This window comes from Saccopteryx leptura, chromosome 3 (genome assembly GCF_036850995.1).
Source record: "Saccopteryx leptura isolate mSacLep1 chromosome 3, mSacLep1_pri_phased_curated, whole genome shotgun sequence".
NCBI lineage: Eukaryota > Metazoa > Chordata > Mammalia > Chiroptera > Emballonuridae > Saccopteryx > Saccopteryx leptura.
The window spans coordinates 288756150-289019283 of NC_089505.1; the positions used below are offsets into that span (position 1 = coordinate 288756150).

A 263134-nucleotide genomic window follows, 5' to 3' on the forward strand; every position below is an offset into this window, starting at 1 on the left:
AAATGCAACGAGAATCCTTGAGGCGACACTCTGAGCTGGACCAAGCTCATTTAGACCTGTCCTCAAGGCAGCACCTGAAGTCAATGGTGGGACCTGGGGCACCAGGACCTCTGATACAAGTCACAAAGAGGCAGGGGCACCACAATCCAGCGCCAAGCAACACGGGTACTGGAGCTTTCCTCCTGCGCCCCACCAGTTCTCTGCCCTCTGAGTTTTGAGGCCCTCTACCCACTTTTTATGGAGCTCTTTGGTCTTCTGGGTCATTAGAAATGGCGTGGGGTATCTGCTGACCTGAGCAATTCAGAGGAGGCTTAGCAGTACCTTGAGAAACAGACTGTCATTCTGCCGGGCCATCCTTGAGTGAGGATCGGGCTGGATCTGTGATGGAGTGGCCGCCCCACAATGAGGATGCTGGTTGTACATGTGGCTCCTCCTCCCGGGCACCAGGGCTGCTCCCCCAGAGCTGACCCGGAGTCTGACTGCAGGCCCAGGCCCCCAGGCCTGGCCGTGGTGGTGCCCCCTGTCGGGACACCTTCTCCCTGTCTCTCCGGCAGCATGGTGCTTCTTTACTGCCTTTTTACAAACTCTGGCTCCTGCTTTCCTCAGCTCTCCCTTTGGATACTCAAAAGTTTAATTTTTTTTTTTTTAATAAAAAAAGGAACATTGTCAGCTTCTAGCTCTTTTTCTTCTGCTGCAACAATTCTACTCTTCCCCCAAGCAATGTGAATAGGAGACTAAAGAGAGAGAGAGAGAGAGAGAGAAAGGTCTCTTATGAGAAGGTGGAAAAGAACACAAAAGATTTAAATTTTAAGATATTACCTGTCCATGTTTTTCCTCTGGGTGAATCTTTTAATCCCCAAATAAATTTCACCCTCCTCTGGAGAGGAAAGAGTCACTTTCTTCCGAAAAGGTTGGATCTAGGTCTGTTCCTCTAACTGTACCCCACTCCACCCCAGATTTCCTAGTGCTGAGTAATAAAGAATTTGGGTGGCTTATGCCCCTGGCTCAAGGGAGGTAACCTCTAAATCCTTGGGATTCCCCAAGTGATAGGAGTATCTTTGTTATTCATAGTGGGAAGCTCAGACCACGTCTGAGTTCATGCTAATGAGATGACTCAGGATGCAGGCCAACCATATGATTAGAGGGTGGGGGTTTTGAGCCAGATGACATCAACTCAACCTTGGGGGAGGGAAGAGGGCTGGAGATCACATTCAATCACAGGAGCAAGGATTCAGTCAATAATGTTGATATAATGAGACCTCAATAAAAACCCTAGACACCAATACTTGGGTCTAGTGTTATTACACTGATTGGTGGTCTACACTGAGGGTGACACATCCTGAGGACAGGGAAGCTTCACATTTGAGACCCTCTGACACCTTATGCTAGGTGTCTCTTCATTTGGCTGGTCCTGATTTGAATGCTTTATAATAGAACTGTTGTCCTACATGTAGTGCTTTTCTGAGTTCTGTGAGTTGTTCTAGTGAACCTGAGGGGACAGTGGCCACTTGGTCAGAAGCGCAGGTAGCCTGACAACCCTAGAACTTGTGGCTAGTGTCTGAAGTGAGGAGGACTCTGTCCTTAACCTGTGAAGTCTGCACTAAATAGCGTCAGACTTGCTTTTTACCTAGGTGTATCCACCCGCTTTCCACCAGTGCCTGGGGAGCCTTGCTCATCTGTCAGGAGACTCAGCCTCTTCCAAACAGAGGCCCATTGCTGTCCTCATGCCAGAAGCCAGGTACAGAGGCAGGAAAGCTACCCTTGTGTTGAGCCTGGGTGGGTCTGGCACATTTGGTAGAAGGTGATGTGTGGCAGGCTGAGCAGCCATCTTGCTTGAAGGCAGTGGTTGGTGTGGGGAGTGCCTGGACAGAACTTCCCCCTTGTCTGTGTCCGGGCTCAGCCTGCTTGCCTGGCTGGTGAGGTCGCCGGGCCTGCTGGATCAGCCCTCTCTGGCTTCCCTGGCCCCTCTACATACTCTTAGCTCAGCAAGTTTCCCCTGGCCTGGCCATGGAGTCTTTCATTGGTGTGTGCAAAAAAAGAGAGCTTATTCTCTAAAACTTCCTCAGATCTTTCTCTTGAGCTTCCACTCCCTAGACTATATTAAGAAATAATTGATATACCGTGTAATTCAATCTTAAATTGTACAACAGAGTTGTACAACCAGCACCACGATCTAATTTTAGAATATTTTCATCACCCCCAAAAGAAGCTCCATATCCACCATTAGCAGTAACCTCCTAATCTCCCCTCCCCTTGCTCTTGGCCACCATCAGTCTACTTTCTGTCTCTATGAAATTGTCTTCTCTGTACATTTTATATAAATAGAATGATATAAAATGTGATCTTTTTTGACTAACTTTCTTAATTTAGCGTACTGTTTTTAAGCCTCATTCATGTTGTACCATGTATTAATACTTGTTTATTTTTATAGCAGAAGAATCTTCCATTATATTGGAAATGCCACATTTTATTTATATATTCATTAGTTGATGATCATTTGGGCTGTCTCTGCTTTTCTGGCTATGAATAATCCTGCTATGAACATTTATGTACAAGTTTTTGTGTGGACAACTATTTTCATTTCTCTTCGATTTATATCCAGGAGTGGAATGCAGGGTCATATGTTTTTTAAAAATAAATTCATCTGAATAAATTTTAAGGATCTTACTAGCTTTATTCAACAATTCATAAATTGAAAGCATCTAATCTAGCAAATAGAAAGAAATCCCAAGGAGCTGTACAAAATGAAAAGACTTTTCTAGGCAAAAGGGAATAGGAACTAGGGAGTTATATTAGCAAAAAATAGCTTGGTTGTGGCAAGGTCACCTTCTTTTAGGGGATGGCAGGGATCTATCAGGCAGATGACATCATAGTGCTAATTAGGTGATTCCTGATTGGCTGGTTAAGATTCCATTTCTGGGAGAGCCAAAACTGTAATTAAGTCTTGGTTTGAAAAAAAAAAAAAGTCTTAAAAAAAAAAAAGTCTTGTTTTGGTGATGTGAGACTTAGCATAAGAGACTCCATTAGGCCTGTTGTCTTATTTTTAACACATCATAACTCTGCTTAACACTTTGAGAAACTGCCAAACTCTTTTCTAAAGTGTTTGACACGTCAGACATTCCCACCCGCAGTTATGTGAGGGTTCCAATTTGTCTGCACCTTCACCAACACTTAGTGTATTTTTTACTTGGGCCATCCTCGTGGGTGTGCAGGTATCTCACTGTGGTTTTGATCTGCACCTCCTTGATTGCTAATGATGGACGAGCATCTTTTCACGTGCTCACTGGCCATTTGTATATCTTCTTTGGAGAAATGTCTATTCAAATCCTTTGCCCATTTTTCAGTTAGGCTATTTGTCTTTTTAGTGTTGAATTAACAAAGTTCTTTAGATACTCTAGATACAAGGTTTTTCTCCCTACCCCTTTTTGAGAGACATCTAAATCAAGGCTGGAGTAGGGGTTGCCATTGAACAGTTGGTAGAGAACTCTTTCATATGCAAGGTGAAAAAACCTTGCAGAGAGCACATTCCACCCCACGCAGGGGCGCTTTGACGGGGCAGACCCTGGGGAGTAAGGATGAAACTGTTGGGGCAGGCCTGGGCCAGCTGCTTTTCAGTAACATCCCTTCAAAATCCCTGCTGAAGTGGCGTTTGGATGGAGGGGGGAGGGATGTTGGTTGATTAGCATATTGAAGAAAGAACCATGGGGGAGGGGTTTTTTCTTTGTTTCTTTTCTTTTAAGGAGCATAAGCTTTTGTTTCTTGGATAAAGAGATGATACAAAGAAAAGCACTTTGGGATTACAAAGATATATGCAAATGTAAGGTGATACTCTTATTGCTACTACTGTTATTTGTAAGAACCAATGAAAACCCTCTCTAGGATGGAATCACAGAGCGTGTGTGTGTGTGTGTGTGTGTGTGTGTGTGTGTGTGTGTGTGTGTGTGTGTGTGTGTGTGTGTGTGTGGTGGGGGTGGGGGGGAGTTGGCAGGAGTTGAGGAGGATGTGGGGGGATGAAACTGAAGGAGAGAGGTAGGGAGCAGAGTTTGCAAACCTTGGTTACCTGCATGCGGTGAGAGAGAGAGAGAGAGAGAGAGGAGAGAGAGACAGACAGACACGTTTGTGAATTCTGGCATATTCCTTCACCACCTGTACAATTATTTACTTAATATTTTTCTTTATACGGGGTCCTATTTCTTTTCATTAAACAGAAATATTTATAAAGGGAAACTTTATATCACGGTTATAAATGGCAAAACTGCTGCCTCATTATCAAAATGGAAAAAAGAATATAAACAAATATAGTGAAAACCAAACAATATTAATAAAGTCTACCGGGATGCTGTTACCTTCCGGGCCTGAAAAACTCTTCCGACTTGGCCTGGTTCAGCTCTCCTTGTCCCTCAGTCTCCACTCGGATGGCGCCTCTTCAGGAAGACTCGCCCCTCCCACTCCCCCGCCCCCAGCCTCCTCACCACTTCAGTGCTTCCCTGGCACTGGGGTCTGCTTTCCTCTGTGTGCTGGTCCGTGAGGGCGGGCCTTGACTGTCTCATTCACTCTGTCTCCTCTGCCTACCTCATTAAATAGTTGTTAAATGAATAGCTAAAAGCTCTGAGCTGCAGGGATGTTCCTCTAGTTTGTATCCATTTAGCGAGTGTCACCCAGGTGATAAAGGCACCTGCCACCTGGGCCACGCTGCCACTTGCACCTCAATGTAACAGCAGGACCGAGCGAGACTTGAGAAGGAAGCAGCCTCTGGGGTGTCATCCGCAGCTCACCTGGCTCCCACCCCACGCTGTGGGAATCCCCAGGCCTGCACCTGCACTCCAGGCGTGGATCCTCCCTTGCCCACTTGCCAGAGGGACCCCACAGCATCATTGAACCTCACCAACTTCCGTCTTCCCCACAATAGAGAAGCAGCACCCTGCCGACCTCACAGAGCTCTGTGCACATGACAGAAATCAGCTTATATGGACACAGCTGGCAGAGAAAAGCTGCTCAATAAATGACGGTAAAAGCTCGAAGGACTTAGTGGAAGACGGGATTTAATTGCTGACTTTGCCTGCTAAAATCCTACCCTTTCTTCCAGGCCCCAGTGCAAAGAGTAATAATACATGACATCTTATTTTATCTTTGCATTAATCTTACAAAGTAGAGATGAGGGAACTGAGACTTAGAGTAGTTTTACGACTTGCACAAGGCGATGCAACCAGCCCATATCCTTAACCACATTAAAACAACCACTTAAACATTACCACCTATACGGCGACTTCCTGCCCAGTGGTCTCACCTCTTCTAAATACTCATAACTGTACTATTATGCCTCTGGTGACATCTGTTCAATCTCATGTGTATGTGTGTGCATTTGTGTGGCAAGTATCCATTTCTTGAGGGCTGAGAACACATTCACTCACCTCTCCCAGGGTCAAGCCGGGACCCTGGCATACTGTAGGTGGCTCACCTGTGTCTGCAAAGTAAATAAGGGATTGAGGGCTCCTGGGTTTCTTCGGCCAGGCTCGTTTCTGGGGAGGACAGATGAAGGAAAACAAGCAGTTGATTTACAGAGATATAAATGAGCTCCAACAGAAAGCCCTTGAGGTGTTTACCTAGGAGAACGTGTGGGAGAACCCAGGTAGAACCAGGAAACCCAGACCAGCACAGTGAGGGTGAGTGTGCAAACCACCGTGCAGGCAGGAGCAGGGAGGTGGCTTTGGGAGGCTCCTCCGTCCTGGTACACTAAGGCTGTGCTGGACTTCTCTTTCTTTTTTTTTTTTTTTTTTTGTTTTTTTTTTTTTGTTTTTGCACACTTTATTTTTATTATTATTTTTTTTTAGAGAGGAGATGGAGAGAGAGAGAGAGAGAGGAGAGACAGAGAGAGAAGGGGGGGAGGAGCTGGAAGCATCAACTCCCATATGTGCCTTGACCAGGCAAGCCCAGGGTTTCGAACTGGCGACCTCAGCATTTCTAGGTCGATGCTTTAACCACTGCGCCACCACAGGTCAGGCCTTCTCTGTCTTTCCAGATTCACTCCCTACCCTACTCTTTGTCCCTGCTGGAGATAAGAAGAGGCGTGACTGATGCTGGGGTATTGGTTTCATGTGTGTAGGGCCAGGACTGGTAGTGCCTCTGTGGTGATTAACCCCAGGATTCTGCACCATCCTGGGTGGTTTCTCTATACAATGACTTTGCCTTTGTGGAGAGTTCCATAAAGTTCCTTTTTTAGACCCTCTTCATATTATCCTAATTTGAATGTACCCTCTGCTCCTGCAGGGATCCCGGGTGATGGCATGGAATGCCCCTTTTGGTGCTCCATGGGCCATGTCTTGAGGTCAGGGTCTTTGCACACCCATTTTTGTGTCCCCACACCTGGCATAGTGCTTGGGACATGGTTCTAATTGCTAACATTTATTGAGCACCTATTATGTGCCAGGCATTGTTATCTGTAAAATAATCCACACAATCCCATGATTATCATCCCCATTCAGTAGTTGAGGAAACCAAGACACAGAGAGGTTGAGTAACTCGCCCAAGGTCACATGTCTTGTCAGCATGGGCAGATATGGGATCGGAACCCAGGCAGTGTGGCTCCTGAGCCAGCAGGATGGCACCCAGCCCTGCTATTGGGCTGCCTTTCTGTTTGTTATATAGGAGGCGGTGTCTATTAGCCTTGGGAGCCGAAAGAACCCATTTTTTTGCCCACTCAGAAGCTCAGGTAGAATGGGCAGAAGGTGGAATGTAGGTCACCATGGCAACCAGATCACCTGGTCACACAAACTGATGAGCCCTTGGGGCAAAGGTTCTACTGGCAGTAGAGAAAAAAGTGTGACTGGCATGGGACAATGCTTGAGGTACCAGATACACTGGGAGGACCTGGAAGAATACCAGGTGGGTAGATCAGGCCAGAGATTCGGGGCAGAGTGGGGACCTTCCTGACGCAGGTGGGGTGAGTGGGAAAACTCTTACCCGGAGCTCTAGCATTTATCTGGCAAAGTAGTGGTGGCCCCTGCTTTGCTAAGGTCCAGCCCAGCCCTACAAGGCCTCCTCCCTTCAGTCTCCTGTTCCAGAGCCCAGTTTTATTTTTTAACTGTAGGGGTCAGTTATTTTTTAAAACTTTATTATAAGAAGGAGCAGGAAGCATCATCTCCCATATGTGCCTTGACCAAGCAAGCCCAGGGTTTTGAACTGGCGACCTCAGCATTCCAGGTCAATGCTTTATCCACTGCGCCACCACAGGTCAGGCCAGAGCCCCGTTTTAGTCTTGTCTCTGGTCTGTCTCCAGGTCTGTGCCAACACATTCCTTCCCTGACCATCAGAGACTAGGGAGGCAGTAAGGGCATGGTGTCCTCCTCTGTCACCCCCTCAGGCATCCACTGCTGAGGGCTGGGGCACCTCCATTTCCCTGGCTGTGGGATTTTAGCATGCACTGTTCCAGCCCAGTCCTTGAAGCTCCTCACTCCGCAGGAGGCCAGGGCAGGGCTGGACGGCGTGGGCAGGTCACCTCTCTGTGGTTTGTTGTAGGCCCTGACCTTCCTGACCAAAAATGAAATCCTGTGGTGAGTAGAGGAGTCCCCTTTCCCTCCCCCTGAGCTGGAATCTTGTCCTGAGCCCTGAGCTGGGTCCCTGCTCAGAGCCACAAACCCTGGAGATGAGGCTGCACCGGGCAAGCAGAGAAGGGCCCAGCCCCAGGGGTTTGAGGTCATGATTCCCAGGCCTAACTGCAGTTGAGTGAAATGTCAGGCTTTAGGCTGCTATGCGATCCCAGACAGGGTTTCTTCATAGAGTCACAGAGGTGGACAAGGCCTCCTGGGGGATAATGAGGAAAAGGAGGAAGGACTCAGGAAACAGGTCTGAAACCCATTTGGATCATTCACTGGCTGTGTAATCTTGGTGTGCTAACTGAATCTCTCTTCGCCTTCCTTCCCTCCCCAAGCCTCTCTTCAGTGCCTGGTAGGTGGCAGACACTGTGACGGCCCTGGGGATATAATGGTGAGCAGTGGAGTCCCTGTCACGCAGGTTCAGTGGGGAAGGCTCCAGGCCAAAGACACCCAGCACAATAACCCCTCATGGGATTGCCGAGGCAGTGGAAGGCATGAGAGATGTGTGCATGCTCACCCCAAGGCAGGTGCCCAACAAAACTTGTTAGGTGGATAATTGAGCTCACTAAGACATGGGCAGGGTAAGGCTGGAGTGCAGAGACCACTATTAGACCCTCAGGACTGGGACCACTCTCCTCGTTATCTCTATGTAGCCTGACTCTCCCTAGCCAGGATGACGAGCCTGAGCACCACGCTTCCCACTCAGAATCCCATACAAGGGCGATGACTTTGCCACAAGCATGAGACTCCCCAGGCACAAATGGGGACTGAGGCATGGCCAGAACACAGGGAGGTGCGGAGACCAGGGACCGTCACAAGGCTACATTATTTTCCTTTTAAAATTGAAATTCACTCTTCTTTTTTAATACAGAAAATATGACAAAACTCCAAATGACTCATATCCTACTGCCCTATTGAGATTTTCTAAAAAATAACTCAAGTAAAAATAAAATAGAATTTTAAAACGTAATATGTGAGCATGACTAGAAAATTCAATTAGCATAGCAAGTTCTAAATAAAAAAGTAAATGCTTCCCTCCCATTTTCCCAGACCTTCTCCCCCAAAGTAGCCGCTGCCTGGTCAGTTTCTCATTTAGATTTCCAAAAGAGTCTTTCATAGACAGAACTACATACCTAGCCTTCAAAAATTGTATCCCATTCTTACTCTAGCCTCTAGTTTATAGTGTAGCATTCATACTGTTCTGGACCTTTTTAAAAATTTTTTTTTTTAAGTTTTCATCTTGGCTAGTTTTACTGAAAGCACATGAGATCTGCCTCATTCTTTTTTAAATAGCTTTGGAGCATTCCTTCCTATGGAAGAATCATAATTCATTTTACCAACCTCCTATCATGGGGTTGTTTATGGATGTTGTTTTATGTTTAAGTTGTTTATGATTTTCATTTTTACAACTAGTGTTATATTAAACATTTATGTACAAAGAGCTTATCCAACAAGTGAGAATAAATCCCCAAGAGAAAATTCTAGCCATTGAAATAGAGACCAATTTGAGTCCAATGGCCAGGCCCTGTCCTGGCCATTGACTGCTGGTCTTCCTGGAACACTGGAAGGTCACCAGGTAGAGTGGTGACAGGCTTGCGTCCTGGACACCACAGGTCTGGGTTTGAGGCTCAGCTCTGTCACTTTCTAGCTGTGTGACTGTGGGTGAGTTTCTTACCTTCCTTGAGCCTCAGTTTCTATACTTATTTTTTTAAAAAGTGCCATATGAGGGTACTGGACTCTACCCTCACATGGCTGTTATTAGGACAATGAGATGATCAAATCTGTGTCACAAGTGTCAGTGCTGAGTATGAGATCATTGTTATTTTCACAGTATCACACTGCTCACAAAAATTAGGGGATCAGGGAACATGCAGATACTCCAGTACTTTCAGCCTTTTGTCTAGTGCATTTTCACCAATGAAATAAAAGTTGGTTTGCATCTCATTTGCATAATCAAACAACTTTCTTTGACTTGTTTGCTTCTCTAACGTTCTTGTTTAATAAAAAAAATCAAATGCTTCTTTTTTTTAATCACTTCATATTCATTTTGAAGCATCTCCTAATTTTTGTGAGCAGAATATTATCCCTTTTTGCAAATGAGGAAATGGCTGAAGGAAATGATTTGCCCAAGTCACACAGCTTGGAAGTTGCCAATTATGGGACTAAAACACGTTTTCAGGCTAAAGGTAGGGCTATTTATAGAATACCTGCAGGCTGTACCATGGCCAGAGGACTCTTGACCCCATGGCCCTGGTCACTGAGCCAAGGATGGGACTAGACCAGTGGAAATCCGCCTGCACCGGACCTATGTGCTCAGTCCTGCCTGTACCATAGAAACACAGGAGCTTAGAGAGTCTGTCGCTGCCTGGGCCCCCTGCCAGCACTGAACAAAAATCTCCTGGGGTGGACACACATCCTTTCACAAGCTCTCTCACGAGGCTAATGAGGGACCCCGTTGAAAACCACTAAATTAGAGGGCCTCAGAGGCAAGGAACAATGGGATGCCAGAGAGAGGTACAAAATAGCCACAGAATGCCTGAACTGGAGGAGGCGGAGGGCGTGTGGCCAGGGGATCACCCAGACTCATCTTACACGGGGGAAACTGAGGCCAGAGAGGGGATGTGGCAGGTTCAAGGTCCCACAGAGCACAAGCAGTGGAGCTGGTTGCCTCCTCTCCGGGCTTCAGACAGCCCCTCCCCACGTCTGGGCTAGGTGTGCAAGGAGCCACAGCCTGGCGGCATGATTTCTGGCAAGCTGAGTGTGTGAGTTTTTTAAATGACTTTGACTTTGAGTCCATTAGTGATTGATTCAGAGCTCCACTTAGAGATGCTGGCTGATCCACACTTGGAGGAGGAGAACATTGTGTGGCAGCTGAGACACGGCCACCATTCACGTGGGGGTAGCCTACCCACTCGGCAGCCTCGGAAGGCATGAGGTCTGGGCAGGACTCTCCCCTCCTCACTTCCTCCCAGATGGCTCTCCAGCGGGCTGGGGCAGTGAGTTCCTCACCTGGGTGAGGACAAACACTTTAGGGGTGGGCGGCACAGCCCAGAGAACCTGGCTTAGGGTTCAGATCCTACTCCATCTCTTCCAAGCTGTCTGATCTTGGGCACATCCCTTAAACTCTCTGCGCCTTGGTTTACCCACGGGTAGAAATGACCACTCCTGTGCCTCTCCCAGGGGTTGCTGGGAAGCTTCAATGAGACAGTAGGCTTGAGTGCACCCAGCACATGGAGCTTGATGAACGAGAAGAGGGTTTCGGGCCAGGAGAGGTTCCCTGTGAACCGCAGCCATCCCCACACCGCCCTCCTGCAGCTCTGGTTTTCACTCTCTCCACTGGGTGACCTTAGGCAAGTTATTTTACCTCCGTGAGCCTCAGTTTTCTCATCTGTAAACTAGAGATAATGGCCTGTCTTTGCAAGGCTGTCATGCAGGTGTCACAAAACATGTCCTTGAGAGTTGGCAGCATGCAGCAGGCACTCCCAATGGTGACCCTTGATGGGGGACAGTGGGTGCTCTCTGTCCTGGGCACCAGCCAAATGAGTACATGGCCTCAGAGAATTCTTAAAAATTAAAATGTACTGCAAGTCAGTTTGCTTTTTATTATCACCTCCCACCTGCAACTCTAACAATAACAGAGAAAAAATAGTCCTTCGGGCTGGGACAGATGACCCCCACCGGCTCTCCCCTTGCAGGATGGCTTTCCTCTCCTCCTTGTGGTCCTTCACTTTCCCCCCAGTACTTTCTTGGAGAATGTTTCCCTGTACCCATCCCACACCCTGCTTTTCGGCTCTCTCCCGGACTTGTCAGAGTAACGTCTCTGGTGACGGTTCAGGGCCCCTGACGAGACTGATGCAGTCTGTTGTCCATGAACATAAGTGGGAGACCGGAGGATGTGGGCACATCCTCTCTTGACTGGGGCACAGTTCCCTCCTGCCCTTTCTCTCGGCAGTCACACGGCATCTCACCCCCTGCCTGTCCCTTGTAAGCAAAGTCCCCTGGACCAACGTGGAGGCGCACAGACAGAGACGCGGATTACAGGATCGGTTAGGACGACTTCCCAGTTCCACAGTGTGTGGAACCAGTTTTCTGGGCCGTGTTGTTTGCTGACTGCAGGCAGCTGGGTTCTAATCCTGACTCATCCACACCCACTGAGGGACCTCTTTTCTCTGGACTGGAGGTGGGCCTGGGCAGATGCTGGCTTCCCTGAGCAAGGCTGTCAGTGGTTTCGCCATCTGTAAAGGAGGGACTGGACTGAGTGACAACATAGGTCCCTTCTAGCGCTGACTTCCTATGATCGACACTTGCAGAGTGTGTTCCAGGCTACAGAGCACGTTCATGCACCTTTCCACACGCCTGGCTCATCTTTACATCCCCCGGGGTGTGCTGGGCACACGGCAGCCTCAAGGATGTTTCTGGAAGGGTGAAATGATTTATAACTGCCTTTTCTGTGTCAATCAATCCTGAGTCCCTTTCCTCCAAAGAGAGCAGCTCAAGGGCACAGAGGGGGCTAGCTGGTCTTTACTCCCCAGCCCATCATGGGGGTCTGTCTCTCTTCTCAGCATCCACAACACCTTCCTGAAGCTCTGCCCCCCAGGGAAGTACTACAAGGAGGCGACCCTGACCATGGACCAGGTCAGCTCCCTGCCTGCCCTGAGGGTGAGTCCAGGATGGGGGTGGGTGGGTTAGGGTAGTGTCTCTGGGACCTGTGGAGCAGCTGAAAGGGCTGGTCTCCATTTCCTCCCATATGAAGTGGGTGGAGTGTTTGGGAGGCTGGGAGTTTCCGTGGGCTCCTTCCGGTCCCTGGATTCCACTGGGCTGGGCCGGCCCCTGACCAGTCCGCGCCCCCTGCAATCTTTTAGGGACTCTCTTTCTACCTTTATCCCAGTTGTTAAAGGCCTTGCCCTTCCCCCAGGGCGCCTGGAAGAGCGCAGAGGTGCACAATAAAAGGGCTCTGTAATCACTCCTAAGATTTTAATTAAAATTTGTTCAATGCATAGAGAGGCGATGTCAGGTTAACAAATCACGGTGGTGTCAGGCTTCCTGACTTTTCATTTGGATCTCAGCAGAAAAATGCTTTGAAGTTATCATTGTGCAATAGAACCCATCTTCATTTCTGTTTGGAACAAGATGCACTCTGAGAGCTGGGGCACCTCCTGGAACAGGGCTAGCGACCTGGCGGGGGGAGTCCACCTGGGTGGAGGGGACACACATTTGACAAGTGCTACAAAGTGACAGATCTTGTTTTATAATAGGTCAGAGACAGAGAAAGAACCCAGAGCTGGGGCTGACATAGAGGAAGGAAGAGAGAAGACAGAGGAATGAAAAGGGGTGTGGGATGGTAGAATGGCTGAGGTTTTGGAGAGGAAAGGGGCAGAGTACTCAAAAAAGTGAAATAATTGGACAGTGTGCCCGTCCAAAACAGGGTACCTGTCCCTCTAATGCCTCCTACTCACATACACAGCCCTCCATGTCCCCACACCGGCACACGCACACACACACATGTGCTCGCACACACATACACGTGGTGGCTGGGACTTTTCTCAGACCAAGACTCTCCACTCAGGGATCCGAGAGGCAGCCCAGAGAGGCAAGGCCAAACGGGTGGGGGTGATGTCACTGGTCAGGCCCAGAATATCTGAATGTTAAGCCTGGAAAGAAACTTAGAGACCACCCAGTCTACTCATTGTCAAATGATTAGACTCTCCACCCTGGTTTTAACCACTAGATAACTGAGGCCCTAAGAGGGCAATGATTTGCCCAGGGCCACCTGAAGGCAGAGCCTGGACTGTCAGTCAGCTAAGGCTGACCTCCAGGCCGGGCTTTTTCTTCTCCTCTTCCTCTTCCTCCTTTTAAAGATTTTATTTATTGAGTTTAGAGAGAGGAAAATGAGAGAGAGAAGGGGTGGAGAGGGGTGGGAAGCATTAACTCGTAGTGGCTTCTCATGTGTGCCTTGACAGGGCAATCCGGGAGTCCTGAACCAGTGACCTCAGCATCCCAGGTTGATGCTCTATCCATTGTACCACCACAGGTCAGGCAGGCTCTGCACTGCTAATCGGGGCAGATAGGCAGGAGCACGCTGGCTGGCAATGACCCCGGGTGGTCTGGGGTCTGCTTGGCTGTGGGCTCACCATTTGGCAGCCAGGTTAGGGTATGATGCAGCAGGAATGTCAGTCAGGCTGCAGTAACGCCCACGAGCTGCTGTGGGGGGAGGGTCTGTGGGCTGACCACGCCCACAGGGTGGGGCTGGGATCTGGGCCATCTCCCGAGCACCAGACCCCAAGATCCTATTTGTTAGGAAGTGGCTGAAAACTGAGACAAGTTCTTGGGGTTAGATAACTTTAATTTTTCTCTTCTTATTTCACCTCTCTAAATGTCATTACTTTATTTTTATCATGCAAACAAAACCAGCTCATTGTAAATAAACTAGAAAACAGAGAAGAGCAAAAATACAATAAAGTCATCAGGTAGCCCACCTCTAAGGGTGGCTGTCATGACCATTTTACCTTATTTCCTTCTGTAGTTCTTTCTATGCAGGTATGTTTATTGGGATCACATTGACTTTTATTATTATTATTATCTTTTTGTATTTAAAACGTGTTTTGGTTTCTTTGTGGCTTTTCCAGTTGGTTCTGAACAACCAGAACCCTCTCATGAGGACACTGAGCCACTGCCACATCTAGAGCAGTAGCAGAGAGGGCCCTGGGCCAGGAGTGGAAGAGCTGAGTTTGAACTCGCTTGCTAGCCATGTGACCTTAGGCAGGTCACTTCACAACAGGAATGATTGGTGGTTGGGGGAAGCAAAGAGACCCCAACCAAAGAACACTGGGTAGGAGGGGGCAACATGGAGCCTGTTCTGTGGGAGAAAGGCTGTCCCTGAAAGGGGACAGGCTTGGCTCCAGGTCTTCCCAGGCAACACAGGGAAGCACTTCCCAATCAGCAGAACTGCGTGCTGAAGGAATGAGCTCCCTGTCACTGAGGGGAACCAAGTTGGGCCAACCAAGCATTTAGCTGAGGTCTTCTAGCACACACTTAGGTATCAAAAGGGGATTGGATCATGTGCACCGGTGCCCTCCTTACCTTCCTAGTCTGTGGTTCTGAAGCTGGGGCTTGGTCTTACTTTCCTGTTGTGTCATTTACCCCACTGTGTCCCAGACTTTGGACTTTCATGGCCACTGAAATTTCCTCCCCTGTCCCCAATTCTTTTTTTGGGAGAGGAAGGACTAGCTAGAGATATCAACTTTCTAATTTTGCTAAGTGGGAACATTAAAAAAAATGTTAACCACAATCATTTTATTTTTGAAAAGTGTTCATTTTAGAACAAAAATGTTAAGAAGGATCTAATCCCAGAAGAAAGAACAATTCTTTCCATACACGTCCCTTTTTGTCCTTATTTTTCTCCCTTTGTTACTGGTTGTCAAGAACTTTGTCACTGACCATCAAGGGATCCTCAGATTAACTTTTGGGGGTTTAGATCTAGGACTAACATTTCCCTCTGTGTCTTTCCAATCTTGGACAAAGTAGAAAACTTGCTTCCCAAAATGAGCAACAAGATGCTGGCTGGGAGGTGGGGGCTCAAGTGTCCTTGTGTCCTCTGAGGCCCCAAGGACAAGAGCTGCGTGACTCACACTGCCCAGAACACATCTCTGGAAAAGGCTTTGAGAATGGGGCCCCAGGGAGCTCCAGGCACTGCTGTCATTGGCTCAGGGTCTTGAGTGGTCTGGGAAGAAAGTTCTGTTTTTCTTAACTTGGTTTCACTCGTGAAAAAAGTGGGTTGGTTAACATAGGGAAGCAGAGAGCCAGGGAGAGAGCGGCACGGGCAGCAGAGGGTGGTGGGACAAGCCTGCCTACAGTGCCCTGCCTGTTCCACCCAGAAGGTTCTGTTTTCTTTGTGTCTGCTGCTCTGTTTGGTGTATTTAAAAGCGAATTAGCTCAGTGTTTCTGTTCTTGTAAATAACGAAATTGCTTTCTATAAACATGAATGAGTAGTGGTGTGGTGTGACTGGGGTTTCTGATTTCTGGGGTCAGGACTGTGGGTGGCAGGACCTGCGGGAAGATCTCAGGGTCTCAGCTTGGGTCTGCTGGAAGCTGGCACACTGAAGGGGTCACCACACTCCCCTGGCCTCTTCCCATCTTTCTCTCTGGGGTTCCTACAGGCAGGTGTCTGTGCATGGTCCCACCCTGCTCCATTCTGTCACAGTTTCCTCTGGGAGCCTGCAGGCTCACTGGGATCAGGGCCTGGTTGCCCGCTGAGCCTGGTGCATGTTGTCATTCTGGGGTCTCCTTTTGTAATCATCCAGCTTCTTTTCACCTCTCCCTCCGATCTGCCATCTCCGGTCTTCCTCTCTCTCTGTTTACTCCCTTATTGTGGTGGAGGGCCTGCTCCAGTAGCTTTGTGATAAAGGGTGCATGGAGGTAAATGCTTTGACACTTTACATATCTGAAAATGTCTTCTTCCCTCTTAATTGAGGGTTTAAAGGGTATTGAATTACAGGCTGGTGATCAATTTTCTTCAGAATTTGGAAAGCATCACTTTATTGCATTGTAGCTTTTGCTGTTGTTACTGAGAAGTTTTCTAATCTTTTTTGTGTCCTGTTTTTGTGTTTTTTTTCTTGGAAACTTGCAGCCTCTTCGCTTTGACCCCCTACTATTCTGAAATTACCAACAGTGTGTTAGTGTGGGTTCTTTTCTCCATGTACTGGGCACACAGAGGACCCATTTGGTGCAAACTGTCCTTCAGTTCAAGGACATTGCTATGAATTACTTCTTTGGTCATTTCTCCCCTCTGTTGTCTTTGTTCTCTCCTTCTGGGACTCTAGTGTCCTGATATTGTGCATCCTGGGCTGGTCCTTTATTTTCATCATGCTTTTGATTTCCAAAAGCTCAATTTTATTCTCTGTTTATTCTTTTTTTTTTAAATAGTGCCCTCTCCTTTGTCCCCAAGGTGGTGTTTTCTCCTATCTTTTCTCCAACGTGCTTTTCCCCACTAGCCGTCTTCCCTGTCCGCGCCCTTCCTTGGATATCTGTAACTGTCTGCTCATCATTAGCATGGGGGTGGTTGCTAAGGAGCTGGTTCAAAGCTCAAGTCCCTCGGAGGGGTTTATCAATTCAAGCTGTCCACGAGGGTGAGCTGAAGGGGCCGTTTCTTGAGGACACTCTAGATAAGAGTCAAGTCCTGACTGCCAGCATTCTAGAACTGAGTCGGGAAAGAGGGCTGGTGGGACCTCAGACTTCGGTGTGCATATTTTTATTTAACCTCCAGTTCTCAACTGCCCACAGAGCAGAAAGCCTCTGTTATACTCGCCCCGGAGGACAGCCCTCCAATCTTCTGCAGGGGGTAGGGAGGGGCAGTCTCCCCACAATGTCCAGTAGTGGAGAGGTCTAGAACTTCAGCTGCTTTTCAAGATTTTCAACCCATCCTCCCTTTTAAGTGACCTTTATTTGCCATGAGACCTGGTGCTTTCCGTTCCCGAGCCTTTAGAGAATTCTGGGAAGCAGAACAGATTGACCCTCCCTTTTCCCCACTGCGGGCTCAGGGGCCAACTCTCCCGTGTCTGCCGGGTCGGTGGTTCTCCCGTGTCCGCCGGTCCGGTGGCTCTCCCGTGTCTGCCGGGTCGGTCGGTGGCTCTCCCATGTCTGCCGGGCCGGTGGCTCTCCCGTGTCCGCCGGGCCGGTGGCTCTCCGGTATCTGCCGGGCCGGTGGCTCTCCCGTGTCTGCCAGGTCGGTGGTTCTCCCGTGTCTGCCAGGTCGGTGGTTCTCCCGTGTCTGCCGGGTCGGTGGCTCTCCTGTATCTGCTGGGTCAGTCACCACTTATTCATCTGCTTCTCTAGTGTAACTGCTGCTGTTCTCTTATGTTCTGTTTTCATAGGTCAGGCCTCTGAAAACCCCCTTTACTTTAGTTGTCCTGGTGTCAGAAGGGAACAAAAACAGACGCATGTTCAATCGGTCATCTTTACTGAGGAGTAACACCTGCATTCCTGAGGTTCAGTAAAATGTCTCAGAAACACCCTCCTCATTGCTGCCGTCTCAGAATCTTCCACACAGACAGAGCTGCCCCCGACCATCTCTTGTGTACCCCCCTACTCCCAACTTCCCAAACACTCCACTTAGCTGGTGTCCTCAGAGCCTCGCTCCCATGATGACCCATCTCCACACCACACTCCAGCCCACCCAGGCTGATCTGGGGGCCCCTCCGTCCCCAAGGACCCCTAGGAAGTGGCACACTTGTCTGTTGATTATCAGAGGAAAGTTCCCATGAATAAGATTTTTGGAATCTGATGAATAGGGGATCTCACACCTGGTCCTCATTCATTCACCCCAAAGTAGTTACTATGCACTTCCTGTGCCTGTGCACTGATTGAGGCTTTGGGGTTACACAGCCTTTTCTCAGGAAATTCAGGGTTAGGGACAAAAGAGAGAATCACGAACCCTGGGGCTGTACAGAACTGATTCTTGACCCTAGTGCCAAACGCTGGGGCCCAGAGAGGCTCACCCAGGCTACCTGGTGGGCACAGTCCCTCTTAGAGAGACGCAGCCCTCGACACACTGGTCATGTTCTGTTAGCATCTCCTCCCCACTTTTTAGAATGCTGAGTGGCTTCTGGGTCAGCCAGGCAGGTCTGGGAACAGCACCCCTGCCCGAAGGCCCCAGAAGCACCTCCCTCATGTTGTCCTGCAGCTGGGCCAGGCCAGTGCTTGACCATCAGCCACCTATACTAACTCTCCCAGCAGCCCTTGGCTGGCTGAGTTATTACCCGCGTTGACAGCTGGGGAAGCAGAGGGTCAAAAAGGGTAAGCAATCCGTCCAGTAAAAACTCTGTTATTACAAATGACCGTCCTGCTTCTGCTTGCAGAGTCCTGGGTTGGAAGGAGTCCCAGAAGCCTTTGGGTTCCTGAGCCTCTTTCCCACAGGTGATGGCATAGGTGGACAGTCTCTGAATCTGCCTGTTCATCTGAGAAGAGGTCATAGCGGGAAGGGAGGCAGTAGCTGGACCCCAGGCATCCTTCTATGCAGTTGTTTGATCAACTTTGTCAGAGCCACCCCTTCATTGCACCTCCCCAGAGTGGACAGGCTTTTACGGATGAAGAAACTGAGACCCAAAGATGGGATGTGACCATACAAAGTCACAGGGCCAATCAGAGGCTGACCCGAGGATGGAACCCAGGCTTCCCTCTGCAGCCCAGGCTGTTTCCACTTCCACCGCACCCTGAGCAAACTCTGAGGTTTAATCCCTGGTGAGGAGCTAGTCTGCCCACTCCTGACATTCACCTCGTACTCCCCTAAGCTCAGTGTGGTCGTCTGAGCATGTCGTGTTCAGCCAGTGGGCAAAGAATTGAACATACAGGGAAGGCAGCATGCTAAAAGTGGGTATCTTTGATCACCTATAGCTCGGACTAGGACAGCTGGGCCCAGTAATAATCCTCATGCTGTATTCAGGTCACTGTCTGGGCCCCTCCCTCACTGTCAGATACTTTCCCTGGCTTGCTAAAAATAGAAGCAGATTTCATGGTTATAGCAATTCTACTTTCCAGCCCCAAATGTTCACCACTGCCATCAGTCACATAGTTCTTGGTTACAGGCCCTGTTCCTGCTCCACCTCCCCTGATCCTCACAGCAGCTCTGTAAAGCACGGTGGCATCTCCCCACGACAGATGAGGAAACTGAGTCTGGGAAAAGTCAACAGCTCTATGCGAAACCACAGAATTGCAAAATTACATTTCACCCGAGACCTGTTCATGCTTCTCCATACTTCTCCATCTTCTGGGGAAAATGAAAGGTCATGAAGCAGGCAACACGTGTGTGCATACCTGCGTCCAGAGGTGTACATGTTTGCAGCAGAGGCTGGAAGGAGAATAGGATATGGCCTGGCCAGCTGGTGATTGAGGGGGATGGCTTTTCCCATCTTTAGCTGAGACACCCACTCGAGCCCACCCTCGGCGGCCGATCACATATGTGTGTCTCATGTTCTGGGGATGCCTGCCTGTCCTTACGTCCAGCTCATTTTGGGAGAGTCCCTCTCAGAGCCCAGCCTCTCAAGCTTCTGTGGCAGGCCTGGGAATTGTTCAATTCCCAAGTCCCCAAGCCAGGCCCCACCCCGAGCACCCAGACTCTTGAGTGAGACACATGTTCCACTGAGAAGGAAGAGAGAACGAGGGGAGAGGCCTGCCAGCCCCCCGGCTCCCACGCCAACACCCCATCTCACAGGACCTGAGGTCACGCTGAGCCTTCCCTCACATCTGGTGACATCCTCCAGGGCTGATGGCCCGGCTACCTCAGTCCATTCAGCGGAGTTTGGTCAGCTGGCCTGGTCCCACCCTGCCAGCCTGCTCTCTACCTGTGCCATGCCGGGTACTGTGCTGAAATGTCACCTGTACATCATCTCCCTTAATCCTCAAAGTAACCCAGGGAGGAGGGACTTACTAGCCTCATTTACAGCTGGGAAAGCAGAGGATCAAAGGGGTTAAGCGACTCATCCACATCACACAGCTGATGAAATGCAGCAGGGTTGACCTCCAGGCCCCCCCCCCAGTGGGAGGGTCCCCAAGTCCCTGATGCGGAGTCAGAGCTGGGAGGGCAATTTGGCAGCTGGCTCACTCCCTGCATTTTCAAGCATCATTAGATCTTTTTCTGACAACTTCATCAGTTAGCAGGGCTCAGAATTGGCAAAAATCCTTATTTAGACATTCAGCCAAAGAATTAAGAAGTGGTTGGTTTCAGAAAAAGCTCAGTGATGTAGGATGCGGTCTCTGCTCTGGGCTGAGCAGCCAGCAGCAGAGACGGGGGGCCTGGCCTCCAGCCTGGCTGCACCACTGGCACCGGCAGCCTCAGGCACAGCCCCGCTCTTCTCGGGGCTCGGTGTCCTCCTCCGCCAGGGCTGTCATGCCTCCCGCTATAGGTGGGGAAGAGCTCTGGGTTCTAGTTTTAGCTGGGTGGTCTTGGGCCAATTCCTCCCTTTTTCTTGGCCCCAACTTCCTATCTGGACCCCAGAGCAAGGCACAGATGCCCCGTGGCTCTAAGCTGGGGCGATGGGGGCAGAGGGAGTCTGCAGGGATGAGCAGCAGCAGACCCCTCCTCCAGTGCCCCCTGGGTGGGAGAGTCTGCCCCCTGCCGGCTGCCTGTGTGTGGTGCCTCTAGAAGTGGGTGATGCAGAAGGACTCCCCACCCCCTGCCCAGTGCAGTCTGCTCAGCCCATCCCTCGCGTTGTGGTCTGGGGGCAGGACCTGGAGAGGACCTGTTTCCATTTGCACAAAGCTTGAGCATTCCCTTGCAACCTCACATGTCACGTCTTAATCAGACCCTCTCATCAACTTCGGGAAGTAACTCTGCCATTGACTTCGGTTCACAGAGGGGAACATTCAGACCCAGAGTAACTAAGTGACCTGCCCTCAGTCACCCAGCTGGTACCCATCAAGGGCCAGAATCAAACCAGGACCATCAGCCACCAGTCCAGCTCTCCTTGCTTCGTACCACGCTTCTCGCCTCCTGGGAGGTATTTCTCATCCAGCCAAATCCACGCAGCCCTTGAATTGATTCTGCCAGCGATTCAGGACATCTCTGAAAGCTCCCGAGAGCACGGTGCCTTGCCCTTGCCTGGAGCACCTGAGAGGCGGTTTGGTGTTGTGGAAGGAGAGTGGGCTCTGGAACCAGGTGGGCTCGAGTCTGGATGCTTCTGGGCAGGTCACTCAACTCCTCCGGGCCTCGCCTTCCTTACCCTTAAGATGGGAATGACAAGTCCCCTTTCTGGGGCTGCGCCAGGATTCAGTGAGATGGGTCTTCCCAGCCCTCGAGATGCCCACGGCATCCATTGTTCCTCCTGGGGAGAGAGACCTGATGCAGATGAGGAAATCGGGGCTCTGGCGGATAGATGGGCGGTCTGGTGGCCGAGCCAGCAGTGACGGGGCTCAGTCCCCTCAGAGCCCCGGCTCCCCTGGGCTCTGCCCACCAGGAAACGTCCACATGGCTGAGGTGAGAAGTGAACCCGGGCTTCCTTCCAGAAGTGGAACCTCGCTCCGTTGGCTTCAGATGACACTGATGGAATCATTTAACAGTATTGCTTGCACCCGAATTCCCCAGCGGCTCTGAGGGAACAGGCTGCAGAGGGCTTGGGGACATGCTTGTCCAGCACCCTGGTCCCAGCCCTATGCTCTCAGAGCACAACACAAACAAACCCCATCTGGGCTTTTCAAGGTCCTGGTCCCAAGGGCTCTTCTCAGAATGATGGCCAGAGGCTTTATTCTACTCATATCTTTCCTGATAACTTCATTTGTGCCCCGCAGAGATCTCAGACTTGTTTAAAAATAGAAAAATAAACAACATTGTTCCTGAAGTGTCCCCTCCCGCCTTTGGGCCTCCTAACGAGGTGCTGGCGGGCTGGTGGGGCTGGCTGGGGCTGTGTTCCCAGGATTTTCGACCCTCTGCAGGCCTCAGGCATGCCACCACCTCCACAGGGACAGGGACAAGGCGTCCTGCAGCCCTGCAGGGATTCCCAGCGGCAGGAACTGCCGGCCGGCCTGGGGCTGTCAGCCACTGGGGCTCCACACAGCTGGGGTGCAAGGACACATTCACCCAGGCCCAGCACAAGCCCAACCACAGAGTGGCCTGCCAGGGACCCTCCCCTCCCCTTAGCTCTGGCCACAGGCCCCTTCTGTGTGCTGGGCTAGAGGAGGCCTCCAGGATTCAACCGCCTAGGTCTCCCAGGCTCATCAAGCTTGTTGACGGTCCAGGGCTGCAGTCTGTAGTCTGTGTATGACCTGTTTGCCCCACCTGAAAAAAATGAATCTAATGATAGCAGCCCTGCCTGCCTCAGAGGGTTTTTCTGAAGATGGATGGGAATGGATGTGAAAAAGCTAAAATGCTCCAAGCAGGTGGATGGGATTTCGGGCAGCATTCATAGAGGAGTAATCTCCTGTGGCTGTGAACTTAAAAATGGATTTGGAGAGGTCCAGACAGACCATGAGATGAGCTGCGGCCTTCTTCCACTGAACTTCCAGCAGTTCCGGCCAGGCGTGCAGGAGAAGCACAGCACTCACCCCTCACTGAGCCTGGGCTCCAGTCTGGCTCTGCCTGGGGCCCAGCCCTTGGTGTGCAGATTACAAAGCAGAAAAGAGAAGCAGAAGCTCCGGCTTCCCACCCCCAGGAAAGAAAGCTTGTTTGCTTGCTTGGCAAATTGTTTCTGGAGCGTACTTTCTCCTTTAACTTGCTTCTTATTTATTGTTAAGATAGCGCCTCAGCATTAAAATACATTTTCTAAGAGTAATTCCTTAGCCCCTAAGCACCCTAACTGAAGTTGTCATTTTGTTTTCTTTTGCTGCATTTTCCCCAGAGGCATACTTTATTTTACATCACTGAAGACAGAAATATAATTTTATTTTGTGCTTTTTTCCCCCCATTAGGCATAATTGTTTTTTCATGTTGCTACAGTCTGTGTAATTATCATTTTAATGGTTGCATAATTGCATTGAGCTCTGATTTACTAAACCATTCTCTCATTACTGGACATTAACATTGTTTCCAGTTTGGGATTATTATTTTATTGCTACTATGAATAAGTTTGCAATAAACATTCTTATGTATTATTTTCTTCATTAAAAAAAAAATTCCCCCCTAGTTTAGATATCTAGGTTCTCCTTGGAGGCATTTGAAAGATAGGCAGTCCATTCTGGGAATCTGAACTATGTAACCATTAAAATGATAATAATACTGATTATGTAGCAACATGGAAAAACATGTCTCAAGGAGGGTAAAAAGCACAAAATTTAAAGCCTGGGCTCTTAAATATCCTTAATCTAAGTCAATGATAAAAGCTAGAGCTGTGTGACACATTATTAGAGACCTCTCTCCAAGTTGACTTAGTTGCATAAAAAGTCACTTTGCATGTGGTTTAGCAGTAGACACTTGTGCCTGGGTTGTGGTCCAGTCTATTTTCTCCATCCCCCATGAGGGTGTTGCTCAAGCATTTCCCCAGATATGCTGTGCGGTGGGGGCAGTCTCTCGGCATCTCCTGCTGACCCTGTGGCCAGCCCCAGCCCCAACCCCAGCCCCAGGTCTCCTCACGCACTGCTGTCTAGCTGGTGCCACCCTGGACGGAGCTTCTGTGGACCTGGGCGCAGAACTCCGCATCACTCCTGTGATCCAGCATGGGCTCATCCTGCCACCCTCCCTCCCAGATGTCAGGATTTGCAGGACGTTTTTCACTCTGGCTCTGGTCCTCCTCTAGCTGGCATGTGTATCAGTCATTGCATGTTCCTTGGCGTACAGCCTGGACCTGCCTGCTGACCCAGGAGCTTGACTCCTCCGTGTGCATTTAAAAATTTTTGTATTTTTTTTTTTTATATGCAGCATCTTCCTGGAGCACACTCCATGCAAAGAGCTCAGGGTTGAAGGTCAGACAGACCTGGGGTCAAGTTCCTGGTCTTTCTCTTACTTGGTTATTCAACCTCACTGCTCATGGCTTTTCTTCATCTATACAGTGAACTCACCGATACCTACCATTTGGGTTGATGCAAAGAACAAGTGGGATGACAGGCGTGACCATAGCTGGCGCAGCACTGCATGTATAGGAAGTGCTTAAGAAGCGCCCAGTTCTCTCCTTCTGCCTGTCCCCATGGGCCCAAGGGAAAGTATGAATCAAGTGTGATGCCTGGGGGACAGGGCTGCCAGTCAGTGCTGACAGAATGCCTAGGATGAATCAGGGCTGGCCGGTGGGGCCCTTAGCGGTCGAGGGCAGCCCGCGGCAGGTGTGGCGATGTTCCTAGGATACAGGGGGGAAAGAGTAGGAGGTTGGGGGTTTTGAAAGTTTAATAGTCTAAAACGTTTGGGACTGAAACAAAAAAGGAATTTTGAATTGCTTCATTCAGTGTGTAGGGTTTAAAGAGTCACTGGGCATGAGAGAGAGGGCGAGAGAGTGTATTGGTGATGGAGTGGTGGTGTGAGCCCGTTTCAGTTTATATCAGTTGATTCAAAGTGGAGGGTGAGATAGATCAACTGTTGCTGCTTAGATGTGTTGATAAAAGGGAAATTGTTGTCCTCTTGAGGCAAAGATATACATCCTACAGAGTTCCCAGGGGAACATGTTCCCAGGGTGCCCTAGAGTGGGTGTCCCCAGACAGCTGCAAAGCAGCCCGGACACCATCTGAGAACCCCTCCTGCTTACAGACAGGAAGGCGGCTTATAAACAGCAGGCCGGAACCAGGAGGGCCCGGCCACCCCGGGAACAGCAGAGGGGCTCTGTTCGGGGCAGCTCGCTAAGCTGTCCTGTGCCTGGGCTGCCCTGGGTGACCTCGTCACATTAGTCACAGTTTCCTGCTTGGCACAAACTGCCTTTAAAGTACAGGGACAGATTGTGTTTTAACAGGTTTTTATATGGGCTGTTCAGAACGTTGTTTGCATTTTCCACAGAAGAACGTGTCAACTGTTGTTAGGTCCCCAGACTGGGCCAGGAGTAGATGCTGGTCATGGCGCAGCTGCATTAAAATAGGGAAAACAATGTTCACCAGCCCAAGCACCTTCCTGCCCCGGAGACACGGGGCTGGGGGGGGGGGGGCGGTAATAGCCGTGAACTACCTTCCCTCTGATTCTATGCCCTGTGAGCGCACAAGCCCTCTGCTGTTCACCTGCTCTTTTTTTTGGGGGGGGGGGGGCTTACAAGGAACAAGGAAGAGGGGTTCTTATGTCTCCCTTATGTCCCTTATCCTGCACATCTGCTTCACTTCCTATTAAGCCAGACAAAACCCTTGGCCTTTTCACTGATTTCCACAGAAACTTCGCTCATGCCAAGCACTGTGCGAATTTTGGTCAGCACCGCTGAAGGCTGGGGAGGGTTACGTGGGTCTCAGGGAGGGTCCTATCTAGGAGCATTTGCACCCACTGCCTCCTCTCCTCTCCCTCTGCCATCTCTCCTCCAACCCTACCTCCTCGAGGGCCTCCAGGCCCCCACTTCTCCTTGCTCTACTGAGGAGGAAGCTCCTCTCTCTGTCTTGGCAGAGGGGTCTTCCCACTCACAGGACTTCCCACTCACGGGACCCACCTCCCCACATGCAATGTTTTTTCTCATTCTCCTAGTCATTCAGTAAAACAACAACGCCATAGGACTGAACCAGAGAGTCGTTCATTCAACAACAGCGCTTTATTTGGTGCTCTGGGAGAAGTGGCTTTCCTCAGAATGGCTATGGTGGTAAATGGAAACTTTTCCTAGACAAATTTGGCAGATATTGGAGGAGGAAAGGGTAAGAGGGGAAACAGTTGGAGGACATGTTTGTAGGAGAGACAGTTTGTCACAGGTGGAAATCTGAGTGTGAGCAAGGAGAGAGAGCATGTGGGTTGGGGGTGATGTGACCTGCCTCTGCAGGGCCTGGCCTCAGCCTGTGGGATTGGGGGGGGCTGGGGGGAGAGGGGAACTAGAAGGAGCTTTGTCAGGTGTCTGTGAGAAACCAACTTTTTCAGGTTGGACTTTAGCCCTGGGCTGAGGTTAGAGGGTGGTCTGTGCTTGCTGTACACCACTGCGTGCACTGTCCCCGTCCCCACTCATGTCCTTGCTGGGTGGCAGATTGTGTCCTAGAGGGGTGTGTGTGCATAGCATCTGATGTCATGTTTCTGCCATTTGTTAGCACTGTGACTTAGTGTCATCTAAGGATTGGCTATGTATAAAACACCTGGGCCGCTTGCTAAGGTACAGATTCGTGGGCACCACCCCACAAGGTGCTGCTCAGAAAGTCCGGGCTGGGTTAAGGGATGCGAATTTTGATTACAGCTCCCTATGGGACTCAGACACATAGCAAGTGTGTTAGCTTCTCTGTGATTGGCTCTCCTCAGCTGCAAAATGAGGTTATGTTCTCGCAATGTCAGCCCCTTCTCACCCTCTCCTTGGAGTTTCATGGGAGGTGATGGCCTCTGGCCACAGTCTGCTGCTGACTCTGAGGAAATGCTGGGCCACAGGCACCCAGTGAAGCTAGAACTAATATTTCTGCTGCCCAACGGCAGGCAGGGTGAGCTCCTGGCAACATGTTGGCCCAGGTAACAACTTTACTTTTGGGAGCTCCAAATTTATCGCTCTGCCAGGACCTGGGAGTGCTGGTGATGCTGATGGGAGGACAGTAATTTAGGGTGTGGGATTGCTAACTGCAGCTGTGATTACTGGGGGCTTGCTGTACCAAGTGTTTTGCAAATAAGATCTCATCTGATCCCCATAACCCCCATGAGCAGTTATGACTGCACATTTTACAGATGGGAAAAAGGAAAGGCTCAACTATCTGCCCAAGGTCACACAGCTTGCTTGACTGTTACTCTTGTTACTCAGGAACCTGAACACTGTTTAATGTGTTGTCAGACACTAAAGAGTTAGTTGATCTCAAGCTGTTACACGTGGTAAGGTACAAATGTGAATAGACACTTACCTATAGTGTAACTTTAGTTTTTTCTGTAATAGATTTGGTAAACAAGTAAGGAGACAATTGGTCTTTCTGGTTCCTTTTTTTCTTTTTCGTTTTTGCCTAGGCAAGTTGCACTACTGAAAAATTAAGATTGTCTAAACATCAAAAGCTGTAAGATGTCCAAATCTTCTAGCTGTCAAATAAAAACGTATTCCACTAACTTTTTAGTGTCAGTCTGACTCCAGAGCCTTTGCTCCTTCCACCCCCACCTCTAGCCTCTGAAGAACAATGCTGGGCCCCTGGGCCGCCCCCAAATCTCAGGCCCGCAGTCCCCTGAGCTCCTCTGGGCTGGCAGGTAGCTCTTCTGGAAGGTTCCTCAGGACAGTGGCAAGTACCTATGGGCCTAGAATTTGGGAAGAGACTGTGCTGCTGGCTCTGAGCCAGGTTCAGGACACGTGCTCCTGTGGCTGTTTAATAATATTTAACATTTTTACTGCCTTTCTCCCCTACTTGTTCCATTAGCTCTCTGCTTCCAGCTGCCGGCAAGACACATCCTCAGCCTGTCCCTGCCAACCCATCTGTCACTAGGAGACAGCTTGCATACGAGCCTCTCTGTTTTTAGGCTTCAGGAAGGCTGACCATCTAAGACACAAGACACTGTTTCTTTTTTATAAACAACTGGTGGGAAGGACTCCTCCGGGGCTGGGACAATAGAGGGAGTGCATCCACCTAAGTGAATTTCTTGTCCTCCACACGCCCTGTTCCCAATGCCCTGATAGGAAAATGTCAGGCTTCTCTCCACCCGCGACGCTCACACAGACCAATCCGGGGCCTTTGAGGAGTTTCAGGGTCCAGCTGGAGCCCCACTGTGGCCCTCCCCTACTTCACAATTGTATCTGTCCAGGTGAACCCTGGCCAGCCCGCGAGGGGAGGAGAAAGCTGGCGGGCACATGAGAAGGGAGGGCGCTCGGCTGCCTCACCTTGTTTCTTAGGCCTGGCCCAGATCGTCTGCCCGGGTCCCACTCCATCTTGCCGCCTGCCTGAACCTGCCCTTGGCTTGACCTTGTCTCTGTCCCCTAGTTGGTTTCTCTTTCCAGGCCCTTAGTCAGTCTTAGCTTCCAGAGATGTTACCCTGACATTTCGCTTTGCTTGCACTTAATTCAGACGCTTCTACCCCGCCTGTTTCTGAAGACACTTCTGTCAGTCAATGCCGGGCCTGAGTCCCATGGAAGACAGAGGTGGTATCTCCATCATTTGGGGCCCCCAGGACTCATTCAGTGTCTGGCACGTGGAACTCACCTTACACATTCGCTACAAGGACTTCAAGTTCAAGTCATGACCTTTGTGCCTTTCATCGCTAATGGAAGAAGCCACATCCTTCGGCTCTGCTGGTTTGTTCTCTGAGCCCCTGGCAGGGGCATGGGTATTGCCTTGAACCCTGACTGCTCTGGGTGTGCAGGGATGTGATTTTGAGACATTTTCTTGGAAAAAAATTAAATACCCAGTGGAGTCAAGCACAGCAATGTAGATACAGCCCTGCTTTAGAAGTCTGAGTCCTCCTTCTCTGGGCTTTAGCTTCCTCTCTTTGTCGAATGGAGCCGTACTATCTATCCTGCCACCTGCTGGTGAGATAGTCACAGCCTAACCCAATGCCTTGCACACAGTAGGTTTTCTCACAGGTTGGGTTGGCCAACTGACTGAACGATTCCAACTCAACACTGCCACCTTCTGGTAGAGTTTCTCTAGTACTGAAGGGTGACGAGGACCCACAACTAGGAATTCCTCCCTGGCAGTGGGGTTGAAGAGGCATCCTGCTCATCTGCTCTCAGTTTAGCCTAGAAGTTTCCTTCATCTCTGGCTTCCAAGCCACTGGCCCTGGTAACAAGTTTTTTCATGTGGCCAGGAGCAGCCCTTCTTAGGAATAAGTAGCTCAGGAGCACCTGGTTAGAAGGGACTCTACCTGCCAGATCTGGAATTCCTGTTCCTCTCTCTTTTCCTTCAGTGACAAACTCCCACCAAAGGGTGAAGGACCTTTTTTTAAAAAAAACGTTTACCGTAATCCTTTCTTCTCTGATAAAAGCACTTAATGCTGTTCGTTTTCCTGTGTATAATAGATACATTGCTTTCACTGAACACCACAGATTTTGATATGCTGTGCTTTCATTTTCATTTAGTTCAAATTATTTTCTAATTTCCTTGTGATTTCTTTGACTTTGAGGGTTTTCAAGATATCTTTCTGTTATTGATTTCTTATTTATGAGGTCAGAAAAATTACTTTGTATGATTTAAATCCTCTTAAATTTATTGAGACCCAGCCGATGGTCTGTCTTGGTACATGTCCCAAGAGTAGCATTTTTTTTTGAAAAAAAAATGTGTATACTACTATGTTGGGTGGAGTGTTCAATAAAATGTCAAGTAGCTCAAGTTGGCTGATAGTCTTTTCAAGCCTTTTACGTCCCTAATAATTTTATGTTCTATGACAGAGGGATGTTGAAATCTCCAGCTATATACGTGGATTTGTCTCTTTGAATTTAAAATGAGAAAAAAGGCCCTGGCCGGTTGGCTCAGTGGTAGAGCGTCGGCCTGGCGTGCAGAAGTCCTGGGTTCGATTCCCGGCCAGGGCACACAGGAGAAGCGCCCATCTGCTTCTCCACCCCTCCCCCTCTCCTTCCTCTCTGTCTCTCTCTTCCCCTCCCGCAAAGATGGCCCGGGGCGCTGGAGTGGCTCTGGTCGCGACAGAGCAACGCCCCAGAGGGGCAGAGCGTCGCCCCCTGGTGGGCGTGCCGGGTGGATCCCGGTAGGGCGCATGCGGGAGTCTGTCTGACTGTCTCTCCCGGTTTCCAGCTTCAGAAAAATACAAAAAATAAAAAATAAAAAATAATAAAAAATAAAATAAAATGAGAAAAAAGTTCTTTCTTTACTCAAATATTTATCATTTTTGGTGTTCTTCACTCCTCGTGCAGATCCAAGTTTCCTTCTCCCTGAAGAAATGCTTTTAATATATTTTTAGCTCCAGTTTGCTGCTTATGAATTCATTCAGCTTTTGTTTGCCAGAAGGAAATAAAAGATCTTTTGCTGTTGGTTTAAAATATATTTTTACTGGGTATAGAACAATAGGATGAGAGCTCTTTTTTTGGTTTGGTTTGGTTTCATGGAATTAAAGATAATGCTTCATTGTCTTTTGACTTGCTTAACTTCTGAAAAAACTAACTAGTGTGATTTTATCCCCCCCCCCTTACTCCTGCAAAATATTTTTCTCCTAAATTTGATCATGCTGTGTGATATTATGGTTTTCTTCAAACTCTTCTACCTGGGTTTTGTTGAGCTTCTTGAATCTATGGGTTTATAGTTTTCTTCATCTTGTTTTTCTCTACTTTCTTAAACATATGTAGCATTTCAATGGTGCCTGCTTATTCTATCATTTGTGTCCTTTTGGGAGTCTGTCTCTATTAATTGATTTTTCTACTGATTGTGGGTCTTGTTTTTGTTTTTTGTTTTTTCGCATGACTGGCAATTTTTTATTGGTTGCTGAACATTGTAAGCTTTATATCAGGGGTCCCCAAACTACGGCCCGCGGGCTGCATGCGGCCCCCTGAGGCCATTTATCCGGCCCCGCCGCACTTCTGGAAGGGCACCTCTTTCATTGGTGGTCAGTGAGAGGAGCATAGTTCCCATTGAAATACTGGTCAGTTTGTTGATTTAAATTTACTTGTTCTTTATTTTAAATATTGTATTTGTTCCCATTTTGTTTTTTTACTTTAAAATAAGATATGTGCAGTGTGCATAGAGATTTGTTCATAGTTTTTTTTATAGTCTGGCCCTCCAACGGTCTGAGGGACAGTGAACTGGCCCCCTGTGTAAAAAGTTTGGGGACCCCTGCTTTATATTATTAGGTACTGGTTTTCATTGTATTCATTTCAATGTTATTGAGTTTTGTTCTTGGATGTGGTTTTGTTACTCAAAATGAATTTAATCCTTTTAAGGTTGGCTTTTAAGATTAAGGCAAGTACTGTATATCTATGTAGTTTCAGAATTGCTAATAGACCCCTGTGAGAAATAAAACGGCCAGATAGAGTACATTCTTGGTTTATGGGTCTTTCCGTCTTTAGACTTACAGTACCCAGTTGAAATACTGTTTTCCAAAGTTACTTGGTCAGTTCCTCTTTCCCAATTCCTTACAGTGACATTTGCCATACGTTTGTAATATAGTTACTATTATTTGTCATGGTCTGCATCTCATCTTAGGTTTTTTCATTTTTATTTATTTATTTTTGTATTCTGTAAATTCCACCCATGGTAGTGTATAGTTCTGTGGGCTTAAACAAATGTCCTGGGGCATGGGTCTACCACAGCGCACCACCGTACAGACCAGTTCCAGGACCCTAAAAATTTCCTTTCCCTCTCCCAACCACTGGTTACCACCCATCTGTTTTTTATCCTTGTAGTTTTGCATTTTCCAGAATGCATAGAACTGGGCTCAGACAGTATGTAGTCTTTTGAATCTGACTTCTTTTACTTGGTAAAATACATTAAAGAATCATCCTCATTGTTGCATGAATCAGTAGTTTGTTCCTTTTTATTGCTGAGAAGTATCCCATTGTATGGCTGTTTGTTTATCCATTCACTGGTTGAAATAATTTTATGGATTGTTGTGGCTTGCTTTTTTACTCTCTTATGATGTCTTTGAACAACATAAATTCTCAATTTTAATATACTCCAATTTGTGATTTACCCCCTCTCTAGTTGGTGCTTTGTATGATATATATTGTTAAAGAATCTTTGCTTCAAGGTCAGAAATACGTTCTATGCTTTCTTCTAAAACTTTTATTATTGGTTTTCTACACTGATGCTGTGATCAGTCTGGAGCTGATTTTTGTGTATGGTGTGAGGTAGGAATAAAAATCCATTTCCCCCCATATGGATATCTACGAAACATACTACCACCTATTGAAAAGACCCTCCTTCCCCTCACTCTGTGGCCATGTGATCTTTGTCATACATTAAGTAGCGATATATGTGTGGATCTATTTCTGGAATTACTGTCAAAATGGCCATTGATCTATTTGTCTGGCCTTGTACCAATACCACACTGTATTGATTACTAAAGCTTTAACATAGATCTTGATATCTAGTAGTATAAGTACTTCAGCCTGTTCCTTTTATCTAGGATTGCCTTGGCTGTTCCTGGCCTCTTATATTTCCATATAAAGTTTAGAATCAGTTTGTCAAGTTCCACAAAAATATCAGCTGGAAGACTTTAACTAGAATCACATTAACTCTGCAGATCGATTTCAGAAGAATTGACATCTTAATAGTATTGAGCCTTCCAATCCATAAATATGGTATATGTAAGGAAAGTTTTTTTTTAAGCACTAAAACACAAAAGACACACATCCCCCAGGATACAGGGTCTGCTTATCCAATCTTACACAAAACTGTGAGGGTCTTTCAGACAACCCTCTCCTCAAGTAACCTGAAATCTCCACTCAAGACCAAGGAGGGGCTGGCCTCCTCTGTACGCCCCCCAGCACATACCCCCATCCACTCCTTCTCTTGGCAGGTGCTCTACATCTGTTTTAAAAATTAAAAATATAAACATTAATCATATCATTTAAAAAAGAGTTGGTAGCAGATAAAATGAACAAAAATGAAGCATTATTCAAAAATAACAAACACTAAAAATTAAGAAAGCTTCATTAGTGATGAGAAATTTAAAATAATATCGTTTGACCTCTTTTTTTTAAAAAAAACCCGAGATCTTAAAAATCTAAGTGTGTCAATGATGTCATTATTGAACCACTAGTGTATTTCTGTGTGAATTTTTTTCAACAATTGTCAAAAGCTCTTTTTGAGTATGCGCTAGTTGGAGAAATGGAAAGGAGATATTTTTAAGCTAAGTCCAAATATTTTCCCTCTGACTTTCATCTTCAAATCAAATCTCTTGTTCAATAACTTGGATAAGATCTTTAAGAAACACTTTCAGTGTTTTGGCAGGTATTGCAATCTGTAGTTTTATTGTCAACAAACTGTAGTTTCTGTTTCCAAAAAGATCCCCAGCATTTGGGATTTATTTTCACCGTCTTTAGTTTTGTCACGCATGGATGGAGACTGCACTACTGAGTTACCTGTATAAATTTCAATACTGACATGTTTATATTCTCTTGTTCAGAGCACCTTCACATTAGGGTACATGTTATTCTTCAAAGGGAAGTGTTGCTTTGTCAATTGTCATCTTCCTTCTCCTCTGGAGGATTGCAGACTTCTCAATGAGTGTGAAATTTAATGCAGACTATCACTTTCTGGCTAAATCCCAAGTTTTATTGGTTCAGATTTCAGATTGTTAAAAGTAATGGCCACAAAAAAGAATCTGGAATACAGTAACCTGGAACTGTGATCACTAATGAGCCTCGCTCGCTCCCTGCCTCTTTCCAGCTGTTCTTCTGTCTGCTGGTGGCTGGGCTAGAGCCCAGGACATGGCTAAGCTGGCATTGGCTCAGGATAGCAGGGCAAGGCATGGAGGTAGCGTCTCTTGGGCCCTTAGAAACTCTCCCTGCAGCACCGCTGGTATCCCTTTGCATGAAGCTGTGTCTGTGCTAAAGACACCTCATCACAGTGGAAGTCTGTGCCCTGGGGTCTCCCTCCCAGAAGTGGGGAAGCACAGAGCCTGGGAGAGAGGGCAGCTGCCATTGTTGAAGAGACGGCCCTGTTCCACCACGGCACAGAGACTGCACCAACCACCCCTTGGCCCCCAGGGCTCAGGGATAGCTCTGGTAACCTGGCCTTACCCCTCTCGGGAACAGGGTCCCCTGCTCCTCACCCTGGTTTCTCCATCGTTCCCCAGCCTGTGGCTCCTTGTGGCCTTCTCCTTATCCTCTTGGCTTCTCCTTCCCATCGCATTTGCTCCTACTCTCCCAGAGCTGCTCACATTTGTAGGGACAGTCACCACCCACAGAGCTCTCATAGGTGCGGGCCACTCCCTTAACCCCAGTTAAGGCTCTGTTTTTTGTGCTTTGTGTCAAAAATCATTGTTTTTATTAAAGTAAAACTTTGAAGATGGTTCTATCTCTACTTCCTGGTTTTCTGCTTTTTAATGGTCACATGATCTGCCTCCATCACCACCTTTTTCTTTGATCTGTATTTGTCAAAAGGCTCCATGGTGGAAACAATGCCGAGCAGACTCAGGAGCCCAGGGTCTTAGGCTGAGTGACCTTGGGCAAGTCACTCTCCTCCCCCAGGCTGCATTTACAGTCTGTGATGTGAGGGGTTAATCTAGATCAGAGATCTCCAGACATTTTGATCATGCATCCCCAGCAATAAAAAAATGTGAAACGTGCACCCATAATATACATATATTCATTTATAAATTATATACCTTTACTATAATACCAATATGTTAACATAGAAATGCTAAAGATTACATAAAATATTTTAAGATACTTTACATAAATATAATACTACCTAATATACTATAGTTTAAAAATAAATTCTCCTTTATTTTATATAGCAAAATTTCCTCCACCTACAATTTAATTGCTTGCTTATAATTAGTAACAATAGTGTAAGGAAAAGCAATGTGATTGGATGTGCTTCATTATACTTTGAAATCTTACTTTAATACTTTGACACAGAGCCATTCAGAAGTCTGGTTCTAGTTGAGTTTATTTTTAACAGCTGTCATAGCTAATCTAAAAAGAAGAGATGTATCATTGGCTGTATTAAATTATGGTACTTGTTATCAGTCCTATCCACCAATTAATGGCTTTTTATTGAAATTAAGCTAGCAGATGTCCATCTTCTCTTATGTCAGTCAATGGCTCTTTACAAGCTAAATGGAAAACATTGCATTTCCATATTTTCAACAAATGAACTCAAAATCCACTGACACTCTTCATTTGATTGGTTTTTAAACAGACTTTAAAAATCTGTTTCTAATATATATTTTCGGGTATGCAGCTACAAGCGTTTTTGTTGTTGTTGTTGTTGTTTTTTTTAGGTTACACCATTTGTGTTCACCAATAAAAATCTCATTTTCAAAATATTTTCTTACTCATTGTTAAAACGAGTCACTTTTACCTTAACGACTCGGAAGAATTTGAGTTCATTTTTTAGTGGCTACTGGCTAGGTAGCAAACTGCCTGCCACCACTTGTGGTCATAAAATGTTCAGCAAATTTGTAGCATTTGTCCTTTTGTATAAGAAATGTGGATCACATGATGGCTCTTTGAAGTGTTCTGCCAAGAAATAACCAGGCAGACCTCAGGTGGTTCAAAAGATTTTCAAAGTTGCTTTCCTCTGATTACAAATCATTGTATACATTTTACTATATTTTAAACTCTTAAAAAAAAACTAACCAGATCAGTGCAGCCTGTAGCACTTTGTGTACCCCTGGGTTTAACTACTGGCTGCGGTATTCTGCAGAGAACTAGTTTCACAGTCTCACATCCCTGTGCCTTACCCAGAATCCTTTTCACCATGGAGCAGCCACTCCATCGGTGATTACACTCAGACATCTTCCCCCAAAATGGTGTTTTTATTAAAGCAGTCATGTGCTGTTCTGCCCATATCACCTCTTTCCTTCAGTGGCTCACAGAGATGTGGTTCTTCATGTATTTCATTATTGAAACAGAATCTAAGGAAACCATGTTAGAAACATCTGTACTTTTTCTTCTACTATTTAGCAAACCTTCCACAGGGGTAAATTTGTTCTGATCCTTATTTCTCAGCATCTTCAGCGATGTTTTCTCTACATCTTCCAACAGCATCTGTGGTCACCATGGTGTGTTCTACCTACTGTTCTTGCTACTGGCAGCCACCACACCAACTGCCCCCTTCCCTATCTGTGTAAGACAAGGTGTGTGTGTGTGTGTGTGTGTGTGTGTGTGTGTGTGTGTGTGTGTAGATGAGTCACATGACATGGCTCTAAGAGGGAATGGATTGGCTTCCTGGCACTCTCCCCCACCCCAATACCAGCAAAGCCTAGCAATGGGGTGGCCCCAGGGAAGGGAAGATTGGTACCGCACTCCCCGGATGGCTGTATGCTCAGGGGCTGAGCTTGCTGCTCTGCCTTGCCCGTCTGAGAGCAGGACAAGAGAATTGATGCTGTACTTCTGGTTACGTTTGTTTGGATTCCCAGTCATTTCTACCTTGTAGAAAAGAACTTCTATTTTAAGTCCGCGAGGTATCTGCCCTGACATTTTCTTGTTGTTCACTTGCATTTGCATTTCAAGCATTAGCTTCAATTTGCGGGTTCCTTGCAGGAATCTCGTTAAGCCATCTATCCATTTGTGAGAGTTAATTTAGTTAAAATTTGACAAAGTAATCTGTAAAGCCACTTAGCTAGGTACATGTGACCTGGAACACATCGGTGGATGTCTTATTAGCATTCATTTGCGGCAGTCAAACCCAGAGTCCTTGGGGAAAGGGGGGAGGTAGCGGGGAGGGGGGCTGATTCGAAGGTCCCAGCAGGGTCGCCAGGGTTCTTCTGGACACTGGCCATTCCTGGAACATATGTACGTACATGTACAGAGGAGATCAACCCTGTCCCCTGGGGAATTAGATTCCTGGGTGCATTAGTTTGCTAAGGCTTTGTAACCAAGTGCCACAACTATGTGACTTAAACAACAGAACTTTGATTACCTCACAATTCTGCAGTCTAGAAGCCTGAGATACTGGCATCAGCAGGACAGGTTCCTTCTGAGGCTGTGAGGGAGACTGTCCCTTGCCTCTCTCTTAGCTTCCCGTGCTTTGCCGGCCAGCTTTGGCATTCCTCGGCATGTAGAAGCTTCACCTCGTCTCTGCCTCCATCTTCACGCTGTCCTCCCTGTGTGTCCTGTGTCCAGATTTTACTGTAGGCCTTCTAAAACAGAGCCTCTGAGGCTAGGAGCTTGCAGCTCATGGTTTTTTTTGGGGGGGGGGAGTTGCGACAGAGACAGGGACAGATAGGGACAGACAGACAGAAAGGGAGAGAGATGAGAAGCATCAATTCTTCGTTGCAGCTTCCTTAGTTGTTCATGGACTGTTTTCTCATATGTGAAAGCTTGCCTGGGGGGCTACAGCAGAGCGAGTGACCCCTTGTTCAAGCCAGTGACCTTTGGGCTCAAGCCAGCGACCATGGGGTCATATCTATGATCCCATGCTCATGCCAACAACCCCATGCTCAAGCCGGCAACCTCGGGGTTTCAAACCTTGGTCCTCTGTGTCCCAGTCTGATGCTTTATCCACTGTGCCACTGCCTGGTCAGGCTGCAATTTATGTTTTTAACAGGGGCCTTAGGTTACGTGTATGCTCACTAAATCAGTCTGAGAACTCCATGGCCACCTGAGGTAACACAGAATGTCCTTTCTTCTACCTCAGATATATAGGAATATCAAATAAAATTAAACCATAGATTTTAATATGTAGCTGAGTTCAAGAGAAATAAAAGAGAAGTTTTCATGTGCCCAAAATGCAGAAATCAGAACCCGAGAGCTAAGCTTCAGCTGAGGCTGGGGCAATGCTGAGCAGGGTCAGACAGGAGGACACAGGGCCCTCGCGTCTGGGAGATATGCGCTGGGTGTTTTTGCTCAGACCTTGTGACGCCAGCATTAGAAGGGCCCTCTCGGGCATGACCCAGCTAGGGAAATCAGGGGCTCCTAAAATCACATGACCCTTACTCACATGGGGCTCTAAGTTGAGAAATAGTTTGGTTTAAAAGAGACAATTGTTGATATTTATAGTAGTTAGGTCTAACAGTCATCATTTGTTGAGTGGTATTTATCACTCTACAACTTTAAAGCTATTTTTTTTACTCACAAAATTCCAGTTAGGGAGATATAGTATTATCCCACCTTACTTTGTATATGAGAGAGCTTAGGCTCTAGGAGATTATGTAATTTGTCCCAACTAAGGTCACTCGCTACCAAATAGTGAAGCCAGGGTTCATCCCAGGTCTGCCTGACCTCTACGTCAGTATGTTGACAGTGGCTAATGCTGAGGAGTGGATTACAAACAATTTTTATCCCATTCTTCATTAGTTTTTTGGTATTCTCCAAGTTTTATATATAAAATGGAGAAAAATTTGTAACCTTAAAAAAGAATAACACGGAAACCTCTGGAAGGTCCGTGCAGGAGGAGACAACAGAGGGAAGAGTGATGGTGAGTGTGGCCCTCCATGCCAGGCGTCCTCGCTCGCGGCCAGGGTCCTAGCTCACTGACCTGGCGTCTGCTCCAGTATTTAGGTTGTTGCTATTATTTTCCTCTCAAACTCAGGACACTGTACTTTGGGAAGATAAGCAAGGCCCAAGCAGTTATGAACCTGACTTGTTAGAACTCACTTCCCCACTTCCTCCCCACACACACACAGGTCAACCCTTTCAGAGACCGAATCTGCAGAGTGTTCTCCCACAACGACGTGTTCTCCTTTGAGGATGTGCTGGGCATGGCGTCCGTGTTCAGTGAGCAGGCCTGCCCCAGCCTGAAGATCGAGTACGCCTTCCGCATCTACGGTGAGTGCTGTGGGCGGCTGAGTGATGGTGGGGAGGTGCCAGAGGGGAATCACCACATCTGGAGTCCACCAACATCATGCCTTGGTGGGATGGTGTTGATTGGGGTTTACTTGGGAATTTAAGGGTATTATGTGTCTCTAGGACTGTAGATTCAAGAAAAACATCAAGAGTTACTATTCCAATGAATTGATACATTCTCCTCGGTATCATCAGAGGCAAATGGAGTCATTGATGTTGATATTTCATGGTTGTGGTGTGGGCAGGGAGAGATAGAGATAGCAATAGGCAGGTAGATGATAGATAGACAGAGACTACATTATGGATAGAAAGGAGTCATGCTTGTTTTGCAGAAGTTAAGAGATTTGAGCACTAAAATACAGCCATTAAATGGCTGAGCAATCCTGGACAAATCATTTCACTTTTCTAAACAAGGAGAGTTGGGAGAGATCATCTCTGCAGTCCTATGCCATTTCTTGGTCTCTGATTTTTGTCTTGGGTGCCCGTAAGTCTCTGCAAAACTTCTGCTCTTCAGCAGTCCCCTGTCCCCTTAGCACAGCTGGAATGCCTGCAATTCTCAAAAGGAATCAAACGGAAAGAAACAAAGAAATGTTGGGAAGCCTCCAAACAGACCATGCGCAAGGCTTTAAGCTCATTGTGACCGTTCCTCGGCCCCAAAGGACTTGTTCATACATTTTGACAGCTCGTCCGCCCTGTATTCCTGCCAGCTCTTCCCCTGTCTCCACAGAGGAGACACCACCTTAGTCCTGCCTCACCCAAGTGGACTTGAGTAGGATGAAGTGGGAGAGTTTTAAGCCAGATGGACCGGCGAGGACTCAGTTTTCTCATCTATGAAAAGGACTTACTGATATTTTTGTATCCTGAGTGACCCTAGGCTCAGGATCCAGTAACTCAACTGCAGTCACAGATGCCTTACTAAGAAGGGCTGAGTAAGCTCCTATCACACTTTCATTTCCACAGAGAGCAATCATAAACCCTAAATAAAATATAGTAAGTAATTACTTGATGGCACTGGAAAGCTACCAAAAGCAAATAGATACTGGAGGGAGCCGACACTTGAAAGAAGAAAATGGTACTAAATGGTCCTCCTCCCCCCACCTTTTTAAAAAATAAACTTATTTAGCCTGAAGGTGGGTTTCCGTGAGTGACATCAGTCAGGATGGACAGAAACTCTGTACTTTCTGACTTGAAGAATAAGATATATTGGAGCACTTTTTCCTTGAGAAATGAAAGAGAAAAAAAGGGGAGAGGGGAGAAGAGTCAATGAAAGAGGAAAGCCAGAGACAGGGAAAGGGTGTCTAAATTTTGTATATGAACTCTGCCTAAATCCCTTCCTTCTAAACCACACAGACAGGGGTAGACTCAAAGCAGCTCAGGTAAAGATAAAATAACTGACCTGAGATCTGCTGCCACTTCATTTTAACAAGGAAGGACCCTATGTGGAAGGATTAGCAGTTTGAGTCCTGTTTAAAAATTTAGCACTCTTTAAAGGAATATAACAGAATCTAGAATTTTCACAGCAAAGTATTTACAATGCCCAAGACACAACACAAAATTAGTGAATGTACAAAATTAAAAAAAAAAATTTATGCATTCTCAAAAATGGAGACTGACACTGACATGACCCAGATGTTGGGATTAGCTGTTAAGTATCTTAAAACAGCTATTATAACCATGCCCAATGACATAAATGAAAGTATGCTCACAATGAATAAAAATATAGAAATTCTCAGTAGAGAAATAGAAACTATAAGAAAGAATCAAATGGAAAATATATAACTAAAAAAATATCTGAAATAAAAATTACTGAATGGTTTAACAGGAGAATCAAAATGACGGAGAAAAGAGTCAGAATACCCGAAGACAGATCAATAGAAATATAACCTAATCTGAAGAACAGAGGAAAACACACGAACAGAAAAAAGGAACAGACCACCAGGGACACGTAGGGAAATGGAGTCTCTATCATATATAGAGTCTCAGAAGGCGAGGAAAGAATGAACAGAGAAGAAGAGATATTTGAAGAAATAATGGTCCCAGGTGTCCTAAATTTGATACAAGACACACATTTACAGTGAACTTCAAGCAGGGTAAGTACAAATGAAGAAACATCCCCAAATTTGGTTGGCTTAATAGTCCCCGGCTCCCATTCACATCCTCCTGCATTATCCCAAGTAGTTCTGGGAGTCCCCAGGAAGTTTTCAATGTATCCAAGGAGTTTTAGTCCACCAGCTGCTGCTATTCTCTGTCAGGCCTTCTGCCACAGAGGACTTGCTGTGATGTGTCTAGTCTCTTTCATCTCCCATCAGTATTCTTCCAGATGGGGTAGCTCTTCAGGATGGAGAATACTGACCCAGGCTGGGTGTTCTTGTTTTATCCTAGAATCTTCAGGTGGCAAGTAACAGGAACTTACCTGGTAAAAGCCAAATGATGAAGAACAGCAGTCTGCTAGTTTTCCATTGCTGTCTAATAAATTAGCACAAGTTAGTGGCTTTTGATGACACACAACATATTCTCGCAGTTTCTGCGGGTCAGGAGTCCAGGCATGGCTTAGTCGGGTCCTCTTCTGAGGATTCCACAAGGCTGCAGTCAGGGTTCTCACTCGGCTGCATTCTCACCTGGAGAATGCTTGACTTGGGCAGGAATCCACTTACAAGCTCCCTCCGGTTGTTGGCAGAATTTATTTCCTTGTATGTATAGGCTTCTTGCTGGCTCTTGGCTGGAGGCTGCTATCCAGAAGCTGATCTGTGCTCCTTGCCACCTGGGCCTCCCCACCTGGTCATGTGCTTCTTCAAAGACAGCCAAGGAGAGAGCCTCTTGAGCCAGTGTGCCAGCAAGATGGAGCCTCACGTAATTTATCACCATCACAGAAGTGACATCCCATCACTCCTGCCAATCAATTGGTTGGAAGTAAGTCACAGTTCCTGCCCACATCAAAGGGGGGTGTGGATTATACAAAAGTGTGAACACCAAGAGGGGTAGATCATAGGGGAAAGGGGACTGGAGTTTGTTCAGCACGAGGATCCGGTACGCACGGCAGACCCGCAGCAGGCCTCCTGAGGGCCTAGGACGCAGTTGGCAGGTGGTCAGGAAGTGAGACAGCTACTGTTTCCTTTTCTCTCTACAGCTGCCTAGTCCCGCAGCTCTGCTTCCCCCTATGCACTTCCTCTTTCTGCAAACCTGATCTTTATGTCTCTGTGCCTACAGGCCAATGATGACTACCCTGGCCCCCTACATGGCTGGTGGGCTTCATTCTGACTAGCTACAAGCACCTCTGTGTTCTCATTTCCATTTTCTCAGGAGACACTGATTGGCTCAGCCAAACCAGTGACCTACCTACCCCTAGGTCAGGTAACCAGCCTTGTCTGATCAACCACAGCCAAAAAGAAGCAGAGTCACAGAAACAAACATGGCTGCAAAGGCCTGCCACAGCGGGTGGGGACACTTCTTCAAGATGGTAAAGTGTAGGCTGGGCAGATGTCCCAAAAGATGTCTGCCTCAGCTTCCTTCCATGGTTTCCAGAGCTAAACAAACAAAACCACCCAAACCTTCAGGGAACTAGAAGAGCAGCAGGTCCTCTTCAGGTTTCAAGGCACAGGAGCTAAACTGTGTTCAGCTCAGAGTGGGGAGAGTGCCCTCACTCCCAAGTGGTCAGGTGGAATGCCTCAGGTCAGACCAGGGAGCAGACACCACCTGTGCCGCACGCTGTCTTTGCATCTCCCTCCACCCCTCTCTCCAGGTCCCTGCCGGTGGTTTCCTTCCTCCTAGAGCTCAAGCACTAAAACAAAAAGTGCAAAGCCTTTATGCAAATCAGCTCTGCAAATAGATGCCTAGGGACTCATAACTCCAAGGAATCCTTAGCTATCTATACCCAGACAAATCCCAGTTCTCTTTGGGCTCAGATTTGTTACTTTACACAGCTGTCAGCAGGATTAGAGATGGGCCCCATGCATCTCGGGGCCTGAGGCCTGGAGCCTGGCACGTGGTAGCTGCTCAGTAAATTGAGGTGGTGGTGACAGCAGCGAAGGGGAAGAAGAGGGAAAAAATAGAAGAAAAAAGAGAAAGGAGACAAGAAGGAGAAGGTGATGGTAATGAATGTGGTGATCACTCTTAGCCAAAGTCCAAAGACCCAGCTCAGGGCTCCCTTTGTTAATCCGAGGGTGGCACAGGTGCCAGCAACATCAGCACTGCCAGCAAGCTTGTTAGAAATAGGAGTCTCAGGCCCCAGCCCCCACCTACTGAATCAGGGTTCCTCTCTACCTTACAGCTTAAGAAGCTCTAACACACTGGTTTGCAGACATGTATGAGCTATGCCTGGATCTCTTTCTTACCTCCAAACCACATATACCAGGGTAGACTCAAAGCAGCTTGGGGAAGGATAAAAGAACCGAACACTGGAATCACCCGGGAAGCATTTAAAACCTACGGATGCTTGGGCCCCTGCTGCAGAGATCTGATGTAATGGTGTTAGGTACGCTCTAGTTGGTGGGCTTTTTAAAAGCTCCCTGGGTGATTCTAAAGTGGAGCAGAAATTGAGAACTTCTGCTCTGACCTACTATATCAGTTAGGATTGCATTCAGTTATGAGTAAGAGTGTCCATGTTAAAAAACAAAAGAACAGAAACAAACAAAAAACCCATTCTGGAGTCGAGCAGTCCAGAGCTGGGGAATGGCTCCAGGAAGTAACCACCGGCAGCTCCCTCAAGCCTCCTGATCTGCCACCTTTAGTATGAGATGGTTGTCCTCCCAATACAAGATGGTTGCTGTGCCTACAGGCATCTCATCTTCATTTCAGCAGAAAGAAAAGGGGATGGAAGAAAGGATATGGACACAATGAATATTCAAATGCACCGATAAAGTCCCCTCTCCTTTAGCAAAATTTCTGGGAAGCTCCACCCAGAAACTTTGTATTTCATTGGCCAGAACTATGTCACCTGGCTATGTACAACTACACAGAAGACTGGACTGCTGAGTATTTTAAGCTGACCATGATGTTATTCGGAACAAGAATTGTAGTTCTATCATAAGAAGAAGGAATGAATGGCTATTGGTCAAGAATCGGGCCAGCCATGCCTACCTAGGACATACCAGGGCTCCAGTTTCTGCTTTGAGGGACACTCCTGGCTGGTTGATTCTCTTCCTCCCCACCCCCACACCCACCCACCACCTCTGGGGAGATTTCCTACCTATTAGAGACCAACCTCCCAGCACTACCTTCCTGCTCCCATCAGCACGGCCTCCACTAGATGTGAATTATCCTCAGGCAGAGCACCAGGGGAAGATCTTCCCACACCTTGCCAAGATCTGACAGTCATGAGGGATGCTAGTGGATGAGGAGAGGCCAGGGAGGCAACCCCAGTTCTTGGGGGAATAAAATAGTAAAAGTGTGCCCTGACTCCATCAAACGGGCTAGTTTTTGTGAAACTACGCTGTGAATTGTAAGGAGTAGCATGACAGAGAGGCTGAAGTGATAATGATAGGAATGTTTGGGGGGGAGGATCTGAAGGCTGAACCCTAACCCCACCACTCTCTAATCTCCTGTTATTGGAAAACAGAGAGAGGACGCCCTCCACCCCTCCGATGGCTCCAGGCTGCAGTCCGGAGGCTGTTGAGGCCCCCTGGGCTGGTCAGCGGCCCAGAGCTCCCAGCCCCCGGCCCTTTCCCAGGCTGCTCTTCCTTGGCACCCCCAAAGGAGGGGAACTGGCCAGGACTGCATTTTATTCCAGCAAATGATCTGGTTTCCAGATGGCTTAGGACCAAAGCCATGTCACTTTGATGCAATCTCTGCATATAGGAGCTGGGCCAGCAGGACGCCTGGGGACACTGCGGGGTCTCTGGGAGAGGCTGCAGAGGGCTTCTCACCAGCAGTGCAATGTCACTGCCGTGCTCACTGCCTCCAGTCCTGGTGACACTCCCTCTGCTCCCTCCACCTGCTCGCAGCCGTTACCCATGTATGATAGCAGAGCTGTGCGAAGAGCCTGCACGAACATCTGGGACCTCAGCCTCCAGTCCCTGAGGCTGGTAAGCACCCAGGCAGGGGAGAGCCACCTGCTCACAGAGGGAGGTGGTCAGCTGTGCCTTCCACAACCATATCCTTCTTTGCGGAACAGAGACAAAAGTCTTGACTGTACCACTGAAGGGTTCTGTGACATCAGCAAACTTACTCCTCCACTCTGGTCCCAGTATAGCTCTAATTCTCATTCTTCAAAGCAGAACATCACACAGTTTCTAAGGTTTGCATTTTTTGTACTCAAGAATCATTAAGTGATAGAGAATTGAGCCTCTATTATATGTAATAAGCATCTTCTACATTACAAACCCCATGCCTGTTGACTCCCATGTATTTATTTTCTTATTTAATCTTTACAGCAACTGTGTGGAGGTACTATTACCCATTTTACAGATGAGGAAACTGAGGCTCAGACAATGAATTAGTTAGGATTAAATGTGTTACATCTCCGCCCCCAATGCAGGGTGACAGGAGCAGGTACGGGTGCCTCTGTCCTCTGGCTCCAAAGGCAGCCTCCCTCCTGCTCGTCCCTGCTGCCCCAGTCCTAGCCACCAAGTGAGTTCTGAGGTCAGTGTTTCCATAGCACAGTGGTTGACATGGGACCAGCCGAGCCGGGTCTGAATCCCTGCTCTTCCACTTACTGGCAATGTGGATAACACCACCGTGCCTCAGTTTCCCTTTGGTGAAGTGAAATGAATAAAAGGTTGGTGGTGAAGATTCAGTGACAAACCAGGTGAAACACTCAGACAAATCTGAACAGGTAGTACACATTCAATGAGTGCTTCTTGTTGATGTTGTTTATATCGTGTTACTAAGCACCACCTTCACCTGCGGCCCGTCCTGCAGCTGTGGCCCCCCACCAGACCTTCCTGAGTGTCCAGTGCTAGGCCCACCTGGGACAGCTGGGTTCCGCGGGGCACCCCACAGGCTGAGGGGAGTCTGTGGGGTCCTGGCTGGCGTCTCCCTTCCCTCAGGCCCCGCCTCCTCTTTGCAGACTTTAATGAGAATGGCTTCATCGATGAGGAGGACCTGCAGAGGATCGTCCTCCGCCTGCTCAACAGCGATGATGTGTCAGAGGACCTGCTGACGGACCTCACAAGCCACGTGTGTACCTGGGGCTGCACAGGCTGGGGTGGGACAGGCCAGCACCCAACCCCGGATGGCAGGCAGAGAGGTGTCCTGAGGGGTGGCCACCTAGCTGAGTCAACTTTCTGCCCCCAATTTCCTGTCCTTCCTCCAGAATCAGGACTTCCTTCGTGACTCCCTTCCAGGGTCCCCAGAGCAGTGTGCCCAAGCCACCACTCCAAGGGTCCCTCTCACCAACACTGCAGGCAGGTGGCCCAACAGCAGCCTGGCATCAAATGAATACATCACATCATCGCCTTTCCCACATTATCCCAGCATAACATAATGGCTAGATGTCCCGGAGTGACCATCCAAAGTGTAGCAGGACATGAAGACAGCCTCACAAGCACAACAGGAACAGATCCACTGGTCGTAAGACCATGAGACCCTTCAAGTGCTTTTGGTCTGGATGGGAATTGGAAGCAAAGCTAAAACTTTGAAGGCTTATTGCTACCCCCTCGACTTGACTGGGCCCCTTGCAGTGCAGAGCCCGTTAGTGACTAGGTGACAGGAGTGGGTAACGGGATGTCACCCTATTCACCCTGCACTCATTCTCAATGCCAGGTTTGTGCTGGAGGCACCAGGAGGGCTCTTCCCATGATAAGACCAGCCCACAAGGTCCTAAACGTCAGTGCACATAGCCTCAATTCTCTGCACTCTGTGTCCTTGCCCGGGAGGGGGGTGGCAGGGGGAGGAGAACCCCTGCTTACAGGGGTCGGGGGCTTGGATATGTGTTAGCGCCTGGCAGGGAGCCTGTGCATGCAGCATGTCTCGCCCCTCACAGAGTCCCCATCTCGCTCGCTCATACCTGACTCCTCTCTGCTCTCTGCTCCTTCTGCCCCGCGGGCCAGGTCCTGAGCGAGTCGGATCTGGACAATGACAACATGCTGTCCTTCTCCGAGTTTGAACACGCAATGGCCAAGGCTCCAGACTTCATGAAGTAAGGTGTTTCTGGAGTGGGGTGCGCCCAGCATATCTGGGGACAGGAAGAGCCCCTAGTCTCCCCTCAGCCAGTGGGGCACCTCTGTCTTCTCAAGGGGTCATGAGTTTCCAGGGCACTTTGCAGATTCTTTCAGAATCAGCAAAACTGGAGCTTCTGAGAAATTAGATAACCTACAGCCAGGGAATAGGGTTTTAAAAGGCTTTGCTAATGACGTGCGTGATCAGAAATTCAGGTGCTGCCCCTCTCCAGCCGACACAGCTGTCTGCAGCTCCCAAAGGCCACTGGACTCCCGGGGAGCTGCCCTCGCCATGGCTTCTCCTCTCCCCTCCCCCCACGACCCCCGGGGGCACTAGGAGTTGGGGTTGTGCAGGGGGCGGGGCAGATGCAGTTGGTGGAGCTCTGAGAAGAACTCAAGCATTTCCAAACCTTGTTTCGGGCTTATCTGGTCCAAACACCCTTGAGATAACTGGCCATCCCCATGTTTCCCTGATGCAGTGAACAGTCCTGTTTGGGGCCTTCCGGTTACAGGAAAGCACCAGCCCTGGCAGCAGCCCTAGGGCACCGCTGCAGTGTTGAACTGGCAGTTTTTGCCTGTGTCTGCACTCCTGGGCCCCGTTCTGCCCTTGGCGTCATTGTTTTTTTGATGGCAAGAAAGAATGCCTGATGTAATGCCGGTGGCTGAGGCCAAGCGGGTCCACATTGGATCCGGGAAGACGGTAGAGGAACTGCGGAGCCAGAAAGCAGTGGGCTGTTCTGTTCCCATTTATTAGAGTCTCCCAACGGCAGGGGAGCAAACAGGCAGGGAAACCCGCTTCTCGTGGCAGCAGGTGAACTAACAGCAGGATGGACCCCTTCTCAGTGGCAGGCAGGAAATCCGCAATCCGCCCTGAGTCAAACCACCTGTGGCCTTACATAGGCTATGCACACGTAGTTCGGCCACGTGCTCACGCACTAATTATGCAAAGCGCAAGCAAGCCAGCCTAACACAGCTGTTTTCCCAACACCCACTCAAAACAATTTAACAAGCCAATCAACAAAGAGTAAAGACACCTAGACCTCAGAGAGCACCAGGCAGGAACGTGGGGTAGCACAGTGCCGTCTCTGCCTCTGTCAGCAACTCCATACCTAGATCTACGTGGAAACCAGCAGTCTCTGCTTTGTCAGACACGGGGCCACACATGGCCTCCCCGCAGTGGTCACGTTTACATCTCCTTGGCTTTGAATTACCCTCAGTGACTCCTAAGTAATGTCTTTCAGCTGTGACTCCAAAGTTGCAGAGAGAACCAACTGGCCCAGCGTGGGTCAGGCGCTCACCACTCTTCTAACCAGCTGGGTGGAGGCGAGGGCTCTCCATGCCAACGTGGCTGCAGGGGGCTGTGGCTTGGGCAGACTCTATAAGAGGGTCTGCATTTGACTCCAACCAAGGGTAATTCCTCTTCTTCCATAATAACCCAGAATCCTGAGGCCAGAATCCTGTCTTCCTTGAGTTTTTTTTTGTTTTTTTTTTTTAATTTCTCCCATTTCTTTCCATGGGCTCCAGCAGCACAAGACTCTAACAGCATTTGCAGTCTAGTGATACTAAAAGTTGCTTGGAAGAGCTGCAAATTGGCCATTACTCAGAAAGGGGACATGAGAGGTGGGAAGGGAGGGTGCTGCTAGGGCTTCCATGCGCCCAGGAGTCAGAGGGCGCGTTAGACCTGCAGGCTCGAAGCAGCTCATGGATTCTTTCAGCTCTTTTCGGATCCACTTCTGGGGATGCTGATGTGGCCTCACAAACCTAATCTGGTGACCGCAGGGGACCACTGGAACTTGGAATCCAACCCCTTCCAGGCTCTAGGGGACTCTGATTAGAAGTACGACTTTGTTGCTGTCCCTTACAGAATACTGTTTATTTAATAAAGCAAAAGAAACGCCTTTTCTGTGCCCGTCAATTCATCATTTTTCAAATGCAGGGTCACATAGAAGTTTTTGGGTTTTTTATTAAGAACTGATCGTTCCAGGGCTTAAGTTCACCAATGACGCCAAGCAAGCAGGAATGGCCAGTCTTTCCAAGGGCAGGCTTCACATCCCAACCTTTGTCACAGCAGGGACCAGGCCAAGTGGGATGAAGTCCTCCGGGAAAGGATACGCCCTTCCCTCCCTCCACTGAGCCTCCCCCACCTTCCCTCCCAGCTCTCCATCGGCCTGCACAGAGGTGCTCATAGCTGTCATTCCAGCTGGCGCCTGGCTTCCTCGCCCTGGTCGTGGGAGAGGACATCTTGGCCCCCATGACACCCCCAGGCCTTTGGGATGTGATTGTGTGTGACCAGAAATCGAGATTTATTTGCTTTGCTATTTGGCCAAGCCCTGGAAGGAATTTGGCCCCCTTCGGGACCCTTTGGGGTCCAGCTCCTGGGACATAGGAGAAGCCCCTTCTGGGGGTCTCTGAGAGCTGTCAGATGCCTATCAGATAGGGACATGGTTTTCCTTATTTGCACTGTCCTGGTGGGAGGTCAGGGAAGTCAAAATGCTGGCTCACAGGGGAAGGGCTGTTTCACCCGCTGTACTTGAACCCGCAGTGGTCCCCTTCCCTTTGGGTCCTGACTCACTATTCAGGGGCAATAGAGGCCCTGTTGCTGGATGGAGTCCCTTGATCCAATCCAGGAGACGCTGGAATGTTGGCAGACTCCTGAGGTGTGGATACACCATCCCAGAGCCTGTATACAGAGGGGCTGTCACCCTCATCGTGTCCCCTGTCCCAGGCAGGAGGCCTCCAAGGAGGAGGGAAGCAACAGCCTGGTGAGAGCAGACACTCCCAATCCCGCCCTTCCAGGGATGTGACCCTCCCACTCAGGCATGTGACCTCGGAACCTCTTCCCAGAGCACACATCTGGCCTAGAGTTTCCCGAAACAAAAAGAGTCTTTGAAGAGTGACTTATCCTGGGTCATTCCCTCATGTCCCCTTCTAGAAACAGTCCTGGGGTAGATGACACACCAGCCTGTCCATGCCATTCTGGGCAGAATGCAGGAAAGAGAGCTTCTCCCAGGCACCACATGGTCCTTTGGGATCCCAGGGGTTGCGTCATCCCTGCCCCGCAGTCTCCACATGGACCACAAGCAGGGTATGTAGAAAAACCAGGGCTTCAGAGTCAGAAAGACCTGGGTTCAAATCCTGGCTGTGTCATTTCCAAGCTGTGTGAGCTTGGGCAACTTCTCAGAGCCTCAGTATCTCTATCAATCACATCACTTCTGGTTCAGGTTAGTGTGTGTGCTAAGCAGTGCTGAGCCAGGGCCCAAATGGAAACTGCTTTGCATACAACACCCAGTGCCATTGTCTGGAGTCCCATCACTCCCATTCTCAGACATGGGATAATGGGCCTTCCTTGGTTATATCAATGGGAGCAGATGACAAGTAGCTCTGCCACCAAGACTCAGGAGCCATACTGCCCTCAGTTTGACCTCCTTCACCTCAGGGGCAGAGGTGGCTGAGAAGGTCACTGGGCGCTACTTTTTCATGGCTTGAATGCTGTGGCTTGAATGTTCCACAGCCCTTAAGTCATAGTGCTATGTGACCCTGAAATGCTATCCTGTTGTAGCCAATGCTCCTGAGGCTCAGAGGAGAGGAGTATGGGATTGTGGTGGCTAAAGATTTTATTCCAAAAGGCCAACCTGGTCAAGGGCATGGCTTGCAGGCATCAGGCTCTGAACTCAAAGTAGGAGTCTCTCTTCTCCCGCTCCTGTGAGGAGACCCTCTTCCCCGACGGGAACGTCTGGTAGGTCTTCAGGTTCTCAGGGGATACTCTTAAAAGGTGCCACTTCTGCTTTGGGCTCAGAGGAGGCCTGGGGGTGAGGACAGAGTCAATGTTATGCCGTGTGCTGGGGAGAGGGCAGAAAATGCTCACCCACCGCCCTATCTGCCCATTTGCCAACATTGACGCATGTTGACCAAGTCACCCTGCACTTGAAATAACTTGTATTTGCACTACAGTGGAGTGGTTAAGAGCAAGCTATGGATGTCAGACAGACCTGGGATGGATTCTGACCCAACTCCTGCTAGAAGTATACACATATAAAATGAACTGATGTTGGTACCTCCCTCTTACCTTTGTTTTGAGGAGTAAAAGAGGTAATACATAAGAAGCACTTAACATAATGCTAGACAAGGAGCAAAAACTCAACAAATGTTATAAGAGATGGTGATGGTGCTGATGGTGGTTGTGATGTGATGGTGGTGGTGGTAATGGTGATGGTGGTGATGGTGATGATGGTGGTTGTGGTGATGTGATGGTGGTGATGGTGATGATGGTGATGGTAGTGATATGATGGTGGTGGTGGTAGTGATGTTGGTGATAGTGATGGTGGTGGTGGTGATGTTGGTGATGATGAAGTCAATGATGGCGATGAAACTTGGGGAAGGGCAGGAACTTGCCCCAGGCAATCAAGGAAAGGGCTGACTGCAGGCACTGACACTCTTACTCCCAACCACCTGGTCGGCCCTCTATACTGGGCATGGTACCAGCAGCAGCAGCACAGGCTGCCAGAAAGTTTGGACAAAAAACAAAGTTGGAGTTCCCTGGGTCCCCCACAACTGTGGGAGGAGCAAATCCTACCCAGAGTGGTTTCAAGAGGAGATCTGACCCCAGGAAAAGTCACACACTGTCCCCAGGGTTTGGACTGACTAAGAGCCACCCAAAGGGGAGGAGATGGCTAACCCAAGGTCCTAGCATTGGCACCAGGAGACCCAGATTCCTCCAGGTTCTACCTCCAACCAGACTTGCCTCCAGGCACAAATTTCCAAGGCTATCGCTAAGCCTTCTGTTTATAAAATAAGCTCATCTATCTTGCAGAGAGGAACCTATGGAGGCAGTTAAATCTGTTTCTTTAGAATTCATTGAACTCTATGGAGAGGGTTGCTGCTTTATCAGCAATGGTGATGGCAAAGCTCAGGGCTTTCGAGGCAAGCAAGGGGTCAGCATGGAGTTGGAAACCTAAGATCTGTCCACTGACCTCCTGATGCCCCCTACCCCACATGACACCCTGATGGCATAGAGTTCTGATCCCCCTGCCTGGGTGGGCATCAGGAGGGAAAGTGAGGAGACCGTGTGCCTGGGTCATCTTGCAGCCAGAGCTGGCCTTCCCTGGAGGAAAAGAGCTCTCCTGGGTAAAAGCAGTGAGGTGCAGGCATTGAGGAATGTTTATGTTTTGTCAGATGGACAGTTGGACTTTGAAAGCTACTTTCAACACCCTAGGAGAACATTTTTCAAGTCTGCTAAGGGTTAGGGACACCGATTCCCCGCTCTGTGTAGTGTCCTCTATGTCCACCAGAGGGCAGCAGCTCCCCGCTGCTCAGAGCAGCTGCACCGCGTTTGAGCGAGGGCCATTGCGAGGGAAGAAGCCTACAGATTCAGCGTGGCACAAATTATGGGCTTTGCTCCCGAACTTCCAAGGCTTCTAGCCACGAACACACTCTTTCTGGTTCAGCCCATTCAGGTTCCTGGCATCCTGAGGCTTCCAGAACCCCGACCCACTTGCTCTTTTGCTATCAGCCTTTAGGGCAAAGGCTTTTTAGGGCAGGGTCTTAACTCCTTTCTCAGTCTGGGTGCCTGCATGCCTGGCTGAGAGCAGGTGCCCTGTGGACACGTGACTGTTAGGTGTAGGGGTGGAGGGAGGGCGGGCACTCACAGGTCGGTGGGGATGGGGTACCGATCCCATTCCCTCACAGGCAGCACGAAGTAAGGGACCCGGGGCACGAGGCCAGTCTTGTCTCGATAGTACTCCCGATGCTGCTGTGCCATCTACAGTCCAACCAAGGAAGAGAAGGCAGGTTGTCAGTGTGCAGAAGTGACCCTGGGCACCTGCAGTACCTGCCTGGCTGTACCCTAGGAAGGGTAGTGCCTGTCTCGCCTAGTGCCCCAGAGGACATCCCAGCTGGGTGACCTCTCTGAGCTTGGCTTCTCACCTGCCTAACGGGAGTAAGGACATGCACCACACCAGCTTTGCTGTGGAGAGTGAATGAGAAAAGTGACCAACAAGAGTAAGCTATGTGAGGCCCAGCTCAGCAAGTGGCCAGGTAAGTTCCGTGTGTGTCTTTCTTCCTATCCCTCCCTCCGGGACAAAATGTGCCCTGTGTGAGAGCCATGATGGAGAGCAAAGGCCTTCCCAGGCCCACTGAGATGGTCCCACAGCTCCTCGGAGTCTGAGAACATCGACCTGGACCTGCCCCTGGAGCTTCCTGGGCACCCATGTCTTTAATCAGGCGGCAGGGATGTTTGCAAGGGAAGTAAAGGAGAGTGTGGTTTCCAGAAACGAGCAGAGAATGAGCCCTGGCTCCCACTACGGTCGCTGAGCACCCGTGGCCTGCTGAAAAGTGTCTGCACCAGAGCCAGAGGAGCAGGACAAGAGCACCGGAGTGCGGGCAGGTCCCCCTCCATTTGCCTCTTCCCTTGAGGGCAGTTAGGGTCCAGGCTGGGGCTGAGGCCGACTTGGGGCACATCCTCAGAGGCCTGTGAGCAGGAAGTGTCAGGTGGGCCCCAGGCTCCAGGTGGGCCAGTGCAGCTGGGAGCAGGTGTGGGGCTGGAGCTGGGTGGGGACTTAGTGAGCCTTTGTGCATGCATGGTTCATCCAGGGGGTCAAGTTTTGGCCTTTGACTCAGGCAGAGGTAAGCAAGGGTCCACAGGGCCCAGAGGACACAGGGCAGAGGAGAGGGCAGGAACATCCCCAAAGGCTCTAGCTCCCCGGGCAGTGGGGGAGCAGGGACAAGAGTCACTGGGGTCCCTGGGTGAGGAGAGGCCAGAGAAGCAGAGTCCCGAGCCCTTCCCTAAGGTCCCTGTTGGCTCAGGGCTCTGTGAAGCAAACAGAGGCGCTGTGGGAGTGAGGGCTCCCTGGCCCCAGCCCACCTGGTAGAAGCGGGCGAGGCCGGCGGAGCGGCCGCTGTCCAGGCTGAAGCGGGTGTAGCAGGGCGTGTGCGACCAGCGGTCCCAGACGCGGGGGCTCAGCGCCAGGTTGGGGTTTGGGGAGAAGATGGTCGGAAAGCGGCCGCCTTTGCTGAAGGGAGTGTAGCTCTTCTCCAGGGCTGCGTGGCGGTGGTCCTGGAAGTACTTGAGGGTGGTGGTGCCGTAGGTGGAGCCAAAGGAGAAGGCCACGCTGGGAACATGGCCTTTGTACCTGTAATGGCAGGGGTGGGGGGGGACAGCAAAGGGCTCCAGGGCCACCTGCACAGGAGGTCCTTAAAACTGGCGGTGAGGCCAGTGGGCTCCACGGGTCACCTCTGAGCCCCGCGAGGCTTCCTAGAGTGCACTGCCCAGCTCAGGTCTCTGGGGGAGGGACAAGTGAGAGACTGTGGACCTCTCCCTCCCCTAGACCTCTAGGGTGCTCACATCTCCAGACCAGAGGCTTCCACAGGGGCCAGGACACTGGGGTTCCCTCCTGAGCCTGTCAGCAATCTGTAGACAAGTCACTCCTCCTCCATGGCCCACTTCCAAGGCTGGGCCGAAGGTGAGGTGGCCTCCTGAGGCTCCGGGCTTCTCCCGTGAGCACAGCTGAGGGTTTCCCTCCGCTCCCCACCCTCGGAAACCTGGTCCTGCTCCTGTGAGGCCACTGAACTGGCCCTTGACAGGGTCACCAGAGGCCTTCCCACAGCACCGGACATGGTCAACCTCTCTCTTCTTAAAGCACCACTCTTGGTATTTTTCATGTTCTCTTGTTTTTTCTGTTGGTTTTCACCTACGTCTCTGACCTGTTCCTCCCCAGTCTCCTCCTCCTCATGATGCTCCTCCTTTGCTCATGTCCTTTGGACCACACAGTCTCCCTGGGGGGGGGGGTGTCATGTGGCCTTAACCTTCACCTGCGTGTGGGTGACCCCTGGTCTACAGCTCCGGTCCAGAAGTTCCCTCCACGCTTCAGACCCCTGCAGACAGTTGCACACTAAACATCTCCCTTGGGTGTTCCCCATCCCCACCTTCCCCAACAGTCTGGTCCATGTCATTGAAGAGCACCACCCGGATGTCCAAGGTGGGAACGTGGGCACGCACCTCCCTCAGCGGCCTCCCTCACACCCAGTCAGTCAGCAAGCCCTGTAGCTCCACCTCCTGCACCTGAGCTCAGGCCACGTCGCCTTGCGCGTGGATGTGGCAGCAGCATCCTAACTGCACTGGTACCTCTAACCCATTTTCCACACTTCATCCAGGCTAAACTTTCTAAGTCAAATCCTCAGCATGGCAGTCAAGGCCGTCTGTGGCCTGACTCCTGTCTTCCTCTCCAGCTTCACAGCTCTACCCCCGTGGCCTACAGCACATGGTCGGGGGCCACGTGCAGTTCTCCACGTGTAAATGCTTCCCTCCCCACCCCGCCCTTTTCTCTCTCCCCGCACTGGGTTCTTGCCCCGTGCCTTCTGCCATCAAGAATGTTACACTTGTCCACACCCCCAAGCCCTGCTCCTTGCCTCCCAGCACTAAGTGGTCCCTTACGACCTGCCCAGATATACAGATCCAGATTAGTTCATTTCTTCTGCTAATCTGTGTTCTTTATCTCAGCACCTACACAGCACCTGACATGTGACAGGTGTTCAATAGATGTTCGCTGGAGGAGGCAGGAGTCCAGAAACCTGGGAGTACCATGTCCTGGAACATTGTTTGCAAAGGGGCTTGGCTCTGTTGCAAAGCATCCCACCCACAGGGGCATTTGCGCTCCTCTGAGGAAAGTAGCTATAGAAATGTGACGTGTTCTTGTGATTCTTCTCTTCGCCACCCCCAGGCTCTCTACATACTCCTCCTCTGCTCCCTGAGTTTCCACCTTCTCTGAATGCCAAGGTATTTGCATTCCAATAGAATAGGAGCCCTCTCCTCCGCAGTCCTCCCAAAGTTCTTCCTGGATTCCGGGTTCTGTTCGGAACTAGCTGCTCAGAGAAGGGCACGTGTGAAAGCTCATGCACAGTGGTCACATGTATTTAGCACTCAGTGGGCACACCTTGGCTACCTAGGTCTGTGTCCCTTGTGTGCACTTGCATTTGTGTACCTTGACCATGACCGTGAGGTTCCATTGGAGAGCTTTCTGAAGGCCCGTTTTGTTGGCTGTGTGGCAGGTCACGGTGGAGAGGAACGGGAGAATGGCAGGTCTCATGGCGGGGCCTCTGACCCCTTCAACGCCCCTGTGTTCCTCGCCCACCTGCACACCACATAAGCCAGGAGACAGTGGTCGGTCAGCCCGTGGGCACAATCACACGTGCCCAGGTGGTTGCTATGCGGACAGGGAGCTGTCCCTGCCTGCCTCTTCATAGCACTGGTTGGCCCCATAGCTAACATGAAAAGTAATTACCGTGAGCCCTCTAGGATCCCATGAGCAGCCTTATTAACTAATTAACTTGTTACTATTTAGCATGTCCTCATTCCACATGTGCCCTCTGCACAATACTTCCTGCTGAGTACCGTTCTGATCAGATCCTTCCCCTGGGCAAACCTTCCCGGGCTCCCTATGAAACTAAGAACAAGCTGGGAGAGGCGCTCAAGGCCCTGCTTGACACAGCCTCTGGGAAAGGTCCTTTCAGTCTCATCATCCACTTTCATGCCATAGCTCTTCCACTGCAGCCAAACAGGCCATTTCCGTTGTGGACCTATATCCTGCCGGCACCCCACCCCGTGTTTGTTTTCCCCAAACCATCCCTCCTTCCCGAAGACGCCGTTCTACTGCTCTGCTCACGCTGTGATCTTATCCATCCGTCAAGGAGCGTTCCAAATCCCCCCTTTTTGTCAGAAGCTCTTCTGACCCATCCAGGGACCATGCCTGTCCCCTCCATGGGATTGTCATTGCTCTCTGTGTCTCTCCCACGTCTCAGTTCACGTCCTGCTGTGTTGTAATGACCTGGCCCTTAGTAAATTCTTCCTTCTGAACCATAAACTCCGTGGGGTGAGAGGGCTTTGTTCCATTCATATCTTCATCCCTGGCATGCCTGGCACTCAGCAGGTGGCACTTTGTAAATATTTGTTGAGTTGAACTGACAAATGGAGGCATATTTTTAAGAGCTGATAATTCTTTTGGAGAAAAGGAGGGACCTGTTACAAAGCCCAGGTCTCCAGGGCCCGGGACCCCTGTTTGGAGTAAGGCTGCCCTGTTCCTCAGGGTTGTGTGAGGGGCATCAGTGACCTATCTGGACACACAGGGTCTCCTACATCCCCCTGAGAGCCTTTGTTTCACACCCCAGATGCACCAGGCTGTCTTCAGGCGGCACCTGCAGGGCCAGAGCTGGGCTGGAATGAAATGCAGCATCCAAACCCGCCCCTCCCCTCAGCTGGCCCGCACCTCTCTCACACTGAGCAGGAGAGCTCAGGCCCGAGCAAGCTGGCAGGATAGGGGAGAGGTGGGCTAGCAGCAGCTTATATCGGCTTACACTGGCTCAAGAGAGCTGATTGCTGAATTTTCAGGACTTTTGCAAACCTGTTGTTAAACAAGCCAGTATTAAATATTAAATTACATAAAGTTACAATTATAGAAATTATATTAAAAACAAAAGTAATGAGTTCTCAAAACTCAGCACCTCCTAATTATTTTATACATTTCACTATTGTGCGTGTTCTTGAAGTAACTTCTGTCAATTGTATCTGTACAGTGGGATTTTTGTGTGGTGCCCTGTTGCTGCATATCTCTTCCCAACTCTGTGCTCAGTGACATCATACTGACAGCTTAAAATCAGCTGTGGCAGAAGTATTTATAGCACAGATAAGTGTGAATGCTACAAATCAAGGCCTTTTCTCTCCAGAGAGCTGATTGGTAAACATTTACCAGTATACCACTAGTTTGCCTGTTGTATAGGGACTCCAGGAAAGGGGGCACAGCCACCTTGCGGGACCACCCTCTTGACAATGGCCAGTATAGAATGCACTGATTCATAGTCTGGAGGTCCCTGAGGTCCAGGCCCAGCTCAGTAGCTGATACGGGCAGAGCTGCCACTCTAGGAAGATGGACGAGGGGCTCAAGTGTGAGTACCCCTGCATGAGCTGTGGGCATCAGGGGCAGAAGCAGTTCGGGCATGAATGAATGCACTATGGCAGGTCAAGTGTTTGCACTGAGATCTGGTGAGCTGTGGTGGGAGACAGAGCAAGAGAATGAATGTCACCCAGATCTGACCGGCAGGCAGGAGACACGAGGGTCACTTGGCCAGCTGTATACCTTAAAAGGCTTTACAATCCCAAGGACTCTCACCCAAGGGGTCCCTGCTTACTGCAGGGATGGTGCACGGGCCAGACAGTGGCAAGGTGCTTGAAGGCTGTGCCACCTCAAGCAGCAGCAAGGGATGAGAAGGAGCACCCTAGCCAACTAGTCTGAAGACCAGCATCCCGTTCCCCACGGTAGCTAGAACCAGGCCTTAAACACTGTAGGGATCTAAGTAAGGATAGTAGCTAACAATTGGAGGGATGGGAGAATGGGGGTGTTAAGTCACAAAGACCTGACTGGGCAACTTGCTGAATGACCTGGGGCCAGCTGCTCATTTCTCTTCCAGGTTGTTGTAAAGGATTGTTTTTTTAAAGTTTGTGAAGAAACGAACACAGTGCCTGCCACATATTAGGTACTCATAAACGGCGGTTCATGGTGCTGGTTCCAGCCCAGCATTTCCATCACCAGCCTGGGGTTCAGGAAAGTCCCCCCAGGACCTCAGTGATGGCATCTGAAATAGGAGAGGGTGGGTTACATGATCTCTGAGGTCCTTACCACTGTGGATATTCTCTGTCTCTATGAGTGGAACTGGTAAGAGGGATGATTTGAGTCTCAGAAGAGAATGGCTGCACCAAAAACCCTGTGATTTATGTTTGAAAAGACACACAAAAATAACTATCCAAGTGTGGTGGGGACTCTGGGACTCTTTCATTAAGTTAACAAAGCTGCCAATGAGGTAGCATTTGGAAAGATAAGAAGACTCCATTCGCCCCTCACTGATGGGGGTCCTGAAGGAGAGCATAGCCCTCCCACGAAGATCCAGCCGAGAAAGCAGCAAGTCCAGGCTCAGCTGCTCAGAATAACGGGCCAGGCTCGGGGCCTTGTTTACGATTCATTTGTTGTCACAATTTCTAGATCATTCACAGGACAGAGCGCTCAAGGGAACTGCAGACAAGTGTTGTGGACAGAAAAGTATCCTGGGATTGCTTTTGAAACAATCACACTCCCCCCACCACACACACACACACACACACACACACACACACACACACACCTAAACAGAATAGAAGAACCACAGGGGAGGGCTAAGTTCCAATTGGAGACTGAGAGACTTAAGGAAAAAACATATTAATGTATAAAATCAAACCTCATGATAAACACCCAGAACCCGGTATAAACACCATGAACAAAAAAGGATTTGAACTAAACCTTATGGATGGAAGCCCTGCAAGGGCAACTCCCCCCACACACCTTGTTTTTGTCTCAATATAACACCTGGCATATCTCAAGCACGCAACACATCTCTATCAAGTGAATGCCTAAATGAACGAAAGAATTAATAGGAGACTGCGTCCTAGTAAATCAGCTTTGTCTGATGGGAACCCAAGTCGCTTTTGAGCTCTCCAAGGTCCTGCCCTCAAATAGGCTGGATTAAACGGGCAGTAACCATCCCCTAGTTACTGCCCTACCTCTATGTGCAGAAATGATTTTAATGCCATTGCCCCTTATATGCCTTGCCTGTCCTGCTTCTAAACAACCCAACTTCATACAAAATATATTGTGAGGTCTTGTGTTCATTTTTACACCCTGTTCAGTTCACAGGGGAGAGCATATGGTTTTTTTTTCACCCACAAGAAGACCTAACTGCATAACTCTCAAGACATTAATTTCATTCATTCATTCATTCATTCATTCATTCATTTTGCACAGATGTGCTGATACAGTGCAAGCAGCTTCTCAGAATGCAGCTCTTGCCCTCAATACCCTGTTGACTGATAGGAGAGATAAGACAATCTTATACCCTGGAAAGGAGGTTGGCAGTGGACATCTCAGGCACTTTGGGAGAAGGAAAGGAAGGAAACAATCAGACTTGCATCTTAGATGTTTGGAGTTTGAGAACATCAAGAGAAAGAAAAGGCAGGACTGGCCCAGCACCTGGCAGTGCTAAAGGCAAGACAACCCTGGGAGGCTGGGAAACTTGCAGAGCCAGCATTCTGTGAGGATGAAGAGAGATCAGTGAGCGAACCGACCACACGCCCGTGGATAGTGCACACGACTGCCTGTCCTGTAGCCGGATTCTTCGAGCCCCATCCCCGAGTGCCCACCAGGTCTCTTTGCTTCTTCACGACTGCCTGTCCTGTAGCCGGATTCTTCGAGCCCCATCCCCGAGTGCCCACCAGGTCTCTTTGCTTCTTCAAACGACAAGTTCTAATGCGGCGCGAGTCCTGAGTGCCCCTAAACCGTGCTGGGGGTCGAAGACCCTGCTCACTTGCCGAGGATTCCCACCTTCTCATTCCTGCCTGGGTGTCTCCAAACACCAACCCCGTACTGTGTCGACCTCTCCAGCCCCCTCCTCTGCCCCAATCCACTGGAGGTCCCCTTATCTCAGCCTGGGTGTATTCTGCGCGGGCTAGGGACCGACTTGCTACCTAGGGGGATCTGGAGAGGCCCCGGCCAGCGCCCAGCCACTGCTGCCGGGAGCGCGCCCCGCCCCACCCCCAGGAAGACCGGCGAAAAACTGGCAACTCAGGTTCCTTCACGCCCCAAAGCGGCAGCGGCCGACTTCCGACGCCGGAGGAGGGTTTTTGCGGAGGGGGCAGGGAGGGGTGCCGCCGCGGGCTCAGCGTGGGGGCGGCTTACCCGGGCGTGAGCGCGGGGGGCACGTAGGCGGCGTTGAACTCGGTCAGCAGGGTGCCCGCGCTGCGGGAGGCCATGGTGGGAGCGGCGAGCGCGCAGCGAGCCAGCGTCTCGGTGTTCCGCCGGAGGGCCAACAGCTCCGGTCACTCGGCAACCGCGCACCAGGCAACGCCGTGGGCCGGGCTGCCTCAGCGTTCCGGGGCTCGCGCCCCTCCAAGGCCCCTTCCTGGAGCAGCCCCCCCCAGGGCGCCCCCTGAAAGTGCTGCGTTCGCTGCGTGCCGTCCCGGGCGACCGCGAATCGCCGCTCCCACCCAAGCTCCGCTTTCGCCTCTGGGAATGGGCTCATCTCTCGGCCTCGCTGCGCGTTGCGGTGACGCTCAGACCTGGGACGGAGTTGGAAACTCGACAAGGAGGCTGGGCTGGATGAGCCCTTGTCCTTCTGTCCACTGCAGGACGCTCAGTGGCCTGGCTTGGAACGCCCTCGCTTTGCAGGAGGCGCAGGAAGCAGCAGCCCCATCGCAGCTCAACTCTGGGGGCTTGAGTGGCCGCCGGGCCCCAAGAGTCATCGATTCCCCGGGGAGATTTTTTCACTTAGCTCTCATCTCTTCGTGGGACTTCTTACCTCGTCCTTCCCCTCAGACTACTCCACAAGAGTAATTTATAAGGGGCAAAAAGCAAATGGTGAAAAGGTCGTGTGTGTGATTTACATCTGTCCCCAATTCCTCAGTTCAGTCTGGCTGAAATCTACAGGGTTGGCATGTTTGCCCAGAGTGCAAACCTTTGGGACGTCCCAGTGAGGGTTCCTTTGCATTAATGACTCCTTCCTGAGACTGTTTAGCACCGCACAGCCGGATTTCTCTGGTGATCTTCATACCAGCCCTGTGGGGGGTAGGGAGAAGCCTTAGGTCTTTAACTGGGGCTGGGTGGGGGGTGAGAGGCCTCCAAAGCATCATGCTCTTTGGGACTTGGACCCAGACTTGCCTTCCTAGGAGAGTCCTGGTATCAGTGAAAACGCTCTGCAATTTACCCTTGTCCTTCCCAGTCTCATTTCATCCGCCAGATGAGAGGTGTTAACTTCACAGCCTGACTCTGTAAATGGCAGCTGATGAGGACCACGAACACTAATGAGCTCACAGGCCACTGTTGTAACCAGAATTCTCAGGAGGCTTTTTCTGACAGATAACAATGGCATTTGGGGGAAGCCCCGGGCTTCCATGAGGTGCAAGTCACAGGATAACTGAGGTCTGGGGAGGAGAAGGAACTGAAGGGGAATGCGTGGTTGCTAATGAGGTCATAACTACATACTTCTAAATTCTCTGTGCAGAGCCTGGGCTACAAGAAAAACACTTATAAAAGTTGTAAAAGAACAACCCTCAGTTCAGGTGTGCCATACTCCAGGAAGGTGTTTCTAATAGCCCCTCCCCCACTGCACCCCCAGACAAGGTCAGGCGTCCACTCTCTTCCCCCAGTCATGGCCTCTGAGCTTACTCTGCCCATGGACCCATCCCCTGTGTCTGCTTGTCTGTGTTCTGGTCCATCTGTCTCTTGTGCTTGAGGACCAGTGCTGTATCATATTCCTCCCTGAATCCCCAGGGCCTGGTTCAGTACATGGTCATTAAATAAATTTTATATTAAGAGTTACCAAAATGGGTAACAGGAGAGTGGAAATTAAAAGTGGAATCTGGCTCAGATTTCAGAAGGGTCGGCTCACTGAGCGAAAGGATGCTAGGTGTCAGCAAGGCAGAATTGGCAGGTGTGACAGTTGTATAGATATGGAAACCCAGGTTCAGCAAAGCTTAATGCCTTGTCTAGAGCAAGTTCATGAGCTTTTCTCCAAAGATACACAGGTCTATTGGAGGCCTCATGAAACTCACCCCATAAGGAGAGAACCTCTTGATGGCCTAGGGAGGAGATGGATATTTTCCTACCAAGTACCACCAAGCCTTACAAACAAGGATCACTTGGTGACCTCACGAATGGAACGCGCTAACCAAATTAGTTTGTTTTTTTAAAGAGGCATTTATAAATTTATATCTGGTTTTTAAAAAATTTAGACATTCATTTGTAAATATTTGATAAAGTCAATATACTAAGATATCCTTTGATTCAATATGGTCAGATAAAAGTGAGAAATGGGGAAGAGGAAGGAAACAACATAAATAAAGAATATAAGGCAGAGTGGCAGGGAAGCATCTAGAAGGGACAAAGGAGGCTCTCATTACATCCTGCAGGTCTTTGGACTGTAGAGTTTAAAGGGAGTCATTGTTTGTTAGCATGGCTGGGAAAATTTAATATTTCTCTTTTTAAATCTTAAACTCTGTTCCACATATATTACCAAGTTTACTCTCTTATCCTGCCAACATTCACTGGGCATCCTGCTATACATAGGATACCATGCCAGGCCCTGGGGATGCAAAGATACAGTGTCCTGGGGTCTCCCAGTCCGCGGGAGAGGCTGGAGGAGCAGCCCAATGAAGGGGTGAGATGGGAAGAGCAGAGGCTGCACAGAGGACCCTAAGGCAGCCTGGGTGCCAGTGTAGCTATGGAGACACTTCCAGGAATGGGCACCAGTTGAGTGAGTCCACGTGAGAAGGCAGGGTGAGCTGGGGGCATTTCATGCAGAGCAAACAGTAAGAACAAAGGTGCAGCAGGCCCTGCAAAGGCTCCAGGTTCGAGGATCCCGGTCACCAGGGTCCCTTTCCTCATGAACCCCTCCTCGGGAATGCTGCTGGAAGGATGGAGGGGGCAGTTCTCTTTCGGTCCTTGGAAATTCCCCCTTTACCCTCCAGCAGCTGCTCCAGCCCACGTCACCACCCCTAGTCTTCTTCATTCCCAGGATGGGGCTAAGTCAGTGCCCTGGACCTTAATTAACCATTGCCCTTAGAAAATGAGCTTCTAAAGCCTTCATAGTCACGCATCTGCAATCATGCTTAGCAGCCCCTCCATCCTCCCAGATCCAGTGATCACAGGGCAAGGGGGTCAGGACCCAGCCTCTTGGGGGCACAATATCTGTGAGAACAGGTGGGAAGTACATTTATTTTTCTCTTAGGGCCACCATGTCTCAGGGACCAGCCACCAAGAACAACTGGATGTTGTCTGGAAGATGCTGATTTTCCCACTGGGGACCCCTGGGTTAGGATTTCAACATGGCACAATTTGACCCACCCAGAGCAGCCAGCCCAGACCCCTCAGGGACCCTTAGCCCCTAGGGCACCAGCAGCCCTGGTGGCCAACTTTACTGTGAGGGGAGGTGGCATAGATCACCCCAAAACATCAATGCAACCTTCCAGCTTCTTGTGCACACAGATCATGAAATTTCTCCTTTCTTGTGGGAGGAGGTACCCCCACCCACATGCCCGCCCCTTTCACATTCATGCCCACTCCCATCTGCTGCTCCTGAGGGCAGAAGAGCTTGCCGAACAGGGTAAGGCAGAGCCCCGCTGAGAGGTGGGCAGGCAGCTGTGCTCCTGGAGCTAGGAGAAGATACCTGAAGCTGGGCAGCGCTTTATCTGGGAGCAGGCAGCTGCTGAATAATGAATTCCGACTCTGTCTGCATTCTCAGGCTGCACGCTGGGTGCACAATGCACACACACACACACACACACACATATACACACACACACACATACACGCTGGGCTGACAACTTGGAGGGGCGGGGGCTGGCAGGGCTGTGAGTCTCCCTGAGTCGAGTCGCTGGAAGGAGCAGCTCACTCGGTTGCCTTGGTCTCTGTGGGCAGCATCGGAGGGGGCTCGGAGGGAGGAGGCAGCCGCAGAGAGGAGGAGCTGGGCTCCCACCTTCCCAGCTGCTCCTGCCTGGCAGTGCCCGGGCTCTCCACACCAGCATGGCCCTGCTCGTCCACCTCAAGACGGTCTCGGAGCTGCGGGGCAGGGGCGACCGGATCGCCAAAGTGACTTTCCGAGGTAGGGAAGCCCCTGTCTTAGGAGGACCTCAGCTCTGGGATGACAGGGGCAGGACAGGGTGGGGAGATGGAGGATAAAAGTTCTAGCAGGGCTGGGCAAGGAGGCTTTTTGTGTGCGGCCATCTGCCCCTGGCCTGACTGGTCATTGTGATTTCTTGAAAATCAGTGGCCCTGTGTTGTCAAGTCTGCATCTGTGTCTGTCTCTCCCTGCACCTGCCAATGTGCCTGTACCAGGTGCCATGCACAGCCCTCTGGCTGCAAGGGATCCTGGGAAAGCTGAGGTGAGGACCCCATTCTTGGGCTTAGGGGGACAGACACAGGGCTGAGGGGCCCAGCTTTGCAGAGCCTTCCCAGACCCCTCTTCCTCTCCTTCTCCCTCCAGAAGGTTAGTTTCCTTGGGCACAGAATGGGGTGGCGTCTGCAGCCTGGAAGACCCAGGGTGGTGCCTAGAAACCAGTGGGCAGACAAATAAGACAGGTGTGTAATATAACAAGGGTGGGGTCAAGTGCAGGATGCAAAGCTACAGAAGCAACATCATGACCAAGGCTAGTGGTCAGGGAAGACTTCCAGGAAGAGATGACACGAAACCCAAGGGGCCAACAGGAAGGAGCAAAGTGAGGAAGTGAGAATGGAGCAGGCAGAGGGGACAGGATGCCCACGTCTGGGAGAGGAGCTGAAATGTGGAGACACGCAGGTCCCGTGAGGCTGGAGCTCAGAATGGGTGCAGGAACTAAGGTGGGAAAGACAGAGCCCGGGGCAAGGCTGCCTTTCCCCTGAGGACAGTGGACAGCTCCCGAAGACAAGGCCAGGCTTACCTCTGCCTTTTACTCACTCCTGCCTCTGCCTGGCCACAGCCCAGCCCTCTGGGCCAGGGGCACCCCAGGCAGCCTTTGACCAAGGCCAGGGTACTCCTCACTAGACATGGCTTTTCCCCACCCAGAGACACATCTGAGGGTGGGGTGTGGATGGGGGAGTCAGGGACGAGCTGAAAGAACACCACCAGATTAAAGAGCACAGTAAGTATCGGCCCCGGACAGTCATGCATCAGCACCTATGTCAGGAGGCAGAGGTGAGAGCACAGGGCAGCCTTCCCCAGAACCTCTAGCAGCAGCCCTGTGCCCACACCCCCTTCTCAGTCAGGCCATCTCTAGGCAGGGGGCCCTGGGTTGTCTACACTGCAACCGTTTTGTGCCCAGGAACAGGCAGGGGTGGAGGGGAGCCCAGTGTCCCTACTGGCAGGAGGGAGGTGAGGGGCTGGGCCGCCCGCTGCTTCCCACACCAGCCCAGCAACTGCTTTCTCTGCAGTACCCAGATCCACAGCGTGCCGCCTGCTGGCTTGGCTGGCTTTAGCAAAAGCAAGTGTGTCCTTTCATCTGTGAAATGTGTCCCTGTGTTGATAGATGGCATGGTATTTGGCCACTTAGCTACAGGTTGCTATGTTGTTATATCTCTGACAAGATAGTCCCAGGCTGCACAAAGCAGTCCCGTTTATAAGATGAGAAACCAAGGCCGTTGGTAAAGAGATCTGCATGGTATTATTAGATGGGCTGAGGCACAGTGGCCCCAGCTCACAAGACCTCACCCCCAGCCTGCAAGCCCTCCATTTCCTCCTCGCCAACTGGGGTGAATGCCCTCTCTACCCGATGCCCACTGTTTTCTTTGAGCAGTGGGGCTGGCCTCTTTGCAATCCATGGACTGAGTGGAGAAATCCACTTCCAAGCAGCAGGTGGCCACAGGCAGAGAGCTCTGTGGAAGGGGGCTGGGCAGCAGGAAGAAGCAGATGGCAAGCAGGTTTCTAGAAAGATTCCTTTATAACAACCAGAGATGCCTCAGCCATTCACCTGCTGCAGCCAGCACTGGTGACAACAACAGACACTCAAAAGACCAACACTAACAATAATTCAGAGGGAACTGACCCACTCTAGAATGCTCTAAGGCTCTTGGCATACACAACTACTGATATCCAGGCAAATATGCTGCAGGTAAATATGAGAGAGAAACTGGTGAATAGTCAGAGGTTCTCCTAATCCCATGAGTGAGGGAGCCCTGGGTAGGTTGGGACTACTACTGATGACCCCACAGACCAGGAAAGCTGGTTAAAATAGAGCTTGACTTTTTTTTCTTTCTTTCTTTCCTTTTTTTTGTGTGACAGAGACAGAGAGAGAGACAGAGGGAGGAACAGACAGAGACAGACAGGAAGGGAGAGAGATGAGAAGCATCAGTTTTTCGTTGTGGCTCCTTAGTCTCCTTAGTTGATTGATTGCGAGTGGTTGCTTTCTCATATGTGCCTTGACTGGGGGGCTGCAGCAAAGTGAGTGACCCCTTGTTCAAGCCAGCGACTCTGGGCGTCAAGCCAGCAACCTTTGGGCTAAAGCCAGCGACCATGGGGTCATGTCTATGATCCCACACTCAAGCTGGTGGGCCTGTGCTCAAGCTGGTAAGCCCATGCTCAAGCCAGCAACCTCGGGGTTTCAAACCTGGGTCCTGCGAGTCCCAGTACAATGCTCTATCCTCTGCACCACTGCCTGGTCAGGCTGCTTGATTTTCTGTGCTGTGACACCCAGGACACTTAGAAAGGACACTTATGGGGTTGTGGATAAGAAAGCTCTAGATATAGGGACAGAAGCCTTATGTCCTCCTTGAGTTCTGTCACTTACTTTGCCTCTTGGACCCTCGGTTTCTTAATCTGTGATGTGGGCATGATGATAACACCCGTCTCACCAGGTTGCTTCAGTGAAACAGTAAGTAGGAAAGAGTTTGAAGACAGAGCATTAAAATGACTGCTGTGATTGTGAGGCAGCCTTTCCAGTTTCTGTTGGGAAAGACTTCTCCTGAGATGCCTGTTCCCATGTGGGCTAAGCCGGCGCCAGCGTTGTCCCTCGCCACCCCTCTTCTCCCGCCGCCCCAGGTCAGTTGGCAACCTCACTCTCATGCTACTCAGCACTCACCACCCAGCTCAGTGTCTAGCTCTTACCTCTGACTGCCCAGCAGCCACTCTGAACCTGGTCCTGCCCTGATTCATTCATTCACTGAACGTGATGATATTTGTGGACAGGTTTAAAACCCTGGGAGTGAAGAACACACAGACCCTAGCCTGCAGGGTCAGATAGGAGACACCAGAAGGCCTGGACCCCAGCTTTGGTAATACACACAGGTCACAGGGCCTCAGGGCTTCCGCTTCCCATGAATAAGATGAGACAATAGTCCCCATTTAACACAAAGGTCTGTAGCCAGATACTATTACAGTCTGTCTGAGAAGAAGCCATTTTGACCACAGATAACTACTCAAAGGAAGGCAGTTTTAGCTTGGGGTCTGTCTGTTTTTCCAAAATAATTCTCAGCACCCATCAGAGCCACAGAACACAAGGTGGGAGGGGCCTCTCATCCAACCTTGCCCCACCCAAACCAGAGGAGCACCCGGATGTCAGGGAACCAGTGGCAGACTGGGCCAGCCCCATGATCTATCTCCCTTTACTCTCCATCCGGGCTTTCTTGGCAAAATACCAGGCTTGGGGATCTGGTGTGTGAGATGGTGCTACCTGGGGGCTGGGTCTGCTCTCGGTGTAATTCACCTGGACTGGTAATTGTCACGAAGGTTGGTTTGGTCAAGGCTTTGCCCTGGGCCCACGCTGCTTTTCCTTCTTGCTCCTCCTCTCACTCCACCTCCTGTGTTCCCACTATACTGAACTTCCTGCTGTTCCCAACAGATGCCAAGCCCTAGATAGCTCCAGGCCTTGAGACACTGTATTTCCTTTGCCTGGTATGGTTCCTTGATCCCCCGCCTTGAAAAGTCCTATTAATTTTGTTCATCCTTCAAGGGCCAGCTCCTACTCGTACCTCTTCTGTGAAGCCTTCCCCCTCCCCTGCAGTACTGTGTGCATATCCCACCGAGCTAGGGGCACTTCATGTTTAAGAAATGCCCCAGCTCAGCATCCTGCACTAACATCCAAGTACCTTCAAGACAGGGATCTGCTCTTAGCTATCCTAATGAGTCCCATGCTGAGCAGTGGACCTGCCATTGAATGAACACCAATCGGCCTCTGACTGTGAGGTATTCACTTGCTATTAAGTTTACATTCTTTTTATACGGTGGGTGGCGTGGCACTGGCAAGCTTTGGTTCAGTTTCCCAACTGTGATGCCCCCAGTTCTATCCAGGGGGCACCAGGGACTGAAAGAGGGCTCAAGAGCCAAGAATCAGAACTCTGGCTCATGTGTCTTTTTTTGACCTCCCAGCCCAAAAGATCTCCGAGAGCCCAGAAGGAGACTAATGTCATCCTCTAGCACACAGAAGTCCAGCTCTGGCCCACAGGTCAGAAGCAAGAGGGGCTGGCTGCACGTGGCCCCATCCGGGTGCTGAACGTGCACTTTCTGAGCATTGCTGCGGACAGCTCAGGGTACAGGGGGACTTAAAAGGCAACCCCGGGACTCACAGTGTGATAGGGGAGGAGACACGTGTGCAGACCTAATGGCGAAACAGTCCTGGATCCAAAGGGCCAAGGTGTGCTCAGGGGTGGGGCATGCATTGCAGCGTGTTCAGAGGGTGGCGGCTGCCTTCCAGCCCAGACCCCAGGGGCGGGGCTTCATCAGAGGGGCGGAAGGAGGGGGACACACGTAAGCTGGGTTTGGAACGACTGTTGCACACTCGGAGATGCAGGGGTGGGTGAGGAAGGGCTGTCGGGGAGGTGAGGTCATTCTGGGTGAGGGACTGACAGGACCAGAGGCCAGAGGAGGAAAATCTCAGAAAAGCACAGTGACTGGGAGGCCACTTGGTTGCCTGGAGCAGAGGCTGCAGGACGTGGGCAGCAGGGAAGAGGAGCTAGGAAAGGAGCGTGGGGCCGGTGGTGATTGTGCAGGGAAGGGCTCGGGACCCCAGCCCAGGCACGAGGGACAAGATTCTCTCCTATTCTTGGCTGCAAGGACCATTTCAGACTCCGATTTAGATTTTTTTTCCCTGCAGTAAAATGGGGGGAGCTCTCCCTCCTGAGGCTAATCCAACTTCTATCTGAAGACGTGTCTGCCATCCCTGGTGAAGGAGGCAGAGCGTCTCAGTACGCCCAGACCTGAGATGCTCCAGAGCCCGGGCCTGTGGGTGCACTCTGGCCCCGCCTAGCGCCAGTCTCCTCTGCAGGGAGAGGGGCACTTAGAAAAGCCTCTGCTGCTGTGGACCCAGCTCCACGTTTCTGCTGTTTATCCAAAGGCTGTGCCCCACATTCCTCAGCACACACAGGCCCCTAACCACTGAGGGGCAGGTTCTCTACCTGAAGCCCCCCGGTGCTGAACATCCCCCCTCCCGCCCAGAGCAAACAGAGTCAGGCCTGGGAAAGCAGGCAGAGCCCCTGAAAATTCTCCAGGTGCCTCCTGCTTTGATTAGATGCTGTGCTTTTGTGATACGGAAATAACCATATAACTCGTCTGCTACAAAGGTGCTTGGCAAAAATGTGCTGAAGAAAAGACTTGCAATAATTTCCATGAATTGCGAAGACTTGGTTATCATATCCACCTTTCCTAAGAACATAAAATCTGCATTCCTCTCACCTACTCCCATCCCTGGATCTCAACCATTTTTTTTAAAATTATTAACTCTTCCTAATGAAAAACCTCTGATATATACAGGAATAGAAAAAATATTATAATTGCCCCATGTCTTCCCCATAGAGTCTTAACAACCATCAAGTCATAGCCAATCTCGTTTCATTGGTACCTCATCCTACTTTCACACCCCTAATTATTTGGCAGCAAATCTCAGCCAGCATACATTTTTTTTTTTTTACAGAGACAGAGAGAGAGTCAGAGAGAGGGGCAAACAGGGACAGACCAACAGGAACGGAGAGAAGAGAAGCATCAATCATTAGTTTTTCATTGCGCATTGCGACACCTTAGTTGTTCATTGATTGCTTTCTCATATGTACCTTGACCGCGGGCGTTCAGCAGACTGGGTAACCCCTTGCTCGAGTCAGTGACCTTGGGTCCAAGCTGGTGAGCTTTTGCTCAAACCAGATGAGCCTGTGCTCAAGCTGGCAACCTCGGGGTCTCGAACCTGGGTCCTCTGCATCCCAGTCCAATGCTCTTTCCACTGCGCCACAGCCTGGTCAGGCACATTTTCATCTGTAAATATTCAGTACATTGTTATAAAAGGCAAAGACTCCAAAACTCAGGATCCACCTATATTACTCCTAAGAAATTATCAATTTTGCTTAATACTGTCAAATATTCAATCAGTGATCAATTTTCTATTGCCTCAAGTTTTACCAATTTATTAAAAGCTACATTTTAATGTGTTTTGTAAATCAAGTATTTAATCATCTATTCACTCACCCTTTTATGCATCCTGGCAATTATATTCATTGAGGAACAGCTAAGTGTCAGGTGTTATTCTAGGCACTGGGTGGCAGCAGTAAATGAAACTGACAAGGTCCCTGTCCTCAAGGGGAAGAGAGTCACTGCCCAAGTCACTGTGAGCATGATGAGCATCCCGAAAGGGGAGGTGCAGGTACAAAGCAGCATGAGGCAAGGGAAGCACACAGACTAGGAGGTCCAGAAGCTGCCTGAGGGGGTGAGTCAGAGGTTGTTAAGAAGACATGGCAGAAGAGCACATGTGACCAGAGGTGGAGGCTGGCCACAGCCTTGGTGCTGCTCAAAGTCGGCAACCCTGGGGCCAAGCTTAGGTCTGAAGAAATGGGAACCAGAGCTATCGGTTCATTACAGAACTTGAGTGAGCACCTGGAGGACATAGAGGTTTGAGCTGAGCTAGAGATGGGGTGCATAATCCCTGCCCTGTTTCTTCCTGCCTCTCTGGTGAGCCCCTGGCCTAAGCCTTCGTTTCTACTGTGTGTACCTGCATGCTAACAGGGTGGGGAGTGAGGAAATAGATGACTGGAGGTAGAATGATATTTGAATAAGATTTATGAAAAATAAAGGGTTAGAGGTAGATGGGGCCTCCATCGAGATGAGAAATTGGGGAAATGGCTGAACATGCTGGTGATTTTCAGAGAGCACACTATTTAAGAAACTTAAGAAATAGCTACTTTCCAGGAAAACTCCTTTTGAATTAAATTCTCCATTCTACTATACTGTCGACTGTCATAAAATTGAATATGAGCCTGACCTGTGGTGGCACACTGGATAAAGCGTCAACCTGGAACACTGAGGTCGCTGGTTTGAATCCTTGGACTTGCTCTGTCAAGGCACATGTGGGAGTTGATGCTTCCTGCTCCTTCCCCTTCTCTCTCTCTCTCCATCTCTCTCACAACATGAATAAATTTTAAAAAATTGAATATGAGCTCCTCATCATGGGGAAAAGGTGTTATTATAAGAGACAATCACAAACAACTATACAAGAAAATCATTAGGGATATAGATGTGACAGCACCATCAACCACCTTGACTTATGTGACATTTCTAGAACATTACATCCCAAAACTAAAAAATACATATTCTCAAATGCACATGGAGCACTCAAGACAGACCATATGCTAATTGAACAAGTCTCAGTACATTTCAAAAGACTGATATACCTGGTCACATTAGAATTCAATTAGAAATTAACAATAGGAGATTTTTTTCAATCTCCAAGTATTTGGAAATTAAACAATACCCTTCTAAATAACCTATGGTCAAACAAGAAAACAAAGAAACCATAAAATATTTCTAACTTAATGATAATAAAAAATACAACACATCAACATTTATAGATTTAAATACAGCAGGAAAGAAAAAATTCGAAAATCAATAATCTAAGTTTCTGCCTTTAAAAAGCTACTAAAAGGAGAGCAAATGAAACCCAAGTCTTGAAAATATTATGCTAAGTGAAATAAGCTAGACACAAAAGACAACATATTATATGATTCCATCTTTATGAAGTGTCCAGGACAGACAAATCCATAGAGACAGAAAGTAGACTAGTGGTTGGTAGGGGTGGGGAGGGAGAACGAGGAGCGACTGCTGGGGGGGTTTCATTTGGGGAGATGAAAACATTCTGTGATGTTTTAGATAGTGGTGAATTAAGGTTGAATTTCATGATTTGTGAATTATATTTTAATGAATAAAAATAAATACAACCTAAAAAAAATTAAATCCAAGGAGAAAAAAAGGAAAGAAATAGAAAGCAGATAAACACCTGGAGAAAACTAACAAAGTCAAAAGTTGGTTCTTTGAAACCTATTCATTAAATAGGTCAACTATAGCAAGTCTGAACAAGACAAAAAACAAGAAAACACAAATTATTAATATCAGAACTGGAGGGGAGGATCTCATTACATTAAAATGGAAAATAAAGGAGTATTATGAATAACTTTTTCTCAATGAATTTCAATAATTCAGATAAAACAGATATTCCTTGAAGAACAACTTACCAAAACTAACACAAAAAGGAATGGAAATTCTGAAAACCCAGTATCTATTTAAAAAATCAGAATTTCAATAACAATGATGATAATTATGATGGGTGGTTATAATAAACTGCTTCCCAATAAGTAAAATTGCAGGTCTAAGTAATCTCACTAGCGAATTCTCGAAAACACTTAAGGAAGAAATAATACTAATCTTACGCAAACTTTTAGAAGACAGAAAAGGAAGAATACTTTGTGACTCATTTTATAACACTAAAACTTGACAAATTCCTGCATGAAAAGAAACTTAGGGTCCCAAATCTCTCATGAACAAAGATGTAAAAATCCTTAACGAGTTACTAGTCAATGGAACAGCAACATGTGAAAGAGGTAACACATCATGACAAGTGAGTTTTATCCTGGGGATGCAAGCTTAGTTTAAAACTGGAAAACCAATCAAAATATTTCCCTATATTAGCACCCTACAAGAGAAAAACCACTACTAGACACAGATAGAACCAACACCCGTTCAGGGTAAGAGCACTCAGCAAACTAAGACTAGAGGAGAGCATCCTCAATCTGTTAAAGGGCAACTACAAAAACATCTGACTAATATTGTTCTTCTTCCTGAGACACTGAAACATTAGGATCACAAACCAGGCAAGTGTGTCCACTCTTAGCACTTTTACTATTTAACATTGTACGAGAGTTCTAGCCAGTGCAGAAAGGCAAAGGGGAAAAAATGCGTAGAGATAGGAAATAATGAAAACGGCCTTTCTCTCTCTCTCTCTCTCTCTCTCTCTCTCTCTCTCTCACACACACACACACACACACAAGTTACATAGAAAATTCTAAGGAATTTACATAAAAGCTACCACAATCAGTGGATTTAGCAAAGTTTTAGGATATGAGTTTAATATACAAAAAATATATTTCTATAGAAACCAACCAATTGGAGAATAGAAATTTAAAAGCTATTACTTTTATAAGAGCATAAAAAGCATAAAACATCTAGAAATAAATTTCACTAAAGGCATGAAAGACCTTCACACTAAAAAAAAAAATGCTGAGAGAAATAAAAGAAACCCAAATAAAGGTACATAGAAAATATGTGATGTTGATGGATTAAAAGGCTCAGAATTGTTAAAATGTCAGTTCAGCACAAATTGATCTACAGGCTGAACACAGTCTTAATAAAAGCCATATCAGGCTATTTTGTAGGAATTGAAAATTATTTTAAAATTTATGTAGACATGTAGAGGATCTAGAATAGCCAAAACAATTTAAAAATGGAGAAGAAAGTTGGAGGAGTCACACTATTTGAATCAATCTGATTGACTAAAAACAATATCTTGATTGTGTGGTGATTACATGGGTATATGCATCTATTGAAATCCACTGAGCCTGACCTGTGGTGGCACAGTGGATAAAGTGTCAACCTGGAAAGCTGAGGTCGCTGGTTTGAAACCCTGGGCTTGCCTGGTCAAGGCACATATAGGAGTTGATGCTTTCTGCTCCTCTCCCTTCTCTCTCTCTCTCTCTCTCATCTCTAAAATAAACAAATAAAAAGTCATAAAAAAATTCTTGAAATTCATTGAGTTGTGCACTTAAGATCAGTGAACATGAATTTTACCTAGTTAAAAAAAAAGAGCTAATCACACCTAAAATACCTAAACCTTGAAAAATATTACGTAAGATGAGGAAGAAAATTGTTCCTGATTATATACTACTAAAAATACACTACAAAATGTGAATCCTAATAGAGGAGACCATTTTTATATTTAAAACATAGCTGAACTATCTAAAGGACTCATTAGTCAAATAATAGCCTTTTCTCATTGGGTGACGAACTATATGCACCAAGTGTATGAGCACTAGCATTTCCTCCACTTTACAGATGAGGTAATGAGGCAAAGGGAGGTTAACTTCTCCCAGGGCTCATGGCCTGCAAGTGGTAGAGCTGGGATTTGAACTCAGGCAATTTGGCTGTTGAGCCTTACCACTACCCAAAAGTCCATGTGCTTGTAAAGGATGCTTTACTCAGACTTTCACAGAAGCAGTCTCTTGCTGATCCTCACTGTGGTTGCAGAATGCAGGCTGGTCCAGGTGAACTGTCCCAGTTTACAGATGATGACGCTGAGACCCTGAGCAGTTGAATAACCAGCCCACTCCCTCCCGCCCTGACTGCAGCACCGGGCCCCAACACTGCCTAGACCTGGCTCTTTCCCTGCACACAGGGATGTCTAGGCCCTGCTTCCTGGCGCTCATGGGAGTAGCTGGTCTTCCAAGAGAAACAGGCTGATCTGAACTGGGGAGAAGGAAAACGCAGCGGGGCCATTGCTCCTGACTGCTGTGGAGGAGCAGAGGCGAGCAGAGCCGGGGGTGTCCTAGCACTGCAGCTGAGGAAGGGGGTGCTTGCCGAGACAGTCCGTCCCAGCCAATGCTGACAGTCAGGTTTTGCTGATTTTAAATAACGAAAGGGAATAATAGTGACAGGTCTGAGTGACAAGCAGGGTGTTTCACTCCATATCTAGCTCACACTGGGAAAAGAATAATGTCACTGATATGGCCACAACATTAGGTCCTGGGCAGAACCATGACGACCCTGAAATTTGTCCTCAGGACCTTCCCCTTTAAATGCACCACCCCCATGCTCTCTCAGGACCCCAAGACCTCCTGCCCCGGGTCTTCTTTCTGTGGGCTGCTCCCTAAGGGGAGACCTTTTCATTTTCCCATCTCCATTGGAACTCATGTGTCCTGTGTTCCAATCCACTGTCCTGTGTCATTCTCTGCTCCAAACTTCCAAATTTCGCTCACACTGTTCCCTCTTCCCCAGTCTCTGCATGGCTAGATTCATCAGTCTTCCAGTGTAAGCGCCCATGCCTCTACAACCTTCCTTGATCTGCTAGGTTGAGGGGTTGAGACAATTTCTTTTTTTTCCTTGTGTTCTTACTTTATTTCAACCTTTTGCATGCCAAGGACCAAATTTTGCCCCATTTAGTAAGTAGCCTTTTATATGTCTGACCTTTCCCCTTTCTAGATCGTAATAAGCTTCTTCAGGCAGCATCGCCATTCCAATTCTTTGTACAACCCCCACCCCACCTTCCTCCAGAGCCCAACGGCTGTGCTGACACAGCGGGAGTACATGACTCTCTTGCATGTGGGAATGAATGAATGCACGTAGCCCAGCCCCTACATGCCTGCCTTTGCTCAAGGTCCAGCTCTACCAAGGTAAATGGTCTGGAAGAGGGTGCTGTTTGGTGCAGATGGAATGTTTTGCCCTTTTAAGCCATGTCCCATCCTGCTAGCACTCCATCCTGCATATGAGACAAGAGCTGAGCTTACCTTCTTTTCGGAGGGTGGCTGCAGTCCAGATATTTGCAAATGGCAAATGACATACAATCGACTTCTGTTAAGCTTTGGACTCTCAAGCTCCTCCGTTTGGGTATATCTGGTGTCAAGGCACTTATTATAGTTGTGAGCATAGCGTCCGCTATCCAAATTCATTTATTGACTCAAAGAATCTATTTCAAACTGAACGGCTCAGCTACCCATGAGCAGCTGCCTCTGCACAAAGATGCGGTTTAATTTTTCCATCTAATGGCCTCATCTATCCATAGATCCTCTCCTCTGCAGGGAACAGGCTAATTTCTTCCTCTCAAGCCTTATTTTCCGTCTTCTCTGTGGCAAGAAAGGTGATTGGATATTGGGGGTTTTAAGTGGCTTTGTCTGAAAGCCATGTAAAATGGAACTGAAATTTCAACAGGACTGTGTTGAGTGGTGTAGATGTTAAGTGGAAATGAACTTGAAAAGAAAGTTGGGGTTAGCAATCCCCACTGATAACTTGGAAGGGACGGCAGAGGTCCCATCTCTGTCCTGATGAGTGAAAGGACCACTGAAATGATCCCTGCCACTGGAAGTACAAACCCTCCTAGAAAGTGGATTGTTAAAAACGCTTAAGGACATTGTTTTCTTAATAAATTCGCCTTTCCACTGTGTCTGTACAATTGAGTTGGTTTGTTTCAGCAAATCCTTGTTTGGAAAAAAATTACCTGCAAGTAAAATTTAACTCATCCTGTTTGACAATATTCACCACATTTAAATCTCTGGAGCCTTAGGCAATGAAGTTTTACTGCATTTCAGAACAGAGCCCTTCTGTATGAATTCTGCAATGGCTAATTTTACCTTACTTCCCATTCTCTCTAACAAGGCTATAGGAAATATGCGAGCAGGGGAGGCTTTTAGCTTCAGTGACTTCCTGCGCACATTGGAACCCTGACACCAGCTTGGATGGTCCCCCTCTCCCACCCACTGAGTTGCTTAATATTCACTCCGGGAAGCCCTTGAGCACAGCCATATCCAGGCTCATTATGATCTTCTAGGATGAAAAGGCCTTTGATTATTCGGAGTGCAGGTCCTTGGGGAGTCCCCAGTGCACAGACATGCCCAACCGATCTCAATTTATATTGTATTGCCCGTGGGAAGAATCAAAAGAAGCTCAGGCACCATCTCTCCTGTTTCCCTCTCCTCCCCTGGCTGCCTTGCCGTTTGCTGTTGAGGTTTTTCCTTTTTGGTGTTTTGTTTTGTCCCTGGCTAGTGCTCAGGAGCCGTTCTTTCCCATCTGTCTTCTTCACAGCTACTTTCTGTGCATGTAGCTTCTGCTTTATAGCTTCTCCCTCATTATCTCAGAGGCAACCCCTCCCCACCTGCCCCCACCCTGCACACATACACACACACACACACACACACACACACACACACACACACACACATACACACACACACACACACACCCTTCTTCAAACCAACCACCTGCCTCTGACATGGAACTGCTGTCCTCCTTGTCCTGGGGGTAGAGGGTAGGGGGTGCAGCCGGGTACATCATAAATTCCACTGAACATTCCTCAGTGACCTGAACTGGCCCGGGTCTCCACACAGCGCCCACCTCCTCCCCTCCCCCCCATACCTGCCCTTATTCTCTCCTCATTCTTATGGTTCTTCAAGCAACCCGGGCCAGTTCTGACTGGAGGGGCTAGACTCAGAGAGTCAGGCAGCTCTCCTGCCCTGGTGTGTGGAGTGTGAATGTGGGCTGGTGGGGGTTCCGGGAAAACATGTGTCCACAGCACCCTCCCCGTGACCTGCACCAGTGGGAATGGAGGGGGCGGTGTATGGGAGGAATCACCCACGCTGCCCCCCCTCCAAAGGCTGGCAGAAAACGTAACGAGACCGTGGAAAAGGTGAAAGCCCTTGGCTTATGGGGAAGGTCTGGATGTGCCTGGTCGTCCGGCCGGTCTGGGCAGGAGCTCTGGCGTCTGGCTACAGTCACATTCACAGGAGAGGCTGTCATTCGGTAGGGGGCCTGCTGCCCGCAGGGCCAGGCTTCTGCTCAGGGCAGGGGCAGGCCAGCAAAAGCCAGCAGGCCGAGGAGACCGCAGAGAGGCCAAGAAAGCCACTGGGAAGGCAGCGAGGCAGAGGAAGGAGGCCGAGGTTCCACTCTCACATCTACCCTGACCAGCCTTGTGCCTTCTTGTACTTACTGTCCCCATTTGTGACATGTGGCTAGTGGCCTTTGACCTGCCTGCCTCATGAGGCTGCTGAGAGGTCAGCTAAGCCCCTGTGGGAACCTGCCCTTCCTGGAGAGTGCTGCCCAAGACACAGGTCCCCTGGTTGATAACAAGTGCTCCCAAACCCGATGCTGTCCTGATGACTACCAGGTCAGAGGTCCGACCTCAAGCTTCTGGATGCTAAAATTTCCTCTTTCCCTCTCCCAGGGCAATCCTTCCACTCCCGGGTCCTGGAGAACTGTGAGGATGTGGCTGACTTCGACGAGGTAGGAACCCCTGTGGGGCAGCTGAAGCCCTGAGCCCAGAGGGGAACAAGCACCTCCCTGCCTCCTGGGGGCGCACTGGCCCCAAACCCTGGGAGGCCGGCTTGCTCAGGGCTCCTCACCTCTGGTTTGCTTTCTGGGAGCCAGCCTCCTTCTGCCCCCCACCCAGACCCCTACCAGAGCTCCTGCCCAGGAGAACCCCACGCACAGCACAGCGACTGACACGGAGAGTGGCCGTGCAGGCCCAACGCCCCCCTGCTGCCAGGCCGGCCCCCCCCCCAGACCCCTACCAGAGCTCCTGCCCAGGAGAACCCCACGCACAGCACAGCGACTGACACGGAGCGACGTCCAGGCCCAACACCCCCCTGCTGCCAGGCCGGGCCCCCCCCACCCAGACCCCTACCAGAGCTCCTGCCCAGGAGAACCCCACGCACAGCACAGCGACTGACACGGAGCGACGTCCAGGCCCAACGCCCCCCTGCTGCCAGGCCGGGCCCCCCCCCCCACCCAGACCCCTACCAGAGCTCCTGCCCAGGAGAACCCCACGCACAGCACAGCGACTGACACGGAGAGTGGCCGTGCAGGCCCAACGCCCCCTGCTGCCAGGCCGGCCCCCCCCCCACCCAGACCCCCACCAGAGCTCCTGCCCAGGAGAACCCCACGCACAGCACAGCGACTGACACGGAGAGTGGCCGTGCAGGCCCAACGCCCCCCTGCTGCCAGGCCGGCCCCCCCCCAGACCCCTACCAGAGCTTCTGCCCAGGAGAACCCCACGCACAGCACAGCGACTGACACGGAGAGTGGCCGTCCAGGCCCAGCACCCCCCTGCTGCCAGGCCGGGGCCTCTTGTTCTCTCTGGAGAAAGGGCCACAGGCGTTGAAGGCCTGAGTGTGAGCCCCCAGCTGAAGGCCCAGCAGGCCTGGAGGAGGGGCTTCCCTCCGGCGTTCCCTGGGTTGGCAGAGAGCACAGGCTAACTCCTCTTCATCTTCCAACAAAGCCAGTCTCACGGAGCTGGGGGGGTCTCTCCCACTGTCTCCTCAGAAACCATTTTTTCCCCTTTTGAACCTCAGGCTCAAAGGGTTAAGTGTTTCCCTAGTATATGGCACATTATCTCACTGGTCCCTACAAGGCCACACTCTCCTTTCTATGTATGTACATCATACATATGTACGTGTGAACTCTCTTTTATTCCCATATTCTTTCCTTCCATACACAACCATTCTAATGTGTTTAATGTGTTTTCCATGTAGCGTTACAAAATTACTATCGTTTTATGAGCATATAATTTATGTTTACTTAAATGGTGTTGCACTATATATTTTATTTTGTTTCACTGAGCACGATATTTAAGTTCCATCCTTCTTGCTACCTCAACGGTTTTCAGCTGGTGTGACCCAAGAGGCACCCTGGCGTGCTGCCAGAACTTTTAAAACCTGCAGTACCCGACTATTTAGTCAGGGACACTGGCCAGTTTTCCTTTAGATTGTCAAATAAAAAAATGACCACAGCCAACACAACAGTAGCTGCCCTGTGTGAATGAATCAAAATGATACCTTTTCTTTTGTCATATTGACAAAAATGTATTTCTTTTTGTGCCGCAAAATTTTAGTAATTAGTTTATGTGTGCCATGAGATGGAAGAGGTTGAAACTCGCTGTGCTATGCTAACCCACTGTTTCCACCTGCTGCACAGTAGTGCTCCAGGGACCAACCATCCTGGTTTGCCTGCGACACAGACTTTCAGAGCTGAAAGGGGAAAAGCCCTGGTCAAACCAGGATGCGTTGGTCAGCCTCCCCATTTCACCTACACCCTCCCCCAGTGAGGAAGCCCCGGCTTGCCTCTTACTCCCCACCCCCAGAAATGTGATGAATACTCAATGTGTGTCCCCGTTGGACCTGCGTGAACATTTCTCTGGGATGTACACTAGGACCTGGGATTGCTGGCTCATAGGGGACACACACACTCCATTTGATCCCGCACTGCTGTGCCATGGAGTGCACTTCTACCACCAGTGCGTTCGGATTCCCGTTCCCCACTTCCTCATCGGAACCTGCTGTTATCTCGCTTTCTGATGTTCACTAGTCTAACAGTGACACCTCATTGTTGTTTTAATGATATATTTAAAGTTTCTTGTTTGTAAATCATCCGTTTATATTCCCTGCCCCTTTTTGCTATTGGTCTAGCTATCTCTTTTCTTATTGATTTGCAAGAGCTCTTTGTATATTCTATATATCAACGCTTTGTTGGTTTTAGATATTGAAAATATCCTCTCTCACTCTGCCAGCTCTCCATCCACTTTGTCCCCGGTGCCGCTCATTAACTAGAATTCCTTAATCCTGGTGTTTTCTAGTTTGGCTGAAGAAGTCTTTACACTCTTCTGAAGAAGTCTTTACACTCTTCTAGGTTATAAATATGTTTTCCTACATTTTCTGATTTTACGGTTGTATCTTTTACCCTGTATGTGGTTTTAGATAAGGGTCTAGTTTTGTTGTTATCCATACAAGGGTTCACTTTTGCTAACATCAGCTTGTCAAGCAATCTTCTCCCCATTTATTGTTTGTGAAGGTCTATGTCTGAGCCTGCTATTCTATCCCTTTAGTCTATTTCTCTGTTCTTGAACACTACCACATTGCGGTCATTAATATGTTCTTTTGGTATGTCTTAATATTTGGTGAGGCAGTTTCTCTCTCTTTACGCTTTTTTAAAGTTGACCTATTTATAGATCTTTATTCTTCTAGATAAATTTTAAAGTAAGTTTATCAAGTCCTTCCAAAAACTAGAATTTTGATTAAATTTCACTGAATATAATTAATTTAGAAAAGATGTCAATTTTTTTAATTAAATCATCTATTCAAATTACCTATCATCCCCTACTAGGATTTTAAAGATTTTTACATAGAAGTCTTATGCAACCTGACCAGTTGGTGGCGCAGTGGATAGAGCGTCGGACTGGGATGCGGAAGACCCAGGTTCGAGACCCTGAGATCACCAGCTTGAGCAAGGGCTCATCTGGTTTGAGCAAAAGCTCACCAGCTTGAGCCCAATGTCGCTGGCTCAAGCAAGGGATTACTTGGTCTGCTGAAGGCCCGCGGTCAAGGCACATTAAAAAAAAAAGAAGTCTTATGCATTTTTTATTATTGTTTAGATGTTTTATGGTTTTGTTGTAGTCATGAATGGTATCTTATTTCATTACATTTCTTAGTTGATTATTGCTGGCATAGAAAAATGCTTTCTTTCCCTTTAAGAGTCCTTTTATCTGGCAAGCTTGCTGAACTTTCTTATTCATTTTTTTTTAACAGGGACAGAGAGAGAGAGTCAGAGAGAGGGATAGATAGAGACAGACAGGAATGGAGAGAGATGAGAAGCATCAATTGTCAGTTTTTCATTGTGACATCTTAGTTGTTCATTGATTGCTTTCTCATATGTGCCTTGACCGTGGGCCTTCAGCAGACCGAGTAACCCCTTGCTTGAGCCAGCGACCTTGGGTCCAAGCTGATGAGCTTTTTTGCTCAAGCCAGATGAGCCCACGCTCAAGCTGGAGACCTCGGGGTCTTGAACCTGGGTCCTCCGCATCCTAGTCCGATGCTCTATCCACTGTGCCACTGCCTGGTCAGGCTCTCTTATTCATTTTAATAGTTTTTCTATTGATTCTGTTTATTTTATTGTTTTTTTTAAGGCATACAATAATATTACCTACAAAAAGAAATATTTTATCTCTTTCTTTCCAATCCTCCTTCCTGGATTCTTTATTTTTCCATAGAGTATTGGCTGTGCTCTCTAGTTCTATGTTAAACAGTAATGGTGAGAGTGGGTATCCTTTCTGAGTTCTTCATATTAAAGGAAATATATGCATCTAAAGTGTTGGCATCAAGTATAATTGTTGTAATAGAGTCTTACTAGTTAATCTTGTCTTACTAGTTTACTTTAGTTTACTAAGAGTGTTTATTATAAAAATTTTATTATAAAAAGTTCAAAGGTTGTTGAATTTTATCAAAAGCTTTTTCTGCATTGATTGAGACCATCATAATTTTTTCCTTTAGTATGTTTCACAATATATTATTTTCAATACATGGCAGATTCAATTGATAAATATTTTTATTTAGGATTTTTACAGCTATCTTTATAAAGTTTTTATAATTCCATAATAGATAAAATTTTCTGGAACAACACATAAAATAAAAATTTACTCCTTCTTGACACTAATATAATATTAGTGAATCAAATATTAAAACATCTAAGTCTGGCTCTGGCCAGGTGGCTCAATAGATAGAACATCATCCACGCACACTAAGGTCACTGGTTGGATCCTCCATCAGGGCGCAGACGAGCAGCCATCAATGAGCATCCAACTAAATGGAACAACTAAGTGGAACAAGAAGTGGATGCTTCTCTCTCTCTCAAATCAATGGAAAAATTAAAATGAAACAAAAAACCATCTAAGTCTGGAGTTTTGGGAAGAGAGCTCTTCAGCTCCCTTTTCAAATTCTTTATGTCATCTTGCATCGATTTTGGAATTTTATATTTTTCTAGGCATTTTTATATTTCATATAGGTTTTCAAATTTATTTGGATATATTGATCTTCCAAATTTATTAATTTGTTCTTTATGATTCCTTGTCCTTGTTTCCTTGCTAATATATTTCTTTCCAGTCTGTTTGTTGCAATGGTCCTGCTCTGGTCGGTATGTACTGTGCAGTGCGCTGTGTTTCTTTTACAGGAGAGGTCCTCCCCAGTCTCTTTACTTTGCCCTGTTCAGGTTCCTCCGGCATCAGCTACTCTGTCTGGTGACAGGTCTTGGGGAAGCTTCAAAGGCTGGCTGTGTCCATTTCTAGGGGTTGGTGGGTGGGCTTGAGCACCAGATGGGCCCCAGGCACCAGAGGAAGAATCAGAGTCTCATCTCTGAGCCTTTAAGGAGCAACATGGTTGATGACAGAAGGGAGTCTAGATTTTTAACAAGCCAGCTGTGGGGCCTCACTGAGAGAAGGTGGGAGTCACTGTCTGTCAACACCCATTCTCATCAATTCTCCTCCCAGAGAGGCCGCTGGCACCATTTTATCAGTTCAGGAGAGAGCAGTGATTGCCCAAGGTAACGCCAGGGGAAAAGTCAGAGCGGAAGGTGCAAAGGTTTCCTCTGACCTACTCTCTGCTGCCGCTTCCCCCACCCCGGCCACGCCGGGCAGCCTCCACCCTCCCTGCAGTCTCCCTGGGTTGCTCAGATTTGTTTATCTGTCTGTTAGTTACTGTATGGAATCCATATTTTCCTCTTGCTTCTGCAATTTCTCCAGGGTTGACTCTGGGGTTAGAACCAACAGTCTTAAGTCACCATCTTGGCACAAAGCGAAAGCTCTTCTGTGACCCCCAGAATACCTTACCCGTTCTTTCTCGGCTTTACCTCTTATGTTGGGCTGTGTTTGACCGGCAAGGGCCTCACGGCAGACTGTTCCCTTTGAGGCTGGCATTTAGCTGAGCAGACACAAACCTAAGGGGCCACCCTGAACCTCTGTCTTCTCTACACCCTGGGCCCATCCCCCAGTCATGTCCCTAGACTCAGAGCTACAGGCACAGGGGAGCAAGGCTTCGACCTTTTCACCGTGGCTCTGGAGCAACCACTGACCATCACAGCCCCAGGCTATGCCTTCCCCAAGGACATTTTTGTTCCAGACTTGTCCCCGTCCTGGCTGTGTGAATTTCTACCTCAGTTTCTAAGCCTCAGTACCCACATTTATCAAATGAAGTCTCTTTGTAAAATAATCAACAAAATAAAGGATTATTGTGACAACGAAAACATCGCTGGCTACTAAACCCACAGCCGCGGCCTCAGGTGTGCCCCTCTACCACGGTCTGTTCTCTTCCTCTCCTGATTTTCTTGGTCAGGGCCCTGAGAGCGGGGGTTGGGGGTAGGGGGAGGCGGGGGTGGTGGTGAAGATGCAGGCAGTCTGGCTCAGTCTCCCACAGTCCTGCCTCCCTGGGCCTCTGCCCCAGTTGGTCCAGCAAAGCACCTGACCCCCTCCCTCACCAGGTCTCCCAGGGGACATGTCCATCTGGGCCTCTGGCCAGTGAGCAACCTGATACCCTTTCCAAGGATGCTACCACTCCTTCCCATTAACTGCTCCCTGGGACACCTGAGCCACAAGGATACATGACATTCCAAGTTAATCACCGTGTCCTTCCCCCGTGCCACCTAGCCTGGGGCAGATGGACAGTTAATCCCTGCTGTCCCCAAGCACGGGCCCATGTTCTGAGTACCTATTATGTACCAGGCCCTGGGCTAGAGGTGCCCCAGAGAGAGAAACCAACAGCACAAACAGACTCGTGCAGGAACAGGGACATGGGGGAGCCTCCGGGCCACCACCACCCCCAGGAGGGAGGAAGCCAGGAGTGATGAGGAAAAGCACGTGGCAGTATCAGAGAGGAGCCCGGAGGCAGGGAGAAGCAGTTCTCACCTGGGCACAGTTCTGCTCACCCATAGGTGGACGGGAAAGTTTCAGGCTGTCACAGGGGCAAACCCACTGGCCCTCAGTGGAATGGGGCCGAGGATGCTAAATGACTTGGGGCGCGCAGGCCCTCCCATGCTCCGCCTGTGACAGCCCCTTTGGAGAATCGTGACAAGCGTGTCAGCAGCAGTAGCAGCAGCACTCTGTTGCTTCCTGAGCAGGTCCTGCCCCATCTCACTTCCACCTGCAGAGGACGAAACTCAGGCTCAGAGCACACGAATCCTTCCCCAAGTGACAGGGCTGTGAGTGGCAAAGCCAGGGCTTTAAGTTCACTCTTAGACGTGATTCTAAGCCCCTTGGGGTGTGGCAGCATAAAGCTACACCTGGGCCTGACTGCCCTGCAAGGCTGTGCTGGGTGGGGTCTCTCCACACCCCTTGCCTCCATTTCAACCCCCAGAAGCAGCCCGCAGCCTGGCCACCACTGGTCAGCAGTGTACACTCCACAAAGCATGGGAGGCAACCTGCCCACACCCTGCTCAGGGACAGCTCAGCGGGCTCACCCAAAAGATCCTGGGACTGCACCCGGGTTTGCACCTGCCCCCCCCCCCCCAGTCTGCAATGGACAAATCCTAACCTTCCCTGACTGGATCCAAAGGAACCAGCCTGTCTGTGGTCCCAGAACAAGCCTGGGGAAGGAGTCCCAGCTGCTCTTCATAAAATCTCTAAAGGTCTCTTGGCTCCCCAGAAAAATCTCTTTTCTCAGCCTTACAGTGCCCAGGGCCTTTGGAAACCAGCTCAGCGAGGTACAAAGTGCACTGGCCTGGGATTCGTGAGACCTGGGCTCCAGTCCTTGCCAAGGTGTTAATAAACTCTATGACCTTGGGCTGGCCCTTCAACCTCTCTAGGCCTCGGCTTCCCCTTCTGTAACATGGGTATATATGCCGTGCTCTGCCTGCCTTATGGAACTGTGGCATGGCTGAAAAATGAAAAGACAAGAAAACAAATCTCCCTCCTCTACTCAGACAGGGTGAGAGGGACTGCGCAGGCTGGGCTGAGGAAGCTGAGTGGGGAGGAGGCAGCCATGGAAGAAAAACAATGCTCCGGACAACAATGAGTGGAAACAGAGCCTGGATGCGGTGTCTCCTTTCCCAGGGGCAGGAACCTGAGATCCTGCATTTAACTTCCAACTCTGGAAAAGAGAAAAAGAGAGGGGGGGAGAGAGAGGCTTTGGGCCTGGCCAGCAGCCAGCAGAGGCCCTGCTCTGGGGAGACGGAAATGGACACACCAGACCCACCTCAAGGCAGTTTGGCCCAGACCCCACAGGAGAGGCTGGAAGGACAGTGGTACCTGTAGGGATAGTAAGAAAAGCAGTTGCTCTTTGCTGAGCGCTCAGCCTGTGGCAGGATGGGCTGGGAGCTTTCCATGGGGTTGTAACTCACTGCAACTCCCTGGGTCCATATAGTCCCAGGTGATAAGCAGCCACATCAGCATTTAAACCCAAGTTCATCTGATTCCAGGGCCTACAACCAGTTGCAAAGTGGGCAAGGCTCGTTTCTGCTCTCAAAGAGCTCAGTCTAGTGGGGAGATGAATCCAGAACAGACAACAGTGGGCAATGGGACTTCTGAGCCCAGAGGAAGGAGAGGTCATTAGCCAGGGAGGGTGGAAGGTCAAGGGGAGTTGATCTCATCTGTCCACTTTGCTTTTACCTAGAAGTCATGGGCTGTGAGCTCCATGGGGCCAGGAATGTACCCTTCTGGCTCATAATGGCTTGGCATCCAACATAGGGCTTAGGGCAGGGGTCCCTAAAATTTTTACACAGGGGACCAGTTCACTGTCCCTCAGACCGTTGGAGGGCCGGACTATAAAAAAACCTATGAACAAATCCCTATGTACACTGCACATATCTTATTTTAAAGTAAAAAAACAAGCCCTGGCCGGTTGGCTCAGTGGTAGAGCGTCGACCTGGCGTGCGGAAATCCCGGGTTCGATTCCCGGCCAGGGCACACAGGAGAAGCGCCCATCTGCTTCTCCACCCCTCCCCCTCTCCTTCCTCTCTGTCTCTCTCTTCCCCTCCCGCAGCCGAGGCTCCATTGGAGCAAAGATGGCCGGGGCGCTGGGGATGGCTCCTTGGCCTCTGCCCAAGGCGCTAGAGTGGCTCTGGTCGCAACAGAGCAACGCCCCGGAGGGGCAGAGCATCGCCCCCTGGTGGGCAGAGCGTCACCCCCTGGTGGGCTTGCCGGGTGGATCCCGGTCGGGCGCATGCGGGAGTCTGTCTGACTGTCTATCCCCATTTCCGGCTTCAGAAAAATACAGAGAAAAAAAAAAAAGTAAAAAAACAAAACAGGAACAGATACAATATTTAAAATAAAGAACAAGTAAATTTAAATCAACAAACTGACCAGTATTTCAATGGGAACTATGGGCCTGCTTTTGGCCAATGAGATGGTCAATGTCCGGTTCCATATTTGTCACTGCTAGCCATAACAAGTGATATAACGCGCTTCCGGAGTCGTGATGCGTGCATCCTGCGTCACCGGAAGTAGTACTGTACATGAGCCATGCCGTGCTTTGCTGTGCCGCCACATACAGTACTCCAGGACCACCAATGAAAGAGGTGCCCCTTCCAGAAGTGTGGCAGGGGCGGATAAATGACCCCAGGGGGCCGCATGCAGCCCGTAGGCCATAGTTTAGGGACCCCTGGCTTAGGGAATATTGCTGAGTGAAAGAATGAATAAAAGAATGAACCCAAGTTGAGTCTTAGGACTTTAAATTCCCAAGACAGTCTCTTTCCATTGTACTCCACACACACAAAAAAAATCTAGAAGACTGTCTCTTTAAGGATATTGTCCTGCTGATTTAGGTCAGTTCTCCATATCCACTCAATGAACCCCAGAATAATTCAGGTCATCCTCCAACTTGCATCAGGGAAACCTTTCCGTGGAGTCCTAGATCGCCGAGGCTGATAGGATTCAGTGCTCTGCTGCCCCGGCCAGCACCAGCCAGGTCACACACAGCCAAGCCTAGAGCTGGCTAACTGGGTCACAGCTCCATGAAGAGGGAAAATAGAGGAAACAGCCAGAGAAAATCCAAACTAAAACAAAGCCCATGACTCTACTTCTAAGCAGGTCAAATGGTAGTAGCAAAGCTCTGGGCCCCAAGTTCTGAACTTAAGTCACTTCCCTTGAGCTAGGAGACTGGTTACAGGTTGCAAAGCCCTGCCTGTTCTAAATCCAGTTGGGAAAAGGTGAGGTAGAATGGAGAGGGGGAGGAGGAGGGAGCTGATGCTTGCTTTCCTCAGGAAGGCCTTCTGCTTGAGCAGAGGTCCTCAAATTTGGCCACACATGGAGTCACCTGTGAGCTCTTACTATACTGACACCCAGACCCTGCACAGAGACTTCGGTTCCTCAGTCTCAAATGCAGGTTGGGCCCTGGGATTTTTTTAAACTTTCAGAATTGAGATTAAGTTGCTGATTCTAATTGAGCAACCAGGCTTGAGAACCTCTGCTAGCTGCTGGCCTGGCTCAAAGCCTGCATCTCTCTCTCTCTCTCTCTCTGCCTGCCTCTCTGAGAGAGAGAGAGAGAGAGAGAGAGAGAGAGAGATAGGAAAATGGGGGGGGGGGGGGAGACAGCTAAACACAGAGAGACTCTGATATAAGATTAAATGGGTGGGGTGAGAAGACAGCAGAGGAGCAAACAGGAGAGAAGGAACATGGAGAAGCCAGGGGAGAGTGAAGTGTAGATGGAAAATACAGAGGCAGAGAAGTGAGGAAAGGGAAGAACACTTAAGAGGGGAGGAGTCAGTGGTAACAGAAGCTTATGGGACTCACTCAGGACCTGCCTCCTCTCATCACGAAGGCCTCTGAGAAGGGCCTTAGTCCCTGGCGTTCACAGTGAACCCGGACCCCAGCCCTGCTCAGGATCGTTCGTCCTGAGGCTCCTTCCTGGAAAAATTCCTGAAAGGTCTCTCAGCCTCATACCTAGGTCTGCTTCCTCCGGAGTCTCATCTCCAATCAGGGCTTCCAGGGGCAGCCCCTCCACACCCCTTCCAACCTCCCCTTCTCCCTGCTCAGGAAACGGGGATCCGCTTTTCATTCCTGTGGGCCCTTGGAACCCACACAGACACTGCACGCTCATCACTGGGCAAGTCGATGGTGACAGGCAAACAGAAGTCACAAGCAGTTTCTTCTCTGGGTCTCTTTCCTCAGAATGACTTCTGCTCTTCCTGTGTGTTCACCAAATTAATGTCACTTTGCAACACCCCTTTCCTCTAATGTCATCTCCTTGTTCTAATCTTTCTCTCCTTTCAAAGCCAAAATCCCACCCACACACCCTCAAGTGGATCAAACATCACCAAGAAAACGGAAATCGAGGTGGCTCCCCGAGCCCTCTCCCCTCAACTCCGAGCTAATGAGCTTGTTATTTCCCCACAGCTCAATAACAGCAACGTTCATTAAGAAAACCGCACGCTCGGCTGAGCTGGAGGCATCCGACATCGGGAATTGTTTAATGACATCTGTGGGCCGGGAGGCTGCTTGCAGGCTTCCCTCGCCCTGCCCTCCTCCTTCTGACCAAGGCCCGGCTCAGAACCCTCTTCCTTGCCACCCTGCCCACTCTCTTCTCGGCTTCCTCCTCCCTTTCCTCCTGCTCCAGCTGAACCAAGGGAGGGGTGGAGGGGTAGTATCAGGAGCCTCTCTGGGACTTGGTCAGTCCTGAAGAAAAAGGACATGAAGGCTAATTTTCTGAAACAGTCTCCGCCCACATTGGAAGTGACCTTCCAGACTGACCCCATGTGACCTTCCAAACTGACCCCTACACCCCCAGTCCTCCCATGTGACCTTCCAAACTGACCCCTACACCCCCAGTCCCCAGCCTGGGAAAAGGAGGCTTGGTTTTGAAATGGTAGACTTGCAGGCTGGGCCCCCAGGAGGCTCCCCAGGGCCTGCTCAGCACTAATGACCAAGTTCTCCAGGTCCTGTTACTTCTCTGAGCCTGAGTCTCTGGGTCTATGTTACCAGCCTCTTGCATTGGAGTAAAGACTAAATGAATTAATGCATCTAAAGCATTCATGCCCCTGCATAATAAAAGATTCTCTGTAAATGCAGCTATTGTTACTATTGCTATCATTATTATGTCTTTCTAGCCTATTGAGCAGTCTGAATTTGGTGGGGGATACAAATGAAACAATCTAAAAGTCACTGCCTTCTACTGCTCTGTCCAAATCTCCCTTGATACCATCTCTCAAGTGGCAGTTTAAGAAGACTTCGGGGCTTTCTGTTATTTTCAGTTATTCAAAGCCAAGGTCAGAAAGGTTTACTTCTCCAACCTGTCATCCTCTTCATGCCTGGCCTTCTCTCATCTCTTAGGCTGGGGCTCAAGACAGAGCTGGACAGGGATGCCTGTTCAGGCCCTCCCCATCTCCTCCCATTCCAGCTGGGGGTGTGGAGGCAGGGCCTGGGTCTTGTTCTCTGCCATAGACGTGGTCCCTCCCAGAGGTGGCAGCTGGTCTGATGCCACTAGCCAGCTCTGGAAGCTGTCACTGAGGCAGGCCTGCAAACGCTGGCTGTCTCACAAGATGCCGCGTGGGTAGCTCTGGGGAAGACCTTAGTGGCCTGCCACACCACAGGGATTCCCAACCTAGGAGCTCCGGTTCCAACCCACCCCAGCTCCTGCCTGGGGGCAGATGGCACTGCCACCTCATTCAGGCTCAGGCCCCCTCCCCGGGAGGCAGGTTGGGTGGAACAGCAGCAGGTGGGCTCGGGCATGATCACCCTTTGCAGCACCCACTTGGCCCACAGGGCATAAACCATGTACTTGATGTCCCCAACAAGGGCCACATGGCTCCTCCCTGGCTGCTGTTGTGGCCCCAAGGTGCTCGTGGGTCTCCTCTGAGAGGCTCAGGGACAAACTAGTGAGTCCACAGCCTAGGCTGAGGTCCCTGGGAACGTCATGCCTGCCAGCTCTCCCCTGTGGTTCCTCACCCTCTCAGACCTGTTCCCCCGGGGAGAGTGCCACACCAACACAGCGCTGGGCTGGGAGTCTTCTGGCCTTTCCCTCCCCCATCTTCTGTCACTGGCCTGGAAGGAGGCGGGATGGGGTGGGGGTGGGGCTTCAGGGCTTCTCATAGAGCCCTGAGGGAGGGGTCTCACTCTGCTGTCGGCAGCTCTCTTAAGAAGATGGGGTACTTAGCACCTTTGGCTTCTGTTTGGGGCCCTTGATGCCATTTCTAGGGCATCAGGAAAAATCCCACTCAAATTCCTGTTCATAATTAGTATTGATTTAATCATGAAGCCAAGATAGAAGTGGCGAGGGTAAAGCTAGAAGCCATGAGTTAGAGACAGGCTGTCTCTCTTCTGTGGGCCTGACCCTAGTAATACTAAACAGCTAAAACCTGTTCCCCAAAGTTTACATTGCCCGTGTGAGGGGTAGTTTGACCTGAGAGGGGAGCCCGACTTCCCGCTCTGAGCAGAGCTTGGGCAGTTAGTGATCCTGACAGATAAGACAGCAATAACCACGCTCACACCCACAATCCTGCTGTTGCCAGGAGCTTTCCCTACCGGTTGTACCGTCCACTCATGAGTATACCCCGGGGCTTGGGAGGCCACTATGGGGCAGTGGAAGGAGCACTGGGCTGAGGGTCAGAAGCCCTGGACAGAGTTAGATTCTTCTAGTTCCCATGACTTCCTCCAGTGCCATCTTTGAAAGAGTGGGCAACAACACCCGTGCTAGCAGGTGGTGGTTGGAATTAAATGAGATTCCAGGTGTGAACTTTGCCCCTGTGGAGCACTGGGCTGAAGTGCGGGGCCAGTTTACCAGGGATTCCCTCCTAGTTCCCACACCCCTTCCTGTGCTTTCCACCCAAAGCCATAGCTGTCCCTCTCTCCTCAGACCTTCCGGTGGCCGGTGGCCAGCAGCATCGACAACAATGAGATACTTGAGATTCAGATCTTCAACTACAGCAAAGTCTTCAGCAACAAGTAAGTGTGGCGGGGGGGAGAGGCAGGCAACGGGCTGGGGCCTGTCCTGCTCCTCAGGCTGCCCTCTCCTTTGGGTATGAAACAGGAGAAAACACTCACAGCCTTCCCTGGACTGATCTGCAACCCTCCCCCCTGCTCCCTCATATTGTCCTCAGAGTCCCCCAGCCCTCTCATCCACTGTCAGTCAAGAACACCTCACCCTCCTGTACACTCTGTCCCCAGTGCCATCATATCTTCCTGTCCCTTTCTCTAAGCCTTCCCCTTACACCATGCTCAAGCCCTGTCCACACACAGATGAGTCAGTTACCCATCAGAGAAGCTAATATAATGGCTGATAATATTCTCCAATAGACCATCTGTAGCCTTGAGGGCAAATGTCTTACCTGTGAAAGACGAGAGCTCTGAGGCAGGTAGTACGACAGTTAGAAGTCAGGCAAGCCTGATCTCAGGTCCCAGATCAGCCATCTGCTTACTGTGTGACCCTGGGCAGGTTGCATACTCTCTCTGAGGTCAATATACTCATATGTAAAAAGGGTAAGTACTTACATCAAAGGGAAGCTGAAGAATTAAATGAGATAGATGTCGGTTCATTCATTCATTCCCCCAAATGTTTACTAAGTGCCTACTGTATGTCCAGCACAGAACTAGCTGCTGAGGGTAGTGAAACACTGTATGTCCAGCACAGAACTAGCTGCTGAGGGTAGTGAAGCACTGTATGTCCAGCACAGAACTAGCTGCTGAGGGTAGTGAAGCACTGTATGTCCAGCACAGAACTAGCTGCTGAGGGTAGTGAAGCACTGTATGTCCAGCACAGAACTAGCTGCTGAGGGTAGTGAAGCACTGAATGTCCAGCACAGAACTAGCTGCTGAGGGTAGTGAAGCACTGTATGTCCAGCATAGAACTAGCTGCTGAGGGTAGTGACGCACCGACCCTCCTGAACCTTACATTCTGCAGTGAAACACCTACCATGTGAGCACTGTCACCACTAAAGAAGAAGTCAAGGTTCCCATCTTCTCTGGGCAACAAGCAGAATTCAGAATGATTTGAACAGTCTGGAATGGTGGTTAAATATAATAAATGTCAATTCCTGTCTTGGGTTCAAAATCCAATTGTTCTGGAATTACCAACAAGCGAAACTACACCCACTACTTGGGATGGTGCCTGGCACCCAGTAAGCCCCGATGACTTTGTATGCGTGAACAAGTAAATGTCTCTGTGGGCTCAAGAGGCAGAGGGTGCAAAGGGTGGGAGGTCTGGGGGTCCTTCTTTGATGAGCTCCAGGCACTCCAGGGTGAGAGCCCAGTCACATGGTTGATGCATTTGGGAAACTGAGGCAAAGGAGTATGGTGTGAGAAGTGGAAATGATTTATCCTAGAAGTGGGGGAGGCTTGGAAACTGGCCCCTCACCCAGGGGTTACAGGGACTGCTGGGGCGAGGAAGAAATGCAGAGCGAAAGGAGAAATTATCCTGGTCAGCGACCAGGACCCCCCCCCAAGTCTGCTCGGCCCCACCTTGAATGAAGTCCTCCTTCAGGAAGCTTGGACTTCCCTGTGAGGACAAGGTGTTGGCTCCAGAGGGTCCTGTGCTTCCCTTCTGCCTGTCCAGAACCCGTGGGGGAGGGGGAAATGGCCAGATCCAGGTACCGTCTCCTGGGGCTCCTGAATAATTCAGGAGCCAGGACAGCAGTGGAGGCCTGGCCACCTTGGGCACCTGACACCAGCTTCCAGGGGAAAGCAATGAATTATTGACAGGTACTGGTGCCCGGTTGCAGCACCATTGTGGTCAGTCTGCAGGCTGGTCTGAGCTTGAGCTGTCCCCCACCGCTACCGCTAATCAACTAGGCATCCCTCTGGGGGCCAGCCCCCTGCTGGGTGGGGGATGCCTTCTCTGTGATGGGTAACCTAGATGGGCCCTATTAGGGAGGTTGTCAGAGGACAGAGGTTAGGGGGAAACTGAGGCCCAGAAGAGGCCCTTGCCCAGGGTCACACAGTAGGGTCAGCACGGAGCCAGGTCTTCAACCCATAATCTTGACCCCAAGGCCAGTGCTCCTTGCCCCAGAATGAAAGGCCTCACACCTGCACTCTCCAAGGAGGGACGCAGCTGGCCAGGGGGCATGTAGCCCACCCTTCCTCAGTTGCCCTGGGCCCCGCCCTCCCAGGCAACTGCCCCATGCTGACCCATCCAGAGGAGCAGAGGCAATAGGCAGGCCCCACCGAGGGCAGCTAGGCTCAACAAAGGGCAATCTGGCTGGGAGGGGTTGCCTGGGGGGTCACCATGCACCCCAAAGTCAGGGCTTTCTTTTTTTGTCTATAGGGGGAGCTAAAAGGCCCTATGTACTTCTTTTGGAAGCAGTAATAAGGATTAAGGACTTACTTGTTTTGAAGTGTGTTTTTATAGAAGGATTGTTCTTACTTAGATGGCACATCACAGACTTGTAGGAAGAGCAAGGTTTTCTTCATACTTTACATACTTTACTATTGTCCATTTCAAAGAATACTATTTTTTATCTTTGTTTGAAGGAGGCTGGGAGGAACTGTTAGGAGTTCAAGCCCCCCAGCACCCTGTGGAGATGTAAGAAGCTGATTCCTTTGGCCATGCCAGCTCCCCGCATCCCAGCCCCACCCTCTGGGCCACAGTTGGGGCTCAGCTCCTTGAGGTTGTGCCTCTGCCCCCAGGGCTCCTCCTGCAAAGGAGACCAGCCCTGCATGAGCCATCCAGACGGCATGCCCCCTGCACATTAAGGAGGGGAGAAGGGGCCTACATCCAAGTGTGCAGTGTTAGAAGACTTTCCCTTGAGTGTTCTTACCCTCGTGTAGTGAAGCAAGTGGTATCACCTTCCTCGGGGAGATGGGGAAAAGCAAGGTTCAGAGAATTTGGAGAACTGACCAACTTCGCACACCTGTCAGGAGGTGGAACCCTGCTTAGGTCCCACTTCTGTCTGACTTCAGGGCCCGGACTCTAGGCTGTCTCCACACCTCCCTGTAAGAATGGTGTTTGGTCTGTGTGTGGACAGGCTTGAGCCAGGGCAGGAGCGGGGGTGCTTGCCGGAAGGCGGGCCTGGGATCACTGTGTGACTGAAGCAGTGACAGATGAACTAGCCGTGAGAGTAGCCGTGGGGTAGTGAGGTCCCGGCAGGGGCATCAGGCAGCGTCTTCAGAGTCTGTGTCAGGAAAGATGTTTAGGGGATGCCTTCTTAATAGAATGCATGACAAGCCCTCCTCTCAGTCCTCTCCCAAGGCTAAAGGTCTGAGACTCAGCACTTGTGGGGGGTATAGTTCTATCCTGCCCCCTGGGGGTATCTTGTCATATTGCAGCATCCTTGCTTGTCCTTAGGCCTCCCTCTGCTGTCTGGAGCATCTGCTAGGGAGGCCGTCCATCAGGTGTTCAATGGGACGGCATTTAGTCTGTGTGTGGACAGGGCTTGAGCCATGGGGAACTAAAATGGCCTGAAGTTCTGGTCAGCGAAGGGCAGTAGTAGAACAGGAACTCTCCCTGTGTTTCCACCCCTCCCCAGCCAGCATCATCAGCATCACCTAGAAACTTGTCAGAAACACACATTCTCTGGCCCCACCCACCTGTGAATCAGATGTCCTGGGGTGGGACGGGTGGTGAGCTGAAGCTAGATCATTCCAACTCCCAAGAGCGGATATGCTGGGTGTAGGTTCCTCCCAGTTTTGAGTTCTGTGACATCGTGGGGGTAGCCTGAAACTGGCCGTGGGGGGAGTATGTACGCCATGGAAGGTGCAAAAGCTACAGGTCAATCCGGCCCTTCCCCTCCCCCAGCCACTCATTCAACATTTGCCAGCACAACCAAGCATAGGTGGGTCCCAGCCATTTGTGTTTCAACAGGCCCTCCGGATCATTCTGTTCATGCTGAAGTTTGAGCCACTGGTTTAGAACACAAAGCAGTGAAGTTGCAAAAAGGCCAGGGCATTCTCTTGTGCCTATAGTCTGTTGTTAGAGGTCCCCACAGTACAGACGCTGGGAGCCCACCTCTCACTTTATAAAGACGAAATGGAGATTCGGAGGCAGTCTCCAGGTCCCCAGACCTCCAGGCCAGTGCTTCTCTCTGTGCACTGCCAAGGTGGGGAGAGGCCAGGACACAGCAAGAGAAGACGATTTAAGGCAGGGCTAGGTCTGAGAAGCTCCTAGAAGCCTCCTCAGGCTGTAGAGAGGGGGGAATGGTATGAACAGTTCTGCCCTCAGGCAGGGAAGACAGGCTGGCCAGTAGGACTCTGAGATAGAGAGGGAAGGATTTCATAGTCACCCAACATGGCTGCTCCCAGCACTTCCTCCCCTCACATGGACTCCATACCTGTTAAGTGGGAATTCACCCAGTACCTCACCTCACCTGGATCTGCCATTAATTAGCTGTGTTGCATCCTGTTTTCTTGGCCTCACCTTCTTCCTTCATAAATCAAGGGCCGCACCGGACAACCTCACACCCCATCCAGCTCTCACACACTGAGATGCCCTCCTCAGCTTTTGTTCCTTCAACCGGAAATGGTGTGTGTGTGTTAATCTACCCCATGTGGAGTGGCCCATGAGGACCTTTCTGTGTCCCTGTTGTTCTGTTGTCCCAGAACAACAACTTTCACACCGCAGGGTGGGAGGGGGCTTGAGTCAACTCAGTTGGCATTTATTGGGCACCCACTCTTGTTTATTAATTCTGCCAGTAGACACTGAGATCACCAGTGTGCCAGAAATATCAAATAGAGGCTGGAAATAGGAAATAATCCCTGCCCTGGAGGACTCAGAGTGCAGGGCACGCCCTCAATAACGACAGGACTATTATGTGCTAGGCACTCAGATAACAACTCAGCACAGAGGATTCCAGTTAGTCCTGTAAACCATAAATAACTCTGTCAAGTAGGGGTTAATAGCTCATCTGCAGAGAGAACTGGGACCGAGAGAGCCTAAGTCAATTTCTCGGGAAGCAGATAACTTGCTGGCAAGTGTCAGAGCTGGGTTTCAGATCCCAGCCTGACTCCAGGACTGTGCTCTTCACAGCACTGCGCTGCCTCTCCCCTGGGAAAATGGGGATCCCACAATCAGATAGGTCCTCACCTTCAAGGAGCTTGCAGAATGCCAGTGTGGGCATCACTATATGTGGGATGAATGAGCCGGTGGTGTGTGTAGGGGGTGGGGGAGAGAGAGACTTAGGTCATGGTTAGGGCGGTCCAAAGTAGAGGAGCCTCCCGTCCTTCCCCCACAGCCTCCGCGCTGGACGCCTGGAAGCTGCCGTGCAGGGACCCCGCTGCACCCTGATTCCACGTAGCTGCACCCTTCAGCCCTGTTCTAGTCTGTGAACATCCCCCTGGGTGCTCGCTGCCTCTGAGCTCTCCCAGGAAAATGGGTCTCACACACAGTTGCCGGGGGTCACACATCCTCCTGCACGTGCTGCCCGGGCTCCGGGGCCACCTTCCGGCTGGAGCCTGAGCAAGCCCTCACTCTCTCCAGCCTGCTCATGTCCTTCCCAACCACTCACAACCTCTTGGGACGTCAGCTCCTCACTCTGGCCTCACCTGAAACTGCCTTGTCCCTCTGCCACTCACAGGCTCATTGGGACCTTCCGCATGGTGCTGCAGAAGGTGGTAGAGGAGAACCATGTGGAGGTGACCGACACGCTGATTGATGACAACAATGCTCTCATCAAGGTAAGCGTGCCCCAGCGTTCCTGGACTTGCCCACTGTGGGCTCACCTAAGGGCCTGCTTCACCTCCTCCCCCAGACACATAGAGTGGTCTCGGGGATACTCCTCACAGATGGAGAGGTGAGACAGGAGGAGGTAACTCAGGTCAAACTCTGCCAAAACCCCTCCCCCTGGTGGCTGTGGCCACCGCAGCCCTTTCTAGAGTGCAAGAGAGTGGGGATGCGCTTCCTTCTGCACCAAGGGGTCCTCCTTTCATACAAACCCAGCTCAGGAATCACTGAAGGGGTCCTGCTGGTCACCCAAAGGCCAGACTGAGCTCTGCTGGTCACTCGAGGGCATGGCCTTCACTTGGCTCTAAGACTAGCCATTCTGTGAAGACAAGGATCTCACTTCTATTCCACTTGTCACATCCCATCATGAGCGCACATGCACTAACGATGCACAATCTATAGCACTTAACGCACATTCTAACAAAGCAAGGAAGTAAAGCAGCCTGGCTGCCCAGAGCCCAGGCTCTGCTCTGATGCATCCACCCCCTTGAGTTCATTAACGTCTGCTCCCAGGCAGTTTGGTATTGTGGTGAGAAACAAGGCACCTGGATGCAAACCTTAGTTAGGCCACTCACTAACTGTGACTTGGGCAGGTGACTGCCTTGGGCAAAGTAAGCAAAATTATAGTATCTACTTCACAGGGTTGTTTGAAGGATTGAAAGAACACACAGGAAGTGCTTAGAACATTTAAGCACATAGTGAAGTGTTCAATTAATATATAAAATAATATTGATAGCTATTATTTCTGACCTCAGTTTACCCATGTGTAAAATGGATCTGTACCATGGTTCCTCCCCCCTGGGCCTACATAATGTATGGCCCCATGTAGCAGCAGTAGAACAGTCTCAAAAGGCAGAACTCAGCCACAGACAGCCAGAATGGAAGGAGCCCTCTCTAAGGAGTGTCAGGGTGGGGCAGAAATCCCCATGGTGTCAAGACACTTCCTTGCTGAGAACAAGGAGAACGTTTGGGGCTAGCCAGGTCATTCTCTCCATAGGCAGGTGCAGGTGGGGGTGGGGGGCTCTTGAAGTCAGGGGGCTAGGGTCTCAGTCGCCCCAGTGAGGAGAGAGAGGATGCAGGACAAGCATCATACCAGTGAGAATGGATGACCTAGAGGAGACCACAGATGTCCGGAGGAAGAGAGTGGAGCACAGGAAGAGACGAGAGAGAGAGCCAGGGAAGTGGGCAGGGAGGGCAGCCAGCCAGCCCATGCCCTGTATTTCTAGAATCAGACTTAGGAATTCAGCTGCAGATCATGGATCTTGTGGGCAGATCATGAAGCCCACCCACCACCCACCTACTGCCCATTTTATGATGGTAGCCCTGACATCCTTGGATGGAAAATAGATTTGGTCATGGTCAGACAGCTGATCAACAGCAGAGCCAGCACGGGAACCCAGGGCTTCCAATTTCAGGCCAGCATTTTCCCACCATGTTTATACTTGGTCACAGCAACAGGGCCACATTGGCTCAGTGGGAAAGACATGGGGTGTGGATTCAGCCAGGCTGGGCTTAAATCCAGCTCCAGCACTTCCTAACAATGTGACTTTGAGCGAGTAACTGAACCTCTCTGATATGGTAGGCAGGGAAGGTTGAAGTGCTGAGAAGATCAAATGAGTTTACATTAAAGCACGTCAGCATGCCGTCTAGCACAGTGAGGGTTCAGAAAATGAGTGCACCTTTTTCTTCCCTTGGGAAATCTAAGCCTGGGCATTCGGAGGTCTACCCATTGACTGAAGGGTGCCCATGTGGGTCTCAGGAGCAAGTGACCCCCCTGGGGAAGTGACTAGAATGCGTTTTCCCTGTATGCTGGGGAGAAGCAAGAGCTGAAAGGAAGTAAGTGGCCCAAGGATGCAAAGCAAGAAGCCAAATCAGGATTCTTCAATGCACAGCCTGAGCCCAGGTTTGGGGTTCTGCTATCCCCCAGAGAAAATCCCGGGGCACCCCCAGATCCCTTCCTTTCCAGGGTAAGAGGGTGGGTGTCAGATGAGTGGGAAAAAGTGCTGACTCCACACCTTTGTGAGGTGTCGAGGGCCTGGGCTCCTCTCCTGGAGGGGACACTAGCTCACATCCTCACATCCTCAAGGAGCATCAGGGCTGAGGGAGGTCAGCCGACTGCAAGCGGGCCACCCCTCATCCCTGTGGGCAGCCCTGGTTCTGAGGGTGAGGGGTGACCTACTCATTGGGGACACTGAATGATGCTCTTGATTATGTATACAGTGGAGGGTCCATCCCCAATCCAAGTTCAGCTCTCCAAGGCAGGCCCCCAACCTTCGGTAACAGAGAAGAATAGAGCCAAGAGCTGGAGCCTATGAAGTTTACTGACTCTGTGCATGCCTGTCTTTCTCATCTGCAACATAGGAGAGGCGAGGATAATACCCAGCTGCCTCCCTCCACTGAGTTAAGGGTGGGAAAGCACTTCGCATGTGGGATATGATTGCTACTGCTGTTCTAGCTGCTCACCACCCATCTCTCCCTCCAGACCAGCCTGTGCGTGGAGGTCCGGTATCAGGCCACAGACGGCACAGTGGGCTCCTGGGATGATGGGGACTTCCTAGGGGATGAGTCCCTTCAAGAGGAAGAGAAGGAGAGCCAGGAGACAGATGGGCTGCTCCCCGGCTCCCGCCCCAGCTCCCGGCCACCAGGCGAGAAGAGCTTCCGGAGGTAACAGGCTGGGACTTCTGGCTGCCCACTGCCCCCAAAGATACAGGACAGATGCCTATTCCCCCAGGAAGGTCCCTTAGGCCTAACTGAGCTCAGAGAACAGGGTTGAGTTGCTTGAAAGACATATAAGAGGGAAAAGGTGTTTCTGAGCAACCCCCCCATCAGGCCCCCACTCCAGGGAGCAGGGCCGCTCTGGCCCAGTAAAAGCCCAAACAAGGGGGGGCCTCTTCCTGCCAGAGTGAAGGCAGAGGTCCCAGTCAGGACCTGGCCTCTCTTCTGTTGAGAACATATCTCAGCACCCTCGTATCCAGAATTCACACCTGCAAATGTCCTGCTATGCAGATGACAGCAAGCTGTGTCCAGGCCGGTGCTTTCCAAATGCACTATTTTTTTTACCAGGAAAGGAAACACAACTGTATTACTCTTAGAGCCCAGAGAGACAGAATATGGGCTAGCAAAATGTTGCCCATAGTTCCTAGGTCACTGGGGATAACGTGGAAAATGCAGGTAAGTTGAGGGTACGTCTAAGGACGGGGAGGATTCTGAGAGAAGGAGCTACTCCCCTCCCACTGCAACCATCTCCCAATGTCCCTCCACCTTCCTTTTCCAATTCAAATTCATTCAGGCCCTGTTCTGAAAAAACACACATTCTAAATTAATGGAATTGAATTGGATACTTTTATAGGACAAATACGGTTTCTTTCTTTGCACATGAACCATTCCCAATACCCACAAACACACACACACACACACACACACACACACACACACACACACACACGAGCTTAAGGAACCCTGGGAGCCTGCTGGGGAGTAATATTAATGAAGTCAAAGGAACCATGCCCATGGGATATGAGGCTGGACCTTTGACCTCAGGCAGCTGTGGGTGGGGTGACAGTGCCCAGGCCAGCTTGGAGCCTGTCCTCCATAGACCTCAGGTTAGGTGGGGTGGGAGGAGCTTGCAAATTGAATCCCAGCTCGGTCTCTTACTAGCCTTGTGACTCTTGGCCAGTCACATACCCTCTTCACCATCTCTTCTAACCTGTAAAATGGGACCCAGAACAATGAGACACCTCCCCACCACCTGCTGTTGGGAGAGCCAAAGAGATGGTGGAGGGACAGGTTGTAACTGGGGTGCTGAGTGCTGCCCATGTAAGGGCCGGGGACAAACAGGTTCTTGGCAGCTGGATAATCAAAGGGTAGGAATTTGACTGCATGTGGTGAGAGGAGGAGCTGGGGACCCAGTGAGAGCCAAGGATGCTGACACAAAAGGCACCACCTGGTCCTCGTCCTCTGTCCCTTGTAGGAAAGCGCTTTGTAGGGGGCTGTCTGAGACAGCAGGTGGACTCTGAGAAAGAACTTTCTGGGGACAAGCTCGGAAGTCATGTAAGGGCCACCAATTGTAGGAAAAATGGTGCTGGCTCTGAATCAGGAGAGCTAAGTTCCATTAAGTCCCATCCTGACTGCCATTGACTAGCTGAGTGACTTTGGGCAAGTCACTAACCCCTCAGGGTCAGTACCAGAAATGGGTTGAGCATCCTGGCTCCCCTCAACTCCGACAGCCTGACAAACCCAGGGATACTCTGGATCCTGGGGGTAGACCCATGGGAAACAACTCTCCGGGAGCTCTGGACAGTCGAGAGCGCTGCCCACGCGAGCAGCTGTGGTCCAGGCAGCGCTGGGCCAGTTCCTCTCTCAATCCCATGAGAGTGGGCCAGGGTGTGTGGGAGGACCTTCTTTTCAGCTCTGGCCACCCCACTCCATACTGAGGGCCCTTCAAACAAACAGCGCGCAGCTGAGCTTCACAGCGGCCCTGGGTCAGAGCAGGGTCTCCCTTACTCGAAGGGTTCTCCACACCTCCCCCAGCTGTCACTATTGCAGAAAAACAATGAATCACCACAACCCATGGGCGCTTTGCTCTCAGAAGCACAAAATCAGGATTCCGGGTTTTCACATGTCAGTGCACATCCATCTCAGTCTCCGAAGAGAGACTCAGCACTCAGCACACACATGCCCATGCACACACACACACGTGCACATGTGCTTTCACACACTTACATGCACACACACTCTCCCTCTGTGCGAGGCCAGGGAGCTGCACACATAGCCGGTCTCTGGGCTCTGCTGCTGTCGCGGCTCTAGGAGCCACACCTTAGGAAGGATGAGGAAAGGAGCCCCAGCTTTTATCTTGCAGCTGCCCTCCAGAGACGTAGGGCTTTCCTGTGCATTCCCTGTATTCTAGACTCTCCTTCTCATTTCCTCCACCTTCCTGGCGCTCCTGCTCTCCGTGGTCTCACCTCATTCTGCCCAACTCCCCTTCCTGGTGTCCCTGGGAATGTAGTGGTTCCTACCAGGCTCCTCCCTGGTGGGTCTCACCTTGGGGGATCAGTTGGAGACACTTTTCTCGTTCTACTTAAGGCTCATTCTTGCACTCTGGTGGAGACCCATGGAGGCCAGGTACCTCCCTCCTCAGCCCGGGGCCAGAGGGCAATGGGGCACATGTGCGTGGCTGGGGCTCTGACAGAGATATGCAAGGGTGTGTGCCCGGGGTGTGCACAGGGCTGCGTGTAGGGGTCAGCACACCCACCCAGCCTCACCCCCAGAGTGCTGCTTTACCAGTTCCTACGCCCCTCTCATGCCCACCCCCTCGTCCCCGCACCAAGCTGAGCTCCAGAGGCACCGCGGCCCCCAAGCCGCCCGGAGGAGCCAGGGTCAGAGCCATGGTGGGAATTTGGAGAGACCCCTCCCAAACCCAGCCTCTTCACCTGAATTTGGGGTCCCCTCCACTCCCCCACCCAGGGCTGAGTGTCCATCTGAGGCCTGGAACCATGAGCGAACCCTAGAGTTCCCCAGTGGGTGCCATATGGATCCTTGGCCCTATGGTTGCTTTCCAGGCGTCCCCAAACTACGGCCCGCGGGCCGCCTGCGGCCCCCTGAGGCCATTTATCTGGCCCCCCGCCGCACTTCTGGAAGGGGCATCTCTTTCACTGGTGGTCAGTGAGAGGAGCACTGTATGTGGTGGCCCTCCAACGGTCTGAGGGACAGTGAACTGGCTCCCTGTGTAAAAAGTTTGGGGGCCCCTGCGAGTGCGCACGGAGCCATGGGGGTGGGAGCCGAGGCTCGCAGAGAGGGAACGCTGGCGGAGGAGCCCACGTGGGCTCCAGTAGAAAATCTAGACCTGTCCAGGGCTCCACGGAGAGGTCCCCTAGCAACAAGGACCACCATGAGGTCAATCCTACCCCCTGCTTGCAGCTGGGTGGGTGACTGAGGGCAAGCTGAGCCTCAGCTCCTACATCTGGAAAATAGGGTAATAACAACATCTGCCTGTGAGACGGATGGATTCAATGTGTCCAGGCACGTGAGGTTCTCAGCACAGGGCCCTGCGTATTGTTACTAATGTTAGTTGTAGGCATGACAGTGTCTGCAGTAAAATCACGAGGGTATTGTTTTTTCACAGAGAGTCCTTTTCCCCTCTGCAGGCCCAGAGGCCCGGAGTGTGCGGAGGGGAGGAGGGTGTGCAGGTGGTGGAGCTGCGTGCGCAGGCTATGGGTACACGCTGTGCCCAGGGGCCGTGCGCCTCAGAAGCCCCGCACTGGGCCAGCCTGGGCCCCTCTGAGACCTCAGAGCAGACCCCTCAGGGAGAGAGAAAAGGCCTCCCATCTTACTCTCCAGCGACACAAATCCCACCTTCCTGCCCCTCCCCTGCCCACCGCCAGGTAACACATTTCCCCTTTGGTTCCTCTGTCGCAAAGATTTTCAGGTGACACCCTGGGGGCGGAGGTGTCACAGAATTCTCTGAAAATACTAAACAAACAAACTTCCCTCAAAACCTGGATCAACAATTCAGAGAAAGGTGGCCCTGCTTGGATTAATGTGAGGCGAGGGCCAATCCATCTCCTATTCAGCTCCCGTTCTAGAAAGCTCGGTGGAGCCCCTGCTCCACTGGAGCAAGCCCCGCCAGCTCTCAGGGGGTCCCAACTGCGGCCAGCAGCTGGACAGCCAGGCCCAGGCCAGAGAAGGGCTGCTGAGCTGGTCAGCCGCCCCACTCCATTCTCTGCTCAGGGGTCTCAGACAATTGTGGCACCTTGAGACCTTTGAAAAGGGGGACAGACTGACTGGCTCGCCTACTGGAAGGATGGATAGCTGGCCGAAGCTATACTGCAGCTGTCAGCTGTCCGGGCCTTGGGGCCCTGAGCTGTTGAACAGGAAGTCTTGTTTGCCTGGGCAAGGTCTGTGTCAGGGCAGTATGAGGAGAGAAAGACATTGCTGACTGTTATTCACTTTCTTTTCTTCACCCTCATTGCTACAGTATCAGGGAAGCATTGAGAGAACATTCCAGAAGGGTTTAGGGAAGCCCCCCTAAAGAGGGAGAGGGGCACCATTCTTGCCCTGGTCTGCGCCCTGGAGCACTTGCTCACTTTTGCACACCCAGCACCTGCCTGGTCCACCCTTTTTCTCAGGCTCTCAGGGCCTGGAAGGTCCTCACTCCATTGGAGGGGACCAGGGGAGGAGTAGGGTGGCTCAGGCCTGGAGGGTGGCCTGGCTCCCTGAGGCACCTGTGACCTACATTGAGAAACCACTAGGCCCTGGGGGCAGAGGGAACCAGCTGGTACTGAGGCCTCTGCCCTCACCAGGGCTCCAGGTCCCTCTCTCCCCAGACCTATCGGGTCCCTGCCCTGCAGGCTTAGTGTGCTGAAGTGAGAGGCTGTGGGGTGAGGGGCCTCTGGGACAGGGGGGTCACTGGGGAGCATGGCGGTCAGCAGGGCCAGGGGCTAAGTCTGCAAGTGTCTCTGGTCCACACCCTCTCACACACGTCCCCTTGTCTCCTCATTTCTTCTCCCTACTCAGCAAAGGCAGAGAGAAGACCAAGGGAGGCAGAGATGGCGAGCACAAGTAGGTGTCCCCAGCCAGGGCGGAGCCGTGGGGCTCCCAGGGTCCTCACCACAGGGTGCGGATGTTGGGATGGCCCACGCAGAGGGTTTAGTCATGGGCTGTCCTGGTGGAGTGAGCGCCAGGGGATGGCAGGATGAGGGAGGTCTCTGCCCCTGAGCATGGGGATGAGGGACAGGGAGGTGTTGGAGTGGGGGCGGGCAGGTGGCTGGGCCTTCTGGTTTCCACTCCCTCCTCCCTTCTTTCAGTGACTTCATCCCTCTTCCACTTCCCGGTCCAGCCCTCTCTGCTGTGACTCAGGCCCTTAGGTGACCCTGTGCAGGAGGGTGTGACAGAAGTCAACAGAGTCAGGGAAGCCCTGGAAGCCAATAACTGTCTCCCCCGCCCCTACAGAATCTAGGCAAGGCTGGGAAGATGGACACATAGACCTGGGGGCCCAAGGAGGGCAAACTCTAGGCTTGAGTGGCAGCGGGGTGATGGCTGGAGCAGGAAGCCCCAGGAAGCTCAGGAGGAATGATCAGTCTCTGTGAGTCCTCACCATCTCCATTCCCTCCCAGGCTTCCTGGGAGAGAGAGAGATCACATCCGCTCTGGGAGTGGAGAGGAGGAGGGGCAGCCAGAGGGGTAGGAAATGCTCAGGGTCCGGAGGTTGATGAGGGTCTCACAGGCTCCCCCAGAAACCTGTGTCACCTCAAGGACTATCTAGCATCACAGGGAATTTACAAGGCCAGTGGCAGTCAGGGCTAACCATGCTGAAGGGGGCATCTGGGCCAAGGCCCTTTCTTACAGCTGGCAAGTCTGAGTCCCAGAGAGGGCAAGCATGCCCCAGAACAGGGGCAGAGCTGGGACTAAAACACAGGGAGTTAACTTTTGACCAGGGTCTGCAACAGACCCAGGGAGTTCAGAGCGCCTGACGGTACTCTAAGTTAATTTATTTCTCCAAACATAACAATGAGAGCTGAAAAGCCAGGAATGTAGTCTTCATTTTCCAGATAAGGAAGCTGAACCCCTGAGATGTTAAGAGATTTGCTCACAACTGTGATCCAGATAAGTTAAAAATTAGTTGACAGGAGGATATCATGGGGACAGGATTGTGTGTATAGGGACCTGAAATGATCAACGTGGCATGGGCCTGGGGTATCTGCTTGCACTAAGATTGGGGGGACTCAATCTTATTCACTGCTTTCACAAAAGCATATCGACTCCCAACTCCGAGTGTTACTTAGGAGCAAAAGCCTGAGACAAGGCAATGGCACCTCAGGGAGAGCTCAGGTCCAGAGACCTGAAGGGTCAAGGGGTTTCCCAAGGTGCAAGCAAGGGAAGACACCTCAGGCACAGCATGGCTCAGCTTGGAGAGGAAGCTAGGGAGCCGTATCCTGGTGGGGAAAGAGAGGGAGATGATAGGAGACATTGAGCTGGGGGTCCTCCTTAGAAAAAGAGTCTAAGGAGCTGGGTTTCTGCAGGGACACTAGACATAAAAGGCCTATACGAGACAGGAATGACTTGTCTGTCCCCCAGACTCAGTCTGAGAGCAGCATTGCTCTCTAAGGCCCTTGCTGGTTTCTGGCTCCCCAGTCTGTCCTGGGCCAGTGTGTCCTCCAGGATTCAGACTGGCCTGATCCCTTGGCTGGCCCCAGAGGGACTAAGGTGACTCGCAGAGTGAGCACCCGATAGATCCACTGTAATTGCTGGTTCCCTCACACTGCTCCATTCTAATCTCTTGCCATCTCCAATTGACATTTGAGATAAAGTAAACTGGCATGTTTTATTCTAATTTTAATGTATAGAGGCTTGGGATGATTAAAAGGATAAAAAAAATGGGATTTCTAAGGGAGATTAAATAAGTTGAAACTCTTTATCCTGGAGAAGAAAAAGTGTGGGAACTGGTTTTAAATTTCTGGAAGGTTACTCTGTGGCAAAGCTGTTAGTTTCCATCTCCACTGGGGAGAAATAAGTGGAAATATGGGTAAATTGCCGTAGAGGAAACTTAAGAATGGAGCCATGAAGAAACTCTTGCTACCTGTGAATACATGAGATTCTGAGATAGGCTGGTTTGGGGAAATGGGAAATTTGTTTCCATGATGCTGTTCACTTGGGCCTTGCAAGGGGTTGGGTCATGGGGGAGAGTGAGTAGCCCAGGTCCCCTGGCAAATGTGGAGATACAAGGGCCCCCTGAGCTGCTGGTATGGAAACTAAGAAAAATGAGCCCACAAAGAAGCACTTGGAGAAGAACATTTCCCCAAGTTTTGAACATGTGGCCATTTAAACAATCCAGAGAAGACCCCAGACTCTGCTGCTGTTCAGTAGCATTTTGTTTCTCCTGAGGCTGAGCTGATGACACCAGACAGTTCCAATGGAAGGCAGTCGGAAGGCAGAGCTCTGGGCAGCCACAGCCAGCTGTTCCTGTTCAGTCACAGCCCTCTAAGTCACAGCCTTCAGAACAATACAGAGACCAAACTAGCAAGACCCAGCTCGCTACATTTAGTTGGACCAATATTCCCAGTCATTATGAATACCAAACTCTCCCCCAGGATGCCCAGGACATCACCCAACCACCACAATATCCTTCTAGTTCTGAGCCACGAAACCAGCAAAGAAATCATCAGACCTACAAATGCAAAAAGAGTTCACAATGAGTGAACTAACTTTAAAATCCTTTCTCTAGAGAGAAATCGTGGTCTAAACTGACTTTGATGAATCTAGGATTGGGGAAGCCCAAATATGATCATAAGTCCTCAAATGGTCCTAGGGGCCCACCATCCCAGCACCCGCTTCTCCTGCAGCCATGAATAATAGTTTAGATGAGTATATGTAAAACAAAGGCTCAGAGCCTACAGTAAGAATTCTGGGCATTCACCCTATACTTTCTGCATTTGTCATACAGGGATAAAGCCATTTTAGATATGCTGGGGCACACAGGAGTACCTCCAGTGAACCTGCCCACTTGTGATGGTTAGAATTATGCAGGCTCTCAGAAGAGGGATTTCTCCTTGAATTGCTTCAGGGTAGGGTAGAGACTAGTTAGATAAGTATAGTGTGTTTGAAGGTTTCAATCTTTGCTTTCAAATATATTTGTTTTAAGGAATAAAATAACTTTTGAATTCAAGGGCCATAGCTACCCAAGGGAAGTCCAGGCCCTTTTCCACTTGGGTGGGTCTTTGGGACCATCATCAAGAAGCCACCAGTCTCTGCTACTGGCACCTGCTCTGGGCCTCACGCTGCAGGGCCAGATCCCATCCCAGGATCCCCAAAGCCAGTTTCTTCAAGTAGGGACTGTTTCTAATCTAACGCATGGCTTTGATCTACCAAATGAGAGCACTTTCCAGGGGGGCATTAGGTCAGGGGGTGTGGGATGAGGAGCTGTGTGACTGGAACAGCATATAATGGCACCATGTAGGTCACACATGGAGTGGGGCTGGAGACTCTAAGGATGGCACAGCTCAGGAATGGCCAAGAAGTGATTGTACAAAGTCACGCACAGGGCCTTCCAAGATCTCCTGGTTAATCTAGGAAAGAGCAAGGCTAGGAGGAAAGGAATCCCAAACACTGAGACAGGAAGCAGAGTGAGGGCCCACTCTAGGTACACGTCCTGTTGCAGGGTCAAAGTGCAGCTCTACTGAAAGGAAGTGCAATGCCACAGCAGCAAGGATGCAGTGAACTATGGCTGGCCTCGGAGACGGGAGCTTTGTGCTTCAATCCCAACTTTCTGAGCCTCAGGTTTTTCATGGGTTGAATGAAAGGCATATGTTCCTCCCAGGATTGCTATGAATATGAAATGAACAAACATCTGGAAAGCAATTGGCCCACTGTCATTTGCTCAAGAAAAGTCACATAATTCTTATTGGCTATTTTATATGTGATATCGCCTTATTAGAAGGGAGACTTTAAAAAATGATCCCAAAGGCATTCATTTTCCTATTTTAGAGCACCTTTCTTTCCCTCTCCTTCTACTATTACATCCCAGAAAGCACGATGCTGGAGAGTGCAGATAGATCAGTGCCACCCCAGCCTTCTTTCACCTCCTGGTGCCTTTTTAGGAAATCACAAACATGCCGGTGCTTCCTAACCTGTGAGCTGGTGCCACATGAAAGGTGTGTTTCTTGATTACTCTCTCATTGGGCGATGGACACACACCTTTACATGCCTTTCCTGTAAGATAAAGAGTAAAGAAAAGGCCTAGGGCTAGAATAGAGCCAAGTTTGGGGGACTGAGATTGGCTCTCTAACCCTAAGTAGAGAGGCTTGAGGTTTCTAGGCTATCTCTACAAAACAGAATGGTTTCCTTCAGCCTCACATCAACTAGCATAAAGAACAGGGGGTCTTGGGAACCATAGGTTCCTGAGGGGAATCTCCACAGGGAGATTCATGGCCCAAAGATGGGTGGGCTCTGCTATAGGTAAGCTCAAGGTTGGAGACTGCACCTCACCCCACTTGGGCCTACAGGATGACAGGGCCACACCCAGGAGGAGGGACAATGGGAAGTGCAGGGATTCAGGTATCCAGCTAATGCAATATTAATAGGGTAATGGAATACTGCACTTTACCCCCTGCTGATCCTACTCCTAGTCCTCTGGCACCAAGGATTACAGGCTCGGCTGCAGGGACATCACTGAAAGGACAGTGAGGACCCCTGCCCCTTTCTCTCAGCCCCCCTGACTGCAGGGCCCTTCACCTGAGGGCACAAGGCCACACCAAGCCAGAGGAAGAGGTAGGAACTATGGAGTCTGCCATACGTTCCTGGGTGGTGGTGGAAGGGGGGATTCCACCGTGAGAAGGGACAGGCAGAAGGGGCCTTTTTAAAGCCAAGACCAAAGACAGACATGAGAGAGCCTATCTCTTCCTTTTCACTGGGGACCAAGGAGAATCCAAGGGCACGGGGAGACTGGGAGAGAAAGGGCAGGCTTTGAGCACCAGAGCCATCTGAGAACTAAGCAGGTAGTTTCAACTACATCTCCCAGCCCCTCGCCTCTGTCCCTGAGTCCTGTTCCTGACCTCTGTTCTGATGCTTTGTCTCGGGTTGGCTGGCTTTCTTTTCACCCAGCTGAAGTGGGGTACAGGGACAGGGAAGAGGAGCTTGGTGCACTGGCAGAGTGTGGAGGTCTAAAACTGGACTGAGGGGGCTGAGATCAGTCCAAAATCCCAAGGGGCTCTAATTAAACAGTGCTTTCCAGCTGAAGGGCACCTTCTCTGGTCGCTGGTGCCCCAACCTGTTCCCCATGAAGGCATGGGGAAGGAGAAAGTGGTGGGATTTCGTCCTTCCTAATTCCTCCTCATGGCTCCCAGTTTGGGAAGTTTAGCCCCCAGTATATCTCAGTCCCAGTAGGAGAGGGGTTGGAGGTTGGATGTCCTTTCCCTTATGTGTTCTCTCGGGTTTTGCTCTTCTGTGTTTGTGTGTCCTCCTCCTTGCCTCCATCTCCTTCCACCTCCTCATTCTGGTGGCTCCTCTCACAGAGCCGGGAGGAACGTGTTCTCCGCGATGAAGCTCGGCAAGAGCCGATCCCACAAGGAGGAATCCCAAAGACAAGGTAGGGAAGCGTGCCCCTGCCCAGGGTCCAGCCATCTCTTTGACCCGACAGTGACCAAACCCCTCCCCTCGGCAGGACGCGCCCCAACAGGCTCTCCTGCAATTGGTCGGCGGAGCCACCTGGGCGGGGCCTGGCCGCCCATTGGCTGGCAGAGGAGCCGTGTCCTGACAGTGGTCCTCAGGCAGGGGTCGCTACGAGGGCGAGGGTGTGACCAGCATCTCTGGTGGTCCAGTCCAGAACAAAGTCCCCTGCCCAGGGGTCCTGCTTACAAAAAGCTCCCATTCCGTTTTCTCCGTGGAGAAACCTAGAGATGTTTAATTAGAGGAGGGAATAACAAGAAACGAAAGTTGTTCAGTCAATTCTTTATTTCTGGGAGAAAACCCGAATCACAAGGATGCTTGCCCAGTGGCAGGATTCACCGCCTCGCTTTTCTCCTCTAACCAGGCTGCAAGGGAAGGCCCTAGGGAGAAGAGCATGTGGGCCCTGCAGGTTGGAGTGGCCTGTGGGAAGTTGGGGGCTGGGGAGGGTGTCAAGACTATAAGGAGGACAAGCAGAAAACGGGAGAAATGGAGTGAATAAGGAGATGTGTGGCGCTTTCTGAGCCAGGTCCTGTTGATTACAAGCCCTCCCTCAGGGATCCTGGCTGCCCACCCCAGTCTCCACTGAGTGGCCCACTGGCCCCGTAATCTCTCTCCCTCTCTCTTGCACCCATGCTAATTCCAGCTGTGCCCTTCTCCTTCTTAGATTGGAGAGGGTAGAGATGCTTGGTTGAAGCCCAAACCAATCACCCTAGGATGGCTTCTTAGAATCATCATTTCTTCATCTCATTTGGTTAATACATATTAGCACAGAGATAGGTTCTGCATTCCATCAGCTATGTTGCATGGATAAGTTTCTTCCTAAGTTTCAGTTTCCTCATCTGTGACAGGAGAACAGTGCCTATCTTGGCAGGACATGGCTATGAGGACTAGAGATATGTGTACAAAGTGCCAGGCATTGTGCTTGGTATATTATAGCCACTCAATATATGGTAGCTACTGTTGTGAGAAGTGCATAAGTATGCATTATTTATTTCCTACCTTCTTCCGTGAGAATCTGCAGTACTTAAGTAATGTACAATAAAAGTTACATTCAATTAAAATTTAAAAACAAGACCAGATATAATTAAAATCAAAGATCAAGATTAAATAGGAAACACTGTAGATATAGGGGCCACAACATTCTTAGCAGATGCTACCAAGTAAACCTTCAATTTGACTGCTAGCCTCCCAATACCAAATCAAAAAGGAAAGACAGTCTCTATCCCATGGTCCAGCACAACTAACCAGCCTTTTTTCTTCCCCAGATGAACCAGCAGTGCTGGAGATGGAGGACCTTGACCGCCTGGCCGTTCGGCTGGGGGATGGGCTGGATCCGGATACCGTGTCTCTAGCCTCTGTCACAGCTCTCACCACGAATGTCTCCAACAAGCGGTGAGTGGGCTGAGCCCCACATCCCCAACTGCCTCCACCCCCAGCAGGCAGGAACATCTGGAATTTGGGTTCATCCTAACCCTACCCCTTTCTTCTTTTCCTGGATGTCTCTTTCACCTCTCTCCCTACAAAGGCAGAGTGCAGCTGTTGTGGGCCTGTTCCCAAGTCACTGAATACCTCCAGGCCCAGGAGAATCACAAAGCCTCCCAGCCTGTATTTGAACCTATTGACCTGATGGCTGTCTCCCCTTTAGATCTGGCATTGGTTAGTCCTCTCTGTTGAGGCGTCTGAGAACAACCAATCCCCATTCTGTTTAGCAGTCCTGGGGTGTTTGAAGACCACAACTCTGTCCTTTTGCCCTGCTCCAAAGTCTAGCCAGTGTCAGGGCCCCCTTCCTCCCCTCCAGCAGTCCCTTACACCAGGCCTGACAGGACATTCTCCTTCTCAGATCCAAGCCAGACATTAAGATGGAGCCAAGTGCTGGGCGGCCCATGGATTACCAGGTAGGTGGGGCAACTAGAGGCCTTATGTCTTCCAAACTCTTTTCTGATGGGGTAGAGATAGGGGTCTGGCCAGGTGGGCATTATAGACTCTGTGGAGACAGGTGGGGGGTCATGGACAACCACAACTGAATATAAATCCCCAGAGTAAGCTTGTTCCTGGAAGGCACACAGAGCAGTGTCATAAATAGAGAGGTACACACCCAAAGAGGAGCTTGAAAACTCTGCCTATGCTGGTCAAAGCCCTCTCAGGCTCTATGTCCAGCACTGGACTTCATAAAGCAAGAGACCTGGAAAAAACATAAAGAGACCAAGGAGCCACCCCCTCCAAAAAATATTTCCAACAATTAAAGTAAGAGCCTCTGATAAAAGGTTTTTTTTGTTTATTTTTTTAAATTGTTGCTTTGTATTATTTTAATGCTGTAAGTAATGTCAATCTGGTTATCTATAGATAGTGAGAGTGTGGGTGTTTTTTCTTCTCTTGGCTTCCCTGTATTTCCTGAAATTAACACTTAATTTTTGTGTGTGTATGTTTCTAAAACTGGAGACAGAATGGCTGAGCTAGGGAGAGACTTGCAGCTGTAAGGTTGTTAATGAGCCCACAGTGCAGGTAGGATGGGTCATGAGCATGACTGGTGACTGCTGCGACAGGGCCATACAGAGTAACTGAACATCAGTGCAGCTTTCCCAGCCTGGGACCTCATCCCCTGCTTTGCAGGACCACACCCTCAATTTTGTCTCTTCTCCCAGAATTGATCAGAGGCTAAAAGGCTGAATTACATGAACATAACTCACAATAGGCTAATGTACAAACCAGAAGTATCTAGTATCTATAAACCGAAAGCAGGAAGGACCACAGGACCACCTGTTGCTTTAGACCTTCCCTTGGGGGGCTAATGAGACCCACCTTAGGTCAGAAGACTGCTGGGCATTTCCAGCATTGAGTGAGTATGCTGGCTGATCAAAGGGGACAGAGCCTTCAGGAGAGCCCCCCCTCTGGCTACCACTACACCTCCTGCCCTTGGTTCCAGCACCAGATGCCAGGATCAGCGTGAGTCCCCTCTCCCAGGTTACAGCTTATCTTTTATGCCTCATTCCCAAAGCCCTTGCACACTGCCCCTGTAAAGAGAGCCCCGCCTCACCACACTCAGGTGATGATGTAATAGACTAGTAGATGGTACTTTTCTTTGTATCAGGTACATCTTGTCATGCTTTCTCTAGATATACCTTGTCTCCCTTAATTCTTACCTCAGTTTGTTTCATCCAGTCCCTGACCATCTTCCCAGGTGCTGGAAATAGTCCTGGACAGTGTCAAGTGACTCTGCCCCTGTGGTTTCAGACAACCCCAAGCCACTGGATTCCTTAAAGGTTTGGGAGTGGCACCCCCTCAGCTCTCTGCCAAAACCCAAATTTGGATATTCTAAGACTGCTAAGGGTTTTTTTTAGGGGCCTGGGCTCAGGGCTTACTCCTCCATGTACTGAGAACAGGAAAATTCCAGAGAAAAAAGACCTCATAGCCAGGTATTATTCCCTCCACAAGCCTGCCAGGTAAGGGCAGATGGAAAATGGAGTCATTGTTGTTGCTGTTAATAAAACTGTATTTTTTGAAGGTTTACTCTATGTCAGACACTATGTCAGGAGCTGTATATGTATTTTCCATTTGAGTTAATGTCATTCATACAATCTTCCAAATATAGGTATTACTACATTTCATAGGTGAGACACTGAGACTCAAGGGGGGTGAACTTGGCCAGGTCACAGTTACTCAAAGCTAGAGCCAGGGTTCAAATCCAAGGGTGTCTGACTATCGCAGTCAGAATGATTAATTTCTCCCTAATTAAGCCTTTTGGACGGTTGCTCCCTCTAGCCCCTGCTCACCTTCAGCTTACTATTTGCTGCTTGTTTTCCAAAGCCCTTGCAAACTGCTTCCTGCCAGACACTTTTAGTAAGTAGACCAGACAGTTTTCCTCCAAAGACTTTGTAAATTTTTTTATTTTTTTTTTTGTATTTTTCTGAAGCTGGAAACGGGGAGAGACAGTCAGACAGACTCCCGCATGCGCCCGACCGGGATCCACCCAGCACGCCCACCAGGGGGCGATGCTCTGCCCCTCCGGGGCGTCGCTCTGTTGCGACCAGAGCCACTCTAGCGCCTGGGGCAGAGGCCAAGGAGCCATCCCCAGCACCCGGGCCATCTTTGCTCCAATGGAGCCTCAGCTGCGGGAGGGGAAGAGAGAGACAGAGAGGAAGGAGAGGGGGAGGGGTGGAGAAGCAGATGGGCACTTCTCCTGTGTGCCCTGGCCGGGAATCAAACCCGGGACTTCTGCACGCCAGGCCGACGCTCTACCACTGAGCCAACGGCCAGGGCCAATAATATGAATTGAACAAAACAGTTGTATTCAACCTGGTAGCATGGGATTTCCTGATAGGTTCATTCACGTCTCAATTGCAGGTGTTAACATACTTTGAGGGAGAGCATTGAGAAGGCAAATGTTGAATGATTCTTGCTTCCAGTAAATACAACATAGAAAGCATGAAAAGCTATCAGAAGGCACTTGACTCTCTTGGAGAACTTGGCATTGTTGAGTTAGAAAGAAAGACCTCAGAAAGCACAGCCAGTTGGTGACAGGAGAGGGACTTAGCTGAACTCAGATCCCAGAAGGACCCTGAGAGCTCAGAACAGTGGGAAGACTATAGCATACTCATACCCCTTGTTTCTTCTGTTTAGAATGTACGTAAAGTGCAAACCCTTTTCTGATTATAAACATCTCAAAATGGCCCTGGCCAGTTGGCTCAGTGGTAGAGAGTTGGCCTGGCGTGCAGAAGTCCCGGGTTCGATTCCCGGCCAGGGCACACAGGAGAAGTGCCCATCTGCTTCTCCACCCCTCCCCCTCTCCTTCCTCTCTGTCTCTCTCTTCCCCTCCCGCAGCCGAGGCTCCACTGGAGCAAAGATGGCCCGGGCGCTGGGGATGGCTCCTTGGCCTCTGCCCCAGGCACTGGAGTGGCTCTGGTCGCAACAGAGCGACGCCCCGGAGGGGCAGAACATCGCCCCCTGGTGGGCAGAGCGTCGCCCCCTGGTGGGCGTGCCGGGTGGATCCCGGTCGGGCGCATGCGGGAGTCTGTCTGTCTCTCCCCGTTTCCAGCTTCAGAAAAATACAAAAAAAAAAAAAAATCTCAAAATCAAGAAGCCACAGTTTCCTCCCTGCGAACATGCGATTTCCCCATCAGAGCGAGCAAAGCTCAGCACTCAGCAGAAAGGTTTCTGGTGGGCCATGAAGTCCTGTGTCTGTTCCGTACACTCTTCCCAGCACCAAGACCTAATATGTTGTCACCTCCAAACATTTCTTCGGTTTTCACCTCCATGTCATCTTCCTTGCACTGACCTTAAACCCCCAACCTCACCTGTAATATTGCATCCACTTCTCTGGTCCTACTGCCCTCAGATTGCCTCCTCCACCACTTCCTCTATGATCTCCTCAAGATGCAGGTCTGGTCACGTCACCTCTGCCACCAGGAGTTGTGGGAAAGTCAAGGGCAGTTTAGAAGAGCAGAACTAACGGGCCTGCCACCTGTCCTCTCGGGCTCCCAGCTAATGTCCTTACAGCACGATCAGATCACTCAGAAACGGGTCACAATTCACCATGACTCTTGGGTTCTCCCAAGACAAAGGTGTAGATTTACAGTCAGCATTGTTCCTTGCCATGGCTTTCATGAAGCCGCCTAGGGTTATGTGCCTTATCTTGGAAGGAGAGGATGGAAGAGTCAATTACTAACAGAGTCTGCTTGGTCAGCTGGTCCCTCTATAGCTCTGTTTTCCTCTTTATCTTCCATTCTGGAAGAATCAAAATCCTTTGCTGATGACTAGAGGATGGGAGGGAAGGATGGCCATTCCCTTCCCTCAGATTTTTAATTTCAAGTCCAAGTGATGCATCCCTCCCACACACAAAGCCCCAGTTGAAGAAGGAGCAGCAAGATGGCATTCCTAGAGTATTAATATTTAAATATATGCTGCTTTAAAAATAGCACCATGAGAGGCTATCACCAACACCACGCAGTGATCTCAAACTTGCGCTCTCAGGGTTCCCCTTGGGGCCACCACTCAGCCAGCAGAGCACCCTCTGGAGCCTCTCTCTCCCTTTACTCCATTCAACCCTCTGCGCCTCTCCTCTTCGCACCTCTGACCTCTCATGTCAGTGCTTCCAAGCGGGGCAGTCTGCCGTTATTGGCTCTGCTCAATGGAGGAACATGGAAACTTCGGGTCCTGAGAAAAGGCGGTCATCATAGCCAGGCCTCTGTTTGGAAAACAAAAATACCAACCAGCTGCTCACATTGGGAAGGTTAATCTCCTGATGGTGTATCTTTAGTACCGTATTATGCCAAAACTGTGCCTGTCCAATTCCTAGTCTTGAATTATTGAAAGTTTTTTTAATGGAAAGAAAGAAATGGGCTAATTAGTTGTGGGGAAATGATGAGATTTAAAAATATAAATTTGGTATTAAAAAGTTGCCTCGAGGTCAAAACTCTCTAAACTACTATGCAAAGAACATTCTAGAAGGACTTCTAGTGTCTATGTATGATAATTCTCTTCACAGTAAGCTCTCAGAGTTAAGTTAATAGCTCTATTTCCTTTTTAGCTCCCTGGAGAAATGGTGATTATTGAACTTCTTTACAGCTCCAGATTCTGAGCTCCATTCCCTGGGCACTTCAGATTCCAAATAGAAATGCTTGCGTTCATAGTTCAAGCGCTACTTCAATTAGTAAACGTTCAGTTTCCAGTTCTATATACTTTCTTAGCAACGTTCTCGTTGGCATCAGAGTTTCTATTTTTCTTAATCTCTTTCATTTTGATGTATGCAATTTTCTTGGCCTTTAGAATAGTTATGACTCTCACGGGCACAGCAGATGATAATTTTTGTGGTTATTCTTTTTTTACGATAAGGAAATAACGATTCTCTTGAATGAAATCATACTTAGAAGATGCATCAAAGCACAGCAATTAAAATATCAAATCTCCAAGATGAGAAGCATGAAAAGCAGCCCACTTAGAAGAATGTGCTGAAGTGAATGCCAATTCTAGCTCAGAGCTCAGCAAAGGCTATTTTGTTAAAATGCAAGTTCAAGAGAATCACCTGAAACAACCGTAAGCACATACGGACCCTATCACCTTGGGAGAGCAACCACGTCACTGAAGGGAGATTTTATTCTGGCAGAACTGGCTCTGTAGCTCATGCTTCTTTCCCCCTGGCCTCCCTCTCTCCTGCCTGCAGGTCAGCATCACGGTGATTGAGGCTCGGCAGCTGGTGGGCCTGAACATGGACCCCGTGGTGTGTGTGGAGGTGGGCGACGACAAGAAGTACACATCCATGAAGGAGTCCACTAACTGCCCCTACTACAATGAGGTCAGTGCCGCGGCCCCAGGTAGGGAAAGAGGCCCGATAGGAGCATCTGGAAGTCAAGGGGCACAAAGGACTACCAGCAGGGGTGACCTTGACCCACCCTGTTACAACTCCTAGAACACTGACATGCAGTGTCACAGACTCTAACCCTGAGTCTAGATCCCAGCTTGACACTGGTCCAGCAGGGGCCACCCTTTGAAAGGACCACTGCCCCAGTCCTGTGCAGCCCTCAGCAGTATCTTGGTGAACCTCACGCCCTATAAGGTCTGGGCCCAGCTGTTTCCCAGGCCAGAGCCCTGGGGCAGTGTCCCCTCATTCCAGCCCCTGCCCGTGGTGGTATTAGCACATTAATGAGCACTTGCTATGTGCCAGGCACTCTTAAATGTTTTAGGTTTATCACCTCTTCTGACTCTCATGACAACTGTCCAAGGTTGTCACCATTAACCCCGTTCTATACCAGGCGACACTGAGGCCCCTGGAGAAAGACCTTGCCCAGGCGCTAAGTGCCAGAGTTGGGTTCCATGGGCTCACCCTTCTGCTAGGTTGCTTTCTTGGCCCCTGAGCCCCGGGGGTGTCCTTCTAGAGCACTGGCCTGGCATCCTGGGGTGTCAGAGAGAAAAAGCCAGGTACTCACTCCTGTTCTTTACAGCCATTTGAGGGCACATCAAGGTCATAGGACCTCAGAGACCTTCTAGTTCAATCTCCCCATTTCACAGAAAAGGAGACTGGGGCCTCACTATGGGAAGAGCCAAGATTACAAAGAGTACTGTTGATGGAGAAGGGCCTGGCCTGCCCAGTCCACGCCTAGCACTCTGTCTGCCACCCTGAGCAGTCACCCCAGACATATCATCTTGACTCTGGGCTGTAGGGGGAGCCCATCTTAATCAGCTTTGGTGAGGATGACCAAGTCTCCCACAGCTGCCTGAGCACTCATCAAACTCACTCAGAAGCCACTGGCCTGGGGTCCTTGGCCCTCCCTTTCTGGAGGGGCATCTAGTCTCCTTTTCCCTGTGGCTCCAGGCAGTGTGGGCTGCCAGACTGGCCCCAGAAGGCATCTGTGTCCTGTGTCTCAGCATCTGTCCTGAGGAGTGGTGGGGGCTGAGGGTGCCATCTGTCACTGGTGGGAGGCATCTCTTGCGAAGCTGTGGGAGCCCCCAAGCTGTGCACCTCCAGTTAGAAAACCTGAGCACACTCCTGCCCTTCGTAGGGACCCAGGCCAAAGCGAGGGTCTGACCGAAGTCTCCTGTGTGGCCACAGGCGGGCCCTGCCTTACAGCTGCTCTCCCACAGGCCCACGAGGGCTAGAACATCAGTGCTCGGGAACATTCCTGTCCAACGTAGCAAGTTTCCCAGGAGTCAGGAAATTCGGGCCCGACATCTCTGACCTTACGTCAGGGCACATCTCTAACTGGAAAAGCCTCTAGCCTAGATAAGGGTTACTTTCCCCTAACAGATATGGAGACAGTGCCCATGGCCTCCCATGGTTATTTGATAAGGGCACAGCCACATTTGGCTGATTTGAGGGCTCACCTTGCACTAGGCCCATGAACTTCATGTTTCATTTAAATTGCTTCCTCCTTCCCAAGGAAATAGCTGCTGTCCCCACCCTCTGGTTCCCCGGCAAACTCCTATTCACCCTGCAGGGCCCAGTTCAAATATCCTTGCACTCTCTGGGTCAGAGTCAGCACACTGCTCTCTTTGTGACAGTAATGTCCCTGAACTGTGCTTGGCCCTTCATGTCTCTGTGTCCCTGGTGGACTGGAGCCTCCCTGTCTTCTGCATCGCTGTGGCTCAGCCCAGAGCCTGGCATGTACCTGGAAGGGTTGGTAACACTTTGCTGAATGGCTACTTACCCAAACAAAGAAACAAACATTTGCTGAGCATCTGCTGTAGACCAGGCCCGTGCCTGCCAATACAGGGACTGCAAAGTCAACAGTTTCTGCCCTAACAGGCCACCTCCTAGTTCTAGCCTAAAAAAAACCTCTATATCCATTTACACTATTCATTTCACTCAAACGAATCTTCAATTGGTTCTCAGTCACATTTCTGTTCTTTTTCACAAACTCAAGTAGCTCTGATTTGTTCACTTTCTGTTTCCTCTAAACCAGTGTTTCTTAAACTCAGCACTATGCTTATTTTGGGCCAGGTAACTTTTGGTGTAAGGGACTGTCCTGTGCAGTGCAGGATGGTAAGCAGCATCACTGACTTCCACCTACTAGATGCCGACAGCATTCTCCTACCCAGCTGTAGCAACCGAAAATGCTTCCAGATATTGCCAAGTGTCCGCTGGGAGCCTCAGTGTCTGCCCCCTCAATAAGAAGCACCACCTTACGCTACCTTCCCACAACTCCTTCCAGCCCCAAGGCTGAACTTTCTTTCCTTTTTCTTCTCTTCCTATGCCATGTTCCTCTTCATTGAAAAATATTCTTTTGGTCCCAGGGGGTGTGTGGCTTCTGGCTAATTCTGGGTTAAGGGAAACCTTCCCTTGTCCACAAATGCAAGAGGGAGGTGAGAACAATCAATAGGACTTTAGCAGATTTCTAAGTGATTACAAAAGGGAAATATGCTCAGCAAATGCAGGGAATATGACCACGGTCAGCTCAGAGAGTGCAAAATTCTGGTTGTAGCTGAGCTAGCTCACTCTCCCAGGGCTGACACGGCTCTGGGGCACCTGGCCTGGCCTTGGCCTTCCGGCCCGAGTCTGCAACTGTCTGCGTGAAGGAAGGCTCACAACCATTGAGCCAGAACCTGACCAAGCCAAGGCCTCTTCTCCATAGCACTGCAACTGTCCATCCTTAAATGCACCAAGGACCTTGCTGTCCCTAAGTTCAATGTCCACTGTCACCCCCTCTCCCTTGACTGCCTAGCTTGTTTCAATCACTTGCCGGTCCCTCCCTGGGAACCTCTGGGCCCCGCCCCTGCTTTCCCCAGCTCCTTCCTTCCTGCTTTTCTTGGCCTAGCTCGCTCTGCCCACTGCTGATACGCTCTGCTTCTTGGAACCCTGCCCTCGGCCTGCTTCCCTTCTACACGCCCCTTGGGCATCTCCCCCAGCCCCAAGGTGTCAGCTGCCATGTGCTTGTCTAGATCTCCACCTGTCTCTCCAGAACTTCCATCCCCCGGCCAGCTCCGGGGACCCTAGTGCTGGACCCTAGTGCTGCCATGCACAGCAGTTGGTGTTTGTTGTGCACTGACCGTGTGCACACCTGCTTGACAGAGGTCATTTCACTGAGACTTCACACCACCCCACCCAGCGCCCCCCACCATGAATGCTGCCCCAACATGGCAGCCCTGGATCATTCCCCCCACATCACAGAGGGGTAAACTGAGGTTCAGAAAAGGAAGTGATTGGTTCAACAGGCTGGCTCTAAAGCCGGCACTGATACCCACAGTGGTCTGTGTGAACCCCCAGCAGCCAGGAATAGATTCCCCTGAGACGTTTCCCCTCAATACATTGGCAACAGTTCTTCCTTCTCCCTGCCCCCGAGGTCACCAAAGCCGGGCGCCTCCGCTCACTGCCTCACACCCTCATCCCCAGCGCCTGCACAGCTTGAGTGGGCAGTTCTCACCCGCAGCATTTTCTGTTTGAGTGGGTTAAGTGTCTTCGCATGCCAGGGCTCCTCAGTCTAAGGCTCACCTTACTTTACATTTTACCATCTGAAATCAGGCCGCATCTTCTAGCAGCAGAGCACCGTGGTTTCATGGCAAATGTTTATGTAGCTTATATAACCACAGCATGCCTTCCAGCCACAACAAGACTCCGAGGTGGGTGTCATTATCCTCATTTTACAGCTTAGGAAGCTGAGGGTCAGAAAATCTGTTGCTCAAGACCATGCAGCTGGAAAGGGGCGAAACCAGGACTAGAGCCCAGTCTCCCAGCCCCCAGCCCAGGGCTGGCCCGTCGACTGCTCCCACCTCCTCCCCCTCCCCACACTAGTTGGCACTGGCCTTGCCTAGGGGTTGGGGTCCTGCCCTCCCGTTGGGGGCCTCCCCTCCCACCTGCCCCGGGCTCAGGGAGGACCAGTGATTGCCACTGCTGCTCATCTGAACTTCGAGGCTCAGGGGAAATGGCCGGGGTGCAGACAGGCACTGCCAGGAGGGAGGGGCCCAGCACTGCCCCAGACCGTGAGCTGCTGCCCCCCAGGTGACAGCAGGTCTGGGTCCTTCCCCCCTCCAGTACTTCGTCTTCGACTTCCACGTCTCTCCTGACGTCATGTTCGACAAGATCATCAAGATTTCGGTGAGTGGGGCAGCCCCTGGCAGGCAGGGCCCTTAGCTCACACAGCACCTTTGTGCAGACTTGAAAAAGGCAGACCCTCTGGACGAACCAACCGTAAAGAGGCAGCCCTGCGCCCACACACACAGCTGGGCCAGCGGGCACAGGCTGGGTCTGAGCCCCTCGCACCCCGTTAGCTGGGTGACTTTGTACAACCTGCTCACCTGCACCTGGTTGCTCTGAAAGCAGGCAAGGGTGTGGGGTGGGGGCGACAAGCCACCCCTGCCCTGCCAAACATGCTCCTGCCTCCCCGAGGAGCTTGGGTCCCCAGAAAGACTGACACAGTGCCGCCATCAGTCAGCCCCACCCCTGCCCCACGAAAGCCTCAGCCCTGCCCTCCTGACTGGTGCCTGGTGGTTCTGCCCGGAAGGTGATTCACTCCAAGAACCTGCTACGCAGCGGCACCCTGGTGGGGTCCTTCAAAATGGATGTGGGGACCGTGTACTCCCAGCCTGGTGAGTAGCTGCATGGGCCCATCAGCATCGGCGCACACGCCATCCTTCCCACCCTGGACCCGGCTTTGTGGGGCTATGAATACACACAGCCACCAGGTGTGCAGAGCGAGGGCGTCCTCAGTTGTACACAAATGCAGTGACTACCTGCACTCGGTCTGATGGCGTCCTGGGAAGCCCCAGAGCTGCAGACTGGCCCTCTGCTAGGATCTGTGACATCGCCCCTTTTACATTTGAGGGCCCTGGGGTTCTGAGAAGTGCCAGGGCTTCCCCAGGTACCCATTCGGCCTCATCACTCCCATTTCACAATAAGGAAACTGAGGCTCTGCAAGATTACATAGCAGGCTCAGGGCTGCACTGCAAGTCAGTAGCAGAAATACAACATGAAGTCAGGTCTGTTTGGTTTCTCCTGAGGCAGTGCACCCCAAAATTAGCTGCTCCTGCTGAATCTGCCCCTGAGCCTGGTACTCTATGGCAGTGATTTTCAACCTTTGTTTCTCACGCACTCATAAACTAATTACTAAAGAAAAAGGGGCTCTAACCTCTTCTTCCTTAGTAACTAATTGATTTGTGCCATGAGATGAAAATGGTTGTATTTAGTCAGGGGCACTGACCTTAGTAATTAGTGTGTGTTTGTGCCATGAAAAAAAAAAAAGGTTGAAAATCACTGCTCTATGGGAACCAGAAGTCACACAGCCACAGCAATTGGTGCACACCTGTGATCTCCAGTTTGGCCTGAACTTCCTGATGAGTCCTGGTTCCTGACCTGGTGAGGGTGTTGTTAGGCAGTGTGCTGCCAGGACATAGGACTCCTGAGTGCTGCTGAGAGCCAGGGTGATGTCAGTACCGTGTGGAGCCAGAAAGGGTTGCTGGAAGACCAGAGTCTGCTCTCACCCTGGCTGGACCACATTTGCACCTTCAGATACAACAGCAGGAAACTGGTCACTCATCGCAACATTTTTCTGGCAATAAGGAGGAGTCATACAGAGCTCCCCCCATCCTCTTGTAAATCACAGAGGAGGTGTGGGATGCTAGCAACCTCCTCAGCCCAAACAGCCTTTCCTGGCAGGTGGCAGAACCAGACCCGAGGCAGAGAAATGATGTTTCAGGCTGGTTCCTATAGCTCAGAGCTTCATGTTGACTTGTAGCTCTGGCCCTTTGACAGTGGCAAGACAGTGTCACCGAGACCACAGTGTTGTGACTGGACAGCCTCAGAGGTCCTCAGTCCAGTGTTCACCAGCATAGGGACAATCAGATGGCATCCCTGATTGGTCACCTGGTCTCTACTTAGACCTCCCAGAGATGGGGCACTCACCATTTCCTCTTTTAGATACCCCGTTTGTTTACATCCACCCAAAATCTGGCACCCTTTAATCTTCACCCATGTTCACAGGTCTGCCTTAGAAGGACAGAAAAATAAACTTATTTTCTCTTCAAGTAGCCTTTAAATTTGAAGGCAAATTTCATGTCCCTCCTGAGCCTTATTCTTTTCCTGCTAAACATCCCTAATTCATTTAACCATGCACATATCTGTCCATCTACCCATATATCCACTTGTCTTCTCACTGCATCTACAAATTCACCCACTCACCCATGTACCCATCCACCTGTCTGTCCATATATTAACCCATCCTTCTATCCATTCACTGTCTATTCATCCATCCATCCATCCACCTTAGTGCCAGCCAATGAGCCCTCTACACATCCTCTGTGCATCTCCCCACCCAGCCATCTAACTATCTGTTCACGTATCCGCCCCACAAACATCTGCTTGGACAAGATCCTGAGGCTCTGAGGCAGCAAAGGACATGCTCCCCCCTCCTGAGGTGTTCCAGTTCAGCTGGCAGCCTCCGGCGGGTCCTCACCACACAGCTTCTTCCATCTCACCATCCTGGTCTCTCTCTCTAGACCCTACTATGCATTATCTCTCCCGAGATGCAGTAGGGCTGGCCTATCCCCAGATGGGGGGAGGGAGTCTTGTGAGGAACAGATCTGAGCTATGGTAGAAGGGGAAGGGGAGAGAGGGGAGGAGGAAGGGCTGAGCCCCTGGAGGTTTCAGTACCCACACCAAACCAGAGAAAGACAACGTGCCCTTCAGGCAGCAAGGCCAGAGCTTCCCTCTGCTCACAAACGGCTTTAAAGTAAACCTTAAGGGCAGACCCATCCTAGAATGGCCTCTTCCCCTGACATCTGTCCTTTTCTCCACACTATCCTAGGTCCTGGGGATACTAAGGTGATACTACCCTGCCTTTAGGAGGTTTTCGGTCTAAAATTGGAGACTGACAATAGTTAATCACAGTGACAGTGAGATAGGAGGTGTGCATATGGAATAGAACACCGAGAACACTAAAAGAGCCAGGCTCAGCAATTCTGGGAAGTCAGGGAAGGCTGCATGGAAGAGGAGACACTTGAGCAAAAGGAATAGAAATTTGAACAGAGAGGAGAAGGATGGGAGCAGAAATAGAGTAGGGATGAGAGCATTCCAAGCTCAAAGACCAGCAGCCACAAAGGCACGAAGGTATGGAATAGCAAGTGAGTTGTGCAGAGAAGGGTAAACAGCTTTGGCTAGCAGGAGCGCAGGGTGGGGTGGGGTGAGCAGAGAGAGCTGGGGGAGCTGTATGAGATGGCCCCACAGACCAAGCTGAAGTCTGTGGTCTTTACCCTGAGCACCAGGGAGCCCTAGAGAAGAGAGAGGGAGATTCTGTGAGGGCTGCCAGCTGCGTGCAGGGGCGCAGGGGCTCAGGGAGGAGGGCTGCAGGCAGAGAAACCAACTAGGAGGCAAAGCACCGCCTGGATACAAGACCTTGGCCCTGCTGCCCCCACTCAGGGAGCTCTGCCTGCCTGGCCCAGAGGCAGGCAGAGCTGTGGCCCCTGAAGGCCTGAGCCTAGGGGCCCAAAGGCCCTCCGCTCTGCAGCTTTGCGGCCTGCCCTGAGGGCGGGGTGCCCCTGGGGTGGGGCAGCAGGTGGAGGCCCTGCTCCTCATCACTGCAGAGCATCAGTTCCACCACAAGTGGGCCATCCTGTCCGACCCCGATGACATCTCTGCCGGACTGAAGGGCTATGTGAAGTGTGACGTTGCCGTGGTGGGCAAGGGGGACAACATCAAGACACCCCACAAGGCCAATGAGACGGAAGAAGAAGACATTGAAGGGTGAGGCTCCCATCCTCCTCAGCCCTTGCTTTGCCCCAGAGAGCCCATGGGCTGGGCTAGGCCCAAAGGTTGTACCTCCCATCCTCCTTACCCCCAGCTCCCTCTGCTCACCCCACCCCACTCCTGTTCTCACCCACTACCAGGCATCCCAGCTCTTCCTGGAAAGACCTTGGCCAGGGCCGGGGCAGCCTAGGCTGACCTCGGCATCTGCACACTCCTTCTGATGGGAGAGGCAGACCAGGGTTCACAGGGCTTGTCCTAGGCCCCAGGAGTGTGCAGGTGCTAGGGCAGGATTTGGGGTGCCTGGGCCTAGAACCCTAGCTGTATGTGATGGCAGGAACTTGCTGCTCCCCGAGGGCGTTCCTGCCCAACGCCAATGGGCTCGGTTCTACGTGAAGATCTACCGAGCAGAGGGGCTGCCCCGTATGAACACAAGCCTCATGGCCAACATGAAGAAGGCTTTTATTGGGGAGAACAAGGACCTGGTCGACCCCTATGTGCAAGTCTTCTTTGCTGGCCAGAAGGTACTGGGGTACAGGGTTCAGAGGCTGAGGCTTGGGGTGACAGACATCAGATGGGTATGGGCACCGGGGGGCAGACATAAGGCAAAATCAGAAACCAGGAGACTGGCCTGTGATTGCTCTGGTGTGTTCACCTATAAGGGGAGGACAGTGAGAGGAGGGAGCTCCAGCTGAACAGGGATAGGGGTGAGGTCGGGCTGGGAACTGTCTCAGCATGGACAGGCCTAAAGGAATCCTTCCTGCCTCTGAGTCCTAGAGACCAAGAATGGAAGGAGAGTCTGAGAGGCTGGGGTGGGGAAGAGTGGAGGAGATAAGTGCACACATACCACATACATACACACACATGCACTCATACCACACATATGTACACAGACACACAAACATGCATATACACACACGAGTAAACAAATACGCATACGCTCACACATAAACCCTAACGCTCCCTCCCTCCCACCAGGGCAGGACTTCAGTGCAGAAAAGCAGCTACGAGCCACTGTGGAATGAGCAGGTCGTCTTTACAGACCTGTTCCCCCCACTCTGCAAACGCATGAAGGTGCAGATCCGGGACTCCGACAAGGTCAACGATGTGGCCATCGGCACCCACTTCATTGACCTGCGCAAGATTTCCAACGATGGAGACAAAGGTCAGCAGTAGGAGACCGAGTTGGGGGGGCCCTGAAAGGGAGTAGTAAATGAATGCAGTCCCCCCTTCCCACCACCACCACCACCATCCTGCACCTCAGCTGGAGAGGCGCCGGGCATGGGGAGGGCTTGCCAGCTGCTCCCACCTCAAGGGAGAGTTGGAAAGTCATGGCTCAGGTCTGCACAGAGCTGACTGGGTCAGCCAGAGCCAGGCTGCCTGGATTTGAACCGCAGCTGTAACAATGAGTTGCTGTGTGACCTTTGTACCTATTTTCCCACCTGTAAAATGAGATAGTAATTATATATGTGTGTATATGCATACATATGACATGCATATGCGTACTGCAGCCATGGCTCCGATCCATAGGCTTGTTGTGGGGATGGAGCTCTCCCAGGACCCAGGCAGTATGCTGGGTACCAGGGATACAGAGCAAGAGAAGAGCCCATTCCTGTCCTCACGATGCTCGCTGGGGACAGGGAGACGAGTGTGCTACCGAATGCTCCAAACTGAAGGCAGAGGCAAAAAGGACCACACATCATATGATTCCGTTTATCTAAAACATCCAGAATAGGTGAATCCATAGAAACAGAAAGTAAATTAATGGTTGCCGAGGAGGAGGAGGTGGGGAGCAGAAATTGGGACTAACTGCTAACAGATACAGGCTTTCTCTTTAAGGGGATGGAACTGTTCTGGGATTAGGTGATGACTGCACAACATAGTAAACATACACCACTAAAACACACACTGAAAGTGGTGAATTTTATCTTATCTAAAGTACATCTTAATTTCTAAAATGCTATATATTTTTTAAAAACTAGGAAGAATAGAAAGCAAACAAAACACATCAGGCAGAATTGGGCCCCTGCTACATATGAGACACAACAAATCCCCACGATGGGAGAAGTTAGTTGGAACTAGGGATTGCGAGGCTCTCATGAAGGAAGAGCGTTGAACAGGTCAAGACAGAGGGAGGACGTGTGGAGAAGCAGAGAGGGGTCCGCATAAGCAGGCTGTGCACATGCATGTCCACACAAGATGGCGAAGGGCTGGAAGGCCATGCTGAGGAGTTTGGGAGGAGCTGGCATCTGTCTTTCAAATAGATTGTAGGCAGCCCCTGCTCCAGGCACAAGGGCGGAAAACCCAAGAAAGTGCCCCACACCTGCCCGCAGACAGCAGAGACGAGGTCTCCCCACAGCCTCCTGTGAGCCACATGCTGCCCCGCAGGTCTTCTCTGCCTCAGATGTTTCCCGGAACCAGGGATGGGGTCCTCAGCTCAGCAACAGGAGGTGTAGACTAGGAGCCCCCAGGAGAGGACTCTCTAACCCACCTGGGCCCTGGGGTGTGACACGGGCCACTGCTCTCTCTCCACCGGCTCACAGGCTTCCTGCCCACGCTGGGCCCAGCCTGGGTGAACATGTACGGCTCCACACGGAACTACACACTGCTGGACGAGCACCAGGACCTGAACGAGGGCCTGGGGGAGGGCGTGTCCTTCCGTGCCCGCCTCATGCTGGGCCTGGCCGTGGAGATCCTGGACACCTCCAACCCTGAGCTCACCAGCTCCACCGAGGTGCGGGTGGAGCAGGCCACGCCCGTCTCGGAGGTGAGGCCCCAGGAGGCCGTGAGGTCTTCTCGAGCCCCCAGCTCAACCCCCTTCCCACAGTGGCAGTCTGGGCCTGGGCTCGGCCTGGGCAGGCAGAATTGGGTCTCAGTCCTTCAGGGTGCCCAGCTCCATAGCTGGGTGGGATGTCCCTACCATCAGCCCAAACCACCTACAAGTGGAGGCCTGACCCAGGCCCAACATTTCCTGAAGGTTTAGGGAGGACTGCAACCATTTTCCCACAGAGCTGTGCGGGGAAAATAGAAGAATTCTTTCTGTTTGGCGCCTTCCTGGAATCCTCAATGATCGACCGGAAAAACGGAGAAAAGCCAATTACCTTTGAGGTCACCATAGGTGAGTGCTGGGTTCACAGAGGGGTCTTCAAGCCCCAGGGCTGCTGGGTGGTCACTGCTAAGCCCTGCACCACAGCCCTGGTGGAAGGAATCTTTCAGCGCTTTCCTCTGCGTGTCCACAAGCATGCACAATGCACACTGCGCATGCCCGCGGCGCACGCATGTCCACGGCGCAGACCTGAGCTCCCCCTACAACACTAGGCTGTGTTTGGGACGTGGGGGAGAAAGAAGCCATCCCTGCAGAAGGGAAAGAGGACCTCATCCTCACGGGGCTGGAGAGGAGAGAGTGGGAATATGGGCCACGTCCTGAGCTGGACCTTGAGCTCAGGGGTCATCAGATCTCTTTGCGAGATCTTTGCAGGCACGGAGGGCATGGGGACCATTCTCTGGTGAGTGTTCTATCACATCTGAGCTGGCACCAACCCTCAGCACCTGCCCCATTCCCTGACACCCCCCCCCCCACACACACACACACACAAACCCAAGGCAACTCCTGGATTGGAGGGTGGTGTGGGTCCTGGTGGGGAAAGGACTTTATATGCCCCCTCTTGCTCCAGGCAACTATGGGAACGAGATCGACGGCCAGTCCCGGCCCCCGCGGCGTCGACCTCGGAAGGAGCCCGGGGATGAGGAGGAAGTAGATCTGATCCAGAACTCCAGTGACGATGAGACGGAAGAGGGTGGGGACCTGGCCTCAGTCTCCTCCACCCCGCCCATGCGGCCCCAGATCACTGACAGGTGAGCTAGGTGGTCAGAGGTCCTGGGAAGGCCTGCCTGCTGCCTCCCATCATCTCAAGACCTGCCATCCCACCTCCCTGGGCCCCCAGTCCTCAACCTCCCCCCTCTCCCTGCCCCAGGAACTACTACTATCTTCCCTACCTGGAGCGCAAGCCCTGCATCTACATCAAGAGCTGGTGGCCAGACCAGCGCCGCCGCCTCTACAATGCCAACATCATGGACCACATTGCAGACAAGCTGGTCAGTGCCGGGCGCTGCTGGGAGGGGCCAGGGGAGGTGGGGAGGTGATGCATCAGAAGGCCTGGCCCCACTTAGAAGTCTCCTCTGCACCACACAAGGCCTGTTTGCTCAGCAGCTTGATGAGAAGGGGCAGGTCAGGGGGAGGGACTGCTGGAATGGGCCCGGAAGGACCTATTCTGTCCCTGCCCCCAGGTCCCAGAAGTAGGCGAAGGGCCTAAGGGTTACCTGGAGTAGAGCCTGGGTCCAGCCGGTCTTGGGGTTCCCTGAAGGCAGCTGGCCAACCCCTCTGCCTCTGGCCTGCTCCTTCCCATCTAGTCCTGAGTTCTGTCCACCCCTGTGAGTCCAGCAAGACCACAGACTCAGAGCCCAAAAGTGGCATCTTCCTTCAGGAAGTAAAGGCCCCCAGATTCTGAAAACAGAACCTGGGAAATTGGTGGTTTCCTGATGAGGGTGAGACACTGGAGGGTGGTGCTAGGGAGAGGTCTGGGTCACTAGCCCCTCATTCCCCCTAATGAATGGAGAGAGCTTTGGGGAGGCTGGGGGAGGGGCGGTGGCTCAGCTGCACCCTCTTCCTCCTGGTTCTCAGGAAGAAGGCCTGAACGATGTGCAGGAGATGATCAAAACGGAGAAGTCCTATCCCGAGCGTCGGCTGCGGGGCGTCCTGGAGGAGCTCAGCTGTGGCTGCCAGTGAGAGGGAGGGGCCGTGGTGTGGGGGCTCAAAGTGGGGGGACCGGCAAGAGAAGGAGGAGTTTGCAGGTCTCCTGCTGGCAGGTGGGCTCTGCTAAGCCCTGCTCCCCTCACCCCCCAGCCGTTTCCTTTCCCTCGCTGACAAAGACCAGAGTCACTCGTCCCGTACCAGGCTCGACCGAGAGCGCCTCAAATCGTGCATGCGGGAACTGGTGAGGACACACGGGTCCCCGATGCTGGACCAACAGGGGATGGAGGGAGGGTCTGGAGGTAAAAAGAGGAAACTGAGGACATATGTCTGAGGCCACAGCCCCCAGGCCAGCCTCCTCCTTCACACACCATAGCTGGAGCTCTACTTACCCCACACACCCCTATAGGAGAACATGGGGCTGCAGGCAAAGACCATGCGGGCTCAGGTGAAGCGCCACACGGTGCGGGACAAGCTGAGGCTGTGCCAGAACTTCCTGCAGAAGCTGCGCTTCCTGGCTGATGAGGTATGCCCCTGCCGGTGTGCACAGAGGGGTGCTGGCCCCTAAGCAGTGGCCGGAAGGGAGGAGGGCTGCACAGGAAGGGGTTGGGTTGGACCACCCAGGAGGCCTCTCCTGCACCGATACCTGTTGTGGGACTGGAATGAACAGTCCTTCATCCTGCTGTGTGTTCTTCCTGCCCCTGTCGTGGGAGGCAAAGAAAGAGCAGCATCTGGGGTCCTTCCTCTGCAGGCCCAGGCTTGGCCCTCTGGGCTGTGAGGCAAAGACTGTGGTGGTCAGTGAGGCTCAGGGGACCCCAGCCAAGAGGTGGACCCCCGTCAATCATGGGCTCCCCTCCCCGCCCCCACCACAGCCCCAGCACAGCATCCCCGACGTCTTCATCTGGATGATGAGCAACAACAAGCGCATTGCATACGCACGGGTGTCCTCCAAGGACCTGCTCTTCTCCATTGTGGATGAGGAGCTGGGCAAGGACTGTGCCAAGGTCAAGACGCTCTTCCTCAAGGTGCCAGGAGGGAGCCCGACTGCGGGTGGTGGGTGGGGTGGGGGTGGGTGGCTGGGGCCCACAGTTTGCATCTGGCTTCTTCGAAGGGTCAGTCTCCCCATGGAGGGAGCAGCCCCTCAAGGGGCATGTGCTCAGAGACGAAAGAGCTGGAGAGAAAGTAGGAAGGGGGAGAACAGCATGGTCCCACCCTGCCCACCTCTCTCTGTGCTAACCCCCATGCTCACCCCCAGCTGCCCGGGAAGCGGGGTGTCGGCTCGGTGGGCTGGACAGTACAGGCCAAGCTGGAGCTCTACCTGTGGCTGGGACTCAGCAAGCAGCGCAAGGACTTCCTGGGCGGCCTGCCGTGCGGCTTCGAGGAGGTCAAGGCGGCCCAGGGCCTAGGCCTGCACTCCTTCCCACCCATCAGCCTTGTTTACACCAGTGAGTGGGGACCACTGGCTCCCAGCCCCCTCACCTGGGGAGGGCGCTGGGGGGCCGTCCCCAAGCCTCAGCCTGCCCTTCCCCACAGAGAAGCAGGTGTTCCAGCTCAGGGCCCACATGTACCAGGCTCGCAGCCTCTTTGCCGCTGACAGCAGTGGTCTCTCAGACCCTTTTGCCCGTGTCTTCTTCATCAACCAGAGTCAGTGCACAGAGGTGAGGGCCTGGGGAGGAGGGAGTGGCTCGGGCTTTGAGAGCATGGGGGGGTGGGGGGGGCTGTGAGCTTGTGGGACCTAGAGAAACAGATTGGCCAGCACCCCAGCTCCTTAGCGGGAAGCCTTGCGGATAACTGCATGCCCAGACCACACTGGTGAAGGCTTCTGTTGTGGTTCTGTTCAACACAGGAATGACATAGGCAAAAGGGGTGGGAGCAGACCTCACATTAGCCTTCACTTTAAGATTCCCAAAAGAGTCAGGGAACATGACATTCCTGCCCCCATACCCCCTGGAAGCCACAGTGACTGGGGGTGGCTTCTGCTTGGATGTCTATTCATCCACCACCACTTACTACCTGTCTCACCCGGCCCTGCCCCATACTGCAGGTACTGAATGAGACCCTGTGCCCCACCTGGGACCAAATGCTGGTGTTTGACAACCTGGAGCTTTATGGTGAAGCTCATGAGTTGCGGGATGATCCCCCCATCATTGTCATTGAAATCTACGACCAGGACACCATGGTATGGCTGGGCTCTGGCACCAGGGACCTACCTACCTCTTCTTCACTGCATTCCACATCCGCTGATGGCCACCTCCCCAGACCCAAGGTGCTTGTTGGAAAAATGGGAGTCTGGGCCGCTGACCAGCCCCTCCAAGCAACTCCAGGTGGCTCCTGCCCAATCTCTGCAGCCTGACCCTTTCTTGACAGTCGGCCTCTGGGATCTCAGGGAGTAGATGGGTCAGGGTGTCCCTACTTCTGGGCAGAGACAGACTGACTCAGACCCAGTCTTTGGGAGATGTGTCAGCAAGTCCTGCTGTCTTCAGCCTTCCCCCATCCTAAAGGGACTCCGACCCCCTGCCCATACCTATCAATCAGTAACAGCTTTCCAGCTCTTCATGTGAGTGCTGGAGTGGGGAAGTGAAAGACTAGGGCGACCCTTCTGAAGCCGGGGAGCCACTTATGATAAGCCACGTCAGCCACTGGGGTCCCTGAAAAAGCCCTAGACTAAATGCAAGAGGGCTTTATTTCTAGTCCTGAGGCCTGAGTCTGCCGATCATGGCCAGCCTGGCCTTGAGCAAGTCTGTGGTGAGACTTGTTTTCCCCATTGGTGAAATGGGGTGATCACACCTAACCCCTTGCTTCCCAGGGCCGTGGTAAGCAAGTGAGACCCCCAGGTTGAGTTTACCCATACTTAGTAAACTCGGGCACCAAGAGACCACTTTGGTTGTTTGTCACATCAGGGCAAAAGCGACTTCATAGGCCGAACCTTTGCCAAGCCCGTGGTGAAGATGGCGGATGAGGAGTACTGCCCACCTCGCTTCCCGCCCCAGCTTGAGTACTACCAGATTTACCGAGGCAACGCCACGGCCGGAGACCTGCTGGCCGCCTTCGAGCTGCTGCAGGTAGGGCCCCTCTCCTCTGATCCTGCTGAGAGGCCAGTCTGGCTGCGGCTTGAGAGTGTGGTTCTTGGGGGCCTGGGCTTTTGGGCCTTCCCTGTCTCCCCAGATCACACAGCATATACCTCCTAGGAAGGGAGAATCCACTCTCTGGGCTCTGCACGGTGTGTGACCCCGTGAACCCCCACTCCTCAGATAGGGCCAGCAGGAAAGGCCGACCTGCCACCCATCAATGGCCCAGTGGACGCGGATCGAGGTCCCATCATGCCTGTGCCTGTGGGCATCCGGCCTGTGCTCAGCAAATACCGAATCGAGGTGCGTGAGCGCCCCACCCGCCCCCTCCTCCCTCCCTCCCTCCCTTGCCCTGAACAGGCCCCGCTGTGCTCTCTCTTCCTCGCCCCCTCACTCTCTTACTCCATCAAGGGTCATAGCACATATCACACTACTGACATCAAACTCCAGGGGTCTTCAGCAATCTCAAGCCACTCCTCATTTTTCAGACAAAGAGACTGAAGGACAAGAAGGGAAACGCCCCTACCAGCCCAGGGTCTGCCCAGTCTGCACTGAGTTATCCTGCCACCTTCTGGGACCTCTCCCAGGCCCCCACACCACCCTCACCCTACAGCCCATTAGGGACACCACGCCCCTTGTCAGTTCTCCTGGCCCTGCTCCTATGGACTCATTGTCCCCTCCACAGCCCAGTTCCTTCTCGGGTGGCCCAGGCCACCCACAGCTGGCTCCCTGACTGAGGGGGCTTTCCTCTCCCCCCTCCCAGGTGCTGTTCTGGGGCCTGCGGGACTTGAAGCGGGTGAACTTGGCCCAGGTGGACCGGCCACGGGTGGACATCGAGTGTGCTGGAAAGGGAGTACAGTCATCCCCGATCCACAATTACAAGAAGAACCCCAACTTCGGCACTCTTGTCAAGTGGTTTGAAGTGGTGGGTGTGGCCTGGGTGTAGGCTGGCAGAGCTGGGTGCGGCTGGTGTGCCTGGGCTTGGCCGGGTGCCTCTGCTCCCCTTCCTGAGCTCCAGTGACCAACACCCCAGGACCTCCCGGAGAACGAGCTACTGCATCCACCCTTGAACATCCGCGTGGTGGACTGCCGGGCCTTCGGCCGCTACACCCTGGTGGGCTCCCACGCCGTTAGCTCCCTTCGGCGCTTCATCTACCGGCCCCCAGACCACTCGGCCTCCAACTGGAACACCACCGGTATGGCCACACCCCAAAGCGCAGGCCGGTGTGCACTCAGTCCATGGGAGGGGCCCCAGCTCACAGTCCAGCCCACGCAGCCATAGTTTGCTCCTCCAGGGCATCCCCGAGTGAGTATCGGGGAGGCTGCAGGGAGGTCCTATCCTAGGAGCCAAAGCTGCCCAAGGCTGCCCCTCACCCTAGCCAGAAGAACCAGTGCTGGAGATATCCTCAGAGGGCCTGAGGGCAGACAGCTTCCTTGGCTGTTCTTTTTTTTTTCTGCATTTTTCCAAAGTGAGAAACAGGAGGGTAGTGGGGGGCACAGAGACAGACTCCCGCATGCGCCCAACCAGGATCCACCTGGCATGCCCACCAGGGGGGCAATGATCTTCCCATCTGGGGCATTGCTCCATTGTAACCAGAGCCATTCTAGCACCTGAGGCAGAGGCCATGGAGCCATCCTCAGCTCCCAGGCCAACTTTGCTTCAATGGAGCCTTGGCTGCGGGAGGGGAAGAGAGAGACAGAGAGGAAGGAGAGGGGGAGGGGTGGAGAAGCAAATGGGCGCTTCTCCTGTGTGCCCTGACTGGGAATCGAACCCAGGACTTCCACACGCCAGGCCAATGCTCTACTGCTGAGCCAACTAGCCAGGACCGCCTTGGTTGGTTCTTGGAGAAGACCCAGGCCTCCCTCCCGGCCTCCCTCCTGGCCACCCTCCCGGCCCAGCCTCCACTGTTTCCATCAGCTGCAGCAGCTCTTCCTTCCCTCTGGCTCGCCTCCTTCTCTCTTCATGCCCATCCTTTCTCCCTCAACTGCTCCGGCCTTCCCTCTTTCCTCAGAAAGCTCCAAATCAGCTTTAGACCTCAGGTCTTTCTGGTCACCCAGACTTTCACTGTTACTTCTGCTCTTCCCTGTCTGTCTGTCCATCTCTCTGTCCAGTAAGACTCCTCTGGGGCCGCCGTGTGCTGTGCAATGGGGGCCCCACCTGTCACCCCACAGGGGAGGTCGTGGTGAACATGGAGCCAGAGGTGCCCGTCAAGAAGATGGAGACCATGGTGAAGCTGGACGCGGTAAGGTGCATGTGGTCAGCGCCACACTGGCTGGAAGTGTGCAACTGCGTGTGACACTCCCTGTGAGCCTGGCATTGCCTTCAGTGTGCCCAGGGCTAACCCTGACTATAGGTGCAGACAGTTCCATCCTAGACTATGTGTGTAAGTGTGTGTGTGCACATGCACAAGCATGTGGTGTGCATGTCTGAGAGACAGAAAGAGCAGTCACCATTTGAGGTAACAACCTGCAATTATTTTTACTCCAACAAATGATACCAAAAGTGGTAGATTCCTTATGGGAATGCCAGTGCTCTTTCCAGAGGGTTCCTGGTTTTCCATCCCAGCCATTCACAAAGGAAGGATTCCCAGTGGGAAGCTCCCTACTTCCCCTGGCCTTAGTCTAAGGCCATATTTCTGCCAGAGTGGACCTGTCACCGGGGGTGTGGATGCGGAGAGGGCACATTCAGGGGAGGCTAGACTGGAGGCCAGCCTGGGACAGGCTGGCCGAGTCCAGACAGCTGCTGGGCTGGAAGTGGGCTTCCTCTCCATCACTTTCTCCAGATCTCATTTGCAACCTGCCCACTTTAGACAAGCTGGATTGTCTCCCAGCTTCCGAGGTCTGAACTTGGGCACCCCCACATCAGGCCCACCTTCTCTTGGCCCATAATCCTTGGTCCCAGAGGGTCCTGCCCAGCAACTGAGTTAGAAGTGGGCATGACTCTCGGGAAAGGGGAGCAGACGAGGTCCAATTCCCGGCCCATAGCCCGGGGATGGCACTGCCAGGCTCTGGGGCTACACCTGGAGACCCCCATCCCCACAGCTCCCAGCATCCTGAGCTCTTCCCTGAGGGGTGCTGGGTAGCCTCCTACTTTCAGGCCTTCAGCAAGCAAGACAGAGGACAGTATCTTAGTGTCCCCATCATCCCATGGGCCATGGGCTCTGGTAGGGTGTTTTCACAGCATCCTCTTTAGCTATGCAATTTGTGTGTGTGTGTGTACGTACACTTAATATTTAAGGCGTCTGACCTGGTAAGAGAGGAAAAGTGGAGTTGAAGTTGACTCCATCTAGTTAACATCACTGAACTCCTGCATGCGGCCAGCCTCCTCCCCTCCTCACCCTGACCTTCCCTGGAACTCATCTGGGGAGCCCACAGCTGTCTCGGGGCTGAGAACCACTGCCCTAGAAAGTCTGAGGAAACATCTGCTGAGCAGAACTTTTGCTCTGCACCAGCAGTGTGTTGTGTTAGTGCAGAGTTGACCCTGAGAGCACAGGGACCCAGAGCACACAGCGGACATCGCTGCATGGGCTCCTTCTCCACGCTCCCGGGCTGGGCTGCTGTCTCCACTCCAGGCCTCAGGAGGCTAATTCTGTCCCTGTCACTTTGGCTCCCCTTTGCAGACTTCTGATGCTGTCATCAAGGTGGATGTGGTGAGTGTGAGGACTGTTTGGAGGCCTCTGTGGAAGAGGACCCTACACTGACATTGGGTGTCGGGCCGAAGGGCCTGGCGTCAGGCACTGAGCTGCCCCGTGGCCCTGGATGCTTCTGCCTGCAAACCCTCCAAAGGGCAGAGGGAGAGAGCTGCTTGGGCAGCAGGGCTCCTGAGTGCCTCCCCTGCTTTGGCCAGTGGCTCATGTTGGCAGGTCATGACCTCTCCAGCCTAGGCATCCTCCTACACAAAACAAAGCCCTGTCCCTTTGACAGTGGTGGCCCCACAGAGCTTCACGGAGCTCAGGACTTCCCAGCATCAAAAAGGATGGGGGAACCCCTTATTGTCCAGGGCCCTGGGAATGGCCAGGGTGCAGGGACATACGCACGACTCTGGACCTGGCCAACCCTCCAGGCTGAAGAGGAGAAAGAGAAGAAGAAGAAGAAGAAGAAGGGCAGCTCGGAGGAGCCGGAGGAAGAGGAGCCAGACGAGAGCATGCTGGACTGGTGGTCCAAGTATTTTGCCTCTATTGAAACCATGAAGGAGGTGAGGCCCAGGGCCTGGGCAGGGGCTGAGGAGGAACTGGGCTAGCGGAGGGGACACCAGCGCCACATCAGGCCCTTCTGTCCAGCTTCTCTCCTGCTCCCCACCAGAGCTGGCTCCTCCCCTCCGTTAGCATGAGTCCGGAACAAGTCTTACAGCCTTGAAGTTCTAGCTCAGGACTCACTTTTCTCAGCATGGCAGTTCAGTCTGCCTTCTCTGGCTTGCTTTCCTCTTGTCCTCATTCATTTATTTCACAAACACCTCTTGAATATATATGAGTCAGACACCATCCTAGGTGCTATGGGAGACAGAAGATGAGAAGACATACCTGCCCTGAGGAGCCCTCTGTTTACTGGGCAAAAAGGACATGTGAACAGACACAGTCCAGTGTGATAACAAAAGCAATTAGGGCCTGTGGGAGTCAGGGAAGGCTTCACAGAGGAGGTGACATTGGAGGAAGAGGAGAAACATGCTCAGAGGATGAAAGGCAAAAACAACTTTCCAGTAGTACTTGCCCATCTTCATACTGTTTTATTTTACACGTCTGGGTCACTGTGGCTGTGACATGTTCTTCCCCTGTTGTGTGCACGAGGGTTTTGTCTGCCGAGCCAGATTGCAAGTTCCAGAAAGTGCTTTTCCCCTCTTTTTCACTTGTCTCGTCTCCACACTGCCTCCTAGCTCAGGACATCCCTGACTGGCTGGCTGACCTGCAGGGCCATGTGCCTGCAGTTGTGTTTCCCCAGCGGGGCCGATCCAGCCACACTCTGTGCAGGCCCTTACTGTGGCCCAGGCTGTGTGCGATGTTCACTACCCACACTGCCCAGAGCACAGGCTAGCTGCTGTAGCAGGCTAGATCAGTGTGAACAAGAAAAAGGCTGGTACAGTGACTCGACGGTGTCAAGGACCAAGATCCTAACACCTTATTACTGGCATCTGTATAATTAGAGATGGCTTGCCATCCTGTCCTGATACCAGTGCACAGGAATGAGTAAAGAGAAAAGAGGAGTCATTCTCCTTTCCTTTTCAGGGTTCAACCCAGAAGTTGCACATATTGGCCAGAATCTAGTCCAATAGCCACACTTAGCTACAAGGGAGGCTGGGAAATGTAATCTTTAGCTAAGTTAAGAACAGGAGAGTAGATAATCTGGGGGCCACTGAATGGTGTCCCCTCCCACCGTCACCTCCTGGATCAGGTTGGCCAGGCTGGAGCTCCAAGAGGCTACCTGTCACCTCCTCACCTCTCCCCCTGTCATTTGTATGGGCTGCCACCTGTGGACAGCAGGGCCTTGGTTGAAACCTACCGGCTTAGTCTCCAGTTGCTGGGGGTGTACTGAGTGAAGAAACTAAAGCAGATTTTTCTGTTATGCTTCTCTACATTAAAAAATAATATGACAAGCAACATTAAAGGACACTATATTTTTAATGATGCACAATTTAAAGAATCATAACTCCCTTAGTAGTCATATTGTACAACCCATAAAATTTTTTTAAGCGGAGCACATGATGGGTTTGTAACCCAGTAGGAAAGAGTTTCTGTTTCTAGGGCACTTAAGCCTGGTGTGAGACCACAGTGGGGGGTCAACAGACCCCTCCCCAGGAAGCCCACTTTCTCTCCTCACCTCATCTTTTGGCAGCAACTTCGACAGCAAGATGCCTCAGGAATGGACTTGGAGGAGAAGGAGGAGGTGGACAACACTGAGGGTGAGCCCTCGAACCCTGGACCTCTGCCTGTCCCTCCTCTGCCTCCAGATGGCCGGCTCCCCTGCCTGCTGCACCAGCTTCTCCCCTTCCCCCTCCACGGCCCACGGCTGCGGCCGCCAAAGGCGGGTAGCATCAGGCATCCCTGGGCACTAGCCAGCAGGCTTAAGCCCTTATCCGTGGTGGCTTTTACTCTGACCCGTTGAGCAACCACAATGATGGACAGATATTTAGATCCACAGAACGTGAGAGCTGGAAGGGCTTCACAGCCATCTTACCCAGTATTTTCCAGACCTTTTTCATGGAACAATATTAATGGGTATTCTGGAGGGAAAAGAGGGTTCTGTGGTCCAATGCAAAAGAAATAGGTCTTTTGGTGCAAGATTTCTCAGTGCCCTTAATATACAAATGGTATACATCTCCAAAAGGAAGACATAATATAAAATATCCCCTCAACATATTTGACCATGATACCCTTTTTTTCTAAAGTGTTGCAAGAACACCTACCCCTGGTGTCCCACTGAATGCAGTTTGGGCAGTGCTGGTCTAGGACAACCCTCTTAATAGTACAGACAAGCAGACTGAGGCCGGAGAGGACAGTGAGCACCTCCCATGCCCTACTGTGGCTGAGGGCACGACCACAGTCTGTGTACACACTCCCAGCATGACCCTAGGGGGCACCTGTGCCCCTGTGAGGTGGGGATGCAGGGGGAGCTAACTGTCTGAAGTTTACGGACATGCACACAGAGACCGACCAAGCGAAACAGCAAAGAAATTAGCAGCGAGCTGGCTCTCAGCCCAGACTGCCCTGCTCCATGGTTTCTGCCCCGAACTGACTGGGCCTCCTTTTCCATTTCGGACCAGGCCTGAAGGGGCCGCTGAAGGGCAAGGAGAAGGCCAAGGCTGCGAAGGAGGAGAAGAAGAAGAGAACCCAGAGTCCCGGCCCCGGCCAGGGGTCTGAGGCCCCTGAGAAGAAGAGGCCCAAGATTGAGGAGCTCAAGGTGAAGGCCTGGGACAAACCCTGCCAGGGGTGTGTGGTCACACCTGGGGCACGAGGTGGCAGATGGAACAAGAGGGAGGCCAGGGAACAGACCACGTCCCTCTGACGGCTCGGCCTGGCTCAGGTGTACCCCAAGGAGCTGGAGTCCGAGTTCGACAACTTTGAGGACTGGCTGCACACCTTCAACCTGCTTCGGGGCAAGACAGGGGATGACGAGGATGGCTCCACCGAGGAGGAGCGCACCGTGGGCCGGTTCAAGGTCAGGCAAGGGGTGGGACTTAGCCTCTAAGCCCCAGACCCTGAACCCTGGGTCCTGGGCCACCTCGACCCCCCCTACCCTTGCATGCCAGCCTGAGCCCAGGACTGACAGTCACATGGAACTGTCAGATGCACTGGTTGGTAAAATATGAAAATACTTCCATGCTAATTGATAAAGAGCATCTGCCCTCAGGGCCTCACCAAGTTCCCCCCACCCACCCACCGCCACTTCCTGGCCACTTCCCCCAGGACCCCTGGACCTCCCCATGATCCAGCAACCAAAGAGTTCAGGCCCTGCCACCACAGGGTGCAGACTCTCGGCTTTCTGAGTCCCCCCCCCCCCAACCTGTGTTCATAGAAACCTAACCCTGACCCACGCTCGCCTTGCCCCAGGGCTCCCTCTGTGTGTACAAGGTGCCACTCCCAGAGGATGTGGCCCGGGAAGCTGGATTCGACCCCACCCATGGCATGTTCCAGGGCATCCCCAGCAACGACCCTATCAACGTGCTGGTCCGAGTCTACGTGGTCCGGGTGAGACTCCCCTCGCTTCCCCTCCAGCTTCGCCCAGTCCTCCTGCACAGGAGGGGATCTGCTCACTGACAGCCTCTACTGGGAGGCACCTGAAGGTCGTCTGGTCTAGTTCCCACCTTTTATGGAGGAGGAAGCTGAGACCCAGAACGGGGCACACAGCAAGTCTCCTGCCTCCAGTCCAGTGCTTCTGCCCTTCACCATCATGGGACTATCAGGGAGCAGGGCAGGGGCACTGGAAGGTGAGGGGTTGTGGGGAGCCTGCTCAGGAACACCCCTCCCCCATCTCAGGCCACAGACCTGCACCCCGCGGACATCAATGGCAAAGCTGACCCTTACATTGCCATCCGGCTGGGCAAGACTGACATCCGGGACAAGGAGAACTACATCTCCAAGCAGCTCAACCCTGTCTTTGGAAAGTAAGGCCTCCTGATGGCCTCTCACCCCCACCCCAACTTCCAGCCCAGACCCCCCCTCACCCTACCTCACCCTCATCCCTTCTCCCAACCTCTGCACCTCCAGGTCCTTTGACATCGAGGCTTCCTTCCCCATGGAATCCATGCTGACGGTGGCCGTGTATGACTGGGACCTGGTCGGCACCGATGACCTCATTGGGGAAACCAAGATTGACCTGGAGAACCGTTTCTACAGCAAGCACCGCGCCACCTGCGGCATCACCCAGTCCTACTCCATGTGCGTGGGGTGGGGCGGGTCCACCTGCTGCAAACTTGACTCTGAAAATGAGGTTCAGAGCATGTCGCTTGGGAAAGTAGACATATTCCAGTTTCTGTTCCAAGCCAGGCCGGCACCCTCGCAGGCTCTGGGCATAGCCTCCAGGGGCCAGGACAGAGTCTGAGACAAGGAGAGAGCCACCAGGGGGCTCCAGGACAGAGGAGGAGGGCAAAGAGAGAAAAGTGGGCAGGGAGGAGAGGCGGTACTGTGCCCTAGGAAGAGCCCACAGGGGGTCTAGCCAGTCTCTGCCACTGACAGGCTGTGTAACCCTGGAAACGGCCCTTTCCAAGAGGAAACTGCCTGGATATCAGTTTCCTCGTGAGGGTCTTTGAGGTTTCAGAGAAATGGGAACCATGGGGGCACGGAGGAGGCTGCACTGGAGGAGACTGGGCACTCGTCCTTGTGACCTGGCACCTGGGGCCAGAGCCCAGGGCAGGAGCGATCAGCCTCCAGGAGCCCTGGCAGCTCAGCTGAGCCTGGAGCCCAGGGCGGGCCCACTTGCCGATGTAGAGCAACAGCAGATGTTAGGATAATTTAAGAGAATTGGCCATAACCAGCTTCCACCTGGGAATGAATGGCACAGCCCCACCACCCCTGTGTGCCCTTCCCACAGACATGGCTACAACATCTGGCGGGACCCCATGACACCCAGCCAGATCCTGACCCGCCTCTGCAAGGAGGGCAAAGTGGACGGCCCCCACTTTGGGCCCCCTGGGAGAGTGAAGGTGTCCAACCGAGTCTTCACTGGGCCCTCCGAGATCGAGGATGAGAACGGTAATGGGGTGCTGGATGCAGCCACAGGGGTGTCAGAGGCCAAGAAGGGACCCACATGTAACAATGCCTCAAGGCCTAGCCCAGGGTCTCCCCAGCCTGAGCCTAGTCACCCTCTGCACAGCAGCCCAGGGTCTGCTCCTGCCTGCCCGGCCTCTGCCCAGCCACTCCATGCTGCACAGCACTGCCCACGTGTTCCTTCTCTCTCCTCAGCATTGCTGGGCCCTAGGCAGGGTCTCCCCAGTCTATAGATGAGGAAACTGAGACCCAAAGAGTTTAGGGACTTGTCCAAGGTCATGTGGCTCCAAGGCCTGCACCCCTTCGCCCATGTGGCCCTTCCCAGAGAACCAGGACCTGTGTGAGGAACTTGTGCTGACCACCTTCAGGACGCTAAGACTAAAGTGGATTCGTGCCCTCCCTGACCTCACAGTCCTCAGGATTCTTTGGTCAAATTCCCTAGGCAGAGGAAACCCAAGGACACAGACCACTTCTCCCCTGTGCCTCAGTTTCCCCAACAGTAAAATGGAGATGGGCAGACCAGTGATGGCTCAGGGCCCTCTTTGCGCCTGAGTCCCTGGCCAAGAACAGGTCTTGTTCTGCTGAGCTCATGTGCACAGCTGACGCACTGGCACCCACAGGTCAGAGGAGACCCACAGATGAGCACGTGGCGCTGAGCGCCTTGCGGCACTGGGAGGACATCCCCCGAGTGGGCTGCTGCCTGGTGCCAGAACACGTGGAGACTCGGCCACTGCTCAACCCTGACAAGCCGGGCATTGAGCAGGTGACTCCCCCGAGGTTCTTCAGTATCTGGGATCAGGGAGTCCCAGGCTGGGTCTGTAGAACAGATCCTCATGCTGTTGGCTGCATTCCCAAAGCCTGGCAGCACCTCCCCACCATGGCCCTTCCCGGTAACTCCAGTGGCACATGTCTTTGCCTGGAGTGAGAACCACATCAGCTCGGGTGCAGACCTGGGCTGTCTCCCTCAGAAGCTGTGATTGGCTGTTGATGATGTCATAGGAATTTCTCGCATCCAAGGATGAAAATTGATGAACTGGGTTAGGATAGAACAAAGGTTGGGAGGGAGAGGAGAGCAGTGGGGGACTGTGGAGAGACCTGCCACACCCCCCTCTTTCTCAGGGCCGCCTGGAGCTGTGGGTGGATATGTTCCCCATGGACATGCCGGCCCCGGGGACGCCTCTGGACATCTCGCCCCGGAAGCCCAAGAAGTGAGCTGGGGGGCCCAGCACCTCTCTTTCCTTGCCCCTACCCCTCGCTGCTCCCCCCACAGCCTGGACCACTTTGGTCGGGCGGCATTCCCCATGTGGCCCTGTGATGGGAACAGACCAGCCCATCAAGAATGTTGTGGGGTCTGCTTTTGGCGTGCCACCTTTGCTGAAGCAGGGACACAACCCTCACTATGTGGTCAGTGAGGACCATGAGTACACATCAGCACCCTCTGGTGAACTTTCACCAAAATGTGGGTTCCCACACACATGTGACACACACTCACACACAAGACGCAGAGCCTGAGAGCCCGCAGGCTGTCAGGGCTCGGCTGGGGCTTATATAAAGCACCTGCTGGGAGAAGCAGGAGCAGGTGGGGTGGAAAGAGCCCTGGACCAGGAGCCAAGCCAGCTGCCTCTCCTAATTGACCCTGGCCAGGCCACTTTGCCTCCCTGGCCCTCAGTTTTCCCATCTGTAAAGCGGCAGGATCAAGTCACCGCCAGCTGTGCCACCCCCGGGGCCCGGAACAAAGCCAGCTTTGTGGGTGCACGGACTCACAAAAGGGCCCACGCGGAGGAGTCCCACCCTTACTGCACCCTGACAATCTTGAAATTCTTAATGATATTTTAACAAGGAGCCTGTATTTCCATTTTGCAAGCAATTCCGCCTCCCACTCTGAGGTCACGAGTGTGCTGTTCCAGGACCTACCATTAGGGAGCACCCCAGTCCATTGTATCCCTGGGACCTGCAGTCCAGGGCATAACTTCAAGAGCCACACTCCAATTAATTTGTAGTGGGTGACTCAACCTCACTCTTAAGGATTGAAATGTAACTACCTCATCTATAATGACAATTATACTTCAAAGGGAAAATCCTCTTTGGGGACAAGGACATAGAGGAAACTAGATTCCATAAGCTTCCACTGCCAGCTGCTGGGCTTAAACATAGATCTGTTCGAACTGGAATGGAGCTTTTGGCCTGTGGAGACAGGGGACTTGCCCCTGACTCTCTGAGCCTCTGTACAGCCACCCCCAGCAGCGGGGCGGTGTCCCTCCTGCCCTGAGCCAGCCTCCCTGCCCAGGAGCGTGCTCTGGGTCCTGGTGTACCGGCCAGACGGGCTTTTCCCAGGGCTCTCCTCACCACAGCCATTCTGGCTGGCTGAGCCTCTCTCACACCCAGGAATAATCCAACACCCCTCCTTCTCCCCTGCTCTCTCTGCCCCAACCTGTCCAGGCCCCATGCTCACCCCAAAGTCCCCAGGACTTCTCTCGGCCATCCCTGCCCATCCTAGCCTCAAGATCCCGGGGTAACCCACACCCCCCAGACCTGCTGACCGGCCTCTCCCCCTGCCCAGGTACGAGTTACGGGTCATCGTGTGGAACACTGACGAGGTGGTCCTGGAGGACGACGACTTCTTCACTGGGGAGAAGTCCAGTGACATCTTTGTGCGGGGGTGGGTGAGAGGTCCCTGGCTGGGAGGGTGCTGGGCGGAGTGGGCCCACCTTCCTGATGGGCAGGAGAGGAGGGCGAGGACAAAGGGAGCTATAGGGGGCGGGAGGCCCCCCCCCCCCGGTGTGACGGTGTGGCTGCAGGTCTGCAGTGGGTGGCTCCCTGCAGGTGGCTGAAGGGCCAGCAGGAGGACAAGCAGGACACGGACGTCCACTACCACTCCCTGACCGGCGAGGGCAACTTCAACTGGCGTTACATCTTCCCCTTTGACTACCTGGCGGCCGAGGAAAAGATCGTCATCTCCAAAAAGGAGTCCATGTTTTCCTGGGATGAGACTGAATACAAGATCCCAGCACGGCTCACCCTGCAGATCTGGGATGCCGACCACTTCTCCGCCGACGACTTCCTGGGTGCAGGGCTGGGCTGGGCTCAGGGACTGGGAGTCCGAACAGAGAGGGCAGGGGCGGGGGAGGCAGGGACAGGGAGAGCCCTCCCCGGGGGTGCGTGAGGTGTCATTCCCACTGGTCTGACTCTGCGGTTGCCACAGGGGCCATCGAGCTGGACCTGAACCGGTTCCCACGGGGCGCAAAGACAGCCAAGCAGTGCAGCATGGAGATGGCCACAGGGGAAGTGGAGGTGCCCTTGGTTTCCATCTTCAAGCAGAAGCGTGTCAAAGGCTGGTGGCCCCTCCTGGCCCGCAATGAGAATGACGAGTTTGAGCTCACGGTGGGCAGCACCCCTGCTCGGGTGGTGGGCAGGACTGAGCCAGTGCTGCAGGCCTGGCGTCTGGCCCGAGTGCTGGAACGGTTCTTTTCCTCTCTGCAGGGCAAGGTGGAGGCAGAGTTGCATCTACTGACAGCTGAGGAGGCAGAGAAGAATCCAGTGGGCCTTGCCCGCAATGAACCTGACCCCCTAGAGAAACCGAAGTGAGTGTCCTGACAGCTCGGAACCCCTGCCACACTGGTCCCTGGGGGCACTGGAATGGAAGGAGGGGCCAGAACTTCCCAGTTTTCTTGCCCCCACTCTGCAGGCACCTCTCCTTTCTTATCCCCTTCCTGGGAACTACTCAGCCCAGGGGGGCCCCCCTGGGCCAGGGCCCCGGGCCCTTCCCTGAGCCTTCACCCTCTGCATCCTTTCTCCGTGCTCCCTCTGCTCTTGCTGCTCCAGCCGGCCCGATACGAGCTTCGTCTGGTTCTTGAACCCTCTCAAGTCTGCCCGCTACTTCTTGTGGCACACATATCGCTGGCTGCTCCTCAAACTGCTGCTGCTCGCGCTGCTGCTGCTCCTCCTCGCTCTTTTCCTCTACTCTATGCCTGGCTACCTGGTCAAGAAGATCCTTGGGGCCTGAGCCCGGCCTCCTCCTGGGTCTGGTACTCCTCCTTCTTCCTCTGGACCTAGGGCTTGTGAGCTTGACGGCATGTGGAACACACACATGCACACATCCAGCACACACACATGCACACATCCAGCACACACACATGCACACATCCAGCACACACACACAATTGCACACACACAGAGGAACTCTGAAGCTTTCATATGGCTTCACAGGCCCTCAGAGCTGGAAATGATGATGTTACATGATTCCATGTTAGACCCAAGAGGTGAAGTAACTTGCCCAACATCCCCTAGCAAGTTAGGGTAGACCTAGGACTCAGCCTCGGTTTCCAAGTTGCCAACTGGCATTCTTCAGATGACACCACCTCCTCTCCCAGCAACATTCTTGACAGCCTAGCCCAGTTCCATTGGCAGAGAGAAGCGGAGCTATGGACAGGGAAAGGGGCAAGGGTCTGGGTAGGCTTAGCCAGCAAGTCCTGATTAATTCCTCAGCACCCACCTGGCAACCCACAGCTGTTTCCTGCCCTGTAGGACAGTAAGTCGCTCTGTCCAATTCTAACATGTTAGTAGCCAACATCCGAAGAGCACCCACTCGGTGCCAGGCACTGTGCTGACAGCCTCACTTTCACTATCTCACTTTACCCCGTCACCAACCCTAGAGGGAGGGCCACTGTTAGCCCATCATATAAGTGACGAAAGTGAGGCTCACAGAGGTGTTCCCTTGCCTGTCCCAGCAGGGATTGGAAACCAGGTGCCCTGCGCCCACGCCCCACTCTGCAGCCCCACCCGTGCTGAGTGCAGCTCGGGGGGGTGCGGTCTAAGTCCTCCAGGAGTTGGCGGGGCATATTCAATACTTCAATTTTATATCTTGACATTTTGTGGAACCTATTGTTTTGTAACACAAACAACAGAATGTAGACCTCGACAAGCACTTCTTGGCTTGGAGGCCATGCAAAAGGCCAAATGACGATCATACCCTGGCACTGGGCAGGTTGGAGAGAGTGGCATGCACCCCCGGGGCTCCTCAGAGCCTTGACTGAGGTTTACATTCATCAGAAAGGGGGAGCGGTTGAGAAACACCGATCGCACTAAGAGAGAACAGGGGGCAGCACCGGCCCCTACACAATGAACTAACTGCTAAATAGAGGAACTTCCTAATAACCAGAACTGCCCTGGGGGCTGCGGCTGCCTCTCCAAGCAGGGCGCTGCCCTGGCTGCAGGTGCTCAGGGCTGCCCCATGGCCAGAAATGCGTCTAGACCGTGGGCGGAGGTTGGGACATCAGAGGATCCTGCAAATGGGAATGTAAGCAGCAAACCTAGTGCCTAGAAATGGGTTCAAATCCTGTGTCCAGCACTCACTACTTCTGGGACTGAGGCCGTGACAGGGTATCTCGGGGTCTAGAAGGGCTGAGAGGATGGGGTACCCCGGAAGGTGCCCACTGCCTGACCGCAGCTCCTCTTCCCCCAGCCGGCCCGACACCGCCTTCGTCTGGTTCCTCAACCCCCTCAAGTCCATCAAGTACCTCATCTGCACACGGTACAAGTGGCTCATCATCAAGATCGTGCTGGCACTGCTGGCTCTGCTCATGCTGGGCCTCTTCCTCTACAGCCTCCCCGGCTACATGGTCAAGAAGCTCCTGGGGGCATGAAGCCCCCACAAACTCCCTGAAGCTCCTTCCTGGGCTTGTGTGTTTGCCCCTTCCCTGGCATTGACTTTCCAGGCTCCCTGGGGAGCCTGAGGAGCCCATATCCACCCTTCAGGCCTTGGCTCCCAGGAGCCTGTCTCCTGCTTGCTGGGCTGATGACATCCAATCGCTGTCCTCTCCTCCCTCAAGCCTGCTGCTCACCCAGTCTTGCCCCTCTGGTCCCTGCCTGTGGGTGGGGAGTTTGGCCCCACCCTTCTTGCCGCTCTGGCTCCAGAGGAAGTCACCCTACTCCCTCTCCCAAGCCTTTCAGTGAAGAACTAAAGCATTAATGAAATCAACTGAGAATCATGCATGTCATGGGCCAATGCCCAGGGCTTTGAAAAAAATGAGCAAAAAGCATCACCCTCCCCTACCTCGGAAATAATCCTGTGAGGGCAGGGACACCACCAGTCTTCCTTTTGCAGAGGAGGGCCAGACCCTTCCTCTTAATCCTGTGGGTGGCGGCTTCTGCCCCCTGCACACTCTACGGGGCTCCTCCTCCTGCCCAGGCAGCCCCCAGTCCCCGCCCACCTGTGGGTTTTCATGGACACCCAGCGCTTCCTCTGCCCAGCCTCGTGCAGCAAGCCTGGCCAGGGGGCAGTGAGAGTGAACCCCAGTGCTGTCGTCCCCCCCAAGGAAACCACTGCCCTCCCCACCCCTGCACAATTGGCCCTTCCAGTCCCTCCAGTCAGGAGTTTGTACTTGAAGTGCTGCCCCCTGCTGGCGTGAGCTGGGTTTCTCTTGGCCGGTTTTCCTTTCTTGAGTGGTGATTTTTCTCTTAATAAAAGAAATCAAACACTGAGCTGACAAAGCTGCTCACGTGTGTGTGTGGGAGGGTGCTGGTGTGGGGCTCAGGGTTGGTGGGCACTCTGAGGTTGGCAAACTCAGTACCAGCTGGACCCTCTGGCTTTTCCTTCAGGTGGCCTCATGGCCCAGGGTTCAAGGCAGGCCTAAGGCACAGGGCTGCCTTTCCAGGCTGCCCATGGGAGGAGCCTCACCCACAGCCCAGGGGGCAAGCAGGGTACATCCCGGGGCCCCCAAAGCTCAAGGGCCCTGCAGGCCCAAGCACAGTCTGAAAACTTAAGACCCCACAAGCTGCCCAAAAGCTCCAGCTTCCATATATAGACACCAACCGCCCCCCAAAACAACAAGGGAGGCTCCTGCCACTGGCCTGCACCTCATCTCACAGCAAGGTGCCTGCTCTCATGGCACAAGCTGAGGCTGGGGACGAAGTCCCCTCGTGACACAGAGGTAGAGGGAGGGGGCCCATGTCTCACTGGACCTGACTTCTTTAAAAAGATTCAGCCATTGCCTGACTAGTGGTGGTGCAGTAGCTAGAGCACTGACCTGGGATGCTGAGGTCCCAGGTTCAAAACCCCAAGGTCAACGGCTTGAGTGTGGGATAACTGACATGATCCTATGGTTGCTGGCTGGAGCCCAAGGTCGCTGGCTTGAGCAAGGGGTCACTGGCTCGGATGGAGCCCCCCTCCATCCCCGTCAAGGCACATATGAGAAGCAATTAGTGAACAAGTAGGTATCACAACTATAAGTTGATGCTTCTCATCTCTCTCCCTTTCCTTTTCTCTCTGTCTCTCTCACTAAAGAAAAAAAAAACCCAGCCACTTTTTAAAGACTTTAATCATGACTGCAGGGTAACTCCTTTTATGACCTTCCAATGGCAGCTTTGGGAAATGCAGACGGCGCCCTGCAGCTGCCCCGATTCCATGTGCGCTCAGGCACCAAGGTCAACACCACTGTCCACTCTAGCACAGCACCCGTTTCAGGTCTGCTTCGACTTTGTGGGGATCCGTAACACCTGAGTCGGAGGAACTTGCAGTTCAGAGTTTATCTGGAAAAGAGGGAGGGAGGGTCATTACGTTTTCCCAGGGCCCTCCTCCTTCATGACCTCTGGGGGCTAGGTGCTTACGTCCCCTCTCCTCCAGCCCTCTGAATGTCTACATGCATTCCCTGCTCAAATGCTTCCAGATGTCTGGGAAAGCCCACATCTGCCTTCCTTCAGAAGACAAGTTCCAGGGCCTCTGTTTGGCTCCTGCTGCAGCCGGCTAACCTCTGGGGATTTTCTTACCTTCCACTCTGATCAGCCCCTCCAATTCTCTCCCCGTCTTCACTTGCCATTCTGTCCCCAGTCTGGCTGGGCTTCCCTCCTCCTCCCCATCCTCTTGTACACAGTGACATTGATGGAAGATTAAACCACATCATCCCCTAATATCAGAATTTTGTCACAAGCCAAGAGATCATCATGACACCTATTCAGGTAGAGCCTCAGCATCATGTGAAGGACATCCCACCAGCAAATCAGAGCCAGCAACTAAGTATGGTACAATTCGAAGGAGCAGACGGTGAGATTCCTCCTCTTGTCAGGCCATGGGGAAGCTGCCCAACATTCTAGAACAGGGGTCCCCAAACTTTTTACACAGGGGGCCAGTTCACTGTCCCTCAGACCGTTGGAGGGCCAGACTATAAAAAAAAACCTATGAACAAATCCCTATGCACACTGCACATATCTTAAAGTAAAAAATCAAAACCGAAACAAATACAATATTTAAAATAAAGAACAAGTAAATTTAAATCAACAAACTGACCAGTATTTCAATGGGAACTATGGGCCTGCTTTTGGCTAATGAGATGGTCAATGTCCAGTTCCATATTTGTCACTGCTAGCCATAACAAGTGATATGACGCGCTTCCGGAGCCATGCGTGACGCATGCGTCCCGCATCACCGGGAGTAGTACTGTACGTGAGCGACAGCGCTTTGCAGCACCGCCACATACAGTACTGACCACCAATGAAAGAGGTGCCCCTTCCGTAAGTGCGGCGGGTGCTGGATAAATGGCCTCAGGGGGCCGCATGCTGCCCACGGGCCGTAGTTTGGGGACCCCTGTTCTAGAGTATGAGTATGAGTGGGAGCAGGGAATATGTGACCGTGTCACATCCCAGGCCAGACAACCTGGGCTGGCAGAGCAGAAAGAGCCCGTGCTCTGGGCAAGTCAAAGACTCCAGGTTTTGAGTCTCCATTTTGTGAAAGAGGTCGAATCATTTCTGTCCTCCCTTCCTCACAGAGGTGGAGGTAGGGGGCCCATGTCCCCTGGTTGTTAGGACCAAAGAAGACTCATCAGGAAGGCTCAGCCAGTGGTGACACCTCACTGGCTCTGGCACTGCCTCTAAGAGTGATCCAATGAGCAGCTGGGGCCCAGAACCACGGACATCACAGGAACACCGTGAAAACCCACATTTCAAAGTTTGCCTCTGGTGGGGGAGGGGGGTCCTCAGTTCTTAATATCAGCTCCAGTGATCCGACCTCGGTCCCAGCCCCGGCCTCTCTCCCACCCCCCTCGGATGCCCCGACGCCCACCTTGGAGTTCAGGTACCCCTGCAGCAACGCCTGGAGCTCCGTGTTCTGCTGCTCCACAGCACGGTTTTCTAGCAGCAGCTTGGCCCTCTGGGTCAGGACAAGGCTTTGGGCAGAAAAGCCAGTGAGACATCCATGGTCTCCTCCTTCCCCTGTCAAGGATCTCTATTTCTGTCATCCATGGTCTCCTCCTTCCCCTGTCAAGGATCTCTATTTCTGTCATCCATGGTCTCCTCCTTCCCCTGTCAAGGATCTCTATTTCTGTTCTGGCTAGAAGTGGAAGAGGGCCCCGGGAGCTGCACCCACCAGAGCAGCCCTCCTGCCGGGAAAGAGCCAGGCTGGCAGGAACAGAACAGGGGAAGCAGGGCCAGGGCGCCCAGCACCAGCACTGCACAACCCCCAGCAGGAGTCGCCAAAGGCAGTTTCTCTCTAAGAGTTCAGGGACAGGAAGGTGGCAAATATGGCCGCTCCAAGCGGGATCCTTACCCACTTCCACCAGCTTTTACCTCCTGGTCCCTGACACACACACTCACTGGTATTTCTCCAGGGCTGTGTACAGACCATCCCAGAGGTTCTGTGTGGTGTGAGGGACAGCCGTGGCCAGGGCCTTCCAGTACTCAGAGTCCTTGGAGTTATCCTGCGCATCCTTCTGCAACTCCACTGGTGACCGAAAGTCCCTGCAGGTCAAGAGCACTGGTGCCACCAAGTCTACCTGGTACTACCCAAGTCCCCAAGCACTGCCAGTCACTGTGTCTGTCCCTCACAGACTAACTGCTGCTCCACCTGTCACCTTGCCAGTCAATTATATAAGCTTATCAGGTGATGGGAGATTCTCGGAAGGGACTTATGCTTATCATCCCTGCTCCTGATTCTTGATGCCACTGTCACCTTTTATCCACCCTTTTCCTCTCAATCAGTGTACCTCACTTGCTTGAAAACTCATTACTATGCCCATTTCTCTCACTGATGCATCCAAAACAGCTCTCAAAATTTGTCAGCGCCTCCGCATACACTCTAGGGCAGTGGTCCCCAACCTTTTTGGGGCCACGGACTGGTTTAATGTCAGAAAATATTTTCATGGACTGGCCTTTAGGGTGGGATGGATAAATGTATCACGTGACCGAGACAAGCATCAAGAGTGAGTCTTAGATGGATGTAACAGAGGGAATCTGGTCATTTTTTTTAAATAAAACATTGTTCAGACTTAAATACAAATAAAACAGAAATAATGTCAGTTATTTATTCTTTCTCTGTGGACCGGTACCAAATGGCCCATGGACCGGTATCGGTCCATGGCCCGGGGGTTGGGGACCACTGCTCTAGGGTCCCTTGATCCAGGATATACCTCCCAATGGGACAAACCTTCCCATTGCTCTCCTTGAATTCAGCACTGCCTCCCTTCCTGTCATCAAAATGACCTGCTAAAATGCAAGTCTAATCTCAGCTCACCTGCTACATAAGAACCTTTTCTGGTTCCGGTTCATGAAAGGGTGAAGACCAAGACCTGGGCACATTATGCAAGGGTCTCCAAGATTCTACCTGATTCTCTTACCCAGCGGTTCCAGTTCCCAGATCCTGACACTCTAGCCATACCTCTGTCATTGTTCTTGAATATACCAGGCCTTTCCCCGTACTCTGACAGCCTGAAGTGCCCTTTCCTCCACTTTACCCACCTAGGAAAACCAAGTCCCGGTGCCACCCCCTCCGAAAGCCCTCTCTGACATGCCAAATGGAGTTGAGTACTTCCTCCTCTGAGCAATGTGACACTTTGTATATGCTTTGGCCATTGTTCTGATCACAAGGTGTTATTCCCATGAGGCCTACACCTAGCAGACCCCAATACATGTTCATTGAATAAATGGATGAATGAATGATGAACAAAACCACTTCCACGCCCCATTTCTTTCATTATAACGTCCACTGATTCCTCAGCACTCCTTCTGGATGTCCCTTCACTCACTGCCCCACGTTCTTGCTCAGCAGCCTCTCCTCCACTCCCTGGCCCCTGCTTGGCCCCATCCCACCAGCTTCTCCGGTCCCCAGGCGAGCCCCTGCACCACAGCGCACTTGGGCTGCTTCAGGCCCCTGCTTGGCCCCATCCCACCCAGCTTCCCTGGTCCCCAGGCGAGCCCCTGCACCACAGCGCACTTGGGCTGCTTCAGGCCCCTGACAAAGGCCTCCAGAATCTTCAGGACATCGTTGGGGTGGATGAGCCTGGGAGAAGTGGGGGCCTCCTCCTCCTTCACAAGCCTTTCTGGCTCCCCTTCCGCAGGGCTTCCTGGCTCCTCTCCCTTTAGGGCTAGCTGCTCCGCTGGCTCCAGTGCTGGTATCGCACTTGTCTGCTCCTGCAGGGGGTGACAGATTCCAGGGGTTGATCTAAGAAAGCTCCCAGGGGTAAGTATGGGTTCGGGGTATACAAGCATGAGCGTATAAAGACAAACAGGAAGAGGGGGGAAAAGGAAAACGTATAAGAAGTGACAGAAAAGATCAAAGGGAGGAATTTACACAAGAAAAGAAATAGGAGGGTGGAAAAAAGGGGGATGGGACCAGGGAATTTAGGGCTTCAAAACAGTGATAATGCTCTATTTCTAAATGTGGGTTGATAGGGGCTCATTTAATTGATACTCATAAAGCTTACGTGATATATACGTCTCTCTGAATCATAATACAAAACACATTTTATTTTAATTTTTAAATTTCAAAAAGCTCTGCTCCTACTCCGACCTCTCAGTTCATTCAGTTTACTTCCCATAAACTAATGCTGTCAGTTTCTTATGGATCCTTCCAAAGACATATTATGTCCATAAAGCACACACACTTTTCCATCCCATTTTTATGTTAATGACACTACCCAACATACATGATTCTGCACCTTGCCTTTTCACATACCAATAAATCTTAATGATCTTTCTGAATAAATACACAAAACTTTTTGTTCCTTTTCACAACTGCATAGTATTCCATTGTGTAGCTGCACCATAGACTATTGAATCAAGTCTTTAATGATGGAAATTTAGGTTGTCTCCAACCTTCTGCCATTTCAAACAATGCTGCAATGAATAAGCTACAATAGACATATTTCAAATATTTATACGTACATCCTAGAAGAGGAACTGCAGTGTAAGCTATGCAGAGTGTTGTATTTGATGCTGCCAATTGCCCTCTTTAGAGGCTGCAACAATTTACACCTCCACTAGCAACTTGTGAGTGTGCGTTTCCTACACCTCAGCCATCACTATATGTTTTCAAACTTGCAGATTTTTGCCAACCTGACAGGTGAAAACAAATTCTGACAGTTTTACTTTGCGTTTCTCTGATTACTAGAGAGCCTCATTATCTTTTCATTGGTTAAAAGTTATTCATATTGGCCTGACCTGTGGTGGCGCAGTGGATAAAGCGTCGACCTGGAAATGCTGAGGTTGCCGGTTCGAAACCCTGGGCTTGCCTGGTCAAGGCACATATGGGAGTTGATGCTTCCAGCTCCTCCCCCCTTCTCTCTCTCTGTCTCTTCTCTCTCTCTCTCTCTCTCCCTCTGTCTCTCCCTCTCCTCTCTAAAAAATGAATAAATAAATAATTTTTTTAAAAAATTTATTCATATTGCCTCTGCTAGGAGGTGCTGGTTCAGGTCCTTTGTCTACTCCATCGAGTTGTTGGTCTTTTTCTTATTGGTTTATGTGAATTCTTTATATATTAAGAAAATTAGTTCTTTAATGGTTTAATGAGTTAAAAATATTTTTTCCCAGCTGTCATATGTATCTTAACTTATAGGGATTTTTACTCTACAGAATTTTTTAAATAGGGTCAAATATATCCTTTTTTTTCTTTATGGCTTCTGGCGTTTGTCCATACCACCAATTCTTTTTATGGGTACTCACTCCGGAGCTAGCAATACTGAAAATATTTTTTAAATTAAAGATTTTTAAATTAAAATCTTGTATTTTTATCATGATGACTTCCTCCGAATAGCTGATTACAAACAAGACAGGCATTATAAACGGCTCAGCTTTGCAGGAAAGTATGGATCAAATATTGAGCATTACTGGTTGCTTCCTGTATGTGCCCTGACCTGGGATTGAACCTATCACCTTGGTGTTTCAGGATGATGCTCTAACCGACTGAGCTAACTGGCCAGGACGGATCAAATACTGATAACTTGGTGGGCCCGTGTCTCACCTGAAGACCTGACTGTGAGGGAGCACCCAGGAAAAAGCCCCTCGGGCCTCAGCAGGAGTACAGCCTCTCATCCCCAGCCAGTCTTCCCTTTGTAAACAGAAAAAGCAATACTAACGAAGGAAATGCTAACTTAGCTGTCCCTGCCATAAACGCTCTGCTTCTCTAGAAACATCATTCCACGGTAGCAATGCCTTCCGGGGGCTTCCAGGATTCAAAATGCTCTCTTTTCAATTGCACTGCACCTCACCTGGCTGGATGGTAAATGATGAGCTCGGTATTTGAGGAAGAAGTTCACCAGTTTATACAAGTCATCCTCACTTTCAATCCCGAGGGCCTGAGGAAAAACAGAATGACTGCTGAAACACATCAGGAGTTCCCCTGCTGCAGGAATTGACAGACCCTCAGCTCCTGGGTGCAAGAGGCTTGGCTTGCTCCCCTCACCATCCCTGGCACCTACCATGGGCCGCAGCAGAGGCCACTCAACATGGTGCAGTGAGTTGGGGGCGCATGCATCAGAACAGAATCAAGGCTCAGAGTCAGGACCTGTCCCATACAGGCCTGGTGGGTACAAGAATACTAAAGGGGCTGGGCACACAGAGTCTGGGCGTGTGGGGAGAATCTAGTCTGAGAGCTGGGCCACGAGAGAGAAGCTAGCAGGGGAAACACCTAAATGACTCTGAGGCCTACTTGTTGCACACAGAGTAAAGGGAGGGGTGGGACAGTGAGCCCGGGGAAGCCCTGGGGACCCACATCTACTCCCAGAGCTCAGGCAACGTCAGGAAGACATAGGAGGCTGATCTGAATGAGGCCCCAACTCCAGGCCCACTCAGTCCAGTGGGACTCACTGAGAATATGGCATCCAACCTCAGCAGATAGCATTCGTTCTTCTCCAGGGGAAGGAGAAGGCTCAGCAGCTTGCTCTCTATGAGGAAACCCTGAGGAGAAGGAAGACGACATCTCCAGTCAGAGACAGCTTTCAGGAGCGAGTCCCGGGGTCTGCCGCCCTCTCTGTATAACCAGTCGGGAGAACTCCTCAGAGCAGAGTCCAGGGACGAGCCACTGGGCGGCAGGACCCCCAGAGGAAGGCCTTCCTGGGATGCCACAAGCCCTTCCCAGGAATAGAGCCAGTCCCCATCACAGACTCAGTCCCCCACCGCAGCAGGTACCAACTCACCTCACCCACAGGTCCCTGGGTGAACACCTGAGTTGCCCATAGCAGCCCAGACCTGATCCGGTCACAGGCTCCCACCCACCAATGTCACTTCACTCATGTGTGAGTCCCCAAATATCTCCAGATCACAGCAGCATACAACGAAAGGCTGAAAGCAGGCAGCGGAAAGGTGGCCGCTGGCAGCGAGTGTGCAGATGGAGGGGGGAGCACCTGCCATTTGCCTCCCGCAGCATGAGCTGCCCTCTGTCACAGGAACCAACCTTTGGACCAAAGGAAACTCTCCCAACTGTCCCAAGGGACTTAGAAGCTGCTGAACCTTGCTCCACCTCTTTCACTATCTCATAACTATAAAATCTAAACAAACACCCACCATGTTTGGTAACTACCCAACTTCCAGCCGAACCAGCTCTGATGCAGCCCTTACCCTAAATCTAGTGGGTCTTGTCAATACGCAGTGCAGACAGCCAAAGCCTACTATATTCGGAGTGATGGCCAACGGAGCTCCCAGAGAAAGGCCGTGTGTCACTGTGGGCACATTACTTGGCAGGTGGGTTCACAGAGGCGACCCTGGTGCCCCTTCTCTTGCAGAATGAGTATTTTTTTAATTAGTAGGAGGCCGTTGGCCATCCCTGGACCACACCAGGCTGACCCAGTAAGGGAGAACCCTGTGCCAGCTGAGCCAGCTCTGAGGCGTGGCCAGTCTGCGAATGTCCTCCAGCAGTAGTCCTGAGCGCTCGGCCGCTCCTGCTCCAGTCCACACTGGGCCTGGGCTGAGTCATCAGAAGCAGCACACAAGAAGCAACAGCAGTAAGTCGAGCAGGCCACCCACCAGGGGCCCCTCTGCCGCGGCCCCTTACCGACTCGTCACACAGGAGCATCAGGATCTTTCTGGTAGTTTTTGCTGAAACCTGATTTGGCAGGTCCAGGTAAGACTCTGGTTCCAAGCCGGCCTCTTCCGCCCCATCGTCTTCTGCAGATGGGGCATCGAGAGAAGAGAGAGGGGAAGAAAAAGGTCATTGCTTGGCCTGTTTGACTTTGAGAAACAGTCAAACACCTCCCCTTGAGAGAATTACCTCTTAAAAGGCCTCTTTAAGGCACTATCTAGTCTCTTTTGCTGAAGAAAGCCTTTTATGTAGGAAAACCAGATCAGAATAAACCATTCTTGGACAGCCTTATAATGGTCATTAGTGACCTTTGAAAAATGCTAGAAACCCAGCCCATTTATTTTGCAAACTGGTAAACAGAGAAAGAATAAGCATCCATCCTGCTTTTCCTGCACAAACTGTCTCAGAGTAGCAAACAGCTGATGAGAGGAAGATTCTTCTTTCAGAAGTGTCCCAACTAATAAATAAAAACATCACGATAAAAGTTAGACTATCACAAGCCTGGCCATTTGGCTCAGTGGTAGAGCATTGGCCCGGCCTGTGGAAGTCCCAGGTTCAATTCCCAGCCAGGGCACACAGGAGAAGTGCCCATCTTCCCCTCCTGCAGCCAAGGCTCCATCGGAGCAAAGTTGGCCCAGGTGCCGAGCACAGCTCTGTGACCTCTGCCTCAGGCACTAGAATAGCTCCAGCAGCAACAGAGCGACGCCCCAGATGGGCAGAGCATCACCCCATGGTGGGCATACTGGGTGGATCCCAGTCAGGCACATGCGGGAGTCTGTCTGCCTCCCCGCTTCTAACTTCAGAAAAATACAAAAAAAAAGTTATACTATCATCATTTTGCAATCCCTGATGCAGTTAATGGATCTTACACAATGATTATCAATGGTTGCTAACATCACAACCAAAGAGAGACAATCTGACCTTAGTTTACCCCAATGGAAGCATATAACACTGTACTTAGCAAAAATAAATTGACCCTGATGCTGTTATCAACTTTCTAGATCTAACTTCCAGTTTATAATACAGGGGAAGAGGGTAAAACTATAAATAAGAGACTCAGGAGCCATGTCAACAAATCATACTCGACAGACCTCTTAGCTGTGAGACCTCTTGCCCTTCTCTAGACTGGTTTCCTTATTTGCAAAATGAATGGGTTGGCCTGATGTTCTCAGAGGGCCCCTCTAGCGCTAAGACACTAGGACTCTGTTCCAGTCACCTGTTTGCATCAGCACTTCTTCTAATACTTGTGTGGCCGACTTCTGCTGTTCCTGCTGAGAGATAGGCCCCACGTTCTTCAGGAACCAGAAGTCAGGTGCTGTCCAGGGGAGCCCCAGATGATGGGTATGGATGATCTTGTCTATATCAAAGGCTCTGCTTATCAGGTCCTTTGCTTCCTCTTCATTCATCAGCCAAATCTCCCGAAACTTCTCGTCATCAATAAGAGCAAAGTGTCTGTGAAGGAGAGCTCCTGAGCATGCTCAGCGGACCCCAGGGCCTGGCTCGGGTCCCTTCAATTAGCAGGAGAGCAAGAACTAAGACAGAACTGTGGTGAAGACTGGACCTGGCCCAATCCGTGGGCCACTGACCTGCACCTATGACAACTGAAAGCCATCCCAGTAAGTCCCAAGAAAAGGTAGGTGACATGCCAATGAAGGAACAGGAGAGAAAGCACAAAGGACTCGTTCATGCCCTGGTCCAGCTCCAAAAAAGCTGCTGATACCCAAGTCTAATGAAATCCCAAGCACCACCAACTCTACCCCTGCAACCTCTCCTCTGGGACCCGAGACCCTAAAATACCTCATGGCTTTCTGCACCTCCTTGAACTGTATCACAAGGCGTTTGTAGTCTGAGGTTAGTGACTGGTTCTCCTCCCGAAACTGCTTTATCTGCTTGGCGTATTTTGATCTCAGATTGTTAAGTACATCATTCAGGCTGGGTTGAAGAGGAAAAAAAGTCAGTCTGCTGCCGAATAAAGGGTGTGATGTTCTGTTCATCTACTTTGCTCCGTTCTACAGAACACAGGATCAGATGTGTGGGAGGGCAGAAAACCCTCCAACACATCCCCAAACAGCTCCAGTTGTGACTGAGGAAAGGAAGGCAACAGGAGGTCAGGAGATTGTCCAGAACTAAATGCATTTAAGACAGCCCAGAAGCCCAAACCACCAAGAGGCCATCTTCTATTCAAGGGTGCGACTGACTCTTCCTCAATACACCATCTGTCAGCATCCCTCTCGAGTACTAACCTCACACATTTCAATCACCTATCTCAACTTCTGCACTTTTGAAAAAAGATAGATATAAAGGGAAAAATTAAAACTGCACATCACAAACCTATGACATATGAGACCTTCATTCTTAAAGAGCTGATGCTGTTAACAGGGCCAATAACTCATTCATTCATTTACTCATTCACTTACTCATTAATTCATCAAACATGAAAGATCTCTTTTGTGCCAAAGATATGTTTCAACACAAAGATAAATAAAAGGATATCAGTGCAGTCAGAGGCAGAGACGAACAGTAGTTACAGTATAGTGTGAAAAATGCTCTAGGAGAGTTTTACACACCCCAGAGGGGAGGCATCTAACTTACCCCAGCCTGCAGGGGAGGGGAGTGGCCAAAGGTTCCAGCACAGTGACAGTTAAAACCTGGCCGATAGCACTGAATGCAGGCATGCCCTGGCTCTTCACCTCGATAAGTGGAGTTCTGTGTATGGAAACTTGTCCCATGAAATATGCATGGCAGACACAGCCTGGTGACCCAGGACCATACTTCAGACTTCAAACTACTGAAGAGGTGTCTTGTGTCAGTGCCCCATTTACATGGCAACAGAGAGGCTAAGGGAAGACATACTTGAACTTTGAAAACTCTAAAAATAAAATTTTCACGCTTAAGCATTATTTTGAAATAATCAGAAGGTCTCTAAACACACTGATAATTCATATATCTTTTCATACTCAATAACGTGAAAATTAGTTAACTTAGTCTCGGAGAAAAAGAAATACCTAATTCATTTTTTTTTTTTAGAAAGGAGAGAGAGAGAGAGAGAGAGAGAGAGAGAGAGAAAGAGAAGAGGGGAGGAGCAGGAAGCATCCACTCCCATATGTGCCTTGACCAGGCAAGCCCAGGGTTTCAAACTGGTGACCTCAGCATTTCCAGGTTGATGCTTTATCCACTGCACCACCACAGGTCAGGCTCATTTTCTTAATTATAGCACTCTAGGAGACTTTCCATATATAGGTGTGAAAAAATATTTTTTTAGCCATCCCAAAGTGTTTTTTTCAACATCATTTAGTAAAGGAATTCCTTTGTGCCATCTAATTCTAGAAGCTAATGAAACAAAGATAAACACCAGTTACCCACGGAGGCTGTGAGCAAGGGAGAGAGAAAGGAGTGGACAGGAAAGAATGGCTGCAGCAGGCAGCTCTCCTGGAGGTCAAGCTGTCAGTGCCTGGCTGGGAGCCAGAGATGGGGGGGAGGGGGAGGGACTGGACCTGGGAAGGCAGCAAGGCTGGTTCCAGAAATCGTACACTGGAGATGACAGTGACTCTCCCGAGTTGAAACGTCTGTTGGCAGTTCCAGAAAAAGGAAGGAGGGGAGGTCGAGAATAGGCATATGAAGTTAGTAGTCATCAACAAAGAGGCGATATTTAAAGCCATGAGACTGATGTTCAGGGCAATGAAACAAACAAAAAAACCAACGGGTAAAATGCTTTCTAGAATATCTTGTCAGGAAAGAAAAGGCAGAACCACCCAAGCAGACAAATTAGGAATAAATTAAGAAGAACAAATCTTTTAAAATCATGAAAACCAAAGGAGAAAAATCTCTGGGATTGATATCTGATAATAACAGGAGGAGGCCCTAGGAAACGCACTTGCTTGGCTAGAATGGACCATTGGTATCCTACAGAGCAAAGTTTTTGTCCAATTATGGGTCATAGGTCAAATTTTGAATGTTGGAGAAGTGGAAAGGAGCAAGTGATGAGAAAAAGAAAATGGCCACAGGAGCAAGAAGAGGGAAAAGGACAGTGTGCTCGAGGAGCAGCAGGGTCAAGTTGAGGAGTTTTTCACGATAAGGGAAACCATGTAAGTTAAAGTCAGAAGGAAGACAGGATGGGGGGGATGATGCGGCTCATGGTCCTGCCGTGGGGACCAAACCCTGGCTCTGCCCCCCCCCCCGTACCTCCTCCCTCCTGGCGGACCCAGCTCCCTCCCCCCACTGCACCACCTCTTCCCCAAACATAACTAGATTCCTCCTTTGTCCCAGCACCTGCCACATCCCCATATCCCTGGCCCACTTTTTGTTGTATCCTCTTTTCTAGGAGGAAGTGGGGAGAGTAGAACCAGTTGGATGTATTATCTTTTCTAAACAACTCTTTTACTAAGAGTCATATATATTTTTGACAGTTCATGCTCCGGCAGAGGAGGGCGTACAAGCCCATCCCTGCTGTCTGCACAGAAGGCCCCGGAAGGAAGCTGCCGCGCGTGCTCCTCACCGATTGAGCTTCCTCTTCTGCTGGGACTTAATCACTGTGCTCTCTTCATCTCTCTTCTTCAGCACCTGGAAGTTGTACTCTAACTTCTCCTGGTTTAGCTGATATACTGCTTTCATTTGCTGAAGTTGTTGTTCAAGAACCTAAAATTAAAAGTTTAAAAAAGTAATACTGACGATAATATACCACTATCATAAAACTGGTATAATTGGTTATACCCAAGGGTTCCTAATAGTATATTCTGGAGTCATATCAGAGGAACCTTAATTAAGGACAAGTGTACCAACTGAATCCTTAGAAAATCTATCATTAGGGGCGAATTAAAGGCCACCCAGAAAAACAACATAAATGATTCAACTGCAAGCTAAAGCACAGGTGCCTGAAGCCACAGAGGGGTGACAGCCAGAGCTTTCAAGTCCGGCTCCCTCTGGCCTCCGCTCCAGACCCTTTGGAGATCTAAGGAGCCCCGCTTGAAATACCATAAAAGTTGATATTGCCACAAAACCCTGCAGTGTTCCCATTCTGACCTTCCGGCTGGCAGTGTTAAGAGTTTAGTAAACTATGGCCATTTTAAAGGACAGATATGACCATTTTTTACTTTTGGGGTTTTCATTAGCTATATTCATGTATTCAGCAAATATTTATTGAGTGCCTAATATACAAGGAGGGGCAAAAGTAGGTTTACTGTTGTTCATATGGAAAATAATACAGTGATTAATAAATAATACAAGAATAAACTGTTTCACGTACTCACAACTGTAAACCTACTTGTGCCCAGCCCTGAAGGTCAGACACTTTACTAGGTGCTGGTGGGACAACACTGGGGTAAAAGGCACAGCCCTGCCCTGTCTAGGAGAGGGACAGGTAACAAGTACTGCTGGTAGGTGAGAGGGGTAAGCACAGGGCAGTATGGGACCAATGAGAGGGGCACTTTAGAGGCCAGAGCAGGCATCCCTGAAAAGATGGCATGCCTAATTAAGACCCGGAGAATGGGTAGGAGTTATACAGGTGGACATTTGAGAGCAGAAAGTTCCAGAGAGAGGTGCTGTGGGGAAACCCTGAGCAGCACTGTAAGATGTGAGGCATGAGGCAGGGGAGGGTCGGAAGTAAGGCTGACAAAGCAGCAGGGCATGGGCAGACGAGGAATTGAAGGCTTTACCCAGGGGTCGGGAACCTATGGCTCGCAAGCGAGATGTGGCTCTTTTGATGGCTGCATCTGGCTTGCAGACAAATCTTTAATAAAAATAAAATAACGTTAAAAATATAAAACATTCTCATGTACTAGAATCCATTCATTTCCTACCGCTCATGTTCATGGTTGCGGTGGCTGGAGCCAATCACAGCTGTCCTCCGGGACAACACCAAATTTTTATTGGATAATGAATAACGTACACAAGTCGTTGTATGTCTCTCACAAAATTACATTTTAAAATATGTGGCACTCATGGCTCTCTCAGCCAAAAAGGTTCCTGACCCCTGTTTTAGCCTGAAGGCAATGAAGGGCCACTGCAGATGCTAAGCAGGAAAGTAGAGTGATCGGCCCAGGCAGTGTACAAAGATCAATGACAGCTGGTAAAAAAAATATCAGCGAGGGGCAGAGCTAGAGGCGGGGTAGATAGACAGGCTTACTTGTGCATTTCCTGAATGGAATCAGGAACAAGGATGCAACAAAGTAGTATAACTGGATCTTGATAAAACAGCTACGCACTCTCTCAAGGCTCCCTCCCAATTCCCTCCATGAGGCCACAGACCTTTGTCAAGGAATCACCAGAGGAAGGGATTCCAGGCAGCTATCACTACGCTCTGTGAGTCATCCTCTGGAGGGTAAATGACCAGGAGGTGATGCGGAGGAGAATAAAGGCACTGACACATTATCAGAGGGTGAGTCATTTCCACGTTCCATGTGGAATCAGGTGGCTCCCCACACTATAACTGAAGGAATTAGTCAACAGGGTCCTACTGTTAGGAACAAGGGTTCGAATGTCTCCTCCAGAACAAAAGCCTGCAATATCTATTCTCTAACAAGTGGTCCCTGAAGAATCATATTGGTCACTGGGATGATAACTGGTTGTACTTCTCAATTTCTCTACTTGTTTAGTCAAATTTCTATTTACTTTTACTAGTTATATCGTTTTCTTTGCAATAACTTTTCATGATTGTGAAACATATTTGTGCATTGTAGAAAATTCAGAAAATACAGTAAGGAAAAAGAAAAAGGAAAAGGGGGAAGAAAAACTACACATGATTCCACTTCCAATATGTTTCCGTCCAGTGTCCTTTACATAGTTAAGGTCAAGCTATGAGTACAATTTGTATTCATAGCTATTTTTCTCCCTTAATTTAACAACATAATAATTTTCAATGTTAGTAAAGATTTATAAACATAATTTTAGTGGTACATAATATTTTATATAATTATTTATCATATATAAAGTATGTATGGTATATTCATTATATATCATATTTTACCATTTCCCTACAGTTGTACATTTATATAGTTTTGATAATTTTCAATATTATAACAATTCTGAGAACTATATATAAAACCTTTTGGGTATATATTTTTTTATTTCTTTAAGGTAGAGTCTCAGAGAAGTGAAATTACTAGGTCAAAGGCTCTCAATAAATTGCTTTCCAAAGGGCAATTTGTGGTTCACACTCCCACTGGCCATGTGTGCAGGTGCTCACTTCCCCACCCCCCATCAGCACTGAGGGTGGCACAGGGCAGGCTATGAGGTTCAAAGTGCAGGCCCAGCCCTTGGCTGGGGTGCCTAGGGTGGGTCAGGGAGCTGCCCGGAGCTACACCTGACTCTTCTTGAGCATGACTAAATTTAATTTCGAAATTTCTGACTTGAACAACATCCCAAAGGGCGTAGGGAAGGTGCTGACAGTGCAGTCTCTTTTCAAGTGCAATTATCCTGGCTGGCCCCAGGCTGAGTAGTTTTCAGCCCTGTGCCCCTTTAGGGATGGCCAAGGACATCCTAGGGAAAGGGACACTGAGCAGCTCTTCCTGCCAAGTTGCAATGATTTATGCCCCCATGCTCCAAATGAAACCAACCTTGTTGCTGCTAATGTAACCAGCCCCCAACATAGGAGAGGTTGTTGGTCTATGACACACAAAGTCCAAAAGAAAAGCTCCATGTTGGATGGTGAACATTCACAGAGAAGGAGGGTCTCTAGAGCCAGAATGACAATGAGTGGCTATTGCAGTCTTCCCTCTGATCATCTGGAGACCTGAGACCCAGAAAGCCTGGACATCTGCTCTGATAAAATGGCCACAAACTTCCTCTTCCTCTTAGCTTTGCAATAGCCCTTATCACTAAGACAGCACTTCCCAAGCTTATTTGAACACAGAACAGTTTCTGTATTTGTAACACAGTGAGAGCAGGAGTTATAAATGCAAGCTCTATCCTGTGAACCTTCATGTAAATTTCATTCTTCAAGGCAGATTATTACATAACAATAACTACCTAAATATCACAATGCATTTTTCCTACATAATACATCTTGAAAGGGAAAAAAAATCACTGGCATCACTTTTTTGTTAGTTTTGTTTAAATACTAGTATTTCACCTAGCTGAACACAATTTACGAAAACTCCAAACTAAAGTAATTAAGTCATGTATTTTTCTTTGTGACCTGAGAGAACTTAAACCTGTGCTGATTTTATAGGCTAAAAGCAATAATAGCCTGTCACCTGATTATTTGAATTTATATTGCTTTGCTTGTGTGTGCAGCTGAATATTTATTTTCTCTCCTGGAAAACGTTTGCTCCTGCCCTTCATGTTCTTAGAGGGCTGATGCCTGGAGACACTAGCAATGTGACGTGCTCCTCTGCTTACCATCTCTACCAGACCACAGGCCAGTGCTCCTTCACCTCAGCTCTGTCCCGAGACAACCTCTGGGGGCTATGAATTATTGCTGGTGCTGTCACTGAACGTACAGATCTAATCATAGTCCTGTGCCTCCTACAGTACAGCCTGCAGCAGGCAATCACACGGATTGCACTACTCATATTTGTTTGCAATACCTATGCTCCCCATAATTTTAGTACCGGTGACTCTACTGCTAATTATCTCAGGTTTTAGTCTCAAATATACAGCCGTTCATGATTGTCACACATTGAATATAGTTTTATATTTTAAAATAATGATCAGTTTTGTTAAATGTCTCCACTTATTCTTCAATTATCCAAAGATAATTTGCAAAGTTGTATTTTATGTTTCCAAGACTAGCGGCAAAACATCACGTTTGTTTCTCGTGACTAAAGAGTGCGTTCCAACCTGCCACCAAGCCCTTCAGAGTTATTGGTACTGCAGGAGCGGATGCCCCCTTCCCTCTTGTGGGCCAGTCGGGCTCCTCCACAGCCGCTTTCAGAAAACCACTGCCATCCACGCACTCGGAAAATGGAAACTTAAAATAGCCTTTCCCTCTGGCCTTCCCAACTGACTCCAGACACCCCACTGGGCCTCTTCACCCCCAATCTCAAACCTGGGGCGGGACTTGGATTCCATTTGAAACCAGAGACTAACAGTTTCACTCCAGCTGACAGGCTTTCCGACCCTTTCCTTCACCGCGACTCACGCTTCGGTACTATTGACACGGTTCTCTTACCCTCTCTCTGTAACTTTCCTCCTTACTCCTGAGATAATGAATTCATTGAGGGCGGAGACTGTGTCTTATCATTGTGCTTTGCACAATGTAAATTCAAAATAGTTGTTCAATAAATAACTCACTTAATTTTTGTGATTAATATTTTGGGATTAAAGGTAATAAAGTTGAACTAGACCATTTTACAAGTTTAAATGAGCACATAAGCCTCCTTTAAAAAAATACTTCCTGTGTCAAAATTTCTATTTCTAGCAGTGTTATTTTGGGGTGGTGGGCAGAGGTGGTAAAATCCCTCTGAGTGCAGAATGTTCAAAGGCTTCTCTTTGCTCATTAATAATGCGACCTTAACGGCAGTAAGCACTTGAAAAGTATACTTTTTTTTTCACTTCTTCTACTTGACCCATCAGACAAAATCTATGTGTATTGGAGTCTATTTTTGTCATTTACAAAAACTTCAGTTCCATATTTCAGAACCGATACAGTGTTACAAATTAGTGAGGAACAGCAAACTTGATGTTGAGCTGCATGCCATGGCTACTTGGCAAAACTCCACGCTACTTGACTTTACTGCCCAGTGAAAGCACAGCTAAGAAGCGCTACAATCAAGTCCAATCTACTAAAATATTATTGCACATGCTGCAGTATGAGAAGTCCCTGCCTCGGTTATCTTTTCCCAGTTAAAGGGTATAATGTGAGCCCTGGCTGGTTGGCTCAGCAGTGGAGCGTCGGCCTGGCATGCGGGGACCCGGGTTCGATTCTCGGCCAGGGCACATAGGAGAAGCGCCCATTTGCTTCTCCACCCCTCCCCCTCTCCTTCCTCTCTGTCTCTCTTCCCCTCCCTCAGCCAAGGCTCCATTGGAGCAGGGATGGCCCAGGCATTGGGGATGGCTCCTTGGCCTCTGCGCCAGGTGCTAGAGTGGCTCTGGTCGCAGCAGGGCGATGCCCCGGAGGGGCAGAACATTGCCCCCTGGTGCGCAGAGCATTGCCCCTGGTGGGCGTGCGGGGTGGATACCGGTCGGGCACATGCGGGAGTCTGTCTGACTGTCTCTCCCCATTTCCAGCTTCAGAAAAAAAAAATGTGGTGCAGTGCACTCTTGTTTTCCATTCTAACTCAGGACAAAACTTGTTTTGCAGAGGAACAGCCCACCCTTTCCTACTCTGAATATCTCAGCCAGCCTGCCTCCCACATACTCACCATTAGTTCTTCCAGACAGGGAGCCCGGCCAGCCAGGTCTCCCAGCTCACTGCCTCTGTCCCTCCCTCACCTCCTCAGTCTGACCTCATCTCTAAAACCCCATCATCTCCCCATGTCTCAGAATTTTTCAATTTTGTTCAAGCATTTGAAAATTTAGATTAAGCACATGAGGTTCGACTCCCACAACTCAATATCAAAAAGATAAATTACACAATTAGAAAATGGGCAAAGGACCTGATAAACTTTTCCCAAAAAAGACACACAGGCCCTGGCCGGTTGGCTCAGTGGTAGAGCATCGGCCTGGTGTGCAAGAGTCCCGGGTTCAATTCCCAGCCAGGGCACACAGAAGAAGCGCCCATCTGCTTCTCCACCCCTCCCCCTCTCCTTCCTCTCTGTCTCTCTCTTCCCCTCCCGCAGCCAAGGCTCCATTGGAGCAAAGTTGGCCCGGGCACTGAGGATGGCTCCTTGGCCTCTGCCTCAGGTGCTAGAATGGCTCTGGTTGCAACAGAGCGGCGCCCCAGATGGGCAGAGCATCGCCCCCTGGTGGGCTTGCTGGGTGGATCCTGGTCAGGCGCATGCAGGAGTCTGACTGCCTCCCCGTTTCCAACTTCAGAAAATACAACAACAACAACAAAAAAAAGATACACAAATGGCCAATAAGTATATGAAACAGTGCTCAACATCACTAATCGTCAGGAAAATTAAAATCACACCTGTTAGGATGGCTATTTAAAAAAAAAAAAAAACACAGGACAGCCTTGGCTGGGTAGCTCAGTAGGTTAGAGCATTGTTCCAATACATCAAGGTTGCCAGTGAAATCCCATCAGGGCACATGCAAGAATCAACCAATGAATGCATAAATAAGTTGGTACAACAAATCGATGTCTCTTTCTCTCTCTTTCTCCCCATTTTTCTTTCTCTTAAATCAATAAATAAAAATTAAAATTAAAAGAAACAAAGAACAGTGTTGGAGAAAAGAAAACCCTGTATACTGTTGGTAAGAATGTACATTGGTATAGCCACTATGGAAACAATATGGGAGCTCCTGAAAAAAATTAAAAATAGAATTATCACTTGATCCAGTAGTCCCAGTTCTGGGTATAGTATCCAAAGGAATTGAAATCTGGATCTTGAAGAGCTATCTGCACTCCCATGTTCATTACAGCATTACTCACAACAGTGAAGATATAGAAACAACCTAAACGTCCAGCAATGGACTAATAGGTAAGAAAATGTGGTATATACATACTGTACAATGGAATGTTACTCAGCCTTCAAAAAGGAAATTCTGCCATTTGCAACAACATGGGCAGACCTGGAGAAGGTTACAATAAGTGAAATAAGCCAGGCACTGAAAGGTCTGTGTGATCTCACTTATACGTGGGATCTAAAATAGTCAAACTCATAAAAGCAGAGAGTAGGATTTGCTACCAGGGTTGCCAGGGGTTGGGGGTGGAAGGAATGGAAAGGTGTTGGTGGTCAAAGGTACAAACTTGCGGTTACACAACACAGGATAAGTTCCAGAGATTTACTGTCCAACAGAGGGCCTGTGATTCACAACACCACATGGTATGTTTAAAATTTTGCTAATTTTTCTAACCACAGAAGAAAAAAACAAAACAACAACAAAAAGAACACCAAGTTCCATTATTTCACTGTCTGAGGCCAACAGTGTGCACTTTTGTCACATAAATTATCAGAGAACCAAGATAACTTCAGAAAGCTTAACAATAGCCATTTTCATTAAAAATATAATGTACGCAGCCCACACAAGGAGTACTGCTCCATTACAAACTCTACTGTTCTTTGTCAGTAAGTCTCATTTGCATTACATTCATGTAAGAAAAGCCAATGAAAACTCTCAAGACTGGCAAAAATATTTGTAATCTAATAGAGTTTTTTATTTAGCCTTTCTATGTAAAATGACAAGAGGAATAAGCACTAAAATTCTCTGGATAGAGACTGAAATGAACAGATTGAGCTTGAATACTAAAATGCAATTGTGTTACATCTAAATGTAATGACAGGTGTACTTTTAAAAACTGATGTTGAAACACAGAATCCTAGACTTGGAAAGAACTATAGAAACTAGAAAGTCTAACCTCCTTCCCACTGCAGGAATCCTTTAGCACTGAAGACAGACAGTCTTTCAGTCTTTGAAAACTTCATGAGATAAAGGACTCTCTGTTTTGAGGGATAACCTCTTCTATATTGAACAGTTCTGACTATAAAAAGGTGCTCCCTGATGGTTTGTCAGAATCTGCCCCACAGCCATGTCCCACCATCAGTCAGGGGGCTGTTTGGAATAATGGTAAAGATACAGGCTGCAGAGGCAGACAGAACAGTGTTTGAATCCAGGGTTTACCATTTACTAGATAAGTAGCCTTGTCTCTAAGTCTCAGTTTGCTGGCACAGAAAATGCTGTTAGCGATTTCTCCCTTTGATATTAGTGTGAGGATTAGAGAAACTGTGTGTTAAGGGCCTGGAATATGGTAGACACTCATTAGATGGCGGCTGTCCTAGTTTTGGCCCTCTGACACAGCTAACATGTCCTGGGGACATTTTCCCTCTGCGGCTAAAGTACACAATTCTCTCAACAATTCCTCGTGTATCTTAGTTTCCAGATCCCTTTAGGCATCTTGGCAGTTCTCCCCGTTTATGGAAGAAAGTATTCCTCCACGTGTGTCTGGTACGTGAGCTCCTTCAGATATGGCCATTTCAAAGAAAGCAGATCAGAAATAAATATTTGTTGAATGCACCCACTCTAGAATGTTACTGGTGGGTGCCAAAGATGAAACTTCCACAGGTGCTCTCCACCTGTTTGGCTCAGGAACAAGTCCTACCTGCACATCCTGCTCCAGCTTGATCTTAATCATGTTGTACTCTTCGATATCCCAGATCCTCTGCTTGTTCAGCTGCTTCTCATCCTCCTCTACTTTCTTCATGCGGTTCACAAGATACTCCAGCTGAAGGCACAGGAAGACATGGGGAAGTCAAGCCCCATCCCAGGGCCAACTCAGCCCTTTGGGTAGCCTGACAAGTGTGACACGGGGGACATTTGAAGGTGTCAAGACTCTCAAGGGAGTCAGTCTGTCAGCACTCAGAAGCCCCCATACCCCAAGTCTTTGAATGGCTTAAAGTCTTTATTTCAGAAACTTCAAGAGGAATGCGCCAGTAAGAAATTAAGCACACACCGATGTAAAGTAGAGCATAAGGAATAATCGGTCATCTTGTAATGACTAATGTGTGGTGGCCCTGGCCAATTAGCTCAATGGTAGAGTACTGGTCCAGCGTGTGGAAGTCCCAGGTTCGATTTCTGGTCAGGGCACACAGAAGAAACAACCATCTGCTTCCCCACCGCTCCCCCCCTTTTCTTTCTCTCTCTCTCTCTCTCCTTCCCAGTCTTGGCTCATTCAAGCAAGTCAGCTCCGGGCACTGAGGATGGCACCATGGCCTCACCTTAGGCCAGGGGTCTCAAACTCACGGCCCGCCGAACAATTTTGTGCGGCCCGCAGACTAATCCACGAAGTTCAAAATATTTTGGATAAAATTAAGTAAGCCCGTGGATTAGTCTGTGGGCCGCACAAAATTGTTCAGCGGGCCGCATGTGGCCCACGGGCCGCGAGTTTGAGACCCCTGCCTTAGGCGCTAAATAGCTCATCTGCGAAGCAACAGAGCAACAGCCCCAGATTGGCAAAGCCCTGCCCCATAGAGGGGCTTGCCAGGTGGATTCAGTTGGGATACATGCAGGAGTTTGTCTCTCTGTCTCCCCGCCTCTCACTTAATAATAAAAGAAAATAAAACTAATGTATGGTTCCAGGGGAGTGCCGGACTTATTGGGGTGATCACTTCATAAGGTACATAAATGTCTAATCACTATGCTGTACACTGAAACTAATACAATATTGTATGTCAACTGTAATTGAAAATAAAATTAAGCTCAGACCCTGCAGTCAGCTGTTTGTATTTCTTTAAAAAAAAAAAAGCCATTGAATCTGGGAGTCATTTCTTTGCTTTTTACTGCTCTGAAATACAGTGATAACCCCACACCCTTTAAAATGTATCTTAAAGCACTTTCTTGGGTGATAAAAGTCCATGGCTGAGGTAGATGCCCAGCAAACAAAGGAGAAAGTGGCAGGACCATGGAAACCACAGTGAGCCCTGGCCAATGGCACAGTGGCTAGAGTGTCATCCCAGAGCACAGAGGTTGCCAGTTCGAGCCCCATCAGGGCACATATGAGAGAACCAATCAATGGCTGTACAACTGAATAGAATAATGAGTTGATGCTTCTCTATCTCTCTCAAAAAAAACAACAAAACACAGCAAGCTACAAAGGCTGCACTCACCACGACCAGAGGTAATGTCATCTGCAAGGCCACATTGAAGATCTATGAAGAGCAGTCATAAATGCCTGCCATGGCAATCCTCCCCAAGATAAAAGAATGCCAGCTTATTCAGGCACAGTTGAAATGACCCAGACTCCATGGCGCACCCTTGACACACCCACCTCCGTCCCCAACCTACCTCTTTGGTGTTGTGAGCCTGCAGCGCCCGCTCCCATTTCTTCTTATTACTGGTCAGGAGCTCCTGCCGCTCCACCTCAAAGGCTTTCTACAACCAAGAAGGAAAAGGACTCTGTGTCGGTCTGTTCTCATTCGGCAGGCCCCGCAGTATCAAAGAACCCATAGCTAACAGTCAAGTGCCAGCCATGTCACCAACCACACAAAGTGTCAATGCAGACATCCCAAGTTTCACGTGCCCAAATGACTTTGGAAGGAGCCGAATGAAAACTAGCGTTAGGAAGTGTACACTTCACACAAGTTTAGAAAGGAAATGTGCCAACTGTCCTGTGGCTTAGTCAATATCTGAGGTGGGGAGCTGGAGGCAGGCCAATGTCCCGGCTGGCAGTCGCAGGGCAAACCCTGGCATAGAATTCAACCATGACGAGGGCTGATGCACCTCTGAGGTTGCGGTTCCCGTGATGCGAAGGCAGCACAGAGCTCACGTAGGGGAGGCCTGGGATGCAGAAATGAGTCTATGATAACCCAAAGAGAGAGGTGCCCTTCCTCTAGGCTTTCTTTCATTTTGGAAAGATCTAAGTCTCGGTTGCAATTTAATATTTCATTCAAACTCCAAGTACTGATTCCTGAATCCTGTTTGGCATTCCCCTTTCCTATCCCCCACTCCTGACATCATAAATTAACCAGATAAACGATGGTTATGCAACACTCGTCTCCCCGCTCCAATCCTCTTCCCCTTACCCAGTTTTATTTTCTTCTGAAGCACTTATCACCACTGTCAAATTGTATATTTAATAATTTATCTGTTTGTTGTCTAAGCTGTCTCCTACTAGAATACAGGCTTCATCGAAGACTTGTTTTTGTTCACGGCTGTATTTCCAGCCCCAGGTACAGTGCCTGGCAATAGACACTTGACGAATATTTGTTGAATGAGTAAATAAACTAATGAAACCCCAGCGCAGAGACAGAAAGCAGAGGATCAAGACCTCTGGGACCCTCCTCAGATGGTTCGGACAGACCCAGCCCTCCTGCCAGAACAGAGAGCAGGTCGCTCACACCATTACCTCGATGTGACGGAGCTCCTCACGGAAGGTCTTCATTAGATTCTTCACTTGTTCCTCCATCCTCTCCAGAAGCAGGATGATGTCATCTGACTGCTTCTTCAAATCCTTCACATACTGGTCATCCTTTATTTTTAACTCCTAGAAAAGTCACAAACTGAGACAGCGGCCCACGCCTCCTGGACCCCTCTCATCAGCATCTGCGACCACTAGGAATTACGAGTGGTACAAGGAGGAAGTGGGTGCAGGAGTCTGAGAAGGCCGGGGAGACCGCATGGGTGGATAGTGCACAGTGCTCGGTGTGCAGGGCAAAGCCCCAAGGAGCAGCGCAAGATCAGAGCCTGGGTTCCTGCCTGCTGCGACTTCCCTGCAAGCTCCCAGGAAGCCCAGGGTGTGCCAACACCAGCACATACCTGCTGCAGACTGAGTCCATTCCTTACTAACACACAAAATCTGACATTTGCTATGAAAGTAATGTTTCTATTAGGAAGCAAATCATTCTAAAATCACTACAAAGATTTTTCTTCTGGTTCAAAGTTGATTGCCTGAGTTGTGCAGCATTCTGAGGCCGGAAGTAAGACCTCCACATTTCTCCATTCAGGAAAAGCAAACCAATCACCCAGTTAAATGCCCCCCTGCCCCTAGCCAGATCCCACCAGGCTGGGATTGAATGACCCGGGTCTCTTGCCTGCTGTAACTCGCTGATAAGCTTGTTCTTGTCTTCTATCAGCCCAGCACAGTGCACCTGCTGGGTGCTGAGTATTTCCCACAGGTCCTGGGGAATTTTCTTCCGTTTGCCCTCGTCCCACCTGGTCGTAATTTCATCAAATTTGTCCTGACTGGTCTTTACTTCATTCTCCAGTTTTTCAAGCCTGTAAATACAAACATGGGGTCTATGCCAGCATGGGTTCCGAGGCTGCTTTCCAACAGAGCGGGCCGGTCCTCCAGAGTCTCTAACACAGCCCCCGGGTACCAAGTGCTGCTTCCACACACACCTGCCCAAAACCAAGCCAGATTCTGAGAAATTTTCTTTCAGTTTAATGCTTGACTATAAAGGAACTGAGCCCGAATAAACAAAGTGGCACATAACAAAAACAGTCCAACAGGAAAGCCACACACACACACACACACACAGAGGGATTTGGTCACATACTTCTGAGTAAGATGGTGACACACAGTAGTTAAATACTTGGTCACTGGAGTTACATAGCTTGTATTCAAGTCCTGACTTTGCTACCAACTGACCTCAAGTGTAGACAAGTTACTGAACCTCAGCCAGCGCCCTTTACCTCCCCCATAAAATGGGAGAGGATGAAAGTATTCACCTTCACATGGCTGTCATGGGGATTCAACAAGATGAGGCCCAGCACAGAAGTCACTTAACAAATGCTACTCACATGGTTAACCATCATTCTCAACATGAACTCAAGTGTCTGGCCATTCCTCTCCCAAAGCATCAATAAATGCCTGGTGGAATGTACAAATAGGAAAATCCACCATCAGTGATGGAAATAGGGGTGGTTTTTCCAGAAATTCCAAAGACACTGTGTGATGCAGTGTGCTGGGGACGGGCCTGGATGGAAGGAAGGCCTTAGGGCTGCGACGAAAGCCCCCTTCTGAGAACAGGGACAGGACAAATGCCAGAGACTCTGTGCCTACGCTGACAGACTGCACTTCCATGAGACTATCTCCAAACAAGTGTGCAAACCCCCTTAGGGACAGGAATCACAACTGAATCACCCTGTGTCCCCTTCTCCTTCCCATCTTCCAAACTAGTACATGTTACATTTCAACTGACTTTTTTTTTTTCTTCAAAAAATGAGAAACAGCCATCAGTCATCTTTCTAAAATCCACATTTACCTTGCTACTCCACCCCTTAATCCTTCCATTTCTCCTCAATGGCTCCAGGACAAAGCCTGAGTTCTTGGCCTGGCACTCTGGGCCTTTCACAAGCTGAGCCTGCTGGGGATCAACCAATTCAGATCCTGGCACAGCCCATGCCAGTCTGTGCGAAGTTACAAGAATAAAGTCACCAATTATATACTGAAAAGGGCTAGTAAAGTTGCCATTGGGGGAACTACTTATGCTGAACAACTAAAAAGATTGTTGTTAAAATCGTACTGTATGGCTACGCTGAGACGGGCTGAAACGGTCAATTGGGTTGCTCTTCTGATTGAACCAGAGCTTGTTGGGCAACCTGAGACCTGGGAAGATGGATGTGCACAAGGCCTTCCTTCTGAGGACTGGAGCTGAAGGTCTGCCATGGGCTCCCATGATCCCTGACCCTCCCAGCTTCAAACGGGGAGTCTTTACTATTCTTTAATGCCTGCTACATTGTACATAACACTGAGAAGTTCATGGGCCTAATCATTCTCATTAACTTACACCCAGGACAATGCAACAGACCTTCCTAGCCTCATCTCTCCCCCCGTGAACCAGTGGCTCATACACCCTTCACAGGGAGCCATTCCCAAACATATCTTGTGATCCGGGCCTCTGCACAAGCTGCTCCCTCTGCCTAAAATGCCCACTCCTCAAATCCGACTCATCTTTTATAGACCAACTCAAATGTCACTTTGCCTGAAGAGTTTCTTCTGTGATCTTTCAGAGAGAATTAAAGGCCTCCTCATATATGTTTCCACAACTCTACACATAACCTTAATTTCAACACAAATCAGTCGGGTATTTCCACGTCTATCTTGACTAGATTGTGAACATCAAGACCAGAGGCTGTGTTTACTTCTTTTTGTATCCACACAGCTTGGCACATTGTCAGGATTGTAATACTTGGAAAGGGAGGAGGAAGAGAGAGAAGCTGGGAGGAAAGCCAGGAGGGAGGAAAGGAAAGAAGGAGGGAGGAAGGATTCATAAGGGCAAACGAAGATTTACTAGACTGCTTGACAAAGCCACTTTCCAATGACGGGGAAGGGGGGGACAGGGGGGGGACTTTGGGACCCATAGGGGAGATATCTACACATGCACCAGGCTTCAAAGCAGGGGTGCCTCACCTCTGACGCTTCACCTCCTTTTCTTCAACTCTCCTGTGGATCTCTCTGATATCTGTAGCCACCTGGATATTTGTCACCAACTCAGTGCCATAGAGTAATAGTTTAGCCAATTTCTGAAAACAAAGAATTAAGAAGGTAGGTTAGAATACTTCATAAAGAATTTATATATTTGGCCCTGGCCGGTTGGCTTAGTGGTAGAGCGTCAGCCTGGCGTGCAGGAGTCCCGGGTTCGATTCCTGGCCAGGGCACACAGGAAAAGCGCCCATCTGCTTCTCCACCCCTCCCCCTCTCCTTCCTCTCTGTCTCTCTCTTCCCCTCCCGCAGCCGAGGCTCCATTGGAGCAAAGTTGGCCTGGGCGCTGAGGATGGCTCCATGGCCTCTGCCTCAGGCGCTAGAATGGCTCTGGTTGCAACAGAGCAATGCCCCAAATGGGCAGAGCATCGCCCCCTGGTGGGCGTGCCGGGTGGATCCAGGTCGGGCGCATGCAGGAGTCTGTCTGACTGCCTCCCGGTTTCCAGCTTCAGAAAAATACAAAAAAAAAAAAAAAAAAAGAATTTATATACTTATAAAATTTATAAAACTGTTTACAATAAAAAAATTTAAAAATGAGCCCTACCTATATACCACACACTAAAATCAATTCCAGATAGATTATTGACCAAAGTATAAACAGTACAATAATTGCAGGTAGATTATAGATCCAAATGTAAACAGTAGAACAGTTTTATTCTTCCAGTAGGAGAAACATGGAAGCATATCTTCAGAAACTTGGAAAAGATGAAGATTAAACAGGAAACAAAAAGAATCACCCCTAAAAAATGTTTGATAAAGTACAAGGCCACAGGCAGGGGCCCCTGCTGCCCAGGTCTTAGGGCAGAACTGGTTACTAATACCTCGACACTGAGGAAGGTAGCATGTTTTGTACACCTTTCTCCTTGATGCCAAGGCATTTCAGACTTCAGTCCTAAGCGATAGGAACCTTGAAAAGCTACTAATGAAAACAATATTATCCTTTTGGTTTTATATTACACTCAAAAAGTACTCAGGATGGAGTGTATATCAGTATTTTCAAGATTATATCAGTATAAACTATAACAGTATTTTCAAGATAATATATAATGTCCTTTTTATCCTACACAGAAGTGCTGAGATCACTGACCCTTTAGATGAAGAGACCTAGGTACAAAGAAGTGACATGCCTCTTGTACTTCACACTAAACAACACATCTTATTGCTGAGAAACCATAGCAGTAAAATATCCTTGACACAGCACAGTACAGGTTAGTCCATGAGCTCTATACATATCTATTCTCTATAATAATATTTCCGTGATGGCCCTGGCCGGTGGCTCAGTGGACAGAGCATCGGCCTAGAGTATGAACACCCAGGTTTGATTCCCAGTGAGGGAACACAGGAGAAGCTACCATCTGCTTCTCCCTCCATCCCCCTTTCCCTCCCACTCTTCTTCTTCCCCTCCTTTAGCCAGTGGCTCCAATGGTTTAAGCATGGCCCAGGGCATTGAGGATAGCTTGTTGGAACATATCAACCTCAGGCACTAAAAATAGCTTAGTACTGGAGCATCTACCCAAGATGGGGTTCCCAGGTGGATCCTGGTTGTGACACATGCAGGAGTCTGCCTCACTACCTCCCTACCTCTCACCTAAAAAATAATAATACTAATATTTCAGTGGCTTGAATATTTTTCTCCCACTAAATACACTTTAATATCTGCCAGAAATGAGCTCTCTCTTCTCTACCTGTATCAATCCCACCTATTTTTCTAAGACCTAGCTCAGATTCCACTTCTTCCACATAACCTTCCCTGAACAGGCCAGCTTAGTGAGCAATTTTCCTATCTCAGTTCCTACAGTATCCCTCTGTCTTTGTATTTCATTTCACAGTTAATTAAATGTGGCACTTTGCTAGGTCTGGCTTGCTGTTTTGAACTGGCGTTTTTATTCTTCCAGTAGCTCTTGTTCCAAATCCTTTATTAAATATCCCAGGAGTCCTGTCATTGCCATGGAAGAGCAAATGATGGTTTTGTTTAGTGTTTATTAAGTATAAGCTATGTGCTACTCCATAGGTACCCAAGAGGCTCTCGCTGCCAATGAGCTTACCATTTCACTGGGGACAGACACTGCATGCACACACATTTGAGAGTTCTTATGGACCAATGTCACCCCATTAAGTTTAATTTCTAAATTATAAACATGTTTTTAATTAAAAAACGAGTCATACAAGACAGAAAACTATCCAAAATGAAATGAATTCTACAGACAAGAAAGTGGATAATGTATGGATTTAAGGAGTTCAGCCTGGGTTGCGGAGGAACTCACAGAAGGGTTGGGGCTTAGACCGGGTCTTAAAGTATGGGAAGGTAACCTAAAGACAGCAGGGGAAAAACAGGAGAGGAGAGGAAGGAGAAGAGGAGAGGGGAGGAGTTTGGCTTTCCAGGTAGTCCAAGGCACAGAGCAGAAAGAACAACGCCACTGGAGGTGAGCAAGTATATCAGCCAAGCCAGAGCGGAACAACAATTAGGTAACAGTGGGAGAGAAATTGGAAAGTTAAGATGGGAACCGACTACAAAAGCTCTTGAATGACAGGCTAAATTATTTGGACATTATCCTATGAATAGCAAATGTCGTTATAAGTGTATGAGCAAAGAAGAGGCAGCATCAATACAGAAATTATAATATGAAAGCTCACTCCTAGAGAGCTCTCAAAATGGGAAAGATCCAAATTCTCTTCTGCCTAAAGACAGAAAATAGAATTTCTGTTGAGATTTCATCTCTATTGAGTCTCTCCTAGTCTAAATACAAAAACCATGACATCACACCAGCTCTCCAGTCTCACAGGCCTGTCAGGGCCCATTTGCCACCCAGTTCATACCAGTCTGCTTTCTTCTTTCTGTTTATAGCTCTTGCTCTGATCTTCCTCACTCTCCTTCTTCCGATCTACATATTCTCCAAGCGCTTCCCTGTGAAGGAAATGAGGAAACAGAAGTTATTTCTAGTATTTAAATTCTATACTTAGAGGTTCCATGGAACTTCACACCAAATACAAAAATACATTCCAAGCCCTGGCCGGTTGGCTCAGCGGTAGAGCGTCGGCCTGGCGTGCGGGGGACCCGGGTTCGATTCCCGGCCAGGGCACATAGGAGAAGCGCCCATTTGCTTCTCCACCCCCCCCCCTTCCTCTCTGTCTCTCTCTTCCCCTCCCACAGCCAAGGCTCCATTGGAGCAAAGATGGCCCGGGTGCTGGGGATGGCTCCTTGGCCTCTGCCCCAGGCACTGGAGTGCCTCTGGTCACGGCAGAGCGACGCCCCGGAGGGGCAGAGCATCGCCCCTGGTGGGCGTGCCAGGTGGATCCCGGTCGGGCGCATGCGGGAGTCTGTCTGACTGTTTCTCCCCGTTTCCAGCTTCAAAAAAAAAAAAAAAAAGATAAAAAAAAATACATTCCATATGGTTAAAAAATTAGATATTAAAAAACACAATCATAAAACACTAGAAATAAATACAGGAGAGAGAATATGACCAATGTTAGGGAAAAAAAAACGGCTGAAAAGATTTTAATTCCTTAAATTTTATCCCTTGAAAGTCAAGGGATAAAGTGGTAAAAGATATTTGACAAAATTTTGGTCTCTATAAAATAGAAAAACCTCTTTCAAATCAACACACCAAAAAAATAAAAGTAAAATAAAAAAGACAAAACACCAAATAGAAAAATTGGCAAAGAATGTGAACAGACAATTCACAAGAGAAGTACAAATGGCAAATGGACATTTGAAAATATGTTCCACTTCACATATAACCAGAGAAATGAAACTGTAAATCCTGTGAGGTATCATTACTCTCCCATCAGACTAGAAAAAATTTAAAAGGTTGACAATAATCTATACTCACACTCACAGGGCAATGTTAATCCTCTGTCAAAATGTAGTCTGAATAGATCAGGAACGTCTGGATACCCCACAGAACATCACTTCAATTCATCACATCAGGGTTGGCAAACTATAGCCTGTGGGATAAATCTGACCCACCTGTTTTTGTATGGCTCACAAGCAAAGAATAATATATATATATATATATATATATATATATATATTATTCTTTAATATATATATTTATATTTATATTTAAGATGGGGTGAGTAGGAAGAGCACAGAGAATTTTTAGGCAGTGAAGCCACTCTGCAATACTTATATGGTGGATACATGTCATTATATAGTTGTCAAAATCCACAGAACATTAAGTGAATTATAATGTAAACTGTGGACTTTTACTGACAATGATGTGTCAATGAGGTTCACCAACTGTGACAAATGCCCTCCTCTGGTGGGGATGTCCTAGTGGGAGAGGTTATGCGTGTGTGGAGGCAGGAGGTATATGGAAAAACACTGTACTTTTCATTTGATTTTTCTGTAAACCTAAAACTGCTCTAAAAGAAATGAAGTTTATTAATTTAGGGAGGAAAAGATCAATATGTGAAGAAAATTTTGTGACACATATGATATGAAATTCATATTTTGGTGCCCATAACTAAAGTCTTGTTGGAACACAGCCAGTGGAAAAGAAGGGAGTGACCGTCTTGGTGGGGCAGCTGATCCTGACCAGCAGGACGGACAAGGTGCAATGCTGTTACACAGTGAGGGCATCAGGAATTCAGGGAATCACACAGGTGCCTCTTGTGCCCTTAGGATAGTTCCCTTTGTCTCTGAATGAACAGGTGCAGCACCCTGGCCTGAAAGGCATAAGGTTGTCAGTTTGGGACACTTCAGGAATGAGGACGTGTGACAAACAGAGAAGCTACTGAGATCAGCAGACTGGAGAAATACTTGAGGAAAAAAGGCAGTCTGGGAGGGAAGGAGAGGCAGGCCTCTGAGGGCAGGCCATGGTCGCCTGCGTTTCAGCATGTTGCCCACAGTGCCCGGTGCACCTGGCTCCCAGTGAAAGTGTTGAACGGATTATTATTCCCGCTTTTTGACTATACTAGTGCGTAGTGTATTGAATGTTTCAATATCTCATACTTTGCTTGAGCCTTCTGGAAGAAATGCTTTCTATCTCATCAAGAAACAAGGCCCTCTCTGGCCCCTCACTGCAGGGGCTCTCGCCCAGGCAGCCGCCCCGTCAGCCCCCGCACTGCCTGCGGAACACCCCTGGCGCTCCGCGCCGGCCCGCCCAGCCCCCGCTCACCGCCTCCGGGCATCCAGGCGCGCCGCGATGCGGAGGCGCCGGGCCTGGATCCGCTCCTGAGGGTTATTGGAATGGATGGAGGGCCCGAGAATCTGAGTGGTTAACTGTTCCTCATCCTTCTCCTCCAGGACCCCCAGGGGTCCCGGTGGATTCATGGCGAGTGCCTCCCCTAGGCAGCGCCGGCCTCATTACCGCCAGACCTGCTCCGGGTTGCTAACAACAAGTCGTTGCCAGGGAAAAGTGGTCACCTGACCCGTTGCTGGCGCGGTTGCGGCGTGCGGCTCAGACCCCGCCCACCACCATTCAGAGTGTGGAATCGCAGGTTTGGGCTTTACTTCACCCTCTTGCAGTTAGGTTGTGTTGTCTAGCGTTCCGCTGAGCTGAGCCAAGTTGTAGTTCATCGCTTACTGATCCTGATGTCTAGTTCGTCATTTACTCATCAAATGAATACTCAAAATCGTATCAATCTAATATTATGGAGCTATTGCAAGCACTGTGCTAAAAGTAGGGGCATTGCCTTTTCCTCAGGGTACAGAATAATAGGTCCGCTTTGAATTTACTGACTTTTTGGAAAGTTTGAAGTATATATATTGCATCCATGCATTCATCATCCATTCGTTTTTGAGCTCCTACATTGTGGATGCCCCAGGTCGTGCCTCCCTGCCCCCTCTCCTCTAGATTGTGAAACCCCTTGCTATCAATAACTTTTATCCAGCAAGAGATTCTTGTCTGTAGCAGAGGCGGATTTAAGGGCGGGCGCACCGGCGCGCGCCCTGGGCCCTGACTACCGAAGGGCCGGACAAAACCCCAACTTTACACTTTTTTCTAATAATGTAAGGGGCCCAATATTTTCTTCTGCGCCCAGGGCCTCAACCGACCTTAATCCGCCTCTGTTCTGTAGCCATTTTCAGTGGGGCTAAAACCTGGAACAATCCTACAGATTGTTCTTCTTACAGAAAGAAGGGGAAGAGAAAAATATCACGGGAGGGTGGGCAAGGGGTATGGAAAGGAATTAAGTTAAGGATACAGAAGCACAATTAGACTCTCAAGGAAGAACTGTCCCTTGAAAAAGCACTATTTACCAGATGCTTTTTGGGTGTCAATGTCAATGAAAGTGTTCTTATTGAGAATTAAAACCCTTTAAAATGCAAACTGCATAACATTTGACAAGCCCATGGGAAACTCAGGAAGGGGCACTGGAGCAGTGAGAAAATGCAGCCTTTTAACCTTGGATAAGTCACAACTACTTGAGGACCCTTTTCTCAACTGCTGTTTTATGTTACTGTCTCTGCCTTTTCAACTCACAGGCAATTATGAGGTCAAAGAAAACAAGCCCTTTGTGAATAAGACCTACCCAGAGACAAATGGAGTTTGGAGGGTGTTAAGAATTTTATCCAAGTCTGCAAGTGGTAGAGAGATTCAGGAGTTCCAAAATCTTGGAGCAGCCAAGAGTCCCAGTAGCTGCCTGGATTCTTGTTCCACATCTGAGGGTTAGGGGTGGGATGCAGGAGATGGGGTGGGAGGTGGATAGTATGTTTGCTTTTAAGTTTCAGGGCCCTCTGCCAAATCTCTCTCATTTGATTGTAACCTCAAGTGGTAAACTTCCTTAGGGCCCCCAGAATCTGAGGTGGTGTTCTGACCACCAACTCTTCCAGGTCCTGGTCCATGTTTCCATCTCTGTGAGAAGAGAAACAAGTGCGAGCATGTCTATGGCTGGGAGTAGGCTGCACGAGAAAGTCAGTGGGAATCAGCTATTACACAAGAGACAGTTACCATGAAAACCCATGAAGATAGATCAATATTATACTTGACCCTAACGCATCTTTGGATATCATCATTCTGCACAGTTAAAGAATCTACCTTTTTTGCTGTTTGATTGATGACAGCTTTTAAGCCTCATTCTTTCCCTGTTCCACATCTGGACAGCCGACTTAAAAAAAAAAAAAAAAGCGAGTTTCCAGTGTGAGCTGGGTACCCTCATCCCAGTCCCACCCTGACCACAATAAAAGCCTGAAGCTAGTCTTCTTTCCTGGCTCTCTCTAACCATCTTCCAATGGCTGGAAGGTGATCTTCCTTGAGCAGTCACAGACAGCCTGTTATGTAAATAAGCCTTATGAAAAAAAGCTTATTGACTTCTGGAAAGGCACCTTTTAGAACAGTTTGCCAATATCTGTTAATAGTTTGAGTAAGTTCATGCATTGACTAGGCACTTCCACTTAAAAGAATTATTCTGGAAATAATGAGTCTAGGCTACAGCTCTGTGGGGTCAAATTCACATTAGTTTTATTTATTTAATACTGTCATTTAGCAACTAGCATAACACTCACATAGTGAATGCTCAACAAATGTTTTTCGAATGGGAGAAATGTACATAGATGTATCTGTATGCTCACTGTAGTTATTTGTAATATTACCTGGATATGACCCAAAATCCACCAATAGGTGAACCAATCAAGCCTTCACAGAATGAAAAACAACACAGCCAGTAAGAATGAATCTAACCTAGAAAGACACCAAGATATATTAGAGGAAGGGAACGCAGCACAGTAAGTAAAGGATGATCCCCGTTTCATTTTGTAACAGGTAGTATATACACAAGAAAAATGAGGAAAGGACGCCAAGCACTTGGTATGGTACCTCTGGGGGTTAGGTCTATGGGTGATTTTCATTCTGTACTCTAAAACAAACTTACAAAGAACACAAATCGCTTTTGATGCGATAAAAAATAAAGTTTATTCATTTTTCTAAAGAGTGGTGACAGATTCTGAACAGACTACAGCCAGACAAGAGTAGGGGGATGAAAGGTTAGAGGGAGGGATGTAGACGATGTCCACCTGGATAATTCACTAGCCTTCAGAGTCTGGTCTTCAGTTGGTAGCCAGTATTCCAAAAGCAGATTTACACTAATAAGACCTCGAAAGAGAAATATATAGAGAATACACTAATTTGAGCAAGAAACTATAACTGACACACAGCACCTGTGTGTGCTTATGACTTGTGACCAGCACATCTCTGTGGCTGATCTACAAAGGAATCAAACTATAATTAGGAAGTTTCTTGATGATGTACAATTGGCTATAATGAACTCAGAGGCCCACAAAGACTAAATACACAGGTTGAGTCCTTGGGCAAGGCAACCCCATCCCCGGGTAAGTTTTGGGTGATAAAGAAGAACCTCCCGCTTTACGGCTTCCTCTGCTGTGCTGCAGGCTGGCCGTCCACCTTCAGCTTATAGACTTCTTCCAGAACAAGAATATATTGATTAGGTTTTAGCATGCTAAGTCCTACACTTAATTCTACATCCCTAAGTTTACACCAAGTCAACCTAGTTGGAGCTTGGGTATGCATCAACCATTTACATAATTTTTTGGTTTATTTATATCTCCTGGTTGGTTTGAATTTTACTAATAGCTTCACAGAAGGCAATATTGTTTTATTCATCTCTAGTAATATTATTATGCCTCACCATAATATTCTTGCATTGTGTAAGGTATGGAGGAAATAGAGAAGGGAAAAGGAGGGGAAGTCATGAGTAGGTCATACGACTTAGGGAAAAGTTCAAAGGTAAAAATTGAGAACTAGATCTTAGTAGAAACCAAGCACCTACCTTATACCACTCACTGTGCTAAACATACTACATGCATTATTCATAACATGTAACAACACAATTGTGGTAATATTAATAAACCCACTTGTATAAAAAGAAACTGAAGGTTAGAAAAAAGTAAGTAATTTACCTGGGTCAAAGCTTACAAAGTTGAACATGACTAAGGAACAGTCATTGTATTAAAAGTTTGGGAGGTCCTGAGAAACTTTCAGTAGGAAAGCAAGAAGAAAAATGGAAGGCATAGTTACAAAGTTTCCTTCCAAGAAGTTAGTGAGCAGAGGGGAAAAATTGAGAGAGAGCAGGAAACGGAGCAAGACACTTTGGGGACATTGGGTCTTTTTAAATTTCGATAGACCCAAGTGTGGTTACCTAGCACATACCTGCTCTGTGTCAGGTACTGGCTAGGCAGTGGAGATTTGCAGACAGGTTGAGTAACTGCTAGGGTCACCAAGAAGTTGAGAGGGCAGGGGATTAAAAGCACACAGCTGGACAATTAGCCTGGGTGAAAATATGGGACATTTCTTCTTTCACTGTCTTCAAATATTTTTAAATACCCACTGTCAGAACTGGGAGATCATAGTGTACAGATGGGTTATTGAACTGTGCTCATGAAACCTGTAAAATTTTGTTAACCAGCGTCACCCCAATATATTCAATTTAATTTAATTAATTTAAAAAGAAAGAACTGGGAGAACAATTCTGATGTAAAATATAGGAAATAATTCTCCTCAGAAACAATGTTAGAAATCAGAGGTTTTATAAGAACTTATGGTTTATATACTATAGTTTGGGAGTACTAAGTATGGGTGGGTTATTAGGTTCTTGTGGGATTAGCCTAGAAAATTAGCAGCATACATGAACATTCTTTCTATGGAACATGTTTTTGAGTATAAAACCATCTTATAAACTAATTCCAGTGGGAGGCAGTTATTATTTATGTATCACCCAGTCCCCAGTTCTGGGGGCGGGGGCAAAAACAGTACATTAAGATAGTTGTTACTAAGCTCTTTTAACAAAAACAAAAACAGCCTGACCAGGCGGTGGTGCAGTGGGTAGAGCGTCGGGCTGGGATGCAGAGGACCCAGGTTCAAAACCCCAAGGTCACCAGCTTGCGCGTGGGCTCACCAGCTTGAGCACAGGGTTGCTGGCTTGAGCCCAATGGGATCCTAGACGTGACCCCATGGTCGCTGGCTTGAGCCCAATGGTCACCAGTTTGAAGCCTAAGGTCGCTGGCTTCGGCAAGGGGTCACTAGCTCTGCTGTAGCCCCTTAGTCAAGGCACATATGAGAAAACAATCAATGAACAACTAAAGAGACAAAGCACAACAAAAAGTTGATGCTTCTCATCTCTCTTCCTTCCTGTCTGTCTCTATCTTTCCCTCTCTATCTCTGTCACACACACACACACACACACACACACACACACACACACACACACCACCCATAAAAATCCTTTTAACGTTTTGCTCTAAAACAATGATTATCTGAAACAAGGGGCAGGACATTCATTTTCTCCCCATTGCTCCCTCCCATTTTGCACCTACCAAGGAAAAACAAATAAGACAGTCTGAAAACAATTGAAAGGATTTAAAAATTATTTATTCTTTACTTTTATTACAATAAATATTTATCAACAGAATCAAACAATTTTAAATTAAAACCTACTGCATTACTTTTGGGTTTCACAGTAGCAGAAATAAACATAAATCCAGTTGGAAGGACAAGGCTTCAAGAATCCAGTGGCAAGAAACAGTCAGGTCTTGATTATCTGGGCTAGCAATAGGGAACAGCAATACCGATGACAGAAAAATATTGGTAAAATACACGGTTGTACTCTACTTGTACATCAAAGACTTATCTAAGATTTCACAACATTTTAGCTAAGGAATCTAAGCAAGCTGTGAAGCCCTACTTCTGCAGGAGCTAGATTCCCTCCCTTCATCAAAACCCAGGAGCATAGCTGCTCCCAGAGCTGCCTTCTGGCCAGGAATGGGCCCCCATCACCTTCCAACCCAGAAGCCTCAACCTGGTGGAAGCAGCCATCTTTCTGACTCACACAATTCCTGGTAAAAGGGAAATGGAAAGTGACGTATTTCAAGGGCCTTTCCTGGGGATTGAGATGAACTCGAAGGAGGAAGGACTGTGGCTCCAGATGAGGAGGAGGCTTCACAGTTATGGGACACATGCAGATGAAGCCAACATGAAGAAAGTGCAATGAGGCCTCACCACTTCGCTGATAATCAAGAGTAGACTGCATGTATATACGAATGCCTCATACATATATATATATGCACAGAGAATACAAGTGTACATATTAAATATGTATACACACACACACACACAACCACACATAACCAGGCAAAATAAATGCTACATTATTTCCTAGGAACAGAGCAAGTCCTAGGCAGACAGATTACTATGTTCAATTCAACTACTTGAAAGGGAAAACTAGATTTTGTGCTCTTCTTCATCTTCTCTAATAGATCCTACTTGTAACAAATATACTCCAGTTGCTTGAGTGGTATTGTTTCTAGGTACCTGAGAAGAGATGGATGTCCTCTTGTTTCAGAATACTACAGAAAGCAAACCGCAACAGGAACAACTCAATAATTGATTCGGCCATGATTCCTGCCACCTATTCTTAGTCACAGGGCTAATGGAACCTTACTTAGAGACGTATCCAATTCTTCTTCTACAATTAGCTACAAATTTAATTACATTATGTGGGAGGGGAAGGGGAGAAGAGGCAGCAGGGAGTTTACACCTCCACACCTGGGCAATTCTTCACTGCCTTCCCCTTTACCCAGAGGAAATGCACTTTTAAAAAAAAGTTGAAATTTGGAGTTTAATGATAAATTCTGCTTTCTTGGCACATTTCAGAATAAGCAAATAATACATTAACTGAGTCTTTGTCTCCTGAATGGATACACTAATGGAGTAAGTTATCTAAACAAAATAACCTACAAAAAAGTGTTAATATTGTGGGTAGTCTTAAGTAGTAGTTATTAAACTCAAAGTCTGATACTAAATGATACCAGTATTTTAAACAGATTTATAATGTAGCATTCATAGATCTTATAAAATTAAAACAGGCTCCTGGTTAATAACATCAAGTACTAACTAAACATGTTCCTAGTCAAGAACTTACATGTCAGATAATAAAAAGTGCTTGTAAGAATACCAGAATCTCTGTTTAAAAAAAGAAGAGGAAAAGAATACCAGAATCTAGAATTCATGGAGAACTGTGTATGCTTTAATTTTAAAAAATTAATTTTAATTGTTACATAAAAACTGCTCAAGCCAAAGAGCCATAAGGCACCCACAGCATTTAGCCACTCCTTGTGTCTTCAAACACGTCTCTAATTTCAATGTAGCATTTGGTACTCTATGGCCATGATCCAATTCACATGCGTTAAAAACAGCACCACTCTGATTTCACCTGGCTTTCTAAGAATGAGTCTGTGAAGAGTAAGGCAATGTGAATGGTCCATGGAAGACCAGACACTCCTGTTGTGTCTAAACGGACTTTCCTAAGGAAATAAGCCCTTACTAAAATATTCAAACGTCAGACCCCATGCCGCTTTCCTATTCTGGGAACCTGGACTTTCTGACCAATTGCAACACAGCGCCCCCTCCCCCCCAGAACACTTGTGAGAGGGCTACGAATAACAAAATTGCTTTTGCTCTCCTTAATATTAGCTTATTTAAGATCTATCCATATAAAGAGCAATTCCCTGCTTAAAAACACAAAAAATGTCAGCCAGATTTACTATCTCTTGCATATTTGTTTACTAAAAAGCAAAGCATATTACTAGCATGCAGGTTAAAAAGTAAGGTTATATTTATTTTGCACTGTAGAAAACACTGGAAATGAATCAGCCAATAAATCCAATTCCCATGTCTCCACGCAAGGAAGTAAACACATCACCACTTTCTCTGGAAAAATTAAACGACCATGATTTACCATATACCCTAAAAGTAGCTGCCTGCTGATATGTCGGTTATTTGTACCACTGTCAAAGACGTAAAGTAAAATAGACAAATCACATGGGTTTCGTAAGTAAGGGCAATCAAAATTTACTCAAGCTTCCAAGAATGCAGAGCATCACACTTTCATGTTTCACAGTGATTAATTTAACACCATTTTATTGTTAAAACTTTAAACAGTGCTTCAAATGCAGCATACTAGTTAAAATTCCTGGAAGGTTCTAGTACTGGCAGCTAACTATATAAGGTTATTCACTCACAGGGTGTTCAAGAAAGAGCATACTGCCTTACAAAGAAATCTCATAGGACAAAGAAATTCTAGTCTGATTTCACAAATTTCCTATAGAACGCTCAATCAAGTCCAGAACTGAGGTCAAGATAAAGGCCACTCTGAACACAGGAATTAACACAACCAAAAATTTCTGTATCTGTTTTTGGCTTATTTGGGAACCCAAAGTCAAAAGTTCTACACCATCAGTTTTAAGCTGTTCCTTCCAGTGAGTTTCCCATCCTTGACTAGACAAGATAACTAAGGCAATCAAGGAAGTTTGAATGAGGCAGGATCCAGGGGCAAAACAGAAAGTGGGCATCTTTGTCCTAGCCAGGGACTACGTATAATGAAACCCAGGTGAAGACCGCAGAGGGAGGGTTACAAACAGACTTCTAGTTAAAATATGTATAAGGTAGAAAGTAGTCTTTGATTCAAACACCTTTGGATTATCTTTTTATTCTCCATGGGTTATAGAATCAAAGTCTCCTTTGGACAGCAAGGTACATTCCAAATGCTTAATGACTGGCTGACTACAAAATAAACGAATTCTTTGAAAATGAAACACTTAGGAAACTTTCAAATTCACATTTGAATTTGAAATTAGTGGAGGAATGATGAGCTAAATTGTGACAATTTTAAACTGTATGTTACATTTAAATCATTGGACCCTGAAGGCTTCGAGCATCAAAGTGATCTCTTCTTCCCATTTAGGTAGGAATCATGCATGCTTTTTCCTTTGCATAAGAAATTGCCTGCCCTAATGCCCAGGCTCCAGGTCATAATCAATATACTCTTTTGATATCTAATTTAGAAGCTGGGCAACTCTACATATACCTCCTCTTCCCAATAGCTCTATATTAAAATAAATGACATGTTGGTAGTAGTACTGTAACATTCTAGATCATAATTGGTATTTCACTTTCTTTTTAAATTACAATTAAAAGTATGTTAACCACAATATTATTAAATATCAATCAAGGCAGACTATTTTGATTTTTATTTGGAAGTCATGCACTCTATTACCCTGAAGACTAAAACTATAAACTATATTATGTATTAGTGGAGGAATAACAATTTAAATTTGAACAGTTTTAAACTGTGCATTGCACTAAGATCATGTTATTAAAGGATCACAAAAGGAAGCATTAACATACTCTATCCAGTTATTTTCAGATTCTCCATGCCCCCCTCAAATATAGGGAAATTATTTTCTGACAAGCAAGAAAGGACATTCTTCATACCATAACCTGAAAAGAAACTTGTCTTACAGGTCTGGGTAACTTTGGTCGGCAGAAACACAACGCAAACCTCTGGCCTGGCTAAGGCACTCTATTCTGAAATGTACAGAAAACATGTATGGATGACCAACCATCCCAGTGCTCCCCCAAAAGGCAGCTCAGTGTATGCTGGGAGAAAGGCTGAGGTGTGAACTCACCCCCAAAAATCATGCATAAGCCTGAAGTATCTTTTATACTTTGGAAATGTTACGATAATTGGCATGACATAAATGTACAGAGCTATTTGTAATTACGTTCTGCTTCCAGCACCCCATCACTACATAACAAATGGGGGCTTTCAAGCTGCTTCAGGATGGCAGACTAAACCAAGAACAAGAGTCAGCAGTCCACTGCAGACGCGCAAGTTCACAGTCGTCTGAAACAGTCATTCACTCAGGTTCACTTTCACCTTATTGACGGCCACCTTTCTTTCACCTACGGATGTCAATAAAACTGACTATGGCATACATAATTCCTTACCACCATTGGGAAACAAGTCATAAAGTACAGGCACAAAACAATTTTCAAATAAACTGGATGCAACAGAAAGAGAGAAGAAACACACTTTGAGGTAAAAGCCCCAAACTTATAGGACATGACCCCACACCCAATGGAAGAGGTATTTTCTGACTACACTATAAAAGGTGAAGAAAGCCTGTGGTCCAAATTTGTCATTTTATAAATATTTATCAGTTCCTTTCTTATATGTTACAAATTAATCTCATTTTTATATACAAGGTCAACAAAACAGTAAAATGATTAGCTTAGAAACCTTAAGACAAAGCTCTGCTCCCAGCCTAAACGAACACTTTATCCAGTTCAATCTTAGAGGTAATACAGAACAAGGTATACAAAAAACAGCATCGTCTTCATTTCACTGATTCATTCTCTGACCTCTAGGATGCCAACTTACCAACAAACTACCCACAGTTTCCAGCATCAATTTCTCACCTATTTTCTATGTTCATTTTTGTCTCAGAGAAACTCACTGAATATACCCAACCTTTATAAATACTTTTAAAAATAAGTACGGAACCATAAGTTAGCTCTTTGACTCCTCATTTCTAATAACCTAGATGGTAATTATTAGAATTTACACATTTAAAAATTGAAACACCCATTACATAGTTATTTTTACAAAGCAGCAGACAGAAATTCAACAAAGGATTATACTATTATTATATTTTAAAATGGTCACATTCATAGATAAATAAAAGGTTAAGAATTTAATTACATATCAATACAGTGGTGCCTTTTTTATCCAAGTGCAATCCATCCAAAAAAAGGGTTTAAGATACACTCTTCATTCAAGCACAAACTTCATTCAGTGGAAAATAAAAGAAAATCAGGAAGTAAATTTCATCACCACCAAAGTAAATGGAGAATATTCACATTCATGAAAAGTTGTGATTTATAAAACAACCACATGAAAGTCAAAGAGATTTTGATGTTTGTCAGTAAACCTCAAAAATTACTCCGAGTTATATCAAAGAGAGTATGTACTCAGTAAGGCATATATATATTAAAATTTTTCTTCAAGTGGGGAGGTGGGCAAGTTAGAGAAGAGAGCATTTCTCCCTACTTCTTTATCCTGAATGAAATAAAACACAGAGCACTCACTCCTCCACAAAAAGACACAGGGAGAGAAAGGAAGAAAGCAAGGAAGGGCAAATTGAATCAGAAAACTAATTTTGTAGTGAGGTTCACAGTAATTTTAGAGTGAGGTTCATGAGATTCCTGACTCCAAAGTTAATTTTTCTAATAAGGAAGTTTATCTGTGTTCCTCACAAGTAATTATCGTAAGATTCATAATGTCACATGCATTCATTTAATCATAGTTCACAGGCACCAAATCTCAGCAACTTACAGCTGAGGGGGAAATGCCACATTTAAACAATGAACCAGGCCCTGGCCGGTTGGCTCAGTGGTAGAGCGTCGGCCTGGCGTGCAGAAGTCCCGGGTTCGATTCCCGGCCAGGGCACACAGGAGAAGCGCCCATCTGCTTCTCCACCCTTCCCCCTCTCCTTCCTCTCTTGTCTCTCTCTTCCCCTCCCGCAGCGAGGCTCCATTGGAGCAAAGATGGCCTGGGCGCTGGGGATGGCTCCTTGGCCTCTGACAGAGCAACGCCCCAGAGGGGCAGAGCGTCACCCCCTGGTGGGCGTGCTGGGTGGATCCCGGTCAGGCGCATGCGGGAGTCTGTCTGACTGTCTCACCCCGTTTCCAGCTTCAGAAAAATAAAAAAAAAAAAAAAAAAAAAAAATGAACCATGCCAATGGTGAGCTACAATTATAATTCATTCTCTATTAGGTCTCAATAGAATATTTTTCTTCAAAAGAAAATTAATTTACAAAGAACACTAGAGGACCTAAATAAATACATATATTAGCTCTCCTAGCACAAGGACAAAGGCATTTCCATGGGAAAGAGAAACTAGTATTTGGCAAACCTGTACTATATTGTTCTGTAATCATTTGGCATCTCTTGAAGGTGACTTGCTCTTACCTTTTCCCTACATTAGATGTGGACTACCGATAGCTTCCACACCTAACAACTCACTACTCAGTACCAAATATGAAAACATATTGTGGTTTTCTGAATGTCACCAGTGTTCTAAATCAATTTTGGGGTTTTAAAAATAATAAAAATAACGCATCTTTAACTCTGTATGAACCAAAATATTATGGACACATGAAGCTAAAATCACTAGAAACATTTTGCTAGTCTAATGTATATTACGCTTAACCAAAACATCACGTGGTTTTATAAAAAATAAAATAAAATAAACTGGTTGTTGGTAGGCTCAAAATTCCACATTTCAGATTATATATGTCATTCCTGCTGTACAAGTACCACATACAGAGTTCCCATGTCTGTTAAGCAGATCAGTTTAGTTCAATGGTGATGGATGAAATATTTACAAGCATCTTATTTACAGTACTTCTTTCTGTAGATTACAGGCCAATACTCTTTTCTTCCATTCCTAGTCAATCCGAGTTTGGTTTCCTCAATGAGAAGGGGTAAATCTGAAAATGGTTGCTCAGCTGCTTTACCTATAGAAAACCAGGACAGAAGGCAGTGACACAATACATACCAGTTATTTTCTTAAAGCACACAGAATTCACTCTCTGGAGACAATAGACGAACAGAGCAAAAATCACCAGAAATAAGGAAGGTTTTTCTGGGTTAGAACAGCTAGAGCTAGATGGCTAAATCAGAGTACTACGACTACCCTGGGAACGCCAGACTCAGACCTGGGTCTGCCCAACTCCATCGTTCTCGTCTCCCCAGGGCCCTCCAGACCACACAGGCTCACATCAGGTCTACTGAAGAATTATAGGGTTAGTTGATTGAGACTATCTAGTCGATAAAACAGGTCTATATATAGACTCAATAGCAGCTTTTTATAACATTTCTGGGTAATTATTCCTAATCCTGATGACACAAGCAGTTTTAAGACTAGAACTGTAAATTTGGGAGGTTTAGGCCATATTAGTTAGGGATACACAAGAGCTTGGTCATGTGCCAGTTAGTAAACAGCCTCTGTTTGGTATTTCTTATTTCTATTCTTATTTCTATCATTTATATTTCAATAGTTCGAGTAAATGTTTTGTATGACTTAGCAAATTTCACCTGTGGTCAGAAGTTGTAGAAGTGGTGAGAGCACAAAGACAGACAAAAAAGTTGTTCCTAGAATTTCTTTCAGTTAGCTTGCATGTATTTTCCATACTCTTAAAGAAAATGTAGTGCTTTGGTAATTTCAAGAAAAATGTGTTTTGGTTTGGTTTGGTGTATATATGATTTTCAGAAGATACGCTTCTGAAGGTTTATAAAAAATTAAAACAATTACGAAAGACATTGGCAATTGTGTTCCACTTCATGCATATGACTGATGAAATTATCAGGATAAAAACCCTGAGTGTTGCTATATAGCATATAATGTTAAATTTGCACAAAAAAAAAACATTAAAAAAATCATGTCTTCGTATCATAATTCATAAACTTATCATAATTTTTTTTCCAAAACAATTTCACCGATTTTTTTCCCAACAAATGTAGGCTACTTTTTTCTTCCTATGTAAGGGAAGAAATCCCAAGTTTAGAATATATACAAAGTATAAAATTGTCATCAAGCATGACAGGTGTCCCCCATTTTATAAATATGAACGATATATAATTGTTTCTTGAAATCATTCACAGCGAGGTTCCTTTCAAAACAAGCATACCAAATATAAGTATTTTAAGAGACATAAAAATGTGACTAGAGTTCTACAGAATCCCACTGCTATGAAATTATCCTCAGAAAATAAAGCACATGAAAGAAAAAAATATTATTCTGGATTGTTCACTCCAACATTATTTATAATAGTAAACATTTTGAAACAACCTAAATGATTTAAAAATTGGATCATGATTAAGTAAGTTGGGTTATTACTAAGGAATCTCCGTGACAGAATATACTGTGCCGTTTAAAAATAATTATGAGGCCATGCTAAAATATGTAAAATAATTAGAAAAGAATGTCAAAGTGTGATGAAAATATACTGCACGGTTTGATTTTCATTTTATTATATCTACCTTATTTCATCTATCCTGAAATTAAGTCTCTTATTTTAGAAGAGAGTATTAGGTTTGCATAATACCTCTTAAATCCTTTCTCTTCTATATTTCCCCTTTCTCCTGATGAGAACTCAGGAATAGCCTAAAACCTCAAATAATGAAAAGCCTTCCTTGATTCTGCAGTTCTGACCTCCCTTACCACATTGTTTAGAAAACTTGGCAGGGGAAGGGTGGGAGGCAGTACTATGTAACCAATTTCAGTTTCTTTCCAAATTATGTTAACAAACAACAGAAATGCCCTTAAAACTAAAGAAGCACACGTATAATCAACAAATGGAATTATCTAGTCCTATATAATTAAGAGTACAAGAGATTACAATTCACCAAGAAAATGGTCATTTCTATTGACTTAAAAAAACAAGAACTAATTCTTATAATAATTATCCAGCTTTTAAATTATTTGTAATTATAACATACTCATTAGAGAAATACTTAAAATTACATACATAGATATGATCCAAAATTTAGAAAATATACCAAAATTCTTTCAGCTACTATAATAAGCAAACTTTCTTTTGAAATTTTCCCTCACCTTTTCCCCACTATTTCTAAGAATCAAATGGAAGCAATTTCTTCCAAATTACTCACCACTCGTACTCCATAATGGATGTGGGCCAGAGTGAAAGCAGTTGTTAATGTATACAGAAGAATGCTCTCAATGTAAGCAGCCACTCCTAAGTTTACCACAAGGACGACCAAGAAGAGAGGAACCAGAAACCAGTTCAAAGTTGGACACCTGGTACTGCTCATTTGACAAACAATCAGCTGACACTTGAAGTTGGTAAAAAAAACAAACAATAAAAATTTAATTAGCAAACCACTTCCAGAACTTGTCACTCCAACATTTAAAAAGCATTCAAGCCCTGGCCAGTTGGCTCAGCGGTAGAGCATTGGCCAGCATGTGGAAGTCCTAAGTTCGATTCTCGGTCAGGGCACACAGGAGAAGCACCCATCTGCTTCTCCACCCTTCCCCCTCTCCTTCCTCTCTGTCTCTCTCTTCCCCTCCTGCAGCCAAGGCTCCATTGGAGCAAAGCTGGCCTGGGCGCTGAGGATGGCTCCATGGCCTCTGCCTCAGGCGCTGGAATGGCTCCAGCCACAATAGAGCAATGGCCCAGATGGACAGAGCATCGGCCCCCGGTGGGCATGCCGGGTGGATCCTGGTCAGGTGCATGTGGGAGTCTGTCTGACTGCCTCCCCACTTCTAATTTCAGAAAAATACCCCCAAAAAAGCATTCAAGTCCTTGAGCCAAAACATTCACATTACATAAAGTTCAGCAGTCTCAACTGCTCAGGACCTCTGCCCCACCCTCAAACCTCTGGACCCTCAGACCACCTGTGTATTGAAAGAGTCTGTAAGATAATTTAGTAAGGATGCTGTAGAAGGCATTCGTCCACTGGATAACAGTTTGGGTGAAAAAAATTTCTCCCAATTTTAAGATTCTATGTTATCTTAAATAGTTTCAAAACAGCCTCCCACATCCCCACACAACTAAATTTTTTCACAGACATGAGATGCTACCTCCAATTCAGTCGTATTACCGTATTAATACCTCAAAACCTCATTGTTAAAAACAAACAAACAGACAAAAACCCCTTTGCTCCCCTTACTTTCAACATCTTACTCAAATATAGTTTTACTCTTTCATAAATACTTTTTATACTTGGAAACATAAGCTCAGTGGCTAAGTAAGAAAATAAACTTAGTAAGGACTTCATTTGAGTGATTTTTAAAAATATATGTTGCAGTTATTCTAGTTTATAATTCCATGTTCTAAATCGAAAAATCATTTGATTAAAGATGTATGTATGATGTGTTTTTTCTCTCAAAAAACCCTTTCCAGACTTCTAAACTAATCATTAGATCTGCAGCCATTTCCACCACACTGTTAATAATATTCACAGTCTGAAAGGAATCTATAAATTATTCCATGAATTCTTCAGGAGGCAACCAAAACAAAAAATTCAAGTATGTCATGGTTCCAGAATACTATTGCAGTCCCTAAATCAGGGGTCCCCAAACTTTTTACACAGGGGGCCAGTTCACTGTCCCTCAGACCATTGGAGGACCAGACTATAAAAAAAACTATGAACTAATCCCTATGCACACTGCACATATCTTATTTTAAAGTAAAAAAACAAAATGGGAACAAATACAATATTTAAAATAAAGAACAAGTAAATTTAAATCAACAAACTGACCAATATTTTAGTGGGAACTATGCTCCTCTCACTGACCACCAATGAAAGAGTTGCCTCTTCCGGAAGTGTGGCGGGGGCTGGATAAATGGCCTTAGGGGGCCACATGTGGCTCGTGGGCCGTAGTTTGGGGACCCTTGCCCTAAATCCTACTGGTTTCAAAGGGAAAAATAAAAACAATTTCAGCATTTTCTGTCTTTGAGATTATTATTTTTTCAAATTTTGGATAAAAATCTTTACATTAAAACCTGCTTAGCCTGACCAGGCAGTGGCGCAGTGGATAGAGTGTCGAACTGGGATGCGGAAGGACCCAGGTTTGAAACCCCGAGGTCGCCAGCTTGAGCGTGGGCTCATCTGGTTTGAACAATAGCTCACCAGCTTGGACCTGAGGTCTCTGGCTTGAGCAAGGGGTTACTCGGTCTGCTGAAGGCCCGTGGTCAAGGTACATATGAGATCAGGCCCTGGCCGGTTGGCTCAGTGGTAGAGCGTCAGCTTGGCATGCAGGAGTCCCGAGTTCGATTCCCAGCCAGGGCACACAGGAGAAGCGCCCATCTGCTTCTCCACCCCTCCCCCTCACCTTCCTCTCTCTCTCTCTCTTCCCCTCCCACAGCCAAGGCTCCATTGGAGCAAAGTTGGTCCAGGCGCTGAGGGTGGCTCCATGGCCTCTGCCTCAGGCACTAGAATGGCTCTCGTTGCAAACAAGCAACGCCCCAGATGGACAGAGCATCGCCCCTGGTGGGCATGCCAGGTGGATCCCGGTCGGGCACATGCGGGAGTCTGTCTGACTGCCTCCCCGTTTCCAACTTCAGAAAAATACAAAAAAAAAAAAAAAGAGAGAGAGAGAAAGCAATCAATGAATAACTAAGGTGTTGCAACACGCAACAAAAAACTAATGATTGATGCTTCTCATCTCTCCATTCCTGTCTGTCTGTCCCTGTCTATCTCTCTGTCTCTGTAAAAAAACAACAACAACAAAAAAACAACCTGATTATTCTAATACTATATAAGCTTTCTCAAATTTTATCAAATTCTGCCAAGTATTCCTTATATACATTAAGGTTTTTCTTGTTTTTTAATTTTCTTATTTATTCATTTTTTTTTAGAGAGGGGGGGAGAGAGAGAGAGAAGGAGGGGAGGAACAGGGAGCATCAATTTCCATATGTGCCTTGACCAGGCAAGCCAGGGGTTTTGAATCGACGACCTCAGTGTTCCAGGTTAACACCCTATCCACTGTGCCACCACAGGTCAGACTATACTTTAGGTTTTTAAAAGAAAAATCTAGTCCTGGCCGGTTTGCTCAGTGGATAGTGTCGGCCCCACATCCAGACGTCTCAGGTTCAATTCTCAGTCAGGGCACATATGAGAAGCGACCATCTGCTTCTCTTCCTCCCCCTTTCCCTCTTCTCTAACTTCCTCTCTCACAGCTAGTAGCTTGACTGGTTCTAGTGTCAGCCCCAGGCACTTAGGATAGCTCGGCTGATTCAAACATTGCTCCCAGATGGCAGTTGCCAGGTAGATCCTGGTTGAGGTGCATGCAGGAGTCTATCTCCCTTCCTCTCACTTAAAATAAAAAAAAAAAAGGAAAAGGAAGGAAAAAAAAGCTTACTGTGATGTTGGCAAAGGCTGTTCCAACCATAAAGTAGAACACTCTAGGATGTAGCTCTAGAATGTCTGAAGGTGACTGGAGGATCCATGCTGTAGACAAAATGAATAGCAAACATGGAGAAAAGAAGGGAACCATAGCTTCATAGACTGAACTGTGTTTCAAGGTGTTATTTTTATAGCTTCTGGAAAAAAAAATCAAGTAATAGAAAAATATTATTACATATAAAACATATTATACTTGTATTTTATTGTTTTCAAAGTACTTTCACACTTATTCTCTTATTTTATACTCACCACAATCCTATGGCATAGGTAAGAATCAACATTATTAACCCCACTTTAACAGACAAGTTAACTAAGAATATGATAATTTAAATGTACTTATTACATAATTTGCTACCAAGTGGCAGGGGCAGGACTGGAACTCAAGTTCTCTGACTCAGTCCTATTTTTCCCCCTGGAATGTAAAAGTAAGTAAAACTTGGTCTTTGCTCTATGAGATTATATCTTAATAGGGAAAATGAACTGGAACACAAAACAATACTAGAAGAGGACCTCACAGGGCTACTATATATTATATAAGTGATACAGAACATACAAGATGAGAAATAATTCCCATGAAAGATTCTGAAATGAAACTGCTGAGAGCACTCTAGTGTCTCCAGGCATGTTTGCTCATCTGAACAAAGCCCCCAATTCTGGCCCTGGTTCTGCCCCTGCCTACATGCCCTTGGCCAAGATGTTGCCCATGCAGGACCTCATTTTTAGAAGATGAGGAGGAAATGATTTAAATAATCTCTACAGCCTTCAAAGCTTTAAATTTTATGGTGTCTATGAGTGACTGCCAACTGTAATAAACAGGGAAGATTCCTAGAGCTTGGCTTGACACAAATAGGATTCTGCAAGACAGATCTGAGAGCTGAAGGATGAAGTAGGGAATACAAGAAAGCTTTTCACAAGAAACAGTGGGAGCAAAAATACTGAGGGAGGAAAGACCAGAATATATTCATGTCACATACAAAAAAAAATTCAGTGTGACTGGTCAAAAGTGGGTACGTGCATAGGTCAGAAAAAAACTCCACCTGGCAGCTCCCCTCCCCAAACCCCACCCAACCTACTCGCCAAACAGGAATTTCTTAAATAGCCAGCATAGGTCTAGTTTGGGCCTAAACCACGCAAGTTCAGAAGGTCTTTTTTTTTTTAATGATCATGCTAAGTAAACTTAGAGATAACCCTATTTATACATAAAATAGAATATAAGTGTATCAATATTCAACAGGAAGATCCTCCTTCCTGTGGATAGACTCACTCATAAAAAATGACAAATCAGAAGACTAGTGAGCCAAAAACTGTAACAAAAGGCCTGACCAGGCAGTGACGCAGTGGATAGAGTGTTAGACTGGGATGCGGAGGACCCAGGTTCGAGACCCTGAGGTCGCCAGCTTGAGCACTGGCTCATCTGGTTTGAGCAAAGCACCTTGGACCCAAGGTTGCTGGCTTGAGTAAGGGGTCACTCGGTCTACTGAAGGCCCACTGTCAAGGCACATATGAGAAAGCAATCAATGAACAACTTAGGTGTCGCAATAAAAAAACTGATGATTGATGCTTCTCATCTCTCTTCGTTCCTGTCTGTCTGTCCCTATCTATCCCTCTCTCTGACTCTGTCTCTGTAAAAACAAAAACAAAAAAACAAACAAAAAAAAAACTGTAACAAAAGAACAAGTAGTTTTATGCTGTGGTTGAAATTTTATGCTATGGTTGAGGTGACTACACAAGCCACCATTATATTTAGAATATATAGATATCCAAATTATCTAACCTTATTCTAGATTCAGAATACAGGTTTCACAACCTTTTCACAATGTCCAGATTCCAAAAGGAAAAGAGATCCTAAAATTTACCTAAATAATAATTTCTAAAGCCTTATCAGGTGGTGGCACAGGGGATAGTGTCAGACTGGGACACGGAGGACCCAGGTTCGAAACCCCAAGGTCGCCAGCTTGAGTGTGGGCTCATCTGGTTTGAGCAAAGCTTACCAGCTTGAGCCCAAGGTTGCTGGCTTGAGGAAGGGGTCAGTCACTCTGTTATAGCCCCCCAGTCAAGGCACATATGAGAAAGCAATCAATGAGCAACTACAATGCCACAACGAAGAGTTGATGCTTCTCCTTTCTCTCTGTTTCTGTCTGTCCCTATCTGTCCCTCTCTCTGTCTCTGTCACACACAAAAATAAATAAATAATTTCTAAAGATTTTCTTATTTCTTACTCAATTAAAAAAATAAAATACTTACCTGAAAAAGTTTAATAAACTCATTGGAAGAGTCACACATGATGCACAACCTAAAAGAAAGAATATTTAAATTATCATGATTATTATTCAAGTGAGTTTTGTAACAATCAAAACATACAAAATATGTACTATTTTAGAACCAATTAATTTTCAGGTTCCGGTTTACTTCTGTAATAAAATAAAGTACTTCTCTGAACAACATTTACAACTGAAAGAGTGGCAGTCCAGTTTGCTGATTCAGAGCAGACTTCAAGGAGCCAGATTAAATCTGAATCTCAGTTGTGCCACCAACTAGTTATATGACTTCAAGTTAGTTAACCTGCCTCAGTTTCCTCCTTTATAAAATAGAGATAATAGTCGTACAGACCACATAGTTTTGAGAAGTAAATGAGTTACTACATAGAAAGACACCTGGAATAAGGCTACTGGAAGAGGGAATGGCTAGTACATCCTCCTGCTTCCCAGTTATATTTATTTTTACCTCCCTAGCATTCAACTTCTTTCTCCACTCCACACACTAGTTCTTTTCCCTCAAACCTAAGAACAAGAATGGCCTTCCCAAGAAACCTACATCACTGCTTCTGCCCTCACGATCAACTATTTCCTATGCCCCCAAATTTCATTACCTGTCGCCTTAACTCCTCAGCACCCTTGTTCATTCTGCCTCCCACTCTGAAGCAACTGTACTCCCAAAACTTACCATGCTTCCTAATGACCAAATCCAGTACCCTTTCTTTTTTCCTGACTCCTAGGTAAGATGACTCCATTGACTGTCCACTAACTGCAATTCTTTCTTCCCTTTGCCTTTGTGACGCCATTCTCCCAACATCCCTGCTAACCATCCAACCATTACATTTGGTCTCCTGGTGGGAACTCGATCTCCTCCATCTTCCCAACTGGGCATTCTACTGTGCTTCCAGTCTCCCCCAGAAAATCTTCTTTCACAGCTTTAATTATAAGCTTCCTTCCTGCAGATGACTCCAAAATCTACTTATGTTCTCTTGGGCAAATACGACAATCTCTCTGAGCTTCAGACTCCTCAGCTGTACAAGAATGGGTTAAACGATTTTTTAGTATCCCTGCATCTTTAAAATTCTCTGATTCAATCATCTATTTCAAACTCCAAATCAATACATGTGGCACTTTCTGGACACTTCATTTGGATATTTCATTGTCACTCAACATATTAGCCCTAGTTTATCCACTCTGGATTCCCAGTGACTATACTTGGCTTGGGAGGGTGAAGGTGGGGGTGTCAATGCAGCTATGATTGTAAAGCTCAAAGGTAGAAAAGCATCCTTTCAAAACAATTCCTAAGACATTTTGCTAAAACAGATGAAAAGACTGGAATCCACAACACAGAAATGTCATCTCAAAAGGTAAACTGCTCCGCTATTTCCAAATCCAGCTGGAACAAAGTTTCCAAAGTTAAGATTTTAGAGGGAAACAAAGGAGAAGATATGCCGTGTCCTCAAAATCCAGAGAAATTCTCAGCAGCTCATTTGAAAGGAAGCCAAGACTAAATGAATTAACACTATTACTTGTAACTCTGTTGGAAACAGGCTGATAGAAACTTGCAAAGTATTTGCTAACAAGAGTATCTGGTAGCTTAAAACATTTTGAGATAGCTTTATCTTAAGTTCAGTAAGCATGTAGAAGAGCCTGCATCTACTATTTCTTTTCCAACTAGCACTTAATGTATATTCTGTAAAGAGTACACAATTGCTACTTTAAATATTTATTAAACTCTTTATAGTAATAGTGATAGAACTCACACACATGCAGATCTGCTTTCCATATTGCCCTAGAGAAGCCCAGACTTCAAAATGTAGAAAACTTAATAGCTACAGAAAAATTAGAGTAAAATTCATAAAAAAAAAAAAAAAAAAAAGAACTGAATAGAATGAGATATACTCCAAGGAAAACATGGTCATATAAATTATATAAATTATTTTGGTTCCCCACATTTCCTGACTGATTTATTAAAATAAACAGGAACTTCAATTAAAACTACTAAGACAAGCACTGGCCGGATAGCTCAGTTGGTTAGGGCATTGTCTCGAAGTACAGAGGTTGCCAGTTTGATCCCAGGTCAGGACACATATAGGAACAGATTGATGTTCCTCTCTCTCTCTTTTTCTCTCTCTCTCTCTCTCTCTCTCTTTCTCTCTCTAATATCAAGTTAAAATAAAAAACTACCAAGACAAAAGTACCTTAAGGAAAGTAAAAAAGAACGAGGGATTTGTAATTTTATCAAAAGAAAAGATCAATATACCTAATATATGAAAAGCTCCTAAAAACAAAGAAAATGGTTAACAATCATATAGCAGAAATTGGCTAGATATATAAGGTATACAGAAAAAACGGCTACAAATGGCTCTTAAACACTAAAAAAGTCCATTCACAAAATAAGAGAAATACAAATTACAACTACAGATATGTCATTTCTTACCTATCAGATTGACAAAAATCCAAAAGTTTGACAATATGCTATGTTAGTGAATCTATAAATAAATAAGCACTTTCACAGAGAGCTGGTGGGAATTTGAACTCATACGGAATGTTTAGTGAAACTGCACACATTTTTTCTTTACTAGCAATTCTACATCTAGGGATCTTTTCCAAAATACCCAAGAAAAAACATGAAAAGCTATATATATATGTACAAGACTATTCACTGCAGCAATTTGTGTAACAGCAAAAGACTGGAAATAACCCAAATATCCACCAGTAGGAGGCTGGCTGAACAACCTATGGTACATCCACACAATAAAGCACCAGGCAGCTGGAAGAAGAAATGAAGATGATCCTTATATAGCACTATACAGGAATATCTAGGATACGCTAATAGGGAAAAAAAAACCCACAAGTGCAGTAAAAAAAATGTACAGTATGCTACCACTTATCTATAAAAAGGGGTGATAAAACCATATGTTCACACACACATTTACTTATACAAGAAACAATGTAAAAGTAAGGTCTTTAGTGTCACTCCTGATGCTCCCATGTAATCCAGATTCCTCTTTCTTTGTGCTTCTTTCCAGAGAAAACACTCTCCCCTACTTAAGCATCGTGTAGATATTCCCTTCAGCCAAAATCACAAGGGAAACATTACCATGATTATTAAATCTTTCCCTAGCATTCGGTGCATAAGGAGGAGGGTACCTGAGATGAACAGAAGCTCAATTTTTGGAGATGTATTATAAACTAATCTCTAGTCTATTTCCTACAAACTAATAATCTTCAACTTTGAGATAAATAGAAAATTTGTACCAAATGTCAACTCTATGTGGATCCTCCAATACAATCTAGATTAATGGGAATAGTTTACAAGGTTTGTATGCTCTATATTGGTATTTTCTTCTCATAAAAATAACTTGATGCTGAACAACAACAATGAAAACACAAAGAAATCTTATTATCCTTAATGATTAGGTTGAAATCCTAGAGGGCTGTAGAGCTGTCTGCTTGCTGGAGTATGTTGGGAAGGGGAAAGGGTGCTGCTGCTTGTTATAATCAAACACTGGCTTTCATAACAAACTGATGTTAAAACAGGCTTCAACATGGAGCTTCTTACCAATAATCATTGCAGTGAATAGGTCTCTATATAAGAAATTAAACAGGAAAGGTTCATACCAGGCCTCAACTCCCACAATCGCAGTCACTATGTAGACAAAAGAAATAGTCTGGAAGGAAAATGCAGACAAAAGCATACAGGGGCATTAACAGCTGGAAAGATCAGGGGGTCAATAATGCTTTATGCTGCATAAGTCTAGTCTAACAGTTTTAGTAAAAGCAAGAAGTATGCTTAAATTTGATATTGTGGTAAGTCTTCTTGCCTTTAAAAGTATTTTTTTTCAGCCAACAATGCCATAAAATAACTAACTTTTAAACCAGTGGTTTTCAACCACCAGTCTGCCGGCTGGTGCTGATCTGCCAGAAATTTCATACTGGTCCACAAGAGTTAACCACCCTGATGTTGTATGAAGATTATAGACCCAATGATTTATAGATGCTATCATCTTCATACAACATCGGGGTGGTTAACTCTTCCATGGACTGTTCCATGGGCTATTCTAGACAATGCAAGCAACCGGCCCTCATTTGGAACACATTAAGGCACCTCTTAAGTTGGTTAAGCCATAAAGATGATCCAATGTGCCCAACCAAACACCTTCATCAAAAACATTCCAAATTCTGGTTCTTTAGTGGAGCCTTAGGTGCAAATGGGCAAAATGGCAACACAAAAAGCTGGGATTCATAGGCAGGGAGAGTTAATAGCAAGCCTACTACATAAAAGGAAACAAATCTTACTACTCACTGAAAAGTTGGCAACATGGACAAAAAGCCAACATTATGTGCATATCTTTACTTTTTTTTTTTTTTACAAAGTCAATACAGTGGTACCTTGACGCATGAGCACTTTAAATCATGAGCAACATGAAAGAGGAGCAGTCACTCATGGGATTTTTTCCTTTAAGTCATGAGCGGATATTTTAATCACGAGTGTTGGGCAAATGAGTTTGTAAAATTTGTGTTTTATTAGTTTGCTCACTTTTATTGTTAAAAATGGCACTGGGCAGCCACCCTGTGTGCTTGCCCTCAGAGCAGGGCAGCTGACTGCAAATTGCGGATTACCTTCCTGCTCGAGAAAGGCCATTGTTATGCTAATGTTTCCTCCCCTTCCACCAGCATCTTTACCTGACACCTGACCTTGAAGGTAAATACACTTCATAAACCAATTTATTTCTTTACATTCTCTCTTATTATATGCATATATAGGTATTTGTTATTTATAAAGTACATTTTCTTGTTTAAAAGCATATAAAACAAAAAATTTCTGTGGTTTTTGGGGGCCGGAAAGGATTAATTGCATTCCCATTAATTTAAATGGGAAAATTCAATTTAACACACGAGCAAATTGTGTCATGAGCTCAGCCATGAAATAAATTTAACTCGTGTGTCAAGGTACCACTGTAGTTAAAATGAAAATTTATTAACATTAAGAAAATGTTCTAAAAATAAAAAAAAAGAAGAAAATGTTCATTTATTGGTGGAATAATAGCACTGTGTTTATGTTTTTTAAAAAGAGCTCTTACCATGAAGAGATATACAGTAAAATATCACATAATTTCAGAAATTCCCTTTAAATTAATTTGGCAGGGGAGAGGGTGAGAAAAGGTATTCATGAAATTGGATTGGCCATGTGCTGATAACTGCTGAAGCTAAGGAACAGGTACATAAGGGTTCACTATCCTCTCTCCTTCTGTATATGTTTGAAGTTTTCCACAAATAAGTAAAAATAATATAAAAGAATTTTTTAAAGTACACATCAGTTCTGATCAAAAAAGCATAAGGGCAATAAAGAAAAAAATGACAAAAACTTCCCCCCTATCTATACAATGTTGAAAATTTAAGTTAAAACACGTACTTACCACTTGGCTAATGTCATATCCCCATGGCAGGAAAAGAATCCCTGTGTTATACTTTTCCCAGTGGGACAGGATGAAAGAAAACAAAACGACCCACAGCAGCAGATAAAGAACAAAAACACTGACACCAGATGATCCTCGTCCAAAGATGGAATACACAGTTACAACAAAGTAAACGCATGACCAACTATCCAGGCCATGGTCAAAAAGCTCTCCTAAGGGGGTGCTCGAGTTGGTTCTGCGAGCTTGCTTTCCATCCACACCATCTGCAACAGAAAACACATTGCCACGGGAAAAGGTCAAATAGGTACCAGTACAGAGAAAGTCTTCTTTAATAAAGTGGAGAAAACAAATCAGCTTATCACAGGAATGTTAATTAACTAAAATACAGCTACCAGACAGTACTATAAAAATCTAACCTTTAATTCCTACAACTCAAAGATTTCAGAAATAAAATCGGTCATTTCTCTAAGTTTAATCTAAAATTAAAATGGTATATTATACTGAATGGTGTCAACTTTCAATCCAAGGAAGAAGCATTCTAGCTGGACTCTGAATTTCTCCAAAACTGCCTAACAACTGAATTCTTACATTAGCCACAAATTCTCAAGCTTCCAGAGAACATCCAACAGTTACTCATTACATTTTTATCTCACCACTCCTTGCTCTAGGAACCAAAAATACCCCGTACTTACTTCAGTTATAACACCTACTTCGTCTTGTTTGATATTACAGCCACTTCTTTAAAGCTCTACCACCTCTACAATTTTAAGTGCTTTCAGAAAATGTTTTGTACATAATAAGTTTCAATAAATGAAAGAATTTATTGAATCTATGCAACACACTATTCTCGATTTTGTAAAGATTACGAGGATCTTAGAATAAACTAAGATTGTGCCCTCATAGTTTTTACAATTGAAAAAGGAACAAAAACAGGATAATTAAAGACGGTGTCTCACAAACCATGGAAGAGTACAGAAAAGGGACAGGTTCTCTTCAGGCCTAGAAAATCTAGAATGGCTTTGCCGATGAGATGAAATCTGAGTGGGGACATAAAGAATGAGTTGGATTTCAGAAGATAAGAGATAAAGGAGTATGTCATTTCAAGAGGACGGAGTGCTATCAGCAAAAACACTGAGATGGAAAAGCACGTGCCTGTTCAGAGAAAGCCAAGTAGTTTAGTTTGACTAGAAACTAGTATGTGAAAAAGGCTGTCTAAAGAGGCCAGAGGGAAGTCTGAGCTGATTTAAAAGCTTTAGGGAGCATGAGGGGCTAGTAAAAGAATCTGAGTGGGGAGTGACAAGAGTGAGAACAATGGAGGGCTGCAGGCAGACTCCCCCAACATCGGTGTGAATGACAAGCCGGAAGAGGAACACTGATTAGCAACTAACACTGAGCTGGCATGAAGCATGAGAAGCGGGAGGCAGGTGGCATAATAAGTAAGTAAAAATGACAAGGTAGCGACAGATGAGGCAAGGCCGAAGGATAAGAAGACCATCTCTAAAGCTTCTAGTCTAGGTAATGCTACCCAGAAATAAGGAAGTCAGCAGAAGGATCAAGACTGATAGAAAAGATGCTGAGGACAATTTCAGAAACTGAAAGTAAAGTGTTAGCAGGAGATCCATCCACTTGGTGATGTCAAGCAATTCAACCCAAGGGTACTTACTAGTAACTCAGAAGATAAGTAACAGCTAGCTATAAACAAGGGAGTCATCTCAGTAGTGTTAAGAATCAGGATTACCAAGGGAATTAGGAGAAAGGGACAGTTAAGGATACAGTATAGTGGAAGATCTTCATTTAGGGGCAAAAACAGAGGAACCTGGGGGAGAGGAATGAAGGAGGAGGTGAAAAGAGGGGGGGGGGGGGAGAAGGAAGGGAGGAAGAAAAAGAGAGAAAATGGTCAAACCTAGTTAAAAAGGAAAAGTCTGCATTATAAAAATTTCTCCTCCAAAGAAATACCGGTAGTTTTGTCAACTAAGTGCATTACAATGAAACTAATTGGAAAGATTCAGATTTAAGAAATTAGAAATTCCTTGTAATTATTGTGTCTCTTGTTCATCACAGTATTTATCTTGCTCACCATAGTATTATCTCAGGGCCTAGCTCAGTTTGTGACAAGAGGGCTTTCAAAAATATTGTTAAAGGAATACATGGAAGATGAACGCCAAACTCCTGCCCAAAGACTGAAAATCTCTCTTATATACTAAGGTCTTTCTGCCCTTCCACAGCTAAAAATCTCCTAAGTCTTTTCTCATTATTTGCTGGCTCAATTTCCTATTTTTAGTGCAACTCTTACACAGCTGTAATAAATACTGAATTCATGAATTACATATTAATTAGGTTTTGTGCATTTTCACACTGAACCTATTCTAGCTCCACAAGTCTGAGGTCTGGATACGTTTCAGAATTTTTTTTTTAAGAAATGTAATTCAGGGAATATGCCGTATATTGTGAAAAACTGCCAGTAAGACCTAGCATCATACCCTGTGATCAAACAGCGTAAATGTAAGAATAGTTACAACAGTATAAAACAATAAAGAATGTAAATTGCCTCATGTTAGTTCAAGATAGTTATTGCAACAAATAATCCATGTTAGGTCAGGATTTTAGCCAGACTCCTGGACCTGAAACAGGTAGATTATATAGTACATCATAAGGCTCTTATAAATGTTAAAAGAGCCCACAGGCTGCCCTCACCTTTCCTCTATTCCTCCTCCAGTCCTTGGCAACCAAAAAGAATTTAAAACCCTCTCATCTATAATAATAAATGCACAAAAGCCTCTACCTAAATATGTAATTAAGCTTTGCTCTAATTCTTCTAGATGATCTTCGTTCCCCAACTCTTGTAGCTCTGGTCATCCACTATGTCAGCATTTAATCATGTACCAGATTATACTCATTTTATGAGTGTAAGTCATTTTTATCTGAAGAGATCTAAGCAACCTGAAGTCAGGGTTTGATATTATTTCACATATTTTTAAAAACTATATACTAAGTTCCTACTATGTTTGAAGCTCTGAACACAGCAATGAACAAACAAAGTACGACCCTCAAGAAACATATTTTAGAGCAGACAGACAACAAACAGATAAGTAAGTAAACAGATACTAGGTCACATGATTTTAAGTGCTACAGAGAAAAACAAAGCAGGAAAGAATACAAAGAGAATGCAGGACAAGCCATTCAGATAATTCAATGAAAAGCATTTTTGGGCAGAACAGACAATACGGCCTGGTAGACTTCCCTGACCACTCCTTCCACCAAATAAGAACTGAGCAATTCCTTATTTGTTTTCCCACTGTGCTCCAGATAGCATCTCTCTCAGTATTCTGCAATTATTTGGTATGTCAATATCGCTTCCAAAACTTAAGGAAAAAATAATGTTTTATTCCATAAGCTAGCATATGTTTTTTGTAAAGAGCCAGATATTCTGTTTAGTTTAGATATTCTGGGCCATACAATCTCTGTCAGCAACTACTTAAAACTCTGTCTTTGGTGCAAGAAAGCAGTCATATACAATATGTAAAGGAATGAGCATATAGCTGTGTTCCAGTAAAGATTTACTTACAAAAATAGGCAACAGGCAAGTTTGGCCCGCAAATGGTAGTTTGCTAATTCTTATTTTATCCTTTAAATACCTAGCAATATATGACAGTATTTTTCATAGAGAAACTGAAAAACATCAAACTGAACAGGATATTAATAAACCATAGTTTAAATGAATCAAGCACAGGAGAAAATATTAATTTAGTGGGTGGTATATCTTGTTGACAGATTCACCAACCATTGACTAAAGTGAGTATTTGCCACTTTCTTACCTAGAGTGTACGCTACGAAGTTGAGGATGCCCACTACAATCCAAACCCAGTCAGGTACGTGCTTGTGACCTGGTGCTGCAAAGGAAAGCAACTCAGAGTTTAATATGATCTAAGTATCGTCGCTGTTACCACAGTCTATATGGCCAGTGAAAAAAGTTTCTAATTATTAAATAGAAGTTCCAGTACTTTACAATATATTTTGAATGCAGAACTAGGTAAACATTAAAATATATTAGTAAATTTTGATAAGAAAAACAAAGTAACTGTCCAATCCTTCATAAATAATAGGGATTTTGTTGGGCTTTAATTGTAACTTGAGACTGATTATTCATCTTTACTTAAAAATTACTTACATAGAATGAGAAAATGTTTCTGGAGTTTAAAAAATGCTTGTATTTAATAGAATCCTCATTGTTTATGATTATACTAAAACTTATTGAGACTTCAACCTATACTCTCTTACTACATTAACTACCTTAACAAAAAACTTATCTTTTTTCAAGTTCATGTCAGAAGAGTAACGTGCCAGGTAATGTGCCGTAACAATATCTGAGGGAGGCAAATCACACAAAAGATGTGTGGTACTTTATGATCTTCAGTTACCATTTCATTACATGTACACCCAATCATCACGCTTATGCACTACAAAAGGATCAACAAAGAACTTTCTGATTTGGGTATAGATGACCTCAACTGGATGGTTCCGGCATCAGAATCAAAATGAAATGTCAGGACCTCACTCTTTCCCACTAAGAAAGAACAGCTAAGAATCAGGAGGACTGGTTATAGTCCTGACTCTGTAATCAATGAGCACTGGGACCTGAATGTATCATTTAACCTCTCCTGTCTTCCATTTCCCAAATATACTGGGACTAGATGGTTGTTCTGGTCCTTCAGTTCTGTGATTTGGGAAAATATATACCTGTAAAATATTTACATAATTTAGTTCTTGTAATAACTAAGTAAATATTCTTATTTAATCAGAGAAAATATTTCTGGTTAGAAAATAAACTTTTGAGGTTGTACTGAGGATTAAAATACAAATTAACACAACATCCAAACCATGCTTAATGAAATTTAATCTTACTTATTATTCCTATGGTACACTTTATGATCTTCAATTACCACTTTATTACATGTACAGAAGCTATAGCTAAAAGTTTCAGTTTATAAAATTAGGTATATACATCTAGAATTCCTATAACAGCAAAACTGCTAAGTGTTTAAAACTCCAAATTTTCCTACAAAAACAATGTTCTCGGTGATTGTTAATTTCTCCAGGTTAGAGGGCCCTGGCTGGTTAGCTCAGTTGGTCAGAGCATCACGGAAAACACCAAGGTTGCAGGTTCAATCCCCTGTCTGGACATACATGGGAAGCAACCAATAAATGCATAACCAAGTGGAATAACAAATGAATGCTTCCCTTTCTCTCTCCCTCCCTCTGTCAGTCTGTCTAAAATCAATCAATCAATAAAAAAAAAATTCTCCAGGTTACTCCACAAAAATCTGCTGATTCCAGAGCATAGATGAATTATAATATTAAAACTCCTGACTACATCATTTATAAGTATTCATATTGGAAAATATATTCTCTAACTATCCACCCCATCCCAAATACACAGATTCGCTCATATTGCCTGGGGCAGCAGCTGGAAGACTATAAAGATAGGAATAGGTGTGAAAGAAGACATTGGAGTCCCCCATGGGAACAGGTTGAAAACAGCCTTCCCAAAAGTGATTTTTTTCCTGTCTTCCCCAGTAAAGACCTGTCAATAAACACTTAGAGGTCTAAGTAATTTTTAGAGGAAATTGGGAATTACTAGAAGTAAGGAAGCTGACAAGAAGGAAAATGACATTACATTCCCTTTAGAAAATGGGACTTTTCTCCCATAACTAGAAAAAAAGGAACAGGTATTTCTGGAATTGGTAGGTAGACTGGGCTCTACTTACATTCATTTTCAGTCCTAATTCTCTATTTTCTCATAAATCTAGTTATTCTTTATTTACAAAAACCTTATGCTTTTGGACAGCATATCGAAATTAAATAGCCAAGTTAGTTAGCTTCTAGGACTTAACAGAAACATATACAGAGACTCTGAAAACACATCTTAACTTTTATACCCAACTCTGACATTTCATATACCCTTATAATGCCTGAAATTTTTCAGAAAATATTGATATAAGCATCTTAATAAAACCAAAAAATAACCATTATCATTTTCTCTATTTAAACACTTTAAATTTTATATTAAAACTAATAATCTTTTTTAAAAAAAGTAGTAATCTTACCTGAAGCATAAAAGTCAGGATCAAAGTATGCCATAAGTAGGAAATTGAATACAACCAGCAGAAAGCCAGAAAAGGTTATCAGATTTGGAGCCAGCCAAGTAGGAAATACCTATTTTTTTTTCAAAATAATTACAATATAATTAAAGGAGAGAAATAATTCTGCCCACACACACCACAATATGCAATCTGTTATAATAAAAGCTGTAATTTAAAAGATCACATGCAGCAGTTAATATAAACCATAATCTCCAGTTGATAAAAAAATACTTCTTTCTTTTTCTGTTGTTTTAAATAATTCTATAATCAACAAACTCCTGTAATCATAACCTTACATTTATTTTAGAAAATTTTACAAAATTATCAATTTCAAAGTATAAACTGAGATTTCAACAATGAGATAAATCAAAAGGTATGTGACTAAGGGAAAGGAGATAGGAAGGGTAGTTTCTCTAGATACCTTATTAATAACTGACAGCTGCATCAGTAACACTCTATAAAACAGTTTAAAATATTTAAAACACATTAAAACATAAGTACAAGCCTATTAATCATCTTACCTTTACTATAGCGTTCCAAAAGGGATGCATGATATATAGAGAGAGTGGATTTGTATCCACAGCACTGTACTGTTAAGAAGTGAAAGAAAATATTCAGAGGTTAATCCTTATACACTAGTAAACAGAGTAATTTCTTAACTGAAAATAGTAGTACAAAAGTTACTGATGTTATCGTCCAAATAATGAAATTGGAGGAGCAATATAAATGAGGCAAAAACTGTCAAGCAAGCACAGCCAGATATCTTTTTTTTTTTTTTTTTCATTTTTCTGAAGCTTGGAAACAGGGAGAGACAGTCAGACAGACTCCCGCATGCGCCCGACCGGGATCCACCCGGCACGCCCACCAGGGGCGACGCTCTGCCCTCCAGGGGGCGATGCTCTGCCCATCCTGGGCGTCGCCATGTTGCGACCAGAGCCACTCTAGCGCCTGAGGCAGAGGCCACAGAGCCATCCCCAGCGCCCGGGCTATCTTTGCTCCAATGGAGCCTTGGCTGCGGGAGGGGAAGAGAGAGACAGAGAAGAAAGCGCGGCGGAGGGGTGGAGAAGCAAATGGGCGCTTCTCCTGTGTGCCCTGGCCGGGATTCGAACCTGGGTCCTCCGCACGCTAGGCCGACGCTCTACCGCTGAGCCAACCGGCCAGGGCCCAGATATCTTTTTAATCAACCTTTATATTATTATGTTTCAGTAGAAAAATCTATATTGTTTACAAGTTCTCAGTTACTGTACAGGATCAGTAACAAGCACACTGTGCGCATTCAAACATGACCATACGCCTTCTCAACCTCTTTCATCCCTCTCAACTTATAGGAATCTAATTTTACCTCTTTTTTTTTTTTTTTTAAGTTTTACCTCTTGATACTATGATTAATACATTTACTAGCTGTGTGATCTTGAGCAAGTTACTTAACCTCTCTGCCTCAGTTTCTTCACCTGTAAGATAGGGATGACAGCCTCTACCTCAAAGGATTGCCGTAAGGATTAGAGAAGCTAATAATGCCTGACTTGCAGTGGATAAGGCATTGACCTGGAATGCTGAGGTCACCAGTTCAAAACCTTGGGCTGGCCTGACCAGGCGGTGGCCCAGTGGATAGAGCATCGGACTGGGATGTGGAGGACCCAGGTTCGAGACCCTGAGGTCGCCAGCTTGAGCGCAAGCTCATCTGGTTTGAGCAAGGCTCACCAGCTTGAGCCCAAGGTTGCTAGCTCAAGCAAGGGGTCACTCGGTCTGTTGTAGCCCCCTGGTCAAGGCACATATGAGAAATCAATCAATGAACAACTAAGAAGCCGCAACGAAGAATTGATGTTTCTCATCTCTCTCCCTTCCTGTCTGTCCCTATCTGTCCCTCTCTATGATTCTCTCTGTCTCTGCCACCAAAAAAACAAAACAAAACAAAAAATAACAAACCCCAGGGCTTGCCCAGTCAAGGTACATACAAGCAATCAATGAACCCCAAGTGAAGCAACTATGAGTTGATACTTCTCGCTTCCCCCACCCCCTTTCTTCTCTCTGTAAAATAAATAAAATCTTTAAAAATAATAATAAGCTAAAGAACTTATAGTAGTACCTAGTCCAGAGTGTCATGCAAGTGTTAGATATCATTATCAAATGTGTTTTGAGAACCAAAGGAATGACAGATGCCTTTACAGCAAGGAAATGACTTGCATAAATAAGCAAAGGAAAATAACAAGTTCGGGTTCTCTGGTAATCAAGTTTAAAAATTCATTTTTAAATTTTATTCATTTTTTTAGAGAGTGGAGAGAGCGAAAGAGAGAGAGAAAGAGGGGAAGCAGGAAGCATCAACTCCCATATGTGCCTGGACCAGGCAAGCCCAGGGTTTTCAAACCAGCAACCTCACCTTTCCAGGTCGACACTTTATCCACTGTGCCACCACAGGCCAGGCTGATAATCAAGTTTATTCCCAAATTATTGAGCTATTTAGTAAAAAAAAAAAAAACTGCAAAAGAAAATTTAACAAATACCTGCATATAAATATATAAATCTTCAAGAGTGATGCTGATGACTTGCTCACCAGACACACACACTAGAGCAGTGGTCCCCAACCTTTTTTGGGACACGCACTGGTTTAATGTCAGAAAATATTTTCACGGATTGGCCTTTAGGGTGGGACGGATAAATGTATCACGTGACCGAGACGAGTGTCAAGAGTGAGTCTTAGACGGATGTAACAGAGGGAATCTGGTCATTTAAAAAAAATAAAACATCGTTCAGACTTAAATATAAACAAAACGGAAATAATGTAAGTTATTTATTCTTTCTCTGCAGACCGGTACCAAATGGCCCACGGACCACTACTGGTCCGCGGCCCCGGGGGTTGGGGACCCCTGCACTAGAGGACCTGGAAGCGCTCCACTAGGTATGGGGAAGAAGAGACACAAAATTGGAAAGGGATAATTCCCACCCTTAAAAAGCAGGAATACTACCTAATGTATCCAGCCAACATTTAAACAATGTCATACCACTCAAATGTTTGAAAAAAAGTTTGTTTTGTATTTATGCTTAATATGTACATAAAGTAGGAAGCATTTGAGTATCTAACTTTTAAAAAATCGTAATTAAAGATCAAAATTTTTTCCTGAGTGTTTTATGAAAATGCAGGGAATAAATATTTAATTGTCAGCATTTCAAGACTTAGAAGCATGATAGAACCAAAGAGTAAATAGAAATATTTTTAAATACTGCAATCAAAGAGAGTCAACTTTTTACTCAACATTTCTCCATCCTGTTCTGACTGAAATGGGGCAATATGGCAAAAGATTTGAGATAAATCATAAGAAGAAAATGGTGATGGAGAACACAGTTTGCCTCACTGGCCAAAGTCAGAAGCTATGCAGTTGCAGCCAGACACTCAGCAAGAACCTATTGTACTTAAACTAGTATTATACTGTTCTTACCAAACCCACTTCTACTTGCATGGTTTTCTACAGTCTACCAAGCTTTTCACATATTAGATACCACTATATCTGAACTTCTGCAGAATGAAGTTCTCTACTGACACAATGCCAGAATTTAGTCTTCAGACCTGAGGACACGGAACCAGTATGAATCCCTAAGGGCTGCCGATGACAGGGTGGGAAGGCCCTGGCCTCCTCCACTTCACAAACTGCACATGCTGTAACCAGCAGGTCAGATAAACTAGAAAACCACATATTTCAAAGTACCTAGGGCAAAGTACTAAAATGGAAAAGAAGTCCAAATCGGAAGAATAGCTAATCACACAAATAGCTAATATGATATATCAAGTACAATGCTCTGAATTCAAATATTTGCTGAATGAGCAGCTTTCCATTACTTGACTTAGATCTAAAAGAAGGTCCTTAACTGATGGTATTTTTATGTGAAAAGCTCCTCTTTTAAATTCTGAAGGTTTAACTCCAAAGCTCTATATTTCAGGAGACCAGGACAAGTATGAAAAGAATGTAAGAACTAAATACAAAGTCAGTTTGCCTAAATGAATTTTTTACATTTAATAATAAGCTCATAAGCTTAATTAAGTGTAACAAGAAAGATTAAGATGAGATTACAAAAGACACCAAGCAATAAAACCTAAAAGGACACCCCGTGCTTTAGCCTTACACACCTGAGTACTTTTTAGGGTTACTTACACTTGGTATAAACAAAGAAACTTGAAACCATCTTGGGAGTCAACAGGAGGAATCTTCCACATGCGTTTAAAAAAAAAGTAAAATATAAGCTTTTAAAGGTGTTAAACTAGATCTAGGTTATTTGGCAATGCTTGCTAAGTATATTTTTCTTTTCCATTGAATGATGTTTTTATCCACATGAAAATACCTAACCAGGAAGATATGCCATTGCCAAGGCCTACCGTTACTTGCTCGGCTCTACAATCTGCTGGGCCAGACTAAGCTCATGCCTTGGAGAAAGGCTGGAGGGCCACAGCCTGAGTTTGAGAGAATCGTTCCAAGGCAAAATCTCAGAACCTTACAAAGTTAAGCTAACGAGGGTCTAATTTTTTTGTCCAAATAATAGTTCTTCAAATATATAATATATATATTACTTTTTCAAATATTTGAAGACAGCTTTCCCTGTCACACCTAAATCTCTTCACCTGGTTAAACATCCCATGTTCCTTTTGCTGCTCCTGTTTGCCATGGTTTCAAGCTCCTTTATCACGTAGGTCTAATTCCCTAGAATAGTGGTTGAAAAGCATATTCTGTAAAGGGCCAGATTATAAATATTTTCAGTTTTGCAGGCCATAGGGTCTCTGTAATAAACACTGCCATTGAAGCAGAAAAGCAGTCACAGAAAACACGTAAACAAGTGAGCATGGCTGTGTTCAAAGAAAACTTTATGCACAAAACAGGTGATGGGGAGAGGGGGAGGTGTTAAGTTTGACAATTTGTGCTCCAGACAATCCAATATGTTGTTAAACCAACACAAAGGTGTGATCCAGGGCAAAAGGAACATTTCAAGTGGTACACTGAGTGAAGACTAGGTTCATAACAACTTTCCAGACATATCTAAAATGAAAGAAACATATATCAAGAAAGGAAATGTCAAATCTCTTTCTCTTTTCTGCCCTGCACAATGAAGCAAAGTGTCTGGTAAGGTATTGGTGAAGTCAGGAGGTCAGTCCCTTTCAGAAATGTCCCAACTCAAACACGTCTAGGTTTCAAGTCTTTACAGGGGCAGAATCTATTGTGGCCAACACTTGCTCTACCGTTCCTGGAGCAGAGCTCTAGCAATGGCATTACAACCCTCCATGCCAGTCACTTAAGCACAAAACATTAAACAGGGCTCCCAATTATTAATTGTTCTTCACTAAACAATTATTCAGAGCTGCCTTTCGCAGACAAATGTGTGACTCACTGAGCACTGAGACAGAGACAGTTAAGAGAAGAGAGAAAGCTCCACAACCTGACACTTTCTGCTTCTGGCCCACCCTAGACTGAGCCCAATAAACAAATCTGAAAGTTTGCACCCATGAATGAATAAATGTATGACTACTCTGCATGTCTGTTTTGGCAGTAGTAGCATAGAATTAATCTATCAGCGATGATAAGTGTTACCCCTTCACCAAATCTATTTCCCCCCAAAACTGGACCACAGCAATTTTTAACTTCACAAGAGGAAGTTCCTCTTCATCCTCCTCTATTAATAATACTATGTTTACATTTGTATCATGCTTTATAGTTTCCAAAGGACAATTATATCTGTTCTCTTATTTGATATTTTAAGATATAAAAGGTAGATTATTCCTATTTTACAGATGAAGAGAAATAAAGTTCAAAGAACAGCACAGCACTTGGTAAAGCATTGACCTGGAATGCTGAGGTTGCTGGTTTGAAACCCCAGGCTTGCCTGGTCAAGGCACATATGGGAGTTGATGCTTCTTGCTCCTCCCTCTGTTCTATCTCTTTCCTTTTTCTCTCTCCTCTCTCTCTAATAAAAATGAATAAATAAATAAAAATAAATAAATTAAATAAAAAAAAAAAAGAACAGCACAGCTAATAAATAGGAAGATCTAAACTGTAAGTCCTTCCTGCATCATCTTGGAACATTTCTGTGAAATTGATCGCTTTGTTTTAAACCAGACTACCCTTTCCTAGCTCACATTCAATCATGGGCTAACTAGATCCAATGTACTGAAATCATTATTCCCGTAATCGCCTCCAATACACATTTTTCTGTCTTTCAATTTGTGGCAGATACATGCATGCTAAGGCAGGAGTCGGGAACCTATGGCTCGCAAGCCAGATGTGGCTCTTTTGATGGCTGCATCTGGCTCGCAGACAAATCTTTAATAAAAAAATAATAACGTTAAAAATATAAAACATTCTCATGTACTACAATCCATTTATTTCCTACCACTCATGTTCATGGTTGCGGTGGCTGGAGCCAATCACAGCTGTCCTCCGGGACAACACCAAATTTTTATTGGATAATGTGTAACGTACACGGGTCGTTGTATGGCTCTCAAGGAATTACATTTTAATATATGTGGCGTTCATGGCTCTCTCAGCCAAAAAGGTTCCCGACCCCTGTGCTAAGGTAATTCCCAATGAGTCAAGCCTTTGTATCAATCCCCTTCCCTTAATGGTTAATTCCACTACTTGAGGGTAGAACCTGTGACTTGCCTCTAACAGGCAGAATATAGCAAAGATGAAGGATGGCACTACCTTGATTAGGATAACATTATAGGGCAAAGGTGAAGAGATGCCACTTTCATGATACATTTTGTATGTAAAACTCCATCTCAGCAATTTAAAGAAGAATCTACAGCTGACCCTGAAACAGCAATTGATGTGAACTGCTACGGTGAGGGTCATGTGGCAATGAAAAATGGGCAACCTCTAGGAGCCAAGAGCCTCAACCCTACAATTGGAAAGAACTGAATTCTGTCAATAACCACAGGAAACTGGATGAGGAACTCCAAGATCTGGATGAGAACATTGCCCTGCTGACATCTTAAGTGAGAACACAGCCCTTCTGACACCTTAAGTGAAACCATGAGCAGAGGAGCCACCTAACCAGTGCCCAAACTCCTGACTCACAGAAACTGAGATAATAAATGTGTTGTTTCATGCCACCAAGTTTGTGGTAATGTTACCCAGCGACAGAAAACTAATACACAAGTCTAAAAGCACTGCATCGTTCTTTTTCATAATAAAAGATATCCTGAGGTTCCTAACCACAAAAAGTAAAACTATCTGAGGCTTGAAAGCTAACTTATGAACATCAAAGTAATAGTTTCTTATTCCTTTACATTTGTTTCCTGGTTTTATTAACTACTCTCCTGACTGCAATACAAATGAACACTTCTTTGAGGAGGTGGTTCTCAAAATGTGGTCTTGAGCCCTCAACCAGAAGTCCAGAATCATACACTCTGGGGAGGGGCCCCAGCACAATCTGTCTTTTAACAAACCCACCAGGTGATTCTGATACACTCAACTTTTTTTTTTCTTTTGGCTGAATTTATTGGGGTGACACTGGTTAACAAAATTATACAACTTTCAGGTGCATAATTCTACAACACATCTCTGTACACCGTATTGTGTGTTCACCACCCCAAGTCAAGTCTCCATCCATAATCATTTATCCCCCTATACCCTCCTCCTTCTCCCCCCACCCTCTCTCTTCCCCACCACAATCACCACACTGTTGTCCATGTCCGTGAGTTTTTTTTCTTTCTCTTTTTTTCCTTTTTGCTCAATCCCTCTACCCCCCCCCCTCCACAGGCCACCCCTACCCTGACAGCTGTCTGCCTGCTATTCATGAGTCTGTCTCTATTTTGCTTATTAGTTCATTTTCTTTATCAGATTTCATATGAGTGAAATTACATGGTACTTGTCTTTCTCAAATCAACAAACAAGTGCTGGCAAGGATGTGAAGAAAAGGGAACCCTCATGCACTGTTGGTATAGCCACTGTGGAAAGTAGTATGGAGTTACTTCAAAAAATTTAAAATGAAGCCTGACCAGGCGGTGGCACAGTGGATGGAGCGTTGGACTGGGATGCGGAGGACCCAGGTTCAAGATCCCGAGGTCGCCAGCTTGAGCACAGGCTCATCTGGTTTGAGCAAAGCTCACCAGCTTGGACCCAAGGTCTCCGGCTCGAGCAAGGGGTTACTCGGTCTGCTGAAGGCCTACGGTCAAGGCACATATGAGAGAGCAATGAACAACCAAAGTGTCACAATGAAAAACTGATGACTGATGCTTCTCATCTCTCTCCATTCCTATCTGTCTGTCCCCATCTGTCTATCTCTCTGTCTCTGTAAAAACAACAACAACAAAAAAAAATTTAAAATGAACTCAACCACCTTACGACCCAGAGATTCCACCTCTAGGAATTTATCCAAAGAAACCTGAAACACTAATTTGAAAGACTATCTATATCATCCCTATGTTCATTGTGGCATCATTTACAATAGCCAAGATTTGAAAGCAGTCCAAGAGTCCATCAGTAGATAGATGAGTGGATAAAAAAACTGTGGTACATTTACACAATGGAATACCACTCTGAAATTTAAGGACCATTGCTCTGCTGAAAACATTATAGACACTCCCCTCATTCCTCAGCAGAAGGATGGCCACAGCATAGTTTAGTGGTCAACACCTATAACCTCCACATGATGACTTCAAACACTATATTTCCAGTGAGAGAAGTATAATAAAATTCAGTAAGTACTCCCTAATACTTACTAAATGCAAGGCATTGTGCCAACAACAATCTATCATGATATAAAAACACCAAATCTAAGTTTAAATTGAAAAAAAGAGACAGAAATAAAAAGTTTCTTAAAGTACTTATTAATACATGACTTTAAGAACTACACAGAGAACATGACTCAGTGGGCAATAAGAACTCATGTCACTGTACATTATCACTTATATCTGCTAAGAAATCAGAGAGAAAATGATGAGGAGAGAAGACTGGAGAAGAGTTAGAACAATAAAACAAGAACAAGCAACTCATGAGGACAAACAGGTTTGCTCACTAGACTTAATTTATACTTAGCTCTAAAAAGAGATTAGAAGATAAAACAAAAGTAGTAGTAGTATCTCGGTGAAGGAACTTGGAAGGCCTGGCTTCTGAGGAATTTGGATAGTAAACTTATGGTAAATATGTGGATGGCACTGTGGATTCTTAAATAGGAGAGTGGTATTTGAAAAAATTCACTTACTCTGCCTGTTGTACTATAGTACACATGATTAAACAGAGGAAGAAATCTAAAGTCAAAGACTACCAGTGGGACCCAAGCTAGACACAGACTTCTCAGTTACTCTTTCCATCTCTCTATTAAGCTGCCACCCTTAACTTCCTTTCCTAATATACTTTTTCTTAGTATTACTTCCTAGAGTATGGTTACATGAGTCTATGTTACATGCCATGTTCAAAAGCAGGGAAGCACAAATGTCCAGTGTTAACACATACATGTTAAGTACTATGTGCCAGGCACTTTATAAATATTAACTCATTCAATTTTGATAATGATCCTCTGAGGTAAATACTACCCCATTTCACAGATGACGAAACCTGGTTTAGAGAGACTATTACCTGCTCAAGATCACAGAGCTATTAGTATGTGGGTTCTTTTTAACTTTAGTCCCAAAGTTAATTATTTAATCAAAAGCCTTTTATCTCTATCAGTTAATAGCAAATGAGATGTTCTCAACGCTCAACTAAATGTAAGACTAGTGCATACAAGCCCACTTGCTCCTACTAATTTAAAACTTGGGGAAGAAAAATCAAAATCAAGTATTTCTTTGTCACTGTACGTGTTCCTTATCTGCAAACATTACACACAAATTCAATTCAGCGTGACACTGAAGGTCTTTATTCTATTGTTTATATATCTTATACAATACACTCAGTAACTACAAGGCAGAATTTATATTTCATTCTTAGATTTGAGAGGCAGCATAGCATGAAGACCATGGACTCAGGGCCAAGACTGCCTGGGTTCAAATCTCAGCTCTCAGAACCCTAAACAAGTTACTTAAACTCTGTGTCTCAGCAAAATGGAGAAAAGAATAACCTCTACCTCACAAGGCACTTGTGGACATTAATTGAGATAACAGATGTAAAGCCTGGCACATTGTAAATGGTACATACATGTTTGCCGTTATTATTGCTATTCAGTATTTAAGACGGTATTGTTATTGCCATTGCAATCTCCCTTCACTGGGTTCACTAGGCTCGGCCTGGTCCCTCACATTTCCTTGAGCCTCTAACTTACCATGGCTTTCCTGGTCTTTGTGCCTTAGTTCCCATCAATCTCTCTGATTGAAACATCTTTCCCCAACCTTCCTTATGCACTGGACAAATTGTTTCCTCAGCAAAGAAATTTTTAACATTTAAGCATTACAGCTGTTTAAAAAACGAGCCATTATCAGTGAACTGATTTTTTAGAAAGTAGTAAAAGAACCAATTCAAGATGTTTCCTACAAGAGCACCTAAAAATGTAGTAACCTTCTCCCTACCATTTAATCTCTCTCTGTTGCCAAAGTTTCCCATCCATCCTTCTTTCACTCCTTCTGAAAGACTCCTGTCTGTGCCAACTATAAAAATAATTCTATGAGACATTTGTAAATCTATATCTAAGACAACAAAAAGGCGTTTCAAGCCTTACTAATGTACTTACAGGTAGGAGAAGCCACTTCCTCAAATCTATTCAGGGAGATCAAAGCACAACTAAAGAGATGTTATGCTTGAATTAACACAACATATCTAGGTAGTGCCATATAAACGTACGATATTGGATATTGTCGTCAGGTTGCAATCACAGTAAGTAAAAATCAGAAGATCAAGAATTTCTCATGTTTCTACTGTGGTTCAGGAGCAGGAGGAAAGCATTCTAATCTTTTCAACCATTACAGAAATATTCTTCTAATGGAGAGCAATTTATCCACAAGTGATTATTTCTTCAGAACATTAAGTTTTTGTCCTGCCCAGGTAGCTCAGTTGGTTAAGAGCAACATCACGATACACCAAGGTTGTAGGTTTAATCCCCAGTGGGCGCACATACAAGAATCAACCAATGAATGCATAAATAAGTAGAACAAATTGATGTTTCTCTCTCTCTCTCTCTCTCCCTTACTCCCTCTCTAAAAATAATAATAGTAAATTTTTAAAGAGAACATTAAGTTTTTTTATTTTAATTCTAAGTCCATAAACCACACCTTCAAGTGGCCCTGTCCAGAGAAGTGCCTCATGCAAAAGATTACTATTATGCTGCAAGATTCAGCATCATTTATCATTTAAATTATAATTGTTGCTTCTGTAAGGATCGGACTCTCATTAGTTTGGTTATTCTCACTGGGTTATCAAGAAAATTAAATTCTTTTTTTTATTCTTTTATTTATTTTTTTTTTGTATTTTTCCGAAGTTCGAAGCTGGAGGCAGTCAGACAGACTCCCTCATGCACCCACCGGGATCCACCCAGCATGATCACCAGGGGGCAATGTTCAGCCCATCTTGGGTGTTGCTTCATTGCGGCTGGAGCCATTCCAGCGCCTGAGGTGGAGGCCATGGAGCCGTCCTCAGCGCCCGGGCCAACTTTGCTCCAATAGAGCCTTGGCTGCAGGAGGGGAAGAGAGAGATAGAGAGGAAGGAGAGGGGGAAGGGTGGAGAAGCAGATGGGCGCTTCTCCTGTGTGCCCTGACAGGAATCAAACCCAGGACTTCCACACGCCAGGCCAACACTCGACCGCTAAGCAACCAGCCAGGGCCAAGAGAATTAAATACTTGACTCAACAACGTTAGGTTCTATTGTTACCAAGGGTACCTTTTCAGAGTTAATGCTTTATAAAATCTTTACCTCTAATCTGACTGCCACCTCTATCCTAGTCATGGCACCAGAACCTAAGTCATCCCAGACTCCTCCCCATCCTTCATCCCCTGGCCCCCACACCACCACCTTCAGCTAGTCAATTTAAAATCTTAAGAATTACATACTCAAATGAGATAAAAACTGAACAAAAGACCTGGATGAGCCTACGCACTGGTAGGGAAATGGCAAACTAGAGAACAAACACCCTTTTTAAAGGGGCCAAGCACCAGTCAGCTCAAGAGATTCTTTTTCTTTTTTTTTAATTTTTTATTTATTTATTTATTTATTCATTTTTAGAGAGGAGAGAGAGATAGATGAGAGGGAGAGAGAGGAGAGAGAGACAGAGAGAGAGAGAAGGGGGGAGGAGCTGGAAGCATCAACTCCCATATGTGCCTTGACCAGGCAAGCCCAGGGTTTCGAACCGGCGACCTCAGCATTTCCAGGTCGACGCGTTATCCACTGCGCCACCACAGGTCAGGCCTCAAGAGATTCTTGCCAAGAAATTCAGGGCCAATGTTGCCCAACATTCTGGCTTATCAAGAGAAACATAGATATGGGTCAAATTAAACATATCTGCTGGGCCAAATAGAGTAAGTAGGCAAGTTAACCAGCCAAATACAATGGGCAGGAAAACCAGCAGTGACCTCTACCCTTGGAATCCCCAACTCCCTTCGATCCTCGTTGCTTAGATTCAGGCCCTCCTCATTTCTATTTTATGCAGGAGGAGCTAAGAGGTCTGTCTCCAGATCACCCTTACCTCCACCACCATACATTCATTTTTTACAAGCTGCCAAGGTGAGCCTCCTAATATTAAAATCTGATCCTGTTCAAATTTCTTAAGGGATCCCCCAAACCTACACTACAATGTATCCAAAACACCTGAGGTATTTGTTTGCATGCAAATCTATCAAATCTATCTAATCTGAATCTCCCAAAGTGGGCCTAGGAATCTCCTATCAAAACACATTCGCCATGGGATTCTGACACTATCAGTCCTTGGACCATAGGAACACTGATCACAGGGTAAAATCCAGAAGTCCTTTACATCCTCCTCCTCCTCCTCTGACAGTACCCATCTCCTTCTCCAGTCTCATCTCCTGCCACTCCACCATTAAGCCACATCTAACCTCTGGTGGTTTCCAGGAAATAATCTCTCAGGACTCCACGCCTTTGCACTCCATTACTGTCCTGTTCTGTGAGGGCTTTTTGCCCCTCTTTACCTAGTATTACTGGGGTCTACTCAGCCTTCACCTTTCGAGGCTGAGCTCTGTGTTACCTGTCATGGCTTCTCTGAAGCCTTTCTCAGCTCCAACTCTCCCAGGAGCTGCTTCTCCTCTCCCATAGCATCCTGGACTTACCTAACTTCACTTATTAATTATTCAAAACTATTTACTTGTCTATATGCCACCAAACTGGGTCCCTTAAAGGCAGGAATGTTAGTCTAGCTTAATTTTTTCAGCTCCAATGCTATGCCTGACACAGAATTAGCCCTCAATATATGCTTATTAAATAAACAAAATTAAAGAGTATGAATCAGTAAGGGGGAAGGTTAGATACTAGTTCTTTAGCATTACTATCAGATGCAGTCTTTCTTTACAACCTTAATTGTAATAATCATTCACAATGATCATGATTCCTATACTCAGGTTGCTATTGACAGCCAAGTTAATTAACTACCATAATAGCACAAACAACTCATTCCATTATATTCCTGAAACCAAATAAGGTATTTCACAGAACACTTCCTCTCAGAAGCAAAATGATACAATTTGAAACTAGCTGCTACACTATCAATTAAAACTATGCCTTCCCTAGGTCAGATAAGGAAAGTCACAATAGAAGTTTCACTCTTAGATAAGTGGGAAAATCCTTCAACTCTAACAGTGGTCCCCAACCTTTTTTGGGCCACGGACCAGTTTAATGTCAGAAAATATTTTCACGGACTGGCCTTTAGGGTGGGATGGATAAATAAATGTATCACGTGACCAAGACAAGTGTCAAAAGTGAGTCTTAGACGGATGTAACAGAGGGAATCTGGTCATTTTTAAAAAATAAAACATCGTTCAGACTTAAATATAAATAAAATGGAAACAATGTAAGTTATTTATTCTTTCTCTGCGAACCGGTACTAAATGGCCCACGGACCGCTACTGGTACGCGGCCCAGGGGTTGGGGACCACTGAACTATAAGACCTGTCCAAAGAAAGGATAGGTAGACAAGAGGAATGATAAGCATCATGAAGGTGAAATTCCTCAATATCATTGTCTGAAGATACATTTATAAGTAACAGAGAACAATGTAGTTAAATGCTGGCCCTGGCCAGATAGCTCAGTTGGTTGGAGGTTTGATCCAAGGCACAGAGGTTGCTGGTTTGATCCCCAGTCAGGGCACATACAGGAGCAGATCGATGTTCCTGTCTCTCTCCCTCACTCCCTCTTTCTCTCTCTCTCAAATCAATACAATAAACATTTAAAAGTAAATAAAATAAAATAAAAAATAAACCCGACAGCTTAATATTCAAAATACAAAAGTATCCTTCCAACTGACACCCAGGAGATGCACAGCTCCCTTTACCATACTTCCAAAATTGTTTCTATTCTTTTATATTTTCATTCCTTCAATAAATATGTTGAGCACCTACTCTGTTCAAGTGCTAGACCTTACTCATGTTGAACAAGGCAGCAATACAGCTCTGCCCTCCTAGAACTCAGATCCTAAAAGAGAAGGCAGATACTAATTTAACTGCTTAATAAAACCATGGCAACACAACAGAAAACACAAGTGTTAAGAGAGTATACCACAGGCCCGGGCTGGTTGGCTCAGTGGTAGAGCATCAGCCTGGAGTGTGGAAGTCCCGGGTTCAATTCCCAGCCAGGGCACATAGGAGAAGCGCCCATCTGCTTCTCTACCCTTCTCCCTCTCTTTTCTCTCTATCTCTCTCTTCCCCTTCTGCAGCCAAGGTTCCACTGGAGCAAACTTGGCATGGGCACTGAGGATGGCTCCATGGCCTCCACCTCAGGCGCTAGAATGGCTCCAGTTGCAACATAGCAACACCCCAGAGGGGCAGAGCACCGCCCCGTGGTGGGCATGCCGGTTGGATCTCAGTCGAGCACATGCAGGAGTCTGTCTCTCTGCCTCCCTGCTTCTCACTTGAGCAAAATACAAAAAAAAGGGGGGGGGGGGTGAGTATATAGCAGAATCCATCCATGCTTTCTTCTGTACTGAAAATAAGTTGTCTTACAGTTTCTTATGACAAGCCTATGACCACTCTACGTGTGCACCCCTCTGAGCAGTTATCCTGAATAGCTGCCAGGTTTCCAACTGTAGCTCTCAGATGTACCACCAGGGAAGACAAATTAAACTAGTTTAAAAGTAATTTTTTTATCAGCCGCTTTTATAGTATCCATTTTTCTCTACATCTCTTTACTCTTAACATACAGGGTCACATCAGGGAATAAAAATCTCTTTTGAGTATTTTAAGTCTTTACCCATTTATGGATCAAGCTGTTTTAGTTCAGGAAGTACTCATAAAGGACTTACTGACATAGACAGTAGTCTTTGACACAATGGGAACATGTCATCCTCTAAGTGTGATTCACAGTGCAGTAAAACTGAACACACAGATTTTTCCTTTGGACACCTTAGGATTCATACTTTTTTTTTTTTTTTACAGAGACAGAGAGAGAGTCAGAGAGAGGGATAGACAGGGACAGACAGACAGGAACGAAGAGATGAGAAACATCAATCATTGTTCATTGATTGCTTTCTCATATGTGCCTTGACCGCAGGCCTTCAGCAGACCGAGTAACCCGTTGCTCAAGCCAGCGACCTTGGGTCCAAGCTGGTGAGCTTTTGCTCAAACCAGATGAGCCCGCGCTCAAGCTGGCGACCTCGAGGTCTCGAACCTGGGTCCTCGGCATCCTAGTCCGATGCTCTATCCACTGTGCCACCACCTGGTCAGGCTGGATTCATACTTTTTTTTTTTTAATTTTTTTTTTTTTTTTGTATTTTTCTGAAGCTAGAAACGGGGAGAGACAGTCAGACAGACTCCCGCATGCGCCCAACCGGGATCCACCCGGCATGCCCACCACGGGGCAACGCTCTGCCCACCAGGGGGCGATGCTCTGCCCCTCTGGGGCGTCGGTCTGCCGCGACCAGAGCCACTCTAGCGCCTGGGGCAGAGGCCAAGGAGCCATCCCCAGCACCCGGGCCATCTTTGCTCCAATGGAGCCTCGGCTGCGGGAGGGGAAGAGAGAGACAGAGAGGAAGGAGAGGGAAAGGGGTGGAGAAGCAGATGGGTGCCTCTCCTGTGTGCCCTGGCCGGGAATCGAACCCGGGACTTCCGCACGCCAGGCCGACGCTCTACCACTGAGCCAACCGACCAGGGCCTGGATTCATACTTTTTAATATGAACACAGCACACACGTCAACCTGGCATGCTAAGGTCGCCAGTTTGAAACTTTGGGCTTGCCTAGTCAAGGCACATTTGGGAGTTGATGCTTCCAACTCCTCCCTCCCTTCTCTTTCTTTCTCTCCTCTTTAAAATGAATAAATTAAAAAATAAATAATAATATGAATACAGTACAGAGTAAAGAAGCCTCCTCTAAAAGAAATAAAAATTTGTGCCCTCCCCCCTTTTAAAAAAGAAGACTTGCCTGACCAGGTGGTAGCACAGTGAGAAGAGCATCGGCCTAGGATGCAGAGAAGCCAGGTTCCAAACCCCGGGGTCGCCAACATGAGCGCAGGCTTGTCTGCTTGAGTGCGGGCTCACCAGCTTGAGTATGGGATCAGACACATGTCCCCATGGTTGCTGGCTTGAGCCCAAAGTCACTGGCTTGAGCAAGGGGTCACTGGCTCAGCTGTGCCCCTCCCATCAAGGCACATATGAGAAAGCAATTATGAACAACTAAGGTGCCGCAACGAAGAATTGATGCTTCTCATCTCTCTCCCTTCCTGTCTGTCTGTCCCTATCTCACCCTTCTCTGTCTCTCTCCTTAAAAAAGAAAAAAAAAGCTCATTATAATTAAAATAACATTGACAAACTACGCTTTAGTAAACACTGAATGTTGCTTAATTGACCTTTACTTTCTAGGATGATAAGAAATCTATCAGACACAGGAATTGAGTCAGATAGGAAGGGGGGATAATAGGAAGAGAAAAGCACACTAAAATTTCCTATAAATTAGAATCCCTGTCTAGTTGGAAATATCAATCTAGAGAAGACTGCTTATAAGAAAGAGTAGATTCCCTATTACAGACACTGCTGCAAATTAAACAGCTATTCTCTGGGCACTTACCCAGAAAGACAGATCCTAGATAAGAAGTTTTATATGTCAATATTTACAGCACAAAATAGATAACAGAAAGGGACTAGAGCTTAAGGCAAAACAGGAGGTTACATGGGTTAATAAACTCCTTTAATTAAAGTTATAAAGCCCTAGGCTGGGTTACCATAGCTCTGGAACAGCTTTCTGCTTAAAATTTAAAAACAAGTCAGTAGCACCTCAATTCAAAATGACATGACACATTATCACTTAAGAGCAGAGGACCATACTATGTCACTTTCTAAGGTCCCATATAGTTCTTCCAATTCCAGTTAGACACAATCCACTATGACCTTTTCACTATTCACTCTATAAATGTTTATTAGATACCTAGTATGCCGATTAGCACACTGTTTCAGGCTATGGTGGTCCCTAAGAGAAGTCTAACCACTTAGGTATTACATTCTAATGAGGAGACACACTAAAGAACTAATTTCATAAAGAAGCACAGGGTGCTATGAGAGCACAGTTTAGGGGAAAGCAAGTTAGGGAATGCTTCTCTGAGAAATTAGCATAAAAGACGTGAAGATGAACATAAATGGGGAAGGAAGCTACATTCCTATAGATATAATCATATTGAAGACCGGGGTAAGGGGGATGCAAGGGAAGGTGGCTACTAAGGCTGCGAGGTGCAGACAGTGAGTGGCATGGCCAGATCATTCAGAGATCATGTTATAAATTTCTGTACTTCATTCCAAGAGTGATGGGAAGACAGTGGAGGGTTTTAAGCAAAGAAGCGCTGTGACCAGATGCTGATTTTTTAAAGGCTCACTATGAAACACAGAAAAACCATTGAAAGGGCAAAAGTGATGTGGGGTGAGCAACAAAATAAAGGACCATAACCCAAGCCTGACCAGGCGGTGGTGCAGTGGATAGAGCGTCAGACTGGGATGCCGAGGACCCAGGTTCTAGACCCTGAGGTCGCCAGCTTGAGCGTGGGCTCATCTGGTTTGATCAAAGTTCACCAGCTTGGACCCAAGGTCGCTGGCTCGAGCAAGAGGTTACTCAGTCTGCCACAGTCAAGGCACATATGAGAAAGCAATCAATGAACATGCAGGGGTCCCCAAACTTTTTACACAGGGGACCAGTTCACTGTCCCTCAGACCACTGGAGGGCCGCCACATACAGTGCTCCTCTCACTGACCACCAATGAAAGAGGTGCCCCTTCCAGAAGTGCGGCAGGGGGCCAGATAAATGGCCTCAGGGGGCCGCATGCGGCCCACGGGCTGTAGTTTGGGGATGCCTGAAAGGTGTCACAACGAAAAACTGATGATTGATGCTTCTCATCTCTCTCCGTTCCTGTCGGTCTGTCCTTATCTATCCCTCTCTCTGACTCTCTCTCTGTTTCTGTAAAAAATAAATAAATTCCTTTAAGAAAAAAAAAGATTATAACTCAAAGTATAAATTATCCATGACCTCTTATTAATATAAATAAATGACTGAATAAATACACACTGGGAAAAGACAAATCTTCTATGCACAATTCCAAATAGATTATGTCTATAATTTGCCCTTAAGGTGGTAGAATACAACTGCCCATTCCATAAGTATGGGCTGTGCACAGTGTCTTCCTCCCAAAGACAGTAACTTTACAAAGAGAAACCTAACAAACATTACCTCAGCCAGATGATCAAAGTCAACAGTAACAGAAATATGTTGACAGCATGTATTCTTCACATGACACAATGAGAAGGGCACTTCCCCTTTGTAGCTTTCCTCCCAAAAACCCATAACCCTCATCTAACCATGAGAAAAATGTCAATGAAATCCCAAGTGAGGAACAGTCTACAAAACACCTGACCCAAACTCCTCAAAATTATCAAGGTTATCAAAAACAGAAGTGAGAAATTGTCACAGCCAAGAGGAATCTAAAGAGATATGACCTTAAATGTAATGTGATGTTCTAGATGAGCTCCTGGAACAGAAAAAGAACATCAGGTTAAAAACTAAGTAAATGTGAATAAGGATGGACTGCAGTTACTAATGCATAAATATTGGTTCATTAATTACAACAAATGTGCCATACTAATGTTAAGATTTAAAAATGTAATAATAGGGAAAACTGGGCCCTGAATGCATAGCTCAGTTGGAGCATCGTCTTGATATATCGAGGTTGCTGGTTCAATCCTGCATCCGGGCACATACAAGAATCAACCAAGGAATGCATCAATAAGTAGAAAACAAATCGATGTTTCTCTCTCTCCCTTTCTCTCTCTAAAAACCCATAAATAAATTCCTTTTAAATTAAAAAAAATAATATACTAGGAGAAATTGGGTGGGGAATGTATGGGAACTCTGTACCATCTTGATAATTTCTTGAAAATCTATACTAAAATATTCTAAAATAAAAAGATTCCAGTGTATTTGGGGAGTGTGACAATGGAACCAGTCTTCTTGTTTAGGCTAAAAACGACAGAACATACAGCATCTGGTGATTCACTGGCTGGTGGGCGGGGCAGAGGAATCAGGATATGAAACATTACTACCCAGATTTCAGGCTTGGACAACAAGATGGATAGAGAGAGGGGTCATTAACTGATGAAGGTGCAATTACGATGAACCAGAGTTGGAGGGAAATTGAAGCATTTACGGGAAGCCCATTATGTGCCAGGCGCTTCTCAAATTCTTATAATCATTTTGCACGATAGACACTATTATTTGGCCCAAAGCCAAATGAAGACATCAGATTTCGGTATCAGGTTAATATGTACTCCGAAGCCCGCGCGCTCTTTCCACTACACAGTTCCTCCCTGTGTACATTTACTTCATCTGGCAGCCCCTGCGCCACCAGCCACTGCTGAGGAAGCCGCTTTGCTGGGAGAAGTGGAGCGCATCAGCAGTACGGCCTCAGCAGTCACTCCCTCTCCCGGGGCCTCATCTGCCCAATGACCATCTCCATCTCTGAAGTTATATATAAGAGAGGCGGGTAGAAACTTCCTTAAAATGAAGACAGTCAAGAGACCACAGACGGGAATGCACCTCTCAGGAGAGCTAAAAGACAATAATGATGATCAAGTAAAGAAGAGAAGAGAATTCTGTTGCTCTACACTCGTCGAGCGGTCTCCGAAGGAAAGGCGGATCCCCGGGGGGATGCGGAGTCGGGGCGGCGAGCCTAAGGAGCTCTCACGCCGCCGGATCTCAAAGCCTCAGGACTCGGCAAGACCCCCGGAGAAACGCCCGCCAGCCCGCCCTGAGCCACGCGGCACAAGGTGACACGGACCGTGCCGGCTCCTCAGCCTCCTGGGAGGCCGAGAAGAGGAGAAACAGGGGCGTCCGCGGGGCTCACGCTACCTTGTACTTATCAAAGCCAGCCAGTTGCTCCGGGCTCACATATTCGTAACCAGCCATGACGACCCGAACACCGAGCGGCCACTCGGCAGCGACTCTCCACAACACAGCGCAGGAACACCAGCCCTACCCAGGCAAAGGATAGGAAGAACTGGGCTGATAACATTGGTAAAAGAACCGAGCTCCGCCCACCACGCATGCGTATCCGCCTCGGCCGCTCTGCCATCTCCCGGCGCGCAAGCGCAGCCCTCATTCTCCCCGCCCACCGAGGGAGGGTCGCTAGCCTCTCACGCGGTCCGCCCCTCACGCCGTCGCAGTCCAATAAGCACGGACAGAGCAACACTAAGTGCCGCCTACCGGATCTCCTCGTCGTTTCATTCGCTGGCGTCAAAATTGGTGAGCTGAGGTGAGGAAAGAGGGGAGGGAGGTGAAAGGTCAGTTTCCCAAGGGGCTTTGCCCCTCTCCTGGTTAAGGTCGGCGAATATTTGGTACCCCGTCCTGTTGGGCGATTTGGGCTACCCTTTTAACCTTGGAGATAGAGTGCTTGCATGAGAACCAGTTCAGCAGTATCTCAGGAAAGAGCTTACTTAGTTCCCTCAAGTGGTAAAAGAGTAGAAGTAGGAAAAGGGTCTGTGCCCAGGCCACTTTCCAGCTGCTGGCATGGGGAGTGCTGCACGCAGTAGGAGCTTACTACACGTGACTTTACTGGAAGAGCCGGCTGGAGGCTCTTTGCAGTCGCTATAAGGGGGTGAAAGAGCACTGGAAACAAACCGCTCAGGTCGGAGTTGTGGACCTTGAACCGCCTTGCCACACTCTGTCGGATCAAAGTGCTCCAAGTTCAGATAGCTAGTGTCTTCCGACCAGATGAAAACACTAGTCTCTAAATCTCTAGGGGTCCTTAAAGACGTTTGAAAGTAGTGCGTTTACAGAACTGGAGCCAGTTAATTGTAGAAAGAAAACTAAACGGATGGCTAATGTAACCATCTAATAATAAAGTTTAGTCATAGAAATAAAATTCAGATTACCTAACCAGAGTTATTACAGGTGTCCCCCACTTTTCAAAAGTTCAAATTAGTACACTTCATTTTTAAGAAAGACCTACATTAGTACAGCATTTCCTCAAATAATATCGTTTTCAGTCATCATGGTTAATAACAACTGGATGAAACTTGACAAGCTCATGGGAGGCCTGCATGGCAGGCCTTACAAACTCAGAAAGAAACCACATGGATGGTCTGAATACTGAACTTCCAAACTAAAAGTAGGTCATGGTGGGTAGTTACATCCTAGGCCTGTAGCTTCCTTGACAAGGGTCAATCTTTACCTTAAGTGAGCCTCCTATTGACTTTTTGCTTCTAAGATAACACCTTTGAAATGTGAAAGTCATGCCCTTTTCCAGACCTTCCAGCGCACACCCACTGCACCAGAGCAAGAGATGACAGAACACCGCATTGTTATGTTGTTCCCCAATGACCATCTTAATATGCTATACAGTAAATGGTAATTACTGTCCTGTGCTCACCAATGTGAAATAAGTATGTGTCTCTCTATTTTACCTTTTATCCAATCCCAGAGGTTTCTCTACTTTGCTTTCTCCCATTGCCTCAATCTAACACCAATAGATTTTTCTATATAGATTAATAGTGATTGGTTTTTCCTTTGCATCATTTTGTCTTATGAAATTCATGTTTTCATGTAAACACTCTACTTTCAGATAACGGGGAAAACTTGTAATTCCACAGCTCTGAAGTGGTAACCAGCACGAAATGAGGCATCGAAAGCCACCACCTCTGGATCTCTCTGGGTTTCTGGCAGAAAGAATATGTGCATGCTACTTTGCCTAGAGTAGTATTTCAGAGAAACTTGAGAGAAGAGTTCAGGAAAATTACCCCACTGAGTTTTATGAACTCCCGAGATCATCTCCCAGTTGTACATGCATGGATCTGACCCTAAATAGCATACCATAGACTTAGAACTGCCCTAAGAGATAGATGATCACCCAGGTCCCAGACTGGCCACTGGGTGGCACATACTATGTATACAGTGGATCTGAATAGCACTGCAAAGACTTTGAAAAGGGAACCAGTGTTGAAAACACAGTCCACAATAGTTATGACCTGAACCAAACCAGGTCAATTGCCTACTAACACAAAAATATCAACATTTTCCCACAGGGTTTAAACAAGATTCATTGTCTGATAACATTCAGATGTCCAGTACACAATCTAAAATTACTTGACATGTGAAGAATCAGGAAATCTCAACTTACATGTGGGAAAAAAAATCTACACCAATGCTTAAATGCCACAGATGTTGGAAGTATCAGAAAAAGATATTAAAGCAACTATTCTAAAAATGTCATGGATTAACATGAACACTCTTGAAATTAATGTAAAGATGAAAAGTCTCAGTGAATAAATAGAAAATATAAAGAACCAAATGGAAATATTAGAACTCTTAAGCCCAAGGTCACTGACTAGAGCAAGGGGTCACTGGCTCAGCTGGAGCCCCGCCCCCCCCCCATCTAGGCATGTATTTGAAAGTGGTCAATGAACAACTAAGGTGCCACAACTATGAGTTGATGCTTCTCATCTCTCTCCCTTCCTGTCTGTCTGTCCTTCTTTCCCTCTCTCTTTAGCTAAAAAATAAAAATAAATCAGGCAGATGCCTGGCATAGAGAATTTGAAATTATTTATCTTTAGAAGCAAAAATTCTGACCCCTGGCTGGGTAGCTTACTTGGTTAGAACATCATCTCAATACACCAAGTTTGTGGTTCCATCCCCAGTTAGGGCACATACAAGAATAAACCAATGAATGCATAAATAAGTAGAACAACAGTTTGGTTCCTTTCTCTAAAATCAGTAAATAAATTTTTTTTTTTAAATAAAGAAGAAGAAGATCCTGTTCTGCTGTAAAGTCCTGGTCTTCCCACATCTTGTAGGAATCAAAGATAACAGCAGAAATTCCATGAGTTTCTTCACCTTCTCTAAGTTATACTTTTGAGCAAATACTTTAACTTAACTGCTGGTTCAGGATTTTCTGTACTATTCCAGACAGCAAGTATGGAATCTCATTCTAGGATACAGAGTTAGATACTTAAGTCATATGAGATCTGAAATTCTCACCACTCTTTCTGAATCACTTTTACCACTTCTTTTCTATATTAGGACTTTCTGCCTCATCCACTAATTAGCTGATTCCCAATTTTCATCTCCTTTCCCTATTTAGATGTCATTCATGCTGTTAAAAGAGAGAGAAATCTATATTCATAAAAGATATGGTGCTCATTTCCATCCATGAAGGATATGCTAAAAGTGTTTAATAAATTGTAATTATTTTATGTACAGCTCTATACGGTTACGCTGGGGAACAAAATTTTTGTTGCATCCACAAAAACACTTGTTCTTACCTAATTCGAGTGTGCTGATCTCAAATATGCATTAGTTTTTCTCTGTAAGCTACAGTTTTTTTGCAACTCGAGATTTTAGGTTTTGCCTGACCAGGTGGTGGCGCAGTGGATAGAGCATCAGACTGGGATGCGGAAGACCCAGGTTCGAGACCCCGAGGTTGCCAGTTTGAGCGCGGGCTCATATGGCTTGAGCAAAAAGCTCACCAGCTTGGACCCAAGGTCGCTGGCTCGAGCAAGGGGCTACTCGATCTGCTGAAGGCCCGTGGTCAAGGCACATATGAGAAAGCAATCAATGAACAACTAAGGTGTCACAATGTGCAACGAAAAACTAATGATTGATGCTTCTCATCTCTCCGTTCCTGTCTGTCTGTCCCTGTCTATCCCTCACTCTGACACTCTCTCTGTCTCTGTAAAAAAAAAAAAAAAAAAAAGATTTTAGGTTTCCATCTTATTATAAAATTTTCAACATTTAGTTTAACATAATGAAGTAGAATGTCTTCTTGGGCATCATCTTTGTGAAAATATAATAATTTATATAATGCAGTAAATATACTAATACATTAAAAATATGATTGTGTCAGAATTTGTCTACAATTTCGAAATAGAGCATATTAAAACACTTATTTTAATCATAAAATTTGCACAAAACTTATTTAAATTCTATTTAGGCAAAAATTTGCGTTTGTAGCTCTTGCGTTTGTGTACTTGTTGAGAACAATCTTGTTTGATTCTCCAGCAGTAGTCTGCTCATCACTAACAGCTCCAAGATTTTCGGGAAACTTATCAAGGTGACTATTCAGGAAGTGAATCTTAACGCTCATGTTACATTCAATGTCGCGGAAAGCCAACAGTATCCTTTGAACCTGAAGTTCATAGTTTTCTGCTTTTTTGTTGCCAAGGAAGTTCTTTGTAACTGCCACAAAAGACTGCCATGCTGCTTTTTCCTCCTTATTCATCTTCCTGGCAAATTCTTTGTCACATATGAAGGTTCAAATTTAAGGTCCATCGAATACACCTGCTTTTATCTTCTCGAAAGACAAGGCAGGAAAAGCAGAAATAATATGTTGAAAACATTCACTTTCTCTATTCAAAGCCTGAACAAACTGCTTCATGAAGCCAAATTTGATGAGAAGTGGGGGAAAAATGATCCTGTCTCCATTAACTACAGGTTCATTCACAATATTTTGCATCCCTATGTCCAGAGCTTCATGTTTCGGCCACTCCTTCTGTGTCCAGTGTTTCTCCCGAGCTCGGCTGTCCCACAAACACAGAAAGCAAGGATACTTCATGAAACCTCTCTGTTGTCCTAGCAGGAAATTTACCATTTTAAGATCCACACAAATGATCCAATTATGCTCCTCATACTTCAGAAAGTCAAGGACAATTTTTATGTCATTCTTACTAAGTCATTCAATTCAGGTTGGCTAAACTGCTGAGGGGTTAATGACTGCTTGGCATCAGAAGAAGACTCTTCAGATTCTACAACCATTTCCTCATGCATCGTATCAAAATTAACTTGATCACCATGTTCACTTTCTTTGTCCTTAGAAGAAATAAAACCATTGAAAACTGGAACCAGGAGTGTCTCAGAGTATGGGATAGGTCATATTGCTGAAAGAATATTAGGATATGTGATCATATGCTATTTTTTCTTGCCAATGTCCTTTGTATAGATCAGACAGAAATAACAGTCACTGCTTTGGTACTTAGGTTCATGCCAAACCATGGGAATACCAAAAGGCATTCCTTTGCATTTTCCTTTTGTCCAGTCACGAAGCATTTCCTCATAATTATGACACACAATATGAGGAGCCCAATTCTTGTCTTGATCGTGAAGGGGAACTTGAAAATAGGCAATATATGCACGTGTCACAAATGATGAAATATTGCACCTTTGACATTGAAGTGTGTAACAGCCACATATATAACAAGGTGTCAGGACTATTGTTACATTTAGGCCTACTCGAAGAAGCCATGATTCAATCTTAAAACAAAATAAGAGGGTGTTTTTATCAGATAATATTTACACTTAAAAACAACTACAATTATGTAAAAGTGATGTTTGTAAAACATTAATTGCCTTGTGGTTATGTTCAATCCAATAGTCGTTGCCCTTTTAACTTCAATTTAAAAACCAATGCATGCTATTAACTATAAGAAAAAGAAATTAAAATTGCATAAAAACTAGAGTATGCACCAAAAAATGGATTTCAGATTTAGAATCAGCAATGCAGAAATATATAGAAACAGTTCTAAAACCTCATGCAACAGAAAATGAAAAAAGAATTGTTCCCCGGTGTTATCTATGTGTCCACTTCCAAAACTAGCTCTAATAGTTTTGTAGTGATTCTTTAGAATGTTCTAAACATATGATGATGTCATCTGTGAATAAAGATAATTATACTTTTATTTTCCAGTCTAGATACCTTTTAGTTCTTTTTCTTGCCTAATGACTTCCGTTACACCTTTCAATACAGTACCTCTATGACCTCTCTTCCTGCTCACAGACCTTCTTTGGTTCCTTATAGATCTCAGTTGTATTCCAAATAGTCACATTCACTGCATTAAGAACCTCTAGATAAATAAGTTATTCATGAGGTGATTTTCCAGGGACTGCACACCCTTTCTATAACTACCTATTTTTATATTATATTCATTTTGTTTCCTCCTTAAGAAGCTCTTTTGAAGAACTGCATTTATTATAGAATAAAATTTATCATTAATCCATTTTTGTAGCTAGAAGTTCCTATTATTTTAAGATTTTATTTTTATTCATTTTTAGAGATGGGAGAGAGAGAAAAGGAAGGAAGAGCAGGAAGCATCAATTCCCATATGTGCCTTGACCAGGCAAGCCCACGGTTTCGAACAGGTGACCTCAGCATTCCAGGTCTATGCTTTATCCACTGCGCCACCACAGGTCAGGCCAGAAGTTCCTATTATTTTATATTTAAATTGCCCTATCTTAATTCCCTCTCTCAAGATTCTTAGAGCCCAAGTCAGAAGACCTGGCCTTTTACTAGCAGTGTGACCTCTGGCAGGTCAGGAGAGGGGTTGGGGTGGGGGGCAGATATGATTTGGAGGATAGTGGGTAGGTGGGAAAGGGATTGAGTGAAAAAGGACAAAAAAGAGAAAAAGGAACACAGATAACAGTGTGGTGGTGATTGTGGGGTGGGGATGAAGGAAAATATAGGGAGGATAAATGGTGATGGATGAAGACTTGCCTTAGTTGGGTGAACTCACAATGTGATGCACAGAGATGTGTTGTAGAGTTGGGCATCTAAGACTTGCATATTTTTGTTAACCAGTGTCATCACAACAAATTAAATTTTAAAATGAAAATAAAGTAAAATGATATTTACTCTGTTAAAAGTTTAGAAAGTCAGCTCTGGGCCAGTTGGCTCAGGGGTAGAGTGTTGGCCTGGCATGTAGAAGTCCTGGGTTCAATTCCCAGCCAGGAAATGCAAGAGACATGTTTATCTGCTTCTCCTCCCTTCCCTCTCTCCTTTCTCACTATCTCTCTCTTCCCCTCCCGCAGCCAAGGCTCTACTGGAGCAAAGTTTGCCCGGGTGCTGAGAACAGCTCTATGACCTCTGCCTCAGGTGCTAGAATGGCTCTGGTTAAACTGAGCAACACCCAGATGGGAAGAGCATCACCCCCTAGTGGGCATGCTGGGTGGATCCTGGTCAGGCGCATGCAGGAATCTGACTCTGCCTACTTGCTTCTCACTTAAGAAAAATACAGAAAAAGAAGTGTAAAAAGTCCATTTTTCCTCTTGTCTTCTTTTCTTTTTCTGTAAAGTGAGAGAGTTGAAGTAGATGACATCTCATCTAAGGTCCCTTCCCACTCTAACAATCTATCATTTAATGTTCCTAATAAAGTAATGCCATGTCAAGTGGAAAAAAAAAAATAGGAAGTTAGGATTAATATAGGATAAAGGTCTAAGCTACCTTTATTCCTTAGTAACCTATTAATAGTTTACATAGTAAAGGAAGTTTTAAGATAACTTGTTCAGATACAGATAAGAAAAGCTTGGATTTCAAACCCTGGTTATCAAAGACCCCAGCTGACATGGCTGGAAGGGATCAAAGCACAAAGGAATAGAAAGGGAACTTTCTTTGACCAGGGTGCAACCTGATGCTCAGAGAATCTGTCAGCAGGGGTAAAACCTGATTGGTTTCAAAATATCATTCTGTATATAGAGGGACAGAGGTCAATAGTTTTACAGTTGACCTTGAACTTGTGAGTAGGTAGGTGGCCGCAATAAGTACCTGTTTGTCAGAACCCCACCCTAAGCCTAAGACCTGACTCAACCCTGGGCGTGCTTCCTGACAACTGGTGACAACTGAGCAGAACTGAAGGACTCTGAACCTGGTTGGTATATGAGAAAGAAGTTGAGACTGTAAGATTTGATATTTTTTATTAAGGTATTTTTCCATTATAGAATACAAAATTGGAAAATACAAGAAAGTAGAAAAAGATACAAATTCCACTATTTAATTCCAACCACTGTTAATGTCTTGATGTGTTTCATTTAAATAAATTTAACAATACAAATATTAAATTTATTTAATGCAAATATTACTTAAGGTCTCTTAGAGCTACTATACTTTTTTTTTACCCCCACAATATTCTGTCATTTGAAAATCCCGTATTTACTTAACCTATATCTTTGGAAGAGACATAATTCATTTGCTATCGCAAACAACTCTGCCTTGAACATCTTTATACACATATTTTTCTACTCATGTACAAGTACATTTTTTATCAATACTGAATATAATCAATACCTTATCTTTTGATAATTCTTAGTTTCTTTTTTTAAAAACAATTTTTAAACTATAAGAGAAAGTTTATTTAGAAAGTCACAGAGATAGAAGAAATGGGCTTTAGAAAACAAGTCACAGAGGCAGAATAGGAGCTTAGGAGAAAGAGAGAAACGAGCCGGGGGAAGGGTGGGGAGAGTCTGACCAGGCAGTGGCGCAGTGGATAGAGCGTGGGGACGCAGAGCACCCAGGTTCAAAGCCCCGAGGTCGCTGGCTTGAGCATGGGCTCATCCAGCTTGAGCACGGGCTTGCTGCCTTGACCGTCGGATCATAGACATGAACCCATGGTCGCTGGCTTGAGTCCAAAGGTCGCTGGCTTGAAGCCCAAGGTTGCTGGCTTGAGCAATGGGTCACTCACTCTGCTGTAGCCCCTCAGTCAAGGCACATATGAGAAAGCAATCAATGAACAACTAAGGAGCCACACAAAGAATTGATGCTTGTCATCTCTCTCCCTTCCTGCCTGTCTGGCCCTATCTGTCCCTTTCTCTGTCTCTCTGTCTCTGTCACACATAAAAAAAAAGGAAAAAGAAAGAAGGAAGGAAGGAAAGAAAGGAAAGGAAAGGAAAGGAAAAGGAAGGGAAGGGAAGGGAAGGGAAGGAAAGGAAAGGAAAGGAAAGGAAAGGAAAGGAAAGGAAAGGAAAGGAAAGGAAAGGAAAGGAAAGGAAAGGAAAGGAAGGAAAAGAGATGGAGTGGGGAGAGGAGGAACAGGGAGAAGACCGAGGGGGGAAGGAACTGCGAGCTCCCTGGAGGGAAAGTGCATAATTCGTAGTTTTTTTATTACTTATTTACAATTTGTATATCTTAAGTTGGATGTTTTTATATGTCTATCAAACTATTTATATTTCTTTTTCAGTAAACTGTCTGTTCCCTTTTTTTTTTTTTTTTTTTTTTTTTTTTTTTTTTTTTTTTTTGCATTTTTCTGAAGCTGGAAACAGGGAGAGACAGTCAGACTCCCGCATGCGCCCGACCGGGATCCACCCGGCACGCCCACCATGGGGCGACGCTCTGCCCACCAGGGGCGATGCTCTGCCCATCCTGGGCGTCGCCATGTTGCGACCAGAGCCACTCTAGTGCCTGAGGCAGAGGCCACAGAGCCATCCCCAGCGCCCGGGCCATCTTTGCTCCAATGGAGCCTTGGCTGCGGGAGGGGAAGAGAGAGACAGAGAGGAAAGCGCGGCGGAGGGGTAGAGAAGCAAATGGGCGCTTCTCCTGTGTGCCCTGGCTGGGAACTGTTCCTATTTTTAACTTATTTTCTGTCTTACTGATGTATAAAATAAAAAATTCTTATGTTAAGAAGATTAGCCTGACCTATAGTGGTGCAGCTGATAAAGCGTCAACCTGGAATGCTGAGGTGGTCAGTTCAAAACCCTGGGCTTTCCCAGTCAAGGCATGTATGAAAAGTAACTACTACAAGCTGAGGCTTCTTGTTCCTCTCCCACCTCCTTTCTCTATCTCTCCCGTCTCTCTAATAAATCAGTAAGGGGGGGGAAAGGTTAGCCCTTCCAAAGAAAATAAGAGAAAAATAAATGAGACTACATCAAACTAAAAAGTTTTTTTTTAAGATTTTATTTATGCATTTTGGAGAGAAGAAAGAGATAGAAGGAAGGGAGGAGCAGGAAGCATCAACTCTCATATGTGCCTTGACCAGGCAAGCCCAGGGGTTTTGAACCGGTGACCTCAGCATGCTAGGTCTATGCTCATTCCACTGCACCACCAAAGGTCTGGTGACAAACTAAAAAGTTTTTGCACAGCAAAGGAAACCATCCACAAAACAAAAGGACAACCTATCAAATAGGAGAAGATATTCACTAGTGATACATCTAATAAGGGGTTAATAATATCTAAAATATGTAATATAACAAACTTATACAACTTAACACCAAAAAAATCCAGTTATAAAGTAGGCAGAAGACCTGAATAGACACCCTCTAAAGAGTACATACAAATGCTTAATAGACATATGAAAAAATGCTCAACATCACTAATCATCAGAAAAATGCAAATTAAAATCACAATATCACCTCAGACCTGTCACAATGGCTTTCATCAATAAATCAACAAAACAACAAAAATCTCACCAACATGAGAATATGGAGAAAAGAGAATCCTAGTGCACTGTTGGTGGGATTACAAATTGGTGCAGCCATTATGGAAACCAGTATGGAGATTCCTCAAAAACTTCAAAATAGAACTACCTTATAAACCAGGAATTTCACTTCTGTGTGTTTATCAGAACCAAAAAAAAAACCCCACAACTAATTAAAAAAGATATATACATTCTTGTGTTGATTGCAGCATTATTAGTGGTACATATACACAGTGGAATATTACTCGGCTATAAAAAAGAATGAAATCTTACCATTTACGACAACATGGATGGACCTAGAGGACACTAATAGTGCTGCAATGAACAAAAGAATGGATGTATCTTTTTCTTTTTTTAAGATTTTACTTAATGATTTTAGAGCAAGGAGAGAGACAGAGAAAGGCAATAGGAGAGGAGCAGGAAGCATCAATTCATAGTTGCTTCTCGAATGCGCCTTGATCCGGCAAGCCCAGCATTTCAAATCAGTGACCTCAGGGCTCCAGGATGACGTTTTATCCACAGCACCACCGCAGGTCAGGCCCATATGATTTTTCTTATATGTGGAATCTAAAAAACAAAATAAACAAAACAGACTCACAGATACAGAGAACAGGTTGCCAAGTAGGAGGGTGGTTGGAGGATAGGTGAAAAAGGTGAAGGATTCAGAAGTACAAATTGGTAGTTATAAAATAGTCATGAGAATGTAAAGTACAGCATAGGGAATATAGTCAATAATATTATAATAACTATATATACGGTGTCAGGTGGGTTCTAGACTTATCGGGGAGATAACTTCATAAGTTATATAAATGTCTAACCACCACTATGCTGTAAACCTGAAGCTAATAAAATACTGAATGTCAACTGTAATTGAAAAAAATAAAAAGATTAGCCCTTGATGTGATCATCATGCTACAAATATGTTGTCTTTCGCCTTTTTCTAAGCTAGCATTCTCTTCATCCCAAATTTAAATCTTTTTAGACAGTCTAATTTATTTCCTTTCTGGCTTCTAGGTTTGTTTGTTTGTTTGTTTGTTTTGACAGAGATGGTGAAAGTCAGAGAGAGGAACACATAGGGACAGACAGACAGGAAGGGAGAGAGATGACAAGCTTCAATTCTTCGCTGCAGCTCCTTAATTGTTTATTGATTGCTTTCTCATATGTGCCTTGATGGGGGGGGGGGGCTACAGCAGAGCGAGTGACCCCTTGCTCAAGCCAACAACCTTGGACTCAAACCAGTGACCTTGGGCTTCAAGCCAATGACCTTTGAGCTCAAGTCAGCAACAATGGGGTCATGTCCATGATCTGATGCTCAAGCCAGCAACCCCACACAAGCTGGTGAGCCCGCACTCAAACCAGCAACCTCAGGGTTTTGAACCTGGGTCCTTCATGTGCCAGCCCATAGCTCTATCCGCTGCATCACCACCTGGACAGGCCTGGCTTCTGGGTTTTGTGTCTTGTTTAGAAAAGCCTTCTTCACTTCAAAATTATTTTGTGAAATTACTTGATAATTTCTCCTAGTATTTTTTTTCCAGATTTTTTGTTACACTTAAGATTCTATTCTACCTGGAAATTATTATTATTATTATTTTTAAAGATTTTATTTATTCATTTTAGAGAAGGGGGGAGAAATAGAGAGAGAGAGAAGGGGGAGAGAAGGGGGAGAGAAGGGGGAGGAGCAGGAAGCATCCACTCCCATATGTGCCTTGACTGGGCAAGCCCAGGGTTTCAAATCGGCGACCTCAGCATTCCAGGTTGATGCTTTATCCACTGCACCACCACAGGTCAGGCCTATTATTTTTTTTTTTAAAGAAGGATTGTCCTTTTTATTTTATTTATTTTTATTTTTTTATTTTTATTTTTTTTATTTTTATTTTTTTTACAGAGACAGAGAGAGGGATAGACAGGGACAGACAGACAGGAACGGAGTGATGAGAAGCATCAATCATTAGTTTTTCATTGCGCATTGCAACACCTTAGTTGTTCATTGATTGCCTTCTCATACGTGCCTTGACCGCAGGCCTTCAGCAGGCTGAGTAATCCCTTGCTCGAGCCAGCGACCTTGGACTCAAGCTGGTGAGCTTTTGCTCAAACCAGATGAGCCCTCGCTCATGCTGGCGACCTCGGGGTCTCGAACCTGGGTCTTCCGCATCTCAGTCTGACACTCTATTCACTGCGCCACTGCCCGGTCAGGCTACCTGGAAATTATTTGAGGATAGCAATAAGCTCTAATGCTTGTCTTTTCTAACCTTAACTCTATAATCAATGATCCAGCTTCCTGGTAGTTCCAGAACAATCCAGATTTCCCAGATCCTTGGAGACGTGATTGAACCTGATTTATCACACATTGTGACCTAGGACCCCCAAGTCCTCTCCTACTCACTGAGGCCTTGGTCTAGATCCCAAGGGAAATCCGGGCAGACTCTTTTCATGGGGCCATGTGGGCTCCAGCAGCCCCACAGTGACCTGGATGCCCACTTGTCTCAGTCATGGACTGTAGCACTTCCTCTGTAAATTCGGCCCTGGCTCCCTTTCCCTCTTCCCTCCCACCCCATCTGGGCACTGCCCTGTCAGCTTCTGGGAGGAAATTTGCATCATGCAGCAGAGGGAGGGCTCTTGAGGGCTGCTTCGCTGAGCCATGGTCTGTTCGGCTGTCCCCCTGCTGCTCCTGGCCATGACTCTCCCCATCGTGGGGTCACCAGTTGCCCCAGGATCCCAACCTGTGAGTAAGACTGGGGTAAGGACCCTGGGAAGGTGTGCAGAGACAACAGTGGGGACCTCTGAGTGTGGGATGAAATGATAGGTGGAAGGGAAAGGGCTGGAGGGAGAGGAAGTCATGTACATATTTTTTAAAAAGAGGCTAGTTTATTATAAGGTCTCCGAGGGTTCTGTCTTATATTCCAGAGTGTGGAGACAGCTTTGTTTCTTTGAGTCCCTGTCAACTCCAGTGATGTCTGCTGCACTCTGGACAAAGGCTTTTCCAGTCAAGTTTGCAATTTAAAAATTAAAAGGAAAACTTCCCAGATTTGGGAAGCATTAGCTCAGAGGACAGGAAGAAATGTGGGGAAAGGCAGCGGAGTCCAGATTAGTATGTTTTCATCTGCGTTGGGCTCCCAGGTGGCTGTCTCTGTCTCTGTCTCCCTCTGGATCCTCATATATATCCACATCTGTTTTTAGATAGCAACATACACATAAAATCTTGAGTAAAGGAGGAATAATTTACAGGAACCAAAGACTGGGGGAAGATGCCGCCCCTGCCTACCCCAGTGGCTATTCGTATGGAAGGACTAGACGTCCCCAAGCCTCTGGGCCCCAGCCAGCTCTGCCAAGCCCTCCTCCTGAAGTCCCAGACCAGACATTTCAATTAGCCCAGAGGCTCAGGGACAGGTAAATTCAGGAAGGAATTAAGCAAAGCATGTTGACTCTCTGGGCTGTGCCTGGTTCCTGGGCTCAGGCCCCTGCGGGTCCCTGGGACTGCATATCTTGAACCTTCTGCCAAAGCCTACTTTCCTCTCCTGATGTTCCCACTTAATTCCAGGCAGAAAAGAAAAGATGACATTCAAATAGATTGTCATGCCAGGTTAGCCAGGCTGACCCCTGAGCCACTTGGAGAAGAAGGTGTCCCTCGGAGAGGTGCCAGCCTCTTCTCAGAGGTCTCTCCTCTGTGCTCTGTTTTAGGGACCCAGTCAGACCGGAGGGGAATCTGGGCAGCAACTGGACCAAGCGAGTGGAGCAGGTGGTGAGTGGACGGAGGAGGAGGAGGAGAGGGAGCAAGGAGGAGGTGGAAAGAAAGGCGTGAAAGAGGCCACTGCAAGGGGTGGGGAGGGAGGCAAAGAGGAAGGACTGGAGCTGCACTGGCCAGTGCCCTGTTTGTACACGGCTCTCTACCTGTGAGGCCTTGAGAAAACCATTGTCTTTGAGAGCCTCGTCTATAAAACGGGGGTTGTTGGGAGAATGACATAAAATAGGATGTTTCACAGCCAGATGAGGAGTTACTATTTCTGAGTCCTGACTGCCTAGGTTGGCAATGGGAGGTGGGACCTGCTCTGGGTTCCTAGCAGTGACCAGCTAGGTGTGGGACGCAGAAGGGAATTAGCAACCATGGCCTCGCTGTGTCCTCGCTCCAGGTGTACCTTCTTCTCCTGTAGAATCAGTCCTGGTCTTGGTTCATGTACAGCTGGACTTTTCACATGAGACCTGGCTAGCAGCACTCTCCAGGACCCTAACTCTACCCCCTGCCTCAGCGTCCTCTTCCCCAAGAACTCTCACTGGCCTCAGTCTCACGACAGGTATGGGGAAATTCTCCTGACTCCTGCCTTTCAGGGCAACAAGTGCATGGCTGCCTTCCTCCAGACAGTGTGGCCGAGATGCTCCCTGTTTCCTGGAGGGTCTGCATGGCCCAGCTCCTTCCTCACCTCCCCACCAGACATACCCTTCCCCTCCTGCTCCATCCCCAGCTTCTAAATGAGGGCCCAAGGGGCAGATGGTGGTGAGCCTAGACTTCTCCACCCCCACCCCTGTTGCCTTTGGGAGTGCATGACCTATGCTTCTCCGAACCCTGGCTGAAGAGGCAGCCCAGATGGGCAGGTGTGACTGAGGTACTTTGGGATTATTCCAGATACTCAGCCCCAGAGCCACTCAGGCATCAAGCAGTGGTTGGTCCTGCTGGGCTGGCTTTCTCAGACAGCCTGCCCGCTTCTGATTCCCTTTCCCTCTGTTGCAGAGTGTAGGGTCAAGCCTGATGGGCTTACCTACTGTGCTTGCCTCTCTGGATACCAGTGGAATGCCAGTGTCTGCTCCCGTCACCACCCTTGCCAACAATCCTACAACCACCGGCCCTGTGGCTGTCTTGTCTTCAGCCTTCCTGATGCTGGGTACTGCCAGTTGCTGCCACCTGGTGAGGAGAGTTGAGAACTTGGAAACTGATGGGCCAAAGTGAAAGAAACCTTGTCTGTGTTTTTTTTGCTCTCTGACTCCTGTATTTCTGCCAGCTGGCCCAAGCCCAGTGGCTCCTCTGAGTGGGAGAAGATGCCAGTCATCACAACAGATCACAGGCCCCAAGCTCAGGGCTTGAGTAGCAAGACTAATGAACAGCAGGACTCTGAAGACATACCAACAAGCAGAGAAAGTTTCCTCCCTGGGAAAGGGGGAGTCATAGGCCAGAAAGGTTCCCTGTTTTGTTCCCAGTGACAGATGGGGTCTTCCAGGCTGGGCTGCAACAACCATGTTCCTCCAGGAACAATAAAAAAATGCTAGGTGGGGAGAGGGAGGAGGGAAGGGCTTCAGAAGAGGGGGAGGAGTTACAGCCTAGCTGCGTGGAAGCACACAAGCTTCTGCTGCAGTGGTCCTGTCTCCTGCCTCCCTGTAGTCCCGGGCACCCTGAGGCTGAACAGTTGGCTGCAGGCGCCTGGCAACACGCTGAACCTGACCCTCATCACAAGCCAGGAAACCACCAACCTGAACTGGTTCCTGTGGCACACAAGGAGCCCCAGACCCATCCTCCTACAGCCAGGGACACATGTGTCCCTGTCGTCTAGCCAGGGCCAGGCTGTCCTCAGCATCGTCAACATCTCCCATAAGTGGGAAGGTAGCCAGCTTGTCTTTCCCTCTTCCTCTCTTTCCCCTCTACTTCCCCCTCCCTCTCTCCTCCTTCTTTCTTTTCTTTTCTCCTCTTCCTTTCCCTTTTCACCTGTCCATTTATTAATTCTGGGGAAATAAAGTCTAAGAGGCCCCTAGATTTGAACATTTATAAAGGAAGAATGCTGTAAATATGGTCTACACCAGGGGTAGTCAACCTTTTTATACCTACCGCCCACTTTTGTATCTCTGTTAGTAGTAAAATTTTCTAACCGCCCACTGGTTCCACAGTAATGGTGATTTATAAAGTAAGGAAGTAACTTTACTTTATAAAATTTATAAAGCAGAGTTACAGCAAGTTAAAGCATATAATAATGATTACTTGCCAAGTACTTTATGTCAGGTTTTTGCTAAGTTTGGCAGAATAAATCCTTATAAAACAACTTACTATAGTTAAATCTATCTTTTTATTTATACTTTGGTTGCTCCACTACCGCCCACCATGAAAGCTGGAATGCCCACTAGTGGGCGGTAGGGACCAGGTTGACTACCACTGCTCTAAACTATATCTGAGAACAGATGAGTACTGTTCTTCAAGCTGTTGAAATGGCAACGATGGTGCAGGGGAAAAGGTTCACTTTAGAATTCAGGGCTACAGACTAAGAAAACAGAGTTGGAGGCCTCTAATCCAGATTTCTTCCTCCTAGAAATCCTTTGGGGACAGAGATCTTACCTGCTGAGGTTAAGCAGAGGCTAGACTAAGGTCAACATAGGTTGTGGTTTGGGAAGCAGTAGAGGTTCTGTGGTGCAGGTGGGAGCCGGAGGAGTCTGGAAGTACAACAGGTGTGTGTCCGCAGGTGAGTACATGTGCTGCTTTGAGGCCCAGGGATTCAGGTGGGAGCTGTACCAGATGGTGAGGGTGCCCCTGCAGGCGACAGATGTGACTCGGCTTCCAGACCAGCTCTCCATCTCCTGTGCCACCTCCCCTGGCTTCCAGCTGAGCTGCTGCATCCCCCCCACACTGCTGGGCTACCTGGCTTCCTGGAGCCCTGGAGAGGGCAGCGGAGGTAGGAAAGGGGTCAGCTGTCATGGGTGGGGGGGGTGGCAGAAGGGGGACAGGGAGGGGCACCGCTGGTCTCCTCCAGGCAGCTGGCTCTCCAGCTCACCAAAAACAGAGGCTACAGTTCAACCTGGGAGTTCTGGGTCCAAGTCCAACATTGTTTTTACCCAATACAGCAGCAATTTTCAACTTTTTTCACACATACTCTACTGAAATTCTGCAGCACACCAAAAAATGTAATTTGACAATCTGACAAAAAACTAGATATAATTTTGATTCATTCATAGCGAACTGCTAATGTTGTGTTGGTTTTGGCATTTTTTAACTTGATAATCTAAGGAAAAAGAGGTTAGTGATTCTGACTAAATAGTCAGGCATTGCATGTTTTAAAAATCCCTGTGACACCCCAGTTGAAAATCACTGTGATAGAGAAATCCCAGTTCCAAGGAGAGAACAATAACCACACGAGTGTAGATAACTTTCTGCTAAACGCTCTGATGCACACAACCTTGTTAAACTCTCACATTACACTCTGTGAGGTTCATTTGATGACAGTTCCATTTTACAAATGAGGAAACTATGACTTCAAGTCCCCAGGTTAGTCAGAGATGCCCAGAACACTCTTCACCAAAATCTGAGCTCTGCCTTCCGTAATTTGATGCCCTCACACTACCTGCTCTTCCCTACTGCTTACTCTACTTCTAAAATTGCTAGAAAGACTGAAACAGCCAGTCTGGGCTTGCTGGGTTCTAGGTCAGCTCCTGCCCCAGTGACTCTTCTCTTCTCTCGTCTCCTCCTCAGCCTCCTTATTCAGCATGCCAGGTGACCGGTGCCTCGTGCTGGCCGTTCAGCACTGCCCTACAGCTGACACCACATACACTTGTGATCTGCAGAGCCCAGGACTGGCCCCTCTCAGGGTCCCCATCTCTGTCACCATCATCCAGGGTATGTGGGGCTTAAGGTCCAGCTGGCCAACACCCCCCTGCTTGCCCTGGGAGCTCGTCCTCGGCATTTCCTCACAGTGGGCGACAGGGCCAGGCTCCAGAGCCTGCCCGGCGCTCGGGCTAGACCACAGGTGCTGAGCTCTCCCTGGTATCACTCTTCAGATGGAGACACTACCTGCCCTGAGGACTCCTCGGCTGCTGCTTGGAATGTCACCAAGGCTGGCCATGTGGCACAGGCTCCATGCCCTGTGAACAGGACGGGCATGGTGAAGAGGACTTGTGGGTCTGATGGGGTCTGGGGGCCCATCCACAGCAACTGCACGGACTCAGGGCTCCTGGCCTTGCTTCAGAGAGCCCAGGTAAGGCTGCTGGCCTTGCCACCCCCTCCATGACCCACCCCTTCCTCACCTAGTACCCAGCTCTAGAATCCTTTCCTCCTAAGGCCCTGCCCAGAGGTTATTCAGCTTCTCTGAATTGGAGCACCCACAGACCCAGGAAGTAGGTGTGGAGGCCTTAGAGTGGCCAGGACTCTCATGGTGGGGAGGGTGCTTTTCAAAACTTAATTTATCAGGGGTCCATTCCACTAATGTTGGTGTCAGCTCCTTCCACATGGCTCACTCTGATCTCTGCTTCCTGATCCCCTGGGAGGGAGTATGGCTATGGGGGGGAAGGAGCTGGGTGGGGGAGGAGGTGGCCCCTCACTCCTGAGGACTTGCCCCCCCACACCGTCTTGTCTGCCTCAGCTGCTGTGGGCAGGGCAGGGCTGGCCTGATGAAGAGGTCCCACAGAGCCTGGCACAGCTGCTGGAGCAGACAGTGCTGGTGAGCTCCCCCTCTGACTTACTGGCCCTGCTGGACACCATGACATTCCTGGCCAAGGTGGTGGCAGACACCAGAATACAGCTTAACCGCAGTGCCCTGGAGGTAAGATCTCTGAGCTACAGCACATGACAGCTGGATAGACGGGGTGGAAGCTCTTCATCTTTGGGTACTTCTGTCCCTCTGACATCACCATGGGCTGTCAAACGACAGACTTTTCTAGAGTCCGAGTGTCTGCTCCTGGTCCATCTCTCCGCTTGGACACCAGTCTCTAAGGTCATGGAATGTGGAGAAGTTTTGATGCTGAGAAAATATGGGAGGTTGGGAGAGGGTAGGAATGGTGTGTAGACATGAATTCAGAGGCGGACATGCACACGTAGACACATGGATATGATGTGAATCCTTCCTACACACATACACGTGCGCACAAGTACCTACATGAGATATTCGAACACAGTTGGCTTTGCCAGACTCCCCTAAACCAGCTCTCAATACAGGTATCTGTTGGTGACCCAGAGGCTGCAGCTAAAAGAATAAGTAGGGGCTATGACTCTATACACTCTTCATGTCTGGGAATATGTATCACATGTTGGTGTACAGACATGCACATGGCTCTCTGATCTAGAACATTGTGCCCCCTACCACCATTCCTAGCTTTACAGATCTATAGGGATCAAGAAATTGAAGAGGGGCCCCCTAGAGCCTGAGTGACCCCAGGGATGGAGGGGAAGGAAGGGTTATTAGATGGAGGGGTGGATTTGCTTCAGGAGACATATACTTGAAGATTCCCCAGTGGTTAGCTGAACAGCCTCTCCTCCATTCTTCCTATCTAGAAACTCTCCCTTCACTGGCCTGTCTTCTCCTCCTCCTTTCTCTTCAACCTTGGGTCTTGCAGTGAATGAGAAAAGGTCAATTTGGGGGTCTGTAGTTCCAGTGCCCCTGGCTCAGTGATGTGCATGCTAGCAGCTAAGGCTTGTCTCTCTGTTGGGTGACACAGGCTCTCCTGAAAACCACAGACAAGGTCCTAGACATGGACACCAATTCTCTGTGGACCCCGGCCCAGGTTGAGAAGCCCTCAGCAAGTTCAAATCTCCTGCTGGCTGTGGAGACCCTGGCACGCAGCCTGTGCCCACAGGATCACCCCTTCTCCTTCAGCTTGCCCAATGTGCAGCTGCAGACCCAGCTCCTCAGACCCACATTTCCTGATGACTACCGAGTCTCCTTCCCCACGCAGCCCCCACTACAGGCACAGATTCCCAGATACTCACTGGCCCCACTGGCTACTAGTAATAGTACCGCTACGATTACTAGCCTGGTGCTGCGAAAATTGGACGATCTTCTACCCTCGCACTATGGACAAGGGCTGGAGGACGCCCTCTATGCCACTCCTGGCCTGGTCTTCGCCATCTCCATCATGGCAGATGGCCAGGCCTTTAGCCAGGGAGAAGTCGTCATGGACTTTGGGGACAGAGATAGCACCGTTCACTGTGTCTTCTGGGACCATCATCTCTTTCAGGGCAATGGGGGCTGGTCAGATGTGGGGTGCCAGGTGCAGGCAGCCAATGCCAGCACCACCACTCAGTGCACCTGTCGGCACCTCACCGCCTTCTCCATCCTCATGTCCCGACACCCTGTTCCAGAAAACCCCAGCCTGGAGCTGCTGGGTCGGGTGGGCTTGGGGGCCTCCATCCTGGCGCTGCTTGTATGCCTGGGTGTGTACAGGCTGGTGTGGAGAGTCCTGGTACGGAACAAACTTGCCTACTTACACCACGCAGCTCTGCTCAACATGGTGCTCTGTCTGCTGGCTGCAGACACCTGCTTCCTGGGAGCCCTGCTGCTTCCTCCAGGACCCCGCAGCTCCCTCTGCCTGGCTGCTGCCTTCCTCTGCCATTTCCTCTACCTGGCCACCTTTTTCTGGATGCTGGCTCAGGCCCTGGTGTTGGCCCACCAGTTGCTCTTTGTCTTCCATCAGCTGTCCAAGTGCCGAGTACTCTCCCTGATGGTGGTTCTCGGCTACCTGTGCCCAATGGTGTTTGCAGGTCTTGCCCTGGGCCTCTATCTACCTCAAGGGCAATACCTGAGGGAGGGGGAATGCTGGTTGGATGGGAAGGGAGGGGCACTCTACATGTTTGTGGGACCAGTGCTGGTCATCGTGGGCCTGAACGGGCTGGTACTAGCCATGGCCATCCTGAAGTTGCTGAGACCTTCGCTGTCAGAGGGACCACAGGTGGAGAAGCGCCAAGCCCTTCTGGGGGTGATCAAAGCCCTGCTCGTTCTCACACCCATCTTCGGCCTCACCTGGGGCCTGGGCCTGGCCACTCTGCTAGAGGAAGTCTCCATAGTCCCTCACTACATCTTCACGATTCTCAACACCTCCCAGGTGGGTGAGAATGTGGTGGCTCTGCTTTTTGCCATTTTAGATGTTCTAAGTCACTACCAGTCCCTTCTCAAGGTATTGTGGAGCAGAGGAAATATAGCTCAGGAATTTTAGAAGGCATACATAGGTTTCCTCCACTGATTAGCTGGATAACTTTGGGCAAACCTTTCCGAGCTTTGGTTTCCTTATCTGTAAAATAACATCTGGTTTTGCCAGAGAAGTCAGGGAACTGTCAGTACACAATCCCTTGCTATCCTGTTTGCAACCATAACAGCAAGAAAAGCCCTGAACTGCCCCAGAGCACCAATGATGCTAATGCACAGAAACCCGAGCTGGGCAGCCTCAGCCTGCAGATTAGACAAGAGGACAGAGGAGAATGAAGAGGAAAGGGAACACGTTGATTTCGGTTGATTCCTTCCTGCTTGACTCATCCCCGCATATCCTTCTTTTTAGGGTGTCTTCGTCTTACTGTTTGGTTGCCTTATGGACAAGAAAGTGAGTCTGCCCACCGTATTCCCCGCCCGCTGCCCACCCGAAGGCAGGGGCTGGCTCCCTAACCAGGCACTCCTCTCTCCCGCAGGTACAACAGGCCTTACTCAAACGCTTCGGCCGTGCCCAGCCCCCCAACTCCACCATCTCCTTGGTGAGTTGCTGCCTTCAAATCCTTAGCTCTCCCCCTGAGAACAGGTCAGAAGCAGTTGTCCCACGGCCTTCCCCAGCAGAGATGGGCACAGCTGGAAGCTGAGAGAAGATTGGGGCTGTTTTCTAGAATGAGCCGGTTTCAGGTTCAAGCACTCTGCAGTGCAGGAGGCAGCCCCATCAGAAAAGTCAGAATCAGGTTCTCAGGTTCCTGATTATAACCTGGACCTCAAGTGACTGTCTTGTCCCTGGTTTTTCCACCTGAAAATCTGCTTCTAGTCACTATATGAAGGGAAAAGATAGGCTTTATACGCACGGGCATCACCGTAGCTGAGAGCAAGGTGAGAAAGTGAAAATGGACACAACCTCGTCAAAGGAGAGTCGATGATAGTAATACTTGCCCTTCAATCGGGCTTTTTCACCCCTTCCCTAGGCCACAAATGAAACCCACGTCCTGGAACACAGCAAGGAAAGACCTGAAGATGTCAGGTGAGGATGACACTTTCTTGGGAACTGAGTGAGCGGAATGAGCAGCTTCCTGAGAAAGCTCTGGACAGAAAGCTCCTTTTCTTTTTTTTCCTTATAACAAATGTTTTAACTTTATTTTATTTTATGTTTTATACATGGACAGAGATAGAGTCAGAGAGAGGGACAGATAGGGACAGACAGGAACGGAGAGAGATGAGAAGCATCAATCATCAGTTTTTCCTTGCGAAACCGTAGTTGTTCATTGATTGCTTTCTCATATGCGCCTTGACCATGGGGCTACAGCAGACCAAGTAACCCCTTGCTCGAGCCAGCGGTCCAAGCTGGTGAGCTTTTTGTTCAAGCCAGATGAGCCCGCGCTCAAGCTAGTGACCTTGGAGTATCGAACCTGGGTCCTCATATCCCAGTCCGATGCTCTATCCACTGTGCCATTGCCTGGTCAGGTCAGAAAGCTTTTCATACACTTGTTTCAGCCCCAAGGATGGGAGAAAGGCCTTGTCAGGGTAGACATTTCGAGATGAGCAGGGAAGGTGAAGTCCTGAGGGCAGAAATCAGCATCTATTATTGCTTTCCCAGCGAGCTGGATGGAGTTTAACCACTAACAATCCTTGACTCAGTTCACTCTGAAAATTCCTTCTCACACAATCAAATATTTAATTATCCTGAAAAGTCCTTGTTTTGAAGGAATTACTATTGGTGAGCTTGGTGTTCCAGAGGGAGGTCAATCTGCAAAGGTGGGGCAAGGTCTCCTGTTGCCAGCCCAGAGCATCAGGATAAGCTCTCTTGTGAGGAAAGAGCAAGTTTTGAGTGAAGCACACATAAAACCCATGTTCCTCCAAGGAAGTGGAGGATGTGTGCTTGAATTCACCAGGTCGGGCCTCGGCCCAATGCCCTGAGCCCTTCCCCACTCCCAGAGCTCAGCTCTCCCAAAAGACAGGCTATGCTCCCATTAGTCACACTCGTTTCTCTTGAACTCACCTGGCCCCACCGCTAAACAATCCAAGCAAGTACAGCATGAAAAACTAGCTAAGGCAATCCAATGGATAAACTTGCCTTTGCTGTAAAAATAACCAAGATATCTAAGTTCAAAATACAGTGGTCCCCTCGTCTGTCGCAGGGTCTTGGGTTCCAGAATCCCCCCCATGATAGGTGAAAATCCGCAAAGTAGCAGCCTTTTATTTATTTTATTACATATATATTTTTTTTAAGGCTTTGTAAACCTTCCCCACACTCTTATAAACATTTTCCATGCTGTTATTAACTTTTCCCACACTTATTTTGCTTATTTTACTGCAAAAATAATTAAAATAATAAATATATAAAAATATCTATATACTGCAAAATCCCACGATATAGTCAAAAATCCATAATATAAAATTAGATATATACAACTTTAAAATCCGCGATACAGTGAGACTGAGAAACGTGAACCGCGATATGGGGAGGAACGACTGTAATTGCAAGTAAAACTGTCTCAACCAATTTTTAACTAATCAGTAGTTTATGTTACAGACAGATATAGTTGATAAAAATGGTTTTAACTATTCATTGATTTTTAATTGTTTCTTTTCTACAGTTATGAAGAAAGGCTGACTTGACAGGAACTCTGATCTTCCAAACTTTAGAGGTGAAGGGCAGATTTTGATTTGTTTATTTTCAAAATTTAGGAAAAGGTGAAGTTAATGAGCCCTCTTTCTTTAACCTTTAAAAATATCAATATAAAATTAAGTTTTATAGACATATATATGCATGTATACATAAAGTTGCTGAAATGAGCGCATTTGTAAGAAAGTGCTGTAAATTTTAAAGTAGAGAAAAAGATACTACAGACTGCCACAATGTAAGATGACAAACTTTTAAAAGTGACAGGATCAAGCTAAGACTAGATACAGAAAAGAAAGATTCAAAAAAAAATTTTTAATTGATTGATTTTAGAGAGAGAGGAAGGGAGAGAGAGAGAGAAAGTGGAACACTGAGCTGTTCTTTTTTGTTTGTTTGTTTCAAGGGAGTGGATGGTTCAGGGTGGGGGTGAAGGGCTTGAAGTCCAGCAGTGGCTAGCACAAGGCTCTGTTTCCACGGGGGACTCCAAAGAGTCCAATATTCTACCTATGAATATGGACACCCAGATCATTATCAATGTAGAAGGATAAACAGTTTAGCTTGAATAACTTACTACAGTTGCCCTGTGCTTGTCACTAAAAGAAATTAGGAACAAAACTAGGCAAAGGCTCCATATAAGTAGTGGTTTGGGTGTCAACTGGCAGTCTCATACTAGAAAAGGTGAGTGGGAGTTTCACAGGCATGTCTGGAGTAATGCCAAAATAAGAAAGGCTTCAACCTGGGCTGGCTCGCTTGGTTAGATTGTCCTACTGGGCAGATTGCCTTTTCTTTGTTCACCATTCATGTCAATGATAGAGATAGAGGCGATCTTCAACAATGTGAACCCTCCTCAGGAGCATGATTAATTCCCTTTGAGAGCAGACTTACGTGAATTTTTAATCTTGGAAGAGAACACTTGCGGAGCCTGCCGCTTGGAATAGAGAAGGGAATGGAAGTCTGGAACACTGATCTGTTCTTGTATGTACCTGACCCGGAGTCAAACCAGCAACCTCTGTGCTTTGGGATGATGCTCTAAACTAGTGGTCGGCAAACTCATTAGTCAACAGAGCCAAATATCAAAAGTACGATGATTGAAATTTCTTTTCAGAGCCAAATTTTTTAAACTTAAACTATATAGGTAGGTGCATTCCTTATCGAGGCAGTGCCCACACGTGGTATTTTGTGAAAGAGCCACATGTGGCTTGCAAGCCGCATTTTCCCGTCCAAGGCTCTAACCAACCAAATTATTGGGCCAGGGCTTTTTTTCTTTTTAAATAATGAGGAAAGGAGAGAGAAATAGAAACACCGATTTGTTCTTTCACTTATTTATGCATTCATTGGTTGATTTTTGTATGTGCCCTGACCTGAGGATTGAACCTGCAACCTTGGCATGTCAGGACGATGCTCTAACCCACTGAGCTACCCAGCCAGGGCAAGAAGAAAAATTTGAGAAAAGCCTCTAGCAGACACCGAAACATTTAGCTGAAATGCTTTATGAAATTCACAAGAGATAATGGCAGGATTCTGAAAAAATTTAAACTAGATAAATGAAAAAATTTTGATAAATGAATCTTTGTTAATTACAAATTTCATTAATATTTTTATAAAATGGAGTGCGGACATCTTCTGTTGAAATAAAAATGCATACCACATACTGTTGGAAATATTTTTCTGACAAACACTATACCTTTGTTTAATGATTTGTGTGAATATTTTAATTGTGTATAAACCAGCCCAAATATTTCTCTAAGTGGATTCGCTCGTTCATTCAAATAGAAGATACCAGTTCGCCGGGACAGTTGCCATGTTTCTATGCCACAGTCTTGTGCCAGCCACCAGGGAAGGCAGACAGCCACTGAAACAGTGCAGACGTCACCTTGCTGGTTTTCCCAGCAATACAGTCATGTCTCAATGTAACTATCACTTCATTAGTATTGACAGTCTTGGTTTTTTAAATTATAAAATTATTTTTTTTAATTTTTATTTATTTATTCATTTTAGAGAAGAGAGTTAGAATGAGAGAGAGAGAGAGAGAGAGAGAGAAAGAGAGAGAAAGGGGGGAGGAGCAGCAAGCATCAACTCCCATATGTGCCTTGACCAGGCAAGCCCAGGGTTTTGAACCGGTGACCTCAGTGTTCCAGGTCAACGCTTTATCCACTGCGCCACCACAGGTAAGGCTAAAATTATTTTTTGAACAATTTAAATAATACACTTTAGTAGCAGCAGAGACTCCTTTTCTTCTGAGTATGCTTTGTGGAAATATCTCATTTTCCTTGCAAACGATTGCACATACTCATTGCATGCGCTGCTAGTTAAAAAAAAAAAAAAAACACTTTAGAATTGATAAATGAAATGACATTAATCCTTTGTTCACTTGGCTCTCACCATTAAAAAAAAACTGAAAAGGACAGCTCTGGAAGTAACAAAAGTGAGATTTAGCAGCAGCTTCATATCTAAAAAGATGGCTTAAAGAAATAAGTAGACAATATAAAAAGGGACACGGGGTGTGTGTGAGGGAGTTATATTCAGTGGGACACAAATCCATGTAAACACAATAAATTAAAATTAATAAAATTTAAAAATAAAATAAAATGAGGAAAAAAATAAATAAGTAGACAAGTCTACAGAGAGATGTATAAAGGACATGTATTCCAGTGTTACATCCTCAAAAAAGAGGCACAAACTAGGACATATCCATACAGAAGAATGCTATGTGGTCATTAAAAAATGAGATGTAGCTATACCTACTGATACAGAAAAATATTTGGGCTATATAGCTTCTTAGAACAAAACAGTTCAAGAATAGCATTAGACTAGGCAATTTTGATCCATATGTCCAACCAAATATTGTACACTGAAAAGATATCAAACTATTAACAGTGGGTATCTCTACTTGATTTTTCATTTTCTTCTTACTCTAGAAATATTGAATTTCTTAACAATAAGCACTATTTTTATATTAGAAAAATAAAATTATTTTGAAAAAGTTCTCTTGAACATTCTTCATATTTAAAATTTGACAAGCAAAAGAAACAAAATACCTTCTGGAATTCAGGTTTGTGCAGAAGAGTGGACTACATTAGGGGTTCCTGGGAAAATGTTGATCCCTCTATTTGGAGTTCTGCTTTGGGAATCAATTCTGTTTGGTCAGCAATGGTCCTTTAAGTATGGAAGGGGAAAGAGCTTCTCCTTGAGTTAATTGCAGCTACAAACATTGCAATCATGTCTAAATGCTTCTTCTCTTTCACAATAAGGGTAATTCTTTTTAGAATAGTATTTCTACTATTTTTATCCTTCTATTCCCACATTCTCCCATTTCCTCTCAATCAATGATACCTCCTCACTGAAAAAGCAGAGTGCACCTGTTCAAGTCCCAAATAAACCACAGTGGATATAGACAGAGGGCCTCTGAGCCATCCATTGAAATCTGAGAAAGATTGGAAGACCCTGATACTGCTTTTCACCCTTCAAGAAAGACTAGAATTTGAGAGATTTGGAGAAATCAACAAAACTAAGAAAGGATGGTGGGGTCAGGGGGAGTAGATAGGCTGAGAATAAGAACTCTCTCTGGAAGGATGGAAGCAGAGGGCAGGAATTATTGCCTGTTCTCTTGGTTGCAGTAGTCTCAGTGTCTAGATTAGTGCTCAACACAGAACAAACAGGCACTCGATATATATTATATTTGCTGAATGAATGAACTGTAGACCATAGGAAGAACATGAACTTTTACTCAGAATCAGCCATCAGAAGCAAACAGCTGGGGTGAGGCTTGGGATGGGTAGAGGAGGAAGGAAACCTTTTGAAATTTGAATGAAAGAAAAGGAGGGCAAATAAATGTTCCACTCCCAAAAAAGTCATTTGGTAGAGCAGAGGGAGTAATTAAAGTTTCACAACAAAGAGACACTTAAGTTGAGATCTCTAAGATTATCTAAGTTTAAGTTTATCTAAGAATGAACATCAAGGTCTATATTAGATGGAAGCATCTATAATGACAAAGCCAAGAATGATCTTTTGCATCAGTCATTTCAATGAAAAAAACTTGGCTTTCTCTTACATGTATAGAATGTTTTGAAATAGTATTTAACTTGTGCAAAGTTGGGTGAGCCTATGACACAACCTCTGAACTAGAACTTTAACATCATGGAAGCTCTGTGCTCCTCTCCAACCCAATGCCACTGTCCCGACCCCGACCCAGAGGTAACCTTTGTTCTGAATGTGTTCCCTTACCTTTTTTCTAAAAATTATTTTTAATTGTGGTAAAACATACATAAAATTGATGACTTTAACCATATTAAGTATACATTTAGTAGTGTTAAGTACATTCATATTGGCAAGAAATCAGTTCCAGAACCTTTTTCACCTTTCAAAACAGAAAATCTGTAGACATTGAGCAACTCATTCCCCTATCCCAAACCCTGGCAACCATCATTCTACTCTCTGTCTATGAATTCGGCTATTTTAGATATCTCATAGGGCCTGGCCTGTGGTGGTCCGGTGGATTGTCAGCTTGGAATGCTGAGGTTGCCAGTTTGAGACACCAGGCTTGCCAGGTCAAGGCACCTGTGAGAAGCAACTGAGAGTTGATGCTTCCTGCTCCTCTCCCCACTCCTGCTTTTCTCTTCTCTAAAGGCAATAAATAAAATCTAAAAAAAAAAAAAAAAAAAAAAAAGATATCTCATATAAGTGGAATCATAGTATTTGTTTCTGGTGTGTGTGTGTGTGAGAGTGAGACTGGCTTATTTCACTTAGAATAATGTCCTCAAGGTTCATTCATGTTGTAGCAAGTGTCAGGATTGCCTTCTTTTTAAGACATATTCTAGTGTATGTATATTATTGCATTATTTTCTTTTTAAAAAAGATTTTATTCATTTGAGAGAGGAGAGAGAGAGAGAGAGAGAGAGAGAGAGGAGACACAAAGGGGGGAGGAGCATGAAGCATCAACTCCCATATGTGCCTTGACCGGGTAAGCCCAGGGTTTTGAACTGGCGACCTCAGCTTTCCAGGTCGACACTTGTTCCACTGCGTCACCGCAAGTCAGGCGCATTATTTTCCATATGAACTGTAAACCTACTTTTGCCCCACCCTGTATGTAGATTTTGTTTATATTATGATGGACACTTGGTTGCTTCTCTATATAGGCTATGGTGAATAATGCAATGAACATAGATGTACAGAAACCTCTTTGAAACCCTGCTTTCAGTTCTTTTGGATATATAACATGGAATTGCTAGACATATGGTAATTCTACTTTCAATTTTTTGAAGAGTTGCCA

General features: G+C 47.6%; 5 protein-coding genes and 1 pseudogene across 7 annotated transcripts; 2 read left to right on the forward strand and 4 right to left on the reverse strand.

The window, feature by feature from the left end:
• Window positions 1–50041: 50041 nt before the first annotated feature.
• On the reverse strand, window positions 50042–60402 carry CIMIP2C (ciliary microtubule inner protein 2C). Its single transcript, XM_066372416.1, has 4 exons — window positions 60303–60402; window positions 53414–53681; window positions 52200–52312; window positions 50042–50357 (listed from the first exon to the last, which is right to left on the reverse strand). The coding sequence occupies exons 1-4, from the start codon at window positions 60374–60376 to the stop codon at window positions 50213–50215; spliced, it is 600 nt and encodes a 199-aa protein (XP_066228513.1). The 5' UTR covers window positions 60377–60402; the 3' UTR covers window positions 50042–50212.
• A 3740-nt stretch (window positions 60403–64142) lies between these two features.
• Window positions 64143–149035, forward strand: OTOF (otoferlin). Of its 2 annotated transcripts, XM_066372418.1 has the most exons (47): window positions 64143–64221; window positions 78320–78378; window positions 91695–91783; window positions 97342–97441; window positions 99970–100151; window positions 105000–105044; window positions 110491–110564; window positions 111910–112036; window positions 112485–112539; window positions 117801–117932; window positions 122103–122165; window positions 122572–122656; window positions 125645–125804; window positions 126142–126328; window positions 126783–126969; window positions 128348–128571; window positions 128814–128922; window positions 129479–129659; window positions 129779–129899; window positions 130486–130586; window positions 130708–130798; window positions 130964–131080; window positions 131427–131579; window positions 131810–131999; window positions 132088–132212; window positions 132599–132733; window positions 133455–133616; window positions 133806–133925; window positions 134386–134547; window positions 134656–134818; window positions 135795–135865; window positions 137243–137272; window positions 137686–137817; window positions 139449–139515; window positions 140377–140513; window positions 140637–140771; window positions 141164–141301; window positions 141590–141717; window positions 141821–141991; window positions 142644–142804; window positions 143440–143582; window positions 143939–144027; window positions 145380–145478; window positions 145643–145884; window positions 146022–146200; window positions 146300–146400; window positions 148281–149035. In XM_066372418.1, the coding sequence occupies exons 1-47, from the start codon at window positions 64143–64145 to the stop codon at window positions 148459–148461; spliced, it is 5982 nt and encodes a 1993-aa protein (XP_066228515.1). In that variant the 3' UTR covers window positions 148462–149035. The 2 variants fall into 2 exon arrangements, with proteins under 2 accessions (XP_066228515.1, XP_066228514.1); XM_066372417.1 differs by lacking the exon at window positions 105000–105044 and having other exon boundaries at window positions 135735–135865.
• A 1090-nt stretch (window positions 149036–150125) lies between these two features.
• Window positions 150126–182354, reverse strand: DRC1 (dynein regulatory complex subunit 1). Of its 2 annotated transcripts, none has more exons than XM_066378703.1 (17): window positions 182178–182354; window positions 179875–179962; window positions 176986–177098; window positions 174665–174848; window positions 173980–174117; window positions 172920–173006; window positions 171238–171360; window positions 162592–162731; window positions 159894–160028; window positions 159313–159548; window positions 158070–158182; window positions 156887–156976; window positions 156289–156375; window positions 154017–154213; window positions 152402–152545; window positions 151872–151974; window positions 150126–150346 (listed from the first exon to the last, which is right to left on the reverse strand). In XM_066378703.1, exons 1-17 carry the CDS (start codon window positions 182330–182332, stop codon window positions 150278–150280), a joined length of 2202 nt encoding a protein of 733 aa, XP_066234800.1. In that variant the 5' UTR covers window positions 182333–182354; the 3' UTR covers window positions 150126–150277. The 2 variants fall into 2 exon arrangements, with proteins under 2 accessions (XP_066234800.1, XP_066234801.1); XM_066378704.1 differs by having other exon boundaries at window positions 151872–152020.
• A 5006-nt stretch (window positions 182355–187360) lies between these two features.
• SELENOI (selenoprotein I) lies at window positions 187361–234199 on the reverse strand. The gene is made up of 10 exons (XM_066378705.1): window positions 234047–234199; window positions 214121–214189; window positions 213564–213672; window positions 211275–211349; window positions 207460–207722; window positions 205602–205710; window positions 202026–202074; window positions 199738–199918; window positions 196524–196706; window positions 187361–194368 (listed from the first exon to the last, which is right to left on the reverse strand). The coding sequence occupies exons 1-10, from the start codon at window positions 234101–234103 to the stop codon at window positions 194270–194272; spliced, it is 1194 nt and encodes a 397-aa protein (XP_066234802.1). The 5' UTR covers window positions 234104–234199; the 3' UTR covers window positions 187361–194269.
• On the reverse strand, window positions 211782–211928 carry LOC136401690 (small nucleolar RNA U13; annotated as a pseudogene).
• Window positions 234200–247000: 12801 nt separating the features above from the next.
• ADGRF3 (adhesion G protein-coupled receptor F3) lies at window positions 247001–257902 on the forward strand. Its single transcript, XM_066372419.1, has 14 exons — window positions 247001–247084; window positions 248041–248101; window positions 248511–248651; window positions 249086–249259; window positions 249704–249949; window positions 250797–251006; window positions 251801–251944; window positions 252106–252302; window positions 252687–252866; window positions 253759–255141; window positions 255592–255633; window positions 255719–255781; window positions 256211–256266; window positions 257840–257902. Exons 1-14 carry the CDS (start codon window positions 247001–247003, stop codon window positions 257859–257861), a joined length of 3003 nt encoding a protein of 1000 aa, XP_066228516.1. The 3' UTR covers window positions 257862–257902.
• The last annotated feature ends 5232 nt before the right edge of the window (window positions 257903–263134 follow it).

What these genes read in the sequence shown, in the direction of transcription:
- CIMIP2C (XM_066372416.1), bottom strand. Translation starts at nt 60,376, where the DNA reads ATGGCCTCCCGCAGCGCGGGCACCCTGCTGACCGAGTTCAACGCCGCC. An exon ending in GCCTCGCCCGCTTCTACCAG is followed by an intron (nt 52,313 to 53,413) that starts GTGGGCTGGGGC and finishes GTTGGACTGTAG; the next exon opens with ATGGCACAGCAGCATCGGGA. An exon ending in TACCCCATCCCCACCGACCT is followed by an intron (nt 50,358 to 52,199) that starts GTGAGTGCCCGC and finishes CCTCACCCCCAG; the next exon opens with GCCTCCTCTGAGCCCAAAGC.
- OTOF (XM_066372417.1), top strand. Translation starts at nt 64,143, where the DNA reads ATGGCCCTGCTCGTCCACCTCAAGACGGTCTCGGAGCTGCGGGGCAGG. An exon ending in CCGCCTTCGAGCTGCTGCAG is followed by an intron (nt 133,617 to 133,805) that starts GTAGGGCCCCTC and finishes CCCACTCCTCAG; the next exon opens with ATAGGGCCAGCAGGAAAGGC. An exon ending in CCATGGTGAAGCTGGACGCG is followed by an intron (nt 135,866 to 137,242) that starts GTAAGGTGCATG and finishes TCCCCTTTGCAG; the next exon opens with ACTTCTGATGCTGTCATCAA.
- DRC1 (XM_066378703.1), bottom strand. Translation starts at nt 182,332, where the DNA reads ATGAATCCACCGGGACCCCTGGGGGTCCTGGAGGAGAAGGATGAGGAA. An exon ending in ATCATTTACCATCCAGCCAG is followed by an intron (nt 154,214 to 156,288) that starts GTGAGGTGCAGT and finishes CACCCCCTGCAG; the next exon opens with GAGCAGACAAGTGCGATACC. An exon ending in AGGGGTACCTGAACTCCAAG is followed by an intron (nt 150,347 to 151,871) that starts GTGGGCGTCGGG and finishes CCTCTTTTCCAG; the next exon opens with ATAAACTCTGAACTGCAAGT.
- ADGRF3 (XM_066372419.1), top strand. Translation starts at nt 247,001, where the DNA reads ATGGTCTGTTCGGCTGTCCCCCTGCTGCTCCTGGCCATGACTCTCCCC. An exon ending in TTGCCCCAGGATCCCAACCT is followed by an intron (nt 247,085 to 248,040) that starts GTGAGTAAGACT and finishes GCTCTGTTTTAG; the next exon opens with GGACCCAGTCAGACCGGAGG. An exon ending in CGATTCTCAACACCTCCCAG is followed by an intron (nt 255,142 to 255,591) that starts GTGGGTGAGAAT and finishes CCTTCTTTTTAG; the next exon opens with GGTGTCTTCGTCTTACTGTT.